Genomic DNA, 288,358 nt, shown 5'->3' with positions numbered 1-288,358 from the left:
GTTGTGTACAGTTGATCTTTATATCTAGGGCTGAGTGCCCTTGCCACTGCCTAACAGTCGCAATTAATGCCCATTTGAATTTCCATCGATCACAAAAGTTTTTGTTATTAGTTCTGCAGTATAGTAGCAGTCCATATCTGTTACTAGTTATCATATTTGAGATTTTGAGTGGAGCATAATGTTCAATTTATAATGTCGTTCAGCATTCTAGAGAAGAAAATAAAGTTCCTCATCCCCATTCAATCCTGTGTGTTGTTTTGTTTTGAATCGCATGATTAGTTTGGATTCCAATCTTCGTAGTTTTCGTTTTCTGTTTCCTCCACGTTCATGCTTCTGGATAGTTGCTAGGCCAAAGAACTGAATGTCCTTCCATGTTTTGTTGGTGTGGCTGGTGATATGTTTTGCCATTGCATAAGCATGGTCCCCATTTTGTATGGCGCAAGTATGCTCCAGATTTCTCTTTTTTAGGGGGCACGTGGTGCTTCCAATGTAGCTTTTGCCACAGTAACATTGAAGCATATATACTACGAATGTTGTTTCACAGGTGATATGTTCTCTTATTGTGAAAATTTTTCCTGATGGATCTTTTATGTTCTTAAGTTTTTTTCCTATCTTGCAGGCCTTGCAAGTATGGCATTTGACAAATCCTTTGTTTTTATCTGTGAGCCAATTGTTGTTTTTTTTATCTCAAAGTGGCTATGTACCAAATGATCCGAGAGGTTTGGCGCTCTCCTGTAGGTCATCAATGGTCGTTCCCCTATGTTTTTGCCTATATCTGGATCTTTCTGGATTATGTGCCAATACTTGGTCAGAATTTTTTGAATTTTGTAGCTTTCCTTGTTGTATGTGATAATCATCCGCGGTGGTTCTGCTGCCAAATTTGTCTCCACAATGTTGCTTTTTTCCTGTTCTTTCGTTATTAGTGTTTCGGCTCTTGTTTTCTTTCTGGCTTTTGTTTCTCCCCTTAGGATATCTGAGTGTTTGTATCCTCGTTGTTTGAATCTTTCTTCAGTTTCATCAAAATTATTTTCCATTTCACTTGCCTCTGTGCAGTTTCTCTTCATTCTGAGGAGTTCTCCAAATGGAATGCTTTTCTTTAGTTTTTCCGGATGAAAGCTCTGACCGTGTAGTAGGCTGTTGGTGGTTGTTTTCTTCCTGTGTATTGTTGTTTGTATTTGATTGTTCCATACATAAACCTTAGTGTCCAGGAATTCCACCTCTTTATTGCTGATTGTATATGTGAATTTTAGGCCCACTTCATTGTCATTGAGTATATCAAAGAACGTTTGAAATTCAGATTCTGTTCCCCTCCATTGTAAAAAGAGGTCATCAATGAAACGCAGCCATAGCGCTACGTTCGCCATGTGGTGGTCGTTTTCTTCTCTCCAAGCTATGCTCCTCTCCCACCACCCCATCATGAGGTTAGCATAGCTTGGAGAGAAGGAAACTCCCATCGCAGTTCCGCATTTCTGCATATAAACCTTTTTGTTGAACAGGAATACGTTGTTGTATAGACATAGTTTGATCATTTCAATTAACATTTTTGAATGTTCACGTTCACTGACTGGTCGTTGCTGCAAAAAGTATTGAACTGCTCTGACGTCTATCTCATGCTCAATTGAGGTATATAATGAGATGACGTCTATCGTCACTAGTAGGTATGTGGGCTGCCATTGCGTGTCCATCAATATGCGTAGGAAGTCCCCGGTGTCTTTGATATATGAACTCAAAGTTGGTACTATCGGGGACAAGAAGTGATCGACATATATGGAGATGTTTTCCTACAGGCTGCCACAACTGGACCATCTACCAAGCGGAGTGCCGGATTATTATTTTGCTTTTGAGTTGATATATATATATATATATATATATATATATATATATATATATATATATATATATATATATATATATATATATATATATATATATATATATATATATATATATGTATGTATATATATATATATATATGTATATATGTATATATTTATATATATATATTCACATAAAAAATAAAGCTAACAGGGACGTTATAATTAGGTCCATGTTTTACTTTTACAAAATCAGTAAAATTCAGCATTTGTAATTAGCTGAGCTAACTATAAATTGACCCTGGAGTGCACTGCTTATGACCTCACATATTACATCACTCATGACATGGTCAGTGACATCACTGATGATATCACTGATGTAATCCATATATATTGGTTGTATAAGTGGATGTATGGCTAAATAAGTGGTTGTGTAAGTGGCTGTACGTATGAGTGAGTGGGTGTGTGGGTGCATCTTGAGTGAGTGGGTCAGTGATTACTGGTATGAGTCTATGAATGGGTAAGCGAGTAGTTGTGTGGGTGTGTGAGTGGGTAGTACATGAGGTTGTATGGGGGTTTGAGTGGTTCTGTGGATGGTGTCCTGAGTGATGTCATCTGAGATGCCATGAGTGATGTCACTGACCATGTCATGAGTGATGTAATATGTGAGGTCCTAAGAAGTGCAATGCGGGGTTAAGTTATAGTTGGTTCAGGTAACTATAACTGCTGAATTTCAATAGCTTTTTACAAGTGAAATCTGGGCTTAACTGAAACCTTTGGGGATTTTCAGTGAATATATATATATATAAATATATATATTATCGCGTTTTGCGTGTTTTTTTTATCAGGTTTCTTGTGCATCGGATCTACCGAGGCACAAGACGACTGCCAACACTTCCTAGTTAGGAGTGTTGACAGCCAATTAGCATGAAGCTCGTGCACGGCAGGGTGCGCGGATCCACCGAGGCCAAAGATATATATGTACTTTTGATTTATTTTCTCAGGAACTTCTGAATGGATTTACTCTATTTAAGCAAAAGGAATGAGTCTGAACCAAGGACTACATCTTTGCCAAATTTGGTGTAATTCCGTTCAGCAGTTCGGGCTGTAGCCGCGATGAACGGTTCCTATGGAAAATTGCATGGGGAAAACACATTTTGGGACCCCCCTTTTTTCTCGGCCCCGCTTCACGAATCACCCCAAGACTTTTAGGATGGAAGCAGACGGGAATGCCCCACCAGTTTTAAAAATTTAGCGAACATTCGTCGACCGGCGCCAAAGTTTTTCCAAATAGAATGTGCCAGTAGGTAGTTATAGTTAGGACCGATTGTTCATAGGAAACACATTTTTTAATTTGCCAATATCTTTGGCATCGTTTGATGAATCCTCACAAAATATTCGCCAAAAAAGTTTCACTCAGGTCAGCTCATGTCTTGAAAGTTTCAGGGTGATTCGTCAAGTGGGGCGAAAAAAAGGGGGTCCCAAAACATGTTTTCTCCATGTTAATTTCCATTGGAAACTTTAGCCAAGGCTACAGCCCGAACTGCTGCACGGAATTACACCACATTTGGAAAAAGGTAGCGCTTGGTTCAGAAAGTGCCCCTTTTTAAAATGGTGTAAATCTATTCAGTAGTTCTTGAGAAATTAAAAAAAGAAAAGTTTCGATATCTGAGCACCGAGGAGGAGCCACAAACCCTCCCGAGCACAAGCTCAATTCTACTTGGCTGCCAACATTCCAAACTAAAATGTGTTGGCAGTCACAAGAAAATACTAAAAAAAAGGTGAAAAACAAGAAAAGGGGGCAGGGTACAAACACCCTGACCCCCTAGGCCTATTGAGGGGGTCCCCCAAAAACATTTTCTTTTTTAAATTGTCCGAATTTATGCTGGGTGTGCAAATCCGAAAAAACCCACAAAAAAACAAAGCGCGGGCTGCAGCGCTTCGTTTTTTAAAACCTCCGGGTGGGCTAGTTCCCGGGAGCACTCACCTATTAATTTTTGGGGGCCCCCAAGCCCCGGGGACCGCCACCTCCCCGAGGCAAACACTTATTAAAAATGTGGGTGTCCGTAGCAGGGCCCCAGGGACCGCCACCTCCCTGGGGCTTTGAAAGTGCTGGGGGGCCCAGTGGCACCCCTCCTGGAGCCCTTGATGGCCGAGGCGACTGACACCCCCCAGGGCCAGCTCCTGCGATGTCCCGGGGTGCCACCCCATGGACATTGCCATTTCCTATGACAGGGTCATAGCAAACTTGCTTTGGTTTTTGGAAACGAGAGCAGGTTTACCTGCTCTCGCTTCCAAAAACCAAAGCAGATTGCTTTTGCACCAAGAGAGCTGCAAGTCAACAGCTCCCCTTGTGCAAAAGCAATGCCGGCTCCCGAAGGAGGCGGGAAGCCAGCAGGACTGTGGGGGCTTTGGGGCTCCCCCCACAGTCCCCATCACTGAGGCCAGGCCATGAGGGAGGGGGTCCCCTGGGCGAGAAGTGGCGCGGGAGGGGCGCACCCGGCCACCCTCCCCCTGCAACAAATAAATGAAAAAACAAAAAAAGGAAAGGCCTGCCCCGGGGCCATATTTGGCCTGAGCTCCAAAGTATTTAAGAAATTTAAAAAAAATACTGGCCATGCCCCGGGGAATTGGGTCCCCGGGGCCAAAATTGGCATCGGGAGGGGTTCACGCGGCCTCTTCTTGCTTAAAAAAAAACTTTCACACAATGGGGTCTGGCCCTGGGGGATGGGGCCCCAAAAAAGTATTAAAAAGGGGGGCCACACAGCCGCACTTGTACAAAAAATATATACATAAAAAGTCGGCATCTCGCCAGAGGCCACGCCCCTTTTCTCCACCACTCTGCAAACGCGCCCCATGGTGCGTTGCAAGTTGGGGAATTAATTCCCCTTGAATACGGAGGGTCCCTTAGGAACATGTTTCCATTAAAAAAGGTTCTTTTGACTTGCCTATATCTTTGGTGCCATTTGACGAATCTTCACGTACATTTTCACGAAAATTTGCCCATAAAGTGTCATAGTGACTTTTAATGCTCATGGAAAGTTTCGGGTGATCTGTCCCTTCCCGGAACTACTGTTTCCATCTGCTTTTGCATTGCTTTTCATGACTTGCTCGTCCCTCCCGCCACCTCACTCCCATTGCCAATTCTCTCTCTCCTCCTACAGCTACCTCCAACTGTCCTTGTTATTATTTTGAAGTAAAGTTGGTCATCAGATGCCCACATTTGTTTTCTTTATTTTTTTGCAGTTAAATATAGAGCAAACTTGATTGAAACACTTTACAGGAGAACCAGTTGCTTTGCAGATGGACACATTCATTTTAGGCACGGAGACATTTCACTGATTTGTCCAGTATCACAGGATGTTGAGCCTCCCTCCGAGGCTCGAACCCAGTTCTCCAGCTTCAAATTTGCCCCGCTCTAGCCGTTACACCACATCTTTGCATGTTCGGCTCATACTGTACTTTATTTATTGAGCAAGAGGCACTTTTCCTGTTGTGCGTGTTGTTGACTTGGTGTTTCGTATGTGTGGTTTCACTGTTTACATGGTGGGAGCAAGACGAAGGCTTGAATTTGTGAGGGTCGTTGACTTGTCATCCGGCACTCTTTTCTGCTTCTTATCGAGCACTCTAGCGATCGGTGGGACTAGTAGCGCTTCCTAGCCCTTTAAATGCAGCACTGTGCGCAGATGAGCATTAAAACAAAAGTAAGGACATATGCAGGATGCCCGTGGTCCCTGCAGGGGACCCCGTAGGAGGGCAGGCCCCGTAGTATGTCCGTAGGCAGCCCATCCTCGGGGGGGGGGGGATGGCGGGGCAGCGCGAGCTAGGGGGCTGGATAGGGGGTGGTGCCAGGGGAGGGTTTATAAGGGTGGCCCCTCCTATCACGCGCCCTCTTTGCTGCTGCCCCACTCCCTAGATAGGTCGCATCTCTGGCTGCTCCCCGCCAGAAGTCCGGCCGTAGGCAGCCCCCTCCCCGCCCGGACTCTAGACCCCTTTTTATCGTTGAGCGTCGTGAACAAGGTAAGCGGACGCTCTTTTGCCTCCCCCCGGGCCCCGTCCTTGGGCAAAACCCAAGTTGTACAGGGCTACGTGGCTATGACCACGGGGAGGCATGAGGTCCGTGTACGGGTCGTGTGCTTTGTTGTCGTGCGAGGGAGGGTGGGCAGCAAGAGCGGGAGGTTGGGAAGTGTGGGGCCCAGCGGGATTGATCTGGCCTCGGCCATGCTGGTCAGGTCTCGGCCATGCTGGTCTGTGCATGCTGGTCGCACAGCGATCGGTCCCCACCGGCCTCAAGGATCGATTTATACAACGTCCCTTCCCAGGTACGGGCAGAGCGGAGTGTCGGTTTAACTTCAGACTACCCCCCCGCCTATCTTTGCGCTCGTTCGGGTGGTGGGGGTCACAGTAGAAATGTGGAGTAATTTGTGCCGAGCCGGCTTAGGAAGCGAAGGAGCATTCCTCTCCCCGCCAAGGGGGTTCCTTTCATCCAGGTCAAGCATTTTGCCGTCGGGCTTGTTGTGTGCCTTAAATTTGTCAAACATCCTACCAGAGACCTCACCCGTAATTTGCTTAAGCATGTCGGGCGGTCGGTATTTAATCTACATGCTAAATCTATCTAAATCGAAACGCATCCCTGAATGGTAATTGGGTACAGTGGAACAATGCAACAGTTGTAGGGACCTGTGTGTACCGACAGGGCAGCGCCATTACGGCCAACTGTTTGACTGCCCATGCCGCAGTGGTTCCTGGTAGGGGAATTATAGGGGCACGATCCGGCTTGCGGTCATGCGGAAGGGGCAGAGCCAGCCGGCAGCGGGGCTGCCTCGGCCTGCATCGAATCAAAAAGCATGTTCCCCCCCCCCGGCATTTTGGAATCGTCAAAAGCGCACGCTTTCCTTCGCACGGCCGATTGCGACCACCACCTTTGCCATTGTTTAATCACCGCTCCCCCTCAATCACGTATGCAAGGGCATACCTGAGCCCTTCGAGGTTCCTGCGGCGGCGGCAATACGGCCAGGCGCTGGGGAATCAGTGCTAACCCCGTCCCCCACCCCACTCCCTTCCCCGACACACCGGAAGTCTGCTATGAAGGTAAGCTGGCGCAGCTAAGGCTTCCGGCTGCTAACGACATGCCAAGGAAATGAAGGATTGCGGGAAAGCGTAGCGCAGACCCGCGTGATTTATAGTAAACTTCTGGCAATGGAGCAGAGTCAAATGTCCTCGAGCCTCTAATTTATATGATTAATTAAGCAAGCATGGGCCAAATACATACTGGATTTGCAGGATTGTCATGTGCCAAAAGAAATAAATGTTTTAAAACTTGATTCTCCCCAGCACTGAGAAACGGAGGCATGCTTCAGCTCCCTGCAATGAGGGTGTTGGCGGCATGCACACAAACTTGGCAGCCCCGAGTAGCTTTATACACCACTATTGTAGGCACGCCACTTTAGAATAATTTTAATTATAAACAATGTCTGCATGTTCCCCATTTAGTCTTTCTGTCCATGATGTGGCGGTCTTAGTTATGTGTAATGCGTGTTCCTTATTACAGGCAGTGGTAGGCAAGCTTCAACAGGACTGCGGGAGCACGGTGCCAAGGCACAGTAAGAAGGTAAGCGCGAGATAGGGGGCTGGGGGGGATGCCCGCCGCACTGTCGGGGGGGGACAAAGGCAGCTGCTCTCAGGGGGATCGGTGTTCATGGCCGGTCTCCCTGGGTCCACCTCAGGTGCCCTGAGGCAGGGAAGGTCAATATTGAAATTATGTTTTTACCACAGTAGATACAGGAGCAGGACTCAAAGTTGGATTAGCGGTTGCATCATCAATCAGAAGGCCGGTTCGACGTTCGTTAGGCCTCGTCAGCGCGCGAGTGCACGAAGTTAGTACATAAGGGGCAGGGGCAGGGGATCGGCGCCAACAAAGGGGGGGGGTCGCCCATCCGGAAGTGGATCTACGAAATAGCGTAGCTTAGATGGGCACCGTTCCTTTTTCTTGCAGGGGTTAAAAGACCGCGCAGGATGTCTGGACAGAGAGCGTCATCGGGATCAGGGTCGGCTTCAGAAGTACAAGCGGCGACCTTTTTACAACTCGTTAGGACTATTGGCATGGCCTGGGCCACCGATTTGCTCAATGCCAGCAACCCTGACTCTTGTTGTCACAATGACATTATAGCTATTGATGAGGTTGACACAGGTGGGGCAGGACACTCTAGGGCATCAAAGAGGTTGCGGGTTGCCACAAACAAAGAATTCCCGCCCCGCTAAAAAAGAAGGACACGAAATGACAATCTCAATGGTACATGACGCGTCGGGTCCTGCGGGCATGCACAATCCCGCGCAACCCACGGCGGAATACGCCACAAAGAGCGATCTTGGTAAGATCATGTCCACCCTACAAATGTTTATGACTGAAATGAAGGAAAGTGTATCAAACATTGGTGGGGGGGGGGCGGGCCCAACGAACGTATGGGGCAATGGGGGCTCAGCCCCTAGCCCACCTGCACCTGCCTGTCCAGTTTCAGGGACCTGCCCACCGGGGGCCCCGCTGGCGCCGGCGGCGCCGCTACCAGAGCACATTGTCGCCCCTGAACTAGTGGGAACTGCCCCACCCTCCTCCCCCGCGCCAGCACCCCTGGTAACAGATGCACCGGTACCAGCAATATCACCCATATCACCAGAGTTACCGGCACACACTCCGCCACCTATGCCAACCACACCGAGTACGATGCCCCCCCTCCCGGCAGCACCGATTCCTCCCACGACACCAGTGCCAGCACCCCCCCGGCGATGCCACCTAGTGAGGAGGAGGTGGTGCTCGATGCTCCCTTGTTGTCAGGGTGCTCTTCCTTGTCCTGGGAGGTTCCATTGGCGGCAAAAGAACTCATCTGGAAGAGGAAGTTTATCGATATTTTTTCGCTACTCATGTTAGGGCAGCAAGGTACAGACGTGCGCAGGGCAGGGCTAAAAGAGGACGAGAAAAAAGTGAGGTTTCAGCCATGACCTGAAAAATCGATTGACACGTGGTTGGAAGCTTTCGCTATATTGTCTTCCATAATTATGGAAACATTTTCTGAACAAGGCCCAGCCCTGGTACAGTATGGCAGACTAATCCATAACAAAGCAAAGAAATGGGGGGCGCAGGTTGGTTGAACTACGACAGGGAGTTCAGAAAGAAGATGTCCAGATCCCCTAACATGCGTTGGGATCATAAGGAAGTGCAACTTTGGATGGACCACATGGGGTCCAGAGCATTGCAAGGGGTTGCGACAGACAGCAAAGGACAGGACACGCAAGCAGCAACAACAGAAAAGAGTCACACTCAACAACACACTGACCAAGGCAACCCGCCCTTTCGGGGTGGCCACCGGGGGAGGGGTCAGAGAAGGAGAGGCAGGAAGTCTCAGGCCGGGTCTTGCAGAATGTTCAACAGCGGGCATTGCCAATGGGGGAAATCCTGTAAGTTCACGCACACATGCAGTAATTGCGGAGGGCAACACCAGGCAGGAGCATTCAGGGGGCACAAAGGGCAGAAGCAGGGAGGACATTTCGGGGGGAGGGGTGGCGCTTGGCAGAGTAAGTAGCACAGATGCGCGGCACGCCCCCTCCCTCCCTGGCACACCCTCTCCAACGCTAGGCGGCCTCCTCAGGGCCCCTGGTCCCATTGCCCCTCCCATGCAGCCATCCACACAGGCTAGAGCAGTGAAAGGGCCCTCACCAGTTAGTTTTGCACGATTGATCCCTCTGTTGAATAAATACCCTAATAGAGTGGACGGGAGACTGCTCCTGGGGGGCTTTTCTGAAGGCTTTGTGATACCTTACATAGGGACACCGCGAGCGCGAGATGCTGAGAACCTGAAATCAGCTAAGGACAACCCCGAGGTGGTAAGAGCAAAAGTTTCCAAGGAAATGGAGTTGGGGAGAGTAGTTGGCCCCTTCCTGCAGCCACCGCTCGCTAATTTCATAGTCTCCCCCTTGGGTGTAGTCCCCAAAAAAGAATCTGGGGCTTTCAGACTGATACATCACCTGTCCTACCCCGATGGAGAGTCGGTCAACCACAACTTGGAAGAAGGGGTGTGCTCAGTGTCTTACTGCCCATTTGATGTGGCCATGGATTTGGTAAGAAGGTCTGAGAAGGGTGCCTGGCTAGCCAAAGCAGATATAGAGTCGGCCTTCCGCCTCTTGCCGGTGCACCCCAGCAACCAGCATCTACTGGGTTTCAGATTAGGTTAGGAATACTACTATGACAGGTGTATGCCTATGCGGTGCTCCATCTCATGCGCGTTTTTTGAGGCATTCAGCACTTTCCTCCAGTGGGTACTGCAAGCAACAGAGGGGGTAGAAGCTTGACCCATTACTTAGATGATTTCCTGTTTGTGGGTAAAGCGGACACGCCAGATTGCGCAGAGGCATTAGCAAAATTCCAGAAGGTGGCTGAGCATTTAGGAGTGCCCTTGGCCCCGGGGAAAACAGTAGGGCCAGCGCAAGTATTAGTCTTTCTGGGAGTAGAGATCGACACCAAGGCAGGGGAAGCCAGGCTCCCGGCAGATAAAGTCAGCGAATTGGCAGCTCAGATCCGGATAGTATTGGGTCAAGAAAAGGTATCATTGGAAGACATACAGAGCTTGCAAGGCAGATTGAACTTCACTACCAAGGTGATCCCCGCGGGTAGGGCTTTTGCGCGCAGATTAGTCAGGACAGTTGTCAAGATAAGACGCAGACACCATGAAGTGAGGCTGAGCATGGGGGTACAGGATGACTTGAAGATGTGGGGGAGTTTCTGGAACAGTTTAATGGCTCTGTAATCTGGAGAGACCCCTGGACTAGCAGCCAGGAACTGACGCTGTTTACTGACGCGTCGGGCAGGTATGGATTTGGCGGGATCCTGGACAGAGAGTGGTGCACAGAGAAATGGCCTAACGCATGGAGGAAAAGGATAACAGCTAACATAACTGTCTTAGAACTATTCCCGATTGTGGTGGCTTTCCACCTCTGGCCAGCCATGTTAACTGCAAAGAGGGGGGTCGTGTGGTCCGACAACCTGGCCGTGGTCCAAGCTATCAACACACAGTCAGCCAGCTGTGTGCTTGTACTATGTTAGCTCAGGGAATTAGTGAAGGTATGCCTGTACAACAACGTAGAATGTAGAGCTAGACACACGGCCGCTGATGCTCTCTCACGTTTTCATTGGCAGCGTTTCCAGGAGGCATGGCCGAGAGCGAGGGAGGAGATGACACCTTTCCCGGCTCGGCTCTGGCACCTGCTGTGGTGGCGCAGCGCATTAGAGAGCTAGGCGAGCTGTCCCTGGCACCCCAAACCATGAGGAGATTCCATGCATGCATGGAGAAATTCTGTGAAATCATGGGCCCATGGGAGCAGGCGGCCTTCGCAAGGGTGGAAAGAGTTCAGACATTTATGATATGGGCCAAAGATGGGGGGAAGAGCCATTCTTGGATAGCTGGGCACCTGTCGGCTATCGGGCACCACGCCAGGCTGCTCAGACAGGAAGACCCCACTGCATTGTTTATGACCAGTTGTGTAACAAGGAGGGTTTTGGCAAACGCACAGTAAGGCTGTGCCAGATACAAAATGAACAAAGAGGTTGCCAGTACTGTGCAATAGTTTGTACTTTTTACAAGGTGTTTGAGCAGTAATTTACTCAACCCAAAGACCACTAGTTCAGTCTGAAATTTTTTTATGAAAGATAATTTATTCCATTGGGTTTTTTTCTTTTTATTTTTTCTTTTTCTTTTTCTTTTAACTTACTTTTTAGGACAAAGATTAGTATTCAATTTGAACAAAGAAATAATTTGGATGAGTGTTTAGCAAAGACTCATCTAATGTTCAACATGTGAAACACTTGTTTCAGATAATTATTTCAATCCACAAAAAACAAACCAACAATGTATCAATACCAAAATTACAACATGAAAAAAGACACTTATCGGACAACATTCAGACAATAGACAACAGATAAAGAATAATGAGGCTGGTGAAGAAACCTCTAATTTCAATTCGAGCTAATTCAACTAAGGCCTATTGCAGAATCTCTGCTCAAGTCGTTGATAGGCCTATACATACAAATGAAAACAAGCCTGTATAGATATATCTTTTTTACATATACGACCACACACTAAATTTTTTGTTTACAAGTTTGGGGGACTGTTGGTCGCAAAACAGAATAAATCAAATTAGCGGAGAAGGGAGGGGGGTCGACGCGTTGTTTTACCTGTAGCAAAGGCTCAATCCTCCTTCATTCGCTCCTCGCTCTCTCGGGCGGAAGACGCCGTATACTCTGGCATTGTCAATTCCGTGGGAACCCGGAACCGGATATAACGTAGACGCGGTGTTCATGGGAGATGTAGTCTCCGCTAATTACGAAAGTCACTCCAGTGCGGGTGTGTTTCGCTATTACATATTTAGGATAGCGATGAGTCAGGGAATGCACCATATGCACATCGGGTGCCCGATTCTTAATTGTTTCGGCAGGTATAGGTGTATATATGTGTATATTGACCACGGTTGTAGTCATCAATGGCTTCATGGGAGTTGTAGTTCTAGCGCTCAGAAAGCATTCTGTATGTCCTTTGGTTGCAACAGGGACTCGTTTAAAATTGGGAAATGCCCACGGAATTGACAATGCCAGAGTATACGGCGTCTTCCGCCCGAGAGAGCGAGGAGCGAATGAAGGAGGATTGAGCCTTTGCTACAGGTAAAACAACGAGGCTTTTTGCCAAACGCCCCATTGCATGACGCCCGCTACGAGCGTGACCTGTTTTTAATCCTTTGACTCACGTTTTCTGCCGGCAGCCTTTTTTGCCACATATTCCGACCATGCGCGATTATCCGCCCATAGGAGTAGAACACTGGTTTCTGTTTCTCAGTTGTCATGGTTTACACGCCATGCAAATCACACACTCGTTTGTCTTTTCTAGGATTCACCTATAAATTGACTGATAAGTTGGATCATATTTCCGGATTCTTCCAATAACTTTGATATTTGGATTATCTACACAAGCAATAATGTAAGTTGCTTTTCACTTTAAATTCACTGCACATTGTAAGCACGAATTACCCCCATAAGCATTGCAATTGACTGAGGATGGCCCATTTTCTGTTTCAGATTTTATGACTTGAACACTGAACACACAGGTATGATACAAGACCGTGCTGATCAGTATGTGAGTTGAGGGTTTCTCATGTGTGGTTCTGACTGAGTGTCTGTTTACTTATGTTTTTCAGATTTTGTCTGTCGGTCCTGAAGAGAATCCCTGGAACTAAACAGGGATTCGAAACGCGTCGACCCCCCTCCCTTCTCCGCTAATTTGATTTATTCTGTTTTGCGACCAACAGTCCCCCAAACTTGTAAACAAAAAATTTAGTGTGTGGTCGTATATGTAAAAAAGATATATCTATACAGGCTTGTTTTCATTTGTATGTATAGGCCTATCAACGACTTGAGCAGAGATTCTGCAATAGGCCTTAGTTGAATTAGCTCGAATTGAAATTAGAGGTTTCTTCACCAGCCTCATTATTCTTTATCTGTTGTCTATTGTCTGAATGTTGTCCGATAAGTGTCTTTTTTCATGTTGTAATTTTGGTATTGATACATTGTTGGTTTGTTTTTTGTGGATTGAAATAATTATCTGAAACAAGTGTTTCACATGTTGAACATTAGATGAGTCTTTGCTAAACACTCATCCAAATTATTTCTTTGTTCAAATTGAATACTAATCTTTGTCCTAAAAAGTAAGTTAAAAGAAAAATAAAAAGAAAAAATAAAAAGAAAAAAACCCAATGGAATAAATTATCTTTCATAAAAAAATTTCAGACTGAACTAGTGGTCTTTGGGTTGAGTAAATTACTGCTCAAACACCTTGTAAAAAGTACAAACTATTGCACAGTACTGGCAACCTCTTTGTTCATTTTGTTTATGACCAGGGCGGCGCTCAAAGGTTGGGCCAGAGTGGTGCCCAAGTCGCTAGACCAGAGGGCCCCCATTGACAATGAAACACTACAAGGAAAGCTGGAGGCCCTCCATTCGGTTGCCCAATCCGCATACGAAGCAACGCTCTTCGCATCTACATTCAGCTTAGCGTTCTTTGGGCCTTTAGAATAGGAGAGTTGGTGGCACGCTCCACGAGAGAAAACAACTCTTGGGCCCTGCAGAGGAGGGATGTGCGCCTGACAGCTGAATCAGTTGAAATATTCTTACAATACTCAAAAACGGACCAGGCGGGCAGGGGAAGGGGCATCTCCTTGCACCGCTTGGGTAACAACAGTTATTGCCCGGTGGCCCTGTTGGCCGCCTTCCTGTCCTGCCGCCCACGCACAGATGGGCTATTACTGACACACATGGACGGCTCCCCGGTCACGAAATATCAAGTGGAGCAAGTGATGCAGGGGTGCCTGTTCCTAGCGGGTTACACAAGGGGGGGGGGGGAAATACAGCTCATTCCGGATAGGGGCTGTCACCACTGCTTTCAGGAAAGGTCGGTCAGCAGAGGAAATCAAAAGGGTGGGGCGGTGGGACTCCAACTGCTACAAAACCTATGTGAGGCCAGTAAGTGCAATATGTCCTATCAGAAATGACGCAGGCAACAGTTAGGCAGGGAGGAAATAAGGAAATAAGAAGTGTACATATGCCACGGTTTGGTGGCTTTTCTGACTGTACAGTGTTTGAAGTGTGAAAAGTACACGTGCTACGGTTTTTGGTGGCTTTTCTGACTGTACAGTGGTTTGAAGTGTGAAATAAACTAAAGACTTGCAAACCATTGTGTTTTATTGCAGGAACAAATATGTGGGTGTTGGGACACTCCTATGTCGCAAGAATTGCAAGATGGGTGGAGGCAGTCACTTGGAAGCATGGTTTCAACAACACCAATATATCATGGTTCGGTTTTGCGGGAATGCATTAGGCAGAGCTCTTAGGAACGCTGTGCAGGACACTGAAGGAGAATAGACGGCAGCCGAACATCATAGTGGTGCACCTGGGGGGGAATGACCTGGTAGCAGAAGGAAAGAGGTGTCTGCTGGATGCAATGAGGGGAGACCTAAGCATTTTGAGCAGTGAGCTGGGATCGTGTGGCTTCTGGTGGTCAGATATAACTCCTAGACCCATATGGCATGGGGCGAGATCCCATGAGGCGCTGGAAGTTACCCGCAGGCGCGTAAACGCAGCCATGCGTAAACTCACAGAGATGCGGGGGTTGGGTTTCATAAGGCACGGCTTGCTGCATGCGAAATCTATTGGCTGCTGGGAATCTGACGGGGTGCACTGGTCCAAGGTAGGCATGGCGATATTCTTACTAGACTTGGGGGAAGCTCTGGAAGCAGCGGGGTGCAAATAGAGGAGAACTAGGGAGCTAAGTGTTGGGGGCTCTGGGTGCAGCGGATGCCACTCCCAGGGCTGTGGAGGAGTTACAGGGGGATCCCTATACAAGACAGGCACAGGAACAGGACCTGAAGCCTCCAGTGCAAAGCGCATCGTGCAGAGTCATACATGCTTCAAGGGGTCCTTCTTGGGAACTTGGGGTACGACGGCGCCCCGTTAGTCCTTAGGGCGGTTGTAACCTGAGCAACCGGGCGCTTGCCATATAGCACTCCGCCCGGCTGGGGAAGGTGTGAGTTAACTATCCCTTGTTCAGAGGGCGGAGTGGGTGGACGATAGGTCCACCGGTGGGAGGAGTTTATCCTCCCAGGTACAATACCGGGCTATGGACGCTGGTGTTTCTTTGGCTAAACTTCAGGTACCTTGCAACGAGGGGTTGCGGGTTGGACGGGATCGCCTGTAAGATAACCCACCTTTTATTTGTACAACAAATAAACCTGCAGCTTCTTCATTCCAGTAACTGGTGTCTGTGTGTTATTTGGGTTTGGGGCTGTGGGCAGCGGCTTACCGATGGAGATACTATGCAGGATGCCAGAGGTCCCTTCAGGGGACCTCGTAGGAGTGCAGGCCCCGTAGTATGTCCGTGCGCTGCCGGGCAGCCCAGCCTCGGGGGGTGGAGGGTGGCGGGGCGGCGCGAGCTAGGGGGCTGGATAGGGGGTGGGGCCAGGGGAAGGTTTATAAGGGTGGCCCCTCCTATCACGCGCCCTCTTTGCTGCGGCCCCCCTCCCTAGATAGGTCGCATCTCTGGCTGCTCCCCGCCAGCAGTCCGGCCGTAGGCAGCCCCCTCCCCGCCCGGACTCTAGATCCCCTTTTTCATCTCCCCTCCCTACCGCTCACCCGCTGAAAAGGGGGGAAGTGGGGAGGGGGACAGTATTGATGTATTAATGTTTGTCTCTTGTTGCAGGAGGAGTTACAGGGCGATCCCTATACAAGGCAGGAACAGGACTTGAAGCCTCCAGTGCAAAGCCCACCGTGCAGAGTCATACATGCTCCAAGGGGTCCTTCTTGGGAACTTGGGGTACGACGGCGCCCCGTTAGTCCTTAGGGCGGTTGTAAACCTGAGCAACCGGGGGCTTGCCATATAGCGCTCCGCCCGGCTGGGGAAGGTGTGAGTTAACTCTCCCTTGTTCAGAGGGCGGAGTGGGTGGACGATAGGTCCACCGGTGGGAGGAGTTTATCCTCCCAGGTACAATACCCGGCTATGGCCGCTGGTGTTTCTTTGGCTAAACTTCAGGTACCTTGCAACGAGGGGTTGCGGGGCGGACGGGATCGCCTGTAAAATAATCCACCTTTTATTTGTACAACAAATAAACCTGCAGCTTCTTCATTCCAATAACTGGTGTCTGTGTGTTATTTGGGTTTGGGGCTGTGGGCAGCGGCTTACCGATGGAGATACTATGTCTTTGGTGCTTAAATAGTGATTTTTACAGATTTGTTTACTGATCTTTTATTGGATTGCTGTTGTGGTGTTTTGCACAGATTGTTTTTCTTGCAAAGCGATGTTTTTAATCTCATTGATTCGGTTTTTACTTTTAATCTGGGAAATTTTTTCAGAGCTCTTTCTTTTTATTTTGCATGTATGATGTTTACATGGGGGAGGCAAGACTGGAAATTGAATTTGTGAGGGTTGTTGTCCTTTATCTGGCACTCCTTTCTGCTTCTTATTGAGTGCTCTAGCAATTGGTGGTGGCCGGGCCAGCAGCGCATTTGTTTCTGTTATATATACCTTATGCAAAGTGAACATAGGTCTCTGGGTGCTGCTATTAATCATCCGTATGCCTGCCATAGATCGAAAACGTGGAACAACAAAATGTACTTCTTTCTTGTAAACACAAAACCTTCTAAATAATATTTGCATAGCTGTATGCATTTAAAGTGTGCTGTGGTTTAAGCAACAAATTCTGCTATCTAATTTTATATTCGCATCACAGCATGCACGGTGAAAGGTTTTTGAGAGCTCTAGCATTTCTTCATTTTGGGGGCGCACTAACTTGTTTTTACAATTCTAACAACAGGAAAATATATCAGCTACTTCTACATTACTCAGATCCTGTTCAGCCCAACAGTAAAATCTGCACACAGAAAAACATTGAAAATAGTATATTTTAGGGTTAATACACTGCTCCAAAATGTTCTAGCTTGCTGATTATTTTTTTTAAGGGACTTTACTCTTCACACTAATCTTCTCCTTTTTTGTAAAACACATTATCATAAAACTTTTCCAACGTGCATACATAATATGAGCGATTTTGGGAGAAAGTATTTTACAAAATATATTTGGGGAAGCATTAATGACTAGAAATCTATGTTACACATTACCTTTCTATATTTCATTACTTTATCACATTAAACGGCACGTGTGCAATGTGGATTTAATAGAAATTCTTCTTTAAACACATACGTACGTTCTTTCCAACTCTCCGACACTAATTTACTGTTGGCGCCACTTTACTATAAGTGAATTTACAGTACTTCCTACTCTTCATAATGAAACTGTAACATTCACTGGTGCTTTAGTTCTCTTTTCTCTCTCTCTTTCTCTGGTCCTAAATCTAGCTTCTAGGCAATCACTTGAATTCATTCCCTGAAGTTCATCCTCACTTCTCATTACACCCCACCAAACACAACAAAAATTAAAATATTATTATTAACATAGGTGAAACCTAATCCATTACCAATGCTTTTTCTGTCATTGCACAGATTCCAGGCGTCCTCAGAACTATCTAGGACAGTGGTTCCCAAACTTGTCGAGGACTCCCAAAGGGTCTGAGACACATTCCCAGGGGGTCCGCAGGCAGTAGTTTCAAAAGCACTGCAAAGTTCCTTGTATTGTATTGTATATTTGTAAAGCGCAACTGCCATTCCGAAAGGAGCATCCTGGCGCCAGATAGACAGTATGCTAGAGTTATGATTAGAAAACTAGATGACAGCCATTACATAATCATCTGGAAGGGTATAAATCCATGTTTTAAGTTGCTTCCTAAACTGGCTTTCCTGGCTTAGGAATCTAAGATTCTTGGGTATTGCATTCCAAGCTTTAGAAGCTAAGAAAGATAAGGTCTTGCCTCCTTTAGTTTTGTAATTGAATTTCGGCAACTTAATCAAATTTTGGCCTGAAGATCTTAGGGTCCTAGAAGGATTATAGTGAGTGTATCGCTTGATGAGGTACTTCGGGCCTGTGCAATTGAATGCACGAAAGGCTATGACTAAGATTTTAAACAGTATCCTCTTATGTAGCGGTAGCCAATGAAGGGTCTTCAGGGCGGCCGAGGCTGACGATCTCCTAGGTAACTTCAGTACAAGTCTGGCAGCTGCATGTTGTACGCCTTGGAGTTTTTTCAGTGTGGCTTTTTTTGCGCCTGCCATCAATCCGTTGCAGTAGTCAAGGCGTGTGAGGATTAAGGCCACTGCCACCGCCTTTCTTGAGTCGGTGGGGAGGAAGTCGAAGAACTTTTTTAAGGATTTAATGATGTTGAAAAAACTTCCTGCCACATTCCTGACATGCTGGTCAAAGGAAAATTCGGCGTCAAATAGGACGCCCAAATTTCTGGCTGATGCCACAGCTTGTGGAGGCGCGGGGGAGTCCTCTGGCCACCATTTACTAGGACAGAATAGGGTTTTTTTCCCCATAGGAAGAATTTCTGTCTTGTTAACGTTGCACTTAAGGTGGTTGTGATCCATCCAGCGAAAGACATCCCTAAGGCACTTCTTTAAATTTTGCTCGGCGTCGGTAGAATTGTTTTCAAGGGGTACAATAAGTTGAGTGTCATCGGCATACGATGTCACTAGTATGCCGTATGACTCAATTAAAGAAATGAGGGGGACCATATAAATATTAAACAATAATGGGCTCAAGATAGAGCCCTGAGGGACTCCAGATTGCACCTTTTTTTCCGTAGAAAGGAAAGGACCCAAGGAAATGGTTTGGGATTTATCTGTTAAAAAGGAGATTATCCAATCTAGTACTACATCTGCAGTTCTGCAATTCCGATGTCGCTAAGTCTATCTATCAGTATCGAGTGGGAGATGGTATCGAACGCCGCCGTGAGATCTAATAAGATCAAGATGGTGTTCTTACCTTCGTCCTGTAGCAGTTTTATCGAGTCGTGAGTTCAATCAGAGCCGTTTCCGTAGAATGGTGTGGACGGAAACCCGATTGCTGGGGATGGAGAATATTGTGCGTTTCTACATAGCTTTTTAATTGCCTATAGACCACCTGTTCGGTTATCTTACCCAGAACTGGGAGGAGCCTAATTGGGTGTAAATTTGCAAGGTCTGTAGTGGATTTATTAAGTTTTTTAATGAGGGGTTTCACGATCGCTTGTTTCCAGTCTCCTGGTACAACCCCTGTGCTGAGGGAAGTATTTACAATCCCGTTTATAATGGGATTGACGACATCAATTAATTGATGGAGAATTCGAGGAGGGCATGAATCAGAGGGAGCGCCTGATTTACATGCCAAGATTACTTCCCGAGTTTGGGAGAGTGTAGCCGGAGTAAAGTCTCTGATACAATCCGTCATATTCTCTCCACAGTCCAATAGGACGGGTGTCTGAGATCGATAAGGTGGTGGGAAATCCTTTTGTATTAATACAATTTTTTCCTCAAAGAAGTCCGCAATCTGGTTGCAGAATTCTAGGGAAGGTGGAATTTCCGGCTGTAAGGCTCTTAGATGAGTAAAGGCCTTGACGATGGAGGACACCATTTTTTGTTTTTGCTTGGCTTCATTGAGGGCGTTAATATAGAAACCCTTCTTAGCGATTTTGATGGCGTGAAGGTAGAGTTTCCTTTGCTGAAAGTAGAGGCTTCTATCTATAGGATCGTAAGTTTTACGCCAGTTGCGTTCTCTTTTTTTTCATGATAGATGGACTTTAGCTAGCTCTGGTGTAAACCACGGGGCGTTTATCTTCCCACTTTTCTCCCTTCCACGGGAACGTTTAGGTGGTACCCGAGTTTTAATCTCCTGTTGCATCCAATTGTGAAAACATTTAGAGTCCTGTATTACATCTCCAGACATATTGGGGATCTGTGCCTGAGTGATTGGATTGAGCTTAAAATTATCCTTTACCAGTGTCCAATTGACATGGTTTGCTGGATGTTGACTAGGTTTTGCTGGTAATTGAGGACGTATTACCTGGATGTGAAAAGGAATTAAGCTATGGTCAGACCAGATTTGTGGGACGGGTATCTGGGTCTCCAGAAGGGGAAGGTTGGTGCATATACCGTCAAGGGTATGTCCTGCTTGATGTGTGGGCTGTGTAACTTTTTGTTGCAGGTTGAAGATCTCTAGAGTCTGATAAAAATTTAGTGCTAGTGTGTCAGACTTGGACTCAAGCTGTAGATTGAAGTCTCCCAATAGTGTAAAGTATGGGTAGCGAAGAAGGAGCTGCCCTAGAGAGTCACTTAAAGATTCTAAAAACACGGTTGCACTACTTGGGGGGTGATAAATCAAGCCACCAGAGAAGGAGGTGAACTCATTTAACTTAATGGAAAAGCCGAGTCCCTCTGCTCCTTTAAGGGGGTCTAAATTGAAGGTGTGGCATTTTATGTGGTTTCTAAGCACCACCGCCACTCCTCCTCCTCTTCCCTTCAATCTGTCCTGCCTGAAAATAGTATATCCGGATGGAAGAGCTGTTGCTAAATCTGGATTACTATTCTCAGTCAGCCATGTCTCAGTTATAAAAAGACTGTCTAACTCCAATTCCAGGATAAGATCGTATATATCCTGACTATGGTTGCCCATGGACCATGCATTAATCAATCCCCCTTTAAAATTCGGGGTATTGGGAATAGTATTGATTGGGGGAACTTTTGTCTTAAGTGGGGACCAGTGCGAGTTCCAGTGACAAGACCTGCATGAGAATGGCCACTTTATTTTGTCCATATCGATCTTGCAAGGACAACCTGTTCCCGTATTAAAGTTCTTAAGATCGCTCACCAGATATGATAGGGAAGGATGGGATTGGCCAGCCCTTCCTGCGCCTGTCGCGGACTTGGCGCGGATGGGCGCAGACGGGCTTCCTTTGGCGCGCCTCCGTCGCGCCCGCTGCGCCCGCCCACTGCGCGCACAGGAACTGGTATTCCATATATACTGGTGGGGAGTGGTAGGAGGCCTCCCGAAGCTGGAGCGCTACCCGACTTCCACCTCCAAGATGGCGCCAATCCTTGGGACTGATCGCGTCAGCCCTTATTCGGCTGCGCGTGGACCAGGGTTTGGAGTACTGCGAGGGTAAGGGAGCGTGATGGTAAAAACAGAAAGTAAATCTTCCAAAATCACCAAAATAAGTATTTAAAATTTTTAAAAAGGTATCGGCCTAACCCCCGACTTTCCACCTCAGCGGAGAACTGTTTGCATACTAAATCACGGCGCGCATGAGCAAAGCAGGTTTTATACCTGGAGGGCGGGAAAGGTCCCGAAGCTGGAGCGCTACCCGACTTCCACCTCTAAGATGGCGGCAATCCCTGTGTCCGATCGCGTCAGCCCTTACTCAGCTGCGCGTGGACCAGGGTTCGAAGTACTGCAAGGGCAAGGGAGCGTGATGGTAAAAAAACAGAAAGTAAATCTTCCAAAATCACCAAAATAAGTATTTCAAATTTTTAAAAAGTTATCGGCCTAACCCCCGGCTTTCCGCCTCAGGGGAGAACTGTTTGCATACTAAATCAGGGCGCGCATGAGCAAAGCAGGTTTTATACCTGGAGGGCGGGAGGCGTCCCGAAGCTGGAGCGCTACCCGACTTCCACCTCCAAGATGGCGGCAATCCCTGTGTCCGATCGCGTCAGCCCTTACTCGGCTGCGAGTGGACCAAAGTTCGAAGTACTGCGAGGGCAAGGGAGCGTGATGGTAAAAACAGAGAGTAAATCTTCCAAAATCACCAAAATAAGTATTTAACATTTTTAAAAAGATATCAGCTTAACCCCCGGCTTTCCGGCTCAGGGGAGAACTGTTTGCATACTAAATCAGGTCGCTCATGAGCAAAGCAGGTTTTATACCTGGAGGGCGGGAGGCACCCGAAGCTGGAGCGCTACCCGACTTCCACCTCCAAGATGGCGGCAATCCCTGTGTCCGATCTCGTCAGCCCTTACTCGGCTGCGCGTGGACCAGGGTTCGAAGTACTGCGAGGGCAAGGGAGCGTGATGGTAAAAACAGAAAGTAAATCTTCGAAAATCACCAAAATAAGTATTTAACATTTTTAAAAAGTTATCGGCCTAACCCCCGGCTTTCCGCCTCAGGGGAGAACTGTTTGCATACTAAATCTTGTATAATCAGCAGTTTTCAGGCAACAACAAAAGTTCCAATATAACTCCAGTGATTAATGTAGCTGCTGGAGAGAGATGGGAATGTTGTCCAGTGGCAACTTTGACTCATCAAAGATAGCGCAGATGGTAATATGCCTACTGCAAAGGAAGTGTACCATGCATTTCAAATCTTTTTATTTTTTGTGCATAGCTCAGTGGGTTACTGCTTAGGTCACAGAGATTCTGTTGTTACTGTGCAGTTCATAAGTTACAATAGTAATCTAGCACAGTGAGCTATAAACTGCCATCAAAGACCTGCATGCAAACTGCATGGTACAAATCAATAAATTATGTTTTTTCCCATTCTTTCATTATCCTGATGCTACTAATAAAGGTTTGTTTGTGTAGAAATAAATTCTTATTAGTAAAGACAATGCTAACCACTTTGTTATGTGCTGAATCCTGACCAAATGCTCTTAATAAATGCCTATCAATGTGGTTGACTTGTGAATCCGACACCTTGTATTGCCCCTTGCCTTAAGTAACATTTTCTATACCCTGACTTACATATGTATGATTCATTGACTCTGTTTGTGTGTGAAGTAAAGTGTTCTGACACACTACACTGCTATGAGAGGTGCAATAAAACAAATGAAATACATGTGACAGAGGCACTGTTGGAGAGTGATAGTGAGAGAATCATTGAAGAGCTCCAATAAATATTGTCATGTCATGGTGCATAGTAGGTTCATCATTATTATGCTTTAAAAGCGAATACAATTCAATATATAATGTAATGTGGGTTCCTTGTAAAGCGCACTGTTACTCTACCCGAGAGTCCTGGCACTGTAGACCGCTGGGGAACCCGTCCTGGTTTTCTCTGTGAGATGGTCCCTTTCTGGGTATCTCCAGGGTGAGACCAGACATCCCCGGCGTCTGTAGGGGGCCGTTGTAGAGATGAGGCAAGCTTAATGCCCAGAGTTACCGAGTGTGTTCCCTGGTTAGAGTAGGTACTGAGGCGAGAATTATCGAGTCCGTTGACCCCTAGTCCACGACCCTGCCGCATCAGGAATTGAACCCTGGTCCCGGGCCGTTCTCTGCTTACAGGTCTGCCACCTCTAACCAGTGAGCCACACCTCTCCACTATTGACAAATGTTTTATAGAATGCACCTTTTGTCCCCCAAAGTTTTCTTGGGGTGGGAGAGCCCACCTAAGCAACCTTTGTAGTGGTCAATCTCACTAGCTACACTTTGTGTGCACTGTACGGGGATCCCAGTCCGACCGTGGCAGGAGTAGGAGCCTTGTACTGCGAAATAAAACCAAACATTGAAAAGTTAGTGGTCGATATGCAGCACCAACCTTCCCAATGAATTCTTTTCGATTTTTGAAAACATTTTCCAAGTAAAATAATAGAATCTTTAGTAATTTGAGTATTTGTTTGGTGTGCACTTGTTTGTGTCTTTTTTGTGAATTACTTTTTTAATGTTTGAAATTTAAATTGTACACTTTGCTTGTGGGTTCCTGTCTTCTAGCAGTGACTCAATGGGGGTCCTCAGGAGTCAAAAGGTTGGGAACCACTGATATAGACCAATCGCTATTTCCGAACTGAAGAACTGCTCACTAGTGCTTTTTTTTAAAAATGTGTTTTTATTGTTGCCTCATAACACCTGGGTACATAGTGGATCAACCGCTGGCGTGGCTTCAACATTCAGCCACGGTCAGCCGTGCGCGCAACATTTCTGTGTACAAACTTGTGGAATTTGATATTTCTTCCATGAAACAGTACAGATCAGTCAAATATGTTCTCAGACTGGAATCCTATAATCGTGTTCCGTGAGGGAGAAAGGAGGATACTAGTGGGTACAGGAATTCCCGCCTTGGTGGCATAGGATCGGGGTCTGTACAGTTCTTATAACTGTATTACCAGTAACTGGGGGGACATAACTGTGGAGGGGAGCATATAGGCGTTGGCACGAGCACGGTAGAAGAAAAAAAAAGCAGGTGTCCGCTGTCGGGAGACAAGGGGTTCCCTCAGAGTGCACCCATATCAAGGCGGCGCAGTCAGAGAGTGGGGGCATTCAATGATAGTGCATGGTGGGACGGTCAGTGTGGGGACAGGGTCTTGACCAGGAACTATGTGCTCACTCGAGTGGGGGGGGCGTAGGCGGGTCTTCTGTGCGCAGGCACTGCCGGAAGCTATGTAGGAGCATGGCCCATTCCATGGAAATGGGGTGTTTACGCGCACCCCTGGCTTCATCCTCCCTAAGGGCAACCTCCTCCTCCGCCGCCCACTTACAAACCGCTCCCATCCAAGCTGCTATGGGGGGACCTTCCGAGGATCGCCAATGCATAGCTATGCATCTGTTTGCCAGCAGTAACGCCAAGGACACGAACCGCCTGTGTACAGGTTTTTGTTTAGGGACATGGAAGATGCCTAGTGCACTGGATTCTCAGGAGGCTAGTGTTGTGAGGCCTGTGAGATCTGCCAGTGTGTCGTGCACCGTTTTCCATAGGGAGTGGAGGTCGGGGCAGCTCCAAAACATGTGACGGAAGGCGCGCCGGTGTGAGGTATGCCCTGTGTAGTATATAGTATTGGATGTTTTTGAATCGAGCATTCAAAGAGACGCGTTTTGGGGCCTCAAGCGCCTTGGTCCACTCTGAGTCGTGTAGTGCGCGACCAATGTCTTCCTCCCATATGGCCCGTAGGGCCGTCAGGGGGGCGTGCGAGAGTTCCTGGATTGATTTATACAACCAGGTGACCAAGTGGCGTCCCACTCCCATGTGTAGGATAGTGTGTATCACTGGATGCGTGTCTGGTTCACCTGCCCTGAGATTATGGTAGGGGCGGAATCCCTCGAGTAGCTGTCGATGTCTGAGGAATTGACCTGGGGGAAGGCCATATTCTGCGACCAGCTGAGTGATTGGTTTCAGCTGTCCTTCCTCGAAGAGCGATTCCATATCCGTGATGGTGCAATGTGTCCACTCAGCCAACATTGGCGCCGAGAAATAGGAGTCCTGTCTGGGGCAGCCTGCCAGCGGTAGTAACGGAGAGTATGGGGTCCTACCAGGGGCCATCCGGTGGATCCGCCTCATACATTGATGCGCTATCGTGACTTGGAGGGGGTACGTTCATCTGGGTTTGGTGCACGGGAGGAGGAGACGGGTGAGCTCCGGGGTCGGAACCCTACCGGTCGGGGTAACAGTCTCCTGGGTGTAACGGTCCGCTGTCCAATACGATAGCCATTGAAGCTGCGCCACCAGGAAGTAAGACTCGAAGGAAGGAGCTCCGGGTCCACCTTGTGTTGTGGGGAGTTGGAGGGTTTTCAAGGCCACTCTGTGTCGATTCGCGCCCCAAATAAGGGTACCTAGGAGAGAGTTGAGGTCCCAAAAGAAAGATCTGGGCGGCACCACCGGCAGGTTCGTGAAGTGGTAGAGAAGTCGGGGGAGCATCACCATTTTGGCCAGGGCTATCCGCCCTATCGGGAGCTTGTTCCAGAAGGCTATAGTCGGGCGTAGGTTAGCGAGCACCTTCCGGTGATTGCTGTCGAAGATGTCTGCCGGAGAGTGGTACAGGCGGATACCAAGGTCCCCGGGAGCTTCCGCGGACCACAAGAGTTTATGGGTTCCCAGCCCGACGTCGCGGGGAGGTAAGCGCGGGTGGAAGGGGTAGATTGTGGACTTGTCCCAGTTCACCTGGAGTCCCGAGGCGTCCGCGAACTCTGTCAGTGCCACTCCTATGGGAGTTAGATCCGCCTCTATGTCTCGGACATATATAAGGAGGTCATCTGCGTACAGAGAGACGCAATGCGTATTGTCCGCGAGCGGGATACCCCAATGTATTCCCTCCTGGCGCAGTCTGACCGCCAGGAGGGAATACGGCCAGGGCAAATAAAAGAGGTGATAGGGGGCACCCCTGTCTCATGCCTCGGCGAACCTCAAATGCAGGAGAGATGTGTTTCCCAATTCGCACTCGCGTTGTTAGGTCGGTGTATAGGAGGCGAGTGTATGCCATGAGTGTCGGACCAACGTTGAGATGACTCAGGATCGCAAAGAGGTACGGCCAGGTGAGAGTGTCAAACGCCTTCTCCAAATCCATAATCAGGCAAGCGGCGCATGGGAATCTGTCCCGAACCTGATCCTGAACATGGAAGACGCGGCGGATGTTCTGTGAGGTGTTCCTACCCGGCACAAACCCACATTGGTCAGGGTGGACCAGTGGGCGTATGACCTGGGTGTACCTGTCTGCCAAGATCTTCCCGAGGATCTTGCAGTCCACCGACAGGAGTGTGATAGGGCGATACGATCCCAGTTGGAGTGGGTCCCTGTGGGATTTGGGGAAGGTCACAATCACGGATTCCCACAGTGACTGGGGAAGCACTCCCAGATGGAGGGCTGCCGCAAACATCTGAGCCAATCGGGGAGCCAGGAGGGCAGAAAACGTCGAGTAGTACTCCAGTGGGAAGCCGTCAAGCCCCGGGGCTTTATTCCGGGACAGGGCACGTAGTGCTTGAGTGACATCCGAGGGTGTTATTTTAGTGTCAAGCGCGCGCTTGTCAGTGTCCGATATCGTGGGCAGAGTCAGTGATTCGAGGAAGCGGTCCACGCATGATGGAGTGTAGCGGGTTGGGGCCTCGTATACCTGTACGTAGTGGTGTTGGAACACCAGGAGGATCTCGGCCTGGGATCGCACTAGTACGCCTTCCGGATTGATAATATCCGTGATTGGCTTGATCTCGGTGTCCTGCCTTGCCATCCAGGCAAGCATTGCCCCCGTTTTGTCCCGTTCTTTGTGGACTCTGGAGGCGTAGGCCCGAAAGTTATATTTCCGGAGATCGGCGCAGGCGCAGGCAGCTTGGTATACCAACTTCGCCTCGGCCGTGACTGCGACGTGCTCTTCCGAATCATCGGTTCGTTTCGTAAGCGTAGCCAGGCGCTGTTCCGATGTGAGGAGTGTCTGCTCTAGCGTGCGGCGAACCCCTGCAATTTGTTTGATGCATTCCCCCCGTGCCACCACTTTGAATGCGTCCCATTCCACTAACGTCGATGATGCCGAATCCACGTTGTATAGGAAGTATTCCTGAATGCCGGTTTTGTGCGTGTCTCTGAAGACCTGGTCTGACAAGCAGTCCTTAGGGAGGCTCCAAGTGGGGACCTGTGGGTGTGGGGGGCACCAGATCAGGCGTAGAATGTGAGCATCATGATCCGAGAGGACCCGACCCAGGTAGTCCGAGGATGTTACCTTCGGGAGGACCCGGAGGTTGTGAGGAATCGAGTGGAATGAGTAGACACGGGCCAGTGGGTGTAAGTGTCGCCACGCATCAGTGAGCACCCAGTGTGTGGTCCAGGCTCTAAAGAGTTCCGCTTGTCGGGGGTTTGGGGAGCATGCGGGGGGGTGTGATCTGTCCAAAGCGGGGTTCAGTGTGCAGTTGTAATCACCTCCCAAGATCCATGGAATTGCAGTGAATTGGGCCAGGACTCCTGTGAGGTGATCCCAGAATTTATCTTGCTCAGTGTTAGGGGCGTAAATGCTGCCCAGGAGGACCCCTTGCCCGTTTAAGATTCCCTCTAATAGTGCGTATCTGCCCTCCCTGTCAACCACCCGTCTGAGTGTTCGAAAAGGGGTGCCTGGCCTAACCCACACTAAGGCGCCACATGCGAATGCTGAGTAGGTCGTGGCGCAAAAGGTCCCTCGCCATTTGGCCTGTAGTCGGCCAAGTTCGGTAGCGTTGGTATGTGTCTCTTGTAATAGTGCAACGCATGCGAACATACGTTTGATGTAAGAGTAAACAGAGTAGCGTTTGCTAGGTGTGTGGAGGCCCCATACATTCAGTGTGAGGACGTTAACGTCCGACTTTTGGAGTAGCCATTGGTAAGATATCGTGCTCGTGAGCGGGACTCCCCTGTAGATCCCGAGGACAGCGAGGTCATGTGTTTCGTGTGTGCATCTGCGCGCCATGCTTCCATATGTGCGGGGGAGAGTCTAACGGGGACAACAACAGGTAGAACCAAGGGTGGGGAACAGTCCCAATACCAGGGATATATCACGGGGTGGCATATCCAAACTTGTGTCCCACTAGGGGAGAAATATAACAGAATTCTGCGGGGGTGGCAGCATGTGTTACTGCCGGGCTTTTCCATGGATCGGGCTTTTTGCAGGAGAGATGTCCATCGCGCGCGTCCACATACAGTCAACTGGTCATGCCTCTTTGGCACACAAACATCGCACAGCGCTTTAAGCAACCAAGAAAATAGGATACAGCAATTGTCTTTTGGGTCATCCTGAAGAGGTGCCGGGTTGGCCAGCCGGGGTAGTGTCCGTTGTATGTACAGCAAGTAGGGGGGATGAAATCGGACCAAATCCTGACATTGTGCGGTCACTGTCCCGGTCCTTCTCAGGGGTGAACAGGTGCGGTTGGCTTTCCAGGTCCGAAGCTTGGGGAGATGTGTGCAGTTCAGTCACCGCTCTTAAGGCATCACGTCTCTCCTGCATGATTTGCGTGAGGTCGGGCGAGCCCGAGGGGGAGGATGCCTGACTTTTGGAAGGGCTTGTCCGGGTGCGGTTCGTGCCTCGTCTTCTGGATCGCCGCGAGTCACTGTTGTGCTCTGCTGGGACAGGCTTAGGGATCAGCGGACAGTGGAATTCCGCCCAATCTCGTGCCTCCTCCGCCGTGGTGAAAAATAAGGCCTTCCCGTTGTGGAGCACCTTGAGGCAGGCCGGGAACAGTAGGGAGTATTGAAGATCATTCGCGCGGAGGCGCCTTTTAACCTCTAGATAGGTCGAGCGCTGCTGCTGTACTTCTCGGGCATAATCCGGGAACACCATGACCTGCTGATCCTCCACTTGCAGGGGGCCCGCCACCCAGGCCGCTTGAAGCACCGCATCGCGGTCTCGGAAGTGCAGGAACTTAGCCAGCATGGGGCGTGGAGGGAGACCTGGTCTGGGTTTCCGGGCAGGAACCCTGTGGGCCCTTTCGATAGAGAAGAATGCTGACCGCTCCGACTCGGGGGTAAATGATCTGGTCCATGATTCCATATAGGTTAGCGGGTCCGAGTTTTCAACCCCCTCCGGCAGCCCCAGGACGCGGATGTTGCAGCGTCTCGAGCGCCCTTCCAAGTCGACCTGCGCTCCTCGAGGGCCGCCACTCGTCTTAGAACCTCCTTCATGTCTGCTTCCTGCGTCTTCACCGCAGGCTCAAGCGCGGCCACAATCCGCTCTCCCTCCTTCACCCTGTCCGCCAGCTTACGGTGGTCATCACGAATCAGGCTGATCTCCGTCGTCAAGACGCCAAATCGTTCCTCCATTGAGAGCCGGGACAGTTCAATACCTGCTAGCACCTGGTCCAGTTTCGCCGACAATGAGGGATCCGCATGTGGCGTGTTCGCTTGTGTCCAGGTCCTAGTGTGCGGCATGTTCTCGATTGCCGTTTCAGGGATGGCAGTCGCCTGCGAGCCCCTCGGTTTCCCCATTGGTCCGAGGGAGAGGGCGCCACGTCGCCGTGGAATCCTGGATCTGCGGGTCGTTGGGCCAGGTGCCGACCTAGTGGGGGTCAGGTATTCAGTCCTCGCTGGAGCCGAGGTGCTTCTGGGTCCCTCGCGGGGCGCCCCAGGTCCAGCGCGCACCGAGGGTCTGGTGGCTTCGGTGGTGGTGAGGGGGGGGGTTGCGCCGGTAGTCTCAGGCGCTCATCAGCAGGGGGCACCCCCCGTTGTTGTCCAGGCACTCTGGGAGAGAGGGCTCCTCGTCGCCCTGAGCGAGGCAGATGGTTGGTTTTTCACCCCTCCCCCCTCAGGGTAGAGGACTGTCTACATGTCAGGAGTTGGGGCCGGGGGGGGTCCAAGTGGTAGGCGCCCGTGAGTCCGGGGTGGTAATGGCTTTTCCCCATTGCGGCGTGCCACCGCCGTAGTCTCAGAGGGATGCCGCCGTGTCAAGAGGAGGCCCGCGCCGAGCCCGGTATCTGGGGCTCCTTGGGTGCCATGTCTGGGTCCGGCAGCCCGATCCTTGGGGCCGTTTGCAAGATCAGGTTCGTTCAGGCCTTTCCGCCCCTCAGTCCGGGGAGTGGGGTGGCGGGCGTCCCCCAAGAGGCCTCAGAGGGGGTCCGTTGACCGCTGGGGTGTTGGTGTTGGGGACCCCCAGGGAGGGGGAGGGGGTAAGCAGACACTCACCGCTCGCGGAGACGTTGTGGTCATCAGAATGTCCAGGCGCCGCGCTGGTGGTGTGTCCGCCTCTGCCCCTCAGTTCTCCTGAGTTCCCTGTGATCAGGGCTGCAGTCGGGTTGATACCCGGACGGACTGGGGCGCCGGTGGAGTGAAGCTCCGATTCGGAGGCTGCCATCTTGCGCGCCTGCAGGGGTGAGCCCGGTACGCTTCTGTGGGCCAGCCGTGCCGCCCGGCCAGGGAACTCCGCGGCCTCGGCTCGTTTGTACTGTCCTCCAGGCCTCCGGTCCGGGTGCAAGAGCTCAGTGGTGTCAGCCTTTGGTGGCCGGAGTCGCGGCCGCCATTTTGCAGCTCAGCTCACCGCTCCGGCTGGGAAGATGTCCTCTGCTGGCGCCGCACTTCAGTGACATATTTAACAACAAGGGGTGGTGATGGACAGAGTTTCTGAATTAAGCAGAATACTCTCACCCAGTCAAGAGATCAGGGCTAGATCCAACACCGTTTTTTAGCTCACTGCACCATCCCAGCTCAGAACCTGGCTATATGCAAAGTAGTCTGTTCCTATCCTGTTCCCTTTTCTGAATCGCACTTCAGTGACGGCCGCGGTTCACCTGGAAGATGCCTCAGGTGTAATCGCACTGCTGGTGACTTTTCCATTGGCTGAGGCTCCCGGCGATTCCTGGGAACGGGCAGGATGCGAGCCCGATCGCGGAGCCTCAGCAAAACACAGCCGCCATCGTGGCTTGCTAAGCCACGCCCCCAACTGCTCACTAGTGCTGTAATGTAATGTAATGTAAAAAGGATTTGTAGAGCGCTGCGTTCACCGGACGGTTTCTTGGCGCTGATCACTAACCCATGAAGAGGCAGAGAGGGGAGAAAGGAGAGCATTATGTATAGACACCACGGAAAAGGTGAGTTTTTAGGAGAGACCGAAAGTGAAGGTAAGAAGAGGAGAGCCTGATGTCTAGAGGTAGAGAGTTCCAGAGTGAGGGGGCCAGGAAGGAGAATCTAAGGCCTCCATGCTTTTTTCGCCTGAACCTAGGTGTCTGGAGAAGGGCGTGATGGGAGGAGCGGAGGTGTCTGGGGGGGGCGTACGGATGAAGAAGAGAGGAGATGAAAGAGGGGCCGATGCCAGCCAGGGATTTATGGGTTAGGCAGCCAAGTTTGAACTTGCAGCGTTCCGACACAGGAAGCCAATGAAGGGCTTTGAGGAGGGGACGGATGTGGTGATGTTTTGGCTGACGGTAGATGAGACGGGCAGCCTGATTCTGGATTAACTGAAGTCTCTTTATTTGGTATTGCGGAATGCCTGCGTATAGGGCGTTGGCGTAGTCAATCCGGGAGATGACTAGCGCCAGCAGCGCCAAGGTGAGACCTTCAGTGGTCAGGAAGTGAGCTATTTTCCGGATTTTTCTGAGCTGGTGGAAGCAGGAGGATACTGTGGCACTGATCTGATGGTTCATGGAAAGATCTTGTGAAATGTAGACCCCTAGGCTTTTTACTTTTTCGGCGGGACTAGGAGGGGGGCCGAGGGAAAGGGGCCAAAAGGTGGAGTTCCATGGGTTGGCTGAGCCTCCGACAAGAACGAGCTCCGTCTTGTCGGGGTTGAGCTTAAGGTGGTGAGCGCCCATCCAGTCACTGATATGGCAGAGGGTGGACTGGAAATCCTGGGCCGCTTCCTGCGAGTCAAGGTTGAAGATGAGCTGGATGTCATCTGCATAATTAAATGCAGTGACATTCCTGCCCCGGAGGGAGCGGATCAGGGGGGTAAGGTATAAATTAAAAAGGAGTGGGGACAAAGACGAGCCCTGCGGGACTCCGCAGGTGAGTTTCATCCTATCCGCCGAGAATTGGGAGATTCGAACAGATTGGTGGCGGTTCGTCAAAAAGGAACAAACCCAGTCAAGGGCCGTCCCTCCAATACCAGCCTCCTTGACACGGTCGACCAAGATGGAGTGGTCGACCGTGTCAAAGGCTGCCGACAGGTCCAGTAGGATTAAGGCTTGGCTGGCGTTAGAGTCAGCACCTCTGCGGAGTTCCTCCATTACAGAGAGAATGACCGCCTCGGTTGAGTAGGCTGGTCTGAACCCAGCCTGTTGAGGGTCCAGGAAGTTGGAGTCCTCAACGAAGGAGCTGAGGATGCTGGTGACATATGACTCAAGTACCTTGCTAAGGTAGGGAAGGAGGGAAATGGGACGGAAGTTGGCCATGATTGTAGGATCGGCGCTGGGTTTCTTCAAGATGGGTACTACTTCCGCGTTCTTAAACTGACTGGGAACCTCGCCGAGCAGAAGGGAGTTGTTCAAAAGGGCCAGTGGAGGGGTGGGACAGGCTGAGAAGGCAGCCCGGAGAATCGCGGGGGGGCAGCAATCTGTGGGGGAACCAGAGGAGACTTTTTTAAGCAGACTGATGAAGACTTCTTCTGATATCGGGGGGAACTGAGTCAAGGATTGAGGGTTGACAGAGGGTGCAGCCTCAGTTGAGGGTGCAGCCGGGGGAGTGGAGGAGATGCTGTTTTTGATTTTGATAATTTTTTCTATAAAGAAACAGTTGAGAGAGTCACAGAGTGCTTGAGACGGAAGGGGTTTGAGAGTTACCCTATCCGGGTGTGAGAGCTCGTCAACGATTGCAAAAATATCTTTTGATTTCTGCGCAGAGTTAAGGATTTTGGTGGAAAAGTAAGCAGTTTTTGCAGCTGATATGGCTAGTTTGTATTCTCCCAATAATTTTAGGAAGAGTTGTTTCTTTACAGGGTCATAGTTTCTGCGCCAGCGGCGTTCGGCCTGGCGGAGACCTAGTTTTAAGGTTTTAAGACTATCAGAAAACCATCGATGTGCGTCGTGGGGGCGCTTGGATTTTATTAGTTTAAGGGGAGCAACCTTGTCGCTGGCCTGTTCTAGCCAGTCGACTAGTGCAGCTTCTTGGGAGTCGATGGGGCCTAGAGTGACCAAAGCCGAGGGTGATAGAGAGGTGAGGAATAGGTCAAGGTCTGCTTTGTTCCAGTTGCGAGCTTGGAGGCTAGGGCCTCGGCTGCGCGGGGGCGGGGGAGGAACCAGGAGGAGAAAAGAAATTAAATGGTGGTCGGACCAGTGACAAGGTGAGATCGTGAGCGACTTGATTTCAAGGTTATAGGTCCACACCTGGTCAAGGGTGTGTCCCTTGGAGTGAGTGGGTAGATGAATGTGTTGGGTACCGTTAAGCCCAGTTAAAAGATCGGTGAAAGCCAGGGATTGAGGGCTTTCATGGGTATCTGCCGGCCAGTAATTGAAGTCTCCCAGGACTAGGAGTTTAGAATTGTTGATGGTGAGCTGAGAGAGCAGGTTGTGGAAAATGAGCCCGCATTGCTATCGATGCCCAGGCTGCTGGCGCAAGACGCCTCTTAGTTCCCATTCTGAATAGTTATCAAATAAAGAGACGGGCGCTGGATGCAGGAATCAAGAACAGAGTTTAATTCTCATGAGGAGAGCCAGTCATTTCAGACACGAAGCAAGGTGTCATCGGGAGGTGCTCTAACAAGTGAGCTGAGACTCTTTCTTTTATACCTTACAAAACGCTTGAGAGTACAATCAGGACAGTGTGACGCAAAGGAAAAGACATCCCTATAATCCTCGTGTCAATCCTACCCCACATAAGTTCACAATAGGGACCCTTGACCTGCTGATAAGAGGGGAGGGCAATCACGCAGCTGAGTGTTCCGTCAACTGTTTAGGATGTGTGCGTCTGATCATAGCCCAGGGGGTGGGGTGGCTAGGATCAATAGTGGGTCCTTTGAAGAGGAGTGACTTCATACAATAAGGGCAGTAAATGGTATCTCCTGGCTTAGGCGATGGCCTCGGACATGTGTGGTCAGCCGGACTCGGGGGGGAGGGGTCATCAAAGGAGTGGTATTCATGCTGCGTGGACAATCGAGCGCGGAGGGAAGGCTTGTCAACAGAGGGGCATTCATGGAAGGAAAGGAGGTGTTGGTCAGGCGCGGCCGTGGCTCTCAAGGACAGGGTCTTGCAGAAGAAGAAGGTTTTACGGCTTGCCCATGTGGGGAGAAGGGAGGGGGGGAGCCAGGGTGGACACGGGGACAGAGTCACATAGAGAGAGAGAGAGATCTTATGACCCGTACAAGAGAGAGAGAGAGGGGGCAGTCAGGTGCAGCTGGGGAGGGCTATGTCAGCTAAGGCGAAGGATGCCTCTTCAAGAGGGAATGGGGGGTTTTGTGCGGGTCAAGCAGGAGAGTTGCCTTTCACAGCAGGGTCGCGCAGAGGGAGAGGGTTTCATGGTCTATGCATGAGAGAGGGGGGGGTGTAAGATACGCGCAGGAGAGAAGCCGGGGATTCCAATGGGTAAAAGGCCATGGTGCCTAGGATGGTTGTGCATATGCATATAGGTATGGGCTCTTACTGGCAGAGTGACACGGTCAATAGTTTACGGTATTCATGGTGCTCACAGGGAGAGGAGTGGGGGAAGAAGGGAAATGAATGCTGTTTATGTACATCAATTACTTCAATTTCCACAGTCGCCCCTTTTACATTACAGCGTTCATTTTTGCAATTGAGGGGGTTACAGATAGACAGGCATCGTTGAAGAATTAGCATTCGTTATTATTAACATTTTGGCGTACAATCATAGACAGTGGAGGTGATGGGCAGAATGCAGCACATGGGAAATTGCATTTCGTTGTGTTCCTGACAATTAAACGCACTACATAGCATAAATCTTCCTAACTTAAAAATATGACCAATGAACAGTTTTGACCAGGTAGTTGAGAGCGGAATTCAGTTCAATACACAAGATCTCTTCGTCCCAGTGTCTTTTTATCAGTGAGCCATCACTGGTAGGCTCTAATCCGGGTACTTTCGTTGGCGCTGTTGAGCACCGGCGGTGGAGCTATAGGTCCAGCTCGGTTCTATCCTTATGCGTGGCAGGGTGCGGTCAGTCCTCTGCTGTTAGACCACAGTCCTGTTCCCTAAACAATCCGTTTTTGGTGGCGCCTTATGCTCGGCACCTATATTTTCCGTGGCAACACCCTATTCCCATATGAATGCAGTTCTTCCTTTTGGCAAAAAGTCACGCGGGAAAGAGGGTGAGGGTGGTTCAAATAGTCGATAGGAGGGAGAGCGGAGTTGGGTCAGAGTTCCTGGGGCACACAAAAGGGACCAAGGGAGCAAAGGATAACAAGCAGGCAGGCCCATCAATCGGGCCCAAAGAAGGGGGACGGAGACTCCAGGCACACGTGGGTTAGCAGACGGAGGGCTTCAAGGCGGCCCGTCATACTTCATTTTCCACGTTGAAATTGCGGTCTCGTCCCGTATCTTGTTGCTCTGCAGCTCCACCTTTGGTCGAGGTCACACGTGTCCCAAGATCTGCAGTCAGGCTGTACGTCACATCTGACCCATCTCCTTCGGTGATCGTGAATCTTTGAATAGGTACAAGACAAGGTTTTAGAGAAATGGCAGAAGAAGATATCTACGCATGTGAATTCCTCCCTCAATTCTACGCATTTGAGAGTTATGCTCATCGGTCACAGTCAGAGGTCTATTACCAAGCAGTGCATGTGTCAGCATTCCTACTGAGTTTATGGCAGGTTTATTCATCGTCCTATTTATAACTCAAGTGAGGATAAATGAGATTCCCATCAACTGTGCATTACATCATATTCAACGTTGCGGAGCATTTCCCTTCAGGACTGGCTAACCTTTTCAAACAGGGCGGGGGCGCTATCATCGAGAGTCAGGTAAAGTAAGTCTTTCTTGAGGGACTCATGGTCATCATGTTTATACCTGGGACAGCAACTGGGGTCTATCAATGGGCGGGGACGCTTCGGGCATTCGCGCTTGGGTGCAAAAGGGGTGGGGTAATCTGGGCATTGGGGGTCAAGCTGGACGTTGGCGTTCGTCTCTGATGAACAGAAAAATAAGGTGCCATTGACATACAGTTCCCCTATAAAGGCCGGATTGGGGGACCTTAGTCGTCTTACCTGTCCTTTCTTTCTCAGCCAATTCGAGTTCATTTATTTTACAGAAAGGAGAGGTAGTAATATGGCGACGTACAATCAGTTTTAGTTTTGGTCAATTTCGCTGAACACCTTCGTGTTCAATAATTACCCAATCAGACCGGTGCCTGTGAGGCACGATTTTACCATAAGAAGGAAGATGAAATAAGGAGACTCTCATAGAGTGAGAGTTGTCCGCAATCTAAACGAGCCATTTGGTACACGCATGACATGTAGTGAGAGAGAGAGAGAGAGAGAGAGAGAGAGAGAGAGAGAGAGAGAGAGAGAGAAAGAGAAGGGGAGAGAGAGAGAGAGAGAGAGAGAGAGAGAGAGAGAGAGAGGGGGAGAGGGATAGAGGAAGGGAGAGACGTGTACAAAAATAGGTCGTTTGGTGCGTTCACAACACAGAACAGTAGGAGGTCAGGTAACAGAGAGATGTAAACAAAGAAAGAACACAAACCCCTACAGTACACACACACACACACTCAGACGAAGGAAGACAGTACATGTATCACATACATAAGACATTCGCAACAAAAACATAAAACAATAGTTGGCCAACGAGATCTATATGTTTTTATATCCTACTTATCTTTTACTATCCTATTTACCTACGTGCTTAGCTCTGTCTGCCTTTTCCTCCCTTTTCCCTCTCGCCTGTTATCTTTTTGGGCGTTCTTAATTGCCAATACTTACACCTCGATCAGTCGCTCAGAAAGTAACCGGGTTGCGCTATTTACCCACGGTTGGATCTTAAACCATTTTTCAGTTCCTTCCTTTGGTGGGAAGTACTCCGGGCTGAGGCAACGGCAAGTATTGATCGGGAGAACAGTCGGACAGCTTGGCTAGATCTATAAGAGTACGAGAAGGGGGAAGCAGTACATTTTGAACATCAGCAACATTTCTAATTCCCCGGATTGGTGCGGTCTAGGTAACCCTTACCCTTGCACTTCTCTTTTCGTCCTTTCCCTACCTAGTCAAATGTCTAGTTACATTCTTCTAACGTGTTATTTCGAGGCAATTTTTCGTCATACGGTACCCGTCAAGTCTCTCTGTCAGTCCATCCTCCCAGTCGCTATGTTCTGAGGAGATACAGTCATGTCAAGTCTATGTCTTTTTAAGAACTTATTTGTCATAAGGACTATGCTCATATTCCCTTCTTCCCTTTCTCATCGGCGGTTCGGTCATCGTCCTTCCATACTTCAGCCAAGGTTCCGACGTGACCTGCAGAAGGGGGGGGGGGGGGGGGGGGGAAAGAAGGGGGTGGGGGGGCAGCATTCAAACCACATCAGCATGCAGTAATCCGGAAATGTTTTTACCTACCACATACTCGACCTATCTCCACGTAGTGCATTTCTTTGCCATCTCAGCGTTTAAGCCTAGACGGACCAGAAATGTCAGATAGATAATCACTGACGATCTGCGTATCTACATGAGTTGCTTGGTCGTAACCCCTTTAGGTTGCGTGCAAGGGTGGCGGTCAGGTGGCATTTCTGTGGCGTCGTTTAAAGCTTCTAAAGCACTTTTCCGGCTGCTTGTGACACATAATGTAGCTGCTATATATCGGGTCCTTTTTAACCTTCAGCCTTCATCATACTTTCCCGTTGCTCACAGTAGTAATACATTCAAAACTCATTAATGCAACCGCTACAACTATGCTTTCTTTTTCGAAAATGCTTTTAATAAAAAGTGCTGGTGTATAAAATACAGGCCTACGACCCAGTGGACCGGCCACGGAGCAGATTGGAACTGTACATAAGAAGAACAAAGTTGGTGGTAATTCATTGCATAAAGTGCGGCAGTGCAATAAAATCGTATAAAACTTTACTACAGAGCAAGCATGATGCATGTCAAGGATTCAGTCATATTTAATTAATTCATTATCCATGTGCTCGTTCACTGTCTAAATTACATCAATTCATTGTTCCCATTCATAATAAGTACCCACCCTAAATCAGTTCATTGTTAAAACACATGATCAATATCTGTATTGCTTTCTTCTCTAAGTACATAATCACTATCCATCTTATCGACTTTCATTGTCCAAAAATGCATACATATCTCAGAGCACCAATATTCGAGCAATCCGGGCGAACAGGGAGTTCGAAAGTTCCGTTTTCATGTATCGGCGCCATTTTGGGCGAGGTCAGGCAGGTTCCGGTATAGTCAGAATGTCTCCGATGACTCATGGTTCGACCAGAACCTTCTGTTGGCAGTTCAAAATGTTTTTCGCAATGTGGTAACAGTCTAACAAATGGACCATCAGTCAAAGAGTGGGGAGGGCAACAACAAGTTTCCTACCGGGTCATTCTGGCATTCCACCGGAACTGAACAAGTCTGTACTTTGGCTGTGTTTTAGCCATTTCCGAACTGAGGCTGGCGCCGGCAGGAGTGTGTCGACGTCGCGGGTCCCAATGAGGGGGGGACGGGGGCACCCATGCTGAGGGGTCGGGGGCCCCCCGGCTCTTATAGAATCTTCAAGGTTGAGGAGAGACGGTATGGGGCATGTGCCCGCCCCGGGCAAAAGACCGCTTTTCGATGTGGACCCTCTTTAAGTAAGAGCGTTGGGGTGTCGCTGGAAGCCTCCACCTGGAGGGAGGTGGGGGAGGCTCGTTCGCGTCACCTCCCCCTTCCAGCGACCCCTCGCCGATCCTCGGCTCCGCCGTTTCGATATTGGCCGTGCCGGCTATTGAAGATGGGGGGGGGGGTGGTCGGTGGCTGAGGCAAGACAGCCCCCCCCCTTTTTGACATGTGGCGGGACTACCTGTAACTGTCCAGGCGTTGTCGTGTGGCTGGGCTACCTGTAACTTCCAGGCGTGGACATGTGGCGGGACTTCCTCCAACTCTCCAGGAATTTGAAATGTGGCGGGACTACCTGTAACTATCCAGGCGTCGGCATGTGGCGGGACTACTTGCACTTGTCCAGGCGTTGACATGTGGCGGGACTACATGTAAGCGCCGCCGCTCTTGTTTGTGGCTTCGGCCTTCTTCGCGGGCCGGTCCAGGCGAGAGACAGAGGGGGGGGGGTGGTCGGTGGCTGAGGCAAGACAGCCCCCCCCCCCCCCGTGGCCCGCAGGGCAGCAGAAGAGGAGAGAAGGAGAGGCCATCACCGTTTTCTGGGCCGTCCGCCCCACAGCCTCCCCTTCCGACTGCGTCCAGGCGAGCCCCGCATGCCTCGAGGCCTCGCCTACCGGATGGGCGTATCCGCGGACCTGTGGCATTTCGGGAGTTTCCGGAATGGGGGTAGGTACCTATTGATTTGTATCTATTTCATGTGACCGTTATTTGGGCGTGGTGGGCAATGAGGCAGACATGTTTAGGGCAGGAATAGGCAACGGAACCTAGTTACCTCGTGGCTTGCCTTGGTGTCAAGCTTGTATTCCCTCGCCATTTTTATGTTTCTTATTACGGGTTATTTCTAACGTTTCTTATTTTATTTTTAGCGAAGTTGATAACTCCTCAGTGGCCTACTGATTTCGCTCAACTCCTTTTCTTTTTATTTTTATGCCATAACCTATTATAAGCTATAGCGACTAGTCCACACTTTAATGAACAGGTCCTTATTAGATGTGCCCTCCAGTGGAGCTGGATGGTTCGACTCTAATAAGCGGTCCGGGCTAAACAGGCTACCAACCAATGGGGAGAAGATAGGCATGACGGATTACAACGGGGACAAAAGTCTGCATTACCTATCTTATCACGGCGGGCAAAGACTAGGCAGAATATTTCTATTCTCCGTTGTTTGGCGGCGGTGAATACCTCAAACGAACCAATACCGAACAATCAATGTTCGGCCAATCAAACAATCAGTGGGGAGAATAAGTGGGCACGAAAAGTTATCGTTACCTACTCTTTCTCTACCTGCAAAGAGAGACCTTGTTCCTCCCCGTTTGCAGACAGAGAATCTCCAGACAATAATCCACGAACGGTAGTTCGGGAAACAGTGGGGGAGAAAGATAAGCACGACGGATTACAATGGGGACAAAAGTCTGCGTTACCTATCCTTCACTGCTTGCAGAGAGAGAGCCTGTTGTTTTCTCCGTTTGCAGACAGTGAATCTCCAGAGGGTTTCAACAAAGCGTAATACTAGTATTATCCAAAACAATCATTTCACAATTTGTCGCATTTACGCGACCTTACCCGGACCGGACCGTGTGGGCAGTTCTTCGCCTTCCTCCTTCCAGCGCCCGATCGTTCTCTTGCTCCGTGTAGCATTCCTGTGGGATTCCAGTCAGGACAATAGGTCACTCAAGAGAGGTCCGTTCAGAATTGGCGAAGTTCTTTTGATCGGCAGCCGGGCTAGGGCCCTCTCAACGCAGGTATACTCCGATCATTTTAGATGTTCGCTTCTTCGTCTGGATCTCTCTTACCGAACCTTATGTCACTGATGGACCCCGCGTTGGGACGCCAATTGTGGAAAATGAGCCCGCATTGCTATCGATGCCCAGGCTGCTGGCGCAAGACGCCTCTTAGTTCCCATTCTGAATAGTTATCAAATAAAGAGACGGGCGCTGGATGCAGGAATCAAGAACAGAGTTTAATTCTCATGAGGAGAGCCAGTCATTTCAGACACGAAGCAAGGTGTCATCGGGAGGTGCTCTAACAAGTGAGCTGAGACTCTTTCTTTTATACCTTACAAAACGCTTGAGAGTACAATCAGGACAGTGTGACGCAAAGGAAAAGACATCCCTATAATCCTCGTGTCAATCCTACCCCACATAAGTTCACAATAGGGACCCTTGACCTGCTGATAAGAGGGGAGGGCAATCACGCAGCTGAGTGTTCCGTCAACTGTTTAGGATGTGTGCGTCTGATCATAGCCCAGGGGGTGGGGTGGCTAGGATCAATAGTGGGTCCTTTGAAGAGGAGTGACTTCATACAATAAGGGCAGTAAATGGTATCTCCTGGCTTAGGCGATGGCCTCGGACATGTGTGGTCAGCCGGACTCGGGTGGGAGGGGTCATCAAAGGAGTGGTATTCATGCTGCGTGGACAATCGAGCGCGGAGGGAAGGCTTGTCAACAGAGGGGCATTCATGGAAGGAAAGGAGGTGTTGGTCAGGCGCGGCCGTGGCTCTCAAGGACAGGGTCTTGCAGAAGAAGAAGGTTTTACGGCTTGCCCATGTGGGGAGAAGGGAGGGGGGGGGGAGCCAGGGTGGACACGGGGACAGAGTCACATAGAGAGAGAGAGAGATCTTATGACCCTGTAATGGCCGGATTTTCTGTTTAGATGGGATCAGCCCCCAGGGGCCCCTATGACCCAGCCAAAACGTACTCACCTTCCGTCCTCAGGACCACCTATCCAGGCACCTGGTACCTACCTGAGGATAGGGAACTCGCAATATACAAGCTCATATTATCAAAAACACCACTACATCTATAGGGATACTAAGAATACTCACTGATTACTAGGGATATCCATACCCTACACCACACTTATTTACATCAGTTGGTCTCGCGGCCACCCTGACCCAGACCGTTCTACCCTAGGGCAGATCTGACACACAATCTGGTGCGTCTACACACGGGCCTGCAGAACCCAATGCTCCCTTTTACACGTCAGTGTCCCTCCTGACGCTCTCACTTATTTTAAGCCACAATCTGGTGGATTTACACGCCGGTCTCCTTCCCGACGCTCTCATTAACGCCGCATATCAACGACGACCACATTCCTATGAACACCTATACATATATATATATATATTGGGATATTATCTCAGCTGTCTACTTGGGATGAAACTACAATAATAACTTTGAATATGGGTCCAGATTATTGTGTAATACCTGCTCTTGGCATCAAAGGTCCACTCACTCCCTATTTATGTGATCACCACTTACCTGATTGGGATTACTCATCCATTCACATATCTAGTGCTCACCTAGGAGCTTCATTTACCTTCAGTGAACAAGAATAGGGGCTACACACCAGTTGACTGAGTTGTCTCTTGATTTAAGCGCTCCTACCCCCCCTTTTTTGATCCATCAGTGGCTCAACAGCAACTGGCTTGAAGCCAGGATAACTTTATCATGAAAGAACTCAAGCACTGTAGTTATGGGGATGTTTATTATTACACTAATAAAATACACATATACAGATATGAAACTGACAAAGACTATAGGTAGAACACACCGCTTGAAAGAGAAGGATTAAACATAACAGGAACACTCCGCTGAAAGGGAAAAGATTAGCAATGCAAAAGCCCAGGGGATAAAGATAAGATTAAGATGCAAGTGTAAAGTAAATTAATATAACAGGAACGCCTTCACCTTATTAGTGTGTAGTCTTGTTCTAGCTGTCATCTGGGTTCCTCTCTCGTCTGTGCCTTGGGTCATCTCAGACTCTCTCTCTCTCTCCTGCACTCTTGGGTACACCTCTGCGCTGATCACTCTGTCTCTGGACTCCTCTCCCCCACACGAACTGTCTCTCCACCTTCCGTCTTCAATCTTTAATGGTTCCTGCCGCTCTGATCACCGTTCATTCCACTATCTTATTCACTCTGTCTCTGCGCCAATGTCCAATTCCATCTGCTCCCATAGGTTAATCCACGAGCTCTCCTCTATCTCTTCTAAAAGGCATTACTTCAGACTCCAGCTATTCACACCTCCTCCTGATAAGCAACTGCTTCTGACTGCTTCCTTCAGTTCCAGCTCACTATTCAACTCAGCTCTTCTCCAGATTGAACCCTCTCTCTCTCTCTGCCAACTCCACTCCACTGCTCTCCTCTCTGCTGGACTCTCTCCTCGACTCCCTCTCTCCTCGACTGCTTCCTGCTTGACTCTCTGCTTGACTGACTGACTCCGCCTCTGCACTTCACAAATATAGAATGCTGTTTCCTCATGGAAAGTTCCATCCATCAGCCCGCCGCTTACCAGATCTCTGCACCACTTCGCATCAAGGACACACACCCAGCTGGCCAGCCTTTTGTGGTGTCTTCAACACAGAGAATAATACAGCCTACCGATAAGGGCTGGCCCAGACCGGTTCTCTCCAAGTGAAAAACAGCCTTAACTATAAACTTCGCCTTTGCCCTGAAAAGCCTCCCTGCTTCCATCAAGATGGAGTCTCTCTAGCTTTAGGCCTGAAAGGGGTGAAATGCTCCTTAGCTCTGTCAGAATACCTACATACACCATACCAATGTGTCTAATATGTCAAAGCCAATAGGCAATAGACAGGTTAAAGTCAAGAATAAAGACATATTAAGCAGCTATCCTCTTCTAGGTCTGGAAAAAGGGCTTAAAAGGGCCAACACAGGCTAAGAATACCTATACTAGATGCGAGCAAGATTAATGATCTATATCACTGCTAAATAAAGCCAAAAACTCTGCCATTACAGACCCGTACAAGAGAGAGAGAGAGGGGGCAGTCAGGTGCAGCTGGGGAGGGCTATGTCAGCTAAGGCGAAGGATGCCTCTTCAAGAGGGAATGGGGGGTTTTGTGCGGGTCAAGCAGGAGAGTTGCCTTTCACAGCAGGGTCGCGCAGAGGGAGAGGGTTTCATGGTCTATGCATGAGAGGGGGGGGGGGGGGGGGTGTAAGATACGCGCAGGAGAGAAGCCGGGGATTCCAATGGGTAAAAGGCCATGGTGCCTAGGATGGTTGTGCATATGCATATAGGTATGGGCTCTTACTGGCAGAGTGACACGGTCAATAGTTTACGGTATTCATGGTGCTCACAGGGAGAGGAGTGGGGGAAGAAGGGAAATGAATGCTGTTTATGTACATCAATTACTTCAATTTCCACAAGGTCACCAAAGTTCGAATAGAAATTGGGCATAGATTGTGGAGGACGGTAAACCAAAATGCAGGTAAGAGGGGAGACAGAAGATTCAAGTCTGATTCCCAGACAGTCCACCAGAGGGATGTTGAGGAGGGAGAGGGAAGTGAACCTGAGGGAGAGATTGATAATGGCGGCTACGCCGCCTCCTAGTTTGCCGGCAGGCCTATTGGCATGAAGTATATAATACCCTGGAGGGGTGGCTGCTAGGATGTCGGGGGAGGAGTCCTCAGTCAGCCAAGTCTCGGTTAGGAGAAGAATATCGGGTCGGTCCGAGTCTAGGAGGTGGAAGATGTCAAGTTGGTGTCTGACAAGTGAACGAGTATTAAAGTACATAATCGCTAATTCCATATTGGCGGGTGCCTGAGCAAGTGGGGGTTTAGGAGGAGAAGGATGAGCTGAGGGTTCGGAAGTGAGAAGGGACGGGAGGGACTGTAGCTCAGGAAAGGTACTCCGGGGTTGATAAATACCTAGTTGTTGCAGGCATGTGGAGCTGGTGGTGTCCAGTGACCTCAGTGAATGTAGGGCAATCAAGTCCCTGGGAGTGAGGGTAGTAGATTGGGCAGAGTGACATGGCCCGGGCCCCGTCCGGTCGCGGACGGGCGCAGACGGGCTTGCCTTAGGCTCGCCTTCGGCGCGCAGACGGCGCGCCCGCTGCACTCGTCCGCTGCGCTTCCGGTATGGACACATCCTATATGCTGGTAGAGGATTGGTGAAGGAAGGGGCGTGGCCTAAATAAGTGGGCGTGGCCTGTGCACCCCGAGGAAGGCGGCGGTTCAATCAAGCCCAGCCTCGCCCTCTGCAGCGCTGGATCCGCTGTGCAGGGGCTCGAGTGTCAGGTAAATAACAAGGATTTAAAAAGAATAGAACACAATTCAATTTTTAAAAAGAGCAGTAAGAGCGTGGCTCCCGGCTGTGCCTCAGGAGATTAGTGAAGTCCAGCAGCGCGTGTTATCAGCGCTTTAAGTATGCTGGCGAGCGGGGGGGCGTGGCCTAAATAAGTGGGCGTGGCCTGTGCACCGCGAGGAAGGCGGCGGTTCAATCAAGCCCAGCCTCGCCCTCTGCAGCGCTGGATCCGCTGTGCAGGGGCTCGAGTGTCAGGTAAATAACAAGGATTTAAAAAGAATAGAACACAATTCAATTTTTAAAAAGAGCAGTAAGAGCGTGGCTCCCGGCTGTGCCTCAGGAGATTAGTGAAGTCCAGCAGCGCTTGTTATCAGCGCTTTAAGTATGCTGGCGAGCGGGGGGCGTGGCCTAAATAAGTGGGCGTGGCCTGTGCACCGCGAGGAAGGCGGCGGTTCAATCAAGCCCAGCCTCGCCCTCTGCAGCGCTGGATCCGCTGTGCAGGGGCTCGAGTGTCAGGTAAATAACAAGGATTTAAAAAGAATAGAACACAATTCAATTTTTAAAAAGAGCAGTAAGAGCGTGGTTCCCGGCTGTGCCTCAGGAGATTAGTGAACTTCATTATGCACTATTTTCCGTGCACCTTGTGTTTTTCCAGCGCATTCTGCTGCTTACTTGGTCCCTTGTTTACGAGGTGTTAGGTGCAATGTTGATGGCACCTAATAAATAACGATGCTGGGGGTATGCTTTTATATTAGGATGTGTGATAAATAGAACCAATGAGAAGTTCAGTGCACCAAAACCGTAAGGCCTGGTATTTTCTGGAACCTTATCTTTCTTTGAATTCCACCAGGTCCTCAGGGGATGCAGTTTTATCACACCCAGTATGTACTGGATGCAATAAACATCACCAGAACATATAATTTCGATTTGTGCAGTGTTTCCGCACATATCAGAAATTATGTGACCACCTGTAAAGCACGTCATGAATCATATGTGTTTCTGTGCTGTTTAAAATCAAGCACTATCATTAAAAAGTGCAGTTTCTACCAGTATGCATAGACTAAGATTTCCACCATGTTCTCTAAGAGAGGACTAGTTGATCATTTGGTGGAATAAAAAATGCATGAATTCGTTACTTCTGAACTATTAATAATAGACTTCTTAGTTCTTAGAATAGTGCCCCCTTGCTTGTATAAAATACCAGGAAATAATCTTTACTCATGATTTCTCAGCCTTACTAATTATTCCCAGTGGTTCACCACATTCTGGCCATGTTGGGAAAGCCTTCAGTTTTTCAATATAAATACAACCTGACAACTAAAGCCAGACTAGTCATATAGTGCTATAAGTGTATATAAAATGTGAGCATTCATATTTTTCACTGACTCTCATGCTTGCATGACACATGAAAAGCGCTGTACAACCTTTTCCCTCAAAGAATTTCAATCAATCAATCAATATTTCTAAAGCGCATGGCTACTCAAAGAGAGTTTCTCAGCGTTAAACATAAAGACTCTGCTTTTTACTAAGCATGACCAATAGTCGGCTGTGGCCTCAAGTCAAGGTGTTACTCCCTCCTTCTTCTACAGTCTATCCCTGGCGCCGGGAAACCCATTGTGGGTAGCTGTGCGCGATATAAGCTTAAATAAATGAATAAATAAATACATAAGATGGGACAGACAGACTTGGAACAGCCAAGGTGCCTATTTACGAAAATGTCACGCAGTGCAAGCGCAGCAAGTCACCTTGCTGCATTGCGTGACAGGGAAAAGGCAGGAATACGCTGCACTTAAAGCAATACAGTGCATCCCTGGCCACATTATGGCAGTCTAGGGCCAACGCAAGCGCCCTTGCACCATAGTCCTGTGTTGCCTGCAGGATTGCTTTTGTGCAGGAAGGGAGAACTTCCTGCACAGAAACAATACAGAGAGGCATATTCCTCTTACACATAAAAAGAGGAAGTAACGAGGAGAAATAAAGGAATTACTACTTGTTATGACTCTCCTGGGAAGGTGTATCTTTTTGGTACATTTCCAGGTCTACCAATTCTGGTAAATCTGGGACTGCATCAAAAACCATAGGAGTTGCATGAGAACACCCAAGCAACACTCATGAAATGCCTTCCCAGGGCCGAGTCTGGCAACGCAGCGATTTGTGCTGCGTTGCCTTACTCGGCCCTGTTTGGAGCCACTCAGGGCCATGCAAAGGGGCCTATCGTGGCCTCATAAATCATATGTAAGGTTTGTGACGCTCTTGCACCATGCTTTATGGTGCAAGAGCGAAGCAAACCGGCTCACAAATAGGCTCCCAGGTTTTCGACAATATTTGAAATTCCGCCAATGATGCGCCGCTACTAATTTTCCAAGGACGAGAGTTTCATAATAGAAAAGGACCTGTCAACCCGCCTAACACGTTGATAGCGGGGCACAGTGGCAAGATGCTGCTGTCCCAAGTAATGATTTTGCCAATGGTATTACCGATGCACCAACCCCTTAAGATATAATGGGCCATTCCCATGTAAAGCCTTATGCAGAAAGCATAGTATTTTTAAGTGAATACGCATCTCCACCGTCAACCCGTGTAGGGAAAGAAGGTGGGAGGTAACGAAAGACTGTATAGGCACATGGAAAGCAAACAGTCTGCAGAGTTTTGCACCAACTGTAGTCTTTTCAGAGTCTTTTTAGCAACACTCACATTAAGCACATTGCTGTAGTCCAGTCTAGATAATGATCTAGTTTTTTGTGTCGGCAAAGGAAAGAGACCGGGAATTTCCTTGTGGCATTTAAGTAACCAGAAACAGTAGGTAGCAAATGTGGAAATTGTTATATCCATGGGGAGCTTATGATCCAGAATTACAAGAAGGGTCTTGGCATTTTAGAAAACATAGCTGATGTGTTCTTTTGAGAAAAATCTTTTTAAAGTGTTTTTTTAAAGTTATTCATACTCATTGAGGATAACTGTCCCACTTATATTTGAAAAGGTAAAACTATGTAGCTAGCAAAAAATGAAAACATTAAATAGGGCATCATTTAAAAATCATTTTACTTGCATGACAATATTCTGGCTGAACAAGCAACACCAGGGACTGTAAGATCACCCGAAGAGTGTGCAAGATGAGCTCAGGATAAAAGCTAGTAAGACATTAGTCCACAGGGAAACAGAGATGATGTTCACTGCACTGTTCCCAATATGGGGTGCACTGACATGGTTGATTATGTGCATCATGCCTGCCATAGTCTCTTCACAAGTCGGCTGGATCTGATCCTCTGGTAGCACAAAGCCATGTACCCCTTTGTCTCTCAGCTCAAAGGTGTATGAAAAAGGTATTCCCAGATCCGTCGCCCAGTCTCGAGAGGATCCAGAGTTCGAATCTGTGGTGAAAACAAAAAACATAATCCATGAGATACTTTTTTCAGAATCTTTTGAGTTCTTGCATCTCAGCGCATGGTGTAAGTACAACCTATTCTAGAGAAGGCACAAGGCAAAGATGAAGCCCACGCTGTTTACCCAGCTGGCACTGCTGCTATGAATACTGTGCCCTAGGCTATGCCCTGTACCAAATGCCTTGCAGCTGAGCTCCGCTGCCAGGCATTCCCGGTGGACATGAAGGAGTGGACACAGCACAGCTTGGGCAGGGGGCCGAGTGTATCATTACACTCCATTGAAAATCCTAGTTAAAGGAACTGAGCAGTTTTATTCTAAAAGCATACACTATTTTCTGTAAAAACAGCAATTCACTGAAAGCGCAAGTTAGCGATCCGACTCCGAAGCACCCCTGAAACTTCCTAGTTATGTACCTCACCTGCCCTCAAAGATAATATCATAAACGACATCACGAATAACATAGCAATACCATTAATGTGGCATAAAACCGCACCTCAGCATTAATGATGGTGCAATCAACTTGCAATAACCGAGGACAACTGTTGCAGAGTAGCACCTTTTTGCTTCCATGTAATCTCCGTTTGATTTATTTAATCTATAGTGGACATCTGTTGACTGACACTTCAGATTTTCATCCCCATCTAATTCCAACTGTGATACCACGCCAGTGATGTCATGAATTAAGGCCTGAATACGTCAAATGGGATATTATTGATGACTGTCATGAGCAGTGCATTGTGGAGCATCATTTTTTGACTTCCAACTTCATAATTGCAAATAGCCAGCAATAGAGTAATGCATTGAGAACATGCCACAGAAAGTGTTTCACATGCAGATTACAGACTCCAAACCCAATGAGATATTTCAGGAAGGTGGTGCCTGCTGCAGTGGTCTGTTTCTAACCTGCAGGTTAATAGTTTCAATAGCAGTAAGATAGCAGGCAGGATAATGTAATGCCCGTTTACTTACCGATAATATCCATTACTCCAAGTCCATGTCTTCCCCATCACAGTCCTCAGGTAATCTCTATTCATGCAGAACCTAATTACCAAAACTTGACTTTTCCTTCCCAATCTAACATGTCCCCCATACCCATGAGTAAAAATACACCACTTCCTTGGAAAGACTTTGTGAAATAACAAAGCACAGACAAAAATCAGTGGACCAGGGGGAGAGGCGGGTGGGACTCAGGACTCGGAGTAATGAATATTACTGGTAATTAACTGGGCATTACAGCCCTCATGTGTGAGTACTGACCCAAACCAAACCCTGATTTTCAAACAAACCACACCAAGAGATTAACAAAACTGGTGAATCTAATGAAACAAAGGACACAAAAAATCCCAGAGCTTTCTTACACTGTAGGCTAACCCACAGAACTCAAGACTGCAGTACCAAAATCGAAAGAAATATCCCCACACAATTGCAAACTGTAATGGGTTATGAACAAGTGGGGCATAGCCCAAGTGGAGCAAAACAATGTCCCAAATGGGAGCCCCATTAAAGGCCACCCAAGAGGAAGGAACACCCCTAGTAGACCTCCCTGGGAAAGACTCCGGGACAGGTGAGCCAACAAAGTAATAGGAAGGAGAAATTGCCAACTTAATCCAACAGGACAACATAGAGAGGAATGGCTTGCAACACGCCACGCCATGGGAGACAAACCAGGCATCAGACTTGCGGAGCACAGCAGTGCACTGCAAATAAATGGAAAGAGCCTGATGTACATCAAGGGAATGCAAACGCACCTCCTCATCAGACCCAGGAAATGGATAAAAGGTAGGCAAAGCAATATCAGAATCAAATGAAAAGAAGACACCACTTTAGGGAGAAAAGCGGGACTAGGATAAAACACTAGCTTGTTTAGAAAAAAAAAAAAAAACTAAGAAAAGGAGGGAAGGACAACAAAGCATCAATCTCCCCAAACTGTTTTCCCCCAGAAAAACAACATTGGCAGAAAGAAATGTTAAGCCAGCAGACTCCAAAGGCTCAAAGGGAGCACCCTGCAGAACCAAAGGCAAGTCGCAAAGTGGCCTAGGGAATGCTATACCAGCCGCTGAAGAGAACTCCGCAGTGCAACGAGTCACCAGAGAGGCAACATACAAAACCCCCTCCCCACGGAAAGCTTTTACAGCCGCTTACTGACTACGGAGGGTAGAATTATCAAAATCCAGCTGAAAAACATCCAGATGCAACTCCAACACAGCCGTAGGATCACAAGAGGAAGAAGACAACCATTTATCCTGACACCAGACCATGCCAATGGTAGTCCTAACCCTTAAGTGTAGTTATCAGACAAGACTGCTGGAGCAGCACAGCCACATCCATAGAACAACCCAGTTCTAAGAGGGACTGCCCCTGAAGTGCCAAACCACAAGTGTCAACCTGTGAAGAGTGTCCAGTGGAAGAAGCTTCTGACCCAGGGGAGCCTGACAGATAGACGGACAAGACAAGGGAACCAAGAGCGCCTCAACCAAGCTGGGGCAATCAACAGAATCTTTGCCTGGTCCTGCACCACATTCATAACCACTCTAGTGAGAAGAGAGATGGGCAGAAAACAAAAAAAAAAGGAGCCCCACGGGCCAGGGAAAAGGCAAAGCATCCACTGCCCAAGCCCTCGTGGAGGGAACTACAAAAGTGGGGAAGAAGGGAAATCACCTTGGTGGCAAACAAATCCAGCCAAGGATGGCCAAACTGACACAGAATGGACTGAAAGATACCCAAATCCATACAAAACGTTACCGAAGATTGAAACCTTCGACTCAGAGCATTGGCAGGCCGGTTATTCATTCCCAGAAGATAGTCTGCCAATAGTGACAGCAGTGGGATTCAGCCCAAAGGAAAATCCTCTTGGAAAGGAGAAACGAGATGGACACATGCCGCCCTGCCGGTTTGGGTAAGAGAGGACAATCTGGTTGTCTGTCTGCACCCACACTGAGGTACGCATTAACAGAGGACGGAAAGACAGAAATTATTTAAAAACAGCTCCCAGCTTCTTCCAATTTCAAGACTAACAAGCCTCCATCTGATCTCATCTACCTTGAGCTGTAGCATCTTCCAGAGTGGCACCCTAATCCCTCACACTGGTATTGGTCATGAGAACCCAAACAGGCAGAGGAACCAGAGAAAAAACGCTCCTCAGATGATGGGGTTCAGCCACCACTGGAGATCCCTGCGGATCTGAGGGGTCACTGGAACCATAGTCTCGTACACCAGACATAATGGGTCCCAATGCCACAGGAGATGGTGCACAAGGGGATACAGGTGTAACCTCCCCCAAGGAACCGGAGACAAGACAGAGGACATCTTCCCCTGACTGCGAAGCCATGTCCTTGCAGAAGCTGATGGGCGAAGAAGGAGAGAAGATAGGTGGGAGCAGAGACAAACACAGCGCTCCTCTGATATCACAACCTCCCCCACGTCCATCCTGAAGCATGCTCCGATGAAGAGGAGATGCTGGGAAGGCTAGACCTGGGACTTCTTCCAGTTGATTAAGAAGATGCAGTCCTGCAACAGCATGGTCACCCTGCAAACCTCTGTCTGGACCTTGGAAAAAGAACATGCTGCAATCATCCTGTCATCCAGATATGAAAAAAGCTGGATACCTTCTGAATGTAAAATACCCACCAAAGGCATTTAAAGATTGGGGAACACTCTTGGTGCCGACACTAGCCCAAAGGGCTAGACCCGGGACTAGAAGGGTTTGCCCTGGACAGTGAGCCTGAGGACCAGCTGCTGAGACAGATGCACTGGGGCATAGAGGTAGGCATCCAGGAGATCGGTGGAAGTCAGGAACTTGCCCTACTTCAAGAGAGGCAGAATCAGCTGAAGAGACACCAGCTTGCAGGACAAATGAGGGATATACTGATTGACCCACTTGAGGTCAAGCAACTCTCCTGACGCCTTCTGCACAAGAAAAAACAGGAAATAATAACTATGGAACATCTCACCAGGTGGGACGGGGACAATGTGAGAATAGCCGTCAACTTTGCTGGGGAATGTGGAGCAGAAATCTTGAAAAAATGCTGAGGAGGAATGTCGCCGTAATTTATTCTGTATCCTTCTGAGACCACTTAGAGGGCTCAGGCATCGGAAATGGTACGAGTTCAAATGTCCAGAAAGAAGTGTAGATGACCCTCCCACTGGATGGAACCTGGAGAAGTCATGCTTTGGGAGGAGCAGGAGAGGATGCAGCAGCAGAGTACCCCCAGCGGTAAATGCCCTTTTTTATCAAAAACCCTGCCTTTGGTGACTGGGTGAACAGGAGTGACTAGATTCCTATTCTCCACAGCTTTCTTCATCATTTTCTCCAAGGCACTGCCATAAACCTTAGACCTTGCATAAGGCAGCCTCAAAAGGACAACTTTCTGAGCATCATCTGCCTTCCAAGAACATATCCAAATGTTGTGACGGGCTGCAATAGCCACACCAGATGCTGCCGATGATGCACAGTGATTGTTAAAAGTGACATCAGAGAGGAAAGGTACCTGTTGCTCCATATAAGCTGGCATAACAGAAACATCTCCACCCCCTGCACCTTTTTGGCCACAGATTGGCAGTCCTTCACAAGGGACTGAATAGCATAAGTGGAGTAGGCATTCCCACAAACAGCAAAGTTTGAAGCTGCAGAGGCACACTTCACCACCCCCTCCACCACCCCCTCCACCTTCTTGTCCACAGTATCAGAAGGCAACTCATCCTCTGATACCACCACCCCCTGAGAGGATAACCCAGCCATAATGCTATCAGTCTTTACTTAGGACAGAAATTTCTCTCCAAAGTTAACCAAGAGTTAACGTTTCATCAAGAAGTGGGCGAATGGCTGCTTCTCAACATCTTTCCACTCATTAGTAAGCACACTGCGAATAGAGGCATGCAAGGGCAAAGAGTCTGTCTCAGACCGTTGACGCTGTGAAAGGAAGTCCTCAGCCGGAACTTGAGCAGCAGCTGTAAAGCCCAAATTCTCTTGCACATGTTGCTGAACTTTATCCAGATCTATGCCCTGCACAAAACGCCTTGATCAAGGATCCATTCTAGGAACCTTGGCTGGAGGAGCCCCACAAGGGCATGAAATGCAGCTTCCACAACTGCAGCAATAATGGCTTGAAGGTCAGGGGACACAGGAACCCTCCAAAACGACCCAGCCATCCCTAGGGTGACCTCCAAGTCACTCATAATGGCATCCATGACACAGCCTAAGGCATAGACAGGAGAATGCCAACACGACTCCGGGCGCACAAAAGCCAGCAAAGAGCAAGGCACATGCACAAGCAAGGGAACCGCAAACACCGTAACCAACCCAACACAGGAACAAACTTCCTTATAAGCTGGCTGGTAACCCAGGCAATGCTGCCCTCATTTCAACGCACTTCCCGCCCGAAACGAGGGCCAGGAAGAAGCCTAAGATGTGTCCAGCGGAATCCTGGAGGCACCACCAGACATTTGCCGTGCACCCACCTATAGCAACATCATGGCAACAGTCCCTGCCCCCAAGCACATAGCATGCATGCAAATAAGTACACACCACACAATTTTGTGTTGGAAAAACTGCTGCAGGTTTATTACATACAACGTTAAGTAATATGGTGGGTTATCTTACGGGCGATCCAAGGGCAGGCAACCATCTGGGCCGCCTGCCTGCCTGATGAACCAAGCAGCACTGGGGCAAGCCCCTTCTGGTGATCCTCCTCCCGGGTCACATGACACCCGGTCCCTTATTACTCACGCCCTTTTCAGGGAGGAGTGTAGCAAGGCAAGCCCCCGGTTATTCAGGGCTACAACTGCCCGAAGGACTAATGGGGTGCTGACACTGTTTGCAGGAACCTCCCATGAGGCTCCTGGGTTTTGGCTCTGGCACCCCTATGTGCCGTGCAGAGGCACCCTTCTGTACCCATTTGCTTACAGATCGCCCTGTAACTCCGCCACAGCTCTGGCGGTGGCCACCGTCACTGACAGGGCCCCCCACCAAAACAGATCCTTTTTCACCGGCAACTTCTCATGTACAGGCCTCCTGCAAATCTAAGGGAATGAACCCTTCTACTGGTGATAGATGAACCCCATCTATATCCCAATAGCCCTTGACGTTAGCCAGGATCCGCTAGTGTCTCATGAAACCAAAAGCCCTTCTGGCCTGGGAACTTGTGCCAAGATCTAATCCTCTTATGGGAATGTTCCACTGCTTCACATGACTCTGCCCCGTGCATCTCTGGGCGGGGCGTATTTAGACACTATGGCTCATGTTGCCCCCTAAATTTGCTGATCTCACCTAGCAGCCATTCAACTAGCACAATGTGTGTCCTGCACACCTGTGCCCCACATCTAAGGGACAGCCGCCCACTTGTTAGCCAACCTCTCCCACACCTGCCTGCCTACTTTTAGGGTGAGAAGGATTATACTTTAGCATTTGCTCAGTCCTTTTGCTTTCTAAATCATGACGTACCTGAGTGTCTATAACTAGAAATATGTGACAATGAGCAAGGGGGGGGGCCCTCCTGCCCTTCCCGGCCTCCCTTACTCCTTATGGGGATCGCCAGCTCAGCTCGCTCTGTGGTGCAACCCCCGAGGCATACCGGCGCAGAGAATGCCTGATATTATACAGTGCCCACTGTCGGTCAAGTGGTGCCTAACATTAAGGATTGACTAAGTCCTACTTACCCTCACCCCAGCATATTTACGAATAGGGGGGGGCGGGGTCTTCACACTGCCCACACTGAGCAGCCCCAGGGGTGGAAAATAACCTGCCCCATTGAATTTAAATGTTTCTGTTGAACACTGTACATGCCAACTGCTCTATTACATAGTAGCCTTTTGTGCTTGACACCTTGTTTCCCCATTTCCTGGGACGGCAGCACACTATGTTGGCTGACAGCGACCCGGCGGGGCTAATATAGCAAACCGGACGCGGCATATAAGCTTAACTGCAGGAACATGCCACCTACCCTTGGTTCTGGGGTGCACCTACTACGCTTCATTGACCAGACGCTTGTACAAACCCCTTTGCTTGATAAACCCTGGTGAACACCTTAATGGTGTAAATCAGGTTTGAAACAATAGTTGTCTTGTGCCCACTATTGAAGGCACCTCACCTTTAGGTGCAGTAACAACTTACGCAGCGCACCCCGCTTGCTTAACTGCCGTCAGATCACAGATGCACAGTACCTACTGCCCATCTCTGACCCTGGATGCTTCCAACCCCCAAAAGTGTCAGAATCCCAGATCCCCTGTTTACTGTTTAGCTGCAGTACACCTTCAGTTGCCCCGCTAGGAGCTACCACAAACCGCAAGCACCCAATTTCCACCTGGGCGTACCTCAAATTGAGAACGGCTTCACAAAGCTGTAAGGCCATCGAGATACATTTTAAACCTATTTACTGGTTGTTGCCACTTGGCACTTTTCTGGTTGCAGCTCTGTGTTTTTGTGAAGCGCGCGTGCCCCGGGGCACAATGTCGCTGAATAGCCGGTATATGTTAGCCACTCACTGATACTTATCTATCGCTAACTGCCCTTACTTGAATTGAAGGATTGCTCGATGCTTCCTAAGGACTGTAGACTAAATGATCCAACCTAGTTTGACCCCAAAGCCTAGGGACAACCCAAGTAGTGATCATGGCCTTCATGGTACATCTACTCCAGCGATGACTATCAACGTATTTGGGACACGGGTCGCAGAAAATGCCCCTTCCAATCTCAGTTTCTATCCCAACCCATAGAAGGATAACCCGGGGGCAGACAAGTCTGTGGGAGCCAGAGGGGAGCATTCTGTGCAAATACCTGACCTTTCCTGAATATTGTGAATGCCAAATGGTCTAGAACCCTGTCGCTGTTTGGCTCTAACGCAGTGTTTTACCAGATTTTTTTTTGCCCCCCAGCACACTTGTTAGATGGCAACTACCACCCCCGCCTGCTGCCCTGGCTAATGCGCTGGTGAGTATGTCATAACTGAAGCGACCTGAAACCTGCCCATGGTTCAGGGGGATGCCCACCCAGACTACATGGTACCTGTCTCTATATGGTGCTAGCAGATGTTCCTCATAAAGGCCCTCGTGCCCAATACATCTCAGTATTTCACAGTGCCTCTCTTTGCGTTGTCATTTCCAGGGAAAGTGTAAAATTATACTTCCCACCATTGGGCTGCTAACCGGTGGTAAAGGCAGACAGAACATGGGCATAACATAAGTTTCCTAGAGTAAACAATAATTATCCTGCACCATGACCACAGGCAGTGAGTGTGGCCCATGAGACATCCCCCGGCTTTGTGTGACCCAAACCCTGACGCACAGTGTGCCAGTTGCGCGTATCATTCTAGGGTGACTCAGCCCTAATGTGCCCCCCTCCCAGGATGATCCCCCGTACAAGGTTACAGACTGATGACCAAGCGCTGAGCCAGCCAATATCACCAGTAAGTGCAACCACTGCAAGGTGCCATGCCAAGGTAAGCCCACCCAGAATGTGCCTGCCGATGCGAGAAGATCAAGCATTCATCGCTTCTAGAGCCCTCACTGTCGATGGTAGGCACGTCCCGCCTATGAAACCACTCTACATGAGCAACGGTTGTCTCACACCAGGTCTGTGTTACCTCAGACTCGGTCCTCTGGCAGGACAGTGCCCCACAGGCTCCTTCTTGTGTGCATGGTCAATGCAATCTGGCATGGCTGACCTGTACGCTGGCGTTTCGTGCTAAGGTTAGTGTGCGGCCGGCTGGTGTTTTGCAGCATCTGACATTGCCTCCAGATATATACAGAAGCGCATCTACTAGATGTTCCTCTCCATGAAAAGCCTGACCAATCCGCCTATCATAGCATTAGTCTAAACGCATTGAGAATTACCTATTCACGCTTCTGTTAAGCCTTATTTGCTACGTTCCTGCCACCGCGGGAGAGCGGGTAAAACTGTGAAAGGGGCTCATACTACTGCCAGGTTGGGGCCACGGGCTCTCTCCCCTCGCTGGTGCAGGGCAGTGATACCCATTCCTGCTGCTCATACACCACTGTCCTGCTCAGTAGATGCTGCACCGTTGGCTCCACACTAGGAACCACAGGCAAAGGCACTTGGGAGGGGGGGGGGGCAAAACCCTATAAGGCAGGGCCCACCTCGGGCATTACTGAGGCGTTCATAGTACTCTCAGGGCAATGCCTTTGAACGTGCCATTAGCCTTCTAAAATGTGAAATCACTACCTCAAAGTGCAAACCCTGGCCCGTGGCGCAGTTTTCGGGCCGCGATGCTCGCCTTGTTCCCCCTGGTCGCCGGGGGCACAGATAGCCGTCTGAACGTGCCTCCCACAAACTCGAATGGGGCAAGAATTACCGAAAGTAGTGCCATATGGTGGCCAAACACCTACGGCACCATAGAGAGTAAAGAATCTGATAGGTGAGTGCTTTCCCTGGAACACAATACAACCAGCGGAAGTGTTCCCTTTCCATCATTTAGAAACTTACAATGTGACTTTATTTAGAACCAACTAATTAATAGACAGTGATGGTAATTTGGCAGTTTACGCCCTGCTGAGCCGTCACCCCGTACACTATGCCACATTTGGCCCAAGAGCCTACCCCACATTTTTCATACGGAATACCTATTTTTGCCAGGTTCCAGCATCATAAAATATAACTAGCGTGCTTTCTGGCAGTTGTAGGTTAAACATAGTGGCATAAAGGAATGCATATATGGGCGAGGGATCACCGCAAATAAGAGTCAAAGACAGGGCGGCATAAGGAGTATCGTAAGCAAGAGCGCATGGGACCATAGGAGGGTGTGGGTACCAAGCAAAACCAATGTAATATGTCCCCAGCAGGACAAAAGCAGGGCTCCCCAGCTTGCTCAGGCAATGACTATGGCATTCAGACCAGCCACCAGCTCACAGCGCATTTCCTAGGTATTCCGCTCCCTGAAAAGCCTGACCGATCCGCCATTCTTAGTGTTAATCTAACACGCATTGGGAATTACATATTAATTATACCGATGTAACATGTTTGTGAATGCAAAGGTATTGAAACGCTACACATGAGCTCCAGTTACATTGCATATTCTGCACAGCTATCCTAATGTGCCACCTGACCGCTTAAAGATACTTAGTACAGCCACACAATGCCTAATTATTCTGGCCCACACCACGGACCAAGGTTTACTCATCTAGTCATCCGACCCTTATTGCCCCCCTATAAGGCGTACCAAGCTGACTACCAAGGAGACCCACCCTTGGTGTGCCATCCAAAACTAGACACTCTGCCCATTTGGCATGGACAGTGCTGCCCTACTTACTGCTTTTACCGATCGCGTTGCCCGTCAGCGCAAGTTGGTCCTGGCAGGTCTGGTGGGACTGAAAACTCACTGAATTACTGGGGAGGAGAGACCCACATGTAAATATCTCTGGGGCGGCACCCAAATTAATACTCCTTGCCGTCCGCAACTTTCCTACCCAGAGCACCCCAGCTCTGGTGCGCGCACGTTGTCCCGTGATGCTGCCACCTTTGCGAATATACCTTCGAGTTACACCTTTTTGGTGCGACAAAGGGGGAACAGGAACAACAAATTCTTCCCTCTGAGCTTGGTGCTGCTGATTTTTAAGAGCACTGATCCAGCTCAGAACAACATAGGGCATCAGTCTGACTGATGGCGTCATGGAAGGGGATAACCTGGCAAGGTCCATGAAGAGGTCATCAGTCTGTTCCCCCAGAGGGCTTACTATTGGTATATTTAAAAGCGCCAGTGCCATCATGCCAATTGCAACACTTTAATAATAAGTCCCGGTCGCAGTCCAAATCGGGCGCACTGCCAGAGAAGATTCGAATTTGCTAGGGGAAATAAGTGGTTTACCCAGAATCACTTGACTTAGAGCCAGGATTCAATAAAGGTTTTGCAATTCAAAACTTGCCTGTTTGGGTGCTAGTGCCCCCATCTTGTCTCCCAAACAAACGTAACTGCTGCACCAGAAGTCCCGCACTGCCAGCACCAGCGGTATCCAATAATACTTCTGTCTGGCCGCTAGCTTAAGTTGCATTGAAAAGGGGGCTGGCTCCCTGCCCACGTGGTAGTGGACGTGCAGGGAGGGCCGTGCCGCTTGTGCAGGTACATGCATGAGCACCGCTGCCGTAGGGTAACCCTCGTTCTGGCAGCCGCTGGCAGCACTATACATGTAGCAACTGGGAGCAGGGAGTGGCCGACACCCTGTACCCTAGACGCAGCTCCTTGGACCCCAGTTGTTTGCTATAACGGAAAACCGCTGCCCAGGGGAATGTCTCTCCCCCCTTCTGCAGCCACCAACCCAGTGACGCCCATGACCGGGGGCGCAACACAGGGCCCTGCCCACACAGCGGAGTGGGGGCCCTCGACACAGCACACTCGTCCGGAACACACAACTGTGATGGAAAGAGTAGGCACAAAAACAGTGGCAAGTTCACCCCTGGCCACCCTGATGCAGACAGTGGGAGCTGCATGCCTCACCTTCTCTAGAACATGCAGACGACATGCATGCTCCGTGCCTGCTAGTATCCGTGCCACTCCAAAAAGAGACCATGCTATTCGTGACATGGGGGTGCCAAAGTGACCATCGCACTGGGCGCCACTGGCACCAAAGTCGGACCAGCCTCTTCTATAGGCCTCCTGAACACATGCAGGGCCCGAGGCAGAATGCGATCTCGCCTTGGCCTGAGATACACATGCTGCACAGTGGGGGATGCGAGCCTGCTACCTGTGAGCCGCGTTGCTTGGGGAAGGCCCGTGCATGGCACCTTTCCTTAGGAGTGCAAACGAATTCCCAGACCCATTTCCCTCCCGACTGGTACCCACTGCAGCACGTGGACCCTGTGACCAGCGTTGCCGCTGCCAGGGGCCGGCTCTCCGCCTTGCATGGCGATCTCTCCGCTGACGGCCCGACGAGCATTGCCACGGGGGGACCTGAACACCCAATTATGCCTGGGGGTCAAACGCTACACCACAATGTGATGAAAGTCTGAGGGAGAGGCGAGCCCACCCTGACCCGCCACAATGCCCGACCGCTCCCAATGGCACCCCACTCCCCACTCACAAGACACCGTCATGCTGATAGCAAGGCGGGTGAGGCTAAAAGGGGGGGGGGCGGAAACGCGATGTGCCCCCAACAATAGCACTCTGCAGCGTGCAAGGAGACAGCACCGAGGTCAGTCGTCAGGGGCGCGGGCGTGGGCAGGGGAAGCCCGCCAGACTCGCAGCCACGTGTGTCCCCCGCCCAAAGAACACATTCCCCACTGAACCACTGGTGAGCCTCCGCTACTGTGGCACCGTGATAAAGCTGGGGGGTAAGATGTGTTGATATGGGGTTCCACCACAAAGATATGACCCGGGGGGAGGGGGGAGCCACTAACCTCTTCGTCTCTGCTGTAGAGAGCCACTCGGGCTCTCCACTACAATGTTGCTTTTCCCCCACGCACGCACGCACAACCCCGGGGCGGGCTCGCGCCGGGGTATAAATAAACAAGCGGAAGACCGCTCGTGGTCTTTCCGGCTAACTCATACCTGGTGTCCGAGTGTCCTTATTGTTGGCCCTGTAGCAGCACGTGGTAGGCCTCACCTACCACATTACACTGGCGACGAGGCGGTCGTTTGCCACGCGTGCCCACCGCCTCCTGCACGTCCTGCGGTGACTGCTCAGCTGATCCGGCACGCTGTGCCCCGAGACCGAGACCCGCCCACGCGTCACCCGTGAGGGTGCGCCTTCAGCTGGCGGGACTCGCAACGCGGAGGTCGACCTCTTGCCTCCTGCGGGTGAGTGCTTCATTCTGCCCCGCCTGCGCGCGCTCACCGCGCCCCCCTCGTCTCGTCAGCCGGCGAGAAGGAAGAGCTCCGGCAAAACCACGTGACCGCGGCCCGGAGCAGGGCCGTCTCTCTCTCTCTTCCCCGGACTGCTTTGGAGCGCCGCTCCTGCCGCGTGTGCACGCGAGGCCCGCGCTGCACTTCTTTATCGTCAGTCTGGCTCACGTCACCTACTCGGCCCCCCCCCAACAACCATTGGCAGTTGCAAGTCAGGCCCTGCTCTTGCCTATGAACAGTGTCGCGTCCAGGCCAAACAAGCATTGGCTAATTCAACTCGAGCCCCACTCTTCTCTGTGCACAGCGTCCTTTGGAAGGCCTGGAGCCTTACAGGCAGGGCTAAACTCCAGTCAAGGGGAAGCACTTGGGTCACTCACGACGGCAAGGGGTACCTGCAGAAGCCAAAACCCCTGGCGCCCTAGTCCGAGCAAGGCCACGACCACGGAAAGCACCTAACCTTCTCACTCTAAGCCTCGCCATGAGTCTAGACGCCGGCGCGGCTCAGGACGGAGCCGCTTAGCCGCCACCTCCTGCAATCCTCCCACAGGCCAACGCCCAGGCAGGGAACCAGGCCCCTGCTGGGCCCGCTAATCCTGCTCAGCCTGCCCACCTGCATGCCGGCGCAGCGCCCATCCCGCCGTTCAGCGAGACGTCGGACCCAGCAACGGCTGCGCTCCGATGGAGAGCGTGGGTCGGGTGCCTCAATCTATACTTCAAGGGAACCAGAGAAAATGATGGGACAGTAAAGAGATCACTTCTCATCCTCTACGGGGGGCAGGAAATCTACGACCTGTTCGAATCGCTCCGAATACCGGGTCCGAGGACAACTACGATGCCGCCGTCGCGGCCCTAAACGCCCACTTCGACCCGCAGCTCAACAATGACTTCGAGAAATTCAAGTTCAAGCGCGCCTGGCAAACTGAATCTGAATCCGTCGACATGTATTATGCACGACTCCGGCGACTGGCGAGCACGTGCCCGTTCACGGATCCCAGGGAGGAAATCAGGGACCAAATAATTGTCGGATGCAAGTCGAAGCTGCTAAGAAAATTGATCCTCAGGCAGCCAGGAATATCGCTCGATGAGATTCTCGTCTTGGCCAGATCACATGAACTGTCCGATGCCAGGGCTGAAGAGATGGAGGTGGCACTACGCACTCCAGTCATCACTCCGACGACGGCGCGAACCCCGACCATCAAGGAAGAGCGGGTAGACGCCATCCACCGGCGATTCCCGCCGGTGAGGCAGCGACAAGGCCCTCCACGGACCAACCGCTGTGGGTACTGCGGAGAAGATCACCCGGCCGCCGCCACATGCAGCGCCAGAGGCAAGACGTGTCTCAAGTGTGGGCGTCTCAACCATTTTGCCGCCGTTTGCCGGGGAGGCAAATTCAAATCAGCAGGCCCACGTGCCCGTGCGGTGACTCAGCGGATCCACCAGCTATCACTCGATCAAGACCGGCCCCCGCCGGACACGGAAGCACAAGACCGTCGGCCCAGGTACGAGGACGATGAAGATGACGAGGTATACATCGTCTCCTATGTCAGCCGAGCATCTACGAAACGACGGCCGCCGCCCATGTGCTCCATCACCGTTGACGGGACGAACGTCAATGCGCTGATAGACACCGGAGCATCCGTCAACGTCATGGACTCGGAGCAGTACGACAGTATGTCCCCGAAGCCGATGCTGTCACCGTCCACGGCAAGAATATACACTTATGGCAGTACGGAACCGCTCCCTCTCCGAGGGGTAATCCAAACCACAGTTGTCAGCGGAGACTACTCCACAGAGACCAAGTTCCACATCACAGACGGCAAGAAAGGCACCCTCCTGAGCTGCCATACCGCGGAAGACCTCGGCCTGGTATTCTTTGCCAACCAGGTGCACCAGGCCCATGCTGACTTCATGCTCAAAGACTTCCCCGAGCTGTTCAAAGGTCTCGGCAAACTCAAGGGGAGGAAGTTCAAACTTCACATAGACCCAACTGTGAGGCCCGTCGCACTCCGGCATAGGCGGGTACCCTTCAATCTACGGCCACAAGTAGAAGAGGAGCTACGGAAGCTCGAGGAGCTGGGGGTAATCGAAAAGGTGTCGGGACCGACGCCGTGTGTCTCCCCGCTGGTCGTTGCCCCCAAACCGAAGCAGCCAGGAGCCATTCGCCTATGTGTGGATATGAGACTCCCAAACACCGCCATCAAGCGCGAGAGGCATATCACCCCCACCATGGAGGACATCATAGCGGACCTCAACGGGGCGAAGTGGTTTTCGAAGCTGGACCTGAACTCCGGATATCACCAGCTAGAGTTGGAGCCAGCCAGCCGATACATTACCACCTTTTCGACACACGTAGGGTTGCGTCGCTACACCCGGCTCAGCTTCGGCGTGTCATCGGCAGCCGAGGTTTTTCAAAACGCCATTCGGGAGGTGCTGTCAGGACTGACCGGTGTCATCAATCTGAGCGATGACATCCTTGTCTATTCATCAACCCTAGAAGAACATCACACCAACTTAAGAGCGACCCTACAGAGGCTTGCCGACAGCGGGCTGACCTTGCATCGAGCCAAATGCGCCTTCTACCAGGAAGCAGTGGACTTCTTCGGATACACTTTCACCAGGGAAGGCCTCAAGGTGGACCCAAAGAAAGCGGAGGCGATCAAAGCGGCCAGCACACCTCGGAACCCAACGGAAGTGCGCAGTTTCTTGGGCATGGCCACGTACTGCGGTCGGTTCATCCCGAACCTGGCTGCCATCGCAGAACCCCTCCGAGCCCTCACCCGCACAGATCAGAAGTGGGACTGGACCGCGGCCGCAAACAAAGCGTTCCAAAACATCAAGGCCGGTCTTCTGGATAACACCACCATGGCCTACTTTCAGCCAAGAAGGAAAACCGAACTGATTGTGGATGCCAGTCCCGTGGGACTAGGAGCCGTTCTTTTGCAAGAGTATGGTCCGGAAGAATGGAGACCAGTCGCCTATGCCAGCAAGGCGCTGACAGACACGGAAACCAGATACGCACAGATAGAGAGGGAGGCCCTGGCCATCAAATGGGCCTGCCAGCATTTTCATCTCTACCTCTGCGGACAGGAATTCACCGTGGTCACGGACCACAAGCCTCTCCTACCCCTCTTCGCCGGAACCTCAAGGCTAGCTCCTCCACGGATCGAGCGGTGGGCCGTCCAGCTACAAGGCTATCGCTTCAAAGTGGTGTTCCGGCCTGGCGCTCATAATCCCGCCGACTACCTGTCACGGCATCCGGACGTCGCCTCACAACTGCCGTCCAGCGAGGACGGAGAGGAAGTGGAGGACATCGTGCACATCGTCACGCAAGCCGCGTGTCCCGACAACATGACCCTTAAGGAAATTGGGGAAGCCACGGCGGGAGATGAAACCCTCACGAAAGTCCGCCGAGCCCTCAAGGAAAATCAATGGGCCCGTTTCCTCGATGGTGCCTCGAGCCTCCGTCCCGAAGTCAGCCATGCGAGACAGCAGCTCTGGCACTTTCGCAGTGAACTCAGTGTGGGAGAAGAAGGAGTAATCCTGCGAGGACACCTCCTCGTCATGCCGGAAAGCCTTCAACAACGCGCATTAAGCCTAGCACATGTGGGACACCAAGGCATGGCAAAGACGAAGGCGCGCCTACGCAGCAAGGTGTGGTTCCCCGCGATGGACAGTCAAGTGGAGGCAATGATACGGTCCTGCCACGCATGCACGATCACCGGGGGCGAACCCCTTCCAGCACCAGTGATCACGGAAGATGCGCCCCGGGCTCCCTGGACCCAACTCAGTATTGACTTTGGCAGCTTTCCAGACGGGAGGCAGATGTTGGTGCTGGTAGACTCCTTCTCGAAGTTCCCCATCGTGGAAGTCATTGCGTCCACCGCTTTCCCACACGTCAGAAAGGTGCTAAACAAAGTGTTCGCAACCATGGGACTTCCCGAGGAAATTAAGTCAGACAACGGCCCTCCCTTTCAAGGGCGAGAATTCCAATCATACATGGAGTCTCTCCGAATCAACCATAGAAAGATCACTCCGCTGTGGCCTCAAGCCAGCGGAGAAGTGGAGAGACTGATGCGGACCATAAACAGAGCCCTTCGGATAGCTGTGGACAACGGGGAAGATCCGGAGGCAGCACTGGATCAGTTTCTAGGAGCCTATCGGCAAACGCCGCACTCGACGACAAAGTGCGCCCCAGCTCACATACTGTTCAAACGGGCCCCCAGAGACGGCATACCCACGGTGAGCGAGTGGATGCCAGCAGAGAGAGATGCAGAGGCCACGCAAGCCAGGAGACAGGTCACCAATGCCAAAACAAGCCTGCAACGCCACCTCAAAGAGCCGGGTATCCGAGAAGGCGACGCAGTAGTCGTCAAGGATCGCTACCCAGGATGGAAGTTTCGAACGCCGTTTGAACCAGAGGTGTGGAGAGTTGAAAAGGTGCACGGGACAATGGTCACGGCCAGGAGAAATGGACAAACTGTCACACGAAACGTATCCTGCTTCAGAAAGGCAACCGAAGCAGCCGTGGGACACCAGCGAGCGGAGGAAGTGGCAGAGGAAGAGCTGGTGCTGGAAGAGCCAAGCTGCCCTAGGTCCCCGAGTCCTCTGCCAGTACCGGCACGCGGAGAGAGTCAACCGAGGCCAATGCCACCCGGCCTCGGCACCGAGAGGAGTCAGCCAAGGGCCTCCGAATCGAGCGAAGATCCGAGAGCAACCCCGGCTGGGGCTGCCGAACCGTCAGGGATCCGGAGTCGTCGCTACAGCCTGAGGCCCAATCCGGTGCCCAGCCAACGGCTGAGGGACTTTGCATGGACATCTCCGTGAACTGCCATTCGAATGTCTGAGGGCAGAAAGAACTAAAACAAAGGAGGGATGTAGAGAGCCACTCGGGCTCTCCACTACAATGTTGCTTTTCCCCCACGCACGCACGCACAACCCCGGGGCGGGCTCGCGCCGGGGTATAAATAAACAAGCGGAAGACCGCTCGTGGTCTTTCCGGCTAACTCATACCTGGTGTCCGAGTGTCCTTATTGTTGGCCCTGTAGCAGCACGTGGTAGGCCTCACCTACCACATTACATCTGCAACCAAGCAACCAAACAGCACGACCTCCCTGAATAGCATGCACACATGCTGTCCAACGGAGGGGGACAAAGACCTGCAAGGCCTAGCATGGCCGCTGAGGCCGGCCCATCGTGAGGTCCTACACCTAGCGTTCGGCCCACTGACTGTTTGCTGCCCTTTGCAGCATTGCCTCTGCAACGGGCTGTGACTGGAGGGTGGAACGAGGAGCCAAAGAAGCTCTGTTGTCTGCTGCTGCTAAGACTGGCCTGAGCGTCGTAAGGCGGGAAGCTTCAACACCCCCTTAAGCCCTGCACCAACCCAGTCCCTCGCCCCAACTCCGACCGAAGGCACCAACCCAGTGGGCCTCCTACAGGGCCAGACCCGGGAGCTTGAAACTGGGACGGGGGCCCACTCCGGCAATGGCCTATGTGGAGGGCGGGGGGGGGGGTGATTGACTCACCTTGCTTCTAGACCGACCGAACTCAGGACACCGGCACCAGTAGCAAGCAGCAACACAGACAGCGTGTCCAGCAAGGCAGAGGCTGTGGCATGTAAAGTGCAACAAAGAGGCCGTCAGCTCTGTGTCTTGTCTTCTCCTGTCAGATTCCTTCTGACAGTGGTGGGTTTTTGGATACCGAGGCAGTTGCCTCATTACTCCATATTCATTTAGAATTTTTTAGTCGCTGTTTAGGTTGCCTTATTGATGTGTGACCCTTTGTCACAGTAGAGGCCGTCAGCGTGGTGGGGGGGACCTATATACCCCTCACCTCACCTCGCGCACCAGATATGACGCAGCAACGCCCGCGCCCAGGAAGGGGACTCCACCAGAGGGCCTGCCCCCCCAGGAGGAGGAGTGGGGTGCCCAATGCCACTAGAGGGCTGCCCTCTTGAGTGGCCTCCTACGGTGGCCTCGGGCAGCCGCATTCCTTCAAAGAGGACATACTGACGCAACATGAGTCCCCACACCCCGTACCTCGGTGCAGACACTACAGCTGCAGTGGGGAAAAACATAATTGAAAATATAAAAGCAAGTGAAAAATACTCCCCGACATCCCCAAGGCCACCAAAGGTTGCCCAGCATACCATAGACGTCCTCCGTGATCCAGTATGTCCAGCATACAAGCTCAATCACAAAAACATGTCATAAACAACTAAAGCAGGTCCAGTAGAAAAAAGGAAAAATAAAAAATACCAACCTGAAGCAATCGGCTGCAGAAAGTGATGCATTTGTAGGCAAGGTTTGGGGGCCATCTTGGATTGGGAGGGGAAAGTCAAGTTTTGATAATTACGTTCTGCATGAGTGGAGATAAATCAGACTGTGAGAGGAAGATGGGCAATGAGGCAATTGGTCTTAGTGCATATGAGTGTGTTTACTTGAGAGAGAGATAGGGGACTCGACGTAATTACTTTATATGAGGTGTTTGATCGAGAGTGTACCTAAATCAGAGGATCCGCGGAGAATATTATATCAGGCGCAGCACCTTAAACTTGAGGCAGAAACACATTGTTCTCGCGAGGTTAGGTCAAAAACAGATTGTGATGAGGATGTGTTCAGAAGGTGGGGCGCAGGAACAAGTGAATAGGACAGTTGTTGAATTAGAGGAAGGGTGCAAAATTCAGTGCACCAAAAATGTGCACCAATGCCCACACTTGCCAAATAGAGTTTTGAAAGCCAGGAAAGTCTTGCTAAAAATGGGCACCTGTGAAATAGTAAGTTCATGAAATCTAAGCACATTCCCCACTCTCTGCTATAAAACACAAAAATACAAGGGGCATCTGAGTATTTTTCTCATGCTCTGGCACTCCACCACCTAGCGATGTAGCTGTCACTAACGCACAGCATCTCAATAATGGTTGTCTGTGAAATCACAACAAAGGAAAGGGGGGCTTTTTCCTAGCTTGAATTAGAACCCAACTTACTCCTTTCATACCACTGCCCCCACTCTCCTAAAAATAAGTCCGCCAAAACAACACTTTGACATACACTGCGATCTACTCTTATACACGATCAAAACATAAAGAAGAGAAAACTACTTCAGCTTGGGCAGAAAGGGCCAGTATAATAATTTTAAAAGCAGATGGTTTGGGTGCAGCAGATCCATTATGAACCTTCAGGTCTCAGTGCATGCCAACCAGTCCCGTTGTTTACCCATGCCCCCAGTGTGTGGGGGCGAGGCGATGGGGTTGGACTGTTCGAGCACTTCGCAGGTTCAAGGTTCACTTCAGGGGGATACCTGCCTGTGCTATGAGAGCTTCTGATCCCAGAGGAAAGCAAACACAAACACTGACAATCCAAACTTGGAGATCCTGGACTTAGCTCACAACACAACACCACAGGTCATATAGATACATTGAAATGTTTCAAGCAGAGTACACTACAGGAAGAAGAAACAGGCACAAGATAAGTAATGTTTAACTTTTACTGTCTCAGCTTTGCCCAAAAGTGGTGGAAATGTCAATTTTGCACAGTACAGTGAGTATTTTCACAGTTGTACTTCTGGTTTAAAAGCACAGGGTGCCTTTTAAAATCAACAAAACTTTAATTGTTCAAATGCAACATATTCACTTACACAATATCTGAGAAGCTGAACCCGTTCTATACTCTTTCCCATGCTTGGATAAGATCGCAGCAGCGGCCTTCTGGGAGACGTTGAACTGTTGAAAAAATATATTTCTAGGTTAATAATAACGAGGTAAAAAAATCGTAACTGTGGGCGAAACGTGTACATTTGTAATTCGGTGGCATTTTTTTCGTATCAATCTCTTTTATTTTCATCAAACTTTTGAGTTTCAGTCACTTAATGTACTGGTTACTTTCATTCACTTTTTTAACAGGTTTTATGTTACACATCTTGATGACAATGAAAATTATCTTAGCATGCATTGAGGATGAGCATTCGCGGTTGCCTGTTGCCGTTGCGCCAAACTACAAGGCAATCTTTCTTCTTTACACACACCCTGGGGTTACTTTCTAATGCTGAAGGCACTAGAAGTTGTTTCCCTAATGACAAGGTTTCATTATTTTCTTTGTCTCTCTTTCTCATTTAAGTCATTACTGGTTCGAGGTGAGTCCTTCACCTTGGAGAGGAATCTCTTTGCTACAGTTTACCTTTTATCACATGCACACACAAGTGCCTAGTGAGCGTCATACCATGTATTTCTTATCATAAATCAGGTGGCACACAGTCTTGTTGGACACATGGCTGTATATTTCCTGTAATTATTAATGGAGATCACTGTTTAACTCTATGAGTTTTGTAAGTTGTCATCTACTATCTTGCTAATTTCTCTTAAAATACTGTTGAGGGTAATGGAGGCACACATTTGTGTTTTTTAATGGGTTTGTTTTCCAATGGGACTGTGTCCTGAATATACAGCCCTGTTTGTCTTGTGAATTTGTGTACAAAGAAGGTACGAAGTTCCTCTAGAGTCCAAGACAAAGGAGAGAAGATACTGTAAGATGTGGGTGGTCACACGTAACCCTACACAAACCCTGACGAAGGACAGGCTCATATGATGAAGCATGACACCTAACTTGCTGGGTGTGTGAGTGCCCTAGTTCAGAAAAGGGGAATTCCCCCTTTCACTTTCTCATGTGTAGGGTTACGTGTGACCACTCACATCTTACAGTATCTTCTCTCCTTTGTCTTGAACTCCAGGGAACTTCGTACCTTCTTTGTACACAGTCTTGCTGGGGTTTGTACGTTGGACCTCGTTAAACTAGCCCCCGGTCCCCCTTTTGAGAATCATATTTTGTAATTTTGTCATGTTGTTATCTTGTGTGGTGTACACAAGATGTTTGTAATTTCTAGGCTTTTTAATGTTTCATTTAGATTTGCATGGTTTACACACGTATGTTTTCTTTTTGTTTGCACCCCTGATGAAGCCTTTCTGGTTAAAATACATTGGCTGCGTCTGTTTGAAAAACAAAAACACAATAAAGTAAAGCAATTGTATCACCAACCAAGACCTTCAACCATCTATATTCTGTTTCGTGTATATATAACACTGACAACGGATTGTAATTGCCTCTCTATTTGTATATATTCTATGTCTATGTTTGTCCAATGAGCAGCTGACCATTGAGGTGCCTCTTTCTGCTAATTTCTGATCTCTGTTTTGCTTCTTTCTGGTCGTTTCAGATCTCTTTTTTGCCTCTTTCTGCTTATTACTGGCATTTATTTTGCCTCTTTCTTCTACTTTCTGACCTTTCTTTTGCCTCTTTCTTCTCTTGGCTGATCTTTGTTTTGTCCCTTTCTGCTCATTTCTGACCTTTATTTTGGCTCTTTCTGATTGTTGAGGATCTCTATTTTGCCTCTTTCTGCTCTTTGCTGGCCTCTATTTTGCCTCTTCCTGCTCATTGCTGTACCTTTAATTTTTTTCTTTCTGCTCATTGTTGCAGCGGCGGCTGGCACGGATTTGTAGTTTAGGGGCTAGGGCGGAGGGGAAGAAGGTTAAAAATAGAAAAATAAACTTCCCCGATTGTAGCGTCGCTCCTCACTGTCTCTGCTTGTTCTTTCTCCGCTCCGCCGGCAGAAGAGAGCATCCAGGCTCCCCTGAGCCAAACGCAATGCAACGTTGTGATTGGTCTGAGCTCTGTGGTTCGGCACTCAGTCAGGGAATGGTAGCATGGGCATGTTCTCCATTCAGGCTGTAATGCAGCTTGGTTGGAGAACATGCAAAGTGCGCATGAATGTGTGGCTGGCCCTAGACAGCCAGCCAAACATTCATGTGCACTTTCAGAGTTCCCATCACTCCTTCCCCTGATCCTCTGTCACCAGAGCTGCCCTTCCCGCTCTCAAAGCTGCCATAGCAAGAACAAATAAAATGATAGTAACTTGGAGTTATTATCATTTTATTTTTCCCTTATTTACACTGCTAAAAAAGAAGTTGGTCAATGATTCTCCGCCTTAGCGGAGGAGTCACCAAAGAATTGCTGACCTTTATATTCCCTCTTTCTGCATGTTTCTGACATTTAGTCTGCCTCTTTCTGCTCGTTACTTTTACTTGCCTCTTTCTGCTTGTTGCTGATCTTTATTTTTCCTCCCTATGCTCCTTGCTGGGTGTAGGAGTGGGTGTGTGAATTTCTGAGTAGGTCTATGAGTGGGTGCATGAGTCTGTGAGTGGGTCTGTGGGTGTATGTGAGAGTGTCTGAGTGCATTTGTGAGTGCCTCCATGAGTGTGTCAGTCAGTCTGTGAGTGACAGCACAAGTGTCTGTGTGGGTCTACTAGTGGGTTCATGAGTCCCTGAGTGGGTCTGTGAGTGGGTGTGTGTTAGAAATGGGGGTCTCTAGTTGGCAAGGGCTTGTACCTTTGTTCAAGTAGGGACCCTTCTTCCTAGTCAGGATAAGGGAGTTACACTCCCAAAATAACCCCTGCTCACCCCCTTGGTAGCTTAGCGCGAGGCAGTGTGTAAAGCATTTGCACATAACCAACAGTAATACAGTATAAGCACTACAAAAGGACAACACCAGTTTAGAAAAATACCCAATATTTTTATATACAAGACCAAAAACAAGAAGAATCCACAATACAGTACTTAAAAATCTACACTTATCAAAATACGCTTTAAAAACAGTTCCTTGATGTCGATAGCTCCGTCCGGGGTTATCACGGTGTCGTGAGCAACCGAATCCAAAAAGTTCAGGCTGGTCGCAGCGTAGCGGACCAGCTACGATGTGGAGAAGAGCCGCAAACATGAGATGCAGGGTGCCGAGGCCCTTGAAGTCACTTGAGTTGCAGGTCGAGCTCCTTTATGTTGGGATCAGGACAGCTGGCGTTGGGTGCTTCCATGTGAAGTGCAGCGGTGTGGTGTGCAGTGAGCTTAGGCTGCGGTGCAAGCAGCGGCTTGGGGGTGGCGTCAGATGAAGTTGTCGGTGAGATCACGGTTGTGGTGCGAGGTGAAGGGGGATGCTCGTGAAGATACTGGCAGGTCACGTGCAAGCAGCGTCGTCATCATTGAAGATGTATTGTAGTCGGCTGATGAACGGGAGTCGATGGTGCTGGCATCAGTAGGCCAAGGCTGCGGTGTGGGATGAGGGCAGCGCATCATGTAACTTTATGAGTGGTGCCCTCGAACCACGGTGCAAGCACCGGTTTCAATTTCGGCGTGGAGCGGCGGCTTTGGGGATGCCAAGGCAAGGCGAGGCAGTGCGGAGTGGGGTGCCCACAGGTCACGGTGCAAGCAACGGGTCTGTGGCAGCATCAGCAGGTGTCATCAGTGAGACCAGGGTCACGGTGTGGCATTGCGGCGGTTCTCTCCGTGGTGCCGTCTTTGGCATGAAGCGAGGTAGTGTGGAGTGCGGTGCCCACAGATCACGGTACGAGCAGCAGCTTGGTGTCGGCATCAACAGACGTCATCGGTGAGACCAGGGTTGCGGTGCGGCCTTGCAGTGGTGCCCACTGTAGTGCCTTCAGGACACGGAGCCGGCATCGGCATCCTAGACATTGCTGAGTTGCTTTTCTTCTGTCGCAGTAAAAAACACACAGTCCCCAGTTCTGAGGGCAGAAGAGCTTGACTTCTTTGCTGTTCCTGAGAATTCTTAAACAGGGGGCAAGCCCTTGGAGAAACTCACAAAAGTAGATTGCAGAAAGTTCAGTCCAGTCCTTTCACTGCCCAAGGCAGAAGCAGCCACTGTAGGCCGACAAAGCAAAGCACTCAGCAAAGTGATAGTCCCTCCTCACAGCTTCTCCTTCTTGGCCGTCTTCTTGATCCAAAAAAGTTCTAAAGTTCAGGGGTCTGGGCCCCAGTATTTGTATCCCAAAAATACTTTGATCCTCTAGGCAGAGGGTGTCTGTGCCCAGCCAGAACCAGTTCTTCCTTCTCTGGTGGTAGAGACTGCATTGTCAGAGGCAGCCCAGGCCCTTTGAGGTGCAAGGAAATCTCCTCCCTCTTCCCCCTCACAGCCCAGGTCTTCAGCCCTTTTCTGACCTCCCTAGAATATCGGAAGCCACCCTTGATTCCTGGCCATCTGCCGCCCAAAACCCAGATAGGCAATTCACATTGCAGCAGAGGCACACAGGATGAAGGAGCAAGAAAATTCCTACTTCCTAAAAGTGGTATTTTCAAACACAGAATGTAAGAATCACCTTTACTAAAAGATGCATCATTAGAATCTGAGTTCAGGCATCTAAATGTAATTTTCCCATCTAGTTCCCAGGGCCAGTTATGTTTATAAGATGTTATAAACAAACTTCCCATTCTGTCCTATGAGGAACAGGTAGCCTTGCAATAGTGAAAAACTAAATAGGCTGTAATTCACTATCAGGACATGCCACACACACCAGGGCATGTCCTTCCTTTCACATACACTGCACCCTGCCCTCAGGGGTACTTTGGGCCTACCTGACATGTTAGAAAAGGGAAGTTTAGAGACTGGCCAGTGTGTGCACAGGCCAAGTTGACAACACAGTTACAAACTGCGTTCAGACTCTGCAATGGCAGGTCAGAGGTACTTTTTCTGGACGACTCACGTGGGTGGTACAATCAGTAGCATTTCGTTCCCAGGCCCTGGCACACTTAGTGCACTTTACTAGGGGCTGACAAGAAAACCAAACATCCAAACATGGAAACACCAATCCATAACGTACTTTACCACAGGAGCACTTGCACTTTACCACTGACAGCAGTGCGAAAAGTGCACAGAAACACTACGCCAGCAAAAATAGAGTAAAAACGTGGGGGGTAGAAGGAAAAACTCAGGGTAAACACACCAAAAGAGGCTAAGTCTAAGAGTGTGTGAGTCTCTATATACATAGATATGTGGGTATATATATATATATATATTACCTACTGGCGGTCACCAGTAGGTAGTTATAGTTAAGACCTAGTTTCCATAGGAAAAGCGTTTTTCTTTTCCCAATAACTTTGGCACTGGTTGACGAATCTTCGCAACATTTTCAAAACTAGTGGCGCGCTCTGGTCAGCTCCTGTCTTGAAAGTTTTGGGGTAATTCCACGAGTGGGAGATTAGAAAAAGGGGGGTCCTAAAATGCTTTTCCCCTATGTTAATTTCCATAGGAAACTTTAGACAAAGCTAGAGCCCGAACTGCTGAACAGAAAAACACAAAATTTGGAAAAAGGTAGTCCTTTGTTCGGAAAGAGTCCTTTTAAATGGTGTAAGTCCATTCAGTAGTTCCTGAGAAATATAAAAATAAAAAGTTTTGATATCTGGAGTTCTGGACGGAGCCTAACCACACAAGAACAAGCTTGCCTCTGATTGGCTGCCAACACTTCAAACCAGGACTGGTTGGCAGCCATCTTGTGTATCGGACGGAGAGAGAAATAAAAAGGTGAGAGAAAGATTAAAAACAAAAAAAGGGGGCAGGGTAAAAACACCCTGTCCCTCCAGGCCTGTCATTTTTTTTTAATCTTTGGTCCGGGTCGCGCCGGGGGCGCGAATGCGTCCGAAAAGTAAAAAAAAGTTTCAAAGCCCCCGGGAGGGCGAAGCCGGGGGGCAATTTATTTATGTAGTGGGGACCTGCGGGGGCCCCAGAGCCCCTGGTACAACCACCTTCCTGGGGCTTGTTTTCTAATTTGCTCCCCCAAGCCCAGGTATCGCCACCCCGGGGCTTTTCTTAAATATGCGTTGGGGCACATGGACCCCCCACAGCCCTGGATACCAACACCCCCTGGGGCTTTTGTTGAATATGTGTGTGGGGGCACATGGCCCCCCCACAGCCCCAGTGTCCGCCACCTCCCTAGGGCTGTAAAAATTTTAATGTAGGGGTCTGTAACAGATCTCCGATCCCTGGGGACCACCACCTACCCTGGGCTCTGCACACATTGGGAGGGGGGCTGTGCGACCCCCCTCCTGGAGTCCGCGAAGGCCCTGGGGACTGCCACCCCCCAGGGCCGGCTCCTGCAGTATCCCGGGGTGCCCACCCTGGGACACTGCTGTTTGCTATGGCAGGGCTGGAGGTGTGTGGCTCCCGCCCTGACATAGCAAACTCTACTTTGGATTTAGGAAGCGAGAGCAGATTACATGCTCTCGCTTCCTAAATCCAAAGCAGATTGCTTTTCCACAAGGGGAGCTGCATGTCAGCAGCTCCAGCTCTCTGTGTGGAAAAGCAATGTCTGCTCCCGCACGGGGCGGGGAGACGACTGGACCATGGGGGCATTGGGGCGCGCCCACAGTCCCCAACCTAGTGGCCAGGCCCCGGGGATGGGGTCCCTGGGGTCAGAAGTGGCCCGGGAGGGGGGCCACATGGCCCCCCTCCCTAAACAAATTAATAAATGTATTAAAAAGGAAAGACAGACCCGGGCGATGGGGTCCCCTGGGAAATAAATGGCCTGAGGAGGAGGGCCAAACTCCTCCAATCACCCAGTCAGCACCATGTACTTAACCAATCACTCTGCCAAATTCCAAGGACTTACACATTCACCATGCTCTCTCCTTGCAGTACTCTAATCATCCAGTCAGTAATGATGTCTTCATGCAATGGCACAGGCACTAACACATGCACTGCTACAATCTCCTGAGCACTACCCATGCAGACCTCTAACCACCTACACACTACTGATTCACTCCTCCAATTACCCAGGTAGTACCCATGTACTCATGCAATGACCCAGGCACTAACACATGCACTGCTACAATTACTTGAGCACTACTCATTTAGACAGCCATCTCTTTGTCACTACCCATGCACTCCTCCAATCACCCAGCCAGCACCATGTACTTATCCAATCACTCCCCCAAAACCCAAGCACTTATAAATTCACCATGCACTCTCCTTGCAGTACTCTAATCATCCAGTCAGTAATGATGTCCTCATGCAATGGCACAGGCACTAACACATGTACTGCTACAAGCCCCTGAGCACTACCCATGCACACCTCTAACCACCTACACACTACTGATTCACTCCTCCAATTACCCAGGTAGAACCCATGCACTCCAGCAATCTTTCTGTCACTACCCATGCACTCCTCCAATCACCCATCTAGCATCATGTACTTATCCAATCCCTCTGCCAAAACCCAAGCAGTTATAAAATCACCATGCACTGATCTTGCAGCACTGTAATCATCTAGTCACTACCCATGTACTCATGCAATGACCCAGGCACTAACACATGCACTGCTACAATCCCTAGAGCACTACCCATGCAGACCTTTAACCACCTACACACTACTGATTTACTCCTCCAATTACCCAGGTAGTACCCATGCAGTCCAGCCTTCTCCCTGTCACTGCCTATGCACACCTCCAATCACCCAGTTAGCACCATGTACTTATCCAATCACTCTGCCAAAATCCAAGCACTCATAAATTCACCATGCTCTCTCCTTGCAGTACTCTCATAATCCAGTCAGTACCCATGTACTTATCCAATCACTCCGCCAAAACTCAAGCACTTCTAAATTCCCCATACACTCTCTTGGCCGCACTCTAATCATCCAGTCACTACCTATACACTCATGCAATGACCCAGGCACTAACTCATTCACTGCTTCAATCCCCGGAGCACTACCCATGCAGCCCAGCTATAGCACTATCACTATCCATGCACTACTCCAATCTCTTAGCCAGCACAGTGATTCATCAAGGGGGGGCCGAGAAAAAAGGGGGGTCCCAAAACGCGTTTTCCCCATGCAATTTCCCATAGGACGTTTAGCCGCAGCTACAGCCCGAACTGGTGAACGAAATTACACCAAATTTGGCAAAGATGTAGTCCTTAGTTCAGACTCGTGCTTTTGCTAAATGGTGTAAATCCGTTCAGTAGTTCCTGAGAAAATGACAGTTAAAAGCATTTATATATCTACAGGCACGGGAGATCCGCGTACCTATCAGCGTACTCTAAGCGCAGCCTACACGCACTCTGCCATGCACGAGCTGTATTTTAATTGGCTGTCAACACTCCAAACCAGGAAGTGTTGGCAGTCATCTTGTGTCTTGGTAAAACCAAGGGCTAGTTGTGGCCCAGAAGGGGGGCCACAAGGCCCCACTCCCCCACAAATAAAACAACAAAAAAAACGGCCCCGGGGGATGGGGTCCCGGGGCCAGAACTGGCCACAGGAGGTGGGCAAGGAAGCCCCCCTCCAAAAATTGCAAAAAACACAGTTGATGGACAGAATGCAGAACAATGTCTTACATTCACCAAAGCACAAAGATCTGGGCCTAAATCCATCGTTTTTTTGCACTCCACACCACCCTAGGTCAGACACTGGCTATATGCAAATCAGCCTTGACCCTGTGCCTCATGGGAACAGTCCAGCCCGAACTACCAAGCCATGTCTTTCCTAGACCGGAATCAAGCATCCAAGGACCGGTTTCTGGCTATCAGCCTTCTTCAGCCTGGATAGCTTGACTCCAGTGATGTGGAGAGCTTGGGACTCACGTCTGAGCATACCCAGCCCACTCGGGGTGAAAATTGCAAAGAACACAGTTGATGGACCGAATGCAGAACAATGTCTTACATTCACCCCAGTACAAAGATCTCGGCCAAAGGGCCTAAATCCATTGTTTATTTGCACTCCACACCACCCTAGGTCAGACACTGGCTATATGCAAATCAGCCATGACCCTGTGCCTCATGGGAACAGTCCAGCCGGAACTACCAAGCCATGTCTTTCCTAGACCGGAATCAAGCATCCAAAGACCGGTTTCTGGCTATCAGCCTTCTTCAGCCTGGATAGCTTGACTCCAGTGATGTGGAGAGCCTGGGACTCACGTCTGAGCATACCCAGCCCACTCGGGGTGAAAATTGCTAAAAACTCAGTTGATGGACAGAATGCTGAACAATGTCTTACATTCACCCCAGTACAAAGATCTGGGCCTAAATCCATCATTTTTTTGCACTCCACACCACCCTAGGTCAGACACTGCCTATATGCAAATCAGCCTTGACCCTGTGCCTCATGGGAACAGTCCAGCCCAAACTACCAAGCCATGTCTTTCCTAGACTGGAATCAAGCACCCAAGGACTGGTTTCTGGCTATCAGCCTTCTTCAGCCTGGATAGCTTGACTCCAGTGATGTGGAGAGCCTGGGACTCACGTCTGAGCATACCCAGCCCACTCGGGGTGAAAATTGCAAAAACCACAGTTGATGGACAGAATGCAGAACAATGTCTTACATTCACCCCAGTGCAAAGATCTGGGCCTAAATCCATCATATTTTTGCACTCCACACCACCCTAGGTCAGACACTGGCTATCTGCAAATCAGCCTTGACCCTGTGCCTCAAGGGAACAGTTCAGCCGGCACTACCAAGCCATGTCTTTCCTAGACCGGAATCAAGCATCCAAGGACCAGTTTCTGGCTATCAGCCTTCTTGTACCTGGATATGGCTTGGTAGTTCGGGCTGGACTGTTCCCATGAGGCACAGGGTCAAGGCTGATTTGCATATAGCCAGCGTCTGACCTAGGGTGGTTTGGAGTGCAAAAAAACGATGGATTTAGGCCCAGATCTTTGTACTGGGGTGAATGTAAGACATTGTTCTGCATTCTGTCCATCAACTGTGTTCTTTGCGATTTTCACCCCGAGTGGGCTGGGTATGCTCAGACGTGAGTCCCAGGCTCTCCACATCACTGGAGTCAAGCTATCCAGGCTGAAGAAAGCTGATAGCCAGAAACCGGTCATTGGATGCTTGATTCCGGTCTAGGAAAGACATGGCTTGGTAGTTCGGACTGGACTGTTCCCATGAGGCACAGGGTCAAGGCTGATTTGCATATAGCCAGTGTCTGACCTAGGGTGGTGTGGAGTGCAATAAAACGATGGATTTAGGCCCAGATCTTTGTACTGGAGTGAATGTAAGACATTGTTCTGCATTCTGTCCATCAACTGTGTTTTTTGCAATTTTCTCCCCTCCAAAAATAACAATATTAAAAAAAAGGTGCCATGCCCCTGGGAATGGGGTCCCGGGGCAAATTATGGCCTCGGAGGGGGGCCACGGGCCCCATTCCTTATTTCTTTTTTAATTAAAACTGGGGGATGGGGTCCCCAGGGCCAATAAATCAGAAAAAGAAGGGGGGCTACAAAGCACCCTTCTTTAAACAAAAAAAAAAAACGGGGATTGGGCCGGAGGCCATTCCCCCTCCTTGCACCACTCTGCCAACGCGCCCCCTGGCACGTTTGCAGAGGGGGAACAAATTCCTGTTGAATACTGGGGTCCCTGGGGGCCAACTAGCCCACTAGGAACCTCCAGTATGCGCCAGGGGGCTGCATTGCAGAGAGATGTTCTGAGGCAACGTCCCTTTTTACACCTCTCTGCAACGCAGCTCTATGGCGCTTACTGGAGGTACCTGGTGGGCTAGTTGGCCGCCAGAGGGTCCTCAGGATTCAAGGTGACCTAATCCCTCAACTTAAAACGTGCCACAGAGCATGTTTGCACAGTGATGAAGGTAGGGGGCGGGGCCTGAGGTGACATGTGTGCAAACACGCCCTGTGGCGCATTTCAAGTTGGGGAATTAATTCCTCTTCAATCCAGAGGACCCCTGGGGGCCAACTAACCCACCAGGTACCCCCACTAAGTGCCACAGAGCTGCGTGGCAGAGTGTTGTAAAAAGGGGCGCGGCCTCTTAACACCGCTCTGCAACGCAGCCTCCTGGCGCATACTGGAGGTACCTGGTGGGCTAGTTGGCCGCCAGGGGACCTCAGGATTCAAGGGGACTTAATCCCCCAACTTAAAACATGCCACAGGGTGCGTTTGCACAGTGGTGAAGGTAGGGAGCGGGAACTGAGGTGATATGTGTGCAAACACGTCCTGTGACGCGTTTTAAGTTGGGGAATTAATTCCTCTTCAATCCAGAGGTCCCCTAGGGGCCAACTAGCCCACCAGGTACCTCCAGTAAGTACCAGGGAGCTGTGTTGCAGAGTGTTGTAAAAAGGGGCGTGGCCTCTGAACACCTCTCTGCAACGCAGGTCCCTGGCGCATACTGGAGGTACCTGGTGGGCTAGTTGGCCCCCAGGGGACCGCAGGATCGTAGAGGAATTAATTCCCCAACTTAAAACGCACCACAGGGCATGTTTGCACACATGTCACCTCTGGCCCTGCCCCCTTCCTTCACCATTGTACAAATATTCCTCTAAAATCAGCCAACCTACGAATTCTGTTTTACTAACCTGTTATCAGGAGAGAACCCAGTGCTGCATCTTTTATCCCAGCACTGACCCAGCAAAGTAATTCTAAGCGTACTTACCAGTAACGTCCATTTTCTTCCATAGGAATCCATTGTGTTGTTTTCACCAGAAAAGTTTCTAAGTGTTGATTTTTGAAACGTACAAATATTCCTCTAAAATCAGCTGAACTACGAATTCCAATTTACTCAGCTGTTATCAGGAGAGAACCCAGTGCTGCATCTTTTAGCCCAGCACTGACCCTGAAAAGTAATTCTAAGCGTACTTACCAGTAACTTGTATTTCCTTCCATAGGAATCTATTGTGTGGTTTTCACCAGATAAGTTTCCGTCGATTTTAGAAGCGTACAAATATTCCTCTAATATCAGCCAAACTACAAATTCCGATTTACTCACCTGTTATCAGGAGAGAACCCAGTGCTGCATCTTTTAGCCCAGCACTGACCCTGAAAAGTAATTCTAACCATACTTACCATTAACTTATATTTCCTTCCATAGGAATCCATTGTCTGGTTTTCACCAGAAAAGTTTCAAAGTGTCTATTTTCAAAAACTAAAAATATTCTCTAGAAATTGCCTGTGTGACTTAAATGCATTCTTTCAATTGTTTACAGGAGATGCAGCAGTGCTGGATCCAAGATTCACCACTGAGTAAGAAAAGGTAACAATAACACTACTTACTTGCTCAGTGAATTTTCTTCCATAGGGTAACATTGACTGGTTTCACTTGGAAATCTTTTTAAGTGTGGAGTTTTGAAACTTTAAAATATTCCTATAAAATCAGCAGAACCACGAATTCCGATTTACTCACCTGTTATCAAAAGAGACCTCAGTGCTGCGTCTTTGAGCCCCCAGTACTAATCATGAAAAGTAATTCTAACCATACTTACCAGTAACTTGAATTTCCTTCCATAGGCTAACATTGACTAGTTTCACTTGGAAATTCTTTTAAGTGTGGAGTTTTGGAACTTTAAAATATTCACCTAAAATCATCCGAACAACGAATTCCTATTTACTCACCTGTTATCAGGAGAGAACCCAGTGCTGTATCTTTTAGCCCAGTACTGACCCTGAAAAGTAATTCTAACCATACTTACCAGTAACTAGTATTTCCTTCCGTAGGAATCCATTGTCTGGTTTTCACCAGAAAATTTCTAAGTGTCTATTTACACAAACTAAAAATATTCCCAAAAAATTGCCTGTATGACTTAAACGCATTCTTTCAACTGTTTACAGGAAATGCACCAGTGCAGGATCCAGGATCTACCACTGAGTAAGAAAAAGTGACGATAGCACTACTTACCTGCTAAATGAATTTCCTGCCATAGATTAACATTGGTGATTCTATGTGAAAAAAAGTGTCAACTTTTAAAATACAATAATATTCCTTAAAAATCACTACTGTAACTAACATGCTTTTACTCAACCGTTTACAGGAGATGTCCAAGGACTGAATCTAGGATCCAGTCCTGTGGTTAGAAAAGTAATCCATAAAGGAACTGATTGCATTTAACTAGAAATTCACATTGAGGTCAGTGTTGCATTGTGTGTGAAATTGTGTTGCCCATTGCAACAACTGTAACTACTGTACTTAAAAGTCTATTGCCTATTTGCAAAGTATTTAAACTAAAGTAATTCATTCTGAGAAAGTTTATTTTGTAATGTAAGGTATAATGTAATTATAATGTAATTTAAAAAATAAAATATCTGAAAATAGTTTAAAAAATGTAGTAAATCAGTAAATATTACAATAAATTTAAACATTGTCATTTACAAAACCTTCGAAATTCACTGAAAACACCATAGGTTTCAGGCCTGATATAGTTAGGAATTAGCATTTAAAAAACCTTTGAAATTCACTGAAAAAGCCATAGGTTTCAGTCCTGATATAGTTAGGAATTAGCATTTAAAAAACCTTAAAAAGTCACAGAAAAAATCATCGGTTTTAGGGGTGTTATAGTTAGCTGGACATTTCACTCGTACAAAACCACTGAAATTCCTCCTATATAGTTAGTTGTACTCACTATATCTCGCGCGCCCGCAATCCACTGCTGATGATGTCACATATTACATCATTCATGACATGGTCAGTGACATCACTAATGACATCACTGATGACATCATCCATGTGACAATCAGATACACCTCATCATACACTAGTATAACCTTTCATCACTCACTGTAAAATACAGAGTACCATATTTGAATCCATTGACACACCAATACAAGTTTCTAAAACCCACTCAGTGATTCCTAGATCTATACAAACATCTAATCACATACCTATAGAATCACTCATACATGCAGTCAATGATCAATAGAACACTATCAAATATACTTATACACATATATCGACATTACACACCAGCACACATCCTATTCACTTTTGAAGTCATCCTATTCACTTATGCAAACAATAATTCATACTTACATTTATTTAGCTATATACTTATACAAACACCACTGTATCTACTCATATAGATAGTAATTCATACTTAGTGTGTTATATAATCACTATTACAAGTATACAGTCATCCATACAGTCACTCATACAATCACTGAGTCTTCTGTATACTTATTTATAAACAACAACTGACACATAAACTGCCTTTTATTTTTCTAGTTTTGAACATGTACCATTGAGAGAGATATTTGCTCATCACCTCACCCATAAAGATATTCACTCACCCAAATAACTGCTTTAACATGTAGTTTTAACATCACATACCTCCTGAATCAACTATTCACACATCTCTGGGCAGTCACACCCCCCCCCCACCGAACCACACACACATATTCATTCCCCCATACAAATACTCAGTTAACTAATCAATAACTAAGATAGACTTACAAATAGCTAGTAACCAACTGAAGAAGCAGTTTACACAACAACTGACAAAGTTATACAGATGTTCACACTGTTTAGTCACTATCCAATATATTTAGTGAGACACTTTAAATTAGTCAAGTAAACAGTCAATCACACTGCTACTAAATCCTCCATCCAGATATTTATATTTATATGTCCACTCATTCTTCAATTCTTCAATGCAAATTGCTATATATATATAATACATATTTAAATACCGAACCAGACCACATTCACTGGATGATGTCATCAGTGATGTCATTTGAGATGTCATCAGTGATGTCACTGACCATGTCATGAATGATGTAATATGTGACATCATCAGCAGTGGATTTCAAGTGCGCAACATATATAGTGAATATAACTAACTATATCGGAGGAATTTCAATGGTTTTGTACGAGTGAAATGTCCAGCTAACTATACCACCCCTAAAACCTATGGTTTTTTCAGTGAATTTCTAAGGTTTTTTAAATGCTAATTCCTAACTATATCAGGCCTGAAACCTAAGGTTTTTTCAGTGAATATATAGATATATATATATATATATATATATATATACCTATATATATATATACCTATATATATATATATATATATATATATATATATATATATATATATATATATATATATATATATATATATTGACGCAAAAATTATGCAAAAAAAGAAGCATAGAACTCTGGGTAGTTGTCAAGTTTAGGTGGAAAGCAGCTCCAACATAGAGCACTCCAAACACCAGCAACACTCTAAGTTCGCTCACCTCAAATGTCTGCCTTTTTATAGATATCACTGCTAAACTCCTTCGTAAAAAGTGCCTCAGACCTTACCAGGGCAGTGTCAGCGTAACGGGCATGAACATCCCATTAAACATCAAAGACAAACTTCCATAAGGAGAACTCCGACTCTCCATTTGTAAGAATTTAAGAAGCTTTATTGGCAAATTAGATATGCTGCCAGAAAACTCATCTGTTCTGGCAAGTTTCAACCTCTTCCAACTTGAATTCACCACATTCTTTAAAAACACAATGCAGACTCAATGATTTTTCCGTAGTCTGCTGATCAAAATATTCAAAATATGTCATGAAACCAATTATCCATCGTTGAATAAACTGCAAGGTAAATCCATCATTTCCAAAACCTTGCAGTTTAGAATTTATGCTAAGCAGTTCCAATGCTCATACTTATATTGCTCAGTGTTCATGCCATACTATTATATATCTTCCGATGCGCCTTGGTGCATTCAAAATCAGCAAAAAGAGAGTGCAATCCCCCTCCGCTTCCCTTCTCAGCCACCATATCAGGCAAAGGCCCTTTTTTCATTAGGGTCCGGTCAGGATCCTTTTTTATTAATATCACTGCAAAACTTCTTCGTGAAAAGTGGCCCACACTCTACCTGGGTGGCGTCAGTGTATTGGGCAAGAAGATCCCGTAAAACTTCAAAGACACACTTCCATAAGAGTCACACCGACTCCCCATCTGAAAGAACTTCAGGCTCTTTATTGCCAGTTTAGATGTGCTGGTAGAACACTGTGTCAAAGTCCAGTTTTTTCCTTAGTGGTGACCGATATCTCAGGCTCCTTGTATTACAGGATCATCATGCCCATTACACTGATACCGACCTGGTAGGGCCTGGGGCACTTTTTACGCAGGAGTTTTGAAGTGATATTAATTAAAAGGAGCCATGGGGCATGTTTTTAAACCTTTCGCCGCGGAGTGAAGTCTGCTGCGGTGCGGGGTGGGGGTGTCTGCGTGGCGCCACAGTGCTCATGACAGCTCCCGGCCACGGTGGGCGTGTGCTCATGACGGCCGAGAGCCATCAGAACTCCACCCACTGATTAATTCACCCGCACAGGCGGGGAATTAATTACGCGTGGGTGGAACGGCAACGTTCTGATGGCTCCTGGCCGTCATGAGCACAAGCCTACCGTGACTCATGACGGCTGGGAGCCGTCAAGAGCACGGGAGGAGTTAAAAATAAGCAGGAGCTGCCCGCAGGCTGCTCCGCATCTCCGGGGACCACCACCTGCCCAAGGCTACTTGTTAAATTAGAGCGTGGGAGTCCCGTAGAGAGCAGTGGTGGGTCTGCCGAGGTCCTGTCCCATTTCTAATACTCTGCAGTCCCTACATTGGTTACCGATCAAAAGTCGAATCCACTTTAAGGCCCTTAGCCTTGCCTTCAAAATTTTAAAAGGGTCGGCACCTGAGATTCTCAATAATCTCTTATCCGCCTATGTCCCGACTCGCTCTCTTAGATCTCTTGGGCAATCCCTTGCGGTTATTCCGCGTTTTAGTCTTAGCCGGATGGGCGGTCGCTCTTTTCGTGTGAGAGCTGCGGCTCTCTGGAACTCCCTCCCTTTGGAAATCCGCCTGTTAGAGGATCTATTAGCATTCCGTAGGGCCATGAAAACTCACCTGTTTTAATTAATCTTATACTGACTTTTTGCACTTTTCTGTTTCCTTTTGCGTTGTGTTATGTTCACCTTTTCCCTGCACCAGGACTCTCCTTAGCTGGAGCATCTGTGCGCAAAACAAATGATATTGACATAACATAACATAACATAACATCCCCTGCAGCCTGGGGGACCAGCACCTCCCCGGGGCTTTAACTTTCTTTTAACCCCTGAGACTGCCACCTCCCCAGGGCACTTCAAATAGTAATGCAGCGGGCCCGCATGACCCTCAGCAGTCCCAGGGACTGCCACCACCCAGGGCTGAAATTATATAATAGAGGGGTATCCGTTGCGGACCCATGGCCCCAGGGACCACCACCAACTCGGGGCTAAATGAAACAAAGGAGGGGGGCCACGTGGCCTTCCCCCCTGGAGCCATACATGGCCCTTGGGACTACCCACCTTACAGGGCTGGCTCCTGCTATGTCACGGGGTGCCCACCCTGGGACATAGCTTTACTGCTTCTGCCAAGCCATAGCAAATGCTTCTCTGCTTTCAACAAGCAAGAGCATTGGAAATGCTTTTGCTTGCTGAAATCCGAGGAGAATTGCTTTTGGACAGAGGGAGCTGCATTTTCAGCAGCTCCCTCAGTCCAAAAGCAATGCCAGCTCCTGCAGGACTCAGGGAGCCGGCAGGTACCATAGGGGCCTTGAGGCTTCCCCGCTGTCCCCAACATTGGCAGTGGGTGCCCTGGGTTGAGACTAGGGCCCCCACAATTTAGGCCAGGCCCTAGGTCATGGGGTCCCTGGGGCCAACATTGCCTCTGGAGGGGGACCACGTGGTCCCCACCCATTATTTAAAAAATAAAATAAACAAAAAGGCTAATCCCCAGGGAATGGGTTTCCAGGGGCTGAAATCAGCCTGGGAGGGGGCTGCAGTCCCTTCCCTGATTCAAAATAGGCCTGGCCAGGGGTATGGGGTACCCGGGGCCAAAATTATCCTAAGGAAGGGAGTCACATGGCCCCTGCCCCCTTTTTGGTGCAGTGCTAGTTGGGAGATGAAATTCCCTGTGGATACTAAGGGTTCTTGCGGCCCAAAACCCTTTCTGTTACCTCCAGTAAGTCGCAGAAAGCGGGATTACTTAGAGGACTTGAAGGCCATGCCCCCTTCATCCACAGCTCAGCGAACGTGCCTCCTGGTGCACTACTTGTTGGGGGATGAAGTCCCCTTCCCTCCTAAGGGTCCTTGGGGGCCAGAAAGGCCTTCTGTTACCCCCAGTAAATCCCATACAGCAGGAGTGCCAAAAGGTCTTTGGGAGCCACGCCCCCTTTCTTCACCACTCTGCAAACGTGCCTCCTAGTGCACCACTGGTTGGGGGATGAAGTCCTCTTGGAAGCTGCAGGTCCTTAAGAGCCTAGAAGCATTCCTGTTACCTCTAGTATGTATGACACAGCAGGATTTGTGAGAGCTGGTCGGCGGCCCACCCTCTTTCTCCACAACTCTACAAGCGCAACTACTAGTTGAAAAACCATAAAAATTCACAAAAACAGAAGTTACCGGCATGTTATAGTTAGGAAATAGAATTTAAAAAGTCTTAGAAATAAACTGAAAAAAATCTAAGGTTACAAGGTCGTAGACTCGATTTTACACATATAAAACCAGAGAAATTCAGAAGTTAAACTTACGATCCCTTCAATACAGTGCTTATGACTTCACAAATTACATCACTCACGACATAGTCAGTGACATTTCTCATGACATCATTGATGACTTCTCAAATGACATCGTTGATGACATCTCAAATGACATCACTGATGCCATCATCCACAGAAACTTTGACGCAGCTACTCACACACCCATGTAACCATTCATACACCTGCTCCAACTTTCACAATACCATTCTTGAAACCATTGACACACCCATTCCAGTACGTACATACCCACTCAATCTCTGACACATCCACTGACTTTCCATACAGCCACTCATTTACCCACTAATACAGCCGCTGACATATACACTCATATACCTATACAGCCACTCACACACTGTCAGACACTCAGGGCCCGATTCACAGAATGAACTTAAGACTAAATCCTAAACTTACTACTATTTGGTATTCACAGAATGCACTTACTACTTTCGGGATTCACAGAGTGAACTTACTACTTTTGGGATTCACAGAATGAACTTACTACTTTCGGTATTCACAGAATAGACTTAAGACTACTAACTTTACGTCCGAACTCGGGCCGTAAATTACGGCCCGGGGGTGGAATTTCCGGCTTGGGGGCGGAGCTTGCGGCCCGGAGGCGGAGCTTCCGGGCTGGAGGCGGAGCTTCCGGGCCGGAGGCGGAGCTTGCGGCCCAGAAGTGGGGATTTAGGCATGGCTGAAATGCCCACCTCTGGGCCGCAAGCTCCGCCTCCGGCCCGGAAGCTCTGCCTCCAGCCCGGAAGTTCCGCCTCCGGGCCGCAAGCTCCGCCCCCAAGCCGGAAATTCCGCCCCCGGGCCGTAATTTACGGCCCGAGTTCGGACGTAAAGTTAGTAGTCTTAAGTCTATTCTGTGAATACCGAAAGTAGTAAGTTCATTCTGTGAATCCCAAAAGTAGTAAGTTCACTCTGTGAATCCCGAAAGTAGTAAGTGCATTCTGTGAATACCAAATAGTAGTAAGTTTAGGATTTAGTCTTAAGTTCATTCTGTGAATCGGGCCCTCATTGAGCTACCCACACACCTACTCACTCACCCATAGAGTCAACCACACTGCCACTTACTCCCTATACAGTTATACACACACCAACACACTTATTCATACAGATACTGACACATACTTACTCACCTATGCAGTCACTGGCACAAGCACACACTTACCCATACAGCCGCTCTCACACTCACACACACATACAATCACTTATATACTCCAACACTCACATACACTGCCTTTCACATATGCTGATACTCACCCACATACCACTGAGGCATACATTCACCCACCGACACAGCCATATGAGCACTCACTCCCCCATACAGCCCCTCTCAGACACACTCATGAACCAGTGATTCACCCACTCACTCGTCCATGCAGGGAGTCACACACCCCCTCACCCACCCACACAGACACTCATGCACCCATACAGGTACTAAGACAACCAATCAATAACCCATATAGGAACTCTTGTACATACTCATCAACCCATGCAACCACTTACACACCAACTGACAGACTGATACAGACATTCACACAAATTATTCACTCATCCATACAATTACTGACAAACGTATAATCACTCACTTATACAGTCAGCGATGCACCCACAAAATCATCCATACAGGCACTCATATACCCACTTATTCATCAATACACCATGGTGTATATATATATTTAACACTCATATACTTAATGAAAAACACTCACAGTCACCGGATGATGTCATCAGTGATGTCATCAGTGTTGCCATTTGAGATGTCATCAGTGATGTCACTGACCATGTCTTGAGTGATGCAATATGTGAGGGCATAAGCAGTGCATTGTGGGGGCACGAGTTATAGTTAGCTCAGCTAACTATAACTGCTGAATTTCTGTGGTTTTGTACATGTGAAATGTCAGCCTAACTATAACGTCCTGTAACCTTAGGGTTTTCAGTGAAAAAAAAATATATATATATATATATAAAACATATAAAAAACATCTCTTGCCAATCTGAAGTGGTGTTCGTGCTGGTGCTTAATCGCCGTGAGGAGGTTGAAAGCAGCAATTTGTTTGTTATATATACAAACCCTAACCTGCATTGGTATTCAGAACTATGATATATCACACAGAGCCCTCACGCACTGTTGATGTGCCCCAGCACGGGATACCTGTGCTACTCACCAGTGCATATGGATAACATCAGAAGTACTCTAGAATTGAATTCCAGCTTTCTTAAGCATTAAGAAGTTAAATCGGACATTCCTGTCCACAGTTTACAAGCTTGAAGACTACTACTACTAGAACACTGGGCAAGCCAAATGGGCTACTTCAAAGAAGATGCTTTATGGGTAGAGATGTTTGCCTTCTGATGCTTTTCATTAGCACTTTTTTCACTTATTTGTTTCTTAACAGTAATTTTATTTTTGAGATGCTGTACTGCTTGCAATTTTCTCAGTGAAAAGCCTTGCTGCTTATGCCACGCCACACCACTAAGAGTACGCTTATGAGATTCTGCACAGAAACCTTCTCTATTATTAGTAAATAAATATGTTTTGACTTTGTAGTTTCCATGGGCATCTTTCTGTGACCTATGTTTCTGCAGGTGCCAATCTCTAAACATGGGAAAATATGTGAATTATTTTTCAAAGTCAGCTGTAAAGTGCACACAAATGATGAAAGTTGTTTACATATACAATACCAAACCTATTCCTATTGCAAAAACATTTTCTTCATGTAAGAAAGTAGGTTATTAGTTGCGAAAGCTGTGAGTCCCACACAAGTAATAAAACCACAATTGTCTTTTTAGTGGATACCAAGAAACACTTGTGGGCTTATTTTTGAAAAAGTAACGAGTGCAGCACAGCAAGTCACCTTACTGCACTGCACTGCATGATGGGGAAAGGGCAGGAACGTACTGTATTTAAAGCAATATGGTACATTCTTAACTTTTCCTCTGTGCTGGCGCCCTTTTGGCAGCCTAGTGCCAATGTAGGCACCCTTGCACCATGGTGCAAGGATGCCTGTATTGCATGCAGAATTGGTTTTGTGCAGGAAGGGACACTTCCTGCCCAAAAACAATCCTGAAAGGCTTTTTCCTCTTTCCGCAATGCAGCACACATCAAAAGAGGAAAAAATAGGGAGAAATAAAGATACTTCTCCTCGTTATGACTCTCTTAGGAAGTCATATCTTTTTGGCACATTCCCGGGTTTTCCAGTTCTGGTAAATCTGTTAATGCATCAAAAACCATGAGAGTTGTGTGGGAACACCCAAACAATGCCCATGTAATACCTTTGTGCTGCATTGCCTTGCTCCAGATTTATGGAGCCAATCAGGGCCATGCAAATTGGCCAAGCGTGGCTTCATACATATGACTTAAGGTTTGCATCGCTCTTGCAACATTTTGCATGGTGCAAGTGCAACACAAACCAGCTTGTAAATAGGCCTCTTGGTTACCAGCACTTGGCACTCTTGATTCTTAAGCCCTTGTAGCACACTGTCAGGGTATCGAAGCAGAACAATCCAAATCCTATTCAGGGGTAGTGGTGTGGATTAGCAACATCAGCGCACTGGTACACTACAACAACACTCTATGAACCATTGTCCATTACTCTGTAAATCATTGTCTAGTCAGTGCTTTTCTTTTAAAAAGGAAAAGTAATTTTGTCACACACACACACAAACACACATATGCGCACCCACACACACACACACACACACACAGATGCACTACTAAATACTATGCATTAAATTACATATCTGTATAGAAGGTAGATGGAAATACCTTTAGTGACTCCTCCACCAGTTGGTCCTGAACCCTATAAACACAATATCCCCCACCTAAATAATTGCAACATCATAATATAAGGGGGTGTCATTATCAACAAGGCAGACTTAATGGGTTTGTAAGGGTGTCACCACATCAGAAAAAGCAGCCATAAGTCATACTTCAACATGCGCTACCATAAAAATAAACGGAAACATTACCAATATTCAAAAGCATTCAATATAAAGAAAAACAGTACATTGTCAGTATCCACATTTCCAATAAAGTACTGAAATTCAGAACATGTGTCTCTGTTAGACCTGTCAGTCTTAGGATTCTCTTCCCCCATATTTTGACCTTAATCCTCCGTTTTTGCTGATCTCTTTTTTTATTTTTCCTTAGGACTCTGTGCGCTTTACCACTGCTAACCAGCTCTAAAGTGCACGCGCTCTCTCCTTTAAACATGCTGAAAGCGGCTTACCCCTAATTGGCACATTCAGTTTACTTGTTAGCCCCTATTAAAGTGCTACTGCACGTACCCAGGATCTTTAAATTAACTGCCATTAGCTCCCAGACATTGAGACAAAGGAAGAATAGGTGTTGGCAGGATGGGTCCTCTCTGACTTGATGAGGGGGAGAATCTGTCCCCTACCACACTTGACCATCACAAAGGCTCTGTCCAGCACATTCACAAAGGATTTTGACACTAGTCTTTTGTGACTCCAGGCAAACTGAGGCGGGGGCAGGGAGGCAGGACAATCCAAGCACCTATTGGGTTTGAAACCTCTAGAACATTCTCCTATTACAAAGTGGGCACCAGGTATAACTAATAGACCCTCAGACCCAACTCTTCAGTACACCTCTGGCTGCATTTTGGATGAACTGCAAGGTTCTGGTAAGAGAAGCACAAAGACCTAAGAACAGAGAACTGTAGTAATCCAGAGATTGGCTAAGAGCCTAACTGAAAGGGTTGGAATGAATGGGAATATTTTTTAATGATTTTTCACATGAAGAAACAGGCCATAGAGAGTTTGGAAATAAGAGATTCAAAGGAATGTTGGTCATAGAAGATGATGCCCAGTTCCAAATTTGAACTGGTGGTTTTCAGTGGGGGCCACAAACACTTCTTTTTGGGGGACCAGCACTAATTTTTGTGCATCAGATATTTACCGAGAGCAGCAAAGGTAGAAACACACAAATCGAAAAAACAGAGAAAGAGAAAGAGGAAAAACCCATCACAAAGAGAGAAAGCAGGAACATGAAACAGTGAGATGAAGGGGCAGGGAATTTTTGATAGTGAAAGAAAGAGGCATGAGTTGGATTTAAGATAACCATCCTTGACATTCAGATATTTAATCACAGCGGCCAAAACTTCTGTACAGAGTTTTGGGCATTATCACTCACTGTTTAAAAATCAAGCACTGATGATACCTCAGTTACATGCAGAGGGCATAGGTGGGGAGCAGAAATCGGGTGGCCACCAGCTAGAAGAATAAGTTGCAGGGGCAACAAATATGATAACCTCAGTTTTGTCAATATTAAGGCAAAGAGAGTTGGCAGTCATCCAATTTGCTAATGAGCAGAGGTAAAGTTTAAATTGCTCCTGATGATCATAACAATTTCAGTAAATTTTAAGGATGAGCTTTGTAGTATCCACTTAAGAGCAGAAATTAAAGCTGAAAGAAAAGATTAAGTCCACTGAAGGTCAGCATAAATGATGAATACCATTGGGCTAAGTGAGGATCCTTGAGAAACCCTACAAATTATAGATATGAAGGCTGAACAGAAAGGGACCAACACGATACCTGAAAAGTTTCCCTTTAAGAAAAAGGAAAAACCAAGACCACTTTGCTGTGTGCCATGCCATATGACTCTGACATAACAGCATGCAGACACACAATCATGTCCCAAACCAACCTTTGAAAATGAGGACTGCTGTAATGCACGTCATCTCCACATAGTGGTAGGACACAGACATTAGGTGTGGCAGCTGGTTACAGCAAGTAAGAAGCCCTGCCTACCCAGCACCTATTAACCTCCCCAGTGGTTTCCCTTGGAGTACACTCCTTCCAATACTGATGCTTTTGAGTAGGGGTGGGTGATGAATTCTGCTCCGCCGGCAGAGTTTTGGCTATTCCACAATACACATGTAACACAGAGCTCTAGCCAAATTCCGCCAACCACTGCGTGGTTGAGTTTTTTTTCTGTGCGAGGCTTACCAATGGTAAGTAGGTGAGCATGAGCAAGATTTGGTATTTTCAGTCACTAGGAGGGCACCCGGCGAGAACTCCCCAGCACAGGCTATTAGACCTTAGGGTGCTCTTCCAACAACTGTTTGCCTTTCACCTCTTCTTTTTGCTGTATCTTTGTGTTGGCCTTAGGACTCTGAGCACTTTACCACTTCTGACCATTACTTAAGTGGATGTGCTTCTTACCTAAACATAGTGACATTGGTGTATACACAGTTGGCATATTTAACATACCTATACGTCCCTTGTAAAGTGGTATACCATATACCCAGGGCCTGTAAGCTAAATGCTACAAGTTGGCCTGTGGCACTGATTGTGCCACAAACACAAGTACCCTCTAATACCGGTCTCAGGCCTGCCATTGCATGGCCTTTGTGTGCAGTTTACTGCTACTTTGACGTAGCAGTTAAAACTACTTGCCAAGCATTAAAGTTCCCTTTTAACACACATAAGTCACCCCTAGAGTAGGCCTTAGGTTGTTGTGTAAGTAACAGGTAGGAGATGTACTCTTATGTTTTACATTTCCTGGTAGTGAAAAACAGCTAAACTCGTTTTTCACTTTTGTGCTGCCATCTTCTCTCACTAGTTAATATTGGGATTTCCTTAATACACTTTTAAGCTGTAATTCCTGATCAGAAAGGAGTAGCTGGAGTTGTGTGTCATATCTTTGGAAGGGTAATAATAAATCCTCTTTAATATTAAAGTTGGTTTTACATTATTATTTTGGAAATGCGACTTTTAGAAAGTGGACATTTCTCTGCTCATACCGCTCTCTGTGTCTTGCAGCCTGTCTCCAATAAACATCTGGGGTGGGTGACAGATATACTTTGTGCATTCCCTCTAGACAAACACAAACACAGGAAGGATGAGTGTGACAGGGAACTCATCTGTGTTCATTTACATTCTGAGGCAGGAAGAGGGAGGGGGAGTTGACACTTTCACCTGAATAGGCAGTTTCCTGTTTCCCATAAAAAGGACTGATTACCCCCTACTGATAGCCTAGCAGACAGTACTGGGCTGAAATAATACTTTTGCTATTCAAAGATCACTCTTTGATGTCATCTCAACTTGAAAGGCACCTTCGTGTATAAGTATTGTACTGTTGACCCTACCAAGACAGAATACTACTGGTCCTGTGAAGAAGTCAGCCAGGAGTAAAGACTGATGTGCTACAAGGATTGCCACTCTGCTTGACTGCTGCTCTGGAAAAGCTGCTTTTCTGCTTTGGTGCCTGCTGATCTGTGTCCTGCTGAGGACAAGGACTAGACCCCTCACTTGAACCCCGAGTAACTCCAAGGGTTTGCTTCCTGTTATGAAGTTCCAGGGCCATCAAAGATTTCCTTCAGCCTTGCACCAGCACTCCGGACTCTCCTATCTGTGAGTCCTGCCCTGCCAAGTGGTTCCAACACAGTCCCAAGCCAAGGAAAGGTGACTTCTGCTGTACAGAACCATCAGAATTGATGCAGTGACAATTTTGCGTTGATTGGAACCGATGTGTTGCCCCTCGATAAAAAAGCAGATCGATGACATGTCTTCAATGGCATGCATGGCTCAATGACGACGGACAGTGCAGCTCAACGATGAAAATTATAACTGCCTGCATCGTAAAGGGGTTCGTCAATGAAGCCTTCATCGACTGCGTGGATCAGAACCAATGCATTGAGTCTTCGACATTGAAACTTCCTCTATCCAAGGTACTTTTCAGCGAGACCTGCATGAGTCATGTAATGGGCCTTCCCTCCATCATGGTCAGCCTGATGTTTGGATTTACCCCATTCCAGCATGACCTCAAGTAACCTGTGCGCTATATGCTTCTAAGAATTACATTTTCATAATCTTTAAAAATTCATAACTACAGTTCGTCTTATCGGATGTTTGTCATTTTGGTCTTGTTTTACTCATAACCCCAGAGTGGAATATTTTTGTGGTGTTTTCATTGTGTTACTGTGTGTGTATGTGTGTATTGCACAACTACTTTACACATTGCCTCTTTAGATATGCCTGACTGCTCTGTGCCAAGCTACCAGAGGGTGGATACAGGTTATCTTTTAGTGTGTATCTAGCTTAACCTGACTAGAGTGGTGGTTCCTGCTTGTACAGGGTGCATGCTCTGACAACCAGTAACCCCATTTCTAGAACAGTCGATTGTGTGTGGTTGCAACTGTTTGCAGTCAGAAAGCTGCTGCTCGAGTAAAAAATCTACTCAAGCAGCAGCATATTCAGCTTGAAAAGCTGTTGCACCGCGTTGTGCCGCTTGTGCTGATTTTTATTTGCGTGATGAGCTCCCAGTGCTAAAAATCAGAGAGAGCAGCGCAGCATGCCTAATTTTGGCTGTTGGCAGAACTCTGCGGAATCTCGCTGACTTTTCATGTAACTCCTTGGAATTCTGTGTAGTGAAACCTCATGAGTTCCAGCCACCTCTACTTTTGAGCCTCTGAGTTAGGGATTCATTTAGATTATAAAGGGCACTGAATCCAATGTTACTGTTGCATTCTATAACTACTAAGTTTTACTCTATTTTACTCAAGTTAATTTCAATGAAGGTTGGGCCAACAATATGCAAAAGATGATTGTCCCAAGATGAATAAAATGTTTTAACAGGGTTCAATAATATCACCACATTTATAGAGTTATACATATACCAGCTGATTTAAGGACACCACTGGTTAATATAAAACGTTGTTACCAATAACTTACACCATTGGTGTTTTTCAAAAGGTGATTACATAAAATAAATGATGGACACATCAATGCTCATACTAATAACCTTCAAATGAATTATGAATGCCAAAGCATATGAGAAGACATATGTGCCCCATAAGATTTATGAAGGTTTGGACCTGCCTCCTCTGTCATTTCTTTGACTTATACATGAAGTGCTCTGTCAGACACAAGAGCAGATTTATTTTTAATGTATCAAATATTGTGGGAAATCCCTAATTTTATTTGGCCCACTATTGTAATTAACAGATTCAGCTACTCCCTGTCCTCTGTGTTGAGAGGAAAGATTGTCCACAGTTAGGGCACAGTATAAAGACTAAACATGGAGATTTTGTTAACGAGTGGGGTGTAACATGGTATCACATGGGTGGATGTGGTGTAACACTAAGGGAAATTTACCCCATGATAAAGAAAACCAGCAGATATGATGTTTTGACCCCACTTGTTTTGGATTTTCTTCATCTGCAGTGTTCTGGGGATAGTGGACACTTCACTCACCCCAGAACTTCTCTAGTTAAGTAAAATTATACTTACTGGAAATAAAAAGTATTTTTTATCACAAACAGTGATATAATACTCACAGAGAGGGTCATGGTCCTAATGAATGCACACATACCCAATTATGGGCAGACTTTGTAGGCAGAAACATGTTGACCTTTTCACAGGGTCCCCAGTATTTTAATCTATACACTATAGACAGGAACAAAGTTTATAGTCTATTGGTAGGATGTTTCCACATTCGTTTTTAGGTCTCGACTAGGCAGCGCACATGCGCTGTCTCTCCGAGACATCTGGTAATCCATATTGGTGTTGAAAATCCGCAAATTGCTGGTTAATTTATCGTGCCTTGCGATTCGTTAACTTATGCATTCTTTTTGTTATCAGCCTCATTACTGGTTCTTCATGCCATACGTAACTTTCGTTCATTCCGGAAGCAGCACGGCCTAACTTCAGTATCCTTTAGCCTAGACATCGTAATTTTTTTTCTTTTTAAAGTGCGCATTAACATGCGAACGCATCCCGGCCTCCGAACGCAGTCCATGGCTCACCCCTCCCCTCCCCCACTGCTCCCTTGTTTACTGAGCGCCCTGTTTGTTTAAAAATAGTGCACACAGCACGTCTTCAGTTGTTAGGACAGACTGCTATCGCTGAGTTTGGGAGGTCTTATTCCTGCGAGCCTATTGGTTCATTGTGTGACCTTCGGCATTTTTGAGCAAACACAGGTGATGGTGGCATGTAAGTAAATGCCCCCGTGGTGTGACAGAGACGTCTGACCAGCACCGTAACCTTCCAGCGCCCCTCTCTGACGGTCATCTGCTACTGCATAGGGGCTCTGACTAATACTGCTCTAGATCATGCAGTCACCGCATCCCGGCCGCCGGATGCAGTCCCGGACTCACCCCTCCCCTTATGTAATGCAACTGGTGCTATGTAAAGCGCTCTGATACCCGATTCTAGTCAGGTTCGCGCTATATAAACCTCAGTAAAATAAAACATATTTTTTTTTACTGCCGCAGTTAAAAATAAGCTGGTTAATGCAGAGCAAATTTGTGCACCGCTGTGTGACCCACATCGCAAACCTTAGTGAACAAAGGCCAATCATTTTTCCAAGCAAGGAGCACCACCTCAAACCCCTTTTATCCTGTGGCAACCCCGTTGTTCACTCCCTCTCTAACAACTGGAGTTTTCTACCCTTCTCCAGCTCTCAGGCCTCCGTCGCCATCTTAACACCAAAGGAGAAAACCTAACTCCTGCCTCCCTAGCGGCTCGAGCCACCCATCTAACGAGCCCTGAGAGTAGCCGAGGAGAGAGGTGCGAGCTCTCACAGGGTGCACCCCTGCGAACCCCATCACCTGCAGAGACAGGATCTTCCCCCACAGCCTAACTGTGCTGCACACATGCTGGGACATGAGGCATACGCGGGCTGGCAGCCGTGCAAAACCCAGGTGAGTGTCAGCGCTGCATCCACTCACACTGCAGCTTGTGTGGTCGTGCTGCACAGGATCAGCACTGTAAAGCTTCAACGAGTTGGCAGATATCCAGATGTGTCCAGAGGCGACTGGTGCATCAGGTGCAGTGGCATCGAGGCCCACAGGCTTGAGGTGCCCACTGAACTCTGGGTGTTGCTGTCATTTAGAAGTCAAACATCAGTCAAGGGGCCCAGATCTTTCTTACGGGCGGTTCGGTGCTTGGACTGCATACTCGCAGCATGGGCGCTGCTGCACGGGGCATTCCACCACAACACCGGCCACCTCCACACCCCAAGCCTGGGAACACAACATGGGGGTGTTACTTCATCTCTCACTTAAAGCCATTAGGGGTGCGCCAGGTTTACACGGGGGAGATCCGTCATTAGAAAGGATGTGTCTTAACAGTCGGAGAGGACGACTTTGAATAATGGAACCGGGTTCGAGTCTGATGGGAGGCTCAAGCATTTTGTGATTCTGTGAAAATCACAAAATCTCTCTGTGCCTAAAAACAATATTTAGAAAATGAATGTGTGTCTGTAATGCAACTGGTGGTCATGTAAAGCACTCTGATACCTTCAGGTTGAGTTTGTACAATATAAAACTGCATGCACGCACATACATACACACACATACACACAAAAAATTAACTTTGCGTTCGGTTGGTGACATTTCCTGTTCACTAGTTACAAGAGGCCTGTCACTATGCAACTACAGCTGAGAGTCCATTTGCATCTTGGCTCTTGTTATTGGTGTGCAATCCTTTACAACGCGAGGCATTTCATTTTAGTGTATTAGATTACATCATTGTACCGAGGTCGATATTACAAGTGACAGATTCCAAACACATGCATAGAACCATGTATGCCCCTCTGCCTTGACGAACATCCTGTTTGTTAACCTAAAGGCAAGCCCCCTCCTTATACGTGCTTACACCGTGAGCTGATGTATTTCAAAATGCTCTTTTGTGATGAAGGAAAAGGAGGCACTATGAAAACCGTAATTGCCTAGGAACACACAATGTGGTCAACTGGCAATCTCGACTGCTGCAAGGTTTCCAAGTTTTACATTGTGCAGTTCAGCCACTATATGGTTATCTCTTTCTTCCTCCCATTTTACATCACAGCTTAATGCTTTATTTTTAATTCTCAGAGACACTAAATCAGGGCCTTGTATTCAGTGCATACACGTATTACACATTAAACAAGGTTGATACTAAAAGCCTTTCTGCAAAGAAATGCACAATTAAGGAAAGTCTGGGTTAGCTATTTTAATGATGATATCGCCAGCTCCCCTGACTCGACAAAAAGAGCGAATTTAAGGCAAATGTGTGTATTTAAAAAAAATGTTTGGGTGCTGCTAGAAAGTCACATATGTCACATCAGTGCGTGAGACGTGCAATGCTCAGCTGCAGATAGAATCAACACCCTCTAGTTCTGTGAGGTGCTTGAGGGGGACAATCTGCAATTTCAGAACAAACTGAAACAAGCATTTGCAAAGAGAGTAGGTCCTGTCTATGCGAGAACTATTGGGTTGGACATTAAGGCATGTTGTACAGCAGAATGGCTGCTGTAGTACATGGCAAAAACCTTTTGTCGAAGCCAAATTCCACAACTATTCAGCTTTGTCAATGTGTCTTTTTTGGAATGTACTACAACAGCGTTGCTACTGTGCAGCATGGTTGAAAGTAATAACAAGCATTGAAAATGCAATAGGTCTTGCCTTTGATTAAGTTAAAGAGATTTGCTTTGCTAATGGTATTGTATAGCAAAGCAAATAGCTTTTTTGTATATGCAGGTTCCTTGCTTTGTATTCTGTGATCATTTCAATTGATACAGCTGATGAATGCATCAATATATCTCCCCTCTGGGTCTACAGTGACACCTTGTGGCTAAAATGGGACTGCAAAGGCCTCCTAGGCGAGAGTGCAAGGTCACATGAGCTACTTATAGCTGGTGAGCTGCAGTAGATATTCAGGCCTTAATCCTGTCTGGCGGTGGTGAGAGTAACACTGGACTGCGAGAGAGAATTTGTAGTTCTGTGCAGATTGTTTTAAGCAACAAGGTTTATTTAAAAAATTGAGTTCTCCTGTAGATGCAGCTAGATGAACCTGAAGCTCACCAACACTCTAACAATCAGACCAAGCAAAATGCAGGGGTAAAAGGTGGCATGTAAGGTGCTGGACACCGCCTGGGACTCTTGATGCAAGTGTTACTACAGTGTCACCCTATGGGGCTAATGCATACCCCATTTTGGGATGACCAATATGTCAACCAGTGTATGGAAGTCTGCATGAGTGTGTGTTTGTCTTTAAATATTTACAATGTGAAGCCACCATTTGATTCCCATCATATTGTTTGTGCATATTTGTGGTCCACCCACAAAACCACAAACACACAACCACACACACAACCACACACACACAACCACTCACACACAACCACACACACAACCACACTGTCAGTGCACACATTCACCAGGCACACACACTACCAGCCATCAGTGCACACTTTCACCAGGCACAAACACCACCAGCCGTCAGTGCACGCTTTCATCGGGCACAAACACCACCAGCTGTCAGTGCACACTTCCACCAGGCACACACCACCAGACGTCAGTGCATGCTTTCACCAGGCTCACACACACCACCAGCCATCAGTGCACGCTTTCACCAGGCACACACCACCAGCCATCAGTGCACGCTTTCACCAGGCACACACCACCAGCCATCAGTGCACGCTTTCACCAGGCACACATACCACCAGCGCTGTCAGTGCACACTTCCACCAGGCACACACACCACCAGCCGGCAGTGCACACTTCCACCAGGCACACACACCACCACCCATCAGTGCACAATTTCTACAGGCACACACACCACCAGCCATCAGTGCACACATCAATTGTTAACGCATCCACAATTAACTATTGTAGCAATCGTAGTATGGCGCACTTTCGTAGTATGGCGCACTTTACTTTTAAACATATTCATCTAAATCGCTGCAAGACCATTGCTACAAAAATAAATACACATTTTTTTGGCCTACAATTTATAGACTTTTGTTGCAATTGGTGTTGCAATATTTAGCAATGCCAATAGCTCAAACTTAATTAATGAGAGACCTATTGTATTGCAAATGCTTGTTTACATTGCCTTTGCTGTCATAGATTAGGACATCTCCGTCACGAAAAGCATAAACTTAGGGAGCAAAACAGTTCCCCTTCAAGAGGGTAGTAGCCCACATTGGTACACAAACGTGACAAAAGTGACGTGGAGCTCTATGATGACGCATGTCACCCTTGCGTGTAAGGGCTTTAGTCTTTAGAAACAAACATTTCCTTTACACCTGAAGATATAGGTATTTCCATGTTTTTAGTTACACCTGGAGTATTAGTTGCTGTTTGGGTTAGTTTTGAGAGGGTATATTCTGGTTTTCCTCTCCTCTGCCCCTTTTTTGTGTTTGGCCTTGAATATCATACAACATGTTTAGCTGGGAGGCAAAGTAGCAGTGATTGATGAGTGTCTGGGTGAAAATGTGATTTGAATATGTAGGTTTCATGATTGAGAGAGAGAAATCAGGGAGACCGCTTAGGAATGTGTTGCTACTGTGTGTGTACGTGAGAAGATGCATACCTTAACTTGCAAGTTTGGGGCAAGGAAGAAGTGTTAGATTTTCTTATATAGCATCAATTGATGCAACGTTTTTGCCTTTGTTTGCACAGTGTAAACTTAAAGAAATTGTGTGAAAGGCCAGTGTCTTACGTTAGGCAGTGAGCAAGAGTGGATGAGAAAATTATCCGTTTTGTGTTTTCAAGGAAGATCTCGAGGAGTAGGGGCATGCGTGTCATGGGACATAAGGAACTCAGGCTTTATGGGTTAAATGAGAAGACAAAAGACCAGATTGTGAGGAGGCAGTTCAGTGTTTTCATGGCACTGATCTATGTCCATGTAGTCTTTAGATTTCAACTCCCAGGGATGCAATATAGAGATGGAAATTTTCAAGGACTTGGTCTATTAAATGTGGTAGTCCATACGTGTGGTTCCATGTATGAACAGAGCCTAACGTATAGATCATAACATGTGTGCACCCATACTGCTAGAGAGGATGGTAAGCATCAAAAATTAGTTTATATTGTCAAATTAAGCAGTGTGATCAGCCTGGGTAGCTGCCATCTAATACGTTGAGGGCATCATCAATCAGTTGCCTGCTGGTGACGACTTCAGTTGCAGAATTACTTTTTGTGTAAGCAATGAATTAACAATGTTAATTAATAGGTACGGGCCATATGTGCAAGGGATGGATGTTACATTTGGCAAATGTTTCTCTTAGTGAGTAGATTATATTTACAACATCCAGGAAAAAGAGGAGCCTGCAAGGAATACTGGGTTAGGCATACAGCAGGGGTGTTGTGAGGCAAGGGGCATTGTGTTCCTGAATGGCCACTTCTGACCATGACCTTGTTGAAAGTTCTGTCAACAAATTTGTTAGTGGATTTTGATTTCTTACTGGAGCGTGGGCCGGAATATTCCGAGAAAGGGTTGCTGCAGCAGAGAAATTATTTATGAAAGAGATGACATCTGGTTACTATCTTGGGAGACAGTCTGAAATTAGAATTTAGATTCAGTTTTGAAAACACTTTTTGTATTGTGTGCACAGTTGTTTTAAGGTAATCTGACTGGTGGGGGAAATGGAATTTGCCCAGTCATTCTCATGTTGACTGACAGACACCGTATGTATAATGGTGATTCCCCAGGCCCTTTTAATGGTGACGGCCAATTTAACAAGGATTGAATGAAAGACTGATACAATTAGTTAGTGAAGTTAATGAAGACTCCAGTATACACAGTTGCAGACAAAGCATTTTGATGCATAGGGAGGCAGTATGTTTAAATTACAGAGGAGTCTAAATGAGGAGAAAACAGGTATAATGTTGGTGTGGTTACATACACGTGGCCAGGCAAGTGGTTGGTATGTATGACTCTGTGGACAGCAGATAGGTGAAGAGATAGGAAATATGGGATGTCCGTGTTGTTTGTGAAATGAAAGGTTTATAGTCTTTGCCTCTTCAACGTCTTACCAGAACCAAAAAGAAAATATCTATTTTTTTCTTCTGTATTGGCCTGAGGATTGTCATATAAAGTGCCCTGAATTTAATGGATTACAATACACATAACTCAGGTATTGACAATGGAAGGGAGATGCACAGGAGGCAGGAGGCAGAACACACCTGGGCAAAGATTACAGAGTAGCTGTGTTCTGGAGGGGGTCGGGAAATACCATAGGCCAAGCATAAACTTTGTTTGTTGAACATTTGGATTGTCAACATTTCTAAATCTGGTAACTTTTCAAAACTTAAAAATTGGATATCATACATGTATGGCAGATGAAAAGTGGCAGATTTAAAATACAATTACATTAGACAGATGTACATTGAAAGCAACAGTATGGAAGGCTCATTGACTAAGAGTTTCAAAAAGTTAAGACAGAATGTATATTTTTCATTCGGATTGCATTGTAATGAATAAATAACAATGTATTTAGAATTCATAATTGCACTTTAATGTAAAATGCATTGGTCGATAGACCAATCAAAATCTGTTGTTCACTTTTCGGGGCATGCAATGTCATTATGTCTGGTTGTGTCTATGTCCCGAAACTGTTTAAATGATGTTTGTTCCTCGCCTCCAGCCAGCCCGCAATATTTCAGGGAAACGATAGGTCCTGAAGAAGGTGGCAAAGAAAGAAATAACTAGCCACCGAAACACGCGTTGACCAGTGTGTGTGTTACACCCCATTTCTCAGCACAGCATCAGAGGGTTGAGGTTCTCACCCCTATGGTTCTATCTGTGTATGTAGTGTGGTATTGGGGTGTGAAGTATGTTTGTAGAGAGTGGAAGCGATGCGTATGTAGAAGTGTAAGAGGCTTGTGTGTTTGGGGGTGTTTATGAGTCTGAATTTTCTTGTACCATTGATTCTTGCAAACAATGTATAAATTGTGGTATCCTTTATGATTAACCGATACTGAATCATGTTTTTGTCTTCTCCCGATTTCTGTGTAGAAAATACATATTATGAAATTGTAGACTGAAGTATCAATGTTTTAAAAAATACAAACAAAAATATATTTTTCTATAAAAATAAAATAAAATTTGTACAAATGAAATTTTTGTTGTACGTGTAGCAGAGCTTTTTCTGGTATGCCCCGTATGTGAACTTCTTTAAGCCATTTGTAAAAGAAATATAGGTCCTGAGGGTGACTATCCCTGTATAGTTCTTATTGTTACATAACTCAGGTATTGACAATGGAAGGGAGATGCACAGGAGGCAGGAGGCAGAACACACCTGGGCAAAGATTACAGAGTAGCTGTGTTCTGGAGGGGGTCTGGGAAATACCATAGGCCAGGCATAAACTTTGTTTGTTGAACATTTGGATTGTCAACATTTCTAAATCTGGTAACCTTTCAATACTTAGAAATTGGATATCATACATGTATGGCAGGTGAAAAGTGGCAGATTTAAAATACAACTACATTAGACATATATAAATTAAAAGCAACAGTATGGAGGGATCATTGGCTAAGAGTTTCAAAAAGTTAAGACAGAATGTATATTTTTCATTCGGATTGCATTGTAATGAATAAATAACAATGTATTTAGATTTCATAATTGCACTTTAATGTAAAATGCATTGATAGATAGATCAATCTAAATCTGTTGTTCACTTTTCGGGGCATGCAATGTCATTATGTCTGGTTGTGTCTATGTCCCTAAACTGTTTAAAGGATGTCTAGTTATCCAATAGGAACATCGTTTTTAGTGGCAGTAAATAGAGATGAGGCAATAATAAATAACTTTGAATTAATGCTGTCTTGTATTTAATAGCACAGTGTTACTGACACAGGCAGTTGGAGGGTAAAACAGTTTGAAGAACTACACTTAAAGACGAGCAAGAAAAGATTACAAACATAAGTAAACAACCATTTTAATCCTGTAAGCCAAAAAGAGAAAAGTAAAAAAAAACATTCAGATATTAGTTTATTTTTCCAGAAGGATTGGTATGGCTGGAAACACATGCAGTGATCAGATGCAATGATCAGAATGTTGTGGGCAGTGAGCATACGTTAAACCACTCAAAATGCAATAGATAAGAATGAAGAAGATGATTTTTTAAAATGAATCAATGATACTGGCATTGTGTGGTGCTATGCTCCAGCATGACAGACTCTACTTTCATACCCCTTGTTGGACCTGGCCCTCTCTGTAGGGACACCCCAAACCTTTTTCCTTTACTAACCACTTTGTTGTTGAAATTCGTTTTTGTTGACTTTAGGATTCTGTTTACTTTATGACTACTAACCAGTGATAAAGTACTTGTGCTCACCCCCCTAAGCATGGTTACATTGGATTGCACCTGATTGGCATATTTCATTTACTTATAAGTCCCTTATTAAGTGGTATAAACATATTTCCAAGCCTAGTTGGCCTGCAGCAAATATTGTGCCACCCACTAAAGTAGCCCCTTAAATCATGCCCCATGACTGCCATTTAAACCTTAAGCCAGTTTTAAACTGCTAATTCAACTTGGCAATGAAACCCCATTTGATAAGCCCTAAGCTCCCCTTTTATTGCATATAAGTCCCCCTACCTAGGTAGTCCATAGGGCAGGGTGCATTGTAATTAAAAGGTTGGACATGTACTTTTAAGTTTTACATATCATCCAGTGAGTCCTACATGTCCCATATGATAACATTGGGTTGCCTTATTACATTTAATAAGTGCTAATTTATGATTGGGGACAGATTAGCATTTCAAGTTTGGTATTTATGAAATTGTAACTAAAAGTCCTATGGTAGGGTCTGATTTTAAATTACAATGGATTGCGTCCGTCTCCACTGAGACTTGCTTGCCTCTCAGAGGCAGAGCATCCTTCAGTACAACTAGACAAATATCACTGCGCCTTTTAGAAAGGGACCTGTGTTCGTCAACAACAAACGCTGCTATTTGCCTATAGGTTAGCTTAACTCTGATGTCTGCCTTATGATGATTAAATACTTTGGATGAGGTACAGAGTTTAGTGTTAATAGGAAATCCTCAGGTTTGTGGAGGAAGTGCTAAACCCCCGATGGGAGGAATCAAATCCATCATAGGGGCAGTACAAAGGTGTTGATAGTATTGTGGGAGTAATCATGCCAGATGTGTCTCCACTGGAAGGCAATCATTCACTAGGGCATTTATCATATATCTCTGAATCTTAGGATTGTAAAGTACATTCTCCCTCTGAATCTGGTAATCTGTCATAACTGATTAGGTATTTATTTTTCCTATAAATTGATATACCACAGGTCTTGCCACAGAGGCGACAAGGCGCATTACATGCTTGAAAATGTTCGAGAAATGAGAAAAAGACAGTTTAAAATAACACAACTGTAACCGTATGTGGAAAGGTTAGAAATTGGTTGCTGAGAAGTAATAGAAACTGCTTGAGCTTAACTTGAATTCAGTAAAAAAAATCTGAGTTCTGATGAAGGATGACACAATTCATAGAGAGATGGGTCACTAGGAGGATTTGCTGCAAAGTAAATGGTTATATATATTCTCTACAAGTTCACTTGAGAAGTCAAACCACTAGACATTCTGAAAGCACCTCCAGATACTTGTGATATTAGTGAATTCAAATCTCTCAAGAGCTTGGGTGCTGTCAGCAGCATCACAATTCAACAGCTCTAGGAATTGAGGGGCATATTACCAAGCAATAGCGATAATTATCGCTATTGCTTGGTTAGCGTGAAAAAATTATCGCCGAGCTGTGGCGATTTTTATCGCAGATAAACCTTGCTATTACCAAGGTTTATCGCAAATGCGATAAAAATCGGCCGCAATGCATGAATATTGCTGAAAAGTCAGCGATATTCATGCATTAGCGAGCTAATGCTCTTAGCCATGTTATCCACCTCCCATTGGATAACATGGCTAAGAACTGCTCAGGGCAGGTGTTAGCTTTTCGAGATATTCGCGCTTAGCGCGAATATCTCCAAAAGTTGGTAATAGGAGATAGCGATGTTAGCAACTGTTTCCAGTCGCTAACATCTTGGCACGCCCACTTTGCATGTCATTAGTGATAAATATCACTGACATGCAAAGTGGGGCCCACGATGGTCGCTATCTCCTCCTAGCTGTCGCTAACTGGTGTTAGCGACAGCTAGGTAATAGGGAGATAATGTTATCTCCGCTTTCTTGGCTTTTAAAGCCAAAAAAGCGGAGATAAACCCCCCTTGATAATATGCCCCTAAGTCTTTATACAACTGCCGCACAACTTTACTACATTACATTCCTTTTAGTGCACGTTTTAATATTGGCCAGACAAATGCTAATATCTATTGCTTTCCATTGCATTTGATAGGAGGATGTTGTATGGCTGCTTACCATTTCATTGTGATTCTTGGAAGGTTCTTTGGTATACCCATATGCTTGGAGGATGAGCTGTCCGTATGAGTGAATTGTCAAGAAGCACAGGATGTCTGACTTTCTGGATTCCACCAGTCGAACAACTGCTTTAGTTTCCGGTTCTGATGCTGGCCCTGTCCCGCAGAATATCTGCTCTCTGCAATTGGGAGATGCTCCAATACCTTTATCACAAGAAAAACACAATATTTACTTGTTTTTGACCAATCGATTTTGGAATTATAGTTTAAAAGGTTTGATTTTATCTAGGCGTTTTCAAAGGTCATTGAACGTGTTACCAGATTTTTCCCTTCGCCCTTATTCTTTATGTAGTGTTAATATGTATGCTGAATCCTTTATCCTTTGTGTTTAAAGTAACAAAACAGCATGTATATTGGGTTAATCTGATGTCTGAAGAACAGCACGCCTCAAAAGCTTATATATGACTACAAATAATGATGGTGCCTACCCATCTACCTGAGATTTAAAGATTTAAAAATGTACCTTTATTGAAAGTAAACAGATACAACAAAATCTACTTACACTATTATTCAACAACCGCACTGATCTTATCATTGGCTTTCATATAGATAATTACGATGAAGTTATTATTTTTATATAAGCTAAAATGAAAGATGATTTATCATTTTGTTTTAAAAAGAACATAACAAAAGGAAAAAGGAAAAAACATCAAAGAATTCAGCCATATACATATTTAAGAATGTTATTAAACAAATGCTGATTGTTAGACCTGGCCCTTCCTGCATGGTCACACCCAAAAAGTTTTGCCTTTCTTCTCCCCTTTTTGCTGTATTCATTGTTGTTGCCTTTAGGACTCTGGGCACTTTACCACTGCTAACCAGTGCTTATGTGCATGTGCTCTCTAATTTAAACTGGGTAACATTGGCTTCTCCACAGTTGGCATGTCTAATTTATGAATCACTATATCTGCCCAAGGCCTCTAAATTAAATGCTAGCAGTGGGCCTACCAAGAAGCCCGACAGCGAATGACCCAAAATATGTCCAAAATCCGAAGAACAGTGGCTAATGCACCCCTGGTGAACCATTGGGTGTAAAAAAAAAATGATATAAATGATCTCAAATGGACCATCTTGTCTAAAATTGAGATGAACCCTCGAGGAGGTGATATCGAAAGGATATTGTTACAAAGAAAATCGATGCTGATTGTTAAATATAACACTGCAGTTGACAGACTTAACAAACTGTCCGAAATGTACAATTTGTAACTGAGGATGGATATTCACCTCCGTACTGTTCCAAGACTGAATTTCATAACCTTTGTTTGGACATAAGGGTGTTTGCTCCTGTTCAGTTTGATTAAGCTGAATATGTAACTGAATGATTTCCATTTTGACAATTAATTGGCACCTTAGCTTTGATTACTATTATGCAGAGAAGCATTCAGACGAAGTATTGAGATAAATTTGTCCTAATGTAGATAAAAACCTTTTATTAGCCGGGTCACGTCACTCATGATGCCGGTGGTGGATGGGTGTGGGGTGTGTGTGCCACTTCCATAGGGGGAGTGGTTATTAAACCAGTGCCTGTCGAGACACTAGAACTAGAGAGACAGTTTGTGGCGGCGACAACAAGGAATTTAAAGGTAGGGACTTGCTTAGTGTGCAGGAGGCACGTTTCTTAAAATGTCCGTATTGAATCGAGATTGTAATACATTCTTTGTCGCCTGTAGATTAACTCCGGTTGACCGACACTTAAAGGATTCAGCTACAGGACAGCTCTGTACACGGCAGCATTTAGGTATGCCTTCCTCTGGTTTCTTAGTAGTGAGAAAATGCGTTCGGATCAAATTCAGTAGGAGTATTCAATTCACTTTGCATGTTGTTGTTTGTATACAGATATAATCTGAACTATTCAACGGACACAGGATAAAGATATGTGAAAGTGTGGAGAAAGAAAACTGCTCCGTTTCGGTATGATTCATTTAGTCCAGAGTCATGGGGACACATAATTTGCGATCGTCCGAAATCATTCTGCTAAGTCAGTTTTCTCTAGTTTTCAGTGGAGTGACATAATTTGCCGGGTCCGCTGCCGTCTTCGATAGGAACTTTCAAACTGGGCCAGAACACAATTTTATTAAGGTGAAAGAATCTGTTGTCAACAGCATGCGCGTTGTAGGAAAGATATAGGGAATGGTCAAAACACTAAATATGGTCTGTTGGTCTGTTTCTGTTTTCAGTTGTTTGAATTCCTATGAAACAGAATCAGCTGTGGAGCACCATGGGTGCGGTCACATAGTACAAATAAGGTAGAGACTATTTTAACTTGAATAGAGGTGTATGAAGAGTGCAAATTGTGTAACACATGCACTTTTTGTTTTATTGCAGCTCATTTTCCCAGGTTCTGAGGATAACCCACAAAACAGCATTGAGTTTGAACATGTAGACCTTGTGGTTGTGTCCAAATAAGTCTTGATAATAAATAAGTGGTGTCAGGCTCACAAATAATGTACTATTGATTAATCATTTGGTTGTTTACCCAGAACACCGCACTGTTTGTCCAACACTTCCTGGGATAGTTTTCATTCCTTCATAATTGTGTTACTTCTTTAAACTTTCCCTTGGTTTTGTCTAACCTATTTTCTTTTCTCCTTTTTAGGTTTCGCCTAGGCAGCGCAGGCGCTGTCTCGGTGAGAGATGCTGTATTCAGTATAGTGGGGGAAGCTCCACCCACTTTGCCGCCATACATTTGATTGGTTGCAATACAAAATCCTACATTTTGATTGGATTTGGGAGTCTTAGTTCCGCCTCCTGACTGGCATGACATCATGTTTCCTCTTCAGAGGCTATCAGCCCCTTTACTAGTAATACCTTTTTTTCCCCCTGTCTCTCCCCGTTCGCTCCAGCAGTCTGTAACTTTGTGTACCAAAAGCACCCCCGATCCCCTCCCGTTCGCCCTTTCTTTCATGGCGGCACTTCCATTTAAAATGCAATAGGTCTCGGGTAAATCAGAGTCCTATTGCATTTTCAGTGCTTGTTTGACCCGTGTTTGGTTAGTGGCTTTGCACTATATTTTGCCTGGCCTGTCCTAATAACATGCGCAGTACAAACATGAGTGAGCCAGTGAATCTGTCCGGTAAATAAATAATAACCCAAGTTCTGCTTGCACTAACGTCCTTTTGCGTACTCCCGTGTACTTTTGAATTTTAAGTGGGTGTGTGAACTGAAAAGGAAGGGCTGCTGCTTAATAATAAGATATTTGTTGATGGCAAATTGCAAGAGGGGCACGCACCAGGAAGATGAGTGAGTAGAAATCCCCCTCAGAAAAAAACGTTGTCGGCGTAATTGCGACTGAGGGGGCTATTTTTAGAGCTGATTCAAGGGAAAGGAATTCCAGCACCCAGTCGTGCACTGCATCCTCGCCGTGCCTTTCCCTATCTCGATTTTAGGATTAAAAGGTTAACGCCACTGGTCAAATGTTTCCAAATGTCTGCTTTTCGGACCCGCCGAGCGCATTGCGGAATTTCACTTCGACGACGGACTTCATCGGTATTCCATCTGTCTTCCGTGTTAAAACATTATGCCCCAATAAGTGACTAAGGGATCTGATTATGAAGGTTTCAGGAAGAAAGTCAATAAGTTGACACCCCCATTACGTATGACAATGGGAAGCTTTGTGCTTGCTCTGCCTCACTGCTCGCTTAACAGTTAAAATGGTGTGTCTTTTTATCTGACCGCTCTGAATGAAGGCTGCTGTATAATCTGAAAACCGGCGCGAGAGACCCTCCAGTACTCTGCCAGGCTAGTGCTAAAACCCTGCCCCATATCAGCGCTGACAATAGGCAGTTCAATTAATTCCTGCCTGCTGACTGAGACAAGGGTATTAGTTCAATTTTGCACCCGGGTCCAAAAAGAATCGTACGCACAGAGTCTCTGTATGAGCACACACCGAACAGACACGAAACAGGAAAGTACCCCCCCCTAACCTCCCCCTCAATGTGGCCTCAACTCCTCTTGTATTTAGGTAAGCGCCCTCCACTACGCCTCAATTACCTCTTTAGTTTATAAAACAAAAATACCCCCTTGGCCCAGAAAACCTCGAGATGACACCCCACGACAACTTGTGTGCAGCGCTGCAGGGACGGAAGGCAGAGCCCACGGAGGGCAGCGGCAGCGCCTTGAGAGTGCGGGCACTGACAGCAGGAGGAATCACTGTACTAAGAGAAAGCGCCGAGGACCCCAGGAGGGAGCAGGAGAGAGAGACGGACAGACAGCCCGCCGCTCTCAGCCCGGAGGGGTAAGTAGGACCTCTGGACCTCTGGACCCGGGGCTGTACCGGGAAATGGATTGTGCTCCTGTTTCTCCAAGGTCATCACAGTGCATTCTTGGAATTGTAATCTTTTCGCACCGCTAATGCTTAAGCATCATTAGGGAGACTTTGATAACAGGCTGCGGGGGGCGAATGAGTCGTGCCCTGCACAGACTCTCAGGACTTCCTCTGTCAGTGGTCTCACTGGGGCAAGCGTTACACCTCAGCACTTGAGGGGCATTGTTTTTTAAAACATTCAGACAAAAGCTTTGCTTAGAAAATTTGCAAAACATTGCGTAAAGCAATAAAGAAAATAAAACCTGCATCACTTTAATACTTGGTTTCGAAAATAGCGTGCTGCCCAGCGTAAAGCGCTTCGTCAGGGGTAGTAAGCACTACATAATCGCAAGTAATACATTTACATGTATTGCTAAAATAGCATTTTGGTGAACAAATTGTCACATAATCCCACTTGGTGCTGGTCACTAGGATGACTACCTGTTAATTGTGTAGAGTTGGTTAGTAAGGCAGCTGTCCGATGCCCTGGGTAGTGAAAAGACCAACATTGTTCCTGATGCTGAATGTGACCTCTGCAGGATCCGCTCTGCTGCTAGGCAGAGGTATTCCAAAGGTGCCTACTGCTGAGTTGTCTTGGTGCTTCTCCATGGCTCTGCCCTCGCCCTCTCTGAGGCCGGAGTCAGATGGAAATAACTTGATGAATGACATCGGTATTGGCATTTTTGTGGTGTTCCGCAGTAGTGGGTCTGCAGCACTGAATGTGCCATCCACTTAAGTAGCCCTTTAAACATGCCCCAGGCCTGCCGTTGCACAGCCTGTGATGGCAGCATTAAACTGTCATGTCACACTGGCAAGGTATCCCTCTGGCCAGGCCCAAACCTTCTTTTTTAATACATATAAGTCACCGCTAAGGTAGGCCCTGGACAGCCCAAGAGCAAGGTGCAGTGTATTTGAAAAGTAGGACATTAACTTTTAAGTTTTTTTCAAAAGCCCCCAAATTCATTTTTCACTACTGTGAGGCTTAACCCTCTCATAACTTAACATTGGGGATTTCTTATTACATCTAATAAGTTATAATTCCACACTGAAAGGGAGTAGATCTATCATTTTAGTAGCTATGGACTTGTAATGTGGAGAAGTGTGGCTCACTGGTTAGAAGCTTTACAGCCATCAACTCGTGCCATCAATACCACTTTCTCTCCATCTCTCTCCATCTCCAACTACTTTGCCTCCCACTTTGAGGGCCAAGAATAAAGGTCTAACAAAGGTCTAACCGATCGATCCGGCTGAATCAACCGCACTAAACATCGAGACAAGGAGTCAGGAGTCATAAGATCTGGCAGAGTAAGAAAAGCCCCAACAAAATCCAAACCAAGTCCGCAATCCAAACCAATTAAACGGAAGAGCGAGGGTACAAGATGTCCTAGGGGTAGCAGCCAACAGGATCCTGACCGCGCAAGCCACATGACAAAACGCAAAAAACTAGAAGTCATTCAAAACAGCGAAAAACATGAAGATATACAAAGTTGCTTAACTGAAGAAAGGGTAACCGGATTCCTGAACAGCTCGCACACCATTACTACTTATAAAAAAAGCGACGACCTTTTACCCCATGATGACAGAATCACAGCGCAACCAAGGGATAAAGAAACTACAACGAGCGCAAGACTGGAGGAGCAGTACTTAATTGGGGTAGAAGGAGACGGAGATGGAGCACCGAAAAGGAACAATCCCTGTATATTCCAACCAAAAATATACACAAAGTTCTCCTTCCTAAAAGACCCTGGAACAGCAATATTCTCTAAAAGCGCTAGTGTAGAAGGACTGCAATCCCCTCTTTTACCACTCTTCTCATTTGCTACAAGCAGCCTTAATCACAAACCAGACTCACTGGCCACAAAGGATACAGTAGTACAAATTCACTCTAAAGAAACAACTCAAATGAGTCCACAACTCATCATCAAAGTTTACCTGGGATCTAAACAAGCAACCAAAGACACAGAGTTGTCTCGTGAAACCAAGGTTGATAATTCCGAGCAACAGGGACTATTGGATCCCCCACAAAACCTCCAAAAGAATATCACTAACGATTACTCTAGCTCATCACAACATAATTCAGTGGAAAGTACAAACATTGCTCAAATTAGTATTCCTAATCTTCAACAAATCAGGTCAACAACTGGGGCTTTATCGGTGCTAGCACTAAATTCTAATCAGCAAGAAGGCTCAGGACAAGGATCAGAACCGCTGAACGCTTAACTTTCCAGCCACTCTGCCGAGAACCTTCAGGCCAAGGTGCCAGTTTCTCTCCCCAACATGCAATGGTTGTTAAGGGACCAGACCCAATGCTTTATCAATGTCCATTACCTGCTCCAGACAAGTCGGACACCCAAAAGCAGATGACACAGACATCGCAAAAATGAAGTCCTCTCTACTGACCTTATCAATCACCAGTTCGGTTGATAAATTATCCCAGGCAGGCTCACCCGTTTCTTGTAAACTCAAGGGAACAGCGCAATCAGTGCAAGGGCAGCTCCCACAAATTAATTATCAGTCTGCCTCCAACTGCAACATGACCTTCCTAGCCTCCCAAGAGTGGGAAGACTTAGTCGCCTCCTACACCCACGGTCCCAGTGATAGACCCAATGACCTGCAAACTGGAGGAAGTAGTTCAGGTCATAAGAACAAAATTATAATCTGGGAATCACTATTAAGCTCCATGCAATACTCAACCGTGGCCCTGCAATATCAATCCCACAAAATGGACCTCCTGCTTACTGTTTTGCAGACGTTTGCCGACTTTACCTCGGAAATCGATAAAAAGCTAGGCGAGCAGAACGGTCTAATAAAGAGAGGGCAGGCAGCGGCCGCAAAATCACAGCTTGCGCAACAAGAATGCCTATGCGCCCTGATCGTGGACAAGCTACAAATGCTACCAACAACGCTGGCTGACCTGTTGTCAACACTGAAACCAATACCTATGTCCCAGCAAACCGACAACAATTGCATCCCTAGGGAAGACGTGACACAATTGAGCACACAACTAACAGTGCTAACACCACTAAACAGCGAAAGGAAGCCAACAGTTCTCTCTGAGGATCAAAACCAACACCTCCCAGAAACTACGCCCTATCAAAAAGACCAGGGCGTAAGCAAAATAGGAAGGGCAGGAACAAGAAACCAACAATCCAGGCCCAGCCCTCAACATACCACACTCCGACAGGTTTATCTACAACAGAATTGCTATTAGACAAAACATTAAATGTAGATGAGCCAGTTATGGCAAACAGCACGAAGATCTTGATCGCAAACATCAAAAATACAACCCAGCAGCAAAAAACATCCAGCAGCCTAACTAGCCCTAGTAACAAACAAGAGGACAAGACTGAACAGATAGGGTGTAGTGTATTTCCTATATTCCCAATAGGCTCTGCGCATTGGAATAACATAAACGATAGTTTAGACGTAGGACTTAGGTCGACTAGGTCTCTATTGAATATGTTAGACTTAATTGTGAATACCAGCTACCTCAGAGGTCACTAGAAACTTTCTCAAGTGCACAAGAAGGGATTAGTTTCTGACAACCGCATAAACATGACAACTTTGCTCCCCCAACAATAAGGAGTATATCTCCAGAGTCGCGGAAACAATAGATGGCTATTTCACTCAGTCAATCGTGCATGCTTAATTTCACCAGAAGTGCAGAGAAACAGAGAGACAGGCGTTTTCAATAAAGTAGGTTATTTATTGAGCAGTCTTCTTTCTCATGCAAGAGAAGTGAATTGCTACAATCGCAATACTTGTCATAAAGTAAAGTGCGTACAGTAAAAGGAGTATTATGAAATAATACTATAAAAGCATGTATATGGTTTCTAAGCCATAAGATACTTAAAATGGATAAAATGCATACAATGATAAAATAATGACTAAACGTACTCAACTGGTGCTTCTAAGATACGCCTAGCCCGGTGTACCTAACCTAAGCCTAGTACATGGGAAGAAGTACGGGAGAAGTAGTTTAAAGTTAAATAGTTTCTGCCAAGAATCTAAAACCAAAAATTCTCTAAGGGTCTAATCAGCTCTGTACCTGGTTCAGAATGTAGGAGGTCTTGTATCTCTCTCTCAGGACTCGATCTCCCAGCAACCCGCAAGGGTACCAGGGAAACACTGGAGCTGGATTTCTCGGAAGGAGAAAAGACAGCGTCTCTCTCAGTGCGTCAGCGGGAGGGTCGGCTTCCTTCGGTACGTGCTACAGCAGGGCGTCGGGCAAGTAGATAGTCGATCTGCTCCAAACCACTGTGTGTTTTGCTAGGGCAGATGCTGGTATATTTATACCTGGAAGGTGCCGAGTTTGACGTAAGGTTGGACATAAGACGTCACTAAGAACTCGCAGTTCTTTCAGGACTCCAGGAGTTCTAGGACAAATCAATACAGAAGCAGGGGGACGTCCCGGGCTGCTGGAGGCTTGGTTTATCTAAGAACACGTTGTGCTTTCTAGGAGTCTATGGGAGTAGCCTTGCCATATTTGGGCTGCATTGGCTATGTCTTAATATGGGTATGATTATTATGCCTATATAAGGATATGATTTGATATAACCACATAAGTGCATAAATCGGGAATATGAACTAAAGTCCTAGATTCGTCCACAACAAGGGAATCAACTTGACAAGATCCCACCACCAACTACATTTGCCCAGGAGAAAAAGCAAACAAATGCAAAAACAGGGAAAGAGTTGCCAACCCTTCACCCAGGAAGAATGGCACTAATCAACGGAACACACCAAACAACAAAACTGCACGGCTCAGCCGACAGGGTGGTCCTAAATAAGTGCCAACAATCATCAAGTAATAACCACGAGGATGAGGTCAAAGCGCATGCCGCAGACAGGAATTTATCTGACTACATGAATAATTCCCATCACAGTGACAACTCTGAAAGATTCACAGAAAATCACTCCAATCAAGGGCTCCTCCTTAAAAGTGTAAGCATCAACCCAAGCAGATCATCCCAAAACCAAGACTCTCTTACTCATAGATTTATCACTAGCAATAACACACAGCCACAAGACCAGGCCACAACAAAGGCTGAAGGGACAGACAGAATAGTATTTCACCCTCAATATAAATCCAGAGGCCGTGTGGATACACTAAATAGAGGGAATATTCGACGGCTCTTACATTTCACCACAACCTTAGCAATCATCGAAACCACTGACTTATTGTCAGTAGATTTTCTGTCAACAAACAATAGTCAGTGCACAGAAGCAACCAGAACAAAATGGCGAACAGCCGAGGTTGCAGGTAGAATCCTTCGGGAAAGATGCAGCTTTTTAAACTGGGGGATAGGCCTGGAATCAATCCCAAAACCCTAATACCCAACTCCTTTTCTTAAAGCAGAAGTAAATAACTCAGTTTTTCCCGGTCGCCATAGGGGTAAGCACAAATGCCCAGGGTGTAATTGGCAGCTCATTAGCGTATATCCGCCCACATCTCATACGAAGGAGCGTAACACTAAACACCTTTGCCTACTCCTCAACACTAGGTCAATGCACAGACATGCTCAGGAGATCTTTGATCTCCTGACCACTGATAAACCTGCCTGTCTGATGCTTACTGAGACATGGCTCAATGAGTCTTCCCATCCTGACATTGTTGCCGCCATCCCCCTGAGTACAACATCCTTAGACAAGACAGAGATAAGGGTAGAGGGGGAGGAGTGGCCCTCGTAGTGAAAAGAACTACCACGTGCTCGGTCATTCACACGGAAACCATCACGGGCACCGATTCCCTTGCCTTCTCCCTATCCCTGTCACCTCAACAATCTGTCAAGGGGCTTCTAGTAGGTCCTTTTTTGAGGAACTCCAGCAAGTCATGTCCACATTAGTTCTGAGAACGGAGAGGTGTGTACTGGCCGGGGACTTCAACTTCCATATGGAAGATTGTTATGATCCGGATACTATTAAGATGCTAGATGTCACGTCCTCCCTGGGCCTGCTTCCCTATCTGTCTGGCCCGACCCACTACAAAGGTCACACTTTAGACCAGGTCTTTTCCACCTTTCCGGTTGAGGTGACTGCAGTGCTGCCGGTTCTATGGTCCGACCATCGACTAGCTCACTTCCAAATACTTGGCACTGAGAAACCAGCAGCCACCGCTTTGAGACAGCAGGGATGTGCTTTTAGAGCATACCATCGGGTGACTCCAGACCTGCTAGCCCAGGCCCTTGTGAACCATCCCGTGTCTTATACCGGCGACCTGGACAATGACCTTGAAACCCTGCAGACCTGGCTCTTAGCCAGACTGAATGAGCTTGCCCCTGTACAGCCCCCCCGTACCGCCATCAAACGGGTCTCGGCACCTTGGTTTACTGCGGAACTGGCTCACTCCCGTAGACAATGTAAAGTCGCCGAACGGACATGGAGAGCTCAGTATGATACCGAGGCAAAACTGACCTATAGATCTATGATTAAATCCTACCATAGACTAGTCCTTCAGGAAAAGAAATGCTACTTCGCTAAAAGAATCGAGGAAGCAGCAAATTCCTGTAAGGAGATTTTCTCGGTCGTTAGAGAATTTACCACCCTGCGATCTAACTCAGCACAGGAAGCCCCGGCTGAGACCTGGGCTGATACAATAGCCAATTTTTTCACCACCAAAATTAGGCAGATACAGGATTCTTTTCCCCCGAGGCCGATAATTGATTTTCCGTCCTTGCCGGAGGATTTAGCCCATTTGCCTACTTCTGGCCCTGTGCTGGCGGTTTTCCCGCTTCTTACGGTATCTTCATCAATAGCATTAATGATGAGTCTCAAATCTGGATCGCCACGTGACCCTTGTCCTGCCAAATTTTTAGCCAGAATGGCAGACGTTGTTAACCCTCTAGCCAACCCTATTTTGAATCTTTCGCTGAGTCAGGGGGCCTTACCACACCTGTGGAAACAGGCCATGGTCATTCCCCTTCTTAAAAAGCCAAGCCTTGCCCCAGAAGTCCCTGCCCATTATCGGCCTATCTCGCTCCTTCCGGCTCTCACTAAAATCTTGGAAAACATGTTCATGGCGTGCTCTCCAATTTTTTGGGGTCCAACGAGCTATTGCACGCGTCTCAATCAGGTTTTCGACCTAACCTAAGTACTGAAACCGCACTCTTGGAGGTTTCAGAGATTGTTAAGGAGTCGCTGAATGCCGGAGGCAGGGTGATGTTAGTTATGTTAGACCTGTCGGCGGCTTTTGACACCGTCCCCCATGAGGATCTCCTCATAAGACTGCATGACATCGGTCTGAGGGGGACGGTGTTCAGTTGGTTTCGTTCCTTTCTAGCCAACCGCCGACAAACGGTTTGGGCCTCCCCTGGATCTGCCGAAATGTCGCCTTTGGGAGTCGGAGTGCCTCAGGGCTCAGTATTGAGCCCAACTCTGTTTAACATCTTTATGACCCCTCTGGCGGCATTGGTGAAGTCCTACGGGGCCCAGATTGTTTCCTATGCTGACGACACCCAGCTTCTCTTCACCTGCCGGAAGGGCGAAGAATTCGAGGGTGAAAGTATCCGTGAGTGCCTTGGGGCTGTTTTTAACTGGTTCCAACTGAACAGCCTCAAGTGCAACTCGGATAAATCCGAGATACTTTTCTTTGGATGCCCCTCGGAACCGGACTGGCAAGGGTGGTGGCCAGCCGACATGTTCCCTCCAGCTCATTCTTCTGAGTCAGCCAAGAACCTGGGAATTAAAATAGACAATGGGCTTACGCTCAAATCCCAGGTGCTGACCCTCACAGGAACATGTTTCGGTATCCTCAGGATGCTGCGGAAGTTCTTTCCGCTGCTTTCTGAGGACCATAGGAGAATAATTGTTCAGGCCCTCATCGGATCCAGACTTGATTATGCCAATATTCTGTATCTGGGTCTGCCGGAATACCTCTTACAGCATATGCAGGTGGCTCAGAATGCAGCCGCACGAGTCATCTTCGGCTTGCATCGACGAGTGAGGGCGTCAAACTTACTGCGAACTCTACACTGGTTCCCCATCCGGAAGCGGATAATATTCAAGGCCATGACACTGGCTCACAAAGCCTTGCATGCTACGGGTGCCCAATACTTACAAAAGAGGCTGGCTTTTTATCTGCCGGCACGATCTTTAAGATCGGATTCACTGGCACTAGCAGTAGTCCCCCGCATAAAGAAAGCCCGTATCGGAGGACGGTCTTTTAGGTTGCTGGCCCCTCAGCTGTGGAACTCCTTACCTTTGTCTTTGCGTTCCACGCCCAACTTATTCGTTTTCAGGAAGAGTTTAAAGACCTGGCTCTTTACTGGCTAGAGTTTCCTAGTTCCATCTTTGGTTCTGCTGTTTTGTCCTTTTACTGTTATGTTGTATTTGTTTCCTTTTTTTCCTAGGTCTGGAGCACAAAGCGCCGGGACACTCCTTTGGAGTAGCCGCGCGCTATAGAATACCTATAATAACATAACATAACATAACATAACATAAGTTGCGCCAGACGACTAACTCAGTCTTGAAATGAGCAAGAAGCAGAGAACCAGTCACAATAACTGAGTCAAATTTGATAATTGCACTGCAACCGACCCATGGCCCCCCAGACTCGTTGTCCCATTCAACGCTTAACAATTGGACTGGGATACATCTGCAAATAACACCGGCATTTCCAAAATGACAGGCGTTAAACACAGCAATGCTTTCACAAATAGAGCGTGCCAGAATTGCGGTGTGTGCATGGAACATCAATGGCCTAGCCTCTAAAAAGCAAGACCAGGAGTTCACAAAATACCTGACCTCCTTTGACATAATTCTGCTACAAGACCTGGAAGGCTACACCTCTTATTCACTCCCGGCGACAAAGGTATCTGCCTTTGGTCACCACTCCGGGGCTTACAACCTCTTGCCTCAATAACTAAAATAGGTGAGCTACTCCCTGTTACAATACATCTGACATCACCAAGCGGAATCCAAGCCACCAAGTTAACACTCAAGTATAACCAGTCTAAACAACGTTTACGTGCAACCAAAACAAAAATCAAAGGCAGCTAAGGAGCTGCTACTGGAGCTGCAGAGAGTTATGGAAGAAGAGTCAACAAACCTCATAATTTTGGCTGGCGACTTCAAGATGCACCTCTTAGGGTATACTAAGGAAGAAGATTCAAAGCAAGAACTCTCAAGCGCATAGGGAATACCAACACAAGGCCAAATTCAGTCCACCAAGTCATCTAGGATTGCAAAGAAATTACTAAGGGGCCTAGAATTCTTAAATATGAGAGCTCTGAACGGACGGGTCAAGGACGACAGCCCACCAGCAGCCACATACCACTCATCTACCATATCATCACATATTGACTTCACCTTAACAACTCTGACTTTGTGTAACAAAATCGCCACCTTCAAGATCGGCACTAACGTATTCAGTGTCCACCTCCCACAAGAATTGAGTCTTTAAATAAGACCAAGCCAAACCCCTGAAATCTGCAAATCCATCTTGCTGGAGGAAACATCTAACCTAAAAAGAATAAGGTGAAACTCCAACAATATAGATGAAATAGCAGCAGGCGCCAAAGCATTATATAACCAAGGTTAAGTCAATTCAATACACCCAACAGAAAGCTGGGAAATATTTGTCAAAACTCTAGGTGACAAATACTCACATAGCAACGGTCAGAAACAACGGAATGTGGCAGCTGCAGCTATCGACTCACAAAGTAGCCCTATCACAAAAAAACTAAAGCAAACTATAAATAACACTCTAAATCAGAAATGCAAATCTCCAAACGATCTGAGACTGCAATGAACTCTCCGTGAGCTAATGACCTCACTAAAACAAAGGAGATTGGAGAAAAAATGAACAAAGGACAACAATCTCTGGGCGAAACGTATACACAATGCAAATCTGAAAAACAGTGCCAAATTCTGGCAATTAGTAAATAAACTGCAGCATCCCAATCATCATGGGATCAACTCCAATACCACTGAAGTAGCCTGGACTGACTATTTACATAAACACTTCAGTTCAGTTCAGTTCAACTTTATTCGGATACAATAGAACCCATAAAAGCACAAAAACATAAATACTTATACACAATAATTGATACAAAGATTACATTTCCATATACAGATCTCCAAAGTGTCTAGTTCTGAAACAGCCATCATTTTAACCTTTTATTTATAGAAACAATTCTCAAATTGTATCATATATAATAAAGGATCAATCATAGACCTACGCGCCCTTATTGCAGTCTTAAGAAAAGTGCCAGTGCGGAGAATCAATTCAACCTCATCTAAATCTAATATGCAACAATACGCTACATCCAAAGTGATTGGTCTTCTCTTGTTAAAATATGGATAAAAAAACTGTTTAGAAAATGTAAGATAATATTTACAGAAGAATATAAAGTGCATAATAGTTTGCTCACTCCTCCCGTCACAAGAGCACAATTTTTAATTAAAATTTGGGCTATAATCCAGTGGAAAACAAAGTGCAAATCTAATTGTGCCAGCTCTTAATCAAATCAAAAGGCTCCTTTCCCAACGACTCATCGGTAAGTTCAAATACATGTGGAACGGATAATAGTGCTGTTCAATGGCCATGTAGTTGCGCACAGTTGTTTTCCTAGACCCCACCACATCCCGCTCATTGTTATATAGGAGTACAAAGTATTCTGCAATTCCTTTTTTGGAACTGATTATTAATATTGGGTCCAGGAAGACATTTTCTATTTTTACACTGCGCAAACTTTGGAGCACACCACTTAGCCATGGGATTTCTAAGCCTTTATCGCAATGTAAACAGTCCATAATAATCTGCTGTGTCAAGGATGCCGCTTCGTTCTTCCACACTGATACTCACTTAAGTGCCGGTCGTGCATGAATAAAATCAGTTATAAAATTAATATTGAGCTCCTTGTGACATATATATTGGGGGGTTGAGATTGGGGTGCTCAGTAATTTCCTGAAAATCTATTTTCTTCCTGCTGGATAGCTGAGCAATTAACTATTCCCCAGATCTGGGCGCCATATGTGGCCACCGGAGTGCACTGGAGTTTGTATATTTTCTGGACTGCTAAAAGAGCCCCGTGGTCTTAGGGCGTGATAGGCTTAAAATTGAATTGGTGGCCTTTGAGAATTTGCTCCTGGCGTGAGCTAAATGCTCACTCCAGGAGCCATTCGCAGCAAAGGCCAACCCTAAATAAACAAAGGATCTTACAGAAGTCCGTTTTTGGCTATCTATTGTGATCAAGCCTATTTCACGCTTCCCTGGACCACTACTCATTATAAAAGATTTCTTAAAATTAACCCGCAGATCTAACTCCTTCATATAATTATAAAAATTTTGGACAAGAAGATGCAGGGAATTTGGAGTGCAGCCTATAAGAACCGCATCATCTGCATAAAGGAGCACGGGGATGGGCTTCTTATTAATGTATGGGACATCTCGAGTAGCCATTTTCAAAGAACTATTCAGACCATTAATATATATGATAAAAAGCAGGGGGCAAAGACGCAACCTTGTCTGATCCCCCTGCCAATATCAATGGTCCTTGAAACCTCTCCTCCCATGCCAATCCTTTACACAGTCTGGCTAGCTCCCCTCTTCCACATTCTTCAGCACCACCCAGCGCCAGGAAACTTATGGTGACAGAGCGCTTTATAAGATTCCCTTAAGATAAGATAAGATCCTTACTTGAGCCTGGAGGTCTCTATGTAAATATGCTAAAAAGTTTACCAATGTTTCTTCCAACCCTCCTGCCGAAAGGATTGCCCACAGCTTTGACCTATTCACTAGGTCAAAAGCTGTGGACAAATCAATAAAAGCCATATAGATGGGGGTTCTCCGTGCAATAGTATATTTCCCAACACTTAAATTTAGGTTGAGACATTCTTCGATGGTTCCAACCTTGCCCCTAAAACCCAGCTGACATGGGTCCAAGATGGCATTTGCTTCTCTCCATCCCAAAATTTTGTTGTACAAGACTCTTCACAAAATTTTAAGGGTGTTGTCTATTAGATAAATAGGAATCCAAAGCATTTTTAACCTTGCATTTCATCTTAAATTGTTTTATCAATGCAATATTTTTGAAATTTACCGTTAATGCTATGAATGCAACGGTTTTTATTAATCATGCATAATAAATACATTTACCTTACCTTACCATCTCTTTTCAAGACTCGGTTGAATCCCTCCCCCTAGTCCTGGAAAGACTATTTGATCACATTATTGCGTATGGCTAAAATTGTGTATACAACTGCTACATGCAGACATGCATATAGGAACACTGGAGAAAAAACTATATAACATTTCAGTGTAAGTCAATTGAAGTTACTGTTAATATGTAGGTCTATGAAAACAATAGGTAAGATATAGGAAATAGAAAGTTAGAACTGACTAAAACCTTGAGATATATGGGGGAAGTGAGAAAGAATCTGCCAAAGAGTGGTTCCTGTCCCCACCCCACGTTGGACCCTCACACCTATTCAATGTACTCTGGGTAGACAACATGCTGCCCACTAAGTTTCTCCTGCTACTTTACTAGCTTTACAAGAACCATATTTATCGCCATAAGTCTTGGTTGAAAAACAGCATCCCAAACAAGGTTGACTTGTTCTCCATCATTTCTGGTGCAATTAACTAAATATCATGGAGCAGTTTTATCATTTATTGGCTTATACCCAATTGGAATATGGAAAGTAAAGTGATATTTCATGTCCTCAGTGCCTGTAAATTAAGTGCAATTGGTGGGCCTGCAGCACTGATTATGCTCACAATTTTAAATACCCCATACATGTCTCAGGTAAGAGAAACCTTTTGCCAGGCTCAAACCTTTTTTTTTTAAATGTATATGAGTCAACCCTTGGGTAGGCCTTGGACAGCCCAGAGGGCAGGGTGCAGTGTATCTAAAAAGTTGGTAATGTACCTTTAAGTTTTAGATGTCCTTGTGTTGAAACACTCCAACATTTGTTTTTCACTCCTGTAGCGCCTACCTCTCTCAAATGATAACATTGGAGTTACCCTATTCCATTTAATAAGCTGTAACCTCCAAATGGGAACAGGTAACCAGTTTATGTTTGGTGTCTTTGGACTTGTAATGAGAAACCCTCTCTTATGATACAGTTGGATTTTAAATTACAATTTTGAAAAATGCCACTTTTAGAAAGTATGCATTTTCATGCCTTAGGCAATTACTGTCCCCAGTTTGTCTCTGGGTCACATGACTGGGTGTAGCTGACAGTTGAACTTTTTTGTATTCCTTCTAGACAGCCATACACAATAGAGATCTTAGGTGTGCCTGGAATGGCCATCACTGGCAGGATGGGAGGGCACAGCTGGTCACAGCTCTACTAACAAAGATTCAAGAAAAGAAAAGGTAGTGGTGTTCCTTAAATGGAAAATAACCGCACATCCAGAGTTATAACTGTCTTGAAAGTATCAGTACTATGCGTGACAAATGTGAATGTTGCTATATTGGCACCCAGGAGCTATATCAGTTTCAAGCACCCACTACCTGGAGGTGTTGTCTGCACTTTAAAACTATAACATGCATATAACACAACAGAAAAAAACGAAGCTATTGCAGCACAATCATTCAACCTAACTTATTTAATTAACCAAAAACAGTGTTGATCATGGGTCAAAGTATTTCCATAATTTAGGCCCCTTTATTTATTTTTGCCACTATCTACACGACTGTGTTTGCAGAGGAGATGTCTATACTCGGAGGGGTCAACTTACCAGAGTTGCACTACACAAGGTCCAGGTGATATTAATCCACTCAGAAATGTCCATTTTGTTGACTTTTAAGCGTGTTATTGTTACAGTGACCATCAACAATTTACTTGTTTCTTTCATTATATTTGAAGGATTGCGACTTTATTATTGGGCCATATCTCGGCCTAGTACAGCTGTGCATTTGTGGGATTCTATTAAGTGGCGGAAGGCCAGTGTCGGCAGTGGGACTTATGTCTTTCTTTTTGATTACGTAGATCACGGTCTCCTATTCTTAGGACACCCCCGCGCCGCACGGCCAAAAGCTGTAGCGTGTGCTCCCCGTCTGCCTCGCTGAGCCTGCCTGCTGCCTGCAGACCACTCCCCCTGCCGTCGCTCGGCGTGGTCTCCTGCAGTCTGTGTCTGCTGAGTTTTTGTTCTGTTGCCTGTTGCCTGTTGCCTAATTTAGGCATTTTTGCCCCTTTTTCTCTCTTCTGTGTGCCCCCCTGTGCTGTTTTTCCCCGTTGTTGCCCCCTGTGCCCTCCCGCCCCGCTCCCCGCCGCCAAGAGATCGGACATGCCCCCTTTTCTTTCTGTGCCCTCCCCGCTCCCGCCTCCCAGCTGCTCCTCCCTCCCTCGCACTTGGCCATAAATGGCGACCGTGCGGCGCAGGTGAGTGTGACCTATTCTTAGGGCACCATTTGTGGGATTCTATTAAGTGGCGGAAGGCCAGTGTCGGCAGTGGGACTTATGTCTTTCTTTTTGATTACGTAGATCACGGTCTCCTATTCTTAGGACACCCCCGCGCCGCACGGCCACCAGCTGTAGCGTGGGCTCCCCGCCTGCCTCGCTGAGCCTGCCTGCTGCCTGCTGACCACGCCCCCTGCCGTCGCTCGGCGTGGTCTCCTGTAGTCTGTGTCTGCTGAGTTTTTGTTCTGTTGCCTGTTGCCTAATTTAGGCATTTTTGCCCCTTTTTCTCTCTTCTGTGTGCCCCCCTGTGCTGTTTTTCCCCGTTGTTGCCCCCTGTGCCCTCCCGCCCCGCTTCCCGCTTCCCGCCGCCGAGAGATCGGAAACGCCCCCTTTTCTTTCTGTGCCCTCCCCGCTCCCGCCTCCCAGCTGCTCCTCCCTCCCTCGCACTTCGCCATAAATGGTGACCGTGCGGACGCGCAACGTTGACGCGCAGCGGGCGCGCCGATTGTGCGCCGAAGGCGCGCCAAAGGTAAGCCCGTCTGCGCCCATCCGTGCCTGGACCGCGCCCAGGGCATGAACCCCTGGCCCCCGCAGACGCCAGCCCACCCGCCGGACCTACGACTCCACTGAACTCTACGCACTCAACACCGGTCGGATCCCGGGATGCTGCCGAGCCACCCCGAGACGCACCCACGGACCCTTCAGCTGCCACTCCTGCAAGTTCCTCTGCATCCGGACCTGCACTACACGATCACCCACCAAGCCGAGCACCAGCAGCAACCACCTGAAGTGCATCCTGCTCAACACTCGCTCCATCCACAGACACGCCATCAAACTCTGGAACCTCCTCAACACCACATCTCCAGATGTCGCCTTCCTCACGGAAACCTGGATGAACGCCTCCTCAGCGCCCGACATCGCCATCGCCATCCCGGACGGATACAAGATGACCCGGAGGGACCGCGGAGGCATCGCCATCATCCACAGGAACACCATCCGCATCACGACCAACACCGACAACACCCTCACAACCGCCGAACACCTGCACTTCCAGATCCACACCGACCCCAAGACCGCCCTCAGAGGCACCCTCATCTACAGACCCCCGGGACCACGCACACAATTCAGCGAAGACATCGCCGACTTCATCAGCCCGCACGCCCTCCCCTCCGCGGACTACATCCTCCTCGGGGACCTCAACTTCCACCTAGAGAACAACAACGACCGCAACACCACCACCCTGCTGGAAAACCTCGCCAACCTCGGGCTCAAGCAGCTGGTGACCACCCCCACCCACTACGCCGGACACACACTCGACGCCGTCTTCTCATCCAGCAAGGACATCGCCTTCAGCCACGCCACCGGACTCCACTGGACGGACCACAGCTGCGTCCACTTCAGCTTCAGAAGAACCACGATCCACCATCACCAGCAACAGGTTGCATGCAGAAGCTGGAACAAGATCACCGCCGACCAGCTCGCCGCATCCCTGAGCCAGCACCCTCCCACCAGCTCAGCGAACCCCAGCCAGGCCGCCGACAACCTCACAAAGTGGATCAGCACCTGCGCTGACGACCTCGCCCCACTGAGGACCCCGCCTAGCAGACCCGGCAGTAAGAAAGCACCATGGTTCACCGACGAACTCAAGAGCTCCAAGAAGAACTGCCGAGCTAAGCATGGGCGGAAAATCTGTTTCGCTCGCGGATTTTGCGGATTTTCGGTAAATTCGCAATCCGCGAGATTCGCGAATCTCCCGCAAAATCCGCAAATCCGCGAGCAGCGGATTTTATGGCTTGCTCGCACTGTTCGCGTGAGTTTGCGGCTTCCCAGTACAACTTCGCGCCCCGCGAATAAGTGCTAAATTGCAGAAATACGATCTTAGCAAAACTGAAACTACTTACCAGGTTCAAAAGTTCAGGCTCATCATTAGTAGCCATTTCCTGTAGTGCTTCCTGAGGGGCCCCTCCAGAGTTCAGTTGCCAGTTGCAACTATTATGTGACCCTGCTCTGAACCTCAGAATAGTTACACATATGCCACAAAGGTCCTGAATTACAGCTAAGGGAGACAAGCAGGAGCCAGGCTGGAAGTTCAAATCCATTAATCAGCCCCTAATTCATTATTGTCAGTTGGGGCAGGGCAGGTGTTGTAACTAATTTTGCAACAATGAAAGCACTTAGCAAGTGCAAAAGATCACTAATCAGGAAGCACTAAGGAAGCAGGTGCCAGCTAAAAAAATATTCTGTGACACATTAATCAGCCCCAAATTAATTCAGGTCACTTGAGGCAGGGAAGGTGTGCTTTGCTTTGCCACAATAATGTAAAACTGGACAACCAGAGGGTGCTGTGATGAAACAGAGGGTGGCATGGGTGGGCCAGAGGGTGGCATGAGTAGTCAGAGAGTGGCAGTGGTGACAGAGAGTGGCAAACACAAAAAAAAAATAAAAAATCCGCGAATTTGCGAGAATTCGCGGATTTTGCGGATTGCGAGTTCGCAAATCCGCAAAATTCGCGAACGCGAGATTCGCAAAATTCGCCCATGCTTATGCCGAGCCCTCGAGAGAGCCTGGCGCAAAGACCCAACACCAGACAACATGACCACCCTCAAGCTCGCCACTCGAAAACACCATCAACTGATCCACGCCACCAAGAAAACTACATTCAAAGAACGACTGGACAACAACGCACACAACAGCAAGGAACTCTTCAACATCGTTAAAGAGCTCTCCAACCCCAACGCCGGAAACAACGACATCACCCCATCGCAAGACCTCTGCAACTCCCTTGCCTCCTACTTCCACAACAAGATCGCAGACATACACAACAGTTTCAGCACACAACCAACGCTCCTCACGACCGCACCAACGCCCCCCACCACCTCCATCCGCGTCTGGACCCCGATTACCACCGAAGACACCATCCGTACAATGAACTCCATCCACTCTGGATCTCCAACCGACCCCTGCCCTCACCACGTCTTCAACAAGGCCGACGCTGTCATCGCTCCCCACCTGCGGGACATCATCAACACCTCCTTCGACACCGCGACCTTCCCGGAGAGCTGGAAGCACACCCTACTGAAGAAACCATCAGCGGACCCCACAAACTCAAAAACTACCGCCCCATCTCGCTCCTCCCGTTTTCGGCCAAAGTCATCGAGAAGACCGTCAACAAACAGCTAGCCGCCTTCCTCGAAACAAATGGATCCCTCGACCTCTCACAGTCTGGCTTCCGGGCCAACCACAGCACTGAGACCGCCCTCATCGCAGCCACCGATGACATCCGAGCCCTGCTCGACAACGGAGAAACAGCGGCCCTCCTCCTCCTGGACCTCTCCGCCGCATTCAACACTGTCTGCCACCGCACCCTAGTGCAGCGCCTCAGCAACGTCGGAATCCAGGAGAAGGCACTGGAGTGGATCATCTCCTTCCTCACCGGAAGGACACAGAGAGTCCGCCTTCCCCCGTTCAGATCAGAAGCCACTGAAGTTGTCTGCAGCGTACCACAGGGATCATCGCTCAGCCCCACCCTATTCAACGTCTACATGAGCCCCCTCGCAGCCATCGCACGCCAACACAACCTCAACATCATCTCCTACGCCAACGACACTCAGCTGATTTTCTCCCTCACCAACGACCCCGCCACTGCCAGAGCCAACCTACACGAAGGGATGACAGACGTAGCCGAGTGGAAGATGACCAGCCGCCTGAAACTGAACTCAGACAAGACGGAAGTTCTCATCCTGGGATCCTCACCCCCCGCCTGGGATGACTCCTGGTGGCCCCCCACCCTGGGCAGCGCACCCAAACCGAGAGACCACGCACGCAACCTGGGCTTCATCCTGGACTCCTCCCTCTCCATGACCAGACAAGTCAACGCTGTCTCCTCGTCCTGCTTCAATATCCTGCGCATGCTACGTAAGATCTTCTGGTGGATCCCCACCGAGACCAGGAAGACGGTCACCCAGGCCCTCTTCACCAGCCGACTGGACTACGGCAACGCCCTATACGCCGGAACCACTGCCAAGCTCCAGAAGAGACTCCAGCGGATCCAGAACGCCTCAGCAAGACTCAACCTCGACATCCCCCGACACAGCCACATCTCCGGACACCTGAGAGACCTGCACTAGCTCCCGGTCAACAAGAGAATCACCTTCCGTCTCCTCACCCACGCACACAAAGCCCTACACAACCAAGGCCCAAGATACCTCAACAGCCGCCTCAACTTCTACACTCCTACCCGCCAGCTTCGATCGACCAGCCACGCCCTCGCCGCCGTCCCCGCATCCGAAGAGCCACAACAGGAGGTAGGTCCTTCTCCTACCTGGCCGCCAAGACTTGGAACTCCCTCCCGATCCACCTCCGCCTGACCCAAGACCATCTCTCCTTCAGGAAGCAGCTCAAGACCTGGCTGTTCGAGCAGTAGCGAACCGCCCCTCCCCAAGCGCCTTGAGACCCTCCGGGTGAGTAGCGCGCTTTATAAATGTTTTTTGATTTGATTTGATTTGATATTTTGTATCCTGGTTCCACTCCCATCTGACGCATTGCAGTGACAGATTGTTTATACATTACATGCAATCTCTCCATCTTGGAGCTGTCATGGCCTTCGAGCATGGGCACAGCTCCCACCCCTAGAGATAATATCAAAAGCCTGGGGGTGTGGATAGATAAATCGTTGACCTTCGACATGCAGGCAACTAAAGTCTCTGCGACCTGTTTTGGCCTCCTAAGGATGGTAAAAAAATCCTGCCACTCCTCCCTTTTGAAGCAAGACAGATAGTCATTCAGGGCTTAATTCAATCTGGCCTAGATTTTAACAATGCTCTGCACCTTGGGGCGCCGGAATACACCCTACAAAAATTACAATGCACCCAGAATTGTGCAGCTCGCACTTTACTTGGCACCTCGCACTTTACTTGGCACCCCTCGCAGAACTTCATTACAACCTGGCTTAAAAGCATTACACTGGCTCCCTATTAGGGACAGAGTCAAGTTTAAATCTCTGTACATTGCACACCAGGCGTACTGGAAATCAGGCCCAGAGATCAATCACTCCTTGGTATTGCCATATGATCCCACCAAAGCTCTCCGATCTTCAAATGCTTTTCTAGCCCAAAATTCCTAGAATTCATAGAGCGAGGGCCGGAGGTCGTTCCTTCGCTTATAAAGCCCCGAAAATATGGAACACCCTACCACTTCATCTTAGAGCAGACTCTAACCTTCTGAGCTTCCGTAAGAAACTTAAAACTTTTTTGTTCAACCAATAGTGCTATTCTCCCCCTCTTTTTCTCATTAAACACTGATGGTAATTTTTTTGCGCCTGGACGCCTCAGGGCAGCTGTTAGCGCTCAATAAATACGATTTTCATTTCATTTCATTTCATTTCACATTTCGCTAATATTCCCAATTTTTGCCTTGAAAAAGTCTGTGTATCAGATGAAACACGTGTTAGCTAATCGCGTGCTGGGAATTAACATTTTTGGACTTCAATAAAGTGCATAAGAAAACTCCTTTTGATGATCTGATTGGATTATTTTGAACGGATTGGTGTTTCCTCATCGTCCTCGTGGTGCAAGAGATCCAAAACAACATTATGGGATTACTTTGACCCATGACCAATACTGTTTTCGGTTAATTAAATAAGTTAGGTTCAATGGTTGTGCTGCAATAGCTTCATTTTTTTGTGTACAGCTCTACTTACACTTGGATAGGCTGTGCCTTGCCTCCACACAAAAGGCTGCATAACCCCTGTAATTAGCAGGGCGGCAGGGCAGGGGAGGCAAGAAACCTGTGCATTTCAAAGGAAGACCTCTAGAAGCTTCGCTCATGTCAAAGAAGACACTTAGTATAAATATTGGACCTCAGACACTAACTCTTCCATACACTTCTGGACCTGTGGATACTCAGCAGGACGAAGGACGTTTGTGCTGCTGAAAGGACTGCCACTCTGCTGAACTGCTGCCCTGCTGGACTAATGCCTTGCTTGATTGCTGCCCTGCTGTGCTCCTGCCTGCCTGTCTTCCTGCCTGAGTCAGATAGATTGGACCTGCTCCTGAACCCAGATCTTCCATAGTGACTCCAAGGGGTAGTCTGCTGGCCTCCTGTTCAGGGCAAAAGTGACATAGCAGTCTCTGACCCCCAAGTGGTGCCTCTCAGGTCCTGGACCCGTTGTGTGGCCTCAGTGGAGCTGTATACAGAGTATTTAAACAGTACCAGAGTTTTATTGTGGGGGAACCAATCTCACCAACCAAGGTAGACAATGTTAATCCAACCTCTACATTAAAGAACCTCCACTTTTACTATGAGCACAACACGAATTTCAGTTAAATCTGATTTTATACAATCCAAATATTACGTCATGCTTTTCCAAAATTTAAAGCAAAAGCTCTACAGTTTAAACTCCATTTCTCTCAGCTTCAAAGGGAAATCATATTGCGAGCCGTAACACAGATAGAGGCCCCCAGGCTGGGCTTGGAAGCAACAGAACTACATACAGCCAGATTCATGAAGCTAAATTGCGACCGCAATAGCTGCGAAAACGGTATTCAAGAAAAAAAATGCGAATTCGCAAATACAGATTTGCGAAATCGCTATATAATTCGCAGAATCCCGGTAGTAGGCCAATAGCGAATCGGACATTGCGAGATACCACGGATTCTGCAAATAATATTGTGAATTCACAATACAATCGCTATCTCTATTCAAGAAAAATCGCAAATAGCGAAAAACCTGAAAATCGCTTTTTGCGAGGCGCAATTTAAGGACAAACCAAAGCAGGTGGTAACCATCAAAGAAAAAAAATAAATGTTTGAAAAACCGTTTCCCAATCAGTAACAGGTGCTGGCCTGACCACACACACTTAAGGAGATGCAGCTGCAACAGTAGGAGTCTCACAATGCCAGGACTATACATGGTGGTCAGGCGGCGAAGGCTACAGCTAGCTGCACGGAACCGACGTCGGATCCAGGAGAGGATATTCCGCCAGCGGGTCACCCTGCTGGGCCAAACCAGAGAGCAAATATACGCTCAGTACCGGCTGAATGGGCCAATGATCATCAAGCTTATCCAGGACCTGGACCCCCTGATGCAGCACCCAACAAGGAGGACAAATGCCATGCCCACACATGTCCAGGTATCGTGCAGCCTGCACCTTCTGGCCTCCGGAAGCTTCCAGGGGATAGTTGCCGCTGCTGGGGGGATATCCCAGCCCACCATGTCCCGCTGCCTAAGGAGTTACCTAGATGCAATGCTGACCCAGCTACACCACCACATAAAATTTCCCACCAGCCAACAGGACTTGGATGAGACCAAGCATCAATCATACAATGTCGCACAATTTCCACATGTGATAGGATGCATTGACTCTACACACATCCACATCTGCCCACCTGCAGCAACGGAATACATGTACCGCAACAAAAAGTCCTACCACTCCCTCAACTTTCAGATGGTGCGCAACGCAAAGAATTACATCACGGACATTGTGGCACAGTACCCGGGGAGCACACATGACTCCTTCATATTCCGGCACTGCGGCCTCCACACCCGACTGGCCAGGGTAGACTTTGGTGAGGGACACCTACTTGGTAAGTACACTCGCCCCACAATGTTACACTGTGATGAAGTAGCTGCGCTGCACAGGCACTCACCCTCTGCTCCTCTCATTCAGGTGACAGTGGCTACACTCTCCGTGAATACCTCCTCACCCCATACCTCAAAACTGCTACTCCACAGCAACGGCGTTACAATGTAGCACACATACGCACAAGGAATTGCATTGAGAGGACATTTGGGCTACTGAAGAGCAGATTCTGCATACTGCACAAGACTGATGGGGCCATGTACTACAGTCCTGATGTCTCTGCCACATTGTGGCTGTGTGTGCAATACTACACAACATTGCTACCAAGCGCCGGATTCCTATAGAGATCTCTGGCAGTGAGTCAGAAGGGGACGACGGGCCACCTGCACATGCGCGTCATGCTCGCGGGGAACATCCTGCTGAAGGACACAGACGGCGCAACCAAATCACAATGAACTGTTTCTAGTGCACCCACTCCCCTCACCCAACTATTCCCAAATGCATGACTATGGAAATAATGACAGAAGGCAGATGTTCAATGCAAAAATAAATATTATTGTTGAATGCACAATAATAATGAAAACATGTACTGAATCACATATGAGTAGTATTGCGCCATACTGCACCATGTTATTTAACACGACATGCTTCTGTTATCAGCATGTCCCTGGAAATGGTTTGAAAAGTCATGTGTGCCTACGGCGCGCGGCACCCAGTCGCCTCTCAGGCTCATCCTCAGGCAGGGCACGTGAAGCAGCACTGGGCCTGGTGCTGCGGCGTAGGACTCCGACCTGTGTGGCAGACAGGCTGCTGACACTCATGGCCCCCTCGCTGGTGTCATCCCCACCACCATTTGCTGGGACAGTAGGTTGAAGTGCCAGTACAGCACTGGTCACCTGCTCAAGGACACGCACCATGTCCTCGCAGCATTGCAAAATCTGCAGCTGCATTGCCATTGACCGACGTGACAGCTGGGAGGTGGCATTCCCTATGACGTAGTTGGAACGCGTGTAGGCAGAGAGGCGCGTGAGTAGCTGGCGGTGGCGCCGGCGGGCATTGTTGGCTGGCTGATGATGGCCGCTGTGTTCGCCTCCATCGCAGTTGTCATCCGGTCGATTCTATCGGAAACATTGGCTACATTTCTGCCTATGTTGTGCAGCTGCAGTTGCATTGCACCTTGCCGTCGTGCCTGCGATTGGTGCACGCGCAGCATGCGGCGCTCAATACTGAGCCCTTGCAAACGCACTGCCGTTGCCCCCCTGCCGGTGCGTGCTGTGCTGTGCTGCGGCTCCCTGACATGCCTGCTGTGCTGGCTGGCCACAGTGGGTGTGCGCTGTGTCGCAGGTCTAGCAGCACCGGATGTTGATGGCGCTGCTGCTGGTGCTCTCGCAGCTGGCAGTGGTGCAGTGCCTGATGGAGCGGGCGCTGGTGCTGGTGCTCTCGCACCTGGCAGTGGTGCAGTGCCTGATGGAGCGGGCGCTGGTGCTGGTGCTCTCACACCTGGCAGTGGTGCAGTGCCTGATGGAGCTGGTTGTGTGGTAGTTAGCTCCTCCGAACCCTCAGGCTCCTCTGATGCTTCATCGATCTGCAGCCTCACGCTGTCGCTGCTGTCGTTGTCTGCCCCACCTGTGATGCGAAGTGGACGTATATTAATTGCATGTATCTATCACATGTGCAGTTGCTACATGCATGCTGGCTAACATTCCCTGACTGCCTGTTGCATTGCGTACATTGGGACATGTCTGGCTGCATTGGAGTTTTTGTACATTGTGGGCAGACTACATGTCCCACAATGCAATAAGGCATGTCCTGATGTGCATGGATTGCATGACTGGGATTGATTTTGGGAGACTATAGGGTCATGGCCATTGTTAGGGGACAGGGTCGCAGTCGCATGCCACTTACCTTGGCTGTCTTGGGTGAGTCGGGATGAGTCCAGTGGGATGACCCCAACACATGCCTCACGCTGCAGTGTGTCCTCCACACGATCCTCCAGGGGGGTGTTGGGAGGGACTGTTGGATCTCCACCTCCAGTTGCTAGGCTCTCACCCAGCCTCTCTGCCACCCTCTCCTTGGCACGACCTCGGAGGTCGTACCACCTTTTCTTGAGGTCGTCTATGGACCTCTGTGTCACTCCCACAGCGTTGACTCTGGCGCGGATCCGCAGCCACAGTCGCCGTTTCTCGGCCTCAGGCACCCTCCTGGAGTCCTTGTGTGGTCATGGCAGACTCCATCTATTAGTTGCTCCAGCTCCGAGAATTTTAGCTTGCGCTTGCGCCAGGTGTCACTGGGCCCTGCTGCTGCATCCTCTGCTATTGCTGCAGTCTCCAATTTCCTAAAGTTTGCAAGTCTGGAGGTGTTCTGAGAGGAGCTCTGACTGGTGCTGCTTCGATCTCTGCCTCAGTGTTCTCAATGGGGGTGGGAACTGCCTGCCTTCTGGTTGTGATGTCATCACTGTGCTCATGAAGCAACTTCCCATTTTTGCGATCTCGCAATTAGCGAGATCGCAATTTGCGAGCTCGCAAATTGCGAGATCGCTATTTCTACACGGAATTGGACGGATTTATCGATTTTTCTGCGATTTCGGAAAATCGCTATCGCTTTTTGCGGCCGGTTGCGACTCGCTTTATTTTATCACAGATTTTGATGAATCCCATTCTGCGAATTCTAAATTGCGATTCGGTATTAACCGCAATTTAGAATTCGCAGATTTCGGTTTTCATGAATCTGGCTGTTAGTCTCTAGGAAGATAAGTTATTCAAAAAAGCACACAAAAACAATATGATGGCAGTTACTATAGTGCTTAACCATGCACCAAGCACATTTTTGGTCAGCTATAGCTCTATGGGCCATCGCAAGTGGAGGTCTACTCAACCTCAGAGTGACAATTAGATTGAATGAGGAAGCTTCATCCCATACTTCATCCTAGGAAACCTCATCTCTCCCTGGTAAGATGACACTTCCAGGGCGGACTCATTATGAGGGTGTTCATAATAAAAGTATACTGGACAAGAAGAGATCCAGATCAAGGAAAAATACCTTAATGTAAAACTTGGATACTACCATTGTTAGTGGATACCTTAGGTACAGTTAAAAACAGAAAGGGGCTGTAAAAAAAGGTATGATGACCAATCTATCCATATTAAGTGCCATGTTTTTGCCCTTTCTCATGCCACTATCAGTTATGGGCATTCATCAGAGTAAGTGGGATCATTGTCTCTACTTCATACCTTTACTAGAGTAAGTGTGAAGGGCACAGTTGTCATAAGAGGAGTTATTACCTTGAAAACAAATGCAGTATGTGGCTCTCTAACTCAGGGGAACTAAGCCACTTGAGCGGCTGGTTCCACAAGGCTAAGTAGGTGTTCTCCCTAGCATTCCTATTGATGAATGTGTGGCTACAGATGGTGCCACCTCCCAGGAGTTATACCAATTGGGTGAAACCAGTTTCACAACACCATTTTAGAGCCAGAGTACACACACTGAGGCAATGAACAGTAGCCTCACAGTGCACACAGCCTTAACACAAGCTAACCTATGGTCTAAAAATAGAAGAAAAGCCAGGGAAACTGCAGATTTCCTCCATTTGCTGCAAATATGCAGCTTATTTTGATGGGGAACACATTACTGCTCTTTAGAATGGCTACCATCATAAAAGGTAGGTATAGTATGAAGCTTGGATAAGCCAATTAGATGTTTTACTTGTTTTGCCATATCAGCCAATTAAAGGGTGTATACCATTGGGCATCTTTGTGATGGACTTTCTATTGCTGGAACCAAGTGTTCTTGACTGAAAGGGTTGCTACCCTTTATTCAGAGATGAAAACACTGATCCAAAACAATACAAATATGTAATCCCCCCCCCCATTTGCAGAGATTGATAATGTACTCCTCATATTTACCAATAGGGATGACATTTATTGTTTTTGATCCATGAAAGAAACTTGAAATCTTCCTTCCTTCATTATAATCTCAAAAGACAAACTAATGGAACTGGATATTCAAAATCTGCACCTTTCAATGCTCAGTCATGAGAAATGTCATGTATGACTAGTTAGGTTGAGCCTGGGCAGCGCATGCGCTGTTCCTCGATGCATGCTGTATTAAGTTAGGGACTTTAAGCTCCACCCACTCTCCACCCATATTTTTCATTGGCTTGTGTAATTGTCCACTGTATGTGTGGCTGTACATTGGTCAATAGGCTTAGTAGTCCCTCCTTAGTACCGCCTTGTCTCATTTTGTAACCTCTCATGGCAATATTCCCTGTTATGGGTGTTGTTACTCGGTAAGCTTTAATTACAGCCTCCGAGCACTATTTTCTCAAATAGCTTTGTCCTGCCTGCAACGCCCTCTCCTATCGCTTTATTTTAATTTTATTAGCACTGGTGCTGAACGCATTTGCAATGCAATAGTCTTGCATTTGTGAGAGTTTAAGCTATTGGCATTGTAAATTACAATGCCTTTTATTTATCTGTTTTAAAAACAACACATATATAAAAAGCATTGTCGTTTACAATGCCAATAGCTCAAACTCTTGTAAATGTAAGACCTGCTGCATTGCAAATGCTTGTTTTTATATACCCAACAAATGCCTTAGACTACCCTGTTACTGTTTTGGACTTGTGTCGTTTATTTATCCTACATGACAATTCTGTATAGAATGCAAGAGCTCATAATAGTGTTTAGTTTTTAACATGATTATATTGCAAAACAGAGATCAATTGTTGAATACAACCGCTCCTTCCAGGCATTGCAGGAAAGATCATGTTTAAAGAACTTTTGGAGCACTCCTTTCTTCTCCAGTGGCCATCTTTGTGCTAAAAGAACACCCCAAAACAACTGATGCAGAAGTAGGCTAACTTGTGATTGAGGAGGATGGTGCATATTTATTAATCTTTCATGCAACGCAGGGCATTAACTAAAGTTAGTGTGCTGCATTTGTGTGAAAAGGAGAGAGCAGATCAGCTTCCTTTTTACAAAGATATGGAGCATTTCTGCTCTTTCCTTGGACTGGTGCACTGTGTGCTCCACAGCACTAACCCAGGCACTCTTGCATCATAGTGCAAGTGTGCCTGCGTCATGGGCAGTATTACCTTTATGAAAATAGAGGGCACCTTCCTGCACAAAATAATCCTTAGAGACATATTCTTCTTTCTACTTGTGATGCCGAATTGCTCATGCATTGAAAGAAAAAGTAATGAGAAGAAAAAGATATATTTCTCCTTGTTATGCATCTCTGGGGAAGAAATAGAATTCTGGGAATGTGCCAAAATCCTCAGGTGGATGCACTGGAATGCGCATCTGCCACACATGTAATTCCTTCCAGATGCAGTGTAATGCAACACAACACAACACAAGGGGCTGCCTTGCGATACTTCATCTTTAAAAAGCCACACAAGGGGGGCGTGGCCAAGATGGCGGTGAGGTAGGGCGCACTGAGTCGAGCTCCTGCCCATCGTCCGCCATTTCACTGACTTTCCAGTGTTTCCAGTAGCCCTGTAGCACCTGGAGTGGCCTTGATCGAAAGCACTATCAGCGGGATCCAATTTGCTGCGGTTTTGAGCACCTGGCTCCCATTCCATCGGGCACTGTACAGTGAGAGCCCGGATTGCGGCGGCGCCGCCTCCATTTTGTGGGTGCTCGCAGAGGCCTGGTCATGGCGAAGGGCGTGGGCCCGGTGTAACCGGAGCTGTTATCTTCCTCCCCTGCCCGCGACGTTGGCCTGAAGGAGGGAACCTGCAGGTAGTATCCAGGTTCGAGCAGGTGTTCGTGGTTCGAGGTCCGGACCTGGAGAGAGCGAAGTGACGGTGGGCCACGCATAGCCCCGACCTCGAGTGGCGGTTCTGCTGCCGGGCCTAGAGGGTGGCGCTGGAGGCCACGACGGAGCTCACAGAGACAAAAGCCTGCTTCTGTGGAAGATTGCTGGACTTACGGCCTGATAACCGGACGACGGAACCCAGCGGCTTAGTACCCAGGGTCTAAGTGGAACCTCCTCAGAGAAACCACTTACACTTGTCTCATGGCAAGTGGTTGGAAGCCTTGCTGGGCTTATTTTCCACATTGTTCCAGCTCTTCAGCGTGGCCCCAGGAGAGGACTGGCGCAGTGAACTATTGGGGTGGCGCTTAACTACCGGAGGGATTCGACGAGGACCTGAGGCATCGAGGAGATTACGGCAGGGCTTTGTTGGTGGCTGGTGGATCTAGGCCCCACCACATAAGCACAAACTCCTCCCACAGAGCGGCCATCTTAGCTGAGGATGGCAGTAGCACTGAGGAGGGGACAGTCCAACTTTTGCAGCCGCTCCCCCCACTGCCTATGGCACACATGGATCACTGAAATAATATAGACTGCCAAAATATCGACCTGCAAAAATATCGTTGCCAAAATATCGACAGACTAAAATCTCCACTTTCTATCTACAAACAGGTAAGTACAAAAATATCGAGTACAAAATATCGTTAACAATAATATAGATATAAAAAATATCGACAGTGGTAAATTAAAATAATATTAAATTTTAATTACTAAAATATACTTAAAAATACTTAAATTAAATTATAATAATTAAATAATAAATGAAAATAATAAAAATAATTTTTTACAATCTTATTTGTTGACCCTGAACCCTAAAATATACCCCTTTACCCAAAAACCCAAAACTGACCCTGAACCCTAAAAATACCCCTTTACCCAAAAACTAAAAACTGACCCTGAACCCTAAAAATGCCCCTTCACCCAAAAACTGAAAACTGACCCTGAACCCTAAAAATGCCCCTTTACCCAAAAACTGAAAACTGACCCTGAACCTAAAAATGCCCCTTTACCCAAAAACTGAAAACTGACCCTGAACCCTAAAAATGCCCCTTTACCCAAAAACTGGAAACTGACCCTGAACCCTAAAAATGCCCCTTTACCCAAAAACTGAAAACTGACCCTGAACCCTAAAAATGCCCCTTTACCCAAAAACTAAAAACTGACCCTGAACTCTAAAAATACTCCTTTACCCAAAATGTATCAATATTATTTAATTACCAAATAATTATTAATTAACAATAACAATAAAGTAAATATATTAGCACATTAGCTGTAATTATTTTAATAATTAATATTATTTTTTCCCAATTAATTACTTAACAATAACACAAAATTATATATATTAAAATGTACTCTAATTAATGTAATTAACTAATTACAATTAATCAATTACCAATTAATTACTAATTCAAAATATGTACAAAATTATATTAATTAATTAACTAATTATTATTAATTATCAATTAATTATTAATTATAAATATTTACAAATATATATTAATTAATTAATTATTATTAAATTACTTCCCACCCTATTCCCCTATAAACCCACAACCCGCTACAGAATTACATAACGCAATTATTAAAAAAACAAAATCCATTTAATAAAATATTTTATAACATGAATACACACTTTTCACACATATTATTACATAAAAATACACTATAAAATATTATATATTATTAAAAATTCGATATTTTTGCTATCTATATTTTATACAGTCGATATTACTTCACTTACCAGAAAAACGAAATTTTTGTAGTCGATATTATGTCCAGTCGATATTTTGTCCAGTCTATATTTAAAACTCGATATTATGTCCAGTCGATATTTTGGAGTCGATATTTTGTCTGTTCATCGGCACACATTGTGGTGGTGGGTGTGGTGTGAGTGCGGGACGTAGCGGGAGCCCGACTCGCCCCTCTTACCCTCCTCTGAGTCTTGGCGCTGCTGCTTGGTTGCGGCTTCTGCTAACGGACATTCTTTGCTGGGCACAGAGGTCACCCTTGAACCCCCCAGACTGCCTTTCCTTCTCTGTCCAGGTGGCCCTAGTAGCTGGGACAGTGCACTCCTCACGGCAGTAGGTCGCTCCCTCGATCCTTTACCTCCCTGAGTGGCCCAAGTGGGTCATTTAGCGTCTCCTGACTGCCCGGTTCTTGGCATCACCATCACCAACTATGGATGGCCCCCACCAAGACGACGAAAGCCGAGCCCTTAAGGGCATATTTGGCCATTCGCAATCCATACCCAACATGGCAAGCGGTACCTCCAGCTGCTCTTCGCCGGCCCCAGCGACCCCCGCAGGTGGCGAGTTGATCACCAAGGCATTTTTGGGATCTTTGTTCTTGACACTTCGCAAAGATCTTCAGACGGTAAAGAAAGACCTCACTGACGAGATAAAGGAAATCCGCCGAGACGTCAACAGTATTGGAGAGCGGGTAGCAACACTGGTGGGCCGTGGTGATGATACGGTCACTGAGCTCTCTAATCTTCAATAGGAAGTCCTATGTTTGCACGATCAACACCTGGACATGCAGCTCCACCAGGAAGATTTAGAAAACTGCTCCCGTAGGCATAATATTCTCATTCGGGGAGTTGATCATACAGACGCCACGAGCAACCTATTCATGTTCTCTGAGGAGCTTTTCAACAGCATACTGAGTAACCAGCCTGACTCCGAGTTCAAACTAGATAGAGCACAAAGAGTGGGCCCTCCTTGAATGAATAATGCACCACTGGCAGACATTCTTGTCTGTGTTCACGACTTCGAAACGGAAGAGGCCATTCTCGCCAAGGCTCGAGCTATGCACCCCATTCAATTTACAGGTAAATGCCAGTGCTCTTCCAGGACCTACCATCAGTAACACTACAGCGACGCAGACAGTTTCGTCCCATTACGGACCACCTTCGACAGATTGGGACATCCTACTTGTGAAGCCACCCCTTTAGACTTATATTTCGTCACAACAGAAAGCTGATTCAACTCCGTTCTCTCACTGAAGCTTGTCGCCTTTTGGGAATATCTCTACCTCAGGAGGACGTTGATGGTCACAGCACACACTCTGGCTCCGAGACCACACCCTTGGGCTGGCAGCAGCAGGGCAGAAGGAGGCGCAATAGACGGCCAGATAAGGCAGAAATTGCCAGGGGACAACGAGCTGCTCTTGAGACAACGCTGGAGGCCCTAGCGGGCTCCCAATACGGGGACTCATGAAGGAGCAGGAGAGTCAGTTTTTTTTACCATGCATCTTCAGGCGGGCGGTGGGCGGGACGGGTGCCTCCACAATTGGCTACATTATGGACCCCATTACGTTGTTGTGCTGGTTATCATGCGATAACGGACTAGTGTTCTTACTGTTGCTCATTTTGTATTTTTATGATCTAGCTAATTGTTGGGGATTGGTTTTTTAGGGTTTTCCTTTATTTTGGGTTTGAGGTTCCCCGCCCACCTCCCCTAATGGTCCTTTGATCGGTATGGAGAACCTTTCCCAGGACTCTCATGCCTTTTACTTCCGTTACCTGCTACCGGTAGAGCTTCCCACCATAGGTCTCTCCTGGGTCTCACTCCCCTAATGCCTCCCTGCTCACTCTGAATGTGAGAGGCCTAAATAACCCTATTAAGCGCAGAACGGTTCTTGCCTATCTGGAACACCCATCTGCCTCCTGCAGGAAACCCGCCTCCTTCCCAAAGACTGTCATCGGCTGAAATCTCGGCTGTTTCTGATACAAAAGTTTTCCTCAGAGCCTACTAAATTGGTGGGGGTAGCCTTTCTGGTGCCACGGTCTTTTCCAGGCAAGGTATTACAGAAAGAATCTGAGATTAGGGGTCGGCTTCTTACGTATCACTTCAGGGTGGGGGGCATGTCACTCATAGTGCAATCCCTTTATGCTCCAAATGATGGACAAGAGCGCTTCCTCCATAACGCCCTCACTACCTACCACAGAGCGCAGACTCATCTTAGGGGGTGACCTGAATCTAGTCTTTGATAACAGGGCTGACCGCTCCTGCCAACGTGTGGGACAGGCCGGAGCTATATCATTGGCAGGGCTTACCCGAGTAGTGGACTTGGGGCTGACAGACCTTTGGAGACAGTTTCACCCTCACACCCGGGCATACACTTATCATTCAGGGGCTCACAAAACCTATGCTAGCCTTGACTACTTTCTCTGTTCAACTTCATTGCAAGCACTGGCGACGGAGGGTGAGATCATGACTGCCTCTTTATCAGATCACACACCAGTCCTTGCAACGTTTAAGCTCCCACCTATGAAGCGACCCATATGCTGTTGGGGGCTGCGGGATACCCTTCTCCAAAAGGCCTCTGTAGTTCAACAGATCCAGAAGGCGATTAAAGAGTATCTTACCCACAATGCTAACAATGACACTACTCTGTCAACGCAATGGGCATCTCTCAAGGTGGTCAGAAGGGGGAAACTGGTGGGTATTGCTATGGTGGAAAATGTTGATCGTAGTCGCAAGAGAGATGACCTTACTCGCCAGGTGCAATAGCTTGAACAAATACACCAGAATACGGGGGCACATCGGGTCTGACGCCAATTGCGCACAGCGCAGCAGCAGTTGGCAGCCTTAGATCAAGATCGTGCGGAATTCTGTACCCTCTGGTCGCGACACTCGTTCTACACAGGAGGGGACAAATGTGGTCGCTTATTAGCACACAAACTCCAAGAGGTTAGGCAGACTCAGAGTGTCCAAGCTATTCTCACGGGGAGCGGGAAATTAACTACAGAGGACTCTGAAATAGCAGAGACTTTCCATGATTTTTACACGCAACTGTACACTGGTGAACGCTTAGACCCCTTTTGTAGTGCTGATCATGTAGCCGCAGCGGGCATACCCTCTCTCACGCCAGCGCAAGCTGAGTATCTCGATAGGGATATCAGAACTGAGGAAGTCATTGCAGCGATCTCACATCTTAAATTGGGCAAATCCCCAGGGCCTGACAGCTACTCCGTAGCTTTTTATAAGACATTCTGCCCCTTGTTAGCCCCACTCTTGACGAAATTATTTAACACTTTCGCGCAGGTACGGGCAATACCAGCCGAAATGCTGGAGGCCTCTATAGTAGTGATTCCCAAACCCGGTAAGGACTGAATACCGGCCGATTTCTCTTCTTAATATTGACATAAAATTGTACACTAGCATTCTCGCCTCTCGACTGGTGCCATATATGCCTGCCTTGTTGGAGCCAGTCCAGACTGGATTTATCCTGCAACGTCAAACGAGCGACAATACCAAAAGGGTTCTCCATTTGTTTGAGAAGGCCTCTTGGTTGCAAGGTGAGTACATGTTGCTCACAATTGACGCTGTGAAGGCCTTCGATAGGGTCCATTGGCCTTATTTGGAACAGGTTCTCATGCAGGTGGGGATGGCTGAGAAGCTGCGCACCGGGATCCTTAATTGCTATTGATTGCCTAAAGTCACTGTTAGGGTTAATGGGCATGCATCCTCACAGTTTTCTATTGGTAGGGGCACCAGTTAGGGGTGCCTGCTTTCCCCCCTCCTATTTGCTTTATATATGGAGCCCCTTGCCTTGCGGATTAAACATAACCCTCTCATAACTGGTATCAAATTTGGGGGGGACGTACACACTAATAGCCTCTATGCAGATGATATTTTGATTTCACTACCGGATCCAGATGATGTCTTTTCCACAACTCAAAGTTGAACATGGCCTTTTAGGAGGTGGAACGGCTAACATATTTGCAGCTCCCCCACTGGGCTGTACACCCACAGGTTAAACCTGGAGCACAACGCTTTTTGACCGCCTTTAAAAAATGGCTTTTAACTCGTACATCTGACAAAAAAAACGTTGTTATGACATATATAAGATGATGTTAATGAAGGACAAATACACCTATAATGCTGGTCGAGAACGCTGGGAACGGGAATTGGTTAGGTCCCCGACCCATAAGGAGTGGGAGGGTATCTATTGCAGGGCTAGACACTCAGCATACCACTCGGGACTCACTGAGACGTTGACAAAACTTGTTACCTACTGGTTTTATACACCTGAAAGGCTACATCAATACGATTCACAGCTAAGCGCTAATTGTTGGAGGGGGTGAGGCGTGGCGGGGACTCTGACACATCTTTTGTGGAAATGCGAACATATTCAATCATTCTGGAAACAGATTCTTGATGAAATAGACATTCACTTAGAGACTCAAATTCCATAATTTCCCGCTTATATTTTATTGGGATTGCCTAATCCTCTTACTTAACCACTCAGATCTAGAAGGGGTTGCTTGATTGCCAATGCCACAGGCTCAGCTCTCCAGCATATACTGACACATTGGCGTTCTCCAAAGTCACCACCTTTACAGGGTGGCTACACCGCTTGTGCCATGTCTTGAGTATGGAGAAATTGACATCTACACTTGCGGGTAAAGGATCAGACTTTAGAGAATTATGGCAACCCTTTATATCCCTTCTCAAAACAGAATTTTGCGAACTCTCATGTCCCAGGTACCTACGGCTCTTACGCCTTTCCGAACCACTGCAATCGGACACATGAGGTCGCATACTATCATAGAGTTTCCAGCTAACTCTTTTCTATTTGCTTTTCCGGTGGACGAGGTACGGGGTGGTGGGAGGTGGGAGGGTATTTGGAGTTTCCTTTTTTGTTATGTGTTCATTTTTGACCTGCTCCGCCTGTTTTGCTCTTATTTCTCTATTGATGCGGTTTATTGCCTTTTATGCTCTAACCTTTTCATAGAGCGGATGGTCTTGTTGTCTGTAGTAGAAAATTCTATAAAAGATTTAAACCATAAAAAGCCACAAAAGGCAGTGTAATTAGTCCCTTGCATAGCTTAGTAAATCCCATGTATGGACTAGTGTTGCCTTGCAACTACGAGCGACATGCAAGGACTGCGCACGTCCTTAGAAAATCTGGACCAATATTTGTATAATTCAGCCAAGCATAAATGTCCTTGATGATCTTGATACATGTTAAAAAATTATAACATGTTTTTTTTCTCTTTACCACCATGAACAAGATTTCAGTTACTTAAATTCCATATGCATTGAATACCAGTGTAATCTCTGTGTGTGGTTTGTGATAAACATGGAACAAAGCATTTTGAAACTGACTCAGTTCTTAATGTTTTCCTAAACAGTAATGAAAGTTCTGAAAGTGAATTAGAGGTGTACAAAAAAATGTTCATAATTCATCTCAAATACCAACATTTCCTCCTAAGTACAAAGTTAAAGTCAATGGCCTGCTTCCATTCCCAATTCTGTCAATCTTAAATGTGCAATTAAATCCCAACACCTGCAAGATAGTCTGCAATTAAGAGCAAGAGACAGAATCGCATAGAGTGGAATGACCTATTGCACTCAAGAAGCAAGTGTAGAAAATATGCAGTGGTATTAACAGATGGGTGCATGGAGTGACATGGTTATTTTTGGTATCACTCCTGACATAAATGCAGAAACAGGTGCTAGTTGTGCATAATAGGTAGGGTGCTACCTGCTGAGCTGTCGAACAGGAGATGTCTGGTCAAAAGATGAGAACAATTTCAACACAAACGTATCGAAGTAAGGGGCATATTACCAACAACTAGCGATAATTTTTGTCTCTAACTTGTTTAGAGACAAAAATTATCGCCGCACATCGGCGATTTTTATCGCAAATAAACCTTGGTATTATCAAGGTTTAACGCAAATGCGGTAAAAATCCCCGCAAAGCATGAATATCGCTGAAAAGTCAGCGATATTCATGCATTAGCGAGCTAATGCTCTTAGCCATGTTATCCACCTCCCATTGGATAACATGGCTAAGAACTGCTCAGGGCAGGTGTTAGCTTTTGGAGATATTCCCGCTTAGCGCGAATATCTCCAAAAGTTGGTAATAGGAGATAGCGATGTTAGAGACTGTTTTCAGTCTCTAACATCTTGGCACGCCCACTTTGCATCTCATTAGTGATAAATATCACTGACATGCAAAGTGGGGCCCAAGATGGTCGCTATCTCCTACTAGCTGCCGCTAACTGGTGTTAGCGGCAGCTAGGTAATAGGGAGATAATTTTATCTCTGCTTTCTCGGCTTTTAAAGCCAAAAAACCGGAGATAAACCCCCTTGATAATATGCCCCTAAGTTATGAGTAATTTGCCAATTCATGTGATCCTATAGATTCCATAATGGTCATCCTCTGAAATACATGATTGAACTAGAGCATGGCTTCGAAAGCTGCCCACTGAATGTTTGCTACACATTTATTAGGTTTCTCTTCTTAAAGAGAGAAAATGGAAGCTTTCCTCCCTCCCCAACGCCCCTTGTTTTCAGGTATGTGTTATAGACCACTGGTGTGTCTCTGGTTTTGTGTCTTGAAGCAAGTCAGACTTTGGCTGTTTTGATTCCTCCATTTTGTTTCTCCTTCTCCTAATGTGTTACTTCCTATGCTCTAAACAAACATGATTGTTCTGCAAATTTCCAATTTTTGTCAACTGACAAAGAATTAAGAGTCAATTCCTATTAGTGGGCCCTCTTTGGATATAGAGAGGTAAGCAGATCTGGGGCTGAAATATAAAAAATGTGAAGGACATATATTGAATAAAGTAAGTGACAGACTAAGGAGACAGGAACAATGCTCCACCGATATACCATATTTCCACAGGAGTTCAATTTACACATCAGGAGACCCTTGAGATGTTTTCCTTGTTAAGTAACACTTTACCTCAAAGGCATGTACATATACGCGATCATTTGAAATTTTGAGCAAAAGTGAAAGAGACATAAACAGATTCCCATGAGTCTTGTACTCAGCAATTCAGCTGGCTGAGTATCTGTGCATGATATCAGAGCTAAATGTGCGAAAGGGTCCTGCTAGCTCTCAATCAGCAATGAGAGGGAGGTGAAGCAACACATTGATGAGTCTGAATCTAAAAGTATAAAAGTACACTGTTATTTTTTATAATTTTGAATATATGAACTACTTGGTAGGATTCCCTTTTCAGTCTTTTCCTAAAAAATATGTAGTCAAAGCCTTCTTCCCCTTTCAGTGTGAATTTCATTGATAAAATTATCCCCAACGGGACACTAGGAACTTACTGCACCACTTAGCATCGAAGTTTCTATTGAGGTCCACTCCATAGCAGGTGCCATTGTCATGCGGAGAACGGGATTTTCTCCACAGACGATCCTGTAAAGGTAGGTTTGGAGAGAAGAGGTCACAATTGGCCTTGGCATAAATAACAAGAACGTTTATGATTCAGCTTTGGTTTAGTTTCAGAAGTACAGAAAATGGCATTATGTAGATTTTAGGACATAAGATATAGAACCTTAATTTAGTTATGCATGGTGTTAGGCCCAGCGGTTTCTGGCTGGCTGGGATACACCAAAGCCAGACAAAATCCACCATCCTAGCTAGTATGATTATGATAGACTTGTCAAGTAAGCTGTGCTCACCCTTTAGTAGGGGAAACATCCTTTACAACGAAACTTTTACCACCCAGTGCTGTTACAAATCAAGTATTACAACAAAAACCTTTACAACGCATTACACTGGGGGGCGCTCTAGGATAGGGAATAGTTTTAATTTACTATCCAACACCTTCCCTAGTGTCCACGGGGACTGGAGTTGGAATAGTAAATTAAACTATTCACTATCCAGCACCCCCAAGTGTAATGTGTTGTAAAGGTTTGCGTTGTAATACTTGCGTTGTAACAGCATGCGTGGTAAAAGCATGCGTTGTAACGTCATACATCCTTTGGTAGCTATGCACAGAGCAGTCAGGCTTATCCTCAGCGTCAAAGTGTAAAGTATTGTTACAGCACCACCCTCACAACACACTGAGTACACTACAAAAAGCCTCCACACTGCATATATAAAACACTGGTCTTTGTATTACACACACATTAACCACATCGCTGCTACAGGAATTTTCCTGCTGTGCTGCTTTTTTATGAACAGAGTGTGGTCGTGACGGAACCATTCCGTCATCAGCACAGCTCAACCGTGACTGATGACGGAATGGTTCCGTCACCAGCATCGAAGGGGTTAAAATCAAAATGGCATACACATTGGATGTATGCTATATAGTTATATGCAACTGTCAAACTCTCCCATTAGCAGCAGAACGGCTTTAACCTATTTGTACACATCATAGGAGTTAACTTGCTCCGTTATTCCCTCAGCCTTACAAGCAACATAAACCCATGTACATACTTTCCCAAGGTATTCACGATCCAAGCTATCCATCCCACATAAAAACGGCAGAACATATATGCAGGCCTGTTCAGAGGAATTCCACTTTCCCGCTATCACATTAGCATCAAACACAAGATTCCCAAATATTTTGTACAGCTTGTAATGGACAAGAAACACAGGTTTTGACTATGCCTCATGACCCAGCTCCGCAGCCACTCAAACTACACCAGCCAACGATACATGTTGCAACCCCTGAAGACACTTTGATTAGGTAGTTGGGTCCACCTTCAGCGGAAGGAAACATATACTTGGTTTCATCCATCCAGATTAGGCAGTCAAGGAACAAAGCGGCGCCTCCACATTGGAGAAATGTTTCCCTCCAGGCAGGGGGGCTAGCGCAGTTGCTCCAGGCAGCCAGCCGTGGGCTTACACAAGGCACAACAGGATCCCTTGGGTCCAGTCATGATGTTACCAACAACAGAGTACCTTGTGGCATGGGTCCGGGGAGAGAGAGCTGGAGACCTCAGACTGAGGTCGCGATGTCAGGCACTGTCGTCCTCCCGATCTGGACGTTGGAGAGAGTCCAGCCTTTTGGTTTGGGTCCTCGGACTTGGCAAACTTCCCCAGCACATCTTCAGACTCCTCTCATTACGGCACCCCAGGTGGGCCGCTGATCTTTACAAGCCTACTCCTCTGCACAGTGTGATTACTTCTTATGTCAGGATGTCCTCAGCCGAACCAACAATAACTGCCACACATTTCTGCCGACCCTTCGTGGTCCTTACGATCTTGTGGAAACGAGGGGATCCTTCCTGTCCCTGGGATCTCCTGGACAGGAGACCAGCCAACAAGCTCTTGGAGAGTTCTTATCTACCCGGGCCACAACAGTTGGCAATTAGCTGCAGGGCAGCAACATCTAGGAAAAATCCACAAAGTGATTGTTCCCTACCTGGAGCCCAACAAGCCCCAGGACACCACAAGTCATGCGGACAATCCAGTTGCAGTCCCTCCTGCACCAATAGATCCTTGTGGTGATGTCTCAGCTACGAACCAGCATAGTTGGTCCCAATGCCAAAAGCAACTCTAAACTCCTGAGGAAAGAGCTCCAGTAGAACCCGCAGTGGCCTTTGGAGACGAGATCGTTTAACAAGGCCACCTTTGAAATGCACAGGCCCGCCCTAAATTTAGTCCTGTCTGTCATCCTACCCTGGGAGACTTACTTGATTAATATCTTAATTGGGCCAGGAGCCTGCCCCCTGGGATTCAGGTACCAATCCCCCCCCCCTTATCCATCTCAGGAAGGCCCCCAGAGTCAGAGGTCTGCAGATTTCTTTGAGTGCCCCTAGTTTATGGCCATCAATCAGGAATGCAAAGATGTAGCTGCCCACCCCCCTCAGCACCCAGATGTTGATTGGATATAGGCTGACAGGCACAAAAAGAGCCACAAACATAGAAATGCCCAATTTTTCCATAATGGCACTTGGGCATTAGTAATATCAACTCCACTCTCACTACTAGAGATGATTTGCCCTTACTAATCCATCAATACTAAACACCATACCCCTACTCTATGCACGTAAGAAACACAACTCAATAGCCTTTCCACAGATTAACCAACTTGAGAAGCAGGCCTTATAGTACTGAACACACCAGCCGGTGTTATTCACTACGAGGGCATGTATTGCACATTGCACATGCCCTTCGGCTTTCCTACACAGCACCCTGCCACCAGGGAGTACTCAAATGTAGTGAGAGACATGCAGAACATTGGCAAGTAGCTTTTAAATGCCAAGCTGAGTAACAGTTACCTGCACACACAGGCCCGCCATGGGAAACCTGTGGTACGTTTTGTAGAGCTACCGCCTTAGGTGCCACAACTAGTCCTGCAGCCCACGGAGTAGCATTTGAGTTACATGCCCCAGGTATATGTCATACCACTGGACAAGGGACTTACAGCTAACTCAAATCAGCCAATCATGTATAAACCAATCATCAGTATGTATATGACAAGCGCAGTGCTTTGGCACTGAATTGTAGTGTCAAAGCACTCAAAGTCCTAAGGTTAGCACATAGATAACCGGAAATCCTGGAGGGACAAAAGCATAAAGTCAAGATGAAGCACCCTAAAGTGGGCCCTTTCCAACATATGGAGTTAATGCTTTCTGGGCTGGAGCAATGTCTAGTGAGTTCTTCATAAAGATGTTCCTGTATTTGGCGAGTAATTGTCTATTGATTTTAGGTGATGGTCCCTTGAGCAAATTCAGACTATCTGGGCTACCTCAATCTGGAGGGCAAGCTTTAATAGGAGTAATATCTATGAGTTTAATAGATATCTGATTTGAATCTATAGTATTGATTTATTAAACTTTTTTAATTCCTAGGGATATGAGAAAATATTTAAGTACAGATGATCTTAAAATTGTCAGTCCTGCCTCAATCATGTATTACATGCTCAAATATATATCACATGCTTTTTATCTACATCAATAGATATTATACATTTATACCAGATTCTAATTGATGTATTGCATACGTACTGAACTACTCAAAGACTCAATAGTGCCTGGATCTCACGTTGGAGCTAAATCAAACTAACCAATGAAGTACAGGAGATAACTACATTTAATAAGAGATATTAGCATCTTTGTAGCAGAGTTATCAGTTCAGTGAGATCAAATCAGTAAGCACAGAAGCACAGGTTCCAACCGAAATTCATTTTTTTCCCTGTGCTGTGAATCCTCTCTGGACCATTTTAGATAGATCTCGCTGAAGACAGCTTCATGTGTTGGATGCAGACAGCTCTGTAAACAATATATTTATACTTATTATAGTAGGATTCTTGTTTTTTTCACAGTTGGATGGCGTCTTTGTACATTTCGCTGTGGTGCACCTACTTCAATGGCTTTTCTTCCTGGTCTTGTGTTTATCCCTCCTCTGCAGCATATAGGGTTTACACATGTTTTTGATTGGTTGCGTGCATCATTCCAGTGCTGATGTCAGAGAACATTTTTTTTTATTTTCCCCACCATTTGTGAATTAGTACTAAAACATAGTGCACACCCTGCTACTTTCTTTCTCCCTTGCTCACACTTTCCCTTTCTGATCAAATATGTGCTCTCACTTTTTGCCTTGCTCTCTCACATTGTCTCTCTCACCCCCCTCTGCAGCATATAGGGTTTACACATGTTTTTGATTGGTTGCGTGCATCATTCCAGTGCTGATGTCAGAGAACATTTTTTTTTATTTTCCCCACCATTTGTGAATTAGTACTAAAACGTAATGCACACCCTGCTACTTTCTCTCTCTCTTGCTCACACTTTCCCTTCCTGATCAAATATGTGCTCTCACTTTTTGCCTTGCTCCCTCACATTGTCTCTCTCAACCACCGAGCAGTTATTTTCTCCCGCCTTTCTCTTGCTCCTCAGCTGTCCCTTTGCTGTTGCCCATTGATTGGATTGGAAATATCCATTACAAGGCAGTCATTACAACGCACTACCTTTACAAAGCAACTGCCTTTACATCACCTGCCATTATAACGCATGCCATTACAATGCATGTCACTACAACGCGAGTCATTACAAAGCATACCATTACAACGCATGCCATTACCACGCATTATTAGGTAAGGAATGGAGAATTTGTAGTCCTAGGGTGTGTGTGGGTTTTGGGGTATTATTATTATGTTTCTTATATAGCGCCTGAATCAACCCCCGAAGGGGTATCTCCGCGCTTGCCTTGGGAACCCATCCTGGCTTTTCCCTGTGAGATAGCCCCTACAGGGCATCCCCAAGGTGAAAGCCAGGCATCCCGCCGCGGGGGGGCCATTGTGGAGATTAAGCAAGCTTAATGCCCAGAGTTGCAGAGTGTGAACCCATGATTTGGTCAGGCACCGAAGTGAGAATTATCGAGTCCATGGACATTTGAGCTCAAGACCCTGCCGCGTCGGGAATTGAACCCTGGTCCCGGGTCTGACCTCTGCTTCAGGGTCTGCCTGCTCTAACCAGTGAGCCACACTTCTCCACCATGGGAAACATAATGTTTACCCCCACACTATCCAACACTTTCCCTACTGCTGCCCGCACTGGAGTGGGAATAGTCATTTTTACCCCTGCACTACCCAACACTTACCCTACTGTTGCACTCATTGGAGTGGGAATAGAAATTTGTACCCCTGCGCTATCCAACACTTACCCTAATGTTAACCTAAAAGTATTGTGCATTGTAATGGTATGCGTTGTGATGGTATGCATTGTAATGGTAGTTTTTAAAAAATGCATTGTAATGGCATCCATGTATATTCCATAGCTTTGCCAATGCCAGATGCATTTAAAATTGGTCCAGCATTTGTAAAACCAGTAACGGGACTTGGAAATATAAATAAATACACTTCCATGATGGCTGCCTCTTTGCATTAATTCAAGTTGCATCAGGCAATGTGGTCGTCATCTTGGAAGCATTAAAAAGTACACTCCCAAGATGGATGGTCACTTCTATTGTGTTTGCCTATGCTGGAAAAGATAGTAAGCAAATACAAAGCACGTTCAAAGTGAGAATGACAGGCTTTGTCAATGCTTGTTTCACTCTTGGACTTACAAACGAGATGATTATTACCTTATTCTATTCAGTCATACACGAAAATAATGCTTGTTGAAAGCTCTCTTTGCCTAGAGCATGCGTCATGCGCCTATGCCATGCTCATATTTGCATGTGAGGAAGCGAGAGTACAGGTCACTGGATGTGCTGACACCTTCCAGCATGTAAATATACAAAAGGGATCACTTTTTCCATCCATTTTAGAAGTAACCTCTCTTAACTCTTAAACCCCAGCAAATTGCAAATCCAGCCTAATCGAATGTAGCTTTGTTTAGCAGTCTAGCCATTTCAACATGTTCCAAAGGCTTGAAGTGATTATTTTGAATAGGAGTTCCTTCTCAGAAGTGGCTTGGAATTCATTTGAAAGACTGGAGGGTTCGCCGTAGTTACCTTTTCCCAAGAATATATGTAGCCATCAATGTTCAGCACAGGCACGATGTAAAAGTCGACGGCCTGGAGGACTTTGGACAGCTTGGAGTCACTGTGTCGATTTGCTAAAATCTAAAAGGCAAAAACAAAACATTATACTTGAGTGAATGATTTTAGATTACCTAAGCACGAGCATAAATTATGAAGCCAAATAGAAATAGAAAGCCCTCCTCTGGCTGCGGCTGACTGCCGAAAATGTATTCAAATTGCTATTCATTTATCACAGAATCATTTTTTCACCCACATTCTCTTATAGCCATTGTACAGGCATGAACCTGTACTCACCAAGGCGGATCCCACTGCAGGCAGTCTATAGCTTATTGGTTCCTGTATTCATGGGATGAAGTTTATGTCTGCATGGACAACGCTACAAACTTTTGGAATACTTCATCTAACAATACCTTAGCAATCAGGGTGAATTTAGAATGCTCAAGAAAGACCAACACCTATGACATAGTCTACTAGGATGGTTACCCGGCTGGACATGGAGCCACCAGCAGCTCTGAAAATCCTTTTCATCCTAGCCCATTACTGGCTGACCACACTTACTGAGCGGACCCATTTCTCTATTATTTGGCTTTAGAATATGGGTACCACTTCGTTCCATGTTGCCACTACAGCAAGTTCCTAATCCTGGGCTGTATTATTAAAATAATTATTATGTGTGTTAGTTTGTTGGATTTAATAGAAGAAAGCAAAGACAACAAATCCAAAACACAATAGTTTGTCAAATGACAGTACAGCATGGATGCGTGGTATCCTGACACGTGGAAAAACGTGGCAACCATATCAGAGGTAGGATTTGGCAGACCTGAGAGTGTGGACAGGGAGACAAGGGGAGACGTTTATACCCAGGAATGCCAGATATTTGCGTTACCCACCTCATGTTCAATTGCCATGACCCTAAAGATAATTAATCAGCAAATTAGTAGCCAGTGAAGTGATATTAGCACAGGGAGAATATGTGGTCTTTTAATAGAGTCTGTTACTAGCCAGGTGGCCCTATTTTGGATGAGCTGGAAACAGTGGTTTATTTTTCCTGCCAGGTAGATAGTATTTCGCTTAACCCAACCTTTCTTGAATTAGTATATTTATCACAATGCTGAGCAGATTTGCCTTGATGTATGGTAGGATCTGCTTTAAGATCCAAAGATGAGCAAATGTCTGCTCAATTCTGGAGGCTAGAGTATTTTATGAGATGGCATCATCAAAAAGGACCCAGAGATTGCGAATGAGTTTTGCAGGCACGGGAGGGGGCCATGATTGATGGCCACCAAGTAGCCACCCAGTTACCTTTGGTTGGAGTGACGACTTGAGTCTCTGTCTTTGCTAGGGTTAGATGTAAGAAATTGGTAGCTAGCTGCCATTGAACAGTGGATAATGCTTTAGTCTGGGGACTGGCCTTGTTAAAGAGGGAATTGCTCAGATGTGCGAGATTGACCAAAGATGAGCTGTTTATCATCTGCCTATTGGTAAATACTAATCGCTTGCTGGTAAGGAAAAGAACCTAGGATTCAGATCTAAAGATTAAAAAGAAAGGGAGATAAAATAGGTATATTGGACACCACATCTGAGTGCTTTTATTTCTGCATAGAAAGTTAGTTAGTAGCACTACCTTTAATGATCTTACATCGAAAAAGGATTTTACCCATTAGAGTACTAGGGGTATATTTATGGGGACTTGATGCAGGGCAGAACCGCAACTCAGCTTGCTGTGCCGCCCTGTGTCAAAGAGAAAGGGCAAGAATGCGCCATATCTACGGCATATGGCTCCCTCATGCCTTTCCCCCTGTACTGGCGCAGTTTTGGCAGCCTAGCGCCAATGTAGTTACCTGTGCTGCACCCAGGATTGTTCCCACACAAGAACAATTCTGGGAGACTTTTCCTCTTTCACAGAAAGAAGAAAAAACTAGGAGAAACAAACATATTTTGTTCCTCGCTGCACCTGCCCTGGGAAGGCCTAAGGTTTGGTGCATCCCCCCGGTTTACATGGTCTTGTAAATCTGAGGTGAGTCAAAATCCATTCGTATTGCATGGGAACACCCATCACAATGATCTTGGAACGCCTCCATAGCACAGAGTAAGTCAACACAGCGATTTGCCCATCCTTGCCTTACTCCATATCTATGAGGCCATTTAAAGCTACACAAAGTGGCTTTTTGTTGCCTCATAAATATGATTTGGTAGTTTGTGCCCCCATTGCATCACAGAAAAATGTTGAGCACCTAAATTCAGCTTCTTCCAGGGTGGTAAACAGAATATTGTGGCAGAAAGTGTTGTTACCTGCCAACAAATCTGGCGGGATCAGCATTTAGACATCATATCTGTTGACGATCCTCCTCAGGTCAACCATGGCATAATAGCACTACATGTTTGTTACTATGCCATGGCAAAATCCAGCTTGCTGTCCTTCAATATAATGGTTTCTCAGTAAAGTATTGCAATTGTGTAAATGCAAGTTTCCCTTATAATTTGCTAGGTATGGAATGAGGGAAAGGAGGTGAGGATTGTTTAATTCAAGAGGGCTGTTTTTCTGGAGATGGGAAGGATGCCTAAGTAGGCAAACTACTGAAGAGGTTAAGAAGAAAATCTTACTTGTCATGAAGTAGAAGCTTCCTTAATCTAGCTGGACCAATATCATTAGGGAAACCTGAAGAATGACTGGGGCAACGATTTTTATGGAAGTGTTACAAGTGGTTGTCTGAGGAGTTCAGATTTGGGGGGTGGTATTTTTGATGATTTAATATGTGATAGTTAGGATCTTGTTCCTGAATAAACAGGCAATATGTTTGCAGATTTTATAAAATGCGCAATACTAGATGTTTGTCCCTCTGGTTCTTATAACTATGTAAAAAGAACTATTGATGGACAGAATGAAGAACAATGTCATACATTCCCCCCAGTACAGATATCTGGGCCTAAATCCATCGTTTGTTTGCTCAACATGCCATTCCAGTTTGGACCATGCCATATGCAAATCAGTCTTGACCCTGCGCCCAATGGGAACAGTCCAGTCCGAACTGCCAGGCCAGGTCCTCCCTGGACTAGAAACAAGCATCCTAAGACCGGTTTCCGGGTTTCACCCCTCTTCAGCCAGGGTAGCTTGATTCCAGTGGCATGGAGAGCACGGAAATCACGTCTGAGCATACCCGTCCCACTTGGGGTGACAAATGCCAAAAGAACTATTGATGGGCAGAATGCAGAACAATCTCTTACATTCCCCCCAGTACAGAGATCTGGGCCTAAATCCATTGTTTTTTTGCTCACCATACCATTCCAGTTTGGACCCAGCCATATGCGAATCAGTCTTGACCATGCGCCCAATGGGAACAGTCCAGCCCGAACTGCCAGGCCAGGTCCTCTGTGGACTGGAAACAAGCATACTAGGACCGGTTTCAGGGTTTCACCCCTCTTCAGCCAGGATAGCTGGATTCCAGTGGCATGGAGAGCACGGGACTCACGTCTGAGCATACCCGTCCCACTTGGGGTGACAAATGCAAAAAGAACTATTGATGGATAGAATGCAGAACAATGTCATACATTCCCACTAGTACAGAGATCTGGGCCTAAATCCATCGTTTTTTTGCTCACCATGCCATTCCAGTTTGGACTCAGCCATATGCAAATCAGTCTTGACCCTGCACCCAATGGGAACATCCAGCCCGAATAGGCCATGTCTGAACTGGGGTGGCGTGGTGAGCAAAATAACGATGGATTAAACCCAGATCTGTGACTGGGGGTAAATGTTTTGCCAATGTGCAACATTCCGTCCATCACCTTTTGTGTTTTGCTCTTATAATTATGTGACAATAATAAGGTTCTTCAGCTCTGCAAGGCGCAGTTCTGTGATATTCAAAGAAGGAGGGGTTTTGATTTTGTAAGTGGACAGATTTTCTGCTCTCCATACTACAAGTTTGAGATTTTGAGGTTGAGGAGACAACCATAGATTATATTTCCACTTCAAGGGTGGAGGCTTCTGTTTCTGGAAGGAGAGGGAGGTGTAGATGTCCAAGATCATTGAAGGTGATCTTACCCAGGGCTATTAGACTACCTATGTGCTAACCCTGCTTAGGCAGTGGCCGTAACTAGGCTATAGATTTAGGGCCATATGTATCAAGCCAAATTGCATTCGCAAACGCTGAAATTCGCAGAATTTCGGCATTTGCGAATGCAATTTGGCTTAATGGTATGTATTATACAAATCTGCGTGCAAAATAAGGATTCCATATTTTGCGATTGTATTTAAGAAATCCCAAATTTTGCGATTCCTTAAATGCAATGTAAGAAGCATTAAAAAATGCAAATTGGCCTTAAGGAATCGCAAATTACCACCAACTTCAAGTTGGTGATAATTTGCGAATTCCTTGAAAAATGCACTTTTTTGCATTTTTCAAAGTGCACTGTGAAGCACATACATGCCCTTAGGGCATGTATGTGCACCACATGTGCACCCATTCAAATTTCAGGGGGGCAACAGGGTGTCCTTTGGACACCCCTGCACCCTTGAAAGTATTCTTAATTTGCGATTCTCAAATTGCGAATCGCAAATTGAGAATCACTTCCCATTCATTCCTATGGGCCTCCTGGCCCATAGAAATGAACGGGAAAGTATTCCTTAATTGTGATTCACAATTTGCTACTCACAATTAAGGAATTTTAAGAAATCGCAAACAAAAATTTGATTTGCTACATACATACCAATTTGCGAATGTAAAATAGCGATTTCTTAAAAATTGCTGTTAGAGATTAGCAAATGGGTACCTTCATACATATGGCCCTTTATTTTTCAATTCCCTTTAAAGCTGTTTTGAGTCTTTAGCCCACAGGGAATCTTGATTATAAATGGAACTGTCAAATGGTCATTCCAGGAGAGAGGGATGGGCTGCAATGAATAGATTAAATTAGGCATCAAAAAGATGAGATGCAGCAGCTGGCCTGCTCCATGTGTGGGATTAATTTCAAGACAGACAAACTATTTTATGTAGTCTAAATTAGGCCAGTGGGGTCTTCCAACCACACATTAAGATCCCGAAGAAGAAACATATCATCTGTACATAGTGTTAAGGTGCCTTATTCCTCTACAAATGGGGGTTGCTAGCACACACATAGATGGTCTGTACACCAAAAAGAGAAGATGTGTTGAACCTATAATGAAGCTAATGCATAGAGATTCAAATCTTGAATCAATGTGAATGGGAAGAATTTAAAACGAAGCAAATTATGAGCAGTGACTGATATTTCCCCCCCACACCCCTTTGTATCTGTCTCTCTTTTCTGAAAATTCCAAATTTTTCTCAGATGAAATCATCAATCAACTGTACTCGGACAACAAGGTTTATGACCGAAGCAATATTTGATTTCCATATAGAGAGAAAAGGTTAGTAATGTGGATTCAATGCTTAACAGCCAGCCACACAGAATGATTGTGATTTTCTATTTTAACCCACCAAAATGGATTTTCGATTTTTTTTAAAATTATTTTTTATTTTGTAACAACACAGCAATTAGGACAGTTTTGCATAGGATTGTTACATCGGGTATATAAACAAAATAGCGGGCCTTTCGCAATTACATTCAATTTGAAATCACAGGTATTAAACACGACATTTTGAACAAATCTCTTCATCAGCCGTACATCCCATTAGTTATCATTAGTCTAGCTCCTCATTGTCCCCATCGGTGGTTCGCAGATGTTACCCCTGAACGTGTTCCATTCACCCCATATTTTACTCCATTTGCTTGGGCAACCACGATGAATGAATACAGCCTTCTCCGCTACCATTGCCCCATCCATGTCTTTACACCAACTATTTAATGTCGGTGACACTGCAGAGGCCCAAAGCCTGGCGACATTGCGTTTTGCCATCAGCATGCCCAACATCACCCAGTCCTGCTGCCGGTGAATCAAGTCATTAGGCTCCCATACATTTAGTAGGCATCGCCGGGGCTCCGGCAGCAGGGAGATGCCTATCGTTTGAGAAATCGTGTGCATTACTGCTGTCCAGTACATTGATATGAACCTACACTCCCAGATAGTGTGGAAAAAGTCCCCTCTTCCCCGCAATTACGGAGGCAGAATTTATGTACAGCTCTTCCCATCTTGTGCAGGAGTGGCCTGGTACAGTACGTACGATGCATTATTTTGAGTTGGATCAGTTTTAGTCTAGAGGGGATCGCCGCTTCAAGTGGAGATGCAAGGGCCTCCTGCCATTCAGAATCATCAAGTGGGCCCACCTCCTCAGACCAGCGTTGTTTCAGGGTGGTTGTAGCATCGGGGAGGTTATTAACCGGCTTTCGATATGTGAGGGAAGTGTTCGGTCAAGAGCCTATCCTCAAGAGGAGTGGATTCCCCAAGGACAGTGCCAACTGGTATAGCCGATTGAAGCGCATGTTTAACTTGAAGGTATCTAAATATCTCTGTTTGTGACATTTCATATTGTGTTTGCAGATGGGCGAAGTCTCCCACCCTACCCTTCTTCCATAAATCTCCTACCACTGAAATACCAATGTTGTCCCAGGCCTGGAATCCCTTACTATTTCGGAGGAAACCCAGTCTGCTTGAATCCCATAATGGTGTCATTTGGGTGATGGTTCTCAAGCATTTGAGTCTTCTGTTAGCTCGATACCAAAGCTGCACAGAGTGTTGTGTTGGGCCTATCAAGTCTGAAGGTGGACGGGGGCTGTATAGATTACCCAGCAGTCACCTGCATTCCAAAGAGTGTCTGTCAGCATTATACGTAGGTTCAGTTTGCGGTGCATGCAACCAAAAACTAATCTGCTTAAGATGTGCCGCCCAGTAGTAGAGCTCTACATTTGGAAGTGCGATTCCCCCATCGTACCAACTCCTAGTCAGCTTATCTTGCGCTATCCGTGGTGACCCTCCACCCCACAGCAGGTGGGAAACTGATGACGCTATCGATTTAAAGTACCGTGTAGGGACTAAGGAAGGGGTATTCTCAAGAATGTAAAGGAAGCGGGGAGAGCCATCATTTTATACAATGCTGCCTTTCCTAGGAGCGTGAGAGGGAGAGTCTGCCACACCTTCACGTCACGTTTGTCCAATAGGGGGCTGAGATTTAGACTGTAGAATTCACCCGGGTCTGAAGTTATGTAGATACCCAGGTATTTGAATGGAGTTGTGGCTACTTTTAAAGGGCAGGTCAATGGTAGGGTAGGCGGCGGACCAGAAAGGATAAACAGGATGGATTTAGTCCAGTTAATCTTGCATCCTGATACTCTACCAAACTTTTCACGCACATTCAGTAGTTCAAGAATTGATTTTTTCGGGGATGTGAGATACAGAAGGATATCGTCCGCATATAGGGATATACGATCCTCCCATATGCCAGTCCACCGGAGCCCCTTAATGGAGGGTTCCCATCTGATCCAGATCGCAAGTGGTTCCAGGATCAGTGCGAATAGCAACGGAGACAGTGGGCATCCCTGTCTTGTGCCTTGGCCAAGTGGGAAATCTCGTGAAATGTGTCCATTTGCGACAACATGCGCTAATGGCTTGGTGTACAGCAAAGAAACCCAGGTGCAAAATTTGGGACCAAATCCCATATGTTGGAGCACTGCAAACAAGTAGGGCCATTCGACTGTGTCGAACGCCATAGTGGCGTCTAGAGAGAGGATGACAGCAGGGTCTTTGAGATAGGGGGCACGTGCAAGGACCGCATGAAGCCACCGGAGATTAAGGGCCGTGCTCCGATGTGGCATGAAGCCAGAGTGGTCCGGGTGCACTAATGTCACTAGGTGAGGAGTGAGTCGCAACACTAGCAATTTAGCGAAGATCTTAGGCTCCGCGTTGATGAGTGAGATAGGACGGTATGAGGCACAGTCCGTCTCAGGCCTGCCAGGTTTGTGGATCGCAACAGTCACGGCTAGTCGTTGATCTCGTGGCAGCTCTCCTAATTCCAGACTGTCGGAGATCATACTAAGAAAGGAGGGGGCTGTTGATTGTATCACTCTCGTGTGCAATTCAACTGGGAGCCCATTCGGCCTCAGTGCTTTGCCAGACGCTAAGGCGTAGGTAGCTGTCTGTACTTCGGTGGTAATGCCGGCCTCTAAGAGGAGAGCTGTCTCCGGGGAGAGCTTGGGTATTGATAGATCCTTAATATATTCATAAGCCTCAGCAGTCAAATAGGCTGCCCGGGGAGCATAGATTTGTTCATAGTGGTCAGCTAGAAAATTGACTATACCATCTGGGTCGGAAATCGGGGAGCCTGAAGGAGAGGTAAGTTGTGGAATGACTTTACGTGCCCTCTCTTCCCGATCTAGCCAGGCCAGCATTTTCCCTGCCTTATCACCCAGTTCATACACCTTGTATCTAGTAGCTTGTATCTTGGTTAGCGCTATTTCTCTCTGGTGGGCCAGAAGTTCTGTTTGTTTTAGGCGAACCGCACGGGTCCCGGAGATGGGTGGGCCTCCTGCTCCTCAATGGCTACAGTAAGTTCAGCCTCGAGACTGTCCAGTTCCGCCTGATGCTCCAGTTTGTGTCCCAAAATGGATGCCATAGCTTGTCCCCGGGGTACCACTTTATACGCCTCCCAGAGCGTGCTGGGTGAGTCCACCGAGCCCTGGTTTTCTTGGAAGAATTGTTTAGTGGTGCATGCGAGGGTTGACTGAATGGGTGGAATCTGGAGGAAACTAGCGTGTACTGGGAACATGCGCCTTCGGCAGACGGTTTTCTATTTTAACCCACCAAAATGTTTCGAGTGGAAGCTCAAATTGTGTTCGAAGCAAAGATACAAAGAATGGCTATCTGTCCATATCCTCTTCAATGGTCAATCAAGAAGCCCTGTACTGGGGCAGACCGTATGCATCTTTTTACTCCCTCTCTCCTTGGTCCAGGAAAAAGCACACTCTTGTAGCGCCCTCAACCAACTCTTCCATGTATCTTTGTTTCCTGCATTTCCTGATACCCCAGGCTCCATCCAGCTTCATATGTTTACCCAGTTATTGAAAATCTCTCATGGCAAATTATGCCAGAAGGAGGTAACTGTTTAACAGACATTGAGTCAATGGCTATGGGGTGGATTCGAAGATATATGCCCCAGGCAATGTCAAGCTAAAGGCCATCATCTATTTGTATGGTCTATAGAGCATGGACGATTAGGGATACAGGAAACAGGTTGGTTTCACAATTTCCAATGAATGTATTCTTACCCCTTCTAGTCAATAACTGCAGGAGAAGAGACCACAGTTATTTGGAGGTACGGATAAGTTCAGGGATTCATGCATTTAGTGATGGTAGCGACAGAGTGTAGAAAGACAGATAGGTGGTATTGTGGAAATTAGAGAAATTGATGTACATAGACAGCGTTCATTTCCCCACACGGGCAAGTCATAAACCTTCTTCTTCTGCAAAACCCTGTCCTTGGGAGTCACGGCCGCGCCTGACCAGCACCTCCTCTCCTTTCATGAATGACCCATCTGTTAGTAAACCCTCCCTCCGCGATTGACTGTCCACACATGTCTGAGGTCATCGCCTAAGCCAGGAGATACTGTTTACTGCTTATTGTATGGAATCACTCCTCTTCAAAGAACCCACTATTGATCCTGGGCACCCCACCCCCTGGGCTATGATCAGGCGCACACATCCTAAAAGTTGGCGGAACACTCAGCTGCGTGATTACCCTCCCCTCTTATCAGCAGGTCAAGGGTCCCTATTGTGAACATATGTGGGGTAGGATTGACACGAGGATTATGGGGATGTCCTTTCCGTGTTTCACAATGTCATGATTGTAATGCTAAGTGTTCTGTAAAGTATAAAAGACGACGTTGCAGCTCACTTGTTAGAGCACCTCCCGAAAGACACTGTGTTTCGTGTCCGAAATGACAGGCTCTCCTCATGAGAAATAAATCCTGTTCTTGTGACTCCGGCTTCCAGCGCCCGTCTCTTTATTTTGGTAACTATTCAGAATGGGAACTAAGAGGCGACTTGCGCCAGCCATCCGGGCATCGATACTAGTATGGATTCACATTTTACAATTGGCGTCCCAACGCGGGGTCCATCAGTGACATGAGGTCCAGTAAGAGAGATCCAGACGATGAGGTGAATATCTAAATGATCGGAGTATACCTGCCTTGAGAGGGCCCTCGTCCGGCTGCCGATTGAATGAACTTCACCGATTCTGAACGGACCTCTCTCGAGTGACCTACTGTCCTGACTGGAATCCCACAGGAATGCTGCATAGAGTAAGAGAACGATCGGGCGCTGGAAGGGGAAGACGAAGAACTATCCGCATGGTCCGGTACGGGTAAGATTAAGTAGGGTGTTTTTACGCCTGATTGGTAGGGTGGTTCTATCCACCTGATTGATTGATTGATTGTATTGGAATCGGTATTTGTATACTGATATTGTTGTTATTGGTTCATTTAGCTTTGGATGCTACTTGAAATATTGGTTCTCTTCTTGAGAACGAGACATTCTCTGTTTGCAAACGGCGGTGAATAGGAACGTTCGCCCCTCTTTGCAGATAGAGAAGGGTAGGTAATGCAGACTTTTGTCCCCGTTGTAATCCGTCATGCCTACTTTTCTCCCCACTGATTGTTTGGAATCGATTAATAATCGATTGTTGCTCTTTGAGATCTTCCCTGTCTACAAACAGAGACGAGTAGAAATATTCTGTCTTCCTTTATGGATAGCGAAGGGCAGGTAATGCAGACGTTTGTCCCCGTTGTAATCCGTCATGCCTGTTTTTCTCCCCACTGATTGATTGGTTGCCTGGACATTGTTGTTCCAGGAATTGTTTCGTTTGAGGTATTTTCTATTTGCAAACAACGTGGAATAGAAATATTCTGTCTAGTCTTTGCAAGTAGTAAAGGGTAGGTTATGCCCCTTTGTGAATTCGTCAGTCCTACCCACTCCCCACTGATTGTTTATTTGGGGGGTAGCTCGCATGGTCCGTCCAGGAGGCTACCCTTATGGAGGACATATGCTCCCCACTCATGGGCCATTTAGTGGAAGTAGACCATCTGGTCCGCCCAGGAGGCTACCCTAGTAAGTGGAAGTACATCGTTTGGTCTGTCCAGGATGATACCCTAATGAAGGAATATATGTTCCCCTTTTGATCGATAATCTCGTTCCACCCCGGACCATTTATTGGAGGTAACTCGTCTGGTCCGTCCAGGAGTGCCCCTAATGAAAAGGACACATACAAATATGAAGTGATCACCGTACCCTATTAAGAAGAAACTTTAGCTCGAAACACGCTAAGGAAAAGAAGAATAAAAATAAAAAGAAATCAGGCTAAGTCAGTTACCCTCTGATGAGCTTTTGACTTCACTAAAAATAAGTAACATAAGAAACAGTTCGTAATAAGAAATATAAAATGGCGGAAAGATTTGACAGCAAGACAGTCACGAGGTAGCTAGGTTCCGCTGCCTACTCCTGCTCCAAACATGTCTGCCTCATTGCCCACCACGCCCAAATAACGGTCACATGAAATAGATACAAATCAATAGGTACCTACCCCCATTCCGGAAACTCCTGAAGTGCAACAGGTCCGCGGTTACGCCCATCCGGAAGGCGAGGCCTCGAGGCATGCGGGGCTCGCCTGGCCGCAGTCGGAAGGGGAGGCTGTGGGGCGTACGGCCCAGAAAACCGTGATGGCCTCTCCTTCTCTCCTCTTCTGCTGCCCTGCAGGCCACGGGGGGGGGCTGTCTTGCCTCAGCCACCGACCACCCCCCCCCTCTGTCTTTCGCCTGATCCGGCCCACAACGAAGGCCGAAGCCAAGGCGAGGACGGCGGCGCTTACAGGTAGTCCCGCCACATGTCAAACTTCTGGATAGTTTCAGGTAGTCCCGCCACATGTCCACGCCTGGAAGTTGCAGGTAGCCCAGCCACACGGCAACGCCTGGACAATTGAAGGTAGTCCCGCCACATGTCAAGGGGGGGGGCTGTCTTGCCTCAGCCACCGACCCCCCCCATCTTCAATAGCCGGCACGGCCAATATCGAAGCGGCGGAGCCGAGGATCGGCGCGGGGTCGCTGGAAGGGGGAGGTGGCGCGAACGAGCCTCCCCCACCTCCCTCCAGGTGGAGGCTTCCAGCGACACCCCAACGCTCTTACTTAAAGAGGGTCCACATCGAAAAGCGGTCTTTTGCCCGGGACGGGCACACGCCCCATGCCTTCTCTCCTCAACTTTGAAGATTCTATGAGAGCCGGGGGGCCCCCCGACCCCTCTGCATGGGCGCCCCCGTCCCCCTCACTGGGACCCGCGACATCGACGCACTCCTGCCGGCGCCAGCCTCAGTTTGGAAATGGCTAAAACACAGCCAAGGTACAGACTTGTTCAGTTCCGGTGGAACACCAGAATGACCCGGTAGGAAAATTGTTGCTGCCCTCCCCACTCTTTGACTGATGGTCCATATTGTTAGACTGTTACCACATTGCGAAAAACTTTTTGAACTACCAACGGAAGGTTCTGGTCCAACCATGAGTCATTGGAGACATTCTGACTATACCGGAACCTGCCTGACCTCGCTCAAAATGGCGCCGATACACGAAACAAAACTTTCGAACTCCCTGTTCACCCGGATTGCTCGAATATTGATGCTCTGAGATATGTATGCATTTTCGGACAATGAAAGTCGATAAGATGGATAGTGATTATGTGCTTAGAGAAGAAAGCAATACAGATATTGATCATGTGTTTGGACAATGAACTGATTTAGGGTGGGTACTAATTATGATTGGGAACAATGAATTGGTGTAATTTAGACAGTGAATGAGCATCTGGATAATGAATTAATGAATTAATTGAAAAACTGAATCCTTGACATGCATCATGCTTGCTCTGTAGTAAAGTTCGATACGATTTTATTGCACTGCCGCACTTTATGCAATGAACTGCCACCAACTTCGTTCTTCTTATGTACAGTTCCAATCTGCTCCGTGGCCGGTCCACTGGATTGTAGGCCTGTATTTATACACCAGCACTTTTTATTAAAAGTATTTTTGAAAAAGAAAGCATAGTTGTAGCGGTTGCATTAATGAGTTTTGAATGTATTACTACTGTGAGCAACGAGAAAGTATGATGAAGGCTGAAGGCTAAAAAGGACCCGATATTTAGCAGCTACATTATGTGTCACAGGCAGCCGGAAAAGTGTTTTAGAAGCCTTAAAGCGACACCACAGAAATGCCACCTAACCACCACCCTTACACACAACCAAAAGGGGTTGCGACCAAGTAACTCATGTAGATACGCAGATCGTCAATGATTATCTATCTGACATTACTGGTCCCTCTGGGCTTAAACGCCGAGATGGTAAAGAAATGTACTACGTGGAGATAGGTCGAGTATGTGGTAGGTAAAAACATTTTTCGGATTACTGCATGCTGATGTGGTTTGAATGCTGCCCCCCCACCCCCTTCTTTCTCCTCCCTTCTGCAGGTCGCGTTGGAACATCGGCTGAAGTATGGGAGAACGATGATCGAACCACCGACGAAAAAGGGAAGGAGGGAATATGAGCATAGTCCTTGTGACGATAAGTTTTTAAAAGACGTAGACTTAAACATGACTGTTCCTCCTTAGAACATAGCGACTGGGAGGATGGACTGACATAGAGACTTGACGGGTACTGTATGACGAAAATTGACTCGAAATAGCACGTTAGAGAATGTGACTAGACGTTTTACTAGGTAGGGAAAGGACAAAAGAAAGGTGCACGGGTAAGGGTTACCAAGACTGCACCCGTCTGGGAAGTTAGAAATGTTGCTGATGTTCAAAATGTACTGCCCCCTTCTCACACTCTTATAGATCTAGCCAAGCTGTCCGACTGTTCTCCCGATCAATACTTGCCGTTGCCTCAGCCTGAAGAACTTCCCACCAAAGGAAGAAACTGGAAAATGGTTTAAGATCCAACCATGGGTAAATAGCGCGACCAGGTTCATTTCTGATCGACTAACCGAGGTGTAAGTATTGGCAATTGAGAACGCTCGAAGAGATAACAAGCGAGAGGGAAAAGGAGGGAAAAGGAGGGAAAGGTAGAAAGAGCTAAGCACGTAGGTAAATAGGATAGTAAAAGATAAGTAGGATATAAAAAAAAATATAGATCTTGTTGGCCAACTATTGTTTTCTGTTTTGTTGTGAATGTCTTATATATGTAATACAGGTACTGTCTTCCTTCGTCTGAGTTTGTGTGTGTGCGTACTGTAGGGGTTTATGTTCTTTCTTTGTTTGTGTCTCTCCGTTATCTGACCCTCTACTGTTCTGTGTTGTGAATGCACTAAATGACCTATTTTTGTACACGTCTCTCCCTTTCTCTATCTCTTTCCCTCACTCTGTTTCTCTCTCTCTTTCTCTCTACATGTCATACGTGTACCGAATGGCTCGTTTAGATTGCGGACGACTCTCACTCTCTATGAGAGTCTCCCTATTTCCTCTTCCTTTTTATGGTAAAACCGTGCCTCGCTGGCACCAGTCTGATTGGATACTTATTGAACGCGAAGGTGTTCAGCGAAATTGACCGAAACTAAAATGATTATATCTCGCCATATTACTACCTCTCCTTTCTGCAAAATGAATAAACTTGAATTGGCTGAGAAGGAAAGGACAGGTAAGACGACTAAGGTCCCCCAATCTGGCCTTTATAGGGGAACTGTATGTCAATGGCACCTTATTTTTCTGTTCATCAGAGACGAACGCCAACGTCCAGATTGACCCCCAATGCCCAGATTGCCCCACCCCCCTTTTTGCACCCAAGCGCGAGCACCCGAAGCATCCCCGCCCCATTTGATAAACCCCAGCTGCTGTCCCGGATATAAACATGATGACCATGAGTAACTGTCGTCCCTCGAGAAAAACCTGTTTTACGTGACTCTCGATGATAGCGCCCCCGACCTGTTTGAAAAGGTTAGCCAGCCTTGAAGGGAAATGTTAGACTGTTAAAGGCTCGGGTTTGACAGGCAAGTCTACACTGGAAGCTCCAAAATGTTGAAATTGATGAAATGCGCAGTTGATGGGAATATTATTTCTATACATTTATGTCATGAATAGACGATGAATACACTTGGCATGAACACCGTAGGAATGTTGACATATGCACTGCTTGGTAATAGACCTCTGACTGTGACCGATGAGCGTATCTCCCAAGTGCGTAGGATTGAGGGAGGAATTCACCTGCATAAATGACTTCTTCTGTCAGTTCTCTAAAAGCTTGTTTTGTACCTATTCAAAGATTTGCGATCACCGGAGGAGAAGGGTCGGACGTGCCTGGCTGCAGATCTTGGGATACATGCGACCTCGACCAAAGGTGGAGCTGCAGAGCAACAAGATACGGGACGAGACAGCAATTTCAAACGTGGAAAATGAAAAATGACGGGCTGCCCTGAAGCCCTCCGTCTGCTAACCCACGTGTGCCTGGAGTCTCCGTCCCCCTTCTTTGGGCCCGATTGATGGGCCTGCCTGCTTGTTATCCTTTGCTCCCCTGGTCCCTTTTTGTGTGTCCCAGGAATTCTGACCCAACTCCGCTCCCTCTCCTATCGACTATTTGAACCACACCCACCCTCTTTTCCATGTGACTTCACGCCAAAAGGAACGGCATTCAAGTGGAAATAGGGTGTTGCCACGGAAATATAGGTGCCGAGCATAAGGCGCCACTAAAAGGACTGGTTAGGGAACAGGACTGTGGTCTAACAGCAGAGGACAGACCGCACCTTGCAACGCGAAAGGTTGAATACGAGCTGGACCTATAGCTCCACCGCCGGTGCTCAACAGCGCCAACGAGAGGATACGGACTAGAGCCTACCAGTGATGGCTCACTGCTAAAAAAGACACTGTGGCGAAGAGATCTTGTGTATTGAACTGAATTCCACCCTCGGCTACTTGGTCAAAATGTTCATTGGTCGCATTTTTTAAGTCAGATACATTTATGCTATGCAGTGCGTCTGAATGTTAGGAACTCGACAAATGCAATTTCCTATGTGCTGCATTCTGCCCATCACGTCAACTGTTCATGATTATATACCAAATGTTAATATTGACAAATGCTAATTCTTCAACTACGCCTGTGTATTTTTGTACCCCCATCAATTACAAAAATGAACTCTGTCATGTAAAAAGGGGCGACTGTGGAAATTAGAGAAATTGATGTACATAGACAGCGTTCATTTCCCCATATTCCCGCTCCTCTCCCTGCAAGCACCATGAATACCGTAAAATATTGACCGCATCACTCTGCCAGTAAAAGCCCGCACCCATATGTACATGACAGCCATTTTAGGCACCCTGGCCTTTTTCCTGCTCATTAGAATCACCGGCTTCCCTTCTGCGCGTATCTGAACCCCCCTCTCTCTCTCACATGCATGGATTATGAAACCCTCTCCCTCTGCGCGACCCTACCCTAAAAGGCAACCCTCCTGCTTGACCCACGCAAACCCCCCATTCCCTCTTGGAGAGGCATCCTTTGCCTTAGCTGACATAGCCCTCCCCAGCTGCACCTGACTGCCCCCGCTCTCTCACACATAAGTCATAAGACCTCTCTCTCTCTCTGTGCGACTCTGTCCCTGTGTCCACCCTGGTTCCCCCTCCCCTCTCCCTCACACGGGCAAGTCATAAACCTTCTTCTTCTGCAAAACCCTGTCCTTGGGAGTCACGGCCGCGCCTGACCAGCACCTCCTCTCCTTTCATGAATGACCCATCTGTTAGTAAACCCTCCCTCCACGATTGACTGTCCACACATGTCTGAGGTCATCGCCTAAGCCAGGAGATACTGTTTACTGCTTATTGTATGGAATCACTCCTCTTCAAAGGACCCACTATTGATCCTGGGCACCCCACCCCCTGGGCTATGATCAGGCGCACACATCCTAAAAGTTGGCGGAACACTCAGCTGCGTGATTACCCTCCCCTCTTATCAGCAGGTCAAGGGTCCCTATTGTGAACATATGTGGGGTAGGATTGACACGAGGATTATGGGGATGTCCTTTCCGTGTTTCACAATGTCATGATTGTAATGCTAAGTGTTCTGTAAAGTATAAAAGACGACGTTGCAGCTCACTTGTTAGAGCACCTCCCGAAAGACACTGTGTTTCGTGTCCGAAATGACAGGCTCTCCTCATGAGAAATAAATCCTGTTCTTGTGACTCCGGCTTCCAGCGCCCGTCTCTTTATTTTGGTAACTATTCAGAATGGGAACTAAGAGGCGACTTGCGCCAGCCATCCGGGCATCGATACTAGTATGGATTCACATTTTACAGTATTATGAAACTCACAGATCTTAAAACTAAACTTGGCATACTGAAACGCTAAAATTAGAGAAACAAAAATGTAGAAAGCTGGAAAAACTATGGAGGAAGAATCATTCCAGCGAAAGTAAGGAGCTTTACCAACAGGCTGTGTCCACCTACTACAAAAATATAAAAAAGGCAAGGAAAACCAGCCTTCGATCTCAGATTGATGAAGCTAGCAACTCTACTAGAGAACTATATAAAATTCTCCGAACTTTCACTAACCCTTCAGCATGGGAAAGCCCTGACACTTTCTCTCAAGAGCTGTGCAATAATATCTCCCAATTTTTTGAAGATAAGATTGACACCATCTATAATAAAATTCTGGCCAAACATCCCAATATTACTGAGACCTCCAATGCCTCCTGCATACAGACAAATACTGATATCTTCAATGACATCCCTGATGTCACTGAGGATGACATAAGATCATTACTAAACAATATAAAAACTGGGTCCCCCCTTGACCTTCTTCCTGCCAGAATGATGAATACTCTGAGCATAGCACTCTGCCCCATCATTCAAAAAATCTTGAACCTCTCTTTCAAAGAAGGTAAACTCCCTCAGCAATGGAAAGAGGCAGTAGTGAATCCTATACGGAAAAATTCCACCTCCCCTTGGACAGAACTCTCCAATCTCCGCCCTATCTCTCTTCTGCCCATCCTGAGCAAACTGGCTGAGAAACATGTCAACACCCACATGTCCAGTTTCATAGAGGCGACAGGGGGCCTGGACCACTCACAATCTGGGTTCAGGCCCAACTACAGCACCGAATCAGCACTCCTCTCTGTGACCGATAACATCAAGATGTCACAGGATAGAGGAGGCTCAATGATTCTGGTGCTGTTAGACTTGTCGGCCGCCTTTGATACTGTGTCCCACAAGATTCTCTTGAGCCATTTGAAGGGAGTGGGCATTGGAGGACAGGCCCTTTCTTGGTTGGAGAGCTTCCTGTCCGGGCGCTCACAATCCGTCAGCTTGGGCCCCTATCGTTCCACCTCAAGGGCGCTCACGAAGGGGGTGCCACAGGGCTCATGCCTAAGCCCCACATTGTTCAATGTGTACGTGGCCCCCCTTGCTGAGATTGTGAGGAAATATGGATTCACTCCAGTGTCTTACGTCGATGACACCCAACTTCTTTACCCTTTCCATTCCCTTAACTCCAATGTTAGGGATAACTTCGCTGAAGGCATGAGGGCCATCTCTAACTGGATGGCTTCCAACCGTCTCCAATGTAACGTTGGGAAGACAGAAGTAATGCTCTTTGGAAAAGCATCTATACTATGGTCCCCTGACTGGTGGCCCCTAGACCTAGGACCACTGCCCTCCCCAAAATTGACAGTTAAAAATCTAGGGGTAAAGTTAGACCAAAATCTAACTTTAAAGGAACATGTGAACGTGATCGCTGGGGCATGCTTCCACACCATTGGCCTGTTGAGGCGGGTCTTCCCTTATCTGCCGGATAATTACAGAAAGACCCTTGTACAAACCATGGTGATAAGTCGACTAGACTATTGTAATGGACTCCTGATACAAGCCAACGAGGACGCCATAATACAGCGGCAAGACTGATTCTGAACGCCCCTCCAAGAACTCCCTCCAGGCCTCTACTGAGAGAACTGCATTGGCTACCGATACGGCAACGTATCAAATTCAAAATCTGCTGCACTGTTCATAAGTGCCTGTTCGGGAACGGCCCTAATTATCTGACCCAAAAGTTGCAACTCTACAAACCAGACAGATCCCTACGCTCTAGCAACCAACTGCTAATAAAACCCCCTCTGGTAAAAAAGACCAGACAAGGTGGCCGTGCCTTCTCCCTTGTGGGACCGACCTTGTGGAACAACCTTCCCCTCAGTCTTAGGCAAATCTCCAACCACTTTTCCTTCAGGAAAAAGCTAAAAACCAACCTGTTCTTAGAGGAATAATTGGTCGGGTCAGCTCACAATACCACAGCTCATCTGCAAAGTTTCCTCCCCCACTACACTCTAGCGAGCAAAGCGCGGAGATACCCCAGCCGGGGTCGATTCCTGCGCTATACAAGAAACTAAATAAATAAACTATATGGTATAATTCAATACACCCAGTGAAGAGTAATTTCTGGATGTGAGGGTGAAGTAGAGGAAGCTGGTGAGAGTGCCTATCTTCAGCAGTGAAGGCAGAAGAAGAACAGTGTCTCTCAGGGAGACATCAATCACATGGAGGACATGCACGTAATGCTAGATTAACTATGCAAGTTTAAAGGAAAACCCATTGTAGACTTGGAACTAGTTACCTATTTTTGGGCTGGATTGGCTGAGAGGCCTAGAGCAGTGGTTCTAAACCTGTGGTCCAGAGACCTCTGGTGGTCTACGAAACCCATTTAGGGGGTTTGTGACTGCTTAGAAAACAAAATAATAGTAACAAATTAATAAAGTGTATATAAATAAAGAAGCAAAATTGAAAAAATCAAAAAGTTCTGGAAATGTGAAGGAATTTGAGATTGAAGGCTAAAAATTAAGTTAGTATCCCCAGGTTGTTTCGAGGGATCAGTGCAAGGTCATCAAACAGGATATAGTAAGGACAATGGATGGTCTCAATAGAATTTAGAAACTCTCCAACCTCTCCATTAAAATTTAGATTTTTTTATATTTATGAATTAAATTAAATATTTCATCATTTGTGTATTTTGTTATATGAATGCTTCTTTTTGTATTTTTTGTGTCCTTTTTTGTGATTCAAATCATCGAAATTTCTTAGGCCAGGATCCCCTGCTTCTAGTAATGATTAAGTGGGGGGTCCACAGCAGTCAAAAAGGTTAAGAACCACTGGTCTAGTGTATCCAGCTAAGAAAACACCTTATGGGAATGGCATACAATTTTTTTTACATCCATAAACGATTTGCAGTTGCAGGGGTATATTGTTCCTTATTACTCTGTCAGACGAAAAGCATTAAAATCACTGATTTGCTCTACAGAATTGCCTGTAAAAAAGTATGTTAATTAACCAGCATCTGGAAATGTTTCCTGAAAAATGAATTGCGTAGCACAATTTATATTTTTAAATCATAAAGCAAAGGACAATTTTATGCTCCCACTTCAAGAATGATTGATCTCTATTTCCCATTAGCTACAATATGGAACTTGCATTACAATAATTTTCAGGGTTATTTTAATATTTCAAACCAGCCTTAAATGCAGAGAGGCAAGATGCTGTTTTAATAATAAAGTCTCTCGAGTTGAGAGGGCAGATGGTTAAAACTATTAACTATATTGTTAGTATCTGAGTCCTGGTTACTTAGTATCAAACACTTGATTGTTTGCCTTGAGCAAGAGAAAGCATGTTAGAAGATGCTGAATATTTCAGATTGGTCTTCAAGTGATTGTGTTAGACTTGGCATCTTAGGCGTGGTTTCCCCTGACTTTTTGCCTCTACCCCCTGTATTTTTGATGCTTTGGGGTTGTCGTTTTTGCTGGCTTAAATGCTTTGGGCACTTTGCCACTGCTGATCAATGTCAATGTGCAAGTGCTTCCTGTGTAAATTGTTATTATAATTGGTTCTCCCTGATTGGCATATTTGATAAGTCCATAGTAAGGTGCACTAAGTGTGCCCAGGCCTGTAACTCACATGCTAATAGTGGGCCTGCAGCACTGATTATGCCATCCACATGGGTAGCCCTGAAACGGTATCTCAGACTTGTCACTTGGGTGTCTGTACGCAGTTTTAAACTGCCATGTTGACCTGGCAAGTGCCAGGTCCGAACCTTCCCTTTCCTTTTCTTACATGTAAGACACCCCTATGGTAGGCCCTAGGTACCTCCGTGGGCAGGATGCAGTGTATTTGAAAGACAGGACATGTACTGGTGTGTGTGAGACAAGTCCTGATAGGGAAATACTGTAAATTCGTTTTTAATGATTGAAAGGATATCTGACCCATAGGATGGAATAGGAGATACATTGTAACATATTACAAACATAATTTCCCATCGGGACAAGGTGGAGGAATACAGGTTGGGCTCTCTGAGCTCGGAATTTAATAACACATCTTTTAGTAAAGATTGTTTTTAAATTGTGTGTTTGAAAATGCCACTTTTAGAAATTAGGCATTTTCTTGTTTAACCATTTTGTGTGCCTCTGCCTGTTTGTGGATGGACTGTCTGGTTTTGGAGTGACAGGGGCTGGGGATATGCATTCACTGTAGACAGCCACTGGGGAGGGGGAGTTTAGGTGCGCATGGCCCTTCCCTGATGACTCAGAGCTGAGCTGAATATGGTGTGGCTGCATTTAGAGTAGTGAGAGGAGTTTTTCTTGTACCTGAATATGGCCTGTCTTCCTTGCACAATGCTGTCTCCGCCCCCTATGGTCGTACAGCACCAGTGAGAACAGAACTGGTTTGAACTGGGCTCAGAGACCCTTACACAAAAAGAGAAGACACAATGGGGTATAAGTTGTAGACCTTAAACCCCAGAACTTTAGATCACTTCTGGACTTAAGAGGAACCTTTGCCAAGGAGACGAGCTGGAAGAAGGAGTACTGCCCCTTTGCTGTGTGGAGTTGGTCTGCAGTTGCTGCTTCTGCCAAGGGAAGGACAAAGACTGGAACTTTGCTGTGAACCGGCTTGAACAAGAATCTCTAAGAGCCTGTGTGAGCTGACCTCCAGTTCTGAAGTCTCAGGGACACAAATACTTCACCCACAGCTCCCCTGTACTCTGCTACTGAGATTACTTGTCAGGAGGTGCCTATTCCAGTTTGGGGCCTCTGGAGGTTGTTCCTGATGTTGGAAGCTGGAAGAAACCTGAAAAGCCTGATTTGATTTTGATTTGATTTGATAAAAATTTATAATGCGCAAAACAATAACCCGCAGGTATCAAGGCGCCTAACAATAACATCTAAAAAATGGAAACATCATCCTTACACATAGGCTTGCAGGAAGAGGCGAGTTTTAAGGGCACTTCGGAATTTCTGTAGGGAGGGTAGGGACCTGAGATCCAGAGGGAGGTCATTCCACCATTTAGGGGCCAGGGTGGAGAAAGCCCTGCCACCCCACTTGGCTCTTCGTATGTGGGGGACTGCCAGGAGCAGTTTCCTGGAGGAGCGCAAGTCCCTTCCAGGAGTGTAATGGGAGATGATGGAACCAACTTCCGTGTCGCTGTTCTTTGCAATGGCTCTATAGGTCATGCATAGGACTTTAAACCGTACTCGGTGCTCTACCGGTAGCCAATGCAGCGCTTTCCTGGCCAACGTGGCCGAGGAGAGTCTGGGAACATCCTGAACAAATCTGGCTGCGGCATTCTGGACTACCTGCAAGCGCTGCAGCAGGCTCCTGTTTAGCCCCGCATACAGCGCGTTACAGTAGTCCAGTCGTGAGCCGATAAGTGCGACAGCTATTTGCTTTCTGGATTGCTGAGAGAGATATTTCCTGATTCTTCGCAGGGTGTGGATTAAGCCCCAACAGGTGGAGATGGTTCTACTAACCTGTCTGCCCATATCCAGGGCAGGGTCTATCATCACCCCAAGATTCTTAGCAGATGTCTTGGGGGAAGGGCACACTCCTAGCGAGTCAGGCCACCAGAGGGCTGACCAGATGTTCTCTTTCCCTCCAAACACCATTACCTCAGTCTTCTCCCCATTCAGTTTGAGTGAGTTCTGGATCATCCACTGACCAACCGCCTCCATGCAAGATCTAAAGTTGGAGGCAGTTGGTACATCTGAATGGGAAAGAGAGACGAGGATTTGGGTGTCATCTGCATAAGAAACTACCTCCATCCCGAAAGTTCTAATTAGTCTGGCTAGTGGGGTCACGTAGATGTTAAATAGGGTCGGACTAAGAGCCGACCCTTGCGGGACCCCACAAAGCACCGGTCGGGATGGAGATAGGAACTCCCCCAGCTTGACTCTTTGTTCCCTTCCGTCAAGGAAAGAGGTCAGTAGATCTAGAGCTGCGTCCTTCACCCCCACATCCCTCAGACGAGATGTGAGTACTGAGGGGGAGAGGGTATCAAAGGCCGCAGTTAGATCTAACAGGACCAGGAGGGTGGTCTGGCCCCCATCCACTTTCGTGCGGATCTTATCAAGCACAATAGTGAGGGCCGACTCAGTGCTGTGTTCCCTCCTGAATCCGTGCTGGGGAAAGTCCAGACAGCCCGAGTCTTCCACAAAGGCAGCGAGATGCTTGTTTAGATGTTCCTCAAGCATCTTCGCAGGGGCTGGGAGCAGTGAGATCGGACGGAAGTTTTTTAGGACCTCCGGATCAAGGGAGGCCTTCTTTAGCAGGGGTTTCACTACTGCACTCTTCCACTCCGAGGGGAAGACACCGTCTCTCATAGCTAGATTCATGATTTCTAGCAGAGGCGGTAGGAAGGTTTTCCTACACTGCTTAATGATTTTCATTGGGCAGATATCTAGGGGGGAGCCAGATTTGGTCTTATTAAGCAAGATCTCCAGATCTTGTAAAACCAGCGGGGGAATGGACTCCAGGGTGCTCAATAGGGAGATATCTGTGGTGGTCATGTTCATCTCAACCCGAGCAGGGGGCCCACTGATATATGCTCTTTGTTCCTCAAGAGCCAGGCAGATATCCTGTATTTTGGTGTGAAAGAAGGAAGCAATTTTATCACATAGATCTTGCGAGGGTACAACAGGGTCAGGTGTTTGTAGGTTGACTAAGGAGTCAAGGATTCTGAAAAGCTCCTTCGGCGAGGAGAGCGAGTTTGTCATGGCCACAAAGTGATCTTGTTTGGCCTGCACAATCTCAGCCTTGTATTTCCTGACCAGGAGTTTGTGAGCTTCCTTGTTCTTGAGGTCCCAGCCTGAGTGCCAGAGCCTCTCCATCCTCCTCACTTCTTGCCTGAGGAGTCTGAGGGATTGAGAAAACCATGGGGCAGATGGTCTTTTTCTGGCTCGGCGGCGGGTCTGTACTGGGGCCAGTTCATTCAGGGCCTCAGTAATAACCTGTTCAAAATGATCAACCGCAGTCTGAACACTGTCCATGCCAGTAGTAGAAAGGCTGAAAGCCCATGGCGCAAAGGAGTCATTGCTAATATTTCTAAAATTTCTGACAGTTTCCACTGAGTGTTTCCCTATTTTACTTCTATCCATCCTATGGCATTCCAAAAGGAAAGGGACCGCAAGGTGATCGGACCAAGACAGATACACCGGATCCTTGATGGTCAAACGATGGTCGTTAGAGAAAATACCATCTAGTGTGTGGCCCGCACAATGGGTAACCCCGCTAACTCGCTGCGTGAGTCCACAGGACGCCAAGGCCTCAGTAAGACATGAAGTATCAGATAAATCATGCCGTTCTAAATGGTAATTAAAATCACCTAGAATGGAAACATTTTCTCAACCAAAGTAGGGTTCCAAGGACTGGAGGAAGTTGTGCGTGAAGTCGGTCCTCGGGCCAGGAGGTCGATACAGCAGAATTCCATTGAAAAAAGGGCATTGCACTTCCTTTATGGTGAAATAGAAAGCTTGAAAGCTATCCGGAAAGTCGGGTATAGGTACTGTGTGGCATTGCAGGTGGTATTTATAGAGGATCGCTATACCCCCTCCCACTCGTCCCTGTCTGTCCAGTCTGGCCAGGCAGTACCCTTCCGGGACCGCTTCGATCAGATCAGGACCAGATGAGTCTTTAGCCCAAGTTTCAGTGATAAACACTAGGGCAGGCTTTCTGTCTAGGACTATCTCCCTAAACATTATCTTGTTTTTGACAAGGGAGCGGGCATTGATCAAAATGCCTTCTACTCCCACTGTCCTGGGTCTACTGACGGCGGGGAGGTCAGAGGAGAGGTGACGGGGAACAGGACTAACAGGCCTACGCGTGTGGTAACAGCCACATCGTAAAGGAAAAAGAAGTTCGTCAGGTTCATAGGAGTGCGAGCACCACAAACTTCGGGGTTTCAGGCGTAGCATCTCCTGGTGAGAATATCTACACGAGGAGGCAAAAGCTTCGTCTAAGTCCAGAGTCCAGCCGCCCAGCGCGTCCTCAGCGCGGACGGGCGCAGACGGGCTGGACTCTGGCGTGACTCCGGCGTGACTGTGGCGTCCACGATGCACGTACACGCTGCGCGTCATATCCAGCTAATTAAGTAGGGCTCTATCCAGTCCACGTGTCGGCTCCAGCGAATGGCTGAGGAGTGCTTCTTAGACCCACCCAAGATGGCGCCCCAGGTAAACAGAGCGCAGGGACCGGGCCGCCCAAATGGCGGTGAATGCAGCAGAATTTTAAAGTGCAGGAGATGCGGTCCGGGTCTAAGGACACAGGTAGGGGTGACTATGAAATCTAGGCAAATCTAAACTAATTATTAAAACCGAGGTATAAGTGAATAAATTAAAAAGAACAGCAACGACAAAACGGGGCTTTTTTAAAATTACAACAGGCTTCTAGCGAGTAGCGCTATGTGCGAGGCGATATCCAAACAGGAGTGAAGCTCCCTCCTACCCGCCTTAAGTACACGCTCTAAGTACAGCCTCTATCCAGTCCACATGTCGGCTCCAGCGAATGGCTGAGGAGTGCTTCTTAGACCCAACCCAAGATGGCACCCCAGGTAAACAGAGCGCAGGGACCGGGCCGCCCAAATGGCGGTGAATGCAGCAGAATTTTAAAGTGCAGGAGATGCGGTCCGGGTCTAAGGACACAGGTAGGGGTTACTATGAAATCTAGTCAAATCTAAACTAATTATTAAAACCGAGGTATAAGTGAATAAAATTAAAAAGAACAGCAACGACAAAACGGGGCTTTTTTAAAATTACAACAGGCTTCTAGCGAGTAGCGCTATGCGCGAGGCGATATCCAAACAGGAGTGAAGCTCCCTCCTACCTGCCTTAAGTACACGCTCTAAGTACAGCCTCTATCCAGTCCACGTGTCGGCTCCAGCGAATGGCTGAGGAGTGCTTCTTAGACCCACCCAAGATGGTGCCCCAGGTAAACAGAGCGCAGGGACCGGGCCGCCCAAATGGCGGTAAATGCAGCAGAATTTTAAAGTGCAGGAGATGCGGTCCGGGTCTAAGGACACCGGTAGGGGTGACTATGAAATCTAGGCAAATCTAAACTGGAAAGTTGATGCATCACCTTGCTTGCAGCTGTTTTTTCTGATGCAGCACCACCGCGCGAGGAGAATCTCCATGCACTACCATGCCGCTGCAGAGATGATGCAGAGCCTGTCACGGCTGAAAGAACCGGCACACCGTGAGATCGCAGCTGAAGAAACTGACGCAGTGCCGCTTGTCGCATCGATTGCCAGCGCATCCCGGATTTCCATGCATAGTACCTGTGCGGCAAGTTTTCCCTACGCCTCACCCGCAGAACAGAACCATCTTGAAGGCCATGCATCACTTCCCCCTACAGTCTGTATTCGACGCATCTCTTCTCCTGCGTGCAGCAGAACTGTCGAATCGCCTCCCCAAGGATTCAGGAACTGATGCATCTCTTTGATTCTCAGCGCTTCCCTTCTTTGTCGCTGTCTGGCCTTGTGAATTTTGACACATCTACAGGTACTTTGCGTAGAATCACGCATCCATAGTTTTCTATGGGTCATGTTGCTTGAAACCTTTGAAAAGTCAAATTCTTATTAAATGTATGATGGAGTTTTGTCAATTTGGTCTTGTTGAGTTTAGCTAAATATATTTTATTTTTCTAAACTAGTGTGGTGTCCATTTGTGGTGTTTTCACTTTATTAATGAGTGTTTTGACTACAAATACTTTACACATTGCCTTTGGGATAAGCCTGTCTGCTCGCGCCAAGCTACCCAGGGAGTGAGCAGGAAATATCCAAAGTGTGTATCCTCCTTATCCTGACTAGAAGCAAGCCTCCCTATTTGGATAAATGTGCCTACCTCTGCCAAATAGAGACCCCCATTGTTAACAGGTTGTAAATACCTTTCCAAGAATAAGGATGTCATTAAAATGGATTAACTATCACATTTTGGTAAATAGTATATAGCACATTAACATTTGGAGCTCATCCACCCAGGTTGGCGATAGTTTTGAAGTAAAGCTTTGAGTTTACGTGGGCTGTTTCTCTCTCTAGTTCTGTGGGCCATCTAGTTTGGGGCTACAGACTTTGATATGGTACTTCTCACGTCTCACCTCTTTATTACAGGTCTACAGCCCTAAAATGAGAACAATGGACTTTGAATGGCCAGCTATTGCCATTCCAAACCCCACTTTAGTAACTGTGTTAACACTGTTTGCTACACAAGCATAGCAAAAGGTATTGCAGGACTGGGAGTGGTGTCCAAAATGTACCATATTCCAATGAGGAGGTTGGCACAACCCACTTGCAGACTGACAGGCAGTGATAGCTGATTAGCATGAGGGCCAAGGCCTTTTTTTACCCCTGGCCCTATGAGCGGCATCCATCTTATAATCAATCCTATTGTGAAAGATCTGGGCAGTCCCCGAGAGAAGGGGTCTTCCATTTCTCGCTGAATGCACCTACTTTTGTTGTTCTACCTTGTGTATACACAGCTACTGTGTACTGCACGAATGACCAGGGCCAGGCTGGAACCCTACATCTCCGCTCGTGCCCCCTGCTGACTAATCAGCAAACCTACCACTTGTGGCTTTAGCACATTTGTGTCTCCTGACAAGCCCAAGCCCACCTTTCAGCACCCTAAGGCCGCAAAAAGACAAAAGGGGCCACCTTATTAACCCACAAATGCGCTCTGTCCCAATCTGTACACAAAGGCTCAGCGGGTCAAACCAAATCTGAGGGCCTAGAGAGGCCACTTAACTTCCAATCCTTCTGTCGCAATTACCCATTGTTACAATGGGTGCGGGTTGCGGCGCTGGAGTTAAGGGCAATAGGCGAGCTCTGGGTAACTTAGGTTTTATTGCGGCAAACAATTGATCAGTACAGCTTTTACGGTTAGGAAACTTCCTCGGTGAGCGGCTTCTACTCCATCGGCGGTGGATGACCTTCTCCTTCTTCCGGGTCCCGTCTGGTCTTCGGGTAGGGGTTTCTTCGGCCTCGGAGTCCGTCCCGACTGTAGGAGTAGCTCTCCAGCGATCACCCAGCCAGAGGAAAGGAAAAGAAAGAAAAGTGTCAGGGGTCTGCTTCCAATAACACGCGGTGAAGGGGAGGGTAGTGAGGGGACTCCCGGTGCTCTAATGAACGCGTGAACGGCGGTGAAGGGTGCTTGAGTGACACCGTTAAAACTACACGTCCCGCGGGGTTGTACCTAGCGTACGTTGACCTCCGACCCAGCCCCTCAAACGGTCACGTACCTGGAGAAGCCACGCACCTCCCCTGGGTGAGTGGCTGGGCGGCTCGTGGGAACGGTGGCCTCCTGGCTTTCCTCCGTCCTGGGCAGGCGCCGACTCTTCACGCGTTTCCTCTCCTGGTGTCCGACTCCCGAGTTTCTCTCCAGCTGCTCGGCTCTCGATGGTTCCTGGGTCTTCTCCCGGTCTCTCCTCCAGAACTTCGATCCTCCTCCGTTCGGTACCTTCCTCCTCCTGAATCTCCGTCTTCCGCACTCTCTCTCCTTCCGTCCTCCAGGTGAACAAGCACACCTGTGTCTCGTCGGGATCTCCTTTTGAGGGGCAGGGCAGGTAAGTCGGCTCTTCCCACTCGGCTTGTCCTTCAGGGTTAAAGGGCCAGTCCAGGTCGTTCGGCTCCGTCCAGCTCGCTAACGGGTCCTGTGTTTGAGACAGAGAGAGGGGAGGGGTGGGAACAAGAGTTAGCTCGGACCTCCCCTCGGTCTTCCCCTTTTCACGAGGTAGACCATCACCGGGAGACTCTGAGTCCTGCCTGCCCTGCACCCTTTTGTACACCCCGTTACACACCTCCCCCCTAGGACGCTCCCGATCGGGGAGGGGATGGCGAGACAGGTAGTCCGCATTAATGTTTTCAGTTCCCTTCTTATGATGCACTGTAAATGAATACGGCTGGAGTGCCAGGAACCAGCGCATTACCCTAGCGTTGTTGGATTTGTTCCTTGACATCCACAAGAGGGGAGCGTGGTCAGTGTACAGGTGGAATGGTCGACCCTCTAGATAGTAAGCTAGCTTCTCAATAGCCCACCTTACAGCTAAACACTCCTTCTCAATGGTGGCATATTTGAGTTCCCTGGGAAAGAGCTTGCGGCTGACGTATACCACGGGGTGTTCCAGCCCGTCCTTACCTATCTGGGACAAAACGGCTCCTATGCCATACTCGGAGGCATCCGTATGTAGCAGAAACGGGATCGAGAAATCGGGGGATATGAGCACCGGCGTAGTGGTTATGATGCGTTTTAACTGGTTGAAGGCGTCGGCCATGCTCTCAGAGGGCTTGATGGGGGCGTTGGACTTACCGGGCTGGCGTAGGGCGTCTGTAAGGGGGGCGGCGATGTTTGCAAATAGAGGGATGAACCTCCTATAGTACCCGACCAACCCTAGGAAGGCCCTCATCTCTTTCCGGGTGGAGGGGAAAGGGGTGTCCACAATAGCCCTGACCTTCTCTATCTGTGGTTCTATCATGCCCTGTCCCAAGACGTACCCGAGGTACTTCACCTTCTGGTAGGCTAGCCGTGATTTCTTGGAGTTTACTTTCAGTCCGGCTTTTTCAAGTACCTGAAACACCTGGTGGATATGTTGCAAATGCTCCTCCCATGTTTTGCTGTGTATGACGATGTCGTCAAGATATGCCGATGCCATGGAGGATACTGGGGCTAGAACCGTGTTCATAAGTCTCTGAAAGGTGGCAGGTGCCCCGTGGAGCCGGAACGGGAGGACGGTAAACTCGTAATGCCCTTCGTGGGTGCTGAAGGCGGTTTTCTTCTTGTCTTCCTCCCGTAAGGGCACCTGCCAATATCCTTTGGTAAGGTCGAGTGTTGTTATGTACCGGGCCTCCCCGAGGCGTTCTATAAGTTCATCTACTCGGGGAATCGGGTACGCATCAAATTCCGATATCTCATTGAGGGCTCTGAAGTCCATGCAAAAGCGCCGACTCCCGTCCGGCTTAGGAATCATGACGATCGGACTGGACCATTGGCTGGTGGAAGGCCGTATTACCCCTATATCCAACATGTCCTGTACTTCTTTCTGTATGGCTGTACGTCTGGCCTCAGGCACTCTGTAGGGTTTGATGTTAATAACCTTTTCAGGCGGAGTGTTTATTCGATGTTCTGCCAGGTTAGTTAGTCCAGGCTGATCTGAGAATAATCCCTCGTGTTGTTTCAAGACGGTCTGTATGTCCTTTTTTTGCGCTTGAGTCAGCTCATCGTTGATGTTCAGCTGGTCTTGCGTAGAAGTTGACGGAACACTGCTAGTCAGGATCCGTACATCGTCGGCTGGGGGGGCTCCTAACCATTTCTTTAGGGAGTTTATATGGTAGGTTTGCGTCTTTCTGGGTCCGATCTGTAGACAATAGGTAGTCTTCCCAATGGTTTTGATAACTCGGAAAGGCCCCGTCCAACTGGCACGAAATTTCTGAGTGGAGGAGGGTAACAGCACTAGGGCCCAATCTCCTACCCTCAACTGTCTCCACTTCTTGCCTTTGTCGTAGAAATGTTTCTGTTTTTCTTGACTGTCCCCCATATTGGCATATGCCAGGTCGCGGAGCTTTCCCAGTTTGGATTTGAGGTTCTGTGCATAGTCCAGGGTGGCTGAGGTTTCTTCGGGAACCTCGTTCTCCCATGCTTCTTTAGTCATCTCCATCAGAGAGCGGGGCTGTCGACCGTATAACAGCTCAAATGATGAAACGCCGAGACTGCTTTGGCGTTGCCCTCGTATAACATAAAGAGCCAAGGGAAGAATCTGGTCCCATTCACTCCCATTTACTTCCATCATTTTCCGCAATGTTGTCTTTAGGGTGCGGTTATAGCGCTCCACTAGGCCATCCGTCTGGGGATGGTATGCTGCGGTCCTGATTTGGTGCACGTCTAGGCATTTGCATACCTCCTTCATCAGCCGGGAGACGAACGGGGTCCCTTGATCGGTCAGTAGTTCCTTCGGGAACCCCACACGACTAAACAGTTCGATCATTTTGTCGGCTACTTGCTTCGTAGTGGTAGCCGTGAGGGGGAAGGCCTCCGGGAACCTAGTGGCGTAATCCACCAACACCAACACATACTGGTATCCTTTCCGGGTTTTGGGCAACGGACCGATGATGTCCATACCGTCTCTTTCAAACGGTTTCCCAATAATGGGGAGTGGCTGGAGAGGCACCGCGGGTGGTCTCGTCATATTCATGGTTTGGCATATACTGCATTCCTGGCAATAACGCTGGGCGTCCTTATATATACCGGGCCAGTAAAAGAACCGTAATATGAGTTGGGTGGTCTTTTCGCTCCCGGTGTGTCCAGCCGCTAGATGTGAGTGGGCGAAGAATAGGATCTGATCTCGGTAGGAGACAGGCACCAGCAACTGTTCGGGTTCGCCTTCCTTAGCCTGACGGTACAAAAGGTCCTTGGAAATGATAAATCGGGGGTATCTGGGGTGAGGGTCATCCGTCTCCCTATGGGCCTGTTCCCAAGCGTTTAAGAGGGTGGTGTCATTTATCTGGGCGAATTTGAAGCTCCGGTCCATAACCCAGGGTTCAGGAGTTAGAAGGGCTGGTTTCGGAGATGGTGAGCGGTGTTCCCCTTTTCCCAAACTCTGCCTGAACCAGTGTAGGAATTGTGGATTGTCAGTGCCTATAATCAATGGCTCTGGGAGGGTATCGAGGACGCCTACCCGTACTAGCTGTGGGGGCCCGCCTTTGGGGTGTATCGGTATATGTGCGAGGGGGTAGGTCCGCACATCCCCGTGTACACATCTTATGGCCACGGTTTGCGAGCTGAGGTATTGTGACCTGAGGACATGAGGGGCCTGAATAACTGACTGCCTGCACCCAGAGTCTAGTAGAGCCTGTATGACCACTCCGTTCACCTGTACACTCACCCGATATGTGCTCCCCATCTCGGCGGAGTACAGTACTGTCCTTGGCAGGTATCCCACCTCCATCGGTTCATCTTGGGTTTTCTTGGAGGGGCAAAACCTGGCAATGTGGCCCCAATTTCCACAATCAAAGCATTGCGGACCAGAGCTGGAGGGAACCTCAGGCTTCCAAGTACGAGGTTTTGGAGGTTCTATGGACCGCGGGACAGGGCGTCTCTCTTGTTTTAAGGGCAACTTCGGGTGGCGCTCGTGTTCCCAGCCCGAGGAGCGGGGTTGGGCTCTCGAGAAGGTGGTGGCCATCTCCACCGCGTCCGCTGTGGACAGGTTGTGATGTTGGCGGAGCCAACGCTGTGTCGCATATGGAAGCGCCTCCAGAAATTGTTCAAGATATATGCGGTCCATTATCTCGGTTTTCGTGCTGGTGTTCGGGGTCAGCCATTTATCTGCGGCCATCTTCAGCCTCACGAATAGGGTTTTAGGGGTCTCTCCGGGCGTGCCCCTTTCCTTACGAAACCTTATTCTGTAGGCCTCGGGATCCAGCCCTAGGTGATCGAGAATGATGGTCTTTATATCTTTGTATGAAGTGTCCCCGTTCGGGTTGGCGACCTGGTAGGCGGCTTGCGCCTCCCCTGATAAGAGAGGTGCCAAGAAGAAGGGCCATTTGCTGATGGGCCACCCACAGGCCCTGGCGGCCCTCTCGAAATTCAGCAAGAACGCATCAGGGTCGTCGCCTACATGGTACTTCTGCAGGGCCACAGCAGAGGAGCCGTGGGGGATAGTTCCTTCTCCTCTGGTTCCCCCTGTGGCGACGGGATCCACCCAGGGTTGTTGTGTTTCCTCCCTGGCAGCGAGGGCTTTCTTTAGGATCTCCCTGTCGGCCTGGGCCGAGGTTAACTGCTGTTCAGCCACCCAGCCTAGCTTCTCCTGTCCCTTCACGAGTTCCTGCAGAATGGTTTCCATCTCAGTATCGAGATTTAGGTTGCCCGCATTCTCCACCACTGTTACAATGGGTGCGGGTTGCGGCGCTGGAGTTAAGGGCAATAGGCGAGCTCTGGGTAACTTAGGTTTTATTGCGGCAAACAATTGATCAGTACAGCTTTTACGGTTAGGAAACTTCCTCGGTGAGCGGCTTCTACTCCGTCGGCGGTGGATGACCTTCTCCTTCTTCCGGGTCCCGTCTGGTCTTCGGGTAGGGGTTTCTTCGGCCTCGGAGTCCGTCCCGACTGTAGGAGTAGCTCTCCAGCGATCACCCAGCCAGAGGAAAGGAAAAGAAAGAAAAGTGTCAGGGGTCTGCTTCCAATAACACGCGGTGAAGGGGAGGGTAGTGAGGGGACTCCCGGTGCTCTAATTAACGCGTGAACGGCGGTGAAGGGTGCTTGAGTGACACCGTTAAAACTACACGTCCCGCGGGGTTGTACCTAGCGTACGTTGACCTCCGACCCAGCCCCTCAAACGGTCACGTACCTGGAGAAGCCACGCACCTCCCCTGGGTGAGTGGCTGGGCGGCTCGTGGGAACGGTGGCCTCCTGGCTTTCCTCCGTCCTGGGCAGGCGCCGACTCTGCACGCGTTTCCTCTCCTGGTGTCCGACTCCCGAGTTTCTCTCCAGCTGCTCGGCTCTCGATGGTTCCTGGGTCTTCTCCCGGTCTCTCCTCCAGAACTTCGATCCTCCTCCGTTCGGTACCTTCCTCCTCCTGAATCTCCGTCTTCCGCACTCTCTCTCCTTCCGTCCTCCAGGTGAACAAGCACACCTGTGTCTCGTCGGGATCTCCTTTTGAGGGGCAGGGCAGGTAAGTCGGCTCCTCCCACTCGGCTTGTCCTTCAGGGTTAAAGGGCCAGTCCAGGTCGTTCGGCTCCGTCCAGCTCGCTAACGGGTCCTGTGTTTGAGACAGAGAGAGGGGAGGGGTGGGAACAAGAGTTAGCTCGGACCTCCCCTCGGTCTTCCCCTTTTCACGAGGTAGACCATCACCGGGAGACTCTGAGTCCTGCCTGCCCTGCACCCTTTTGTACACCCCGTTACACCCATACTCCTAGATCCTCACAAAGATGCACAAAGCATCAAGCATCAAACTATTAAGGAAAATCACCACCTAACCTTAAAACGCTCCAGGAACTAAAGCGTGCTTTTGCCCCTTCCCTACAACCTGCAGGAGGTCATCACCCAGAGAAAGTGAGGGTGCCGCTCGAGCTGGGCTGGCAAGGGAAGCAGGGATCAAACCTCAAACCACAATATATGCCCTGGATTAAGTGAAATTTCACATTTCACTCCCCACATTGTGGTAAAGTACTGCTCAAATTCGACTTTAATGCTAGGAGCACTGTGGAGGGAGGATCTGCAATATTTCTACAGATTCAGAACCCCTAACGTCTCCCCTAGTTGCACATGGGGTGGGGTTCCTGTAGCTATCAGACAAGTACTTATAAAATATGTTTTTGTGAGTCCTGGTGCTGGTAAAATGACCAAAGTCATTTTTCACATTGCAAACACCTTGTTACATAGGTTAACATGGTAGTAAGTTATTGATTAGTAACGCTTGGTAGTAGAGGGCTAGAAATGCCATTCAAAGACTTCACAGAATGGTATTAATAAATCCAACAATATCAAATTGTTGAATTTCTCCTAAAGTGTACATACAAGAAGTTATAAGACTTTCTTGTTTGTAAGTCCAAATTCAGCCTTCCAGTGGTCTGCCCTTATTTGTCGGAATTTAGTGGATTAGCCAGGCTGCCTTGTGGAGGTTATAAAGACCCCCTGGGGTTAACCAGCTCTGCTGGTAGGGCAGTGTGCTTTTCCATAGGAATGCCAGGCCAGGGGGAGGAGTTGTAAACAATGTTCTTCAAACAGGAGAGCAGAGAACAGTGTCATTTACAACTCTGAACTTCCCACCTTCGGCAGATGGTAGGATTAAGGACGGTATGAGCAGATGCAGGGGGGAGAGGCTATCCTAGGGGTGTGTTTAGCCAGCTCTTACCTCCTTGCTGGAAAACCAGCCATTATGGATTTGGAAGAGTTGATGCACTCTGGGACAAAATAATGCCACACTCTACAGGATGTGGTCATATCTTGGAGGAGTTACCCTGCTCCCATTGTTTAGAAGTGACCTTCTGCTTGACCCACAGAACTTGGAACAAGTCTCTGAGAGGGGCAGAGCCCTCCAGATCTGCTGCTTGAAACGTACTGAAGCAAGACATTGCCAAGCTGAGAAGATTTGCTGTGCAAAGATTTCCAAGGCCTGACCTCTAAAAACTGCACCATCTGAAACTACAGCCTTGTGGATTATTTAGCTGAAAAAGAACTAAAGAGTGGACTCCCTGTAAGCTACAGGTTAAAAGAGCTCATCTGGAACATCACCACCTAAGTACGCATCGTGGAGAACCATCAGTGGATTTGTAATAGTTTTGTACCAGTGGATTGTGGAAACTGAAGTCCTCAACTTTCAAGCACCATCTTGGAGCTTCCAGACCCTTGGAGTGAGTTTGAGACACGTTGGGACCCCTTGAGGAACTTCAGGAAGAAGTTCAAGAAGTTTGGAGAATTTTGAAGCTACTTTGAAAAAAAGCTCCATAGAGGGACCGACTCAACCTGGCCAGCCAGGACGCTTGCCTTTAACCGCGAGCCGGCCAAGCCAGCCAGGTTCGTCCCGCTAAAAGCTCCATAACTCCAAATTCCAGAGATTGAATAAATCTGAAGCCTGCAAACCCTCACCAGATCCGGCTACATGAGCATCGAGAGACCTCGTGAGAAAAAGCTCCTGAAAAGTTTCTAAGTTCGCTCGTAGAAAAGATGATCGGTAGCAACTGCGAATGCCAAGCCACCTGCCTTCCATCGCATGCCGGCCTCGATTCCTGAATTGCCCCTCGGAAGCACTAGAGAAAACTTTTCTAAGTCTGCACCAGGGAAGTTGACCGGGAGCTCGTTGAATGGCAAGCCGGTGAACCCTCACCGAATCCGGACTGGCTGGGAGCTATGCGGTCCCTCTGGAAGAAAGCTCAAGAAAAGTTTTTAAGTGTGAAGTTAGAGACTGAGACCGGGACCTGCCACGAGCTGTAGCCACTCAGGGCTCCATCGCGCCTAGCTTGACACTTTTACTTTGGCCTGGTCTATCGCAGGCAGGTATCACAATATAGTGCTATAATCTTCTAGGTGCTATATTTGATTAAATCTTTGAAAATTCATATCTCTGGTTCCCTACATTGGATTTATGTCGTTGTGGTGTCATTTTAAAGATAAAAATATTTCCTATTTTTAGTAAATTTGTATTGGATTCTTATTATGTGTTGTGTCTTAATTATTGACTGAATTGTTGTTTTTACATGCTTTACATACCTGTCTTTGAAGTTAAGCCTGTCTGCTCGCAGCCACGTTACCAAGGGTTGAGCATAGGAATACTTTTCTAAGACCTATGCTGAGTCCTATAATGTGTTAGTGTCCTTATTGCCAGTGGCAGACCTACATTTGCCCCTACCAATAACCCACTTTCCAACACTCGACTCCACCAAGGTCGGTGAAGTCAGTGAATACAAATGTATCTGCCTCATATTCGACAACAAGGGGAACCTCAGAACTCAAAAACATTTCAGAGGGAAAGGTGCTGCACTGGTAGCACGGCTAAGGGCCTTATTTAGAAATCTGAATAAGCTGTCGCAAAGCCCCACCCTAGAAATAGCCAGGGCAAAGGTGGTGTCCACGCTGGCATATGGAAACCAAGCCCTTTGGGGTAGGGACTCAAAAATCCTGGACACAACCATTGTAAAAATCTACAGGGAAATCTTCCAACTCTCCAGTTACACCTCACCTGCCAAATTAGGTTGGAATTCGGTCTAGTCAGTTATTTGCCAGGCGAGCCACATTCACCAACATTTGCTCCAGGTTCAAATCCGACAAGAACACCATAACACCATATACCATAACGTCAGATCGGAAATAACCAACAAATTCCGTTCAGCAGCCAGAGATTGCCTTATAAGATCAATTACTAGCCCAATTGTGGACTGCATCACCCAGCTGCCAACAAAACACCAAAACTAGTATCACCACTTGAAGACAGGGCAACCCTTGAGAGACGTGACCACACCCGGATGGTGCTAATCAGCTACACCTCCTTAAAGCCTCACAAACTAGCTGAGTGAAGCCTTTAGCAGCAGGATAAAAGGCAATTCTTAAAACAGTTATCCACCCGTCAAACGCACATGCCGCCCCATGGTTGAGGGCAAAGGAAGAGCTGGTTTGCAGGTTGTGCGGTTACTCAACAGCTGACGCAATTCACAAAATCTGTCTCTGCAGGCCCACTCTAAGCCTTCGCCACCGTTGGTTGTGGCCCTTTTAGAATCAGGCAGGGATGTTCCTGCAGACAGCCCAGGATATCGGACGCTCCAACATCCGGCAAGAAAGTTCTCATAGACATGATCTTAAAAGTATTTTATTGAATACCATTCTTATTGTATTTGTTCATTACCCATGATTCCTATTTTAACAATTTTAAGTAATCGTAAAGCTCTTGCTTACTTACAATTACAATTTGAGTAGGAGTTCTGTCTAACATTGTATGCTACTGTCTGCGCCCATTGAGTAATTTAAAGCCACTTCCCACAAAGGTGGTGGGGCGAACCTACCATGGCAAGTTAACCTTGTCACTCAGAGGTAAAGAATGTGAATAATAAGGGCTGAAACACAGTCTTATTTCAGCTGTTCCCAAGCTTATGTGCACAGAGGCATCTGAATGGACCAGTAACCATTTGTAACAACCTGACCCACAAAAATACGCAGTATGGTCCAGGGAAGTATTTGAGCCACAAGAGGAGCAGTGCCAATCGGATGCAGCATGCACAGTCGCAAACATATGGCTATTCAAAGTGTAGTAAGTTTTAAATACTGTGCCAGGGCATAATCCACTTAGCTGCCCAGTCCTGTCAGGTGATAACTTGTATTAAGATGCAAGAGCAGAACCTATGATGGTACATAATCAGCCTCCAGTGTGAGCCCCTGAATGTGAACTCGCCTCAGGGACCAGCACCAGGGGCTACAGTGCACTAGCTATGGCCCCCGAAAGCTTCCTCCTTAGATAGGGTCTACAGGGGGGCGCACTGCTGGGCAGACAAGGGTCACACATGAAGGTTCGAATCTGGTTAGTATCAGCCCAATTGAATTGTCTATCTCTTCTTTCTTGAAGATAATGATGAAACTGTAGTTAGTTGAATTAAAGAGGAAAATATAATGGGGTTTGTAATCGCCTGCGTTAGAGAACCCAACTCTGTAATCTGTCTCTCAACTTGTGCTCTCAAGGGGTGGTACAATGAGGCATACGTGACCTGAGGGTGGCACACTATGCAAGGCAATGGTAAGAATTAATTGCCAGGTAAGGGACCTAACAAGTTATGAGCCAAAAGAGCCCTAGGACCAACGGGTGGGGCATGAAAACCTGCTTATATACCATTAACTTTGTAAAACAGAATAGCATCGCTTTGATGACTAGCAATTAGTTCAGCCAAAACTTTGATCATGCATTTGATCTGTCGCTGCATTATGGCATCCTTTGGTGAGAGGGTCAAAGTAGGCCCTAGCAATATATCAGGCACTAACCTGTATCAAGAAGCAGGAGCAAATGATAATGTGTACCCAGCCTCCAAAGTTGGTTCCTAAGTTGTGATCGAATTTCAATCTGACACCAGGTGCTAGAGTACACTGCACTCCCATGTATGTGGGTGTGAATAGAGAAGAAGCAGTTAACACAGTTGTAACACAGGCACTGGATCCTAGGTTTCAATCGTCTTAAAATAGTTGCTGAATGATTGAGGGACAGAAGTATTATTGTGGTAAATGAAAAGACCATTCTTGTGGCACCATTCACCCCACTCTAAGGGTGCATACATTACCTGGGGTGAAGAAATTCCAGGCATCAGATATCAAGGGAAATGTATGTCTTTTGTGGCATGGGGTATCCAAAAGAATGAGGAAAAGTCTTGCAATCCTTTCATAAGATGGCTACTGTTCCACAGCAATGCAGAAGGAACCATGAAAGTAACACCGCTCCCGCCCCCCTCCCAAAAAAATACATATGAAACTCAGAAGGGATCAAATCAAGAAAAAAGAAAGTAGGAGAAGCCCCAGTGAAGCTGAGAACGCTGGTGGGTAAAGGACTTATAATTTCAAGTTAGCTGGCAATTCTGCATTGGAATATTGAAAGCGACCCCGTTTTTTATAAGTGCTGTCTCAATGTAGCCAGAATCTTGACTCCTCCTTGGCTTCATATTGAAGGTTTTTAGTACCAGAAAATAGAAAGCTAATATACCAAGGTGTGGACTTGTAGTTTTGTGCCACCAAAATTGGGAAGCAGAGGAGGTCATGCTGGTATCTTCTGTCTGGATGATTAATAGTTATACTGCCCATAAAGTAGTGCAATAGCCCTGATTTTACCGCAAGACCCAGCTAGAGGGCTGATGATTGGCACCATCATCTTGTTGCCTGATATATTTCTGACTGAAGGAATAGTGACAACCTAACCAAATCCATTCCTTGGCTAATTCCCACCTGAGATGTATGGTAAGGTGACCCAGTGTCCCACATTTAGATTATTATTAACATTAGTGTGCTGAAACAAATAAACAAGCAATGACAGAATGACAGAAGAAGAACATTTCTCTGTTGAGCAAGTAACACAGCTCCTAAGAGATATTCATGGCACTAATTATACGCAAACAATCAATTGGGGAAGTGTAGAGGAGATGATAGAATCACCCTCCTGAACTAGATTTGTAAACAATGGGATTCTATCAATGTGAGTGGTGACTAATTTTATATGATTTTGTATATTCTCTAAACTTGTGGATACACTGCAATTTGAAAATCAGGACTCTGCGAGTGGAAGAATGAGGGCACTGTGTGTTTTTAAAATACCCCTCACACACTATGAATCCCATAGTGTCATTCTCCCATCATTGGGGTCTTCCCGTCCCTCTACGGGGCGGGGCGTGCTTCGACCTACGAGTGATGCGGGAGCACTTATATTTTTGACAATTGGCTATGTGATGTGATGAGGATAGTGATATGTGTTGGGGAGTGTATGGACCTATTTACATGAATGGTAGTGTAAAAAAAGGGTAAAAATTCCCTGGCTAGTCGAAAAATTAACTTTAATGGCTTCGCAAGCTGGGAACATTAAAAAGGGGGTTAGTAAGTAGAATTACAAGTGTGGTCTACTTTGTCGACATGACATGTTTCATAGGCAGACCCCTCCTGCCTACTCATCAGGACCTCTGTTGATCCCTACACAAATCTCAATTCTAGACTAAATGTTAAATGCCTATGGTCCTAAAACTTAACAGCAAAAATCGGCTGCTAGGTTTAGCCTCAGGGCTTGAGTTGGCCCTTAGTGAGGCATTTTCATAAAAAATGACCTAATATGGTCTATTTGAAGCGTGGTGATAGGGCCTCATGAGCCTGCGTCTTAGGGTGATTAGTTGACTGGTTAGTGACCGCTTGCCTAATCTGGCTTTATTCCATACCCTTCAGCAGCTCCGTGGATGTGCAAACCACAGTCTAGAAATTCTACTTACTAACCCCCTTTTTAATGTTCCCAGCTTGCGAAGCCATTAAAGTTAATTTTTTCGACTAGCCAGGGAATTTTCACCCTTTTTTTACACTACCATTCACGTAAATAGGTCTCTACACTCCCCAACACATATCACTATCCTCATCACATCACATAGCCAATTGTCAAAAATATAAGTGCTCCTGCGTCACTCGTAGGTCGAAGCACGCCCCGCCCCGTAGAGGGGCGGGGAGACCCCAATGATGGGTGAATGACACTATGGGATTTATAGTGTGTGAGGGGTATTTTAAAAACACACACTGCCCTCATTCTGCCACTCGCAGAGGCCTGATTTTCAAATTGCAGTGTATCCACGTGTTTAGAGAATATACTAATTATACGCAAACTGGACTAAAAAACAGAAGCATCAAGTATCAACAGCCCACTCAGGCAAATAAAACATAGATCCTTAACAAGTGTGGGATCAGAAGCTTTTCAACCAATACTCCCTAATTTAGGGAGAAATGAGCAGTATAATGTGGGACCCATAGCAACCTGGGCAATGCAAAGATTTAAAAGAATTCAGTGCAAAAGACGTACACAAAAAAACAGAATTGAATTGAAACAACCAAGAAAATCACATGAAACAAGTGCAAACGCAAGTTGGGAATAAATGTTGATACCGACACTGAAACTTTCGATCTTTCAATGATCAGAAATAGGGATTATCTGGAGTTCATACAGGATAGTAAAATCTACCCAGAAAATTAATGTCATGAAACACTTATTTTCTCTCCAATGTACCAAATGCATGAACTGCCTGATATTCTCAGTAAAGGCAATTAAATAAAATTGAAAAAAGCGCTTTCAGGATTTCAACACAGAGTTTCTCAATATATTCTTGCAGTCAGTATTTCAGAAAGGGGAAACACTGACCACGGGGAATCAGCAAAGATTGTGTGGTCCTCAAAGCTCATAGTGAATAAAATATCATAATAACATCACGAAATAAAATGATGGATGGAGTGTTGAAAGTTTCAAACCCTCACCCCCAGTCACAGATCTGGGTTTAATCCATTGTTATTTTGCTCACCACGTCATCTCCGTTTTGACCCTGCCACAGAGGGGTTCCTCCATGAGGGCGGAGGAGCGTCGCCCCACTGCTTTCTCGCAGTGCGAGAAGCAGAAGCATAAAATGGTATCATAAATACCACTTTATGTTTCTGCTTCTCGCACTTCTCAAAAGCAGAAGGGTTTGGTTAGGGGTAGGCGGTCCTGCTTTAGGGCAGGGAAGGAGTGGCTTGCCCACTACTGAGGGCACTGACTGTTTGGCCTCTTGGGACGACCAAAGCAGTCATGCGCACTCTGCCTTTTCGCCATGTAGGCCTCCCCATAAAGGCCTGGCTAGTCGGCATCCTGACCAACCACAACGCTGCCAGAATTGCGAATGGCTATGGGGTGGGGAAGGAGGCTGCCTGCTTCCTGTTCAGGAGAGGAGCAGAGACGACGCAGGACCAGCCGGGTAAGTTAACATTTAATTTTTTATTTGTAATTTTAAATTAAACCCCCCACTGTGAACCCCTTCCCCCCACCTGCGAGTCATGCCGGCTGCGACTGCCTAGCCAATGTGTGAATCGAAATGCTTATGGCTGAAAAAGGGCTTTGTATATCTGGCCCTTAGATAATGTGTTTTCTGACAGGTCGGAAACTGGATTTAGTTTATTGCACTTTGGAGGTAACACATTTTTCTTTGTGCTTTTGTCACTATGATGTCCAATTTGAGGTCGCTTTATTCCTGGTCACATTCTGAGTTGCAGCAGATCATTCATCCCTTTTCATCATCGGTATCAGATCTGTGAGAGCTAATAGGAACCGAGGAGCAGAGAGACAGGTTATCGTTTACAAAATGAGAGACAAAGACACTGTAGGTGTAATGATATGTTCATTATTAGGAGAGTGGTCACGGGCTATCCCAGCAAGGCATATAGTGACTGGAGTTACATCAAAAAGTAGGCTTTGATCTGAATAAACTGGTGTCTTAAAACCAGGCCATTAAAAGTTACGATTAAATCCTAAATAGTGGAAGCTATTACATCTAAGGAGCGATCTTGTGTCGTCAATTGCTTACTGAGCAAATTTACTAATGAGGTCAACGTATTCATAATTGCATGCGTCATTCAAGAGATGCGTGGTCTTCAATATTAGGAGCTGTGATATTATAGCTCAAAGATATGGGCTACATACACATAGTAGACATGTTCACTTGGCCACACTATAGCAAAAAGAGGTCCGAAAGTAACAATTAGTAACAATCACTTTCATCAAGTCTGGTAGGCTTCGCACTAGAATTTACCTTCTCGTTTGCTACAAGATAATTAGGGAAAACATCTACTGAATAATCCAACTCTAAACAACGATTGGGGTAACAAATAATGTTACAATTTGACATCTATAACAGCCAGATTTGTAGTCTATTTCGTTGAAATGATTAACTATTCTCCCTCTACTGGAGAGAGCCCCCGCACGAGGCATCCATTCCCAGAAGAGCCAGCATAGACTCGGGTAGATGGCGAAATTAGGTTGGCAGACATTCCAGGAATTGGAACAATGGTGGAAGCTGCATACTCCCTGGGAAGGGCCACAAAAGGACCCAAAGGCTGTTTCCTAATGATAACACAGTGTCAGAGGGTCCTGATGTTTGAAAGAAGCACAGTCATTACTTTGCATGAGAGAAAAAGGCCATGTAACAGAATAGAGTAAGAAACAGGCAGAGGTCCTGGCCCCTGGATGTTGGCTTCTGGCTTGTCGGTGTCAGGCTTGATGATGCGGTGCACTTGTAATGTTGGATACATAGAGTTCTTGTTACATGTGAGAGCATTAAGGAAGGAGGGCTGCTAATCAGAGCACTGGGTTGGCCATGGATGCCCTGCACCCCCGCAGGCACCCCCTCCAGCGTTTCACAGGCCTCGTAGGAAAGCAGGCAGCAAGGTGAAGCCAAAGTGTGACTAGGCAGCAGATAACAAAGTGGGGGCGGCAATAATACATGCTATATAAATACCTAGATATTCCATCAATTTAGATAAATAGATGGATGGTGCACTAGCAGACAGCTAAGCATATAAAAATCCAGTCAACAATATTTAGGTTATTAAAACATATACAGTTGTTCACAAATACAAATATATAAATTAAACACGTTATACACTATTCTCATCTAAACTGTGGATTTTGTTACTCTGCATGGTGTATATATATCTGTATGGGTGTTGTGACATCCTTATTCACACGTTTATACTTTCCCCTGTCAGTGATATTTGGCTTGACCTTATCTTCGATGCCAGAGATATAAGGTGCAGTTCACACAACCATCTCCTTTAGAACATGCCAGTGTTCTCTGGTACACCAGGCACATGGCTTACCTCTTTAACAAACCACTGACAATAAGCTGGTGCAATCCATTCTCTGGCATGAATCCCACAGTCCATCCAGATAATCTTTTTAGGCACTGAAGACGGCACACCAATCTATTACAAATACATTGAAGCATTAGATATTACTACCATCTACATATTTATATGAGTCCTTTAATCAATATAATTGTTTACATCCACACTCCAGGTATAAGCAGGACGAGCTCATCAGAAATCAACAGCTATGAGCAGTGTAAAGCCAATAGGTCTGACGTTAATGTATGAATGCTTGCAAACTCCATTTGTGCATTCCAGTGTTTCAGTGTTAAATTAAAGAAATACCTATTTAGCTTTGCTAATGCTTTTTTAGGCAGCTGGGTTTTCTCGACTTAATGTTAAGCATTTAATAAAGCCTCCTGCAGTGAAAAAAGCAAAAACAGAAAGTAGTATTGATTATTTTCTGTATTCCACCCATGCGTGAGATAAATTGAACATGTGAAGATTCAGCACTTTACGATGTAAAATAGTCGCTTCTGCATTGCAATACAAGCACTCCTTAGGAGGCGGGATGATACACCAAACAACTAATAACACGAGGTGAGAGGGTAATACTCCTCTGATTGGAGCCATTTCTTGTGAACTTTGAGGAACTGGTAACAAGAGGTCTTGAAAACAGCTGTTCTGTCGAGCCAGACTTAAGAATAGGATGCCACATTTCCTATTGTTAGTATTTGGGAAAATGCAAGATTCATTATAGGCACACTCAGCTCAGATCTAGCTGAGATCAGATTTAAAATTGTTTTGTCAGATCAAAGCAAGTACAGCATAACCTGTGGGTCATGAGAAGCAAGAGGTAATTCACAAAACAAAAAACCACTCTGCTCAGACACGCATTAGGGAAAGATGGCAAATTATGCGAATTCACAACTTCTTTCATTGAATAAAATAAGGTGTTGGACTTAGGCCTCTCTGTAGGTATACCCACAAACTTTTTTTACCTTATCACCTTCTGTTGTGCTAAATTTCTTTATGTTCCCTTTGAGACTCTTTGCACTTTATTACTGCTAACCAGTGGTTAGGTGTGTGTGCTCTCTCCTTTAAACATGTCAAAATAGAATGACACTTGTTTGGCATATACAATTTATTTATAAGTCCCTTGCAAAGTGCTATACCATATACACAGGGCTAAAAACTTAAATGCTACGAGTGGGACTGTGGACCCTTAACAAAAAATGAAATACAGTGGTTCTGGATACAAAAATCAGTTCCATAAACAGATTCAATGATCAGAGATTGCAATTTTATTACTACAATTCAATAAAAAATGTTGGGCTGGCCAATCATTCATGCACACTTCGCATCTTCTCCATGCAAGCTGCATTACAGCCTGCATCGAGAACAAGCCCAGGCCCTCATTCGCTGGCTCAGCGCCGATCCACAGTGCTCGGGCCACTCATAACGCTGCATTGCAGCATTGTGATTGGCTATCGGGAGGCTGGGTGCCGGGTGCTTCCTGCTGCTTCCTGCATCCTGCTGCAGACTAGAGTCAGAAAGAAGAGGACAGAGGAGAGGCGGCAGCCGGCCTGCTGTCACAGGGAAGTGTTTTTGTTGTTTTTGTTTTACTTTTTGTATCCGCCCCACCCCACGGCCCCTGCCCTACCACCCAGGTACGGTAGTAGCCGCTACTGTTTTTATGTGGTCATCAACTACTAGTTTAATAGTTAAAATCCCTGGTATTTGCCACTTACACAACACAGTTTATATATTATTTTCCTGACCTCAAGTTAAGTAGTGATGGTTCTCTTATATGTGCCCAGCTCTGTCCATAAAGTACATTCATTATTCTGGAAAGTTCATAAATTATTCTGTATGCCTGGATGCGAACTCACAGCACCTTATCTCTGCTAAGTAGGGGTGGGCGTAAGTTCTGTAACTCAGCTGAATTACCAAAACATTTTGCCTGATTATGCAAGAAGAGTAATTCTGCATGTAATGCTACATTCATAATGGGAAAACACCCCGTCACATCCAAAATGGACACAAGGATGCATTTTACTCTACACGCAATAGAACATGAATAGCACTGCTTCCGCTTGCTAATTGTGCACTTGGGATATGATTTTTCCCCAATGTACTCCTGGCATTTTGCACCAGTTTCTTAGCACAAAATGCACTCTTGATTCCAAACTTAATGCAATCAAATCAAATAGTCCTGAATTGAAAATAACATAGAGAGCGGCACATGGAGCTGCGCGCTAAATTCATTGTTTCTGTGCTAGGTTTTGCCCCCAAATTGCTCCTTCCGCGTCGACCAGTGTAACTGAATTACCAAAATTACTCAGACTACTCTGATGTAATTAAAAATACTCCCAGGTCTTCTACTGAGTGCCTGACATCTGGGTAAATAGTAAATAATCTCTCCTCTTTACCTGGCTCAGCTGGCTGTTAGTCTGTTGTGCGCGTATAGCATATATTCTGTAATATTCATCCATCAACTGAATTTGAATTTGTATTTAAGGGTATTTGTTGAGCGCTTGTTTACCAGGCGGTTTCATGGCGCTGTTGAGGAGGAATCCTAAGTTGGATGGCAAGGCGGTTTAGATATTAAAAGCCTGTGAAAACAGAATAGTTTTCAGAGTGCTACGAAACTCCAGATAGGAAGGTATCAATCTCATTGGTAGATGTAAAGAGTTCCAAAACTGCAGAACAAGGACAGAGAACTTAGAGCCTCCCATTCTCCTCTTCTTGAACCTGGGCACCACCAAGAGGGACAAAGAGGAGGAACGCAGTTGTCTGCTGGGGATGTAGGGTTCGATTTTGGACTTAATAAAAGAAGGAGCTGTTCCCGCGAGGGCCTGAACCGTAATACATCCCATCTTAAAAAGGGCCCTTTCTTTGATAGGAAGCCAATGAAGGGATCTTAGAAGGGGAGAAATGTGATGTGATTTAGGTAGGCCGTAGACCAAGCGGGCAGCTTGGTTCTGCACCAATTGGAGTCGCCGGAAGGCGTAGGCGGGGGCTCCATTGTACAGAACGTTGCCGTAATCTAAACGGGAAAGGACCATAGCCATAAGGATCAGTTTAAGAGCTGAAAAGGAAAAGAACTGTGAAATTTTTCGAATAGTGCGAAAAATAAAGAAGCAAGAGGAGACCACTGTGCTAATCTGGGATTGTAGGGTGAGATGTTGATTGAGCGTAATCCCCAGTGTCTTAACAGAGGGGGAAGGAGAGGGAGGAGGACCAAAAGAGGGGGGCCAAAAAATAGAAGACCAAGGGTTGAGTTTATCACCAGTGAGGAGAAGCTCGGTCTTATCAGGGTTGAGCTTGAGATGGTTAAAGCTCATCCAATCCCTGATAAAGGGAATCACCGACTGGAAATTGTATATAGAGTCAGGAGAATCGGAGAGGTTAAAAATGAGCTGGAGGTCATCGGCATAATTAAACACCGTGACCTCCATCCTCTGCAGGGCAGAAATAAGTGGAAAGATATACAAATTAAAAAGAAGAGGGGAGAGAAAAGATCCCTGGGGGACGCCACATTGTACCTTGCGAGCAGGGGAGGAAAAGTCCGCCAAATGGACTGCCTGTGAGCGGTCGCTCAAAAATGAGCTGAGCCAGGCCAGGGCCGAACCTCCAATGCCTGCCACCTCGACACGGGAGAGAAGGATGGTGTGGTCCACCGTGTCGAAGGCGGCCAACAAGTCAAGGAGAACCAGTGCTTGAGGGAGATTAGCATCTAGGCCCTCTCTAAGTGTATCCATGACGGAGACCACCACTTTTTCGGTGGAATGGAGAAGGCGGAACCCTGCTTGGCACGGTGCAAGGTAGCCACTATCCTCGATAAAGGAACTGAGGATTTTAGTGGCGTGGCATTCAAGAACTTTGGCCAAGTAAGGGAGAAGGGAAACAGGCTGATAGTTTGCTAACGCTGTTGAGTCTGCACCTGGTTTCTTTAAGATAGGGATGATAGTGGCTGATTTGTGACAAGGAGGGACAATTCCTGACTTGAGGGTCTCATTGAGAAAAATAAGAAGGGGGGAAGGGCAGGTCAGGAAGATATCACGCAAGATGTAAGCCGGGCAAATGTCGGAAGGGGATCGAGACTTGATGCATGGGAGCAAAGAGAGAAAAGTTTCTTTAGACAAAGGAGTTATGTGATCCAGGTGATTGGTGTTGAGTGGTGGGTCAGGGTTTAAAAAGGCAGGGGAAGGAAGGGGAATGTTGGCCTTAATGTCTGCAATTTTATTAATATAAAAATTATTCAGCGAGTCACACAGGGGCTGGGAAGGTACAGGCTTAGAAGTGGTCCTGTCCGAAGAGGCTAATTCAAAGACTGTGGCGAAGATTTCTCTAGGTTGGTTTTCTGCCCGGAGGATCTTGTTGGAGAAATAATTGGTTTTAGCGTCTAGGATGGCTTTCTTGTACTCCGCCTGGATGGAGGAATACAGTGATTTAGAGGCAGTGCAATAAGTACGTCTCCAAGTGCGCTCTAATCGGCGGGCAGCGGAACCATTTGTTAACGTTGTGGGCGCGTCTAACCCTAATGCGCCTTAGGAGGGCCACCTGATCACAGCATTGGACAGCCATTTATTTAAGTTCTCTGCTTGAAGCGGTGTGGAAAGTTCCTCTATAGCAGGACTAGAGGCAAAAAGAGAGGAGCAGAGAGAGGAAATATCGACTTGGCCCCAGTTACGAGCCCAGGTGTTCTTGGGCAGAGGGGGTTTTGTGGTTAAACTTAAATCCAAGAAAAAGGAAATCAAATGATGGTCGGACCACAAACAAGGGGTGACAGTAGGAGCAGGGATAGGGATATTGAGAGACCAAACTTGGTCTAAAATATGACCCTGAACGTGGGTTGGAGTATGAATATGTGGTATGAAGTTCAGACTGTGAAGTGATTCCGTGAAGTCTCTGGAAGGGAAAAAAATTAAAGTCTCCCAAAACCAGGACCACCGAGTTATTCACAGCCAACGTAGCTAACAGGTCCTGAAGAGCCGGAAGGAAATGAGGCATATTTTGGGGAGGACGATACATCAAAACACAAGTGATTGGCGTCTGAAAGGAGTTAGAACATGCAACCAAGTAGTCATCTGCTGGGATTAGTGGGTAGGATAATAGTTGAAAGTGTAAACCGGAACGGATAATCAGAGCCACTCCCCCCCCCTGCTTTGCCAGGAGGCGGATCTGCCCGTAAAGCGTAGTACGAAGTGGGCAGGGCTGCGAGTAAGTTGGGCAGGGAGTCCTGGCAGAACCAAGTTTCCGTGAGGAACAATAGGTCCGGTTTTTGAATGTCCAAGAAAATGAACAAGTCGAGATGGTGTTTTACAGCCGACCGTGTATTTAACAGGAAGGCAGAAATGGTTGTTGTGTCACTTTCTAGGGGGATGGAAGAACAGGGGCAGGTGGAAGGTCGGGATAGTGAAGGCAAATTAGATGGTAAAAGGGGTAAAGGATGAGCGCATAAAATCCCGGCATCCATGATATGCCCCAGTGCTGCTTGATTCAGCCCAAGGGCCTTGGTATGCACAGAGTATATCGGGAGTATAGTACGTAAAATGGGCATAGTGCAGTGCCCCTGACCCCGTCCGGCCGCGGACGGGCGCAGACGGGCTTGCCTTTGGCACGCTGGTAGCGCGCCCGCTGCGCGTCCGAGAAATGCACATTGTTATAGGGGAGGGGAGGGGCGTGGCCTCACGGCAGTGGGCATGGCCTGTGGGCTTGTGGTGTAATGTCGGAAATGAGTTTTCCAACCCGCGGCAGCGCTTACATCCGCTGCGCCGGGATATCCAGCAAGTTTTGAGGGGAGATGTGCCCAGGGAGAAGAGAGCAGCCAGGTAAAAACAATCAGTGCAAAATACAATTTTTAAAAGAAACGAACGTCTCTCCCGGCTTTCCGCCTCAGGAGTCAGTGTCCTCTAACGCGAGCTTGTAGTCAGCGCGGCTTATGTTAGTTTAGGAAGAAGGGGGCGTGGCCTCACTGCAGTGGGCATGGCCTGTGGGCTTGTGGTGTAATGTCGGAAATGAGTTTTCCAACCCGCGGCAGCGCTTACTGGGTAAAAAGCAAATATTTTGTGCTGCTCAGGCAGCAGCCAGGTATACAGCAGAAATTCTATGATTCTCAGCGAACAGCCGAGTACATAATAGATAAACTATAACTTTTTAACTGGCGGGCAAGTAAGTCACATTGAATCTATAGTATCTATCTAGCTAACCTATGAATAACAGATATTTTGTACTACTATGGGGCCCATACAACTTCGGGACGAGGGATGATACATCTCACCTGATTACAAGTTTTACAGTGCACAGGAAGACACCAGAAAAAACTTTACGTGATTTAACACACATTATTATTATTTTTTCAGCTCAAAACAGGAGAATGTGCACGGAATCGGGCCCAGAATCAGTAACCACATGTGGTTTGGAACACGATAATTCCGTGTATAGGATGTCATTTCCAGTTCTAGGCCGGAAACCTCTCAATGGCCAATAAGTGGAGTTATGATATATTTATTTTTTGGCCTCATTCTGCCAATTCTCTTGCTGGTATCACTCTTTTCCCTGTTGCCAAAACATGGGGCAGAACCTTTCCACTCAAGAAAAAAATTGCTGTTTCCTCTTCCAACCCTTCTCCGGAGTGCCAGTAGCAGAAGGGAACCAGGAAGGACAGCGTTTTTGGCTTAATCATCGGACCTCCATCCAACCAACAATGACCAAACTTTCTCCCGGCTTCTAGTCACAGGTCATGTCGAACTGACTTTTAGATATAATATTTTTAATACAACCCAAAAAACAAAGAGGACTTCCAGACTGGAAGTCTGGAGTTATGATACCTACAAGAACCTGCATTCCTTTGCATGGTATCTCCACTTCTAATTGCCAGCCAAATTGGGTTGGGGTTCTGGGCAGTGTTTAAATTGGAAAAAAATAAGTGCCAGGCCCTCGTCAGGAGGTCACCACAGTTTAACCCACACATTGCCATTGTACTTACATAACTACTACCATCACACTGCTACAAGTGATACAATTCAAACTGTTCGAGGCCACCAAAGCTGTAAGAATGACTTGGGTAGCAGCCATTAGTTGTTTTTAATGTATATTGAACTAACTAACAACTGTTTTTCTGCTCAACTTTAAACTACACAAACGGTGCCACCATGTGGCATCTGTTATAACTGGAGGTTCTGGCAAATAAGTGCCGGTGCAGAGCACTGGAAAACACAGGCTCAAATTTAGTACTGGATCTGGGCCAGAAAACTTCCCTATTTACATGGCATACACTGAAACCCTAGAGAACTGATGCTATTTAACCAGGCAAAAGTAAAGTATCTCTATTTGCCTTGCTGTCAGTAAAAAAAACACTTAAGCATTGCTTCTTTGCCAATGGCTGGACAACATGTCATAGTTCCTTATGACAGAATAGTTAAGGTGGCAAGCCTCAAGATACCTTGAGATTTTTGCTTTTCAAGCTAATTTCAATAAACCAGGAACGACAGCGACTTTCTCCTGGCTTCTAAAGTCACAGGCCATGTCGAATTGACTTACAGAGATAATATTTTTAATACAATCCAAAAAACAAAGAGGACTTTCAGACTGGAAGTCTGGAGTTAAGATACCTACCAGAACCTGCATCCCTTTGCATGGTATCTCCACTTGTAATTGCCAGCCAAATTTAGTTGGGGATCTAGGCAGTGCTTAATTTGGAAAAAAAAAATAAGTGCCGGGCCCTCGTCAGGAGGTCACTACAGCTTGTCACCTTAACTATTCTGTCATAAGGAACTATTACATGTTGTCCAGCCATTGGCAAAGAAGCAGTGCTTAAGTGTTTTTTTACTGACAGCAAGGCAAATAGAGATACGTTACTTTTGCCTGGTTAAATAGCATCAGTTCTCTAGGGTTTCAGCGTATGCCATGTAAATAGTGAAGTTTTCTGGCCCAGATCCAGTACTAAATTTGAGCCTGTGTATTGAGGAATATTGACGGAGACCCTTAACCTGGCAGAGTTAAAGCTCACTCAAGTAACTAGTCCACAGTATTTTAAAGCGTGAGAGTAACCAAACAAGAGCTACAACAATCTTTATTGAGAAGCAGGTTCTTAATAGTAGGACATTTGGCCAACACCTATATGAGGAGGGGAAGATAATTGAATGGCTGGGAGCCTGGAGGGCCAGAACACGACAATCTTAAAACACTATTCTAAAAATTAGGGATCCACCTGAGAAGGACACATTGCTGCATTAAGCTCCTCAAATAGAAGAGGTATTTCAGTAGCATTTTGCGAGCTTTTATACAGCAGACCAGCATTCGTGCAATAATGATATACTCCATTTGTTAGGTATAATTGGACTCCCGAAGCTGACAAATGAAGCAGCACAAGATCCTGCCCCATAACCCTACAGGAAATCAAGTGAGTGGTCAAAGCACTGCCCAGGTGCAAAGCTGCAGGTGAGGATGGGTTTCCATTAGAATGGTACAAAATATTCCTTCCGGAATTGGGAATAGATGTGATTGACATGTTTAATAATGTACTGAGTGAAGGTGCCATCCCCACTTCTTTTGGTAAAGGGGTCCTCACACGCTTTTTAAAAAAAGATAAAAACCCAGAACACATAAATAATTCCCTCCATCACACTCCTGAATGCAGACTGTAAGATTCTTATGTAAATCTTAGCAGTAACGGTAGCAGACGTCTCGTCCGATTAGACGGGATTTATTTCTGGATGTCGGCTGTATTATAATACCCATTACCAAGGACGCAACTAGAGTCAAATTTCAAGGGGGCTAAGAAATTTTTTCGGAGGGAGGGGGGGGGGGCTGATTCTTCAAGCAAAATGCCGAGTGGAGCTGCAGGGGCTCTAAGCAGGGGGGGGCATCAGAGCCTCATTAACAAGCAAAAGGTCTTTAAAAGACCTGTGAAGTACTCGGGTGCGGCTGTGTGTGTGCCCAGGAAGAAGTCTCATCCCGGGCTGACACACACGACAGGGGTGGGGGGGTGGGCAGAGGGCGGTTAAGCCCTTTGAGGCCAATGGGCATTACGTGCCTGCCCATTACCTAGTTGAAGCAACTGATTATTTTACCCGAAGACGCAAATGGCAATTTTGTTCATAGATGTAGGAAAAGCCTTTGACCTTGAGAGCTGGAACAACTTATGTAAAGTGATGGAAATATTGGAGAATTCTAAAACAGGTCACCAGGTCGACAAGTAACTTTGAATGGCAGGGTCCAGGACCCCATCAAGAGCACTTTGACCATCATCAAGATCATTTGACCATCTCTTTTTGACCTATTTGTTGCTCAAACTATAAGTGGATGATTTGGTGCTATTTTTGTCACCTGAGAGGATGGTGCTTCATGATCTGTTTGAAATCTTTAATACGTTCTTAAAAAGTAAATATATCTAAAACTGAAATGCTTAGTTTTAATATAGGTGTCAAAGTCTCACGTCAATTTTTGCAGACTACACACCAGAGGAAGCCAGTCAGATATTTGGGAATTAGAGTATCTGAGAAATTCGAACATACATATGGATTACATTATTGTCCCTCAATCACTACAATCAAAAGTATGATGGATAGGTGGGGTAAGATACCAATTTCTACTATGATTGGGAGAATACAGCTAGTAAAAATGCGTATCTTACCTCTGTTAAACTTCTTTTTTACATCAAGCCCATGTGTACTACACAGTAATTGTTTGCAAAGATTGAACGCTTTGATTAGTACATTTATTTGAAACAAGTGCAATAGGACAATTACGTTTTAAGAACCTGATTCTGCCAGCCCAGGAAGGCGGGTTGTCCCTTTCAAATTAGAGAACTTATTATTTAGCTGCTTATTTAATAGCAATAGGTATTATAATTCTGACAAACATAAGAATTTTGATAATTTTTCTTAGCAGCTATGTGGGATGGAATTTTTCCATTGCTCAGATCCTACCCTTCCCAAAGCAAAAACAATAAGATACCGCACTCCGGTATCATTTGATCTCAAGCAGAGACAGCTATTTCCATAGTTGCAGATTCTTAATATTTACATAACTCAAAATCATTTGTGATGCAAGTTGGGACATGCCCTAAGAAGCAATATTCCTTTAGGGTGATTACAGAGAAGGTGCCCTTAACCCCAACCTTCTCTTACTTGGGCATCCTGATGGATGATCGTTTGGACTGGAGTGCCCTGGTTAGGAGAAGGAAGGGGAAAGTGACAAGAGTAAATGCATATTTTCTCAATTTTGCCACAAAGATGGGCAAGCGCCCAGTTGCGGCATTACTGAAAATGTATCAAGCAAAAAGCATAGCAACTGCCATCTACGGAAGCGAATTATGGGGATACGTAGCCTTGGAGTGAATTCAGGTGGCTGAGAATAATTTCCTGAAACAACTGCTGGGGGTTCCCAAAGGCACTGCTAATTTAATAGTACATGAAGAGACTGGGACTGCATTTATTTCTGATATTCTGGCTATACGTCCATTGATTTTTTGGCTCAACTGTTGGCTGAATAAAGACGTAAGCCTTAATCATGAGATATTGAAGGAAGTAATGAGTCTGGACCATATGATTGATATCCCATGGCTTAAATACATAAAGGGTTGTTTTGGTGACCTGGGGCGCCCAGACTTGTTTTTAAGATCTGGTTTTATAACTGCAAAAGACATGCTGTTTGTAAAGGAATCTTTTATCATGCTCAAAAAAGCAAACAGAGATGGGGTAGAATTTTCAAAAACTAGCGTGCGGAAATTCGTGATGCTAAAAACTATTCCGGGCACTGAGCCTTATCTCTTAATGCCTCTGTCGAACTATGAGCGGTTCTTATTGACCAGGTTTAGAATGGATTATTTCCATTTTTTACTTGCTGTTCCTCTGTGGCGCCACAGAGGACAAGTGCTAGCACCCTGTGGCTGTGTCTCCAAAGGACTTGCTGCACTTTATGTTCTTTTGTAGCTTTTATGATGCTCTCCGGAGGTTCTTTTTAAAATCACTTTTAAAAAACTACATTTTCCCAAAGCGCGCCCGCCCTTTATTTTCTACAAATGGTAAAATCTGAATGCATCCCTTTTGTCGTTGGTTTTTTGGAATGCTCATTGAAATATAGAAAATGTATGGAAAATAACTTTTAAATGCCGCCTGTTTTTTCTTTCTATGTAATACAGTGCTGTGACCATACAGTCTTTTTAACCGGTTAATTAATTAATCTGTAATGCTGGTATCTTCTTTTATTAATTGGATGGTCTATCCACATTGTAATAATAACACTGTGTCTTTTAATAATTTTTATATACAGCAGTTAAATATTTTAATATGTATACAATGGGATTTTCGCTTAGAATGTCTAGGATTTAGACACGCCCTGTGTCTTTTTATGAGATCTGTAATCTTTTATGGTTTTCTATCTTTTAAACCGATTAAAGTTTTTAATTGATTGACTCCACTATTCCAAGAAAGCTTAGCAAATTCCATTGCAGATCCCACCCTGACCCTTGATGTACTGCATAAGTAGCAGCAGCCAAAAGACACTGAAAATCTTTTTAAGTGCTTTATAAATTTGAACCACACTTACACTATTGTGTGGATGACACCCAACTCATCCTCCCTCTTCTGGAGTCTCAGTATTTCTTCTAAGCACAATTCAAAGTCTATATGAAGGCCACGGTCTTCTGTATGGGTCACTACAGGACTGCAATACACTTTACTGTAATCTTTGCAAAACTGAAGTCCTAGTCTTCTGGAAGAGCTCTGCTTGGTCTCATGAATGGTGGCCAGAATCACTAGGTCCCCCACCCTCTCCCACCAATTCAGCAGATAATCGTAGGGTAACATTTGACACCTCAACTGTCTTTCTTGTATTTGTACTTGTATATGCATGATGCATAGAATATACCCAACCTAGGGTACTTTTTGGTGCCAGAACTCAATACATAGTACAAAGACAACAAAACTTAAAAAATGCTAGATACTATTTAAGAGTGTGGAAATACTGGTGGTAATGCACTACACAGTATCACAGTATGCAATATGTATGAATTAATAACTACATTGGGATGATTCTAGAGCATCTGAGGGAGGAGTTGTTCATTCATAGATCGACATCCTGGCTGCTATGCATCACTGAGTCCTTAGCTAGAGTTCACTCACCTTGAGATAGAATATGGGCCTTGACTCATATGTTGATCCCAGATAATGCATGCTCACAACATCTGTGTTCTTCTCTACTATTAGGGTCATCCAGTCATAAATCTGCCAGAGGAGGAATCAGAGGTCAGAGGTAAACCTTCTTGGCCTTGAAACTATACACATTTGAAGGAAAAACAACCACTCAACAGTCCTAGACAATACTGGTATCATTTTGAATTTGATTGATAACAGGGGCATCTTGGAATCACTTTTAATCAAAACCTTAATTTTTATAATGAGTTATCATTGCCAGCTTTGTGAGCTAGAATTTAAGCTGCTTAGGTTAGCGCTCAGTAAGGGGGTTATTGACTAGTGGTTGTGCAGGTGTTTGTGTGGTGCTACACCTGTAGGCTTTTAAAACACTTTGCAAAGCTTTGGACCACATGCAAAACTCTAATAAAAAAAACTACTTTTATTTAGTGAATGTTTTATCAATTAATATGATAGTCTGAATAAAAATATCAAATGGCTGTAGCAATCTTGCGAGAGTATAGTAGCTTCCTTCATGCTGTATGAGAGAAAGTGTCTGGTTTAAGCTTAAGCCTCTAATTCACCCTCAATACAATCTGTATGGAAGATATCATTCTGCCTGTGTATTCTTCTTCAGATCGAGCTCCTCAATCAGAAATCAGTTTCTTTCACCGCCACAACTCCTCTCACACGCACTATTTCCGACTTTAACTAAATCCTGACGAGGACGGATTCACTGAAATAATGTTAATATCTTTAACATCGTGGTGTGTATTGCTGCTTACATAATCCGACCCTGGCTAGGAAGCAACAGGAGTGGGGCACTGTACAAGGTACCATGGAAATGACCATTCATGATTGAATACATAAGGGTGCCAGAAAGGGCTAGGAAGAGAGAAACGTTTTTTAATAACATATTTTATTGAAAATATAGGTATAGTGTACATCCATACTATAGGAACAGTATTTCTCACAATGTGATCACATAGTACATGAAAACGGTCTGTTTTATTTCTGCAATAGAAGGTTACATAAGTAGCCATCATTTATACAGAACAGAGAGGTCGATCTGCAATTAAGTGCATTATACTGCAGCATCATTAGTCTGAACAGGGAAACATCCTTTACCCCGCATGCGTTACTTCACAGTGCTATTACCCCGCAGTCTTTACACCGCAAAATATTTTACAATGCAGGGCTTTACACAGCAAACTATTGCAACTAATTTCCCAAAGTAACGCCACAGTGCAGTTAGAATAGTAAATTGTGTTGTAATAGGTAATGCGTTGTAATACTTTGCGGTGTAAAGCTCTGCGTTGTAAAATATTTTGCAGTGTAAAAACTGCAGGGTAATGGCGCTGCGGAGTAACACATGCGGGGTAAAATGTCCTATTCCTGTAGTTGCCCATTTGAATACCAGTGGCCCACTGTGTTCATACCCCTCCCTGCCCAATCGAATATGCCGGTCCATTCCACCTTTGTGAGGGAGATGCAATCGGGTCATCAAAGGAAGCTCTTTGCGTATTGGAGTTTCCTCCCTGTGTGTTGAATCATGTGAGTCCATGAGAGGCTATTGGGCAATGGTCCCTCTGTGCCTTCTCGGTGTTGGGATTGTGGCGTGAGCAGTATGGCCAACAGGGTGGAGTTCTCAGAGATGTACCTTGATCCATCCCCTGGCCCACTGGCTAACCTTAAACCGAGAGTCCCAATAGATGACACAGATTTAGTGCATTTAATGAAAATAAGGATTTAGTGAAGGTGTAGAATTTTATGTTTGTTACAAGGTGAGGTCGCACACCCACACCATACAATAAACCATTTTCTCACAAAAAATGAAATAGAGGAAACAACATTCAAGGTGAGCTGAATAGGAGGACCTGTCCTAACTTTCAAACCTAGCAATAGTTAGTGTAAGGAGCTTTTCCGGAGAACATTACTCTTCTCTTCATGTTAAAAAATAATTCTTTTAAAACACATTTCAGTAAACCTGTTTCTGAACTACAAATGTTCTTTCTGTAATTCTGATCAAACAAGGAGGGTTGTGTGGCACTCTGAAGTTAATCTGTTGTTCTAGATGGTTCATTAATCTTAAGTCTTCGTTTAGCTGCTTGGGTGCTGATGGGTTTGCTCCCTCTGACCTGTGGGGAGTTCTCGAATAAATCGGTATTGTTTGCTGTCAAGCTTGACAGTGAACCCAATCGCACTCCTTTGGGATATAATAATCTTCACAATTATTCTAAACTCAAGGTAGATGAAAGTGTATACAAAGTGTAACCAAGAAAAAATGTCTTTTCACTCCGGTTTATTCTTGTGACAGAAATTTCTCTCAGTTTACGCTGTTACATCACAGCTGCATGTTTAAAGTCTCATGGTTGGTCAATTGATTCCAAAATGCATAAACAATCCATTCAATAGTCTCAAGTGTCTTCCAAACATCCAATGCATTTCGTGCGAACCGCACTTCATCAGGGGAAAAACATTTCAATCTATAAACAATAAAAGTAAAACATTTGTCAAAGATAGGGAAGCAGGCCTACATATAACGTTAGTGGAAAGATGAGAAATGTTAGAAGACATGAGTAACAAGGTAATATGATGGAAACAATGATAAAAAAAAGTATGTTCTTAAAGTGGATACTTTATACTGGAGACTATGGTGAATACGTTGCGAGAAGGTCATGCGGCGTGTTGAAGAAAAGTGCTAAAAATAAATCGTGCTGGCCAAAAATGTAAAGAACGGCCCTTTACGGTGAAAAAAGTAAGTCTAATGCGTGACCTTTCAAGTGCAGTAAACGGAGAGGAATCGTGCTCGCTTGGGTATTGTAAACATGGCAGTGAGCTACTAAGTCTATGTTTACTACGTAGATGTTGCAAATATAATGCTCCATAGTGAAAGTAACATTGCGCCACCAAGTGACATGAAATTAAGAGTTAACGATTATCCATTATCTTAAAACGCGACCGTGTTACGCTTACCGGTGCTGCTTGACACATTGTACGTGTTGTAGCTCTACACGGCTGTGTTCAGTCGGGGAAACGCTGCGCATGCGCCTAATGTGTAGTTATCGGAGTTTCCTCCTCGCGACCCGGAAGTGCAAGTACGGGCCATTAAGGTGCTTGTGAAACTCCGAATAATCTTAAAACAAAATTAAATGTACGTCAAGCATACAAAATGAAAAAATAAAACGAAAGGATCATATTAAATTCCGAACCTGGTAAACATCCTTAATGTTAAAGATGGTGAATGGGGTGTAGGAATGTTGGCCATGTTATGTGGGTATGTATTAAACACTGTTTTAAGGTAAATTGAAATTAGGTGTGTATCGGAAAAAAGTAACAAAGAAAGAAGCGGAGGTTAAAATCAAAAGTTGAAAACAAAACATAATCAAGGCAGATAGGTTATGAGGTTGGCGGCCATGTTGTATTGGTGCAGTAAGTAAGTAAAAGTTAGGTTCAAGTTAAATTCTCGGGAGAATTGAATAATATACGAGATGTAAAGAAAAGGGAGAGACATTATAGGTGTGAATATGTAGTATAACACTATTATATTGCATCAATCAATGTGAGATACTTCAAAAGATGCTTTTTGAATATCCAAAAGCTCCATCAAATCAGATTACAGAAAACAACAGTATTGTAGTCGTTCATTTAACCCCGTTGGGTTACATGAGTTCAATTTCTTAATCCAAAACATTTCCTGTTGAAGTAGTCTTTTTTTGTTGTCAGCGTCTAGTTTCACAGGAACACACTCCAAGACCATGAATCTGATTTGACTAATGTTGTGGCTGTTGGTGACGAAGTGTGCAGCTACTGGGGCCTTAATGGTCTTGTTTCTTATAGTACTTTTATGCTCTGTCATGCGTGTCTTTATCTTTCTCTCTGTTTTCCCTACATATGGAAAACCACACGGGCATTTTAACAAATACACCACATTTTTAGAGTCACAGGTGGCATTGGTGAACAGTTTAATGGTTTTTCCGGTGGTGGGATGGTTAATGGTGTTACCTTGGATGATGTTGTTGCAATGTCCACAATTTGCACATGGAATAGTACCAGTGCACGTAATATTCTGCACTCGTGGTTCAGATTCAAGTAAATCTTTAAGGTTTCTCGATCTTTGGTAAGCGAACAAAGGCTTTGTAAAAATTCCTTTGAAGTCAGGTTCATTTTCAATCATTTGCCAGTTTTTGAGGATGATTTTCTTTATCTGTTCTCTTCTAGTTGAAAATGTAGACACGAAGACTGGTCTGTTTTGAGTTCAATTTCTTAATCCAAAATATTTCCCGTTGAAGTAGTCAGCGCCTAGTTTCACTGGAACACACTCCAAGACCATTAATCTGATTTGACTAATGTTGTGGCTGTTGGTGACGAAGTGTGCAGCTACCGGGGCCTTAATGGTCTGGTTTCTTATAGTACTTTTATGCTCTGTCATCCGTGTCTTTATCTTTCTCTCTGTTTTCCCTACATATGGAAAACCACACGGGCATTGGTGAACAGCTTAATGGTTTTTCCGGTGGTGGGATGGTTAATGGTGTTACCTTGGATGATGTTGTTGCAATGTCCACAATTTGCATGGAATAGTACCAGGTTCAGATTCAAGTAAATCTTTAAGGTTTCTCGATCTTTGGTAAGCGAACAAAGGCTTTGTAAAAATTCCTTTGAAGTCAGGTTCATTTTCAATCATTTGCCAGTTTTTGAGGATGATTTTCTTTATCTGTTCACTTCTAATTGAAAATTTAGACACAAAGACTGGTCTGTTTTGATTGGTGTCTCTGTGGTGTACCTTAAGTAGTTCCGATCTGGTGGTAGTTTGAGTTCTAAGTCTCGCTTAATTTAGAATGTTTTCTGGGTATTTGCGTTCTCTGAATTTTGCAATCATCAGAATTTCATTAGAATCATAAGTTTGAACATCCGATGATATTCTTTTCAATCTTAAAAGTTGAGACTAAGGTAGTTGACATTTCAGAGACATCGGGTGACAGCTGTCAAAAATCAAAGTGTTATTCCTATCTGTGCTTTTAGTGTGTGCATCCGTGTGAAAGCGATTGTTATCCAGGGATACTAGGACATCCAGGTATGAATGGATCCAGTGTAAATAGAGTGTGTGAACTGTATGTGATCATCAATGCCATTGATGTATTTGATGAAGTCTTCAATTTCTGTGGATGCTCCTTTCCACATAAGAAAAATATCATCTATATATCTCCAAAATCTATGGATCTTGTTCTGCCATCTGGGATTGTCAAGAATGTTGTCGAGTTCCGGACGGTGCATAAAGAGGTTCGCATAGCTAGGGGCCGCACAATTCCCCATAGATGTTCCAGCTAACTGTTGAAAATATTCACCATTCCAGGAAAAGTAGCAATGGTACAAGGTGAAGTGTAGGAGTTCTAAAATAAACACTTTTAGATCTTGTTTTATATCATGATGGATTAGGAAAGATTCTGTGGCTTCAATACCCGTGTTGTCTGGTATGGACGTATATAAAGAATATACGTCTATGGTGCAAAGACTATAGTCCATAGTCTTATCAAATGTCGTGTCATTCAATTTGGTAAGAACGTCTGTGGTGTCACGTAGGTATGTGGACATTTTTTTTACTAGTGGCTGTAAATGACGGTCTAAATATTTTCCTGTGGGTTCATGAATAGAACCCCTTGTCGACACTATCGGTCTGAAGGGTGGTTTCATCAAATCCTTGTATATCTTTGGCAGCATGTGTATGCTCGGGCTCTTGGGATGTTCTTGTAGTAGAAATGTTTTGTCTTTGTCTGTGATGATACCCATCTCTACTGCTTTGTTGATGATTGTTATCAAAATATCTTTAAACAAAGCAGTTGGATCGTTTGGTAGTATCATGTAGATGTTTTTATCATGTACATGATTCTTCACGCTTTTAAGGTAATACTCTGAGTCCATTATAACTATTGCGCCACCTTTGTCTGCTTTGCAGCATTTAATGTTGTGTTTCTCAACGATTGTAACGGAACCAGTGACACAAACGGAAGACACCTTACTAGGTTTGAGAAGCAAAAGTACCTTTTTGGCACCAGTGAGCCATAAGATTCTTGACTCATTTGAAACAATCACAATGAATGAAATCAAAGATTTGTATAAAAAAAACATCATCCAAGCGATCTAATTTTTCCATTAAGGAGTCTCGAGCCATCAACCAAATCATTGAGAACCACAACATTAAATGCTGCATATATAGATGATATTTTTCTTATATGGAAAGGAGCATCCACAGAAATTGAAGACTTCATCAAATACATCAATGGCATTGATGATCACATACAGTTCACACACTCTATTAACACTGGATCCATTCCAAACCTGGATGTCCTAGTATCCCTGGAGAACAATCGTTTTCACACGGATGTACACACTAAAAGCACAGATAGGAATAACACTTTGATTTTTGACAGCTGTCACCGAATGTCTCTGAAACGTCACCTACCTTATTCTCAACTTTTAAGATTGAAAAGAATATCATCGGATGTTCAAACTTATGAATCTAATGAAATTCTGATGATTGCAAATTTCCGAGAATGCAAATACCCTGAAAACATTCTAAATGAAGCGAGACTTAGAACTCAAACTACCACCAGATCGGAACTACTTAAGGTACACCACAGAGACACCAATCAAAACAGACCAGTCTTTGTGTCCAAATTTTCAATTAGAAGTGAACAGATAAAGAAAATCATCCTCAAAAACTGGCAAATGATTGAAAATGAACCTGACTTCAAAGGAATTTTTACAAAGCCTTTGTTCGCTTACCAAAGATCGAGAAACCTTAAAGATTTACTTGAATCTGAACCTGGTACTATTCCATGCAAATTGTGGACATTGCAACAACATCATCCAAGGTAACACCATTAACCATCCCACCACCGGAAAAACCATTAAACTGTTCACCAATGCCCGTGTGGTTTTCCATATGTAGGGAAAACAGAGAGAAAGATAAAGACACGGATGACAGAGCATAAAAGTACTATAAGAAACCAGACCATTAAGGCCCCGGTAGCTGCACACTTCGTCACCAACAGCCACAACATTAGTCAAATCAGATTCATGGTCTTGGAGTGTGTTCCAGTGAAACTAGGCCCTGACAACAAAAAAAGACTACTTCAACGGGAAATATTTTGGATTAAGAAATTGAACTCATGTAACCCAACGGGGTTAAATGAACGGCTAGAATACAGTTGTTTTCTGTATTCTGATTTGATGGAGCTTTTGGATGTTCAAAAAACATCTTTTGAATATCTCACATTGATTGATGCAATATAATAGTGTTATACTTACATATTCACACCTATAATGTCTCTCCCTTTTCTTTACATCTCGTATATTATTCAATTCTCCCGAGAATTTAACTTGAACCTAACTTTTACTTACTTACTGCCCCATTACAACATGGCCGCCAACCTCATAACTTATCTGCCTTCATTATGTTTTGTTTTCAACTTTTGATTTTAACCTCCGCTTCTTTCTTTGTTACTTTTTTCCGATACACCCCTAATTCCAATGTACCTTAAAACAGTGTTTAATACATGCCCACATAACATGGCCAACATTCCTATACCCCATTCACGATCTTTAACTTTAAGGATGTTTACCAGGTTCGGAATTTAATATGATCCTATCATTTTATTTTTTCGTTTTGTATACTTGACATACATTTAATTTTGTTTTAAGATTATTCGGCATTTCACAAGCACCTTAATGACCCGTTGTTGCACTTCCGGGTCGCGAGGAGGAAACTCCGATAACTACACATTAGGCTCATGCGCAGCGTTTCTCCGACTGAAAACAGCCGTGTAGAGCTACAACACGTACCATGTGTCAAGCAGCACCGGTAAGCGTAACGCGGTCGCATTTTAAGAATATGGATAATCGTTCACTCTTAATTTCATGTCACTTGGTGGCGCAGAGTTAATTTCACTATGGAGCATTATATTTGCAACTTCTACATAGTAAACATAGACTTATTAGCTCTCTGCCATGTTTACAATACCCAAGCGAACACGATTCCACTCTGTTTACCGCACTTGTAACGCCACGCATTAGACTTACTTTTTTCACCATAAAGGGCCGTTCTTTACATTTTTGGCGAGCACAATTTATTTTTAGCACTTTTCTTCAACACGCCGCATGACCTTCTCGCAACGTATTCACCATAGTCTCCAGTTTAGAGCGTCCACTTTAAGAACATTCTTTTTTTCATCATCGTTTCTATCGTATTACCTTGTTACTCATGTCTTGTAACATTTCTCATCTTTCCACTAACGTTATATGTAGGCCTGCTTCCCTATCTTTGACAAATGTTTTGTTTTCATTGTTTATAGATTGAAATGTATTTCCACTGATGAAGTGCGGTTCGCACGAAATGCATTTGGTGTTTGGAAGACACTTGAGACTATTGAATGGATTGTTTATGCATTTTGGAATCAATTGACCAACCATGAGACTTTAAACATGCAGCTGTGATGTAACAGCGTAAACTGAGAGAAATTTCTGTCACAAGAATAAACCAGAGTGAAAAGACATTTTTTCTTGGTTACACTTTGTGTACACTTTCATCTACCTTGAGTTTAAAAATAATTGTGAAGATTATTATATCTCCTAAAGGAGTGTGATTGGGTTCACTGTCAAGCTTGACAGCACACAATACTGACTTTCTCTAATTCTGCCATTTAATCTAGGTACTATCACTTCTTTATTTCTGGATGTTTAGGCTATTTTTCTCTGGTTTTGTCACATTTTATGATGCCTGCTAAGTTGCTGCCTCTATTAAATAACTTTGCGTGCCTCATTAAAGACGTATATGAGGCCTGGACCACAATAGGTTTCATAAACTGTAGATACAACTGATAGCATTGGGCATTCAGTCACCATCAGTGGGAGGGACCTTCACGCAGTGGTGTGCCATCTCAGTTCCAGTTGCTCATTCTCTCTAAACTGTGCATGTGCTACTTGATGGGCACCGTCTGTTACTGCCATTATAGTGCTAGACACAAAGACAGTGTAGAAATGTGAACACTTATACCTCAGCTGCAGGATAACAAATGACATTGGGGTAGGGGGTCTATGCATTTATTCCATAGATCTGCTAGCCTGTCCAGTACATGTGTAACTAGTTTGGATACTTGTATGGGCAAGAGGCAGGCTTGAAATCTACCTGAAATACCCCAAGAACACCTAACTGTGCGAGTGATTGTCCTCAAGCAGTACAGAAGAGGACTCACAATTGCCTCAGTTCCGAATGCCGTGCATCAGTGTCCTCAAGAGTAATCCCAACTTTGTCATCTAATTTCTTAAACTTTAAAATATATTATTATGCCTTCACATGTTGTTTCATGGTATAGAACCCTTATCCTCCAAGTCATTATTCGGTTCTGACGTTGAGGCACAACATTTTTCTGATGTTTCTGGAAACCCCACTTGTGGTTGATACAGCTCCACTCTTTTTAGGTGGGTTTCTAGGTCATTACTATCAACTCATGCAAGGTGAGAAAATAGTGTTTGGGCAGACAGGGAGAGCCATTTAAGGTCATTTGAGGGGGTCAACCCTCCCTTGTTTCATGTGGACACACCAATAATCTGGCACCGCCATATCGCCTGACCTCGATTTCTGAGCACAACCGCGTGCAACAGATTCTAAGGAGACTCTTTCTATGAACTTGGAGGGTGGACCATCTCTGCCCATCGCGCTCACTGGGTTAGTAGGCCTGAGATGGTGAACTGTGCATGTTTCCATCTTAGTGTCTCAGGAAACCTGTGGGTCAGCATGGGTCTTTGTTATTTCCGGCACTGTACAACACTGCAGAGATGCATAGGGCTCAGGTGGTGTTGGTGGGGCGGAGTTATCTTATTGAAAATGTGAAAGAGAACTCCCAACCTAGTCATTCTGCTATAATGCCTCATGAGAGAATTGTAAAAGTGAACATGTGCATTCTTGCGGCATGGGTACGGCCTCCTCTGCACATATTGTTGTATCGCAGAGATTGAGTTTGGAATGGTGACACTTTATGGTTCACTGGATGGATTATGCAAAATATTTAAGAATTTAGACAGAAATGAGCAGGTGCAACAAAACGGCTGGTGGAATTATCCTATTCTATGTGTTTATCGCTGATCAAGGATTCAAGAGTATATATACAGTTCAAGAGTTTACAGCCAACACGTGCGTCATCCCTTAGTGGCGTGCAGGCTGCAGCTTTTTCAAGGCTGCAAGATAGTACTTAATAGTGCATGTGCTAAAATTATTTATAAAGCAGAATATTGTGGTCGTCTTTATATACTCCTTACTCACTGATACCTGAGAGAACACTGCATCATTCGATGGGGCACTGCAGCCGTGGAATACTTATACATGACAGGCAAGAAGAGACAGGAAATGATGAGTGTTTAAGTGAATATACACATATGTCTCAGTTACTCTGCGGTTGCCATTATCGATAATTACTTTATTTACTTTCTAAATAGAAGAATCATGTTTGACTTAGTATTGTAATCAACTTAAAGCTAATGATAGCAACAGTGCTAACTAGTGGTGCAATAAAGCTTCAGATAGTCAATACAAAGTAATCTCTTCACTATTACCGTGGTATCCCCTTTATTCACTACCAGCTCCGACACAAGGTTTTTAAGGGATAACACCAGACATTTAGTTAAAGTAGCATGATAGGAGGTATACACCATGATTTAATATTATTGTGCATTAGGGACAATGGATAGTATCCTGCCGTGCAGATGATCTTTGATCATTCCGGGGGAATCTTCCCACTGATGACAAAAGAATCACTGTCTCTCTTACACATATAGCAACAAATCCTCTGCAATTCCTCCAGTCACTCATGCCCACAATCTGAGACTCATGACAGTTTCAACCCTCGAAAACTGGTTACAGCACTAAGACACCAGGGTCTTAGCCATGTGGACTACCAGGGCCATAATTGTGAGGATCTTTGCGCCCACAATATCAAGGGCTTTCTAATTTCTTAGTACGCCTGGACAGACCAGCCTTGCTTTCCTGCATTCCACTTTCTGTGTTTTATGCATAACATGTTTGCCTTGTGGAATAAATACCTTGTGTATATTCGAGGGTCATCTTACACCCCATGCTTCCTAAAATCAGCTTATAAACTATGGGTTATCGAATATATTTTGATAGTCTGGCCACAATGTTACTATTAAGCCTGAGGTATATTTATCTTAAGAGTACTTTACCTCATCCATTACATGGTACCGGGTGTAATCATAGTTTGCCAAAGATTTTATTTGCTTTCTTTGACTCCCAATGCTGTTGCGGCCCAGAAGTGCTCCCACATTGCTGATAAGGACTCTGCCAATAAGAAAAGGAGAAAAAAGATACGTTGGATGAATAATATTGACAACATATTACTCTAACTTTGCAAAGTTGAGGCCTCCCATAGACTTTGTGTTGTATTATGAGTGTATGTAGCGCACTTCGATGTTCCTTCAAGGGACATCTAGATATGAACGTGATGTGTAACTCTACCGATGGGAGTTGCTGGAAAGAGGATGGTGTTTATACCTGCTTCGGGTCACTTGCTTAGAAAGGACTTACCACATTTTCTCGAGCTTCACCACACGTGTTCAGTTTGTCACTAGTGACATGGATGGACATTATTGTATTGCATTGGACCTTGTTCAGGCAAGTGGCATATAGAGTGAATGAACTGGTTGGTGAAAGAGTGTGTAGGATGAAATATTTTAGCGCTAATACGTTTTAAACTGTTGATAGAGGCTGTTCTGGCCATGTGATACTCACAATAAACCCGATTCCATCACCGGCAGTCGTACCTTTCAATTATTCCAAGGGAATTTATAACAAGCAGAGATTTGTATCCAGATTCTTGGAGCTCCACTCATAGATAACAGCACCAAAATTCACTAATAGGTTCAACAATGCATAACTCTATCTGAAAGTCTCTAACTCTAGACATCCATAGCCTCAAACTCTTCTAGAATCTGTGGTGCAAAGAGAATCGAAGCAGACAAAGAATGACATGTGCACTACACAAAAAGAAGGTAAGTGAAAATATATGCTCAAAACTATTTCTACAGTGAACATGCATGCATCTGTGTTTGGATGCATATGTGTTCTGGTGAGAGTTGTGGAGGGGCTGCATAACCCACACTGTGGTGGCTAGGTTGGTCCTCGCTGTCTGTTTAGATATTTTCAAGCGAGTTTATCAAAAAACGAAAAGTGCAGGAATATTTACATTTGCCATCTGTATAACTTTCGACAGTATCAATACTTATGTAAGTGAGCAGGCTTTTACATATTTGTGGTATTTTCTGACAAGCTGGGGTATCTAAAACATGATAGTGCCACGTCTGGCAAAATGCTAGCTTTGATATTTTGATAGAAATTTTGGGAATATCGAGACATCCTTGTAAGGCCAGAAAAACCATAGTGCACGCGCTCATAACTCCCCACTTAGACTATGGAAATTTTCTCCTATTAGGCCTCAACCAAAAACAGTTACACCAGCTACAATGCATACAGAATGCAGCCGCCCGCATGGTACTAGGTCTCCCCAGAAGAACACCCTCCAAAGCAGCCCTTTCCAAACTTCACTGGCTCCCTGTTAGGGAAAGAATCAGGTTCAAAAGCCTCTGCTATGCCCACAAAATCGCCCACAATAAAGGACCTATCTATCTCAGAAATCTGATGTCTATCCATCGTCCCCTCAGAAACCTAAGATCTTCTGGACTGACACAATTCAAACTTCCCTGCATCTACAGAGCCAGAATGGGAGGTAGATCTTTTCGCCACCTTGGAGCTAAGCACTGGAATGCTCTACCAGTTCAATTGCGTATGGAACCCTCAGAAACGCTTTTCAGAGCTAAATTAAAAACTCACCTCTTCCCTCAATAATTTTTTCCCTTTTTCCCTCCCCCCCTCTCCCTCTGACAGATTCAGTTAGCAGTTAGCGCGGGGGCACACAGTTTGTGCAGCCATGCGCTTTATAAATCCTTTATTATTTATTATTATTATTAATTAGGGCACCTATTCATGACAAAGAGCCAGCCCTGGAATATTGATGCTTTTGTTGCTTTTTCAGGGCATCCATATCATAAAGATGTTCATCCTCGGTATTGCTGATCATGGCATAAGGGTGGAAATACCATAAATAAGGTGGACATCAATAGCCACTGCACACTATTTATATAATGCTGGCCCTGGAATAATGGTGGTAATTCCTAGTCCATTGTTGGTATACATGGTGGGATTGTGCCTATTCCAGGAGTAATGCTAGCCCTGCTTTAAGGTGCTAATTCCAGCATATAGTGGGCTACCATAACAGGACAATGCCCTCCATTCAAATCGCTGGCCCAGTTTACTGGTAGTATTGCTTGATATAAGGTGGGCATCAATGCCGGCAGCCCATCCATGATATAATTCTGTCCCTGGCTTAGCGGTGATAATTCATACCATGATATTTTGCACCTGTGATATATTGCACACTGTGTCATAATGCTGGTAATGCTCAGCATTGTAATTTATTCAGAAAGGCCATGGCTGTCACATTTCTCTAACTTCAGCATAGTAGCCCTTGGGAATTTCGCTCATGACCCTATCCCTATCTCAACGCCCAGGACCTACTGTTAATTGGCCTTATACTCCATTCTAGGGATCAAATAGATTCTCACAGGATGGAATAGTGTAAAACAACTTATTCCATACATGATGGGCATGGCTTTACACTATATCATTAGCACTTAATTAAAAGTGCTGGTGATATAATATACACAAGATCTAACTCCTTAAGATCTTCGAGACATCTCTGGGATAGTATGAACATATAAATGGACAGAAATGTAAACCTCTTTAAACACAGTAGAGAAACTCATATAACTTCAAGTCTCCTAATACCTTACACTTCATACACAAATGTAGCACTTTTAAGGAGTGTGATGGAGCAGGGGAGAAACAAAGATTTTTGTGTACCCCTTGTAAAGTAATTCTCTCATAACTATAATGATATTAATAGTGTGAAGCATGGAAACCAATCAACAAAATGCACATACAATCGACAACACGTGGGAAAACTAATTCCTGCTCTGCTAAAATAATTTGCTAATAAAAACAATGAGTCGTACTAATATAGAGCTGTGGTATTGCAGATATAATTGAATACATGTGTGTATTTGTGCTTATATTAGAAGTTTTGTGGCAAAAAGAATGTAGATGGTGAGTAAAATTACGCTTATTTGTTTGATTTTGCTAGGTAACAACTAACATGGAAAATTAGGATGGTGAGAGGTAACAGAAGGGCTAAAATTCTATATCTAATTTCTGTTGTGTTTATTTTCATATTAGTTCCCATTGAGACCTGCGCGGCCTAGTCTGAAAAGGCTGTTTAAACGAAACAATGGCTCCCACACATGCGCAGTGCACATGAGAAGTATGAGTGAATGGCCTATGCTCGGAGCGTGAGATGTCAAGGCCAGCTTGGCCTATGAACGGGAAATGTGCCAAAGGATGCCTGCATTTAATAGCTTGGGGCAGTAAAGAGCTGAAACTTTATTATGTATAAAAGATGCAAGAAGTGAACGACAAGTACAAATGTGAACATTAAGTCACAAGAAAGCCTTGAGAATAACAGGGCAAAATATGAACTGGTTTGAACAAGGAGGACATGAGGTGATCATCACCACCCCTCTAATAGACCAATGAGATTTGAGTGCGGACCCTAAAAGTTTTAATTTTAGTTAGTTAGTAAAAAAGGGTATAAAAGAACTTGCACCAAAGAGGGAATGGGTTGGTTCCGTGGACTTTATTTCGCACCACGACATGCTGTCGGTTTGAACAATTTTTATGGTGCAAAAGACTTTGAAATTTTTTGGACTTTAAACTTTTGAAGGGGCAAAGAAAAGAGATTGATTGCGCAGATTTTATGTCGGGAATGGGACATTGAGGAAGTTAGAAAGACCGTCAGCTTGAGAACCTGTTCTATGCAGTTCTGTCATCTTCCTATGGCAGATTGGTAATATACTTTCTGATTTAACATTTCTTGAAACATACTAAATAAATGCTTAAATTGTATTTGTCTAAAAATATGCTATTTTTCCTTTCCTACTGAATTTAGATAAAATCTTGTGAAATGTAATCTCGAGTCTGTTTCATTAGTAAAATAAGTTGCTCTTGGGTTAATTGGGATGAGTTTGAAGGTTGTTTGGGAGTCGCGCTGGATCAAGTGCTGCTCCATCATAAACCATTCACCGCACTAAAACAGGCACGTCCATCCCACTCCACCTTGCACACCCCCTAGCTCCTCTTCTGTCACTAAATCTTTCTCCTAAACATGTTATCTTCTTGCGTTACCTGTACTCATTTCAAATTAAATTAACTTAATTTAATTTGTGCTCACAACTTTACTGAAATTATTTGTGTTAACTTAACTTGATTACAAAGGACGAGACCTGATCACAGTTCAAAAAACGACCTCCAAACTTACAGCTTGTGTTAGCTATACTCCCTACGTTGTTGGAATCCCCAGATCTAACCTGCAATTCTGCTAAAGGCATTGTGAAATAAGCAAATTAACTGCTTGAATCCTGAGCGCATTTTCCTCTCCAGCTGTCAGAAGTACATGCTCCACCTTTTAGGATTCATTGACTTCTGTATGTTGTCATAATTTCAATAGTGCCTTCTACCATTAGTATGGCTCTGACTCACTTTCAAATGTGGGCGCATGTTTTGCATTGCTCTGGGATTTCTACGCATCATTTGTCAATGGTTTTTTATTTGCAGAGACTTTTTATGTTTCTGGGTTAGTGATGGTTTGTGAGGCTAATACAAAAATAAAATTAGATTGATCCTGCTAAAGATCTTTGCAGTGGTATGGATATGTGTGCTGAAGGAGGTTGACACTTTACAATGACCTAGTGTTTTGGTTATCCATTGCTCAACCGAATAACATTATTTACTTGGCTAGCCTTGTTGTCTTCAAAACAGCCATTATGCGACACTGTGCACATAATGATGTGGTATGTTTATAGTAACTTATCTGAGTTCTTCTAAGGTGTATGTTGTTCAGATGTGAGGTAGGTAATGTTGGGCTGGCATCACACTGACAACTATTTAACTTTGGTGCACTGTGATGAGCACCAGGATGTCAAATGTTTGGAAAGGGGCGACCGAATCGGTCCCCCCGAACTTATGGCCGAGTGCCTCGATCCCCCCGGGAAGCCATTTTGGGCGGGAGGCGCGTCTCAGCTGGTATGCCCGAAGCGGCGTAGCTGGGGCGCGCTCGTTCCCGCCCTAGAGTGGGCTGGCCTAGACACCGACGCAGCCAGCCACGCCCTCAGGGGCAGGCAGGGGCGGGTATACGCCCGCCCTGAAGACGGATAAAAAGGGACGCAAGACCAGAAGACATCCTCTTGTTCTTGTGCTCTGAAGCTGCACCTCCTCGCTGCACGTGAGCTCGGGACAGAACGAAGAGCCAATTTTGAGCGTTTTAATCTCTCTCTTTGTCTTTTAGATACTTCGTCGGAAGGATGCCCAAGAAAGGAGCAAAGAGAATGTCGACTGACCAGTTGGTTCGGGCACTCATGAAGGACATGTCCGAAATTAAGAAGCGGTTGGCGGAGCGAGACGGCGAGGAGGGATCGGGGCGTCCACCGGCCGGAGGGAAGCCAAAGAGGCCGAGAAGGGGGCCGGTCGGGGGAGACGTCCCGGTTCCCTGTTCCCCGCTCGAGGCGCCAGCCCCGGTACCGGCCCCGGTACCGGATGAGGGGAATCCGATTCCCGTGATAGTTACCCCGACGTCTGCCGGAGATATGCCTCCCGAGTTGGCGGCACAGTTAGCAGCATGGTTGGGGGACAGTAATGGGGGCGCCATGGCTACCGAAGCGCAAGCTCTCATAAAGCAGTTGCGCGAGAAACGTGATACAGCCAAGGTGCCCGCGCCGGATGCGGCGATAGACAAGCCACGAGGGACGGAAGCAGCGTCCGGTGCAGGTAAGCGGCCATTGCCGATTGCAAGGGATGAGTCAACACCCTCTCGTAGAGAAAGATTGGGGCAACATGTTCCTTTGCCAATAAAGGAAAAGATTTGGGCGGGGGAATACGTTAACATTTTCTCCCTGCTCGTTGATCACTATGAGGTCGAAACTGTTAAGGGTCAAAAGGATCTGATGCATCCGAGTGTTTGGCGCGCAAAAATGGCCGCCTTTAAAGTGAATGAAAATATTGGTAACTGGGGTAATGCTTGGGGAATTTTCACGGCAATTTTGGGGGAACGGAGGCCTGATTTGCTCCCTGAATTTCCAGTATACCAGTCACGAATTATGGGGTACTCGACATCACACCAAGGTAACCAATGGTTCTGTTATGACAACCTTTTCAGGAAAGCGATGGAGCATAACAAAAGTTTAACCTGGGACTGTTACGATTCTTTAACATGGAATAAGATGAAAGAGTCGGGAATGTTGAAAGTGCCATTGGTAGGGAGTGCTGTTAGTGAGTCCTCCCGCCAAAATGGGGGGACGCCCTTTCGGTCGGGTACGGGTACAGACGATTACCCGAGACCCGCCGGCAATACAGGGAAGAGGGGGTTCTGTTTCAATTTCAACAGAAGCAAATGTACTAGGCCCCCGGGGTCTTGTAAGTTCAAACACGAATGTAGTGGTTGTAGGGCACCCCATCCTGAGTCCTCGTGCAGAGCCAAATCGGGTGAAAATGGGGGTAGAGGAGGCGCTAAACAGGTCTAATATAGTCCGAGGGGCGCCTTTACCAACCCCGATTGATACCCTGGCGATGATTCCCTGGCTCAGCGAATACCCAGATCGTACTTCTGCTGGGGTGCTACGAAACGGTTTTTCATATGGTTTCCGCATCCCGGTGGGTAGCTTTCAGGGTGTCGGGTCGTGCAAAAATCAACTTTCCGTCTTGCAGCATACTACTGTAGTACAGGATAAGATCCGGAAAGAGGTTACCCGAGGTCGGGTTGCCGGCCCGTTTCCTGTCCCCCCGGTACCGAACTTTGTTTGTTCTCCTTTAGGGGTGGTCCCCAAGAAGGACCTGGGTGAGTTTCGATTGATTCACAATTTATCAGCCCCTCATGGCCTTTCTGTAAACGATGCAATTAATCCAGAAATGTGTTCGGTGCGGTACGCATCATGAGGCCGTAGCCATTTTGAATCGCCTGGGGCCCGGGACGCTGATGGCGAAATCAGATATCGAGTCAGCGTTCCGTTTGCTCCCGGTATACCCGGATGATCAACGTTTGTTGGGATTCACGTTTCAAGGTTTGTATTACATGGACAGGTGTATGCCAATGGGGTGCTCGATATCTTGTGCTTATTTCGAGAAATTCAGTAGTTTTCTGCAATGGGTTTACACGAAGAAAACAGGTTTTCGGAATGTGATGCATTACCTCGATGATTTTCTGTTCCTTGGGGCCGCTGGGGATGATGAATGTGCCCGGGCCTTGACTGAATTTTGTGTTTTAATGAATCAATTTGGCGTGCCGTTGGCACCAGGTAAAACTGTGGGTCCCACGACTTGCCTCGAGTTCCTCGGGATCGAGTTGGACTCTAGTGAGGGTTGTTTTCGTTTACCAGCTTCAAAAGTATCAAAATTCAAGACAGCCCTGCAAATGTGTATCACTGCATCTAAAGTTACGCTGCATCAATTGCAGCAATTGGTGGGGAAGTTGAATTTTGCCTTAAGGGTGATCCCGATGGCCCGCCCCTTCTCCCGTTCGATTGCACAGGCGATGGTCGGCCTAAAAGAGGGTCACCATCGCACGAGGTTATCGGCCGAGGTCCGCCAAGACATGCGTATTTGGTTAGCATTCCTGGCGGATTTCAATGGTCGAGTCGTCTGGAACAAACCGGCCTTGTCCTCTGAAGAGCTGGGTCTATGGACGGATTCAGCGGGAAGCATGGGTTTCGGCGCCATCTTCGGCACAAAATGGTCGGCACAAAAGTGGCCAACATGGTGGCACGATGAGGGGCTGACGAGTAATATTGCTTTCCTTGAGCTGTTTCCTATTTTGGTGGCCCTCAGATCCTGGCCCGATGGTTTCAAAAATCATTCTGTCATATTTTGGTCTGACAATATGACCGTTGTAGAATGCATTAATAGTCAGGCAGCACGTTGTAAACTGATTTTGAGGCTGCTTAAAGAAATTGTCTTACTGTGTATGCAACTGAACGTGGTATTCAGAGCAAAACATGTCCCGGGGGTGATGAATCAGGCTGCTGATGCACTGTCTCGTTTTCAAATGCAGGCTTTCTCGGGTTTCCTTCCCTCAGCGGACCCCGAGCCAGCACCTTTTCCCGAAGCTCTCTGGTCTCTCGGTGCCCCGAACTTCGTTACCTCGTGGGAGAGAGTCTAGCACCAAGGACGAGGAAGGCATACGAAGGGGCGTTTCGGGCTTATTTGGCCTTTTTGGGGACTGAGAGAGGGGGACTTTGGGGGCATGAGGATTGGGTAGTACATTTTCTGATGTCCTTGCGTAAGGCTGGGAAGTCGGTGGCTACAGCCCAGAGGCATCGTGCTGCCATCTCCTTTGTTGCCAGGGCTCATAATATCCAGGACCCGACAGCGTCTTTTGCTGTACAGAAAGCGCTGCGTGGGTGGCAACGCCTTGAGGGTCGCAGAGTAGATGAGAGGCGCCCGATAGGTCTGGATAGGTTGTCCCAGTTGCTGGCCACACTCCCCGACATATGCTCGTCTCAGTTCGAGGCCTGTTTGTTCCGAGCCGCCTTTACGCTTGCATTTCACGGGGCTATGAGGATAAGTGAGCTGGTGGCAAGGAGCAAGCGGGATGTGGCGGGGGGTTTGTGCCGGGAACACGTTCAGATCAGGGGTGAGACTATGACGGTATCCTTTGTCAAGTCGAAAACCGATCAAAATGGGGTGGGAGACTGCATAGTCATTCGCAGGATTCCAGGGTCCTCCATGTGTCCGGTGAGGTGTTTAGAGGATTACCTAGCACAAAGGGTGGCATCATGGGGGGGGACAATGTTGAGACACGCGGACGCCACCCCACTGACAAAGTTTCAGTTTCAGCGGGTGCTCGCGATGTCAATTGCCGCAGCAGGCTTGGACCCAGGTGAGTTTGGGACCCACTCCTTTCGGATAGGGGCTGCCACCGAAGCTGCAGCCAGGGGTCTTAATGTGGAACAAGTAAAACAAGTGGGGCGTTGGTCCTCCAATTGTTATAAGAGGTATGTGCGGTTGCACATGTTGTGAAGCTGTAACAATGTACTCACGCTTCTTGTCTTTTGTTTGGTTTTCAGTTACGCAAGCCTTCGAGGCGGGGCGGACTATGCAGTCGACCCAACACCGGGCCAGCGGTCAGACATCACCGGCTGTGAGAAAGGAGGTGTGGGTCGTGGGCCACTCATACGTGAGGCGTGCCGCAGACGTATTCAAAGCAGGTGACATGATTCACGTAGCTGGGGAATACGGGTACAGGATGTCCTTCTACGGAAGGGGCGGTCTCTGTATTGACCAGTTTCAAGCTTACTTTGAGGGTTTGTTAGGGCGGATGAGGTCACCGCCGTCAATAGTCATAGTACATTTAGGGGGCAATGATTTGGTCACCACCGGTAGACGACTTCTCCTGGAGGCAATGCTTTCCACCGTAAGTTGGTTGGCGAGGAGAGTTCCGGGGTGCATAATTGCGTGGTCTCATATGATCCCACGAAAAGTGTGGCGGGGGGGCTATTTCGATCCCTGCTTTGAACCATTCTGTTAGGAAACTTAATAACAAAATGAGTAGGTTGTTCCGTTCCAGGACATTGCATTCTGTCTCGCACGGTTGTATTAATGATGACAGTATGTATATGGGGGACGGTGTGCATTTGTCTCGGGTGGGAAATGAGTTACTCATAGGAGACTTCTTAGCATGGTTAAAAACGTTGGAACATGACCTTTAGCTAGGAGTTGGTGGGGGGCCCGGATAGCCGGTCAACTATCCGGGCCTGTGGCGGTAAGGTCATGATCGGTGAGCACTAATTAGTAGATCCCTATGAGTGGGCGTCACCCAACACGGATGGGAGCGCTCGGGAGAGGTGGCCATTGGCCCCTCAATGGGGAGGCGGTCCCTTCTAAGGATGGGTCGCCGGAAGTAAAGGAAAGGCGGTCAAGGCCCCTTCCTTTGTAGGAGGGGTTACAGCCCCCTCCTGGGGAATTTCCCGGGGCCAGTGACATCTGCGACGGCAGATGCGGTAAGTTGTGTGGGGTTGGGATAAGGGCCACGATACCTTCTAGATACCTCACACGAGTATTCGAACGACCTTTAACTGGCGTCGAGTTTTAGGTGCCCCCGTCAAGTCAAGGGAAATTGGTAGTAGTTGCACTTGAGGTACGCCTCCGTGCTGTCGCCCATCCCAAGTGGGAGGGGTAAGTCCGGTTAGGGATCTTGACACCGGTTATGACCTTGCTGTTGGCCCTTAAACGTTAGGTTGTACAATTTCAATATGTCAAGAAATGTTTTGTAGGTTGCTAGTTCGGCTAGGAGAACCTCTGTATTAGAGAATCTGTTAAGGTTAGCCAAACATCGCAATATGGTAATGAAATTGTACATAACATGAAACGTTTAATGTTTTAATTTTTGTTTTAATAAATACGGCCGGGATGGTCACTCCATCCCACTTCCAAAAACTTCAAGAACTGTTTCCGGTTTCACTCCTTTCGGGGATTGTGTTGAGAGGGGGTGGCGGGTATCTCGGCTATATGGAAAGGGGCGACCGAATCGGTCCCCCCGAACTTATGGCCGAGTGCCTCGATCCCCCCGGGAAGCCATTTTGGGCGGGAGGCGCGTCTCAGCTGGTATGCCCGAAGCGGCGTAGCTGGGGCGCGCTCGTTCCCGCCCTAGAGTGGGCTGGCCTAGACACCGACGCAGCCAGCCACGCCCTCAGGGGCAGGCAGGGGCGGGTATACGCCCGCCCTGAAGACGGATAAAAAGGGACGCAAGACCAGAAGACATCCTCTTGTTCTTGTGCTCTGAAGCTGCACCTCCTCGCTGCACGTGAGCTCGGGACAGAACGAAGAGCCAATTTTGACCCACCCACCAGCCCCTGAAGACAGCCAGTTGTGTATAATAAAGTTGATTAATTTTGTTTTTGTTTTCGTTTCCAGGTTGTAGTGCCATGTTGATTTTGAGTTAATAAAGAATGTTCGTTTTGAGTATGTTTGCCATTAAAGATATTCAGTTAGTGTCGAATTTTGATGTATGCTCTTTCGGTCATAGTGGCCAATGTATTCTTAGGTTAATTTGCACTGTCGTATTTATTTTGGTAGGCGGTAAGGTCATGATCGGTGAGCACTAATTAGTAGATCCCTATGAGTGGGCGTCACCCAACACGGATGGGAGCGCTCGGGAGAGGTGGCCATTGGCCCCTCAATGGGGAGGCGGTCCCTTCTAAGGATGGGTCGCCGGAAGTAAAGGAAAGGCGGTCAAGGCCCCTTCCTTTGTAGGAGGGGTTACAGCCCCCTCCTGGGGAATTTCCCGGGGCCAGTGACATCTGCGACGGCAGATGCGGTAAGTTGTGTGGGGTTGGGATAAGGGCCACGATACCTTCTAGATACCTCACACGAGTATTCGAACGACCTTTAACTGGCGTCGAGTTTTAGGTGCCCCCGTCAAGTCAAGGGAAATTGGTAGTAGTTGCACTTGAGGTACGCCTCCGTGCTGTCGCCCATCCCAAGTGGGAGGGGTAAGTCCGGTTAGGGATCTTGACACCGGTTATGACCTTGCTGTTGGCCCTTAAACGTTAGGTTGTACAATTTCAATATGTCAAGAAATGTTTTGTAGGTTGCTAGTTCGGCTAGGAGAACCTCTGTATTAGAGAATCTGTTAAGGTTAGCCAAACATCGCAATATGGTAATGAAATTGTACATAACATGAAACGTTTAATGTTTTAATTTTTGTTTTAATAAATACGGCCGGGATGGTCACTCCATCCCACTTCCAAAAACTTCAAGAACTGTTTCCGGTTTCACTCCTTTCGGGGATTGTGTTGAGAGGGGGTGGCGGGTATCTCGGCTATAATGTCTAGCGTCATCAGCTAGACAAAGGTATATTGCATGTGTGAAGCGCAGCTGAAAAGTGTGTATTTTTGGGTGGAAGTGGCGAGTGGTCTTTAGTACCACAATACTAGCCACAATTGAGTATCACAGAAAATCTGTTCTTTTGGCTGAAGCATGACAAGGTTTTAGCTGCTGTTGTGAGCACAGTGATAGGACACTTTTCGGGCATATGTGTCTTGTTGGAAGTATGTATGTTGGGTGGACTTTTAGAATGTTTTATTGGAAGTCTGTGTCAGCCGTGGCCCATGCAGGTAAGAACAGTGAGGTGGTGTGGCCAGGTTTGTGGGGGTGGGGTTTGACAGACGACGACAAGGGAAAATTGATTATTTATTTTCCCTTGTGTCCTCTGTTGAATGCCCCCCAACGGCCCACCACTCTTACCTGCACGGGCCCAGGCCGGACTGGCCATAGCGGGCCACACGGGTGGGGGCCGGTTTTGGGCCCCAGGGGGCCATTTTTGTTACAGGGCCGTTTTTGCAGCATAGCTGCAAAATCGGCCCTGTTCCAAAAACGGCCAAAAACGGCCCCAGCAAAGAGATCAGCGGCACCTCTAACCCCCTCCCCCCGACCCCCACCGAGTGGGGAGGAGGGGACGGCTGAGCACTTTGCCAGGGCCGGTTGTGGTTCCCAGTCCGGCCCTGCACAGGCTGCTCCTGGTCTGTGTGTTGGTTACCATCTCTGCTGTAGTATAGTGTAATTTCATTACTACCTGGTAGCAGTAATTTGGCTTTCTATATGCTTATATGCTCCGTCCTTGCCAGTGGGGCACTGGAGTTTTGTGCATGTTTAAACCAAAAGAACATAATCCTTGGAAGCTGAATAATCCAGTTAGTACCAGGTGCCTTGAGGTGCCCTCTTTTTTTTAAAGTGTGGTTACTGCCACATAAATGAAAACCCATCAAAAAACAAAATATCAATTGCTGCAGCAATAAAAGTTGGTTAAATGAGGAAGAGTTGTTCAAGTTTCTCAAGGAATACATATTGTCCTCTTGCTGTACATTGTAGAAGACCAAGGCCACATGTACAACAGTTTTTTGCTGTCGCAAATGTGAAACTATCCCATTTGTGACTGCTAAAAAGGGTTTTAGCAAGTACAAACCTATTTTGTGAGTCAGTAACTTGTTACTGACTCGCAAAATAGGATTTGCGAGTCGCTATTAGGAAGTGGCATGACAAGGGCATGCCTCCCTAATAGCGAGTTGCAGGAGGATGTAAGAGTTACATGCGACTACAAATGTGGTTGCAAAACAATCGCATTTACCATCAATTTACATTTGTGGTAGGCCAGTTGCAAACGGGAAGGGTCCCCAAGGAAAAAAGTTTTTTAAGAGCAGACAGTAGTCTTAAATTATGCTCTTAAATTATGAAACTGAAACATCTTATTTTTATTTTTTAAACTTATTGTGTTTTCCTTTAAGGAAAATGGGCTATATTTTAAAAATATAAACTCCTTCATTGAAAAAGCAGTCACAGACATGGTGGTCTGCTGACCCAGCAGGTCACCCTCCCTGTGTTATTGCCTATTCCTAAAGGGTTGTACATTTCGAGCTGCCTCAAGAATATTGATGAGGAAGGTCATTTGTTACCCCATTGAGAATTGCAAAATGTGTCTGAGACAGAATAGTAGATTTCCTTTTGCGACTCACAACTTGCGAGTCGCTAAAATTCGCAAATTGCGAGTCGCAAAAGAAAATGGTCGTACGGGAAATTGGGCCATTTGCAACCACTAAAAAGGGTTGTAGCATGTACCAAACCTATTTTGTGAGTCTGTAACCTGTCTGCTGACCCCAGCAGGGCACCATTCCTGTGAGTGCCGGCAATTCCCAATGGGTTGCAAAATGTGACCTGACTCATGAATAGTAATGAAGCAGTTCCTTTGTGACCCATTTGGGAATTGCAAACAGTGTCTCAGACACTGTTGTACATTCGAGATTGCGACTCACAATTTGTGGGTTGCTAAAAGTCGCGGATTGCGACTCTCAATCTCTAATGGTCGTACATCTGGCCCAAAGAGAAGAAACCTAGGGCCCTATGTACATAGAAAAGGATTAGCGATTTCATCTGAATCGTTAGTTAGAAATCGCTATTCATTATGTATGAAAAAAAATGGTTTCATTCTTGCGATTGCTAGTGGGTCGAAAGCGACCTATCTCATGAATATTAATGAGGTGGGTCGCAGTTTGCAGACCATTAGGAAATGCAGCCATCACAGGGGTGGTGGCTTGCTAAGGTCAGCAGACCACCATGTCTGTGATTGCAATTTAATAAAGGTTTTTTCTTTTTTGTTGAAACTCAAACCTTTTACTTAAAGGAAAACAAGATACATTTCAACAATAAACAAAATGAAATGTTTTGTTTTTATTTTTTCAAAGAGCAGGCTCTATTGGCGGCTGGTGAGATTTGAAAGTGGTGAGGTGTAACAGTTCTGTGCAAGTACCTGGTGGCGAGCGAGCCCCCCGAGAAATTTAAAATACATTATACAACAAGAAGGGTGACAAAGAGGGACTATAGGGGCAGTGGAAAGGGAGACCAATCGGGATTGGTAGGGTTGCTTCGTGAGAGAAAACACAATAATGCTCAAAATAATCAACATTGTTGAAAACTTTCAAAACAGACAGGGAGATAATGTGTGTCTTTTTGTGTGTTTGTAAAAATTCCTGGTGAAATCCGACAGACATCTCACCAACCCTGACTGAAGCATCTGCACCCAACTATTTACCATAAAATACATTTATTAGTAGGGGTGTAAAACACCAAACACCCCCCTAAAGCTACGCCCCTGTGAATTATTGTGTGCCTTGGACACCGTTCAGTGTCTAAACCTTGGACTCAGACAAGTGCTTATTATTTTAGGGGGCATTTTTTGGCAAAAAATGCCCATAGGCACTGTGATAGGCTCTGGATGTTGTCAGGTTCGCGCATTATCATGTTCATGCTTTAAAATGTAATTTCTGCTGTCACTGGAGCGAGCAAATTGACGTCACTTGAACGTGTTCCTGGTACAATTGCTTTATCTTGTGCGGCAGTTATAAATAAGAGACTGTCTTCTTCATAGGAGTTAATTATACAACCAGTTGTTCGCTACACAATTTGATCCCTGGAATATTGCAATGTCATCAACTTCTACAGTGTGCTCGAGAAACAGTTTGCTGGAGAGTGCATATAAGTGCATATAAGATTATCAGCTAGATTCATCAAAGGCCCGTTTTGCGAGTCAGTATTAGCGATTATTAAGGAATCGCTATTACAGACTCGCAAAACGGGATTCATGTACAAATCGCAATTTATTTTGCGATTCCTACAGCTTCCTTATTTGCGATTAGCTAATTGCTAATCGCAATTAAGGAATAACTCCCCATTCATTCCTATGGGCCTAGAGGCCCATGGGAATGAATGAGAAGACATATCAATGTGCAAATCGCTATTAGCGATTTGCATTTTGAAATTGCGATTTCAAGGGTGCAGGGGTGTCCAAAGGACACCCTGTTGCACCCCTGAAATGACAGTGGACGCTGGTGTTACGCACACACATGTCCCAAGGACATGTGTGTGTGTAACATACAACTTAGAAAAATGCACTTAAGTGTATTTTTCTAAGTTTCCTCTATTTACCACGAGGTTTGACTTCACGGTAAATAGCGGCCCAAAATTGCGAATTCGCATTTTTTAAATGTATCATGAATTGCATTTAAGGAATCTCAAATAGAGATTCCTTAAATACAATTGCTCGCAAATTTGCGAATTCTATAATAGCGATTTTTGCATTTGGGATGATGAATCCCAAATGCAAAAATTGCGCTTGCAAAGGGCCAGATTCTCAGAATCTGGCCCTTTGCGAGCCGATTTTCGTTTCATGAATCTGGCCGTATATTTGCAGGTGATATTTGACTTTAGGTTTAATGGGACAACATTGGCTCAGAGTGACAGCACTTTTTTTTTGCAACTCTTTTCGTTCACTCATTTTTATAAAGTCTGACAATGAGAGGTGATGTCTTCAATTGCTCAGTTAAGTAAGCTTCTCTATGTTGCCTGGCTAACTAATTAACTAACTAACGATTGTTCCTTAACAAGGCTGCTGTATTGTGACAAACAGCTCGTAAAAATCCCATCTGCCGCAAAACCCTTTCAGATCCCTTTGAATGTAAATTGTATATTTCCTTTCCTCTTCTGAAACAACGAGGGTACAAAGGGCTATGCTACCACCAAATTGCTCTCTACTCTGGCAAGAAAAACACTCCATTTACAATATCCCCCATACACGACTAGTACCGATTCCGGAACCCCGTCTGTCCCCACAAATGCTCTGCAGATGATAATCTGAAGCACCGACTGCGAGCAGCCCCACTTTTTATTGTGCGCAGCGCACCGCGCAATTTCTTGTTTTACACGAAAAGTGAAGTCAAGCTCCTAAGTGAGTGACTGGAGCTCGTGAGAAGGCCCTGTCCTTCATTAACTAACTACATTGAGGTCTGTGGTGCGCACGGTGACGGAATGGCTGCGTTGCGGGTCAAGTCACTCACTCATTATAACGAACTGACCAATCACTGTCTGCATGAGCCACAGTGATTGGCCACACGTCTTCAACCAAATGCAACAGTGCCACCACCCACGCGGGACACCCAATGAGTTTATGCCTCCAGGTTGCAGGGTGTCTCAACCAATCCAGACGCTGCATTTTGCAGAGGCCGCTGCACCCCCCCCGAAGGGGAGGGGGGAGGCTCAGGGGCAGGCGCCTTAACCCACGCCGAGCCCCAGTGGAAGAACCGGTTCTGGGCGCCCAGAAGCGGCAGGAAGGCTCAGCACCTCGCAGGGGAACATCCTGTTGGCACCAAGGAACCCCCCAGCCAATAGGGGGGGCAGCATGGTACAAACCCCCCAATGGGGGGCCAGCTGCACGGAACGGACGAGCAGAAGGGGGGGATATAAGCCACCGCTCCCCCCAGATAGCTCCTAATTTTCGTGGTGCGGGGGAAGCGGCGCACCTGAATTTTTGGAGAGACAGTGAAATCATTATCACGAGGCGAAGCTCTGCGGGGGACGATCAAATACAAGCCCGAATCTGTGGAAGCCTTTCTGCTGGGGACGCGACTGAAGCAATGGAGGTGCGCCTGCTTATAGCCCGCTCGAGGTTTTCCAGCAGAGCCTTTCGTAATCTCCTCCTGCCTATCAACAATGGAAGAACCCTCGAACCTCGCAGCGAGGCAGGTTATGGGCGGGGGCATAGGACAGTCGAACGGAACAGGGGTTCCACCCGGGTGTGGCGCAGAATGCACGCTTTTCCCCACGGGAGTGGCGCAGAATGCCCGCGTTTCCCCACGCCTCAAACTGGCTCAGCGAACAGGCCAGCCACGCCCGCCGCCGCTGGAGCGGAGAAATGCAGGTGAAAAGGTGGTCGTTTTGAAGACCCCCATGCCAGCTCCCCATGCAAAAGGGAAGAGGAACCCCCGGTCAATACAAGGCGCGGACCGGCAAGGTAAGGGATCAAAGACAGGGGCACACGGGAGATCAATAGAGGCATTATATCCGGTTCGTTTTTTGGGTGAAGGGTGCGGGCGGCGGCCGGCGCACGCTAAACAAAAAGGTAACCCAAGGGGGGCTTGGGGGAGGGAGCTGACCGCAGGGAGGTCCCCTCCCCCGGGCGGTTTGGGAGAGCTGCGAGGGGTTCTTTCCAGAAGTTGCCAGAATGTTCTGGTTTTTGGGCTGGTCTAGTAGGATCCGCCAGCCCAATTATAAATTCCCCCGTTCCCGCCTCCTAGCCACCATTTTAGGTTTGGTGACCTGGTGGATAGGAGGGCTGTTAGCGTTTTTTGTGAGAGAGGATACTGTGTGCTTTTGTGAGACATTTTGTTAGGCTTTATTGTCTAGGCTTATTGTCTTTGCTATTTTCCAATGGAGGATTCACGAGTTGTCGAGGCGATGCGTCTGCTGGCTGAGGCCGGTCGTTTGGATTTGCTGGCAGGAGATGTGCAGGCGAGGCCTCAACGCCAGGCTTCTGCTGGCGTGGTCGCTGCGGTAATGGCGTGCTCGTCGCCGAAGAAGAGACACCCGAGCCAGGTAAGCAATAGGGGCCGGTCCCGTACGAGGAAGCCGGCCTCCGAGCGGCGGGCGCGTGTGGCTTCTGGGGAGGTTGAAGCTCTGGCGGTATGCGGCGCTTCTGGTGAGGGCGGGGGGGTGGCGTCCCTGGCTCCGGCGCCCCAGGTGGGAGTTGTGGTGGGGGCGGGGGGACCTCCGGGCATGCCTGGTGTCATAGTGGGGCAAGCGCAGGTGTCGGGAAGACGGGGAAGAGGGGGACGGGGAGGGATCAAGAAGCGCTCCGCTTCGGACCCGCTGGTCGAGCGGCGCGTACAGTCTACAGAGGTAGTCGCTGCGCGTGGTGCGCGCAGAAGCTCTGTTCAATTTGTTGTGCAAGGTGCGGGCCAGGAGCGGGTTGAGCCCGGTCTCCATGGCACCGAGTGGGTTGTCGAGGAGTCACAGTTTGTGCCTGAGACGGCATCTCGAATGTTGTTAACTCCTTCCAGGCATTTTGCTTATGAAAGACAGGCGGGGGAGAGGGGGGATTCGAGCATGGGGAGACCTCATGTTGAGTTGGCCTCCGGGGGCTTGGCACCTTCTTATGGTCAGGTAGTTTCTGGACAGGATGCCGATACTGGTATGGTGGATGTTGGGGGTAATGTGGGTAGCCCTTTACTGTTTTCTACGCCTGGTTCTTCAGTGGGTGATGTTTCGTCTGTTGGGGGGGGGTTCTAGGGGTGAGGGAGAATGGGCCCAAATGGGCGAAGGGGGTTCTCTTTCTGGTGTGGCTTTGGGGCAGGAGGCTCCACGTTCAAGGGGTTTCGAGTCTGCTGCTTTTCCGGGGATGGATGACAGTCTTCAGAGAGAAGGAGGGAGAGTATCACTGGGGGGACACGGAACCTTTCCTCCTGACAATAATGTAACACGACCTGATATTGGTGCAGGATCGGCAGTCCTTGGTACTTCAGTTATGGATAATTCTGGAACGTTTTGCGCACCTAGGGTACTGAGTGTGGGGGGTGTGGGCCTTCAGGGCACTATGTTGGGGCATGGTAGGGGTTTTGGCCACGTGAGTGGTGGGCTTGTACAAGGGTCCAGGGGTGCAGTTCCACTCTTGACTGGGGATACCAGAGGCCCATATTTTATGTGTGGTTCCCCTGGGTGGGAGCATTTTGGTGCGCCAGGCCTTGCGCAGCAGAGTTTTCAGGAGGATGGTACAAGCCATGAGTGGCGTGCGAGGGTTCCTATTCAGACTTCTTCTTCGGCAGTGGCGATGGATAATTTGGATTACAGTGAGGATGAGGATGTGATAGGTGGCTCTCCGGTCAGGGAGGTGCCTTTGAGATCTAGTGTTCGAGGACGTTCTTTAGACAGGGGTCAGATGTTGCATGCGAGTTCTAATTGGAGGGGGACAGATTCTGGTTTGAATGTAGCTTTTAGGAATCCTAGCACACCAGTCCAAACCTTTTCTTTTCAGGACAGGGATAGGTGCGGAGGTCCAGACTTGGCAGGGCGCGGTCCAGTACATTTTTGCCAAGGGGAAGCGAGGAGAATGCCTAGCGAGGCCCTCTCTGTTCCACCGAGGGAACCCGCCGCGGCCAGCACACGAGGGTCTGGCGTGACCCCGCTGGCCCCAACGAGTAGCAGGTATAGGTGTCCTACCTTGCCGGCGGCTATGGAGCCGCAGAGTCAACGCAAAGGGAGTTACAGGCGTGTACAGTCTGCTCCCCCCCCTGGAGGTTCTTCAAAATCATTAAAATGCACTATTGTTGATACCGGGTTAGGTAAGACCCTTGGTGATGTGTTACATACTGGTTTTGATTCAGTGGTCTTGGACTATGACGAAGATAGTCCCGAGGAAGTAGAATTGCGGGACGTGGAGGGGGGGTGCCCTCTCATGTCTCTCATAGTGTTTTGCAGGCTCCAGTGGTTCAGAGTCAAGTGCAAGTGAGAAGAGAGCACGGCCCATCGGTCAGGGCGCCTCGCAGACAAGACGCATTGACTTCAGCGCCACGGGCGGAGCCTTCGAGAGTGGTCTCTCTGTTGCCAGGTGAGCAATTAGCTGCACAGGCCAAACCTATTATGGTGTCTGTGGACACAGGAGGGGAAACGGATGTTGTTGTTGGAGATGGGCGATTGCTCAAAGGACGTTACGCGAAGGACACTGCTGTGGGCACTGACGATGTTGTTGAAGTCACGGGTAAAGTGGAAAGTGGTACTACTACTGGTGCTTCCAGTACAGTTAAAGAGCCATTGGCCAGTAAAGAATTGAAAATCAAAAAGTTACCTTATATGGGGGTCACAAAGCCTTTGGGTGCTCATTTGATGTTAAGTACCAAAGAACGTATTTGGAACGGTGAGTATGTGGAACTCCTTAAGCTGCTACACCGGGAAGTCCGGTCCAAAGAGGGGAGAGGAGTTTGAGCTGGCTAAACGACCTAGAGTCCCCTTAAACATTGAAAATTGGACAGCTGCATTTCTTATCTATGCGAGTGTATACTGTGAAAAGTTTCCAGAGCGCAGCGTGTCTCTTTTTAAATACATGGACGTTATACGCAAGGCGCAGATTACTGGAGGTGGGTTTGCTTGGTCCCAATATGATGAGGAGTTCAGGGCCAGGATGGCTTGGGATCCGGAGGCCAAGTGGGGGGAGCTCGATCTTGACTTATGGCAGCATACCATGGGCTCTGCGTCAGGGGGGAAGACTATTTTTACAGCGAGTGGATTTCCCTTAGTTTACCGGCCCTTTCAGGGGAAGCCCACCCGGGGAGGGGTGGGGGCTACTTCAACCACGCAGTCAGGGACTGGCACATGCTGGGAGTTTAACAAGGGCTCTTGTACCAGAGAATATTGTAAGTTTAAACACGAATGCTCTGGCTGTGGCAGGAGACACCCCTTTTCCAGATGCTGGGATAACCAGCCAGCAGGAAGCCAACAGGGGAAACAGGCGAGTGCAGGTAGTTCAGGGACGCCCTCACAGTTTTCAGGGGGTAGGGGATCCAGAGGTTCTAAGGGTACTGGGGCCAAGGGATCATACACCGGTTAGGTTGGAGAGGTTGCGCCTTGCGCTTCAAGACTATGAGGATGAAGCAGTAAAGAAAAAATTGTTGGATGGTTTTGAATTTGGTTTCCGGCTGGGTTATATGGGCTCACGGGAGAGAAGGTGGTCTGCTAATTTAAAATCAGCATCTGAGCATGGTGCAGTGGTGCAGGAAAAGCTCAATAAAGAGGTACATGAAGGCAGGATGGCTGGCCCTTTTCATGATTGGCCGATCCTTAATTTGATTATATCACCTGTTGGAGTGGTCCCGAAGAAAGATCCGGGACAATTCAGGCTTATTCAGCACTTATCATGGCCAGAAGGGTCGTCTGTCAATGATTTTATTGACTCAGAGGCTGTTTCAGTCTCTTATTCCTCGGTTGACGTGGCCATGTCACTTGTTGTGACCGCGGGCGCAGCTGCTGAGATGGCCAAGTGTGATATAAAGTCTGCTTTCCGGCTGTTGCCTGTCCACCCGGATGACTGGTGTCTCCTGGGTATACATTTTGCAGGACAATGGTATGTGGACAAGGCTCTGCCGATGGGTTGCTCCATCTCATGTGCTCTTTTTGAGTGTTTTAGTACTTTTCTACAATGGTACTTTACTCAGCAGTCCTGTCATTCACTGGTAACGCACTACCTAGGTGACTTTTTCTTTGTCGGATCCCCGGGCTCCACGGAGTGCCAGTCTGCTCTGGACACTTTCCAAGGGCTCATGGAGGATCTGGGAGTTCCTTTGGCTCCCGAGAAAACGATGGGTCCTGCCACTGTTTTGTCCTTTTTAGGTATTGAGATCGATTCTGTGGCAATGTGTGCTCGCCTGCCTGAGGATAAAAAGGTGAAAATGTTGGAGTTACTAGAAGCCATGTTAGCGAAAAGGAAAGTGTTGGTGAAAGATGTTCAGGTTCTGCTAGGCCATCTCAATTTTGCTTGTAGGGTGGTAAGAGAAGGCAGGACTTTTTGTTGAAGATTGGGCAGGGCTCTTGCAGGTCATCAGTTGCCTCACCATCGTGTTCGTTTGTCTGCTGGTGTCAAGGAGGATTTGAGAATGTGGAAATGTTTTCTTTCTTCCTTTAATGGTGTTCCTTTGGTGCGGGACGTAGACTTCCAGCGGGATGTGCAAATGTTCTCAGATGCTGCTGGCAGTGATGGTTTTGGGCTCTATTGGAATGGAAGGTGGTGTGCTGAACGTTGGCCGGATGAGTGGTTGAATGGCGGCCGCAGCATTACCTTTTTAGAGCTTTTCCCTTTGCTGGTGGCTTTGACCCTTTGGGGGGAGGAATTGGCACACAAGAAAGTGCTTTTTCGTGTGGATAACATGGCTGTAGTGGAGATCGTTAACCGACAGTCTGCCAGGGATGAACAGGTATTGAAGCTCATGAGAGTCTTCGTGCTGGGTTGTTTGAAACACGACATTCATTTTCGTGCTTTGCACATCCCTGGTGTGGACAATGACATTGCGGATGCTCTGTCTCGTTCACAGTGGGGGAGATTCCGTGGACTGGCGAGGGACGCAGACAGAACACCGACCCCGATGCCGATTCATCTGTGGCACGTCGGCAAGGTCGGGTCGTACAACTGGTGGTAGGTTCTTTGTCTTTGTCTATGCGTTCTGCTTATTCTCTGGCCTGGAGGGAGTTTCTGGAATCTGGTGCTTCTAGGCGCGAGGAAGTTTCGCGTCGTTCGGAGGATGTGGTCAACTTCATATTAGACCTTATGGATAGAGGATTGACCAAGGTAACCATTGCGGGTAAATTGGCAGGGATAGCTTTCATGGGCAAGTTCTTGTGGGGTTATTCTCCGACAGCAGGGGAAATTGGCAGAAGGATGCTTGAGGGTTGGGCCAGAGAGCAAGGGCATACTAGTAGACTCAGGGCTCCTTTATCTTGGCAGGTCCTGGCCCGGTTAATCACTATTCTACCTTCTATTTGTCCAGATGACTTTGAGTCATGTTTATTTTCCATGTTAATGGCGTTCATGTTTTTTGGAGCTTTCAGGGTTTCGGAGTTGTTGGGTTCGAAATACAAGTGTGGCCTATTTTGGCGGGATGTTTTTTGTTCAGATGAGGGGGTGCATGTCTGGTTGGCCAGCTCCAAAACTGATCAGACGAGAAAAGGGAAGGGTGTGTGGTTGCAGGCGCGTGCTCCAGGCTTACTTGCCCTTTACTTTTGGCGTGGCGCTGGCGTTCACTGTATGGGGGTGGTGATGAGGCGCTTGTTTTTCAGCATATTGATGGCACCCCTGTGACAACATACCAATTCCGAATGGTTTTGCGCAAGGCTTTGCAGCGCTTAGGCCTGGATGGGAACCTATATGGGACACATTCTTTCAGGATTGGTGCTGCTACTGAAGCCTTCAACAGAGGTTGGGCTGAAAGAGATATCATGAGATTGGGGCGTTGGTCTTCAAACTGTTTCCAGCGCTACGTGAGGAGTCCAGCGGAGGAGGCGCATGCGTCATCTTCCTTCCCATGAGTTCTAACTCTGTTTTCTTTTGTAGGATCAGTTGCTGGGCCTCGTTCGCCGGTGGTGACAGTATGGATAGTTGGGCATTCCTTCGTGAAGTGGGCCCGAGTCCAGGCGGCACAGAGTTACTTTGGAGAACTCCTTGGTTTTAATGCTCGAATGTTTAATGTGGTTTGGAAGGGGAAAGGTGGGATGCTCTGGAGAGAGTTAATCCCTTGTCTTAACAACAATATGGTGGGCGGACTATGTCCTGATATTTTAGTCATTCATCTGGGGGAGAACGATCTCTGTGCTACCAAAAGTGTGGTATTACTTCAGGCTATTAAAAGGGATCTGGGCCTTATTAAGGAGCTTTGGGCTGGGTGCCATGTCTTTTGGACGGAATTGATACCGCGTAGGATCTGGAGAGGGGCAGTCAATCCCAGGGCTGTTGACAGGGCCAGGAAGAAGGTAAACTCTGAAGTTTCTCGTTGCTGTCGTGGTCTTGGTTTTAGCAGGATTTCACATAGGGAAATTAAATTTGAAACAGTGGAATTTTTCAGAGATGATGGTGTTCACCTGTCCCGGGTGGGTATGGACCTATACTTGTTAGAGTTACGTGAGGTTTTGGCGCGTTTGCTAGCCATGCAGCGTTGATTTTGCTTCGGTTCTTTTTCTCGTTTACGGTTTGGGGGGGCAGAAAGGGAGGTGGTGTAGTTTCTCTCCCCCTCCTACCTTTCTGGGTGGCGGGGTTTTTGGTTGTATCGGTATGGTTTATGGTAGATTGTTTGATGAGTATTGGATCGATTCTTTGATTGACAGGTTCAGGGGTATGTTGGTCATTGTTTGACCGTTCAGGTTTGTGGGGGGGGGGTATTGGCAGGAGTGAAGGGTCAGGCAGGGTTTATGGTTATATAGGGCCTGGCTTTTAATATGTGATTGGGGTTTGACGAATAAAGCTTTAAAATAATGACGTAATGATTTGATTAATGACGTAATGTTTTATTGATGACGTGATGTTTATAATGTTTTTGTAATGTTTTATTGATGTATTGTTGGGCGGGGGAGGGGCCAAAGAATTTTAGGGGTAGGGGTTGGGGGCGGGGTTTGTAGTTAATTATTTATTTAGTGAGGTATAGTTTTGTAAGGCGTTGCCAAGGTTTATATTTGTAATGTGCACCTGTTTCCTAATAAAGCGGCCTTTTACACACTCAAAACAATCTTGGTTTACTTTTCTCCCACCCCTCGCCCTCCCTCCCAAGGGGGGCTTGGGGGAGGGAGCTGACCGCAGGGAGGTCCCCTCCCCCGGGCGGTTTGGGAGGGCTGCGAGGGGTTCTTTCCAGAAGTTGCCAGAATGTTCTGGTTTTTGGGCTGGTCTAGTAGGATCCGCCAGCCCAATTATAAATTCCCCCATTCCCGCCTCCTAGCCACCATTTTAGGTTTGGTGACCTGGTGGCTAGGAGGGCTGTTAGCGTTTTTTGTCCCACCCCCCCTCCTATTTATTATCCCCTCTTTTTTCTGTTTTTTTTTTTTGTTCTCCCCCCATTTTGTTATGCCAGGGTTTTTCTCTCTCTTTTTTATTTTTTGTATTTTTCTTTTTCATTAAAGGCTGTTTTCTTGGATATAGGTGTGCAGGGGTTTTTCTTGTAATTTGTATTGTCGCTAGGAACAGGTGCTGTGCGGGGTTTTTGGTTGTATCGGTACGGTTTATGGTAGATTGTTTGATGAGTATTGGATCGATTCTTTGATTGACAGGTTCAGGGGTATGTTGGTCATTGTTTGACCGTTCAGGTTTGTGGGGGGGGTATTGGCAGGATTGAAGGGTCAGGCAGGGTTTATGGTTATGGAGGGCCTGGCTTTTAATATGTGATTGGGGTTTGACGAATAAAGCTTTAAAATAATGACGTAATGATTTGATTAATGACGTAATGTTTTATTGATGACGTGATGTTTATAATGTTTTTGTAATGTTTTATTGATGTATTGTTGGGCGGGGGAGGGGCCAAAGAATTTTAGGGGCGGGGTTTGTAGTTAATTATTTATTTAGTGAGGTATAGTTTTGTAAGGCGTTGCCAAGGTTTATATTTGTAATGTGCACCTGTTTCCTAATAAAGCGGCCTTTTACATACTCAAAACAATCTTGGTCTACTTTTCTCCCACCCCTCGCCCTCCCTCCCAAACCCGCACATTTTGTCCTCAATCCTCCCGTGCCTAACATGACGAATGTTTGTCCCTACCATGGGCGGTATACCCGTTGCGAGGGTCGCCTTAAACTGAAAAGTATCGGCATCTTTTTTTTTTTTACACTGTGATAAGCATCGTCCAATAGGCGACAAACGCCAGTGAAACTTGCCCCATACAATCGGACCACTTCGAAGCAGGATGGGGGAGAATAGTAACGGAGTAGTTATCAGTTCAAACTCCATACCACAGTATGGGAGGCGAGGCAATGTCGAAAAGAGAGTGGCCTGGCGGTCAAAAAAAAAATAAAAAATACTGGTTTGAGGCCCCTGTCTCGCGTGAGGCATGCTGTAGGGGCCAGCGCCACCAGTTACTTTGGCTTAAATAGCTCAGGTGGCGTGACGTTAGACGGAGGATTGGAGGGTTTCTCAGATCAATCCCGTTATCCGGCAGGGTCTGAGTTCCGTGCTTCTCATCGCACAGAATATTCCCTCCTCCCAGGGCTACCAGCCCGAAGGGTCGGAGCAGGCCTAGCGAAAGGAAAGAAGGAAGTTCGTACCAAAAGGAGGTTGTCGGTCGGCCGGACTGCTGAGTTTGGCGCGGGAGACCAGGGCTCAGCCCCGGGGGGTCTCGTACACTCCATGGGCTTCGGGGCAAATTAGTTAACCCCCAGTGCTCCCCCCGAAGGTGTAGATATAAGTACGGTACTTGTACATACGACAGAACAGGCCGGGGGACCATCTCGTCCTGCCGCTCCAGGGGCCTTATTTATGAAGGACTTGCGCCGCCGATGTGTCACTTTTTCCCATGTTAAAAGTGACGCACCGGCGGCGCAAGTCCTTCATAAATAAGGCCCCAGCTCCGTTAAACCCCTTTTGGCCCCCAGGTTAAAGGGGATGTACGGACGCATTACACTATTTCCTTTAGACAGGAGCAGAGTTGTTAACATAGAAATTTTCCCTTGAGAAGAGATATTTTCCTAAATAATCCTGCAGGGGTGCATAATTTCCTTTGTGACACGGTGTGCCCCGGGCATTACCGAGTTTACACGGTATGAAATTAAGCTGGTCTTTAAAAAACAAACTCAGGAACCCGTGGCGTATCCGCTTGCAAACTGGCACAGCGAAGGCTGTTGTAACATTCCATCCAATTCCTAAAACTGCGCTGTAATAAAAAAATTAAAAAAAATGTCAGCCATGCTTTCCGTGCTTTCATCGGGACGTTTCTGCCCGACGCACTTATAACAAGCATTAGAAATGCAATAGGTCTCGCAGCATTAGAGTTAGTGCTTTTAGAATTGTTTATGGGTTTTTTTGTAAATCTTTAGCATGAGGTTGAGGGTGAGTGAGGGTGAGTGAGGGTGAGGGGTTGAGGCTGAGGGGTTGAGGGTGAGGCTGAGGGGTTGAGGGTGAGGCTGAGGGGTTGAGGGTGAGGGTGAGTGAGGGGTTGAGGGTGAGTGAGGGGTTGAGGGTGAGTGAGGGTGAGGGGTTGAGGGTGAGTGAGGGTGAGGGTGAGTGAGGGTGAGGGTGAGTGAGGGTGAGGGTGAGTGAGGGTGAGTGAGTGAGGGTGGGTGAGTGTGAGTGGGGGTGAGTGTGGGTGAGTGTGGGTGAGTGTGGGTGAGTGTGGGTGAGTGTGGGTGAGGGATTGAGGGTGAGGGGTTGAGGGTGAGGGGTTGAGGGTGAGGGGTTGAGGGTGAGTGAGGGTGAGGGGTTGAGGGTGAGTGAGGGTGAGGGGTTGAGGGTGAGTGAGGGTGAGGGGTTGAGGGTGAGTGAGGGTGAGGGGTTGAGGGTGAGTGGGGGTGAGTGAGGGTGAGGGGTTGAGGGTGAGTGAGGGTGAAGGTGAGTGAGGGTGAGTGTGAGTGAGGGTGAGTGGGTGAGTGTGAGTGAGGGTGAGTGTGGGTGAGTGTGAGTGAGTGAGGGTGAGGGGTTGAGGGTGAGGGGTTGAGGGTGAGGGGTTGAGGGTGAGGGGTTGAGGGTGAGGGGTTGAGGGTGAGGGGTTGAGGGTGAGGGGTTGAGGGTGAGGGGTTGAGGGTGAGGGTGAGTGAGGGTGAGGGTGAGTGAGGGTGAGGGTGAGTGGGGGTGAGTGAGGGTGAGGGGTTGAGGGTGAGTGAGGGTGAAGGTGAGTGAGGGTGAGTGGGTGAGTGTGAGTGAGGGTGAGTGTGGGTGAGTGTGAGTGAGTGAGGGTGAGGGGTTGAGGGTGAGGGGTTGAGGGTGAGGGGTTGAGGGTGAGGGGTTGAGGGTGAGGGGTTGAGGGTGAGGGGTTGAGGGTGGGTGAGGGGGTGAGGGTGAGGGGTTGAGGGTGGGTGAGGGTGAGGGTGAGTGAGGGTGAGGGGTTGAGGGTGAGGGGTTGAGGGTGAGGGGGTGAGGGGGTGAGGGGTTGAGGGTGAGGGGTTGAGGGTGAGGGGTTGAGGGTGAGGGGTTGAGGGTGAGTGGGGGTGAGTGAGGGTGAGGGGTTGAGGGTGAGTGAGGGTGAGGGGTTGAGGGTGAGTGAGGATGAGGGGTTGAGGGTGGGTGAGGGTGAGTGAGGGTGAGTGAGGATGAGGGGTTGAGGGTGGGTGAGGGTGAGTGAGGGTGAGGGTGAGTGAGGGTGAGTGAGGGTGAGTGAGGGTGAGTGAGGGTGAGTGAGGGTGAGTGAGGGTGAGTGAGGGTGAGGCGTTGAGGGTGAGTGAGGGTGAGGGGTTGAGGGTGAGGGAGGGTGAGTGAGGGTGAGGGGTTGGTGTCCAATGTGGGAAAACAAAAGTCTCTATTCTATAATGTAGAAAGTGCAGGGCGCCTTTAAAGACTCCCTGGTATCTAAATAGCAGAGAATCGAGGATGAAATGAGGAAGTTTACCGTAAATATTAGTCGTAAGTCCTGAATAAGCAATCACCCAAAGGTACAGACAGATTGCAGGAAAACGATAAAATAGCAGCTATACACAGTGAGGCTTAAGAATCGGGACCTGAGGGGCACCAGGGGTCAATGCGAAATCCGGACCTAGAGGGAGAAAAATACGGGCAAATCTGAAGACGATAAACAAAGCAATGTAAAAACAAAGTATTCTGACCGGTAAAGGAGCAATGACACACATAAGAGAACTATCGAAAAAAGGCAATCAGGCTCAATAACAAAGGAGTCCGAAGGAGGCATCCCAAAAAGCATGGTGTGTATATGGGTACACACACAAAATATATTTACCATGTTAATTCAGTGTACCGGAAATATAAACAGCGTAACTATCGGGAGTCGGAAGCTTATGATTCAGGACATCATGTAGTAATGGGTAGCCTGAAAAAAAGCAAAGAACGTATTGCTAGTAGGCGAATCAGGCCAGAGATAATAAAGTGATAGACTCGAACCCCCACAGTGGGTGCTTACCTCACACAAAGCGGATATCCAGCCCGATCGGAAAGCCAGCCGCTACGCCCCTCGAACGTGCAGGCCGGAAACGGTAGAGGCGAGGTCTGGAGCAGGGTTTAAATACAAAACGCCTTGCGTACAAGTGTGTACACCTGGTAATAACGATTCACCGGAATGCTAGAACGTAAACCAGCACGTTCTAGAGAGGAAAGATGGCGGCCGTAGATCATAAATCACAGGTAAAGCTGGGGAGGGGAGTGGAAAAAGGGGAGCCGACGGAAGGAAGAGAGGGGAGGGGGAGGAGAAATGCGACACGGCGGGAGGGGGCGGAGCGGGGAGCCGGTCGACAAAGTTGAATACCAGGAAGTGGTGTGTCACGAGGGGTGTGATGTGGTAGCAAGGGGCCAAGATGGGAGAGAGGGTGAGTACAAGACGGAGGGGAGGGGGAGGAGAAATGCGACACGGCGGGAGGGGGCGGAGCGGGTAAACAAACACGGACGTGCACGCGCCCGTGACTTTTAAGGTCAATGCGCATGCGCATAAGCTTAATGCGCATGCGCATTGACCTTAAAAGTCACGGGCACTGCAAGGAATCGCCACGATTCCTTGCAAGTTAGATAAAGAGTGGATGAGCCCCTATAGTCTCGCTTGCTCGATGCGCATGCGCATCGACAGGCGAGACCTAAAAAGCGCCCTGTTTTCTGTATTAGCCAGCTGTTTGAACAGAAGTGTCCACGATCCGCTAGAAGCGCTCTGCTATGTGGAAGTGCAGGCAATCTTCCAGGCCATTTGTGGCCGTCTTAAAACTTCGCGCAGGGGTTTGGAAAAAACTGACAACATTCTTAATTGTAGCTTTATGAGACACGTTTTCAAGCCTTCAAGGTAAATATATAAATGGAAATATTTTCAGGAAGGTTCACAGTAGTTGACACAACTCATATAGGAACAACACATATCTTTTGCAATTGGGCGTTTGAAGGTATTTACCTTAGTGTTTGACTACGATTATACTGTTCGTGTTACATGCTGCCAATTGTGGCACAGAACAGTAGGGCCTGGAGCTGGCCCGGGGGTATGTGTGGGCTCCCAGGAGACGAGTCTTACAGAACTTTTGAAGTTTACTTAAAAAAAAAAACATGAGACAAAATCCACAGGACACAGGACAAAAGGAAAAAACGTTATGGGGCGGATTTATGTTAACTGGCGCATCCCCAGGGATGCGCCAGTTAACATGCGCCACAGCTCCGCCAGCCATGGTGCGCCGCATTTATAATGCGGCGCACCATGGTGCAAAAATGGCACAGATGCGTGACGCATCTGTGCCGGAAATGTGGCGCATTGCTGGAGTTGCGTCGCAAGCGCGACGCAGCTCCAGCAAGGCTCGGGGGTGCCCCATTTTAACAATGCTGCGTCAAGACCTACGCCTGTTTCAAGCAGGCGCAGGCTTTTGACGCAGCATTGGCTTAAAAGTGACTGAGTGAAATCTCATAGATTTCACTCAGCCACTTTTGCGAGGCGCACCTGCCCCGGAACGCCCACCCTGTGCCGGAACGCCCACAAGCGGCGCAGGGCTTTACAACGTCACGCATCTGCCTAGATGCGTCACGTTGTAAATTGTTCGTAGGGATGCGCCACGTTTACGCCGCCTTGTGTGACGCAACAGCGGCGTAAACGTGGCGCAAGGGCCTCATAAATCTGCCCCTATAAGTTTATAAAAAAGCGAGACTCAATATAAAAAGTGCAACATCCACAAGTCAGTCGGGCGAAAAAGTATGATCTTGTCCTTGAGGGTTGCCGACTTTGTGGGGTTTTGAGAGAAGTAATTGAACATGTAAATCATAATTGTCACGCGTGACGGAGTTGGATAAGTTATTTTTTAAGTGGCCACCTGTCCTGTTTCCCTCCCTCGCTCTGAAGGAAGTAATCCGATTACGTAGTTAGATATGCAATACGTGTAACACATCTCTCAGTTTGTTCATGTCCACGCCTGGGTGCCTCTTGCAGTCTAGGTCTATTCCTTGCACAATGGGAATGTAGTCCTTCTTTAATAATAGGCTCGACAGGATCACACATCTCCAAATGCTAAGAAGAATCCTGGCCTGTAGCACCTCATTCGAGGCATTCGGAATTTAAGAGCACGGCTGTCAGGGCTTTTCACTGAGACCAAGCAGATGATACCAAATCTCAATATTGCGACCTGTTACGCGTGCGTCCTTTGTGACTGGCTTTTGTCTAGGGCTTGGGTGCGCCGGACGCTTATGTCAGGGCCGGATACTGCTAGGTGAATTCGGCGGTATACAAATGACTCTAGAAGGGCAGATTTCTACATTTTTTCTATACAAACCAGTGAGGCAGTGGTGTCCGTGGGGAAAAAATCGTGCAAGGTTAGGGTCACAATAATGTACCCATTCTGAGGTTGCAGCAGAAATCATTGCGTCTGCAGCCATTAGCCTCACCCTCGCTCGGTGCCACGACAAGCGGCTCACTGCAAGTTACCGAATTTGAAATATCCACACTACCTCAATGCGCGCAGCATTGGCAAAGCTGTGACAGGCGAATTAGGGAATCAGCCTAAGCTCGGATGCGGACGTAGAAAGGTACGACAGTAGAAAGTTTACGTCATAAAAAAAAAAAAAAACTCAGACCCTACAGACCTGGAAGAGCTGCATGCCAATAGGATGTCCGTTGGGTATAAGGCATTGGAATAAGCATGAGGAGTAACCCAACCCCACCCTGGGAGTGGAGATGCTTGCGGCGTGACTGTGTAAACACGGTTTTGGGCACAGGCGCAGTTGTCCGCCATTGCCCACTTTGCCAGGCTCTTCACGTGGAGTGAAAGGCAGAGGGCTGCCTGGCACGTGTTGCCATTGAATACCGCAAGGAAATAAGATGTACAAATATATTTATCGGTGTATGCACACACAACGGAATCCAGTCAAATACAGTGGTAACCGATTCTCAGCAATTTCAACACTACTCGGTCTTGAAAGGGCGACTGTGGAGCCAAACACAAATCACAGCAATGGCCACAGGAAGACGCGTGGCCACTAGATCCAGGCACAGAAGCCTGCCAGCAGCAGGGTGCCCATCCCCACCTGGGCAGTTATTTTGCCCCACATGGCGCGGCCTAATAAGGCCACAGGAAGGAGTCCAGACAGTGGGCAGGTTGAGCACACCATAAACCACAGGCCAGCCTCGACAAGGAGGCTCAAGCACCCTGTGATTCTGGGTAAATCACTTAGTCTCCCGGGCTGAAGGGAATGATTGTTGCGCTGGGTGCGAGTGGCCCAGAGCGCAGATCCTGTGCCCACCTCGGCGTGGGAAAGGGGGCCGGACTCACAAATAAAGGAAAAAGCACAGCCGCCCACAAGTACACAAGGCCGGCTCAGAATATGTATGGCGGTTTTCACCTTGGGTTGCCCTGGTCGCCCAGAACCTTTCGGCCACGACCGAGTGTAGCTGGCGGAAGGAAGGATGAGAGTCAGTGAGGTGCCGTCCGGTGACGCAATTGCGCATGTAAGCCACAATAATCACAGGAGCTGGGGGGAGCCGCAGGAAGACGTGCGCCTCCCTGCGGCGTGGCGGAAATTGTTACAACGGATGGCTAAGGAGACACACCAACAGGGCGGTGTGTAGAAGTAGGCCACTCATTTTGGGATGCCGCACGGCAGGGTGAGGTGGCCGGGCAAAGGAGGGGAGTAGCGAACGGAGACGGCGCTCGCGGCCCAGACCCGGCCGGACGGCAGGGCACAAAAAGGTAGTGAGTTGGGCCTAAGTCCTTGGAGAAGCTACCCCTCCCTACACGCAAAGGGCGTGGATGACCAGCCAAATGGTGGTCCCAGAGGTAACACGACAATGAGGACTACCAAGGACCAACAAAAGAACTGGTTTGGTAGGCGTGCCATCTACGAACTGAATGTACCACGATATGATCTGCACAATATGATGATTGACGTGTTTATGACCCAGATATGATTTATGACAATGATGACGACATGTATGATTTATGACCCAGATTTGATTTATGACAATGATAATGACATGTATGATTTATGACCCAGATATGATTTATGACCACGGCGATGGCATGTATGATTTATGACCCAGATATGATGTATGACATGTTTATGACCCAGATATAATTTATGGGATATTGTGTTGACATGTATATGACCCAGATATGATTTATGATCCCAATAAAACTGCGGCCAACAACCACCACAACAACTACGACCTTGTTGGCTAAGTGTATTGGTCTTGGGGTAGATACTTCCCACGTTATGGGGGAGTGCGGGGGTTAAGCAGCGCCAGGATTGACTAGAGCAGGGATACGGCCCACCCATAACAAGACCGGGGGCTGCTGCATGAAGCAACCCTCGGCCTCTCGGGTCCCCCTTGCTCTCCCACACTGGGAAGGTACAGTGGTGCGCATGTTCACCCTGGCCATAAAAATGACCAGGCCTAACTCGAGCATGCTCACTATTGCAGCTGCGCTGCTTAGTGGGTGCCACTGTCACTGAAACCCTTTAGTGCTGCGCAGCCCCGCACCAGGCCCACCCTTCAGCGGCTGATTTTGCCTTGGGCGCGCCGTGTCCAGGTATTAGCATTTTTTTCAGGCGCCCGTTCAGCGTCAGTCAAGCCTGTGAGACTGTGAGAGTTATTTGGAATGGGAGCATGTGGCATTAGTGGGGCAATGCCCCAGTGCCCCCAATGGACGCACCACCACTGTCAGTTTCTTAAAAAATGTTTTGCCAACAATCACAAAGGGAAAGGGGTCCCCTAAGGACTCCTTTCAATTCGCGAATGCATTACTACCCACTTTGAGTTGGTGATAAAGTGCAAATATTTTGCGATTGCATTTTGGTCACAAAACATTTGTACATACCAATGGAATTCGGTATTTGGAAAAGACGCTCTAAGCACACCCCTTCCAAATACCGAATCGCAAAACCCAAATTGCGATTCTGTAACAAGTTACCGAATCGCAATTTGGGCTGATACTGCGATTCAGCCTGTTTGCGACAAAAAAAATGCATATGTATTATTATTGGAAATAGCAATGAAATAATTGCGATTCGCTGCAAATCGCACTTAGGTAATTGCCATTCCTAATGTATGAAACTCCATGCGTTTCACTTAGCTATTCCTAGTGGGTCACACATCGGCCTACCTCATGAATACTAATGAGGTAGGTCTCAATTTGCGACCCTTTAGGAATCGCTAAAATCACAGGGATGGTGGCCTGCTGGGGTCAGCATACTACCATGTTGCTAAGTGTTTTTAGGGCGAGGTACTATCCGGTTCGTCAGAACCGGAAGTAGCGAGTCTTATGTTTCTAAGTAGGGCTTCTTCATCCCGCCTCTCATTTTGGCTCTCTCCCATTGGCTGGCTTCCTAAACGGAGGCCAGCCATTGGAGGAGAGAGCCGTCCCTCCAAATAGGCTCCGTCCTTTTCGGATTTGGAGGTGTGTTTCTTGCTGTTCTTTCCACTTTTTTCCACGCCTCTTTTGAACAGCAGGAACACGCCCCCAAATCCGAAAAATCTCCGAGCTTGAAATCGCCATTTTGTTTTTTTTGCCGAGGCTGGCACCATCTCTCGAACTGAATGTTCTAATATCAGAATGTAGGGAACAATTGATCCAGACGCCGTAGACAGCTGGCAGCTCGGGGATTCTAGTACAATAGGATCTAGACGTTCGCATCCTATACACCATACACGAACGTCCTACACGGCAAGCATGAGATCTAAATGTTATGTACATAACGGGCGGTCTAAACGCCGGAAGGCATGAAGAAAAGTAGGTATACACGTTCTTAAGACAACAAATGTTCTATTTGCCGTGTGACGCCCTATCGTCTGCCTGATCACTTAACAAAGGGGAGGTGTAGGCGGCCTCTCTTCGGGGGTTCCCCTGCTGGATTCTATGCACGCTGTCTGTGTGTCTGCTCTTTCCGGTACTGTACACTGTAGACGTGTAGCCTTTTCTTTTCTCCTTCCTTCGTGTGCCTAGATTGTGCTTTCTCGGAAGTGGTGGCGAGGAGGCCATGTGCATGGCTGTCAGTGGTGGGGGCGGCGGATTCCGCGGACCGGCACATGGGGCGCCTTGTTTGTCTGTCTGGGTGTCGTGTGTCACCAAACCAGGGCGGAAACTACCGCCGAGGAGAGCGCATGGGTTGAGACTAAATGCCCCACTACGCTTACTTTTAATTGCACCCCAGGAGGAGGGCCCCTATTAGACAGAGGCGGGGGTTTGCGACTGCAGCGATCAGCCCGCGGTTTGAAATTTTGGCGGAACGGCGCGGGCTTTGTGAAGCCGCTCGAATCGAGGTTCACCCCTCAACTTTAAAGAGAGCTTTTATTGAACTATTGTAAGCAGATTAAACCATTTCTACACGAGCCCTAATCGCCCACGGCTGTAGCTTTATCCTCAAACTCCCTACACCCAGGATGGGTTGTCCCAGCAGTTTACATTTTGGGATATATTTTTGTAACGCCCCCGCCGCCCCCTTTGTTGGGACCATCATTGCATCACCCAATGTACCTTTCTCAGTATATTTTACCACTTATACCGGCCACACTGTCCATTCTGCGCACCTCCCAACCTCTTGAGTTTACGAAAAAATTGCCACTCCGGTTTTGGAGGGCGATCCAATTGGCAGAGTATCGATCAGCACGCCACAGACGCTAACAGGTTACTCTGTACAGCGAGTACCAACGCTTCTGTATTTCAATGTTATGCTCCGAATGCAGATGGCTAATAGGGTATCGGACATTTCGCTTGTTTGGAGGGTGACCATTAGACCAGTAAGGGTGGGTTGAGAAGTCCAAGGAGACCGGGTTTTTGTGTTGACCCACCTTGAGTAAATCTGAGGACCAAGTACCTTCAACTGAATAAAGGCAGAACGAGCATTAGGGCCAGTGGATGGCCAGGAGTCTTTCCTTATTGTATAGATATTCCTTAATGTTGTTCTACGCAGGGCTTTAAGTGGGCAGGGTCCTGCGGGTGCAAGCAGGTGCTGAGATGGGTCTCTATCGGGCTCTCCCTTTTTGCATCCACCCTCGGGTTGGAAAAAAAAACTCTTCTCTGCAGCAGTGCCACTCCTATATCTTTGATGTAACTTTAAAGAGACTCGTTAGAGTTGTTTCACAGTCTCATCATTTCAGAACGGAACCATTTTCAATAGTCTATACAACGAAGCCGTAGTTGTTGCTTATTTAACTTGTACTACTAACATTCATTGACTAAGCGAATAGTTCTGGCTTGTTGTAGGTATAATGATACTTGTTTTATTATATATCTGGATGCAATGAAAAGCAGCAAAATACCATTCGGGCAGCACACTATGCTAAGCAGTTTTTAGTTTGTATTTGTAAGCCACGCCCATAATTACATGGGCTACGACCCCCAATTTTTTTTATCCCACTAAGTCCTGGTAACCTATTCTGATTCCAGTCTTCGGTGTGTTGTTCTTCCCCCCCCCCCCCCCCCCCCCCCCCGGGCATTATTCTAGTTTTTTTTAATCTGCCCTTGAGGGACTGCGTACTATAATTTAAGCAGTTACATCCGATAGCGTACGAAACAGTCAGCATGCCACTGCACAGGAATGTCAACCTGCAAAGGCCTGTATTATCGGATAATCGTATGTCGAGTAGGTGGTGTAATGGCTACCAGCAGGTGTCAGAGCGTACAGATGAAATACTGTCGCATCGTGTCCTCCCCTCTACCCAGCTGGGCATCGCAAATGGTTAGGCACCTGCTGCTATGCAGACTCATTTTAGACGCCCCATGACCACCTGCAATATTAGTTTTCCACTTTTTATTCTCTGAAAAGGCAAAGCGTTTTTTAACAAGTGAAGGGACACCTGATATGATGCGTAATTTATCCAGGTGAGGCCAGGTCGATTGCATGTCTACTTAAAACATGTTATAAGTAATGCATTTTATTCAAATTCATTATGAGCATGTGCACAAAGCTCACACTTCAAAGTGTGGAGTGCAGTGGAGTGCAGTGGAGTGCAGTGCAGTGGAGTGGAGTGTGCTCCAGAGTGCTGTGTGCTGTTGAGTGTGTCTGTGAGGGTGGCTCTGTGTAGGGAATGTAAATTGATGATTTAAAAAAAAAAAGAAATGTCATGAGCAATGCCAATAGCTCTACCTTTAATGATGCCGAGCCCATTGCATTCTAAATGCTTGTTTAAATAAAGCAATCATTTTTTTTTAATGCTGCCCGTTTATCCTTAAAGAAACATGGGTTGCATTTAAAAAAAGAAAAATGTAAAGTTTTCTTTTCATTATTTAACAGCAGGCAGTGGTCAGTGAGACCACAGCCTGCACTGAAAAAACGTTTTCGCTACCATTCCCAAAGGGAAAGGGGTCCCTTGGCTACCCCTTCCCATTTGCAAATGGGTTACCGCCTACTATGATACATACGGCCCCAAATGCCTCCGTGCAAAGCTTTAAGCTTGAGTGGGCTTTGCTGCATGGATTTAGGACTAACGCATTTTACCACACGGTGGGGCTTTTCACAACCTGACATCCGTGATTAGCAAAGCTACGTCCTCCAACTAATATATTTTCTTCAAACTGCATGTGACGCTAATCAACTCACCTTTCTCCCAAATAGGTAATATCACTATTATTTTGATAGGGTAGGAAATTGCCCATCAGTCCAATTAGCAAAGAAAATTATCTTTCTGGTAGAAAATATAAGGCGGGTCTGGTTTAATGTGCTTACACATGCAAACACAGGCCTACTCAATGACATTTGCATGCGTTAGCTTGCGTTAGTCATTTAAGCCGGACCCCTTGGCTCTGCCAATTCTAGGTGTCCTAAGAATGGCAAACATTTTCTGTGTATCACGGTAAAGGATGTTTTGGTGTTTGCTTATCCCCTTTTCACGAGCAACAAGGCATATTTTGGCCATTTGTTACAAACCGGCCCCATTTTGGGGGCACTTGTGTTGTTACCACTAGGCCCATTTCTACATTGGACTGAATATAGCACCATCGGCCACAGCTTCTACAGATGAAGTGCAGTGACAGCTCCTCACTCCCAAAAAAGTCATATGCATCAGAATGAGCAGGTTTGTGTGGCCACAACAGCCTGCTCTCTCGCGCTCAGTGACCCCTTGCAAGCAGCCTTCCCACCGAGATGCAGATCCGGCTGCACACACAGTGATGTGACACATCTCAGGTTACCCGCATTTTATTTTCCTTTCACCTGTGTGATGGAAGCTTCCTTCCACTGATGTGTGTGCTATGTGAAAGCGTTTCCTGCTCTTGCCTGTATTGCACACGTGCTGCTTGTAGGCTTGTGAAGGAGATTTGTACTGCGGCCATACTGAATGTACTGTTTGCTGAGGTGAGAAAACAAAAAATACTGCTTTTTGAATACAATGCACACAAAAGATGAATATTTTAATGTGTATTAAGGTGTCATGATTAAGTGTACTTTTGAGATGTTAAACAGCCCTCGTGCATTCGGTCTGAGGTAGCATGATAGACGCATCTGGGTGAAGGCGAGCCACCTTGGACATACTTTAGGGAATCAGTAGCAATAGGTCGCGCATACATGTGCACATTCAGACCAGACCTAAATGATCTCACTGGGAGGAGAGACGCACTGCTGGGTACGAAGGTCACGCTAATCTTCCAGTTAGATAAGGTTATCTGAGTGAGCAGCTGGAGTGCGAATGGATCAGTTCACAGCCAGGTTCAAAGTTCAGCGATTACCGCCCTTGGCCCTCGGTCCTTGGTCAAGAGAGGAAACGCCTTTTAGTGCTCTTCCTGGATTGTTGTGAAGAATCAACACATACATTGTTTATGAAACGTCGAGGGGAATGGAATGGTGACGTGGAAACATTACTGCCCTTAACATGAAGCGTGGCTTACGGACTGATGTATATTCGTTTGCGCCACAGTATAGCCCATGAGGCAACTAGTGAGGAGCTCATGTGTGCATTGAGTATGTTTTTGAGCTATTGTACCACAGGATCATGTATAATCGGATGATTTCCAACCTCAGACGAGTTCTGTGGCCTCTTCTTCGGCCACACACACCTGGCATCTTCCTGCTGCTCACAGGGATGGAGCACTTTATGGCGCTTAGTGTCATCCATGGATGCGTTTATCAAAGCATGACCGGCTCTGCTCTGCCACATCCATGTATGGATTTGTTAAGCGTGTATTTCCGAGTGCCAGTCCTGTTATTGGGTCGCATTGCCATAGAAGAGAGCAGACAAAATAAGAAGTGCTCGTTTAGTACATGTTAGGGGGAAGGGGATATTTCTTGGCTATTGTTGGGCTGCTACTATGTGTTTCTAAGATCCCAGTTCACAGATGATTGCAGCACAATGACTTAAGCGGCCATATTGGCAGGCAAAGGAGCAGCAGTAGTATAGACAGTAATCACGCATTGAGTTGGTAAAATGTGCCCGTGCAGTGATTCTTGCCATACAGGTTGTGTGCTCTGTCAGTGCTGTTGAGGAGCACCTGCCGTGCGGCCAGCTGTGCATTGTTATGGAACAGGGTAGTATCTACAACACAGGCTCACCTCTTGAAATCTCGGCGGTGCCCGAGGCTGCCTATTGTTATTATCCAATGCTTTATAGAAACATGCAAGACTGGGTGTCCAAAACAGCATGGGAGAGAGGTGAAAAACATTTGGTTGCTCTCAAATGCCTCACAAAACAGAGGGCATATTTACAATAAACTGACAGAGCACAGTGTCACTCTAAAATTGCTAACGCAGCGCTCCATCAATTTAAAAATGCTGGGATGCACCGTATTCACAAGAATGTTAGGCCCCCCCCTCCCCGAGATTCTCCTAGCGCTGGTGCTAAATCTAGCTGCCTAGCGCCAACAAAGGCACCCTTGCATCACAGTGCAAGGGTGCCTGAGTTGAGGGAATGATTGTTTATGTGCAGGAGATGTCCCTTCCCGCACATAAACAATCCATAATGAAGATTTGTAACTTCTATATGTGCTGCTTTGAGCAGCACAGATAGAAGTTGCAACTCGTCATTTTAAATGATTGTTTACGTGCAGGAAGGGAAACCTTTCTGCACATGAACAATCACTAATGATGATTTGCTGTTTCTATGTGTGCTGCATAATGCAACACACATAAAAACAGCAAAAAAGAGAAGAAATCAATAATTTCTCCTAGTTTCACCAGGTTAAGACCAGGGGGAGGGGTATTTACAAGAAACTGTTGGAGGGCCAAGCCAAAATTGCTAACGCCGCACTCCGACAGTTTCAAAAAGCAAGGATGCGCCATATTTACAAAAAAGCAGCGCTCCCCTGCATACTCCCTCTAGTGCTGGTGCTAAATTTAGCTGCCTAGTGCCAATGCAGGTACCCTTGCACCATAGGGAATGATTGTTTATGTGCAGGAAGGTGTCCCTTCCTGCACATAAACAATCAGTAAAGGCGATTTGTACATTCTAGTGTGCTACAGAATGCAGCACATAGAAGTTGCAAAACGTGATTTTTTAATGATTGCTTATGTGTTGGAAGGGACACCTTCCTGCACATGAACAGTCACTTATGGTGATTTGCTGTTGCAGAATACAGCACAAATCAAAACAGCAAAAACGAGGAGAAATTAATAGTTTCTCCTCATTGTGCCTGTTTAAGACCAGGTTTTCCCTGGTCTTATTTTTGGTGCTGCCCCATACTTACACCACCCTTGTAAATAGGGGCAGCATTAAAAGCAATGGGTGTTGCGGCAGAACGCCCACCACAACACCCATTGCCTGCTCCTTTCATGCTAAGTGCTGCATGAAAAGGGGCCTTATTTACAAGGTGGGGTTGAGCCACATTAAGTGGCTTAACACAGCCTTGTAAATAAGGCAAAGGGCTTATCACCACCAGAACACAATAAAAGTTGATGTCTTGGTGGCGATGAGCCCTTGTAAATATGCCCCAGAATGTCCTAAGTCCGAACTTGCCAAGTACACGGACAGGCTCAGAAACGCGTCGGCTTACAGGCTCTTGACATTTCATTCGTCTTAAATCCGAATGTTTATTGCGCATAAGGCTTTTGTATTTGGACAAATACATTGAACACTGATTGTACTAGCTGCCTCTTGCGCTATCAGGCCAAAACAAAGAGATAAAAACATTCATTTTCAGTGGCCTGGTAGAAAAAATGTGGACAGGGTACTTTCAACCCTAATGAGTTATTTCCTTCTTAAATGTTTGTCTTGTGTGAAATTATTTAAATGTGTAATCCTTTTTTGTCTTTTAAAGTGATGTGTAATTTGAGTTTGTAAATATATGTGTTCTAGTGCAGGACAGCAAGTAATTCTTCGGACAGTTACAGTATCTGTAAAAATCACTGCATTTACTTTTTCTGAAATTCAAAATATATATAGGTTGCACATAAGGATTAAATAACTGAGTGCAAGATTCTGCCCTAAATAAAAATTGAGCAGAACTAACAAACGAGTGACCGGGTCTTCTTCTTTCTTATAATTGTCATTGTCCTACCCGGCCACATTTTTGGACAAAACCCCCCTGGTAACAGACCAGAATGTCCTAAGGGCATTGCTAAACGCGAGGTGATTGTGCTCTTTTGACAGATATAGTATGAGGGAGTTTTAAAATTTAAGGCTAGAACCCCGAGGCATCTCAAATGGAACTTTGTTGAATCAAAGGATGTTGTGTTGATACGGTGTATGGTAGATGACAGTGCTGTGATCAGGGTACCCAAACCCTGGTTTCTGTTGGAATGACTTCTGTTCAAAGAGAGTGTTAAGATATTCAGATCATGTACCCCGAATGTCTTTATTTATTTATTCTTTCCCTTTACCCGGAGTCTGAGCAAGGCAGAGCGCCCTCGGGGAGGGAGGATGCAGGGGTTCTCCGCGGCAGGTGATGACGCGGTGCCCCCACCTCCAACCCTCCCTTGTTGCTCAAACGTCCAATGAGGGTCGGCGGTGGATGTGAGCCAGAAGCACATTTGTGCTTGCGGCTTGCACGTTCACCGATCATAGGGGCAAGCCAGATCCTACTGGCTGCCCTGTGCTACCCCCTTTAAAAGGAGTCTGGGGGAGCTGGAACAGTCTCTTGTTCCTTCGCTCCTCCTAGATCGGTACCCGGGCCTTCAGCATGGCCGTAATTGATTTTTTCTTTGTTTTCTCGGGGGAAGGCCAGATAGTCGGGCAACTATGTGGGCCTGTGGCGGTAAGGTATTGATTGGTAAGTGTAGTCTTCCGCCCTTAGCGGCCACCACCAGGTAACTCCAGGGGCAGTGACAGTCAGTTGGTAAGTTGTTGGTGCGGGGGCTGGGTTGGGGGAGTCACTTTTTCCTGTAGGCCTGTGGTCACCCCCGCACGCTCATGCGCATCGGGGCGCAAGTATTCAAAATTGCAGCCCCCGTTATGAAGTTTAAAGCTCAGGGCTTAGGTGGGGCCCGGGGGAAAGTGTCCGCCGACAAGCTGTTCGCCCTACGCAAGCCTACTCCAGTGGAGAAGTGGTATTTTACCTGATCTGAGGGGCTGCCAGTCATTGACCTTGCCATAGGCTCTAGAGGGGACACGCAGAAAGTAAAGTATTTATATTGCTAGATTACGGTAGGAGTGGATTTTGTATTAGAACATGTTAAGGTTAGACAAGTGACATCATGTATCTATCAATGTATTTGTACTTTCTGCGTTTAGTTGTACATAATGTAATTATTAATACATGTTTTTTAATTATGTAATAAATACGGCTGGGGGGCCTCTCCCCCTAATCCAAAAGAGTGTGATTTGAAGTGCTTGCCTCAGGGGTGAAGGGAATACACAAACATCTGAGGGTGGTCGTGGGTAACAGTAGAGGGGACTTAGGCAGTACAAGGCCATATGCGCAGAACTCATTGGGCGGGTGGAAGTGACCCAATTGATTTAGAAAATTACTCTTGTAGCGCGGTTTTGCACCAGTTGTAGCCGGAGAACGAGCAGATTTACGGGGTAGAGGTATTATGAATAACCTCAGGTTTTAAATCCTTTACAAACTGCTGAGGGTTTAAGAAATTACATAAATCATTCAAAACCGTCCCACTTAGACTCAAAGATTCCAAGTCTCTGAGGCTCCAGCGAGAGCACTTGTATGAGATGCCGTCTGTATGTAAAGAAAGGCTCTTCGCTTGGTAGATTCCGCTGGATTGGGTCATCCACATATGGTCAAAGGGCTGAAAAGAACCTATGTCATACAACATGCTCCCCCCATAGATGTCTTTGTAGCTTTTGAAGTATTGGGCTCTCTAGGTTTCAGACAGCACTGTTTGGGCTGCAGGTCACTAACTGGGAGAAGGGCAGAGCTCATATGCATTTAGAAGCCTTCGAGCCAAATACCCGTCTCTCTCTGCACCTTGCATCACTGTTGCATCTCCCTACCCCTGATCATCTCCCATACAGCAGCCTCTGCGACAGGACCAGAAGCCCCTTGGCATCCAGTACTTATTTCCCCACACCCTCTCAATACACGGTCCATGATGGCCCATATGATGAGATCGCACAATGCACGGATGCGGCAGGTTTGTAGCTCTCTGTAAGTAACCAGAATATTAACATAAATAGTACTATGTCCCATTCACCCACCAATAGATTACATTTAAACATGCATTTTAAGACGAATCATCGTACTCAAAGGGGATCGAATGCTGAAGCAGGCTTTCTCTCAGCTGTTCCAGGAAGGATGCTGGCACCATGACATGAACCTCAGCTCTGGGATGGATGTTCTCCAACTGACTTGGTTTCCATAGATCCAACTGGAGGAAAAACACAAGTGTTTACAGTGAAAGGTTGTCCGAATTTCTTAAACTACACCATTTTATCAATTGAACAAACTAAGAAGTAAATGTTATTTTGGGCCCCTTGAATACGGCCACTCTTTTGTGGTTCAAACAGCCACAGAGTTAGTATTTTCATAAAGGGTATCACAAAGTGGACTTCTCAGATTATGCCTACTGGGCAACATTTTGGATGTTTGCGCATCCAACATAGGCAACACAAGTAGCTGAATGACAGGAAACAGAACACTATTGGTTTTGCAGCCAGTGTTACAAGACTTACTTTTTTAAGGTTACCTTGTTGTAACTGGCTGTTTCAGCAGTTGGTTGAGTATTCATGAGAGCCTTGAATGTTCACGTCAGTATGCGCACTTACAGAGACACCTAACTTCCTATTCCCCGATTCATAAAGATTTTCCTGTGAGCAGGTGAGACTTACCCTTGAATTTCCCTTAAATGAGTCAAACCTACTGATAGAAATCACCTTATGAATCAGGCCCTACATAATGCATATCACATTACGCATGCATGTAAAGTACGTTTACCCGTCAAATATCATTAGTTGACGGCAAGGGATGTTGCCAGACAGTTTGCTAGTTGATGTCACTGACATACAAAATATAAGTACACTTTACCAAAGGGTGCTGAGGTTCAACCATGATCTGCACTTGCACAGAAGAAGTTCTTTCTTCTACCAGGAGGATATTCATGACCTCCTTGAAGGTTATGAATCCCAATTACCTGCCTCCAATCCTGGTCTCACTGGGCATGATTTCACATGACCCTTTACTAAAATATAGATCTCCTCAAACCATCAAAGAAGGCTGAGCACAACAACCTCAATCAAGTACATTGGAGCCACTTATACATCTACTATCTTAACTGCTGACGCATCACTGTGGTGTCTTATGCATAATTGCATATCAGCCGTGAAGCACAGATTGGAGGCCGTCACTACTATTGTCAATCTCGATCTTAATCTCCGAGTCCTTACTGACACTAAGCTCAACAACACTGAGTAAACCACTGTGAACCTCCTTCTTTCCCTTCTTTACTAGATTCTTTGTTTTGATCAGGAAGGCAGACTAGGCAGAGAGGTTTCAGTAATCAACAAGACATATTCACAAGAACAGTTAACCAGTCAATCAATCAATCAATCAATAAATTAATCAAACAATACTTGTTTAGAACGGCTAACCACCCGTAAGGGTATAAATGTGCTGATTTGCTGGTCTTAGTTGAAAAGCCAGGTCTTGAGTCCAACAACCAGAGACCGGGTATGCAACCCATCCGCGACTAGTGCCAGGGACCCTGGTCGTCCGATCCCCCGCCACTATGAACCCGGCATACACCACGCACTCAACCCCGGACGCAACAACAATTGCCAGCTCCCAACACTGAGCAACATTCAAGGCCCTATTTCCTGCCGACACTGCCGACGCACCTTCACCCACCTCCGGACCCTGGCAGATACCCCAACCCACCGGACGCCACTGCACACAAACCACTGAGCTGCATCTTCCTCAACGTACGCTCCCTGCACAGATACGCTGTAGAAATCTGGGACTTCTCAACACTCTCACGTCCGATGTTGCCTTCCTCACAAAAACCTGGACCACAGCCATCTCTCCACCAGACATCGCAACCGCCATGTCCTACGATACTAGATCCTGAGAATAGACAACTTCAACCGCCCAGGAGGAGGGCTCGCCATTGTCCACAAAAGCACCGTGCGACTGACAACCACCAACCCGGACGAAGCCTCACCCCTAATAGAACACATCCATTTCCAGATCCAGCCCAACCCCAGAATGGCGGTCAGCGGAACACTCACCTCCAGATCTCCTGGACCCCGCACCCACTGCACCAATGTCACATCACACCCCAAGCCCTCGCCTTTACGGACTACATACTACTCGGTGACTTGAACTTCTACCTGGACAACCACAGTGATTGCAACACCACTGCCCTCATGAAGAACCTCACCAACGTAGGACTGTAGTGATTTGTCTTCATCCCTACTCACAGCAGGATACACACCCAACTTCATCTTCGCTGGAGGAAACAACATTCACTTCAGCCACACCACAAAACTCCTCTGGACAGACCACCGCTGCATCCATTTTTCCTTTATGAAACCCACCGCACAAAAGCACATGTGCAGCCTCACATGCAGTAGCTGGAAGAAAGTCTCAGAAGAACACCTTACCTCCGCCCTCACCTTCACTCCACCCCCAACTGCAACGGACGCCAACACAGCGGTAAGCAAGCTCCACCAATGGATCACCAACTGTGCCACCACTCTCGCCCTCCTCCAGAACACCACGAGAGGACACAACAAGAAAGCCAACTGGTTTACTATGAATCTCTGAGAATCCAAGCGCTTCTGCTGACGACTGGAGAAGACGTGGAGAAACAGCAAAACCATGGAAGCACGCTCCGCCTACAAAACAGCCATCACAGCACACTACCAACTCATCAAATCAACAACAAAAAACGTAATCCAAGACAGAATCCTCTCCAACGCCCACAACTCCAAGGAACTCTTCATCCTCATACAGGAATTCACCAAACCCAACAGCAAAACGACCCTCACTCCCTAGACCTCTCCAACAAACTCAGCTTCTTCTTTCACCTCAAGATCAAGATGCTCTACGACAACTTCAACAACCAAGACCACAACACCGCCTCAACTCCCACACCCAATGACGCCACCCAACAGACCCCTCTCACCTGGACCCCTCTCACCACAGCAGACACCTTAAAGACAATGACGAGCATCCACTCTGGAGCACCTACTGACCCCTGCCCACTGCACATCTTCCACAGGGCCACCACTGCTATCGCACCTGAGCTATGGTGAACTATCAACTGATCCCTCAAGACCGCCACATTCCCCGACAACTGGAAGAGCGCCAAATTCAACCACCCATAAAGAAGACCTCCGCAGGCCCGACGGACCTCAAGAACTTCAGGCCCATCTCACTGCTTCCTTTTGCTGCCAAAGTAATTGAAAAGGCCGTCAACACTCAGCTAGCACACTTCATAGAAACCAACAGCATCCTAGACACCTCTCAATTCTGATTCCGCAGGAACCACAGCACCAAGACTGCCCTCCTCCCCGCCACCGATGACATCCGTGCCCTCCTCGACCAAGATTACACAGCAGCCCTCATACTCCAGGACTTTTAGGCAGCCTTTGACACCATCTCCCACCACAAACCAGCCACCAGACTACACAATGCAGGCATCCAAGGAAAAGACTTAGACTGGATACAATCGTTCCTCTCAGGCAGGGCACAGAGAATAAGAATCATGCCCTTCCTCTCAGAACTGACAGATATCAGATGCGGAGTCCCCCAAGGATACTCCCTCAGCCCCAAACTCTTCCTCGTTTTCATGGCCCCCCTCGCAACCATCATCAGAAACCAGGGGCTCTACATCATCTCCTATGCCAATAACACCCAGCTCATCCTCTCCCTCACCAAGGAACCCAACATCACCAGGCTCAACTTTCAAAAAGGGATGAAAGCTGTTTCGACCTGGATGAGCAACAGCTGCCTGAAGCTCAACTCCGAGAAAGCAGAAGTCCTCATCCTTGGCTCCACCCTCTCTGCATGGGACAACATCTGGTGGCACCCACCCTCGGAAACCGACCCGCCCCAACAGCCAATGCACGCCACCTCGGCATCATACTTAACTCTTCACTCACCATGAATCGCCAGATAAACGCCGTATTCTCTGAATGCTTTAACACCCTCTGCATAATCCGCAAGTAGTTCAAGTGGATCCCCCCGGACTAAAGGAAAACCGTCACCCATGCACTCATTACCAGCAGACTAGACTAAGGCAATGCCCTCTACACCGCAATCAACAAAAAACTCCTCTGCAAACTCCAGACCTTCCAGGAAGCTGCAGCTAGACTTATCCTCGATATCACATGGGTCAATCACATCACCCAACACCTCTGTGACCAGCACTGGCTCCCAGTCAAAAGAAGAATAACCCTCAAGCTGCTCACACATGCCTACAACGCCCTCCACACCACTGGAACCCAAAACCTCAATGACCGAATCTCCTCTCACGCCCCCAAGAGAAACCACCGCTCAACAGACCTCACCCTAGCCACCATCCATCGTTTCTACAGGACCAGAGCAGGTGGAAGATCCTTCTCCTACCTCGCAGCCAAGATTTGGAACAAATTCCCCCTTCAGCTCCTGCGAAGCCGTACACTTCACCAATTCAGAAAGGACCTCAGGACCTGGCTCTTCGAAGGACCCCAACGGAGCTACTCACATCCCCCTCAGCGCCTTGAGACCCTCACGGGTGAGTAGTGCTCTCTACCAAACCCTGATTGATTGATTGATTTAGTCTCTTCCTAAAGTCGATCAATGAGGGTGACGTTCGGAGGAGGAGGACATTCCAGAATTTGGCGGCGAGGGGCGAGAAAGAACAGCCTCCACTGTGGCTACGAAGATGGGCGGAGTCTGTGCGAGTGTGAGAAAGGATGAGCAGAGGTTTCTGGATGGTTGGTGGAAGTTCAGTTGATGGTTCATGTATGCTGGTCCTTGGTCATGGAGGGCTTGTAGGCGTGTGGCAGTAGTTTGACTTACTATCATTTCTGCACGGGTAGCCAGTAAAGGTTCCTCAGGTATTGGGTGATGTGAGCCCATTTGTGCAGGTTGATGATATATCTGCCAGCTGAATTCGGTATTGTCTGGATCCTTCCCATGAGTTCAGTGGTGGTTCCTGCGTACAGTGCGTTGCCGTAGTCCAGAAGGCTAGTGATCAGGGCTTACGTTACTGTTTTCCTTGTGTTTGTGGGGAGCCATTTGAAGATTTCTGAGAGCATGCGAAGAGTGTGAAAGGAGGCATAGGAGACTGTGATGATCTAACGTTTCATGGAGAGTTTCCTGTTGAGGATGATTACAAGGTTGTGGGCGTTGTCTTTAGGTGTGGGTCCGAGCTCCGCGGGTCACCAGGTGTCATTGCAGAGGCCAAAGATGAGTACTTTGGTCTTGTCCTTGTTTAGCTTCAGACAGCTGTCCTTCATCCAGGCTGTAACATTCTTCATGCAGTGGTGGAAGTCTTGGTGGTGGTGGAGTCTGCTGAGATCAAGAGGATGAGCTGGGTGTCGTCGGCATATGATATGATGTTGATACCATGGATTCTGATGATGTCGGCTAGAGACGTCATGTAGGTTTTGAAGAAAGTGAGGCTGAGGGATGAGCCTTGAGAGATGCCGCAAATGGTAGTCATGGGTTCCAAGGTGAAGGGGGAGGCAGATTCTCTGCGTGCATCTCGTGAGGAATGATGCAATCCATCTTAGTACTTCTTCCTTGATTCTGATCTGGTGCAGTCTCTGGATGAGTGTCTGGTGAAAAACAGCGTTGAAGGCTGTGGAGAGGTTGAGAAGGACCAGGACAGCCGATTCCCCTGTGTCGAGTAGGATGTGGATGCCATCCGTCACAGAGATCAGGGTAGTCTCTCTTCTGTGGTTGGCTTGAAAACCGGATTAGGATGCATCTAGCAGGTTGTTTCACTCAAGGTGCTCGGTGAGCAGGCAGTTGATGACTGTCCCCAGAACGTTGGTAGGAAATGGGAGCAGCAAGATGGGGTGGTGGTAATTCTGGAGTATGCTGTGGTCTGCGGTGGGATTCATGAGAGGTCTGACCTCTGAATGTTTCCATGCATTGGCAAACGTGGCTGTAGTGATAGATGCATTGAGGTTGGTGGGTGATCTCGTTGCTTCCTAGGTTGTAGAGGTGGTGGGGCAAGGATCCTTTGGTGCTCTCGAGTGGATAGAGTTCATGATGGCTGTGGTGTCTGGTGTGGTGAGCTGTTCCCATGCTGTGAGCAGTTGGTCGGGGGAGGTTTCTGTTGAAGTGAGGAGGCTAAGGAGGTCGTGGGTTGAGGTTCGAAGTTCCTGTAGATGGTAGATATCTTGTTGTGGAAAGGATTTGCTAGGGCGTCACCCAGTTCTTGTAATGAGGGATTGTGCTCTTGGTGGCTGTAGGGCGATTGAACTCTATGACGAATGTGAAGAGTCCCTTCGTGTGGTTGGCGCTAGCCTCAATGCGGTCTGCAAGGGCATTCTTTTTTGCGTCTTTGAAAATAGTTTCAAAATATTGAAAGTTGTACTAATGTTAAGTGCTTGGGCATTTTTTCAAGATAGTCTCACAGACTTGCAAACACACATTAGTGACATTTCAAGAACATATTTTCAAATAAATACTCCTTCTAACCAAATCTCCTCACTTATAAGCGTAATAATGAGATTTTTCGACTTTGTTTACAGTCTTTTTAAGACTCAAACACTAAGGGGCAGATTTACAAGTCCCTTGCACCACTTTTGTGTCACTTTTCCCATGTTAAAAGTGACGCAAAAGTGGCGCAAGGGGCTTATAAATCTGCCCCTAAATGTTTTAACCTAGGAAGTATCGATCTATAATGGCTTATCGGCTTTATTCCACGTCAAGAGTAATTTTATCTACTGCGTATTTATAGTAATATTTTATCATTAATACAATAACATCTATTTACTCACAAATAGTCATTGTGGATTTTGAATCACTCTCTGAATAGATGGATCGTATGTTTACATGGCCAACTGTCGAAAATTCTATATCGTGCACACGTTCTGTGAAAAGAGGCCAACTTAATGCACACATCTCATGGAAATTGGAACGGGACACTCACTTTTTGTGATTCCACTTTAGGGTTATCTATACTAAATTAGAATAGAGGACTCAAAGCATGAGGGGACAGTGAGAAATCGATCCATGAGAGGGACCTCAGGCTGCTGTCTTTCTATCCATGTCTGATGTTTGACATGCACATGTTCTGGTTGCGTCACACATGAATGTCACACCTGTTTCAGATGTATGGCACAGGTGCTATGTGTGACTGTATGTATCACACACATGCAAAAGACTTGTAATCTACTACATGAGTGTCAGATGTATGTTAGACTTGTTTGACAAATGCGTCGCAAGTGTCATGTGTGTGCCATGTATGTGTACCTTACATATCACTTACTCCTAAAAGGTAAGATTGTGTGGTATTTTACATTACATGAGTTCGGGGTTACATTTTGAAGAGACCCCTTTGTTTAAGTCAACAACAGCCATTTTCACTACGGTTAAAATATTCAAATGATTCAACAGCTGGTCGTGCACAGCTCCATGAACGAGACTGGCCCCCATGAATCACTTAGTGATCCAACCCGTTTTAAAAGGAGATGTCTCCACTTAAAGGCTACACCGACTGGAATTCCATCCCTCTTCACCTCGGTCTTTGCAACGACTATCTCACTTATCGAGGTACATTATTACACAGTAAGACAGGCTGCCAAATTTAAGAAAGAGATTTAAGATGGTCCGTATTATCAGGAATAAAGGCTCCACCACGTGGAGGTAATGTAGAATCACTATTGCTAAAAAGAGAAGCCTATCTGATTATGAAATATGACTGCGTGAGTGCAGGTCTGAACGAATATGGAGAATGCTAGAATCGGTAAATGGGTCAAATGTAATACGACCATGGATGTAACATCCCCCAAAATCACCAGCATTATAAGGAACAGCAAATTCACATATTGATTGATCCATTGGACTACATGTCCCACAATCGCCGGATCCGATTTTTAAAATATCACGTGACTGCAACACACACTCATTCGAGCGAGATCTTGGCAGACGTAAGCGGCTCAACATGAACACTGCAGGCAAATGTCGCCCGTGATTGAAAATACCGAGTGGCGAGCGTGGCAAATAAGCCCCCTAACTTGATCTCTTTCCACCCTTTTAGCACAAGCGGCAACTTAGAAAAACACAGAAAAAAGGCGGCGCTCCCCTGTAAATGATAATTCGGCGCACCGCGTTCGTTTTGAAAATCCTAAGTAAGTGAAAGCTAACCACAAAAAACTTTGGCGATTTGCACAAACAAATAGACCCCTTAGCTAAAACTGCTTCATTTAATGTTACAGAAATCGATGACCCCTCAGCACAAGCCGCAATAGTTGCAGACCAGATGACATGTACCGACTCAAACGAAACTCATTAACAATGTAAGTCACACCGCAGGCAATTCTCTGATACAAAACAACTTGCGATGCAATGTCCCCCAAGACAGAAAAAAGGAACAATTTTATTGTTTTGTATTGCAGAATAAAACTAAAACGTCAATCAAGAGTCTGAACTAATCGGAATAGACTCGTACATACATCATAGGAAGGTAACAATAAGTGTTTATAAATTCCTACCAGTGACTATACATGTGAAGGTGTTATAAAAGTTCCCTCTGGGTACACATCTTGCATTGTATCTATACCTGCTTCACGTAGCGAGTGCACAGGGCCCTCCTCTTGTGCAACTGATAGTGCTGCATGATGCGCTTATGGTAACGCTGGAGCATATAGGGGTAATTTGGCTGCCAGTGTCCCAATTGCCTGCGATAGTAGTTTCCAATGTATTAATTTCAGTCTTCGGTGTGCCTCTTTTTAAATGTGTGATGATGCCAGAGAGTGGAGTAGGGTGCGTGTCACCCTCTTCAACCGCCACGTGGGGGATGAAGCCGTGAGGGTGGTACCAATAATATATTGCACATGGGCACATAAATAATACATATAAAAATCTGGAACAGAAAATCCGCCCTTTGCGTAATCTAATGTCAGCATTGCCCACCCCATCCTAGCTTGTTTGCCGCCCCAAATGAGTCGTAACAGTCATGATCGAAGCGTGTTGAAAAAAAAATTAGTGAACTTTATGAGACTATTACTAAAAAGATATTAAAAATATAATATTTTAAAATAGCAATTCCATCTGCCAGCGACAATGGCAGTATTTGCCATTTGTCCACTTGGAGGTCTAAGGCTGTACATACTCTCCCATAATTTTCCTGAGTGATGACCTCAGGGTCCTGATGTACCCAAATACCAAGGTATTTAACTGGGTCAGTGGACCACATTAGTGGATACTCCAAACTAGGGGGATGTTGTGATCTCTGTGAGGTGTATTATTACCAATTTGTCCCAATTAATGGTCAGCCCTGAGAACGCGAGGTGGTATTGATGTTCTCTATTGAACAGCACCATATGTTCAGCGTACATAGAAATGCCTAGAGGACGAAATTAAGAGCTGTCTCTCTATGCCGCTGACGTATTATGCATGCCAAAGGTTCCAACATTATAGAAAATAGTAGTGGCGATAAGGGGCAGCCCTGGCGGGTACTGCGCTCTATCTGGAAAGCCTCCAATGTTAACCCACCCCCCCTCACTCGTGCCGTGGGGCCAGAATATAGTAGCCTTACCCAGTCTATAAAAATGGCATACGCCATATGCTGTAGAATACGAAACAGGTACTACCATTCGATAGAGTCAAATACTTTTGCTGCATCTAACATTACAGCTGTTGCAAGGGGGAGCAGGATCCAGAACGTGGAAAATGGCAAATATAGTGCAGAGATTGTTAGATGTAGATCTCTCCGGTACACAACCCGATTGATCTGGGAGGACCAAATGGGGCATAAGAGGTTAGAGTCGATCAGCAAGGATTTTTGCTAATATGTTTGCATCCAGATTAATCAAGGATAGCGGTCGATATGACTCACATGCCGCAGGCGATTTATCCTTTTAAGAAAAGCTATAATCAAGGCTTGGCGAAGCGAAGGAGGAAGACGTCCGGTTTCATATGCTTCACCATAAACCTCAAGCAGATGAGGTGTGAGGAGTTCAGCGCATTCCTTATGAAAATCTGCTGTGAGGCCATCTGGCCGTGGAGCTTTGTTATTCAACAGAGAGTGTATCGGCTCTTGGATGTCGGACGCCTCAATTGGCTGACTTAGATACACAGGGTGGCCATCTGACAGCCAGGCACATGCTATGTCTGATAGGTATTCACTTAGATCCAAAGATTCATCACCGTCTCGCGATTTATACATGGTGGCGTAGCAGTTGTGAAATTGTCCTGAGGTGTATAATGTCCATACCGTGGCTATCTACAATTTTGGTGATATGGTGATGATCCGCCCTGAATGTGAGCCGAGCAGCAAGGTTGCGACCAGGCCTACCACCCTCCCCATAGGGCCTGGCAATAGGTCATCTGGATAAATAACGTATTTCAGTGGTTGCCATTTCAAAGTACTCAAAAATTGATTCATGAATACGAGCAAGTGTAGCCGCGCATGGGTCTGCAGTGTAATCTTTTTTAAGCTGCGATAGTGTCTGTTCTATTTTAGTTAACTGCCCTCGAATATCTTTAAGAATACCTGCCGTGGTGCTGATACAAGCCCCCCGGATCGTGACCTTAAAGGCCTCCCATAAGGTAGCAGCACTATCCACAGAGTCCATATTTATCTAGAAAATGGTTCAATTTCTTTTCTTATGGTTTCTTTGTAAACCGGGTGTTGTAAGACTTCGGATCGAAATCTCCATGGGAATAGTCTATGAGTGTTAGTGGGTAAAAGGGTTGTGAGTCTGACTGGTTTATGATCGGATAGCGTGTGGGCGAGAGAAGTTATTTCCGTGACCCAGTCATTAGCACCCTCACTTAACAGCCAGTAATCCAATCTAGACCAACTTCCATACACCGGCGTGGCATGTGTGCCCTCTCTTGTGTCACAATTGCAATTGGTCTCTGGTCCAGGGAAGACATGGCTTGGCAGTTCGGACTGGACTGTTCCCATGAGGCACAGGGGTCAGACAGATTTGCATACAGATGTGTCTGAACTGAGGTGGCAAAGTGAGTTAAAGAATGATGGATTCAACCCAGATCTGTGACTGGAGGTGATTGTTTGAAAATGTTCAGCACTCCGTCCATCATCTCCTTGTGTTTGCTTTGTTCGCACTAAGTTGGCAGGGTATGCCCAGATGCGGGTCCTTTGCTCACTTTGCCACTGGATTCAAGATAGCCTGGCTGATGAGGGCTGTTATCCCGAAACCGGTCCCAGGATACTTGTTTGCAGTCCAGGGAAGACATGGCTTGGCAGTTAGGGCTGGACTGTTCCCATGAGGCACAGGGTCAAGACTGATTTGCATATAGCGCTGTCTGAACTGGGGTGGCAGAGTAAGCTAAAAATGATGTATTCAACCCAGATCTGTGACTGGGGGTGAGTGTTTTGAAAGTTTCAGCACTCCGTCCATCATCTCCTTGTGTTAGCTTTGTTCACCAATCAATCAGGAGTTTGTTAAAGCGCAACTACTCACCCGTAAGGGTCTCAAGGCGCTAGGGGTGGGGGGGGGAGGGTGCAGGTTCCATTCCATCAAGTTTTGAGGACGAGGTCCACTGGACCACCAGGGATGAGGCGCAGGGAAACCTGCGGGTGGAGGAGGGCCTCGATCACTAACACTCAAGAGTGCAGGGGCAGGGGCTCCTCACTTAATGGTGGAGCTGCGAGGGTGGGAGAGCAATTTCACTGACAAAATTGCTGGGATGCCCCGTGTCGCACATGTTCCGCCACAGTGACGACACTACATTAGATACACCCCCCCCATATTAAACACAAAATAACAACTGACCCCTTAAACGTACTCCCTTATTTAAGGCAATCGCTCAGGGCAATTGATGTTTGGTTTGCAATCAATTTAAACAAGTAACAGATTCGAAAAATATCTATCCCTAGGAAATGCAAGAACGCCAATACACACTAACGAAATTAACCTTCAGCACTTAAGGAAGGCGGTGAAAGTAGAACTAAGTAGCTGGCGTCACGAAACACTGTCCCTATCGGACAGATTCCTGCCATTAAACTGTCGGTTCTCCTGCACATTCTTTATGTGTTCTAGACAATGCCTATGTGTGAGTAATTGGGTTATTGGTGGAGGGGTGTTCAGGGAAAGAGGAGGGTGAGAGGAAGGAACGCAAAAGGAAAGGGTTGTCCTACTGTATTGGTAGTTTCCAATTTTAAATGTTCTTTGAAATGATCAATAGAACGTATTAAATCCTAAATAACTTGCTTGTACTCTTCACAACAACCTCTTCCAAGTAAACAAAAGACAGCTTATTACTAGCTCTCCTTACTGAAACAAAGTGAAACCCTACTTCCCAGAAACAACTTCAGAAGGCTAGTCTTCACATCTTGATTATGGCAACGTGCTGCTGTGGAGTCTCTCTGACATACCACTTGTTCCCCTGTAAAGCATCCAGCATGGGGCTACATGTCTCATGAAAGGCGGACTGAGGCTACTTGTCTCATGAAAGGCATACAGAAGGCGCACAGAAGTTCAAAAGTATTACTTCAACATAGAGGGAATTATACTTGCTCTCCCTCCAAGTTTGCATCTTCTTCCAGAAAAGCTGCATCACATACAAGACCACCAGAACCAGCACCCCTCATACCTTTGTGAAATGTAATATACCTCATACCTTTGTGAAATGTAACATATTGCCTTAGTGTAACTGCTTCAGTCAACTTTCTGCTCAATGCTAACTCTGACTCCACGTTGTGGCCATTTTTGACATGTAAAGTCTCATTCTGGCATTGTTGATGAGGAATTTCTGAATAACATGCTCAGCAATAAAAGTTTTTATTTCTGTATCTGTTTGACGTCACTTTTGTACTCTGCAGCAGCTTCAGAACCTGCGCTTTTGTTTCGATTTCATCACCTGATCTCCATTGGAACACTATATACGAAATCAAATACATTTGTGCGTTTTCTGCCCTTGAATGGCTTCGTTCTAATTGGGGTGCTATGGGGTCCTCTTGTTGCCTAAGTCTGTATTCACAGATTTTCTTTTCCTTTTGTTAATACACATTTATAGACTTCGGACTGACACATAGGCAGATTTCCTTCGCCAGCTGGCATACCATACTCAGGTGGACACTGCTATTCCAGAAGCTAGAACATCACCAGAATAGGAACAAAAAGCTACAAAAAAAGAAAACAACCCAGAAGACACGCTTTCTCCTTCTATGTTTCCAGCAGGAGAACCAGCATCTCCATCAACATTAGAACTTCCCCAACCTTTCCGCAAGTGAAACAAGTGCTGTAGACCCGCTCCTTCAGGGAACACTAAATCTTCACTTGATCGGATTCACTACCCACCTACATTTTACTTCATTGAAATCGATCCCAAAATCCGGAATAATTATTCAGTGCAATACAGTCAAATAGCTGTGCAATAGATATTACTAGTTCAAATATTACAGTGAATTTCTGGTGACCTACCTTTTAAGTCAGTCTCATGTGCATGATGTCTGAGGTGGAAGGGAATATGCCATTTTAAAAACACCTATTTAGGGCTGACATTGTTTTGTCAGAACTTAGACCCTATCAAAGTTTCAACAAGCAGATTTAATCTTTAGGGTCACTTGGTCTAGTGGGATTTGATACACTGCTCTTGTGTCCCACCACATGGGAACACTACCATTCACCTCCAAGTGACCACACTGCAATATACTGAAACACTCACATTTACTCTCATACCATTACATACATATAATGTACAACAACTCATCATGATCATGAACCACTGAGAAAAAACACCAAAAAGCACTAGCAACAACATCTGTATTCGTGCTTAAAAAGTAAACTGTCAAAACATGGAACACCCCCAGACAATATTGCTTAGCCAAAGTCATAATGAGAGAAACAGATGAAGTTGTCCTTTTATTTTCCTATACTCTTAGTACCATACCCTCGCTGCACACTTGAACACAGGATTTGGGTGAGGACCAACCACTAACTATAAATTCATAAAATTACTTCAGGCCCGAATCATCTGCAGAGCTTCCTTTGTCCTATGAGTATGTGAGGTCTGTGGGGAAATGTTAGTTTTTTTTTATCTTGTCCCCAATTCTATATCTTATTCAGACTGACATCAAGTAGGTAGAACAGTAACTCCATACAATCACCATTTTGCTGAGTTTGTTGATGCTTATTAGCGCATCAGGTTTCTCCTTATAAGATTATTTAAAGCAATGTGGCTTGAATAGTGTAATGATGGAAAATCCACATATGTATCCATCAAGAAGGAAAATAGTTGATCATTTGGTGTACCTGAATTTAGACGAGATTAAGAGGCAGCGCACTAAGATTGGTTTTGCTGCATCATTATGAGTGACCAGGAGGTGCACCTGTTAAGCTCCCACCAGTGCAGTTAACATTACTGCTCGTTGCATGAACTCTGGAGTATATTGAGTTAGCTAGTATTCTGAGTTGTATTCCGAGGTTCCTCTGAGAAATGCAAAATTACCAAGTAAATGTGTTATTCCGGGTCTGAGTCATCTAGCATTTCCAGATGCTTCACCACAGTTTCCCCTATAAGCTTTGGAAGCTAAAAACAGGAGAAAGCTTTGAGAGGGAACACAGATTGTCCCCAGTATTGTCGCTGACAACATAATTTCTGAATTCTGGAATTCAGGGATACATGATGAGGCTTAATGCATATTACCTTAAAAGTCAAATTCCAGGAAAACTAGTTTTGCAGCGTTTTAATGACAGGAATCTCCCAATAAAAGGCCAGCAACAAAAGCCATAGTATCTCTGGCCTAAAGTGCAGTCACAAATCATCAAAGTGTTTCAATTGCTGGTTATGAAATCATTAGGTTCTTGGTTTACATAAAATGGATGCAGCATGGCCTGCTAACCTTACAAGCGACTGGTGATTCTGTGCTAGATGAAGATTTGGTGTGCGTTTTCATCTATGGTGCAGTACCTTTCTTCAGGCTCCAGGCACCGAGCGGTAAACAAAAGGAATCATAGAATCTCATGCCGGAAAAGTGAAGGAAAATCCAGGTTATTTGGGACTGAAAGCTCACAAGATTGCAACGTTTGGTAAAATCTCAAATATTGACTACCCACTTCCTCTTATGCTCTTCAACACGAGTCACATAACTTATCAGACATGTTAGGACTTGTGATGCAATACTTGGATTCAGTTAAGATTTTGTAACTGCTTTATAGTCAAGCTCAATTCAGTATTTCACCTTTTAAAATAATTCAGTAAATTAGAGGCCCGCGTGTTCTACAATGGTTTGGCGCAGGCATAAAGCTGTGATAATAAGAGTGTCGATCAAGGGGCATGGCCAAGCTAAGAAACGATGGCCGCTTGATTATTCAGCTCCATCGACTCATTCTCCAAAATCAACTATCCAATACACAGATCTGGCCCCCAGTGAGGGTTCATGCCTCAGATCACAAGTGGCACTGACCCCAAAGACCACCAAGGCTCCGGACCGCGCTCAACAGGAGTTACAAGCCCGTTCGCCTGTGGCCTACATGAGCGTTGCAGCCAGGGACTAAAGTGCTGACCTGACCCACGGAGGTGCCCTGGAGGGGCGGACTCAACTAGTGCAAATCCCGGGTCTCACCCACGAGGTGAGCTGCGGACATCGCTGGCTCCCGTTGCGGCTACGAGATGCTTGCCGAGTGAGGGCGGACGGCTGCGGTGCACCAACGGCGCTGTGAGTGGCGGCGGAGTGAGGCCGGAGTGCGGTAACAATGCGACAATCCTGACATCCAAAGGCGGTGACCCTTGAGGAGCGGTGGCAGGGGCAGCTGGATGCACCACCAACCGTATTTGTATTGATACCTGCAGTGCCGCTACCCCCCTCCCCGTCCTCACCCTGACCGCCGATCCCGCTGGGAGACAACAAACTGGTAACAGCGGGTGGGTGTTGAGTGCCCCACTCCCTTGCAGGCACTACCCCGAAGTCCATACCAAGACCCTGGCGAGCTGATGATAGCAACGGAGGCAGAGGACTGATCTTACACTGGGCATTGAGAAATATAAATGCGGTGAAGCTTCCTGCGTCACAGGGCCAAGCAGCGCAAGGGGCTTGTGAAGTGCCGTGGCTGTTGTTTCTGATTGCTTTCCAAGCTTGGAACTCAACATCTGAACCTGCGGTGAGGGTACCCGCTTCTCGTTTCGCATCTCCCTCTCACTGAGCCACCGTGACTAGGCCCTACACTAACATCACGCGGCGACCCGCCGGGCACTGCGAACTGTAACAGCTAAACAGTGGCAGCCTGGACTCTCAGAGAAACATAAGGGACAAATCTAAATCTGGAGGGGCGAAAGGACCCAAGCCAATCCAATCAAATAAATTGGACCGCTATACCCTCTCCAAAGATGCCCTACAGGACCTTCAAATTAAAAACAAGCCTGCAACGGACCCCGGTGGAGAGTCCAGAACTGACTTTAAAGGACGTCATGGACGCCATATCTGGTATCAAAACCACGATGGAGCACACAATGGACTCTCTCTCGAATTTCATGAACCTTATTAGAGCGGACCTTTCCAAAATCAATGAAAAAGTCAAGCAAGTAGAAATCACAACTTCGAGCTTACTTGAAGATGTCACTCAACTACAATGTGACGTGAGTGAACTACAATCCTCCCGCAAGTTCATGGAACTGAAACTAGATTTCGAATGGATAGGTGGCTCCTCCCAGTAGGAAACTACAATAGAGCACTTTACAGGAAACCAAGCCGATTTCACTTAACGGGCCCCACCGGTCATTCAGTAAAAGTGTGGCATGCGGCAAACAGATCCCTCGGATGGGGAAATAGATTGACGCTAGCAACCCCCCTGTTGGGACTCTGAGCGACTGGGTAGTTTGTGGAAGTCAAAGGGATTTGATAAATGGGACCTGATCGGTATCTCTCGGATTGCAGACCTGTGGGAAAAGGGAGGAGTGAAAACATTTGCTGCTCTCCATTGCCAACTTGAGCTAGCTGACACTGATGATTTTCGCTAGTCCCAAGGTCGTCACGCTTTACACTCACTCCCTACAAAGGGTTCCTCCCCTCCTGAGTCCTCCCCACTGGAGGAAAGGATATTAGATGGCCACCTCCCCAATATATAGTAAATTAATATACAATATAGATGACCCCCTTCTAGTTTTACGAAATAAATGGGTGACAGAGGGTATAGAAATGGCCGATGAGGAATGGTGAGACGTGGTATCCTCCCCCAGAGTAGTAGCAATCCCAGCACGACCATATCTGGTGCAGCTCAAAATCCTGCGTAGGACATATATTACGGACCCCGTTTAGTGCAGATGGGAAGGGCCAAAGAAGGGGAATTTTCGGAGAAGATGTGGACAGCCAGGCACCTTTATGCATATCATATGGGAATGCGAACATATCCAATCATATTGCAGGGATATACATAAGGTAATAAGTGCCGTGTTTGAAATTGTTATTCGCCCGAAAGCTCGACGATGTCTCCTGAACATATGGGAACCTACTGATTTGAATGCACACCAAATACAATGGGCCACTCTAGGGTTTAGGATAGCAAAACGGAATATCGCTCAGGACTGGGGAGCGGTGGCACCGCCCACAGTAGGGACATGGAAATCAAACCTAGACTGGTGCATGTACCAGGAAAAGACAGTATATGTGGCCCGAGGCTGCCCTAAAAAATTGTTTCGAATATGAAGTGCGTGGAACTCATATTGTGCAGACATATGTCCTCCCCCACTTAGTTTTGAGTTGGATGACCTGCTCACTCCATGATTTATCCTTACTGTGTATACTGTGAATGATGATTGTATTAGCCCGTCATGCCTATAATGATATTGATTGTTTGTATGACTTACTATATGTTGATGACTGTTAAGTAAAAAGATTGATAAAAAAAGAGTGTCGATCAAATTTCAGGTACTATAGTGTTTCAGTTCTAAAATTTGATCCTCGCACAGGGCCAAAAGTGTTCTATGCCATGAAGAGGGCGTGGCAGTGGTAGAACAGAGAATAGCCTCATAGTTTTGAACACAAAACCAGATCAACTAAAACGCCTGAGCTTGTTTAACCTAAAACATTTATACCAAGTCAAATCAGGCATAAGCAAAAGCCAAAATTATGTTGTGTAATGTAGCAATGCGTAATATGTACTTTATAAAAATAAAAAAAACACACACACACACAGAGTTCATAAGTGACCCCTGTGCGTTTGTCTTTGTGCTGGAGTTTGTACTGGAGGGTGTACTTACAGCACAATTTTTTAGCTAGACGTTCCTTTCTCGTTTTTGTGCAGTAGCTCAAACCTTAGTGTCAACTCCCCAGATGTCATCATGGGCAGGTGGCTCTGTAAATTTGGCTCTGCAGTTTTGTTTTTTTTGCGCAATGCAGTCCTGACATTTTTCTGCACCTCTCTGTTGCTGAAAGATAGTTTAAAGAGGTTACGCAAACCTGACGCAAAGTCTACTGGTGGGATTTACAATCCAACACAAATTCTGATTTACGTTGGTTTATAATCTTAACACAACACAGTGCAACGTGCTGCCAGGAATTACTTTGTGCCAAGGGGGCATTTATTGGGTGGTGCATGGGCTTTCCCATGTGACCACCCAAGAGTTTCAATATAAATCCATGCCTACAAAGAATTGTACACAGGAATTTGGTCTAAAATCCTGTGTCTCCCTGAGGCAGGCGTAACAAGGAGAAATGTTTTCATTTCTCCTTGATTGTTCCAATTTGCATGTGTGCTGCATTATGTAGCACAAGTACAAAGATAAAAATGCCTTAAAGCACAGTTGTCCTGCACAAAAACTATGCTGAGTGCAGCGCAGACACCCTTGCACTATGCCACAAGGGTGCCTGCGTTGGCTCATGGTAGTCATAAGTGCACAAGTGCAGAATGAGAGAGCAGAACTGCACTACTTACAAGTAGATATGGTACAGTTCTGTACTCTTCTGTTCATGCAACGCGACACAACAACTTTATTTGCTGGGGTGCATTATGTGAACTCTTTGCAAATATGTTATAGTTATATAATAAAAGTTATTCACACAATTAACCGTGCATAGAAAGTACCCTGCATCAAATATTATCAACCAATTTAACATTCATTTAAGTTGGATAAACGTATGGAGATTAAGAAATCCTCACACAAATTAAGGATGCATCTGTGCAAGCGTTGTGGAGAATTGCAGTACTTAATCAACTCGTATAGATCAAATTGCAAAAAAGCAATTAAAAGCAATTTTGGTTTAAAGTGCCCATTCAATCAATGTGGTGTTTTCTTACATATTTTGCAGAATTTGTGGTCCATTTCCCATTTTTAGCTAGAAAAAACCCTTTTGTTAATACCACCCACTGTACAAAACAGCTTTTAGTAGTGGGTTTTATGTCTTGGATATGCTTATTATGCTCTGGCTGATGGAAAAGCATTGCCCCAAAATGTAGTGGCTGGCAGAAAACTTCAGCTTGCAGGTCCAGTTATGATGCAAGACGCAATTTATGCTTTGTCTCTTGTCCCTAGTGTATCTTGTATCTTGGTAATGAGGAGCTGTACTAGATATAAGATAAAGTACCTCTTGCCGTACATTATAAGGATGATGCAAGTGATTGAAGAGTTCCTTGACCACATAGAGGAATGAGACCGACTTCTGTCCAAAAGACAATTTCAGTGAAGAATACCAAGCTCACTGAGAGTGGGAGTAGGGGTAATAAGATACAATCATGCTCTACTTACTAGCCAGATCTTGCAGAGGCTTTGAAGGTGCTGTACGTGTTCGGATGTTTGCGGGATGACTTTAAATACTTGGTCCCTGCAACAAAAGGCTGACATTACACAAAGACACTTTTTCAATTGCCTGGCAAACTATTTCCTCATTTGATCGACCTTTCCTCTTTCGTAGGACATGTGTGGAAATAATATTGCTATATTTTCATTTATTGCCAAACGTTCATATGTTGATACATTTTATGGTGCTTTGTGTATTTCCCTCTAATTTTGGATGCGTAGATGGAAGAGTGGAGGGTAAAAACTGCAGAACGTTTTCCCAAGTAACAGGGCTGATGTACACCGAGCATTCCACTCCTGATCTTGCTTAACGAAAAGAGAGTGGAGGGTGCAAGACGCTCACATGTTCACCAGCTTCAATGAAGGGCTGGTTAGTGCTCTTGGGGGCATTGGGGTACGTAGACAGAGTGACTGGACCCCCTTCTCCAAAGCTGAATTGTAATCGAGCACAATACGTTTCATACATACATCTCACTCAGTTGTGCAGACTATGTTGCCAATGTGTGTGCCCATTTTTTCTTGAAGGATTACTAAATAAGAGACAAAGTGGCAAAGGAAATTGATTCCCCCACTTCTCCCTATCAGCTCTCATTAGGCAGGGAATTGATCATGCCCAAGGTCATTTTCTGTTGTCATCCAGAAACAAAAGCTGTGCCAACACTTACCCATCGTACATCAACTTCTGTCCAAATACCACAGAGACCCCAAGTGCCAGAAGACGGATCCCCCATGCCTGTAGCTTCATGACTGAGCAGAGGCAGTCGAGTTGAGAGAAGTTGGACACCACTCAGCCTGTCGTAATGTGAAGTGACCGTGAGACAACTCCAAGAGTTTCTTCCAAGTGGTTTCACTGATAAGGTTATCAATAATCATAAACATGTCTGAGATCATTGACTAACTTGCACTTACTCAGGTATCAACAGCAGAACTGTTAATCTCCTGGAGATTATAATTGTCATCCCCTGGAGTACCTAGTCACTATCCACCCGGTACCTCTGGCATCCCACAGTGGAACGTTTCTCGCAAAATGTGATTGTAAATTGTACATACTTGCCCTTTATCCCTTCTGTATCCAGCCCCCACCTCCTAGTCTTTTGTATACTACAGTTGTTTACTGTAAAGCGCTCTGATACCGTAACAGCTTGCGCTCTATAAAACTCAAAATAAATAAATAAATAAATCATTTAGTGAACTACTTTTGGGCGTGGCTGAAGACAGTGATAATTATGATGGCAGTTTTGATGCTGAAGTGAAAGGCTTTGTTCACGTGAGATATAAGCGACTAGCAGACACAAGTAGGCTGCATATTTTACCAGTCTTGCAGATTCCATAGGTGCGGATAAGCGCATCTTTAGGTTAGATGGACTCTACTAATCTTTTACCAGGACATTTTCGAGATTTCTACTGTTGGTGGACTGACAAGATCTGTTCCTTAGAAAGCCCTCTTTCATCATTTGCAAACAAGACAATTACATCTGAAGTTATCAGATCAGTCTTAAAATTTAAAGGAGCCCATATTGGAGCACCTGCTTGAAGGTTTGTAGCTCACCAGAGTGTGACACATAGGTTAGGTTCTTCAAGCTGGTCATTCTAGTTAGAGAATGTGTACTAGCTACCTAGACCCTTGCAGGGTTTACTGATTAATACTAGCAGAGCAGATCAGGTAGCAATCCAAATGGTTGCATGCTTGGTTGGGATATGAGATCAGGTTAGAAGCCCACAAATATATCCTTCCATCACATTCGCTAGCTAGGACATAAGCAGTGGTTCAGTTTCAAATTGAAGTTGACCATCATTACTTTTCAAAGTGCATATAGGTTGAATTTTTTAAATAGTTCTGCAAAGAGTACTCCATTACATTCATTCAGCAATTCACTTGTCCATAATTGCTTTGTTGATCACTTCACTATCATCGCGAAACATTCTGCCAAGTATACTATTATCTTACAAGTGCATAAACATATTCTTCTTCATTATGGGCAGTATAAGTTAATGTAGCAAAACAATATATATCTTGGTATCGGCTGTTCTCTGATCACATTGACACACACAATCAATCACTTCGCCCCAGTGCCTTGTCTGCCCATATCAAATGCCAGTGCTGGACTTTTTGTCTGACTAGGCAAAAAGATTGCAACCCCCTTAAGTTCTAGTTGCTGTTTTCAAACACAACCGATCCCACATACCTCTGCTTCCATCACCCTAGATGACGCCTTTCATTTCCTTATCCTGGGACCAACTTTTCAGCTATTTTCTAGGTAAAGTGTTCACCATTTAACAACAGAATTTTAGTCTCTACTAGATGTATCTTGTCTACTTACATTGCTCACCTTTTTGCAGTTCAAGAGAACAAAGACTGTACTGCCAAAAATCCCAAGGAAAAAAGCCTAACCCTTGCACTACTAATTGTCCATTGCAAAAAACCAAAGTTAGCATATAGGCAATAACAAATGTGCTTTCCTTATTCACGTGAGGATTAGCCCACTGCCAATGCGGGATCTTCTGGTTCTTGCACGTGCTTCATATATTCTCATCGTGGACATCAAAATAAATGACTTGGGAATCATGATAAATGTACTCCACCCGGTAGGTGGCATACATTTAGTTTAGAGGCATGGAGGTGCTCGTTTTCATACACTCACAATGTGGCTTTGTAACTAAGCTAAATCTACCATCTTAAAGTAACAAGTACTGTGTATTTTTTTCGTTTATTGGCCTTTGGGTAACTCTATATAAAGTATACTTATTTGTCATATAAACCTTGTGTGGTGTCCATTTGTAGTGTTGTCACTGGGTTACTGTATGTGGTCACAAATGCTTTACACACTGCCTCTGTGATAAGCCTGTCTGCTCCTGCCAAGCTACTAAGGGGGTGAGCAGGGGTTATTTTAGGAGTGTAATCCCCTTATCCTGACTAGAGGCAACGGTCCCTATTTGTCACAAGTACCTACATGTGCCAACCAGAGACCCCCAAATCTAACAGGGT

At 46.6% G+C, this 288,358-nt stretch overlaps 1 protein-coding gene across 1 annotated transcript; it reads right to left on the bottom strand.

Moving 5' to 3' along the window:
- Positions 1–48,210: 48,210 nt before the first annotated feature.
- Positions 48,211–286,193, bottom strand: LOC147730565 (carboxypeptidase O-like). Its single transcript, XM_086955342.1, has 11 exons — positions 286,038–286,193; positions 285,322–285,397; positions 265,752–265,876; positions 222,254–222,368; positions 211,010–211,111; positions 198,888–198,992; positions 154,828–154,938; positions 148,746–148,836; positions 107,573–107,775; positions 68,988–69,072; positions 48,211–48,557 (listed from the first exon to the last, which is right to left on the bottom strand). The coding sequence occupies exons 1-11, from the start codon at positions 286,115–286,117 to the stop codon at positions 48,280–48,282; spliced, it is 1,371 nt and encodes a 456-aa protein (XP_086811468.1). The 5' UTR covers positions 286,118–286,193; the 3' UTR covers positions 48,211–48,279.
- Between the last annotated feature and the right edge of the window lie 2,165 nt (positions 286,194–288,358).

This window comes from Lissotriton vulgaris, chromosome 2_1, assembly GCF_964263255.1.
Source record: "Lissotriton vulgaris chromosome 2_1, aLisVul1.2, whole genome shotgun sequence".
Classification (NCBI taxonomy): Eukaryota; Metazoa; Chordata; class Amphibia; order Caudata; family Salamandridae; genus Lissotriton; species Lissotriton vulgaris.
This window is presented reverse-complemented; position numbering and strand designations above follow the sequence as displayed.

Excerpts from the sequence above, each read along its gene's own strand:
- LOC147730565 (XM_086955342.1), bottom strand. The coding sequence starts at position 286,117 with ATGAAGCTACAGGCATGGGGGATCCGTCTTCTGGCACTTGGGGTCTCT. Across the intron at positions 198,993-211,009 it reads GGCCCATATTCTATCTCAAG|ATTGGTGTGCCGTCTTCAGT; the intron begins GTGAGTGAACTC and ends TATTTGTAATAG. Across the intron at positions 48,558-68,987 it reads TTCAGCTTCTCAGATATTGT|ATTCGAACTCTGGATCCTCT; the intron begins GTAAGTGAATAT and ends TTTTCACCACAG.